At 49.2% G+C, this 288358-nt stretch overlaps 5 protein-coding genes across 7 annotated transcripts in view; 1 reads left to right on the plus strand and 4 right to left on the minus strand.

Moving 5' to 3' along the window:
• LOC144609935 (tolloid-like protein 2) overlaps window positions 1–19540 on the minus strand; it is a 59643-nt gene extending 40103 nt beyond the window's left edge. Inside the window, exons 1-6 of the mRNA XM_078428341.1 lie at window positions 19396–19540; window positions 13578–13688; window positions 10898–11035; window positions 7938–8055; window positions 4752–4930; window positions 926–1031 (exon numbers count right to left, since the gene is read on the minus strand). Coding sequence (XP_078284467.1) covers window positions 926–1031; window positions 4752–4930; window positions 7938–8055; window positions 10898–11035; window positions 13578–13688; window positions 19396–19540 — 797 coding nt within the window. The remainder of the gene's footprint in view (window positions 1–925; window positions 1032–4751; window positions 4931–7937; window positions 8056–10897; window positions 11036–13577; window positions 13689–19395) is intronic.
• A 6749-nt stretch (window positions 19541–26289) lies between these two features.
• tm9sf3 (transmembrane 9 superfamily member 3) lies at window positions 26290–94790 on the minus strand. The gene is made up of 15 exons (XM_078428279.1): window positions 94573–94790; window positions 74306–74501; window positions 67837–67959; window positions 62512–62672; window positions 61015–61092; window positions 60585–60716; window positions 56713–56879; window positions 50489–50583; window positions 45856–45986; window positions 41774–41913; window positions 40990–41058; window positions 36813–36959; window positions 34615–34698; window positions 32394–32470; window positions 26290–27624 (listed from the first exon to the last, which is right to left on the minus strand). The coding sequence occupies exons 1-15, from the start codon at window positions 94654–94656 to the stop codon at window positions 27557–27559; spliced, it is 1752 nt and encodes a 583-aa protein (XP_078284405.1). The 5' UTR covers window positions 94657–94790; the 3' UTR covers window positions 26290–27556.
• A 13624-nt stretch (window positions 94791–108414) lies between these two features.
• LOC144610036 (fatty acid-binding protein, intestinal-like) lies at window positions 108415–133127 on the minus strand. Of its 2 annotated transcripts, none has more exons than XM_078428507.1 (5): window positions 132925–133127; window positions 121211–121317; window positions 117341–117513; window positions 111606–111716; window positions 108415–108645 (listed from the first exon to the last, which is right to left on the minus strand). In XM_078428507.1, the coding sequence occupies exons 2-5, from the start codon at window positions 121275–121277 to the stop codon at window positions 108595–108597; spliced, it is 402 nt and encodes a 133-aa protein (XP_078284633.1). In that variant the 5' UTR covers window positions 121278–121317; window positions 132925–133127; the 3' UTR covers window positions 108415–108594. The 2 variants fall into 2 exon arrangements, with proteins under 2 accessions (XP_078284633.1, XP_078284635.1); XM_078428509.1 differs by having other exon boundaries at window positions 133024–133076.
• LOC144610035 (uncharacterized) lies at window positions 130213–136238 on the plus strand. 2 transcript variants are annotated; one of them, XM_078428505.1, is made up of 3 exons: window positions 130213–130274; window positions 133030–133190; window positions 135881–136238. In XM_078428505.1, exons 1-3 carry the CDS (start codon window positions 130251–130253, stop codon window positions 136116–136118), a joined length of 423 nt encoding a protein of 140 aa, XP_078284631.1. In that variant the 5' UTR covers window positions 130213–130250; the 3' UTR covers window positions 136119–136238. The 2 variants fall into 2 exon arrangements, with proteins under 2 accessions (XP_078284631.1, XP_078284632.1); XM_078428506.1 differs by having other exon boundaries at window positions 130252–130367.
• Window positions 136239–168324: 32086 nt separating this feature from the next.
• pik3ap1 (phosphoinositide-3-kinase adaptor protein 1) overlaps window positions 168325–288358 on the minus strand; it is a 148977-nt gene continuing 28943 nt past the window's right edge. Inside the window, exons 2-17 of the mRNA XM_078428477.1 lie at window positions 279333–279734; window positions 240066–240232; window positions 238192–238336; window positions 234897–235039; window positions 222237–222369; window positions 219519–219715; window positions 208579–208786; window positions 205263–205364; window positions 204899–205063; window positions 193325–193405; window positions 191317–191528; window positions 188332–188404; window positions 184929–185084; window positions 175014–175084; window positions 173755–173855; window positions 168325–169639 (exon numbers count right to left, since the gene is read on the minus strand). Of these exons, the coding sequence (XP_078284603.1) occupies window positions 169576–169639; window positions 173755–173855; window positions 175014–175084; window positions 184929–185084; window positions 188332–188404; window positions 191317–191528; window positions 193325–193405; window positions 204899–205063; window positions 205263–205364; window positions 208579–208786; window positions 219519–219715; window positions 222237–222369; window positions 234897–235039; window positions 238192–238336; window positions 240066–240232; window positions 279333–279654 (2340 nt within the window). The 5' untranslated portion in view covers window positions 279655–279734 and the 3' untranslated portion in view covers window positions 168325–169575. The remainder of the gene's footprint in view (window positions 169640–173754; window positions 173856–175013; window positions 175085–184928; window positions 185085–188331; window positions 188405–191316; window positions 191529–193324; window positions 193406–204898; window positions 205064–205262; window positions 205365–208578; window positions 208787–219518; window positions 219716–222236; window positions 222370–234896; window positions 235040–238191; window positions 238337–240065; window positions 240233–279332; window positions 279735–288358) is intronic.

Below are 288358 nucleotides of genomic sequence, written 5' to 3' on the forward strand. Positions count from 1 at the left end.
AGAGAATGTGTCCTTGCAATACTCTCTACCCGACAAGTTACAAGCAGCCGTGCTATGGAACGGAACCATTGTAGCTTAGTCTAAAGATACAGCGTGGAAACAGGCCCTTCGGCCCACTGAGTCCACGCCGACCAGCGCTCACCCCGTATACTGGCACACTCCCACACACAAAAGGGACAATTGACCATTTTATCAAGCCAATTAACCTACAAACCTGTACGTCTTTGGCATGTGGGAGGAAACCGGAGCACCCGGAGAAAACCCACACAGGTCATGGGGAGAACATAGAAAATAGGTGCAGGAGGAGGCCATTCGGCCCTTCGAGCCAGCACCGCCATTCATTGTGATCATCCACAATCAGTAACCTTTGCCTGTCTTCTCCCCTTGATTCTGCTAGCCCCTAGAGCTCTATCTAACTCTCTTTTAAATCCATCCAGTGATTTGGCCTTCACTGCCCTCTGTGGCAGATAATTCCACAAATTCGCAACTCTCTGGGTGAAAAAGTTTTTTTTTCACCTCAGTTTTAAATGGCCTCCCCTTTATTCTTAGACTGTGGCCCTTGGTTCTGGACTCCCCCAACGTACAAACTCCGTACAGACAGTACCTGTAGTCAGGGTCGAACGGGGGTCTCTGGGGCTGTGAGGGGCAACTCTACCGCTGCGCCACCGTGCCTCTCCTTTCAGGAGGTTTGGAGGGTGCAGGACTTCCAGACAGTCCACTGAACTACTCCCCACAAATTAAGCCAGGGATGGGGGCTACCACAGTGTGGAGGTCCAGCCCCTGTGCGTGGGACCGGTGGGATGTGGCCTGGGGCATTGGGACAGAGTGGGCCGGGAGGGGGAGATGGGACCTCGAGAGACCTCGAGAGCCTTGTTACAGTTGAGAGAAGGTGTGCGAGACGAAATCCAGGCAACATGAAACCGACCTGGAGAAGGTGTTCCTGGCGTAATGCATAATGCTGTCGAAGTCATAGATGTCTCCCAGCGAGTTTACCTCTGCAGGCTCCATCTTCAGGAAGTTGTATTCCTGCCCTATGACACAACAACACATGGCGTTACTGTAGAACTGTAGAGGGGCCGCACGGTGGCGCAGTGGTAGAGTTGCTGCCTCACAGCGCCAGAGGCCCGGGTTCCATCCTGACTACGGATGCTGTCTGTACGGAGTTTGTACGTTCTCCCCGTGACCTGTGTGTGTTTTGTCCGGGTGCTCTAGTTTCCTCCCCCACTCCAAAGACGTGTAGTTTGTAGGATAATTGGCTCGGTAAAATGGTAAATTGTCCCAAGTGTGTAGATTAATGTTATTGTGTGGGGATTGCTGGTTGGTGCAGGCCCAGTGGGCCAAAGGGCCTGTTTCCACACTGTTTCTCTAAACTAATCAAAAGCTGTCACTAGGAACTGCACGCGCGCGCACGCTTTGTAACGATCATGTTCACAAGTGATGGGTGCAGAATGAGGCCATTCAGCCCATCAAGTCTACCCTGCATTTCAATCATGGCTGATCTTTCTTTCCCTCTCAACCCCATTCTCCTGCCTTTTCCACATAACCCCTGACACCCGTACTAAACAAGAATCTATCTATCTCTGCCTTAAATATATCCATTGACTTGGCCTCCACAGCCGTCTGTGGCAATGAATGTCACAGACTCACCACCCCCTGACTAAAGAAATTCCTCCTTTAATTCTGAGGCTATGACCCCCCCCCCCACACCCATGACCTATTCAGTGAGTTTCAATGAGGTCCCCCCTCATTCTTCTAAACTTAATAATGGGGAAATATTATTCAGTGAAGATGTTTACTCTCTTACGGGGGTCTCGCTAAATCACCTGAGACATTGACCCCACTGAGCTGGCTCACAGTTAGGGTGCAGCCTGGAACTCACTGACCTCCTGCACTTCACTCAGAGTTAGTCTGTATTCTTTAGTTTAGATCGAAACATAAAACATAGAAAATTGGTGCAGGAGGAGGCCATTTGGCCCTTCGAGCCAGCACCGCCATTCATTGTGATCGTGGCTGATCATCCACAATCAGTAATCCGTGCCTGCCTTCTCCCCATATCCCTTGATTCCGCTAGCCCCTAGAGCTCTATCCAACTCTCTTTTAAATTCATCCAGTGAATTGGCCTCCACTGCCCTCTGTGGCAGAGAATTCCACAAATTCACAACTCTCTGGGTGAAAAAGTTTTTTCTCATCTCAGTTGTAAATGGCCTCCCCTTTATTCTTAGACTGTGGCCCCTGGTTCTGGACTCCCCCGACATTGGGAACATTTTTCCTGCATCTAACTTGTCCAGTCCTTTTATAATTTTATATGTTTCTATAAGATCAGCTCTTATCCTCCTAAATTCCAGTGAATACAAGCCCAGTCTTTCCAATCTTTCCTCATATGACAGTCCCGCCATCCCGGGGATTAACCTCGTGAACCTACGCTGCACTGCCTCAATAGAAAGGACGTCCTTCCACAAATCAGGAGACCAAAACTGCAGTTTAGTTTAGTTTTGTTTAGAGATACAGCATGGAAACAGGCCCTTCAGGCCACCGAGTCCGTGCCGACCAGCGATCCCCCTGCCCACTACTTCTGTCCTACACACTTAGGGGATCATTGTCGTGTAGGATAGTGATCGGTGGTCAGTGCAGACTCGGTGGGCCGAAGGGCCTGTTTTCATTGATCTCGTATTGTGGGAAGTCAGATGAATTCAGGCATAAACAGGATTAGTTGAGGTGAAATTATGTGTTGCGTAGTGGATAAAACGTTTTGATGAGATGATTGGCAGGGTAATATAGTAGATGCTGTGGGCGTAGACTTCCAGAAGGATGTTGAAACGTTATGGGGCAGCACGGTGACGCAGCGGTAGAGTTGCTACGTTACAGAGAGCCCGGGTTCAATCCTGACTACGGGTGCTGTCTATACCAAGTTAAACTGACCACTGCCTGCATGTGATCCATATCCCTCCATTCCTGCACATCTATGTGCCTATCTCAGAGGCTCTTCAACACCACCATCGTAGCTGCCTCCACCACCACCCCTGGCAGTACGTTCCACACACCCACCACCTGCTGTGTAAAACAAAACTGCCCCACACAGCCCTTTCACCTTAAAGCTATGTCCTCTAGTCTGACATTTCCACTCTGGGAAAATAATTCTGGCTGTCTACACTACCTCTGCCTCTCATAACTTTATAATACTTAGATCATAAGGACATGTCATAAGGAATAGGAGGAGAATTGGGCCATTTGGCCCATCAAGACTACTCCGCCATTCAATCATGGCTGATCTATCTCTCCCTCCTAACCCCATTCTCCTGCATTCTCCCCATAACCCCTGACACCCGTACTGATCAAGAATCTATCTCTGCCTTAAATATATCCACTGACTTGGCCCCCACAGCCGTCTGTAGCAAATAATTCCACAGATTCACCACTGTCTGACTAAAGATGTTAGGGAAGGAGGGAGATACAAATGGAGAGAATTAGAATGATTGACAGAATCACACGGAATCTTCCAGCACTGCCTCTGGGTCTTGGTCAAGCCAGGTGTAATGTGCAGCTGTTGTAATGCCCAGATGTTTCAGACACAGTGATTTCTCTCTGTCAGACCAGTCTCTCGAGTGTAGAGTGGATGTGCCTCACACAATCTCTGCACCAGGTTGTTCCTGGACTGTACAGAATGAGGGGCAGTGTGTGGTGGCTGTGGGGGGCCGTACATGGGGTGGGGGCCACGGGGGGCCGTGCACGGGGTGGGGGCCGTGGGGGGGCGTGCACGGGGTGGGGACCACACACGGGGTGGGGGCCGTGGGGGGGCGTGTACGGGGTGGGGGCCACGCATGGGGTGGGGGCCACGGGGGGCCGTGCACGGGGTGGGGGCTGTGGGGGGGCGTGCACGGGGTGGGGGCCGTGGGGGGGCGTGCACGGGGTGGGGGCTGTGGGGGGGTGTGCACGGGGTGGGGGCCACGGGGGGCCCTGCACGGGGTGGGGGCCACGGGGGGCCCTGCACGGGGTGGGGGCCGCGGGGGGCGTGCACGGGGTGGGGGCTGTGGGGGGGCTGTGCACGGGGTGGGGGCTGTGGGGGGGCGTGCACGGGGTGGGGGCTGCGGGGGGCGTGCACGGGGTGGGGGCTGTGGGGGGGCTGTGCACGGGGTGGGGGCTGTGGGGGGGCGTGCACGGGGTGGGGGCCGCGGGGGGGTGTGCACGGGGTGGAGGCTGTGGGGGGGCTGTGCACGGGGTGGGGGCCACGCATGGGGTGGGGGCCGCGGGGGGGCGTGCACGGGGTGGGGGCTGTGGGGGGGCTGTGCACGGGGTGGGGGCTGTGGGGGGCTGTGCACGGGGTGGGGGCTGTGGGGGGGCGTGCACGGGGTGGGGGCCGCGGGGGGGTGTGCACGGGGTGGGGGCTGTGGGGGGGGTGTGCACGGGGTGGGGGCCAGCAGCCACTGCCGTACCTGGCTGCATGTGGTACTGGATGATGCTGGGGTGGGGTGGGGGGTGGGGCATGGAGCGGGGTACAGGGGTGGGTGGTACCTGGCTGAATGTTCACCCAGATGATGCTGACGTGGGGAGAGGGGAGTGGGACGAGAAGTGGGGGGAGTGGGGGGAGGGGGGTACCAGGGCGGGGGTACCTGGCTGCATGTTGTACTGGATGATGCTGACATCGGGAGTGGGGAGGGGGGGTTTGGGGTACAGGGGTGGGGGTACCTGGCTGGATGTTGTCCCAGATGATGCTGATGTGGGGAGGGGGGTTTGGGGTACAGGGGTGGGGGTACCTGGCTGGATGTTGTCCCGGATGATGCTGACGTGACCGTCCCGGTCGGGCCGGGTGTGTTCGTGCCAGAAGCCGATCACGTGACCCAGCTCGTGCACCACGATGCCAAACTTGTCGCAGTTTTTGCCGATAGAGATGGCCTGCGGGCCCCCCCCACGCCGGCCCACGAAGGAACAGCACCTGGGTACAGAGGGGGGGGTCAGCACCCAAACCCACACCCCCCCATACACACCTCCCCCCACCCATACACACCTCCCCCCACCCACACTGTCCCACCACACCCCACCTTTCCCACACTGTTACCACGCACCTCCTCTATTTGGGAGTCTACCTGAGTCCCACTGCAGGGACCTGTAAGACCCTACAGGGCGGCACGGTGGCGCAGCGGTAGAGTTGCTGCCTTACAGCGCTTGGAGCGCCGGAGACCCGGGTTCGATCCCGACTACAGGTGCTGTCTGTGCGGAGTCTGTACGTTCTCCCCGTGACCTGCATGGGTTTTCTCCGAGATCTTCAGTTTCCTCCCACACTCCAAAGATGTACAGGTATGTAGGATAGTGTTAGTGTGCGGGATCACTGGTTGGTGCGGACTTGGTGGGCCGAAGGGCCTGTTTCTGTGCTGTATCTCTAAACTAAACTAAACTAAACCTGGCGGATGAACTGGCAGGACCTAGAAACGGAGGTTGTCGGCCTGGCTGGTCCACTGGGGCGCTGGTCCGTGGGTGTGGGGGTGTGGGAGGGTGTGGTGGGTGTGGGCGCTGGTCCGTGGGGCGCTGGTCCATGGGGCGCTGGTCCGTGGGGCGCTGGTCCGTGGGGCGCTGGTCCGTGGGGCGCTGGTCCGTGGGGCGCTGGTCCACTGGGGCGCTGGTCCGTAGGTGTGGGGGTGTGGGAGGGTGTGGTGGGTGTGGGCGCTGGTCCGTGGGGCGCTGGTCCGTGGGGCGCTGGTCCGTGGGGCGCTGGTCCGTGGGGCGCTGGTCCGTGGGGCGCTGGTCCGTGGGGCGCTGGTTCGTGGGGCGCTGGTCCGTGGGGCGCTGGTCCGTGGGGCGCTGGTCCGTGGGTGTGGGGGTGTGGGAGGGTGTGGTGGGTGTGGGCGCTGGTCCGTGGGGCGCTGGTCTGTGGGGCGCTGGTCCGTGGGGCGCTGGTCCGTGGGGCGCTGGTCCGTGGGGCGCTGGGGCGTGGGGCGCTGGTCTGTGGGGCGCTGGTCCGTGGGGCGCTGGTCCGTGGGTGTGGGGGTGTGGGAGGGTGTGGTGGGTGTGGGCGCTGGTCCGTGGGGCGCTGGTCCGTGGGGCGCTGGTCTGTGGGGCGCTGGTCTGTGGGGCGCTGGTCCGTGGGGCGCTGGTCCGTGGGGCGCTGGGGCGTGGGGCGCTGGTCTGTGGGGCGCTGGTCCGTGGGGCGCTGGTCCGTGGGGCGCTGGTCCGTGGGGCGCCGGTCTGTGGGGCGCTGGTCCGTGGGGAGCTGGTCCATGGGGCGCTGGTCCGTGGGGCGCTGGTCCTTGGGGCGCTGGGGCGTGGGGCGCTGGTCCGTGGGGCGCTGGTCCGTGGGGAGCTGGTCCGTGGGGCGCTGGTCCGTGGGGAGCTGGTCCGTGGGGCGCTGGGGCGTGGGGCGCTGGTCCATGGGGCGCTGGTCCGTGGGGCGCTGGTCCTTGGGGCGCTGGGGCGTGGGGCGCTGGTCCGTGGGGCGCTGGTCCTTGGGGCGCTGGGGCGTGGGGCGCTGGTCCTTGGGGCGCTGGTCCGTGGGGAGCTGGTCCTTGGGGCGCTGGGGCGTGGGGCGCTGGTCCGTGGGGCGCTGGTCCGTGGGGTGCTGGTCCTTGGGGCGCTGGGGCGTGGGGCGCTGGTCCTTGGGGCGCTGGTCCGTGGGGAGCTGGTCCTTGGGGCGCTGGGGCGTGGGGCGCTGGTCCGTGGGGCGCTGGTTCGTGGGGCGCTGGTCCGTGGGGCGCTGGTCCGTGGGGCGCTGGTCCGTGGGGCGCTGGCCTCAGGTTGCTTTCCTACCAGGGCAGGGTGTTGGTCATCAACCAACTGGTGGCCTCCATGCTCTGGTTGACCTCGGCCACCTTTGCTGGGGTCATCCAGAGAAAGTTGGTGGACTTCTTCTGGGGCAGTGGCAAGCACTGGGTCTGTGCAGAGGTCCCGAGTCTCCCGATCGAGGAGGGCGGGCAGTCGCTGGTGTGCATCCACACCCAGCTGGGAGCTCTCCGTCTCAGGACCCTGTAGAGTTACCTGTACACAGAGCGTCCTCCCATCCTCCCAGGTGGCACGTGCTGGCAACGCACTGTCTCCAAGGGGGGCGCTGCCTTTGAGGAGGTACGCGGGTACCGATGGTGGGTGACAGCCGTGCTGTCCTGCTGTGGATGCCCGGCTTCTACCGGGACTTGCTGAGAGTCTGGAACTTGGTTGCTGTTGACCGGGCCCCCCCTCCGCTGGCGTACGGCGACGGACCGGGTGTGTGAGCGGCCCCCACTTGTCTCTCCCCGCTGGGTGTCTGGGGGGCCCGGGCGTGTGCGGGTCCGGGCTTGGGGGGGGCCCGGGCGTGTGGGGGTCTGGGCTTGGGGGGGGCCCGGGCGTGTGGGGGTCCGGGCTTGGGGGGGGCCGGGCGTGTGGGGGTCCGGGCTTGGGGGGGGGCCCGGGCGTGAGTGTGGCCCCCCCTTGTCCCGCCCCCCTGGGTGTCGGAGGGCCCCTCTCCTCCTCCACACCCTGCACTTCCTCGCCCCGGTCCACCGTCCCGTCCCTACACTCAGTGGCGCTCGCTGTTACCCCCAGTCGCGAGGGGCAGGGGTGGGGGGTTCCTCTACGCAGGGATTCTGCCCCTCTCTATCGGGGACCTGGGGTGGGGGGCACTGCACCGAGGAGTCCCCCTGCAACCTGTTCCTCGCGCGGTTCACAGACTCGCCAGCCGCCTGCCACTGCTGCAGGCTGGAAGAGTCTGGGTACCACGTGTACATGGAGTGTGTGAGTCTGTGTACCACGTGTACATGGAGTGTGTGAGTCTGTGTACCACGTGTACATGGAGTGTGTGAGTCTGTGTACCACGTGTACATGGAGTGTGTGGGTCTGTGTACCACGTGTACATGGAGTGTGTGAGTCTGTGTACCACGTGTACATGGAGTGTGTGAGTCTGTGTACCACGTGTACATGGAGTGTGTGAAGTTGCAGCCCCTGTTCCAGTATCTCGTGGGCTGCTGCCCGCCACTCACCCACACGGTCGGTAGGTGAAGACGATGAAGCTGTCTTCGGTCAAACGCTCCACAAAGGTGACGCAGGTGTGCCTCTCCCAGTGCCTCATGGCTTGTTTAAAGATTGCTCGCTGGGTTCCTACATCGACCCAAACAAAGAGCTGGCTCAGTCGGGTCACTCACAACACACAGAACGTACAACGATAATCACAAACCTCCCCACAAACCTCCCCACGTTAGAGTCAGGAGTTTAGTTTAGTTTAGAGATACAGGCCCTTCAGCCCACCGAGTCCACAATGACCAGCAATCACCAATTCTATCCCACACACTAGGGACAATTCATAGAAGCCAATTAACCTAGACACCTGGGATAGACACAAAGTGCTTGAGTAACTCAGCAGGTGAAGCAGCATCTCGGGAGGAAAAGGATGGGTGATGTTTGAGGTCAGGACCCGACATCAAACTGGAAACATCCTTTTTCTCCAGAGATGCTGCCTGACCTGCTGGGTTACGCCAGCACTCTGTGTGTATCTTGTTATAAACCAGCAGCAGCTGTTCATTGTTTCTGCAACCCACATACCTGTCCGTCTTTGGAGTGTGGGGGGAAACCGGAGCACCCGGAGAAAGCCCACACGGGTCACAGGGAGAAAGTGGAAACTCCGTACACACCTACTACATTCACATCCAAGCTGTTAACTCACTGTTTGAGTTGTGCAGCACTGAAACAGGCCCTACAGTGGGCCCATGAAACAGGCCCCATAGTGGGCCCATGAAACAGGCCCTACAGTGGGCCCATGAAACAGGCCCCATAGTGGGCCCATGAAACAGGCCCCATAGTGGGCCCATGAAACAGGCCCCATAGTGGGCCCATGAAACAGGCCCCATAGTAGGCCCATGAAACAGGCCCTACAGTGGGCCCATGAAACAGGCCCTACAGTGGGCCCATGAAACAGGCCCTACAGTGGGCCCATGAAACAGGCCCTACAGTGGGCCCATGAAACAGGCCCTACAGTGGGCCCATGAAACAGGCCCCATAGTGGGCCCATGAAACAGGCCCTACAGTGGGCCCATGAAACAGGCCCCATAGTGGGCCCATGAAACAGGCCCCATAGTGGGCCCATGAAACAGGCCCTACAGTGGGCCCATGAAACAGGCCCTACAGTGGGCCCATGAAACAGGCCCTACAGTGGGCCCATGAAACAGGCCCCATAGTGGGCCCATGAAACAGGCCCTACAGTGGGCCCATGAAACAGGCCCCATAGTGGGCCCATGAAACAGGCCCCATAGTGGGCCCATGAAACAGGCCCTACAGTGGGCCCATGAAACAGGCCCTACAGTGGGCCCATGAAACAGGCCCTACAGTGGGCCCATGAAACAGGCCCTACAGTGGGCCCATGAAACAGGCCCCATAGTGGGCCCATGAAACAGGCCCCATAGTGGGCCCATGAAACAGGCCCTACATTGGGCCCATGAAACAGGCCCTACAGTGGGCCCATGAAACAGGCCCCATAGTGGGCCCATGAAACAGGCCCCATAGTGGGCCCATGAAACAGGCCCCACAGTGGGCCCATGAAACAGGCCCTACAGTGGGCCCATGAAACAGGCCCTACAGTGGGCCCATGAAACAGGCCCCATAGTGGGCCCATGAAACAGGCCCTACAGTGGGCCCATGAAACAGGCCCTACAGTGGGCCCATGAAACAGGCCCTACAGTGGGCCCATGAAACAGGGCCTACAGTGGGCCCATGAAACAGGCCCTACAGTGGGCCCATGAAACAGGCCCTACAGTGGGCCCATGAAACAGGCCCTACAGTGGGCCCATGAAACAGGCCCTACAGTGGGCCCATGAAACAGGCCCTACAGTGGGCCCATGCCAATATCCCTGCCCGTCCACACCTATACCATTTGCCCACACTGGGTCTGCTATGCCGTGCCTATTTCAAGTGTCATCTTGGTCAGCATGCACGAGATGGGCCGAAGGGCCTTTCCCCCTGCCGTATGACTGTACAATGACTCTTATCACCATGTGTCTCTGAAACGCAGTGATCTCTGCAGACTCCACCACCTCCTCTGGCAGCGTGTTCCATGTCTCAACCCCTCCCCTCAGAACCCTCTATACCCCCCGACCCATGCCCCAGCAGGTTCAGCTACTGCCCACCTGCCCATCGCTGTTCATCATGCCTGTCTCAAAGCCTCAAACACCACTATGGTATCTACCTCCACCACCACCCCCTGGCAGCACGTTCCAGGCCCCCACCACTCTCTGTGTAAAACAACTTGCCGCGCATATCTCCATGAAACGTTCCCCCTCTCCCCTTGTAGTCCTGCCCTCTAGTGGTGAACATCTCCACCCTGGGGTAAAGCTTCTGTGTCCACTCTATCCATGCCTCATATACATCTGTCAATCTCCCCTCAGCCTCCGACGTTGCAGAGAAATCAACCCAAGCCTGTCTCATCTCTCCCTGTAGCTGGAATGTGCCCTGATCCAGGCAACATTTAGGTAAACCTCCCCTGCACCCTCTGCAAAGCTTCCACATCGTTCCTGTAACTGGCCGACCAGAACCGCACGCAATACTCCAAATGCAGACTAACCAAAGTCCTCTACAGCGGTAGAATTGTGGACAGGAGCCTTGGGACCTTGACCCAGAGGCAGAGGTAGAAGGGGAGATGGCTGGTCTACGTGGACTCGGTGGGCCGAAGGGCCTAGTTTCTGCGTTTCTCTCAAGTCTAAAGCAGATCTGTACAGTGAAAATAGACGCAAAATGCTGGATTAACTCAGCAGGTCAGGCAACATCTCTGGAGCAAAGGAATGGGCGACGTTTCAGGTCAAGACCCTTCCTCAGAGGGTCTCCAGAGATGCTGCCTGACCCGCTGAGTTACTCCAGCATTTTGTGTCTATCTTCCATTTAAACCAGCATCTGCAGTTCTTTCCTGCACATTGTGTCCAGTGAAAGTTTGGCCCACTTCCAGACTCACACTGACCAGTGAAGTTCCCTCCTATCACGTAGGGAATGACTCCCTCGGGCCAGATGCGCTCCACCCTCGAGGTGGCTGCTCGCTCCACTCTGCTCCGGGAAGCTCCGACTTGCCCACTCATCGCTCTCCCGATGCCGGGACCACCTGCAAGGACAGGGGAGCAGTGACATTACAGCAGGCACCATCCCCATTCTACAACGTTTCTGCTTACTTGCACCATCTCTGTGGCACGGTGGTGCAGCGGTAGAGTTGCTGCCTTACATCGAATGCAGCGCCGGAGACCCGGGTTCCATCCCAACTACGGGTGCTGTCTGTACAGAGTTTGTACGTTGTTGCTGCCAATCCCACCTGCCCTGTTTTACCCCCTTGTTCCACATTATCAGTGTTCCACACAGTCTCCTTTGGACTTCAAAAGAATTTGTTGTCGGTACAGTGCAGACGGTGGCACAGCGGTAGAGTTGCTGCCTTCAACACCAGAGACCCGGGTTCCATCCTCACTACGGGCGCTGTCTGTACGGAGTTTGTACGTTCCCCCCGAGACCATGTTATAGGAAAGATGTTGTCAAGCTTGAAAGGGTTCAGAAAAGATTTACGAGGATGTTGCCAGGACTAGAGGGTGTGAGCTGTAGGGAGAGGTTGAGTAGGCTGGGTCTCTATTCCATGGAGCGTAGGAGGATGAGGGAAGATCTTATAGAGGTGTACAAAATCATGAGAGGAATAGATCGGGTAGATGCACAAAATCTTTTACCCAGAGTAGGGGAATCGAGGACCAGAGGTCACAGGTTCAAGGTGAAGGGGAAAAGATTTAATAGGAATCCGAGGGGTATCTTTTTCACACAGAAGGTATTGGTGTATGGATCAAGCTGCCAGAGAAGGTAGTTGAGGCGGGGAGGGAGGTAGGGAGGGAGGGAGGGAGGGAGGGAGAGGAGGGGGAGGGGGGGGAGGAGGGAGAGAGGAGAGGAGGGAAGGAGGGGAGAAGGGGAGGAGGGAAGGGGAGGGAGGGAGGGGAGGAGGGGAGGAGGGAGGGAGGGTGGGAGGAGGGAGGGAGGGGGGAGGGGGGGAGGGGAGGGGAGGGGGAGGAAAGGGTGCTGCACCAATGCAGGTGAGGTTTGGGCTCAACGGGTCCACTTGGACTTGTGTGTCTATCTATCTAACATTTGAAAAACATTATATTTTCAAACATTGGGAAATTATAAATCCCAACGTTTAAGAAACAGTTGGACAGGTACATGGATAGGACAGGTTGGAGGGATATGGACCAAGCGCAGGCAGGTGGGACTAGTGTAGCTGGGACATTGTTGGCCGGTGTGGGCGAGTTGGGCCGAAGGGCCTGTTTCCACACTGTGTCACTCTATGACCTGTGCGGGTTTTCTCCAAAATCTTTGGTTTCCTCCCACACTCCAAAGATGTGCAGGTTTGTGGGTTCGTTGAATATGGTAAAATTGTAAATGGTCCCTAGTGTGTAGGATAGTGCTAGTGTAGTGCTAGTGTAGTGCTAGTGTACAGGGTGATCGCTGGTCGGTGCAGACTCGGTGGGCCGAAGGGATTGTTTCCACACTGTATTCCTAAACTAAAAAAAACTAAACTAAACTAAAGTGAACTAATTACCAATAGCTCCTGTGACCATCCTGGAGTTATCTGCACATCCTCACGCCAATTCCCCGGAGCTGAATATAAACCAGTGACATTTACAGGGTGCGGGCATGTTTAGAACAAGGAACAGTACTGCACAGGAACAGTACTGCCCTTCAGCCCATAATGTCCATGCCAAAACAATGCCATGATAAACTAATAATCTGCCTGCAAATGATCCATATCCTTCCATACCCATCTATATACTAGAACTCTCGTTTGTTTGTTTGTTTGTTCCTGAACTACAGCCAAAACGGTCCACGATAGCGCGACAATTCTAGGCCCACCTTACTCACCGTCGTCCCTTTGGTGCTAACGGAAGAAGTGAAATCGGTGTTATATTTTTAAAGTTATTCACATTTTAAAGTTTAAATCTATCTCCTAGGGAGGGAGGGGGAGGGGGAGAGGGTGGGGAGGGAGAGAGGGAGGTGGGGAGGGAGAGAGGGGGGAGGGAGGGAGGGAGGGGGAGGAGGATAAGGGGGATTGGGGGGATGGAGTGGGGAGAGGGGAAGGAGGGGAGGGGAAGGGGGAGGGGAGAGGGAGGGGTTGTGGAGGAAGGTTGGGAGGGAGGGGGAGGAGGGGAAGGAGGAGGGGGGGTGGAGGGGGAAGGGGGAAATGGAGGAGATGAGGGTGCTGTACCAATGCAGGAGAGGTTTGGGCCCAACAGGTCCACTTGGTCTAGTGTGTCTATCTAAATGTCTCTCGAATGCCCATGTCTCCACCAGCATCCCTGTCGGCCTATTTCAGGTGCCCACCACTCTGTGGGAAAATCTTGCCCGGCACATCTCTGTACAAATAAGGCATCATAAAATGTGGATACGTAGAAACATGGAACTGCAGATGCTGGTTAATACACGGAAGGACACAAAGTGCTGGAGTAACTCAGCGGGTCAGGCAGCATCTCTGTAGAACATGGATGGGTTGACGTTTTGGGTCGAGACCATTCTTTGTAAACTGCGCCCCATTTCACTGGGCTGTGCTGTTCCTGTCTCCTTGCGTGAGGCCTTGAGTCCGTGTCAGGCCCCACCACAGTCTGCAGCAGAGCGGTACTTACCCGGTGTGTGGCCGCTCCTGACCATTCCCTGTCCCGTCAAATCTGTGCTTCCGTCTCCATGGAAATATCTCAGATCCTCTTCATCCAGAGCAATATCCCCCCAGAAGGCCACTGGTAAAACAGGAGTGTTAATGAGTGGGCTTCCACACCTGGCAATGTGGTGTACAACGGAGGGTGACGACCGACTATAGAGTCAGAGTCATACAGCATGGAGACAGGCCCTTCGGCCCACCCTGCCCATGCCACCCTAACCCTAACCCATCTACACTAGTCACACATTTGACCCTCTAAACCTTTTCTATGCCAACACATTGTGATTTGTTTTTGTAAACCAGCATCTGCAGTTCCTGTGTCTACTTCATTTGACTCTGGACAGGCCACATTTGGAGTATTGCATGCAGTTCTGCATTTACTTTACACTTTTCACTGTGGAAACAGGCCCTTTGGCCCACTGAGTCCGTGCCGACCAGCGATACACTAGCATTATCCTGCACATACCAGGGACAATTTCCAATTTTACCGAAGCCAATAAGCCAACAAACCTGCACGACTTTGGAGTGTGGGAGAAAACCAGAGATCTCGGTGAAACCTACGCGGTCACGGGGAGAACGTACAAACTCCATACAGACAGCACCTGTAGTCAGGATCGAACCTGGGTCTCTGGTGCTGTGAAGCAGCAACTAAACCACTGTGCCAATGAATGGAAGTGTTATTTTCTCCTTGCTTTGACGAAGTTTCATTTATAAAGGGGTTTATCTTCACAAATACGAGCAGCACACTGTGGCATAGCGGTAGAGTTGCTGCCTCACAGCGTCAGAGACGCGCGTTCCATCCTGACCACGGGTGCTGTCTGTACGGAGTTTGTATGTTCTGCGTGGGTTTTCTCCAGGAAGCTCTGGTTTCCTCCCACATCCCAAAGATCAGAATCAGAATCAGAATCAGAATTACCTTTATTGTCATCCAAAAAAAACAAGTCTTTTGGACGAGATTTCGTCACCCACAGTCCAACAGTAAGAGCAATAAAATAAGCAATTACACACACAATCACAAACCAACACAAAACAAAAAAAGAAACATCCATCACAGTGAGTCTCCTCCAGTCCCCTCCTCACTGTGATGGAAGGCCAGAATATCTTTACTCTTCCCCTGCCGTCTTCTCCCGCGGTCAGGCTGTTGTAGTTGCCACGTTCCAGGCCGCGCCGGACGGTGAAAGGTTTGTAGGTTAATTGGCCCTCTGTAAATTAACCCTAGTGTGTAGAGACTGGATGTAAAAGTGGGATAACATAGAACTAAAATATAAGTGTCTTCACACTTCTGTACCTCTTGCCTGATGGGAGAGGGGAGAAGAGAAAGTGACCGGGTTGAGACTCCAAGTGTAGATGGAGTCAATGGAAGGGAGGTTTGTTTGTGTGATGGTCTGGGCTGTGTCCACAATTCTCTAATATTTTGTGGTCTTGGATGGAGCTGTCCCTAAACCGTGCTGAGATGCATCCTGATAAAATGCTTACAACGGAGCATGTGTGGACGTGGGGAGAGTTATTTCTTGCTGGTGTTCTGGCCCACATCCCAAAAATGTGCAGGTTTGTAGATTAATTGTCCTCTGTAGATTGTGCCTAGAGTGTAGGTACACGGTAGAATCTGGGGGGGGGGGGGGGGGGTTGATGGGAATGAGGGGAGCTTTAAAAGCTTTAGATGTGTAGAAAGGAAAAGATTAGTGAATACAAATGTAGGTCCCTTACAATCAGAGACAGGGGAATTTAGAATGGTAAACAAGGAAATGGCAGAACAGTTAAACGAATACCTTGGTACAGTCTTCACTAAGGAAGACACAATCTCCCAGAAATACTACTGGACCGAGCGAGGATCTAGTGGGAGGGAGGAACTGAAGGGAATCCACATTAGTCAGGAAATGGTGTTGGGTAAACTGTTGGTACTGAAGGCAGGCAAGGCCCCAGGACAACCAGCATCCCCAGTCCCTCCCTACACGACCTTCCTCACTATCCACACCATCTACTTTCCAGTTACCCCAAAAAAATTACTAATCACACCTCATACATTCATATCAACGTTGTTTAAAACACATAGATAATATTTATGTCATCCAATCCCTGTGGAACCCCAAAGGCCCATGTTGGTCAATCTGAAACATCCTCCCACCCCACCCTCTGCCTCCTGGCACCAAGCCGATTACTGATCCAATTCACAAGGTTGCTTGTGCCTTTGCCTTTATCTTCCCATGTGCCTTTATCTTCCCATGTGCCTTTATCTTCAGTCATCAATCAGGACCTTTAAATATACTGTACCTTATTAATGTGTAGGGAAAAAAACTGCACAAAAAGACAGACACAAAATGCTGGAGTAACTCAGCGGGTCAGGCAGCATCTCGGGAGAGAAGGAATGGGTGACGTTTCAGGTCGAGACCCTTTTTTTCTCCAGAGATGCTGCCTGACCCACCGAGTTACTCCAGCACCCTGTGTCCATGTTCTCCAGAGATGCTGCCTGACCCACCGAGTTACTCCAGCACCCTGTGTCCATGTTCTCCAGAGATGCTGCCTGACCCGCCGAGTTACTCCAGCACTTTGCGTCTGTCTCCAATATTCGTTGTCATCCAAGATTGCCTAATCTTGCCATCTTTGCCTTTCACCATCGCGCTGGATCTGAACTCTTACTAACTTTTATATTAGCTGTTATTTTAGCCCCAGCCCACAGTTATGTCCCTACTGTGTGAAGATAGTGTTAATGTGCGGGGATCGCTGGTCAGGTGCGGACCCGATGGGCGGAAGGGCCTGTCTCCGCGCTGTATCTCTAAACTAAACTACTGTGCACCTTTATTTGAGGACCACCTTCATCCCTTACCATAACTAGCTTGAAACTTACTGAATTATTGTCACTGTCCCCCGCTGCACTTCCATTATCTGCCCGGTTTCACTTCACGAAGCTGCAAACAGGTATACTAACCATCTCAGTATTCCGGGGATAGTCCCATTTGCCTGCATTTGGCCCATTGCCCTCTAAACCCCATCCTATCCATATATATTAGGGTGGCACAGTGGTAGAGTTGCTGCTTTACAGCGCCAGAGACCCTGGTTCGATCCTGACTACGTACAGAGTTTGTATGTTTACCCAGTGGACTTGGGTTTTCTCCGGGTGCTCTGGTTTGCTCCCGCACTCCAAAGACGTGCAAAATTTACAGGTTAATTGGCTTGGGTAAATTGTAAATTGTCTCTCGTATGTAGGATAGTGCTACCGTATCGCTGGTCGGCACGGACTCGGTGGGCCGAAGGGTCTGTTTCTGTGCTGTATAATCTAGAGTCCGTGTCTGTCCAAGTGTCTTTGTAATATTCGGAATTCCTCTGGTTTATGTCAGCTGTCCTTCTGAAAAGGGACAACATTAACCGAGCAGGAATGGAACTACAGATACAGGATTAAACCAAAGATGGACCCGGAATGTTGCAGTAACTCAGCGGTTCCGGCAGCATCTGTGGAGAGAAGGAATGGGTGACGTTTCAGGTGGAAACCCCTCTTTACCATTAACATTAACTATTCTCCAGTCTTCTGGTGTCTCACCCGTGGCCAAAGAAGATGCTAAACTCTCCAAGGCAAGAGGGTTTTGTTGTCAGGTGCAGAGGAACGGAATCAGCAGCAGCGGACAACAGGTTTGTAAATAGATAATAATAATAATAATAATGAATGAATGAATAAGTTTATTGGCCTGGTATATGCACGTACAAGGAATGTGCCTTGGTGCCCCGCTCACAAATGACAACACAAACATACAGTTAACAATTAAGAATAAACCATAAACACATCAAAACAATAAGGATACAACATTACGGCGAAACATGTGGGTGAAAATAAACCAGAGCAGAAAAAGAAACTTTGCTTATTGAGTAGACAAACAAAAAACAGTTCAATAAATGTGTAGGGAAAAAACCTGCAGATGTTGGTTAAAATCGAAGGTAGGCACAAAAAACTGGAGTAACTCAGCGGGTCGGGCAGCATCTCTGGAGAGAAGGAATGGGTGAGGTTTCGGGTCGAGTCGACCCATTCCTTCTCTCCAGAGATGCAGCCTGACCCGCTGAGTTACTCCAACTTTTTGTGTCTACTCACAGTTCAATAAATAACAGATGTGGACTACCTTCTGAGTGAAACAGGCGCCCACAAGCTCCATCTTAATTCTCTCACATGAAGCCTGCGTCCTCTAGTTTGGTGCTGGGACTGTGAGCGTGAGCGTTATCCGCACCCCCCATGATCTTGTACACCTCAGTAAAGTCACCCCTCAGCCTCCTGCACTTCAAAGAGACAAGCCCTGGTCTATCAGCGGTAGAGTTGCTGCCTCACAGCGCCAGAGACCCGGGTTCCATCCTGACTGCGGGGGCTGTCTGTACGGAGTTTGTACGTTCTCCCCGTGACCGCGTGGGTTTTCTCCGGGTGCTTTGGTTTCCTCCCACAGTCCAAAGACGTGCCGGTTAGTGGGTTAATTGGATTGGTATAATTGTAAATTGTCCCCAGTGTGTGTAGGGTGGTGTTAGTGTGTAGGATGGTGTTAGTGTGTGTGGTGATGTTAGTGTGTGGTGGTGTTAGTGTGTGGTGGTGTTAGTGTGTAACGATGTTAGTGTGTAATGATGTTAGTGTGTGGTGGTGTTAGTGTGTGTGTGGTGGTGTTAGTGTGTGTAATGGTGTTAGTGTGTGTGGTGGTGTTAGTGTGTGGTGATGTTAGTGTGTAATGGTGTTAGTGTGTGGTGATGTTAGTGTGTGGTGGTGTTAGTGTGTGTGTGGTGGTGTTAGTGTGTGGTGGTGTTAGTGTGTGTGGTGTTAGTGTGTGGGGTGGTGTTAGTGTGTGTGGGGTGGTGTTAGTGTGTGGTGGTGTTAGTGTGTGTGGGGTGGTGTTAGTGTGTGTGGGGTGGTGTTAGTGTGTGTGGTGTTAGTGTGTGTGGGGTGGTGTTAGTGTGTGGTGGTGTTAGTGTGTGTAAAGGTGTTAGTGTGCGGTGATCGCTGGTCGTTTTTGCGCTGTATCTCTAAAGTAAACGAACCACCACAAAACCAGGCGGCGGTCCCGGGCCGGTGGCCGCTTCACTGTCCGGGGCTCAGCTTCTGGCCGCAGAGCGGGAGCGGGAGCCGGGGATCAGCGGCCGGACAGAGGGAGCGGACAGGGCCGTGACTGACCGGCGCCGGGTGCTCGGAGCCCACACAGGGAACGGCCGGCACGGACACACGAGTGACCGGTAGCGGCGGCCCGACCCCGCGGCGACATCCCCGCCCTCCGACACCCCGGACATCCCCGCTCCTCTGGCGCTACACCCGCACCACTCCGGACACCCCACTAATCGGATATACCGGACACCCCGCTAACACCGCCTCTCCGGACATCCCCGCTCCTCTGGCCGCTACACACGCACCGCTCCGGACACCCTACTAACCGAACACCCCGCTAACCCCGGACACCCCGCTAATCGGATATACCGGACACCCCGCTAACCCCGGACACCGCCCCTCCGGATATAATGGACATCCCGCTAACCCCGGACACCGCCCCTCTGGACACCGCCCCTCCGGATATAACGGACATCCCGCTAACCCCGGACACCCCGCTAACCCCGGACACCGCCCCTCCGGACACCGCCCCTCCGGACACCGCCCCTCCGGACACCGCCCCTCCGGACACCGCCCCTCCGGATATAACGGACATCCCGCTAACCCCGGACACCGCCTCTCCGGACAACCCCACTAATTGGATATACCGGACACCCCACTAACCGGACACTCCGGACAAGCTCGTCACCGGACCCCCCCCCCCCCCCCCCGGGCCCGCACTCACCCGCCTTGCAGGGGTCCAGGTAGCGGCCGGTGTCGGCGGCGGCGGCGGGTCCCGGGGCGGCGGGCAGCGAGTGGCCGCACAACACGAGCAGCAGCAGCAGCAGCAGCGGCTGGGGCAGGAGGAGGCGGCGGAGCCGGAGAACCATCGCGGGGCGGGGAGAGACGGGGTGCGGGTGTCCAGGGGGGGGTGCGGGTGTCCAGGGGGGGGTGCGGGTGTCCGGAGGGGGGGGGGTGCGGGTGTCCAGGGGGGGGGGTGCGGGTGTCCGGAGGGGGGGGGTGCGGGTGTCCAGGGGGGGGGTGCGGGTGTCCGGAGGGGGGGGGGTGCGGGTGTCCGGAGGGGGGGGGGTGCGGGTGTCCAGGGGGGGGGTGCGGGTGTCCGGAGGGGGGGGGGTGCGGGTGTCCAGGGGGGGGGTGCGGGTGTCCGGAGGGGGGGGTGCGGGTGTCCAGGGGGGGGTGCGGGTGTCCAGGGGGGGGTGCGGGTGTCCAGTAGTCGGGGGTGCGGGTGTCCAGGGGGGTGCGGGTGTCCGGAGGGGGGGGGGTGCGGGTGTCCGGAGGGGGGGGGGGTGCGGGTGTCCGGAGGGGGGGGGGGGTGCGGGTGTCCGGAGGGGGGGGGGGTGCGGGTGTCCGGAGGGGGGGGGGTGCGGGTGTCCAGGGGGGGGTGTGCGGGTGTCCAGTAGTCGGGGGTGCGGGTGTCCAGGGGGGGGGGTGCGGGTGTCCAGTAGTCGGGGGTGCGGGTGTCCAGGGGGGGGGGTGCGGGTGTCCAGGGGGGGGGTGCGGGTGTCCGGAGGGGGGGGTGCGGGTGTCCAGGGGGGGGTGCGGGTGTCCAGTAGTCGGGGGTGCGGGTGTCCAGGGGGGGGGGTGCGGGTGTCCAGTAGTCGGGGGTGCGGGTGTCCAGGGGGGGGGGTGCGGGTGTCCAGTAGTCGGGGGTGCGGGTGTCCAGGGGGGTGCGGGTGTCCGGAGGGGGGGGGGTGCGGGTGTCCGGAGGGGGGGGGTGCGGGTGTCCAGGGGGGGGGGTGCGGGTGTCCAGGGGGGGGGTGCGGGTGTCCAGTAGTCGGGGGTGCGGGTGTCCAGGGGGGGCCGGGCATGGAGCTCTCCGCTGCCCGTCTGTCCCGGTCAGTTCACGGGCCGTCACTGAGCGGTGTCTCCGCTCCCCCGGCGCCGCCAATCTCCGCCCATCGCCCGCAGCGGGTCCGGGATAGGAGGCAGCGCCGCCCGCAAAGCCCGGCCCGGCCCGGCCCAGATCAGTGGCCAGGGCGGACCCGGGACACGACACGGGTCAACACAGAAAATAGGTGCAGGAGGAGGCCATTCAGCCCTTCGAGCCAGTACCGCCATTCATTGTGATCATGGCTGATCCTCCACAATCAGTAACCCGTGCCTGCCTTCTCCCCATACCTCTTGATTCCACTCGCCCCATGAGCTCTATCTAACTCTCTCCTAAATCCATCCACTGCCCTCTGTGGCAGAGAATTCCAGATTCACAACTCTCTGGGTGAAAAAGTTCCTTCTCACCTCAGTTTTAAACGGCCTCCCCTTTATTCTAATGAGTCGGTGTGGGCAGCGCGGAGACCCGGGCCAAGCCAGGACATTCAGTGTGACCCGGCCCGGCCCGGGCCAGTGTAGCGAGAGCAGGACAGGACAGGCCTGGAATGGGGTGGACCAGTATGGCCAAGGTGAGCCGGCCCGGCACAGCACGGCACGGGTCAGTGTAGGAGGGCAGGAGTCTCGGGACAGGACAGACCGGTCAGGGTGCTGGAGTAACTCAGCGGGTCAGACAGCATCTCTGGTAAACATAGATAGGTGAAGTTTGGGTCGAGACACTTGTTTAGACTGATTGTGTAGCTTCCCCCCACTCACTCAGTAAGTCTGACTCATTCAGGCTCACTCAAGAACCCAGTCTGAAGAAAGGTCTCGACCCGAATCATCACCTATCCATGTTTACCAGAGATGCTGCCTGACCCACTGAGTTACTCCAGCGTTTTCTGTCATCCCACTATATTCTGCACGCTATATTCTGTTTATTTTCTCTTTTGTATGACCTGACGTGGTCACATATGATATGATTTGCCTGGACGGCATGCTAGGTTTTCACTGATCTCAGTCTACATGACAATAATAAACCATTATCCCTCGTGATTCTACATATCTCTAAGGTCACCCCTCAGCCTCCTACACTCGAGGGAAAGAAATCCCACCCTACTGGTGTCTATTTAGACTCAAGAGTTCCTGTCCTGATAACATCCTTGTGAATCTCCTTTTCATCCCTTCCAGCTTAATGACAACTTTCCAAAAGCACAACAATGCACATTATACAAAGTGCGGTCTCACCAATCACTTGTACAGCTGCAACATGACATTCCAACTCCTGTAACTCAATGCCCTGACCGATGAAGGCGTACATGCCAACTGTCTTCATCATATGTTCTTCCTATGCCACCACTTTTGGGGAACTAGGTACCAGTACCCCTAGGTCCCTGTTACTAGGTACCAGTATTCCTAGATCCCTGGGTTTATGTTCTCGTATCCCTAGGTTCCTGTGTTTATGTTCTAGGTACCAGTACCCCTAGATCCCACCATTTACTGTGCAAGTCCTCCATGGCTTGGCTTGCCAACAAGCTACACCTGACATTTGCCTGAGTTAAATTCTTGCTGTACCTGGGACAAAACACCAAGACAAGAATGTGGTACCAGGGGTGATGGTGGAAGCAGATACAGTCGCAGCATTTAAAAGGCTTTCAGATAGGCAGATGGATATGCAGGGGATGGAGGTTCATAGATAGGCAGATGAGATTAGTGTAACTTGGCATTATATTCAGTACAGACATTGTGGGCCGAATGGCCTATTCCCGTGCTGTACTCCTCTATGTAATGGGTACTATAGCGTCGGTGTGGTTCAGAGAGCCCTCCATTAGCAACTCAACACTAAGGGTCCTTACCCAAAACGTCACCTATCCATATTCTCCAGAGATGTTGCCTGACCTGCTGAGTTATCCTAGTATTTTGCGTCATGTCTTTTACAAATAAGCACAATGTGCTTCGAACAGTCACACTAACCCACTTGATCTCACCCCTCGTCCCAACCTTCTCTGCTGTTTTCCCTTCTCCACTTGTGACACAGGGTCTCAGACCTTAAACATGTGTTTCTCTTCCCCTTCCCTGCTGAGTATTTCCTAGCATGACTGCTTTGAGGCTGTGGTGGGCAGTGGACTGGTCCAGAGTTCACTGACTGAGATGTGGAAGAGGGAGAAGTCTCATTACATGAAGGGCCTGACCATGCCATTGAAGGGCTGTGATCAGCAGGGCGATGGAAGATGATGGGACTGGGCCTAGTAGTAGTTCCTTGCTGATCCATCCCATCATATAAATCATTGCATTCCGTGAATCGGATGTTTCCCCCTTTCACAGCAGTCCCACAGATTTGAAGATGCCTGTGTATGAATTCCTTTTAGGAGTCATCGCCATCGTACATCCACTTGCAGGAGTAGGAAAAAACCTCGCAGATGCAGGTTAAAATCGAAGGTAGACACAAAATGCTGGAGTAACTCAGCGGGTCAGGCAGCATCTCTGGAGAGAAGGAATGGGTGACGTTTCGCAAGCGGGATCGCTGAGTTACTCCAGCATTTTGTGTCCCACTTGCAGGAGGACTTAGTGAGATCCAGGACAATCGAGGCCAGACGTTGCTCTCCTCGCTCGACCATCCATGTGTCACGGGGGCGACTCCTGCAGCTGACCTTGAAGACGCCAAAGGCATTGCCCTGGTTCACCCTCCTCACGGCCCAACGTCACCAGCGCCTCCCTCCCGGTTACACCGGTCAACGAGCCTTCTGGTGGGTTCCTGGCCCTGCCAACTGACGAGCCTTCCAGGCAGGGTCCAGACAGGCCTTTGGGTAGGCCTTGCCGACTGACAACCTTCTGGGCATCGCACCACGGCACCTAAGCAAGGCCTCCGCCACATGGCACAGCCCAGACGCTGCTAAAAAGGGTAAAGCCAAATCCTCAGGTCTACCACTTCACTGGCAACTTCACAAGTACCATCCATCAGATGAACCAAACATTCAATTACCCCCATCAGCTGCAGACCAAGCACTTTTATTTTTGCTTTTTGTTGGTACTATATATGAATATATATATTTCTCAACAATTCATGGGCGTACAAATTACCATCTCAGTTCAGGATGTGCACAGGATGTAGTGATGTGCACATCCCAAATGGATAAAGAGTTTCCAAGGGAGACCGAAAACAGTAACGTCCAGATTCAGGAACAGCTTCTTCCCGACAGCCATCAGGCTATTAAACACTACAACCTTCAAATAAGCTCTCAACTCCGTAGACTTGGGGGCAAGGGTTCTTTATTTTTGCACTGTTAGTGTGTGCACACACACACACACGTACATAAATACACTGAACTATTTTTCTTGTTTATTATATTGTGTTGGAATATTTATATTAGAATTCATACACAGAGTATAATGTTTACATATTCTGTTGTGCAAGTAAGAATTTCATTGTTCTGTCTGCGGGCCATGGGGCTGAGGTGAGTGACACCCTCTCCCCTTCCCTGTCCCCCCTCTGAGGAATGGGCCCAACAGCTCCACTTGGTCTAGTTTAACAATAAAACACTTTTGACTTGACTCTTGTAGGATCTCATGAATTAGTTGCAGATGTCCCTCAGGGTTGAAGACACCTGTGTGCAATTTGTTTTTAAGGTGGGATGGGACCTCAGTGGTCACACACAGAGTCATAGAGTGATACAGTGTAGAAACAGGCCCTTCGGCCCAACTTGCCCACACCGGCCAACATGTCCCAGCTACACTAGTTGAAGTCCACTTATAGTCTATCGCTTTGTGAAGCACCTGCATGCATGCACACCAGCTCAGCACTTCCTCACTCTCCTGGAACTGTGACTATCCCTTCCTGGACACGCTCTCTACTCAACATACAACACAGAACATGGAATACCTTCGTTATCACTCTCCCCAGCCAACAATATGCCATTATGGACTCCACCTTTCCTTAGTCGCCTGTTACCAGCCCTGCTTTGTTCTGGCCTTTTCTTACCTCCAGTTCCCTCCCCTCTACGTTCAGTCTGAAGATGGGTCCAGACCCAAAACGCCACCCATCCGTTTTCTCTAGAGAGGCTGGTTGACTCACCGAGTTAGTCCAGCACTTTGTGTATATACATGGAATACAATACACGCAGTAAAGGTTAAGATGCAAGACAGCTTTTAATGGCCTAATAATTCTTACTTGGTGCCCAACATGCCAGAGGCTGAACATTAACATCTGCAAGCATGGATTAGATTCCTTTATTTTGCTCTATGTTGGAAGATTTAAAAAAAGTAAATAAGTAAAACTTTAAAAAATATTTGCCTCTTCAAATCCCGTTCCTATCCAAAGGTGTTTTTATTGTCACATGTGTGAAATACTAACACAGTGAGATTACTTTTCTTACAACAGTCCAGTGGAGTATTGCCATACTGCTGATCCTCAATTAGCAAGTGTACAGAAATAGTCTACTGAGGCCACATGCAAGAGGCATCGTGTGTTGGCGCCATTTTGCAAGTCGACGTTGTAGTTGTTCTGAGCAGGGCCCGATCCAGGCGAGCCCCAGGCTGCTGCAGGGCCTCCAGCCTTCTCCTTCCTTGGTCACCACATCCCTCTCCTCGCCCGTCCACCTTTGTTCCCTGGGGGGGGGGGGGGGGGGGGGGGGGGTGGGAGTCTCCCACAGCCGAGCTCGAGGGAGCAAGAGACTGCTAGAACCTTAAGCGAAACACAAAGTGCTGGAAGAACTCAGTGGGTTAGGCAGCATCTGTGGAAGGAATAGACACAGTTTTGGGTTGGGAACCTTCTTTGACCCGAACCATCTGTCCACTCCCTCCAGAGATGTTCATGTTCTAGGAGCAGAAATAGACTATTCGGTCCATCAAGTCTACTTCACCATTCAATCATGGCTGATCTATCTTTCCCTCTCAACAGATGCTGCCTGACCCGCTGAGTTCCTCTCGCACTTTGTATTTTGCTTTCTGTCCGCACTTAATCTTCCATCCAATTATCGGCCTGTTCCCTGTTCCAGAAAGGTTTTAAAAAAAGGATTGGTTAAGAAATTGCTTGATTGGTTGTCTGTTTCCAAGCCTCCAATATGTAATTATTGCTCGTTACAGCAGTTTTAGCAAGCTAAGGAGAGTAGATTGTGTGCAGCTGTTATTGGTGACATGTGGAAATCATTTAAAAGCTTGTTGGGTGTAATTTAGGACCTACGTGTTCCAGAGAACGTCAAGGGTTGCAAGGTTCAGGAACCTTGGAAGAGCAAAGAATGAAAAGTAAGTTTTAGGAAGCTGAAATCAGACAGGGCCCTTGACAAATATGAAGAAAGCAAGCATGAAATGCCCTCGATGAGTAGAATTATAGAGAACCCAAAGACATTTTTTCATACATTAAAAACAGGAGGGTAAATATGTACAGGGTAAGACCACTCAAAGAGAAAGGAGTGAATTTCTACCAGGGGCCAGAGGAAGTGGGCGGGGTACTAAATGCGAATACTTTGAAGTGGCATTCACCAAGGCGGCTGGCAGAGATGGTGGCACAGTGGTAGAGCTGCTTCCTTACAGCGCCACCCAGGCTGATTACATCGTTTGCAGACGACACATAATTGGCTGAGCTGAGGACAAGGTTGTGAAAAGATTGAGCAGGTTATAAACCAGTTGGTAATGTGGGCGGAGGAATGGGAGGTGGTTTATAATCCAGACAAGTGTGAGGTGTTGCACTTTGGGAAGGGGAACACAAGTGCACAAGTGCAACCTAGTGTGAATAACAGATACGGTGTGATGGTCGGCGTGGGCAGTCGGCTGCAGGGCCTGTTTTCATGCCGTGTCTTCAATCAAATCAATCCAAGACTTATGTCTGAAAAGTTTTATTTTCTTTTCATTATTCCTGAACATTCCTTTAAGCGGTAAAGCTCCTGACGATGCACGTGTCAAGTGCTCAGGTAGGATTAACAAAATTTTAGATTCTAAATTACAATTTTGTTGAGCCTTCAGAGACAGAATTGGAAAAATACTAAAGGAGTCAGAGTAACATCCACACATATAATGGAGGTGCCATCTACATGCAATGGCGGGCAAGATGTAAAAAGCCACCCAAAAATTGTCACACATTTATACACCAAATTAATTTGTAATCAGAAAAAGTACTATGTAATAAATCTGTACATCCAAATAAATTTGGGTTCTACGCCTAAAGTTACATTATAAGGTTATATACATTTATCACCCCCTTTCATATTACCTTAGTAAGCCTTCATTCCCACCGCAACATAAAACAAGCCTAAGCTGCAAGACTAACTCTTGGAGAGGAGGAAAACAAAATGAGATTAGTTTACACGCCCAATTATATCCTTTAGACCTGCCCAAGAAAACATCAACAGATCCCCAGCCTTTCTAACAGTGTAATCATTTCTTGTACACTAACCTACTGTGAATTTCAGTGCAGATGATCACTTCTGTCCTTATTCTTCACTCTTTGGATGGACTGAAGCTGAGAATTAATTACCTCTCAGACTAGAAGATATAGGTGAGTTGGTCCAATTATATTCATGACTGATGTGCACTCTATTACTGTATACATAAACTGACAAATGTACACAAATTAAAATAAATGCAACAAGTTCCCAACATTGATAAAATACAAAAACATAGCAGGGTTTTGAGTAACGCTCACAAAAACTAGAATGCACAGAGTTTCTGGAGTTAGCTTTCTGTGTCTGGTTCAGAAAGCTAACTGTCTCAGAACAGAGGCTCGAATAACTTTTAAGTAGTCAGATGTTCCCCTCCTTTGCAACAGAACAAATAATTTTAAATAAACTTTGTCCTCTTCACTGAAGAGAGCTGGTCTATTCTTCATTAATGAGCTATGTTTGTGTGGGAAGATCAGCACTGTGTTGTAGTAATGCTTACTGCATATAATCCAAGCCTTTACTGAAGAGTTGGTTGAAACAGTCAACATGAGCTCAGGATCAAGGGAAACAGATGTCGCTTAAAACTTCCACCAATGGAACCCACATTTTACCCAGTGTTAACCCAATGTCTCCTTGCAGTTTAAACTGTGCAAGTTCCAGTTTAACAAACGAAAAATGATCCTCAGCTCCCCTGGTCTCTGGCCTTCCTTAGTCAATTTTCACATTCGTGTAGATCTTTCTGACAAAGGCACTTGTTCCCATATAACCAACAGCACCTGGGGAGAAAATAAGCACAGCGTCTTAAAATCCGAACAACAATGATTACCATTAATATTCCATTTATAACAGCATAGTTTCTGCTTTGTCAAATCTGTTTTTCTATGCCTACAGCTACATTATAATGTTATACACATTTATTCCTCCCTTTTATTTTACCTTAAGTCTCAGATACTAGATGATGGGGACAGAAGGAACTCCAGACGCTAGAATCTTTGGGCAGGCAACATTTTGGGTTGGGATGTTTCTTCATACTGATTGTGGTGGTGGTGGGGTGGGGTAGGAGGATAACTTTCTTACACTCTCAACATACAATTAATTATTTAAGTATACGGTCCTGTGTAGAAAAGTGTAAATTGTAGCCATTTTGGAAACTGCATTGAGATGAGATATCAGCATGCATCACGCCTCGGTTTGGGAACAGCTCCATCCAAGACCGCAAGAAATTATAGAATTATGAACGCAGCCCAGACCATCACACAAACCAACCTCCCTTCCATTGACTCCATCTACACATCACGCTGCCTCGGCAAGGCCAGCAGCATCATCAAGGGCCAGTCTCACCCTGGTCTCTCCCTCTTCTCCCCTCTCCCATCAGGTACAGAAGTGTGAAAACGCACATTTCCAGATTCAGGGACATTTTCTTCCCAGCTGCATTCAGGCAACTGAACCATCCTATCACCAACTAGAGATTGGCTCTGAGCTATCATCTACCCCATCTACTCTCGGACTATCTTTAATAAGACTTTACTGGGTTTTATCTTGCACTGTACATTAATGTATTGTATTGAATTGCATTGCATTGTATTGTATCCTGTATTTGTACATTGTGGACAGCTCGATTAGTCTTTCTGCTGCCAGGTTAGCACGCAACAAAGCTTTTCACTGTACCTTGGTACACTACTTGAAACTACTTGGTTTCTTGATGTGTCAGGGGGTATGGGGAGAAGGCAGGAGAATAGGGTTAGGAGATCAGCCACGATTGAATGGCGAAGTAGACTTCATGGGCCAAGTGGCCTAGTTCTGCTCCTTTCACCTATAACATAACTAAACATTAAAGTAAACCAAACTAAAAGAGTGACTGGCTACATTTGGGGGAAAGGAAGGCAATATATGTGATTTCTGTGGCACTGCTGCAGGTATGGGTTTTTCACTGGACAAAGTAGGTTCGAGTTGTTGAGAATGCCCAACTTTTATGTTGGATGAGAAAGGGCGTCTTCTGTTCTGGATGGGGCAAGTGTGTAAAATGGCCAATTACAAGGAAGTGAATTTAAAATCGTATTCAAAAAGGAAGAAATGGGAGGAAATTTCTGTATGTGGATATGTATAATTCTGCTGGTAAGGGTTGCAGTTTGAAACCACTCATGCACGTCAGAAATCCTGAAACCCGTCTGCCTTTCTGATGGAGTTCCAACAAATACTAACACGGCACCTTTCACACAGTAACGTATCTCTGAATGTTGTCAGGAACACTGCCAAATAAATCTAGAATTGTGCCCACACAAATAGAAGTCAGGACCGATGAACAAAGTGTATTTCAAAATGTGGGTCTCGGAGGTGAAAAGAGTAGTTGATAGGAAGAGAGATAAAGGAACGGGATTCTGAAGTTTAAGGGTTCTGGCAATCAAGAATTAATGTCAAGAATTAAGTTCAGGATTGAATTCAAGCCAGAACTCTAGTTTTAGCCAGAAACATCTTTATAGCGCGTTTGTAGACACACAATGCTGGAGTAATTCAGTGGGTCAGGCAGCATCTCAGGAGATAAAGAATGGGTGACGTTTCAGATCAAGCCCCTTCTTCAGACTGATAATTTCCGACACATTAATAGCTCGTTTGGTAAGTTCATAAGTTCTAGGAGCAGAATTAGGCCATTCGGCCTATCAAGTCTACTCCGCCATTCAATGATGGCTGATCTATCTCTCCCTCCTAACCCCATTCTCCTTCCTTCTCCCCATAACCGCAAATCATGGAAAATTACACATTTAAAACAATTCTTTCAGTTAAATGCTCCAATGTAGAAATGTTGTACAGAAGAACAATTTCCTCCATTTAGATGGTCAGCTATCATGGATTATCAATTTAATATAATGAAAGGGAGGCTGAGAGAAGGGCTCGAGGAACTTTCACGAGCTGAGTTGGAATGTGAAAGGCAGTGCCATGGAGTGGAGGAGACAGAGAAAATGATAACTATTTGAAGCAGAGAGAAAGACTGAAAGAGGAACCAAGGGAAACAGGCCCTTTGGCCCAACATGACTACCAAAACTCCCCCATCCATGATAGTCCCATTTGCCCATGTCCTTCAGAACTTGCTTATGTCCTTCAGAACTTTCCTATCCATGTACTTGTCCAAGTGCCTTTCAAACGTTGTTATAGTGGCCGCCTCAACCCCCTCCTCTGGCAGCGTGTTCCATATATCCACCAATGTATGTGCAGCTCTGTGGGGAACCAAATGGTAATTTCCTGGCCCACCTAGTATGGAGGGAAGTGAAATACAGGAGTTCATGTATAACTGCTGGAGGTGAGATCATGTCCATGCACGGAGCCTGAAAACTGTAAAGGTTGTGAACTTGCCTCAACTACCTCCTCTGGTCGTTCATTCCATATACCACCTTCAGTGAAAAAGTTACCCCCCCCGGTTCCTATTAAATCTTGCCCCTCTCACCTCAAACCTCTGCTTCCACATTCCCTCACTCTAGGTAAAAGGGAGGAGGAATCAAAGCAGTCAGACAGACACTTCAAACATAATCAACTCAAGGAGATTTTTCAATTTGGTAAATCTGGTTTCTTCAAAGTGGTTTCAGACATATATACCCCCCCCTACTCCCCTCCCCCCCCAGTCAACGTCTAGTGCTGAAGCAGGTAAAATCTTACATAAAAGTCTTAATGCATGTGTTCCATTCCAATTACCCTGAAATGCTTAATTGCCCAATAAAAGAAAAAAAGCTGAAATTATTCAGCCACACTCACAACCTCAGGGAGTCAGAGTTTTACAGCCAATTAAGGCTTTTTCCTTTGAACGGTAGTCACGGTTGGAAGACGGGAAATGCTGCAACCAATTTGCACCCAGCAAGTTGCCAGCAACGGTAATGTGGTAAAGACCAGATAATGAGATTGACGTATTGGTGGATGGACAAACATCAACAGAACCAAAGAAAATTACACCACATCTCCGCAAAGTAGTTTTGTGGGATCAAGACTATGTAGTCAAAGCTTGTAGCAAGACTTAAATCGACAACGAACCCATTGAAAGTTAAGTCCGATCAACTGCACGACAACTTCACTGTAGAGCTGCTGCCTTACAGCGCCTGTGACCCGGGTTCGATCCTGACTAGATGATTAGTGCTAGTGTCAGGGGTTATGGGGAGAAGGCAGGTGAATGGGGTAGATAGATCAGCCATGATTGAGTAGGCGTGATGGGCCAAATGGCCCAATTCTGCTCTTATCACTTCTGAACCTATGACTACAGGTTCTGTCTGTTGAGTTTGTACGTTCTCCCTGTGACCATATGGGATTTTTCGGGCGATCCAATTTCCTCCCACACTCCAAAGACGTACAGGTTTGGAATGTGGGAGGAAACCGGAGCACCCGGAAAAAACTCACGCAGTCACAGGGAGAACGTACAAACTCCATTGTGTTTTATAAAAATTTCCCTAGTGTGTAAGATAGTGTTAGTGTACGGGGTGAGCGTTGGTCGGCACGGACTCGGTGGGCTGAAGGGCCTGTTTCCATGCGTATCTCTAAAGTCTAATTAACATCAAAATCATCACAATATTAAGTTTCTCCTGCGATAATATGGGATATTGTTCCGTGATGATCCGCGCCCAATAGGTCATTCGATAAGTCTTGATGTCTTGGCTCATCAATTTACTAAACAGTCAACTTCAATGCATAGCTAGGTCACCAGTCCAACATTTTAATACCTTTAGATTTATAAATGGCAAATACAGGTAGGTCCGCAGTAACAATAAATCATTGCTCTCAGTTTAGAGAAATTACTGCTATCTTTTAAGTTTTAGGGGGCATGGAAGCCAAAGTTGATTATTTTATTTGAAATTGTTCAGTGATACATTTTAGAATGGGTGGTGCAGTGGTAGAGTTGCAGCCTTGCAGCGCCAGGGACCCATGATTAATCATGACTATGGGTGCAGGAAAATAACTGCAGATGCTGGTACAAATCGAAGGTATCACAAAATGCTGGAGTAACTCAGCAGGTCAGGCAGCATCTAGGAGAGAAGGAATGGGTGACATCTGAAGAAGGGTCTCGACCCAAAACGTCACCCATGCCTTCTCTCCTGAGATGCTGCCTGACCTGCTGAGTTACTGCAGCAGTTTGTGATACCTATGACTGTGGGTGCTGTCTGTATGGCGTTTGTATGTTCTCCTGTAACCTGCGTGGGTTCTCTCTGGGTTACCCCAGCACTTTGTGTCTATCTTCGGAGAAGTTGAGGTGGTTGATATCACAGGAGCAATTGGAAAAGGGTCAAACGAAGGTAAAAGGTCCAAAGGAGTGGTCCAAGAAGAAGGGGAGAGTTGGAGACTTGAGAAGAGGTTATCAGTGGAGGGGTGATGAGGACGCCTTGCCAAAGGAACAGGCACAGCGGGGACAGAAGGGCCCAGAATTGGTTGAGGTACTGGCAGAGTTGCACAAAGGCAAGACCTCGGATGAGGACTGATTGCTCGGCATAAGCATATAGATGCTGCTTGACCCACTGTGTTCTTCCACCAGATTGTTGCCCCATATCCTGTGCAATTCCAACACAGCACTTACCACACATGATCCCAAGCGCAGAGCTGAATACTGCCATGTACCCAAAGTAGAATGCCGTCTGAAACAGTCCAAACATCCTTTTGAACGAAAGTAGTAAAAAATGATTTTAGTGCACAATAGGCCAACATTTAATCACACAAAATTATTCAGCTTTTAACTGTTCTTAAACTGTTTTGATGAACATTTGCTCTATACACAATATCCTATTATGCAATGAAATGTATTTCCACACAAAAATGGTGGCCATCTTTCAACAGAAGGGAGGCCAGTCTCAATAAAAAAATAAGAGAAAAGTGGCTGTGGGACAGAAGTTAATGCCAAAGCAACACGACCGAGAGTCAAAATAATCCAAGGAGAACTGGCCAAATAAGTCACAAGTCCAAAAGCAAAATGTCACCAGGCTCATATAGACCAGTGGTGCTGACTCGAAGGGCCAAAATGGCCTCCTCTTGCACCTATTTTCTATGTTTCTAGAATACAGTGGAAAGTCAGGACAAAAAGTCACAGTGGTGCAGCGATAGAATTGCTGCCTTACAACGAATGCAGCGCCGGAGACCCAGGTTCGATCCCGACTACGGGCGCTGTCTATACGGAGTTTGTACGTTCTCCCCGTGACCTGCGTGGGTTTTTCCCGAGATCTTCGGTTTCCTCCCGCACCCCAAACACACAGGTTTGTAGGTTAATTGGCTTGGTAAATGTAAAAATTGTCCCTAGTGGGTATAGGATAGTGTTAATGTGCAGAGAAGGATGGTCGGCACGGACCTGGTGGGCCGAAAGGGCCTGTTTCCGTGCTGTATCTCTAAAAAAATTAATGAGCCGCTATCAACTTCACTTATTGTGATTAACTCTTTGGAGTTTGGTATTGTGTCAAAGTAGTGTCGGGCGAGAAATATTAAAGGAAATGAGGGAAATAACCACAAGCTTGGGCTAAGTGGTAAATGTTATTGCTTTTTTAAAATAAAAAAGCCATTACATTTATTCATGAGGGAATTAAGAGCTTGGGCTGGAACAAACGGAAAACACAGCCATGGATTACATTTGGGAATGCACTTACTTGGGGGCTGAGAGGCTGGACACAATTCCTGAGGTTCGGGAAGAAGACCCCGTAGTGGGACGTGAAAGTAAAAGGTGATTGTTTTAAAGTCAAGCCGTTACTAAATTCAAGATCATCATGTGTTATGTGCAAACAGGAGCTGGTTTTAGCTGGGACCCAGGAAACAGGAAGATTTGGTTGACCTCGGGTTTACAGGACAGGAGATGCTGCCCAGCAGTGTATGGGAACAGTCATGTCTTTGAGGCATTTTACGTGGTGATAATGTTACTGAAAAGCAGCGCATAATTCAAAAACGCGTAAATTAAACATAAATCCATAAGTGATGGATGGGTGAATGAACGATACTTTATTATAACATGTGACAAGTCAGTCAGATTCTTTGTTTTGCCGACCCAAGGTATGCATAAAGGGCTCCAACAAAGTTATAAAGGATTCCATTTGTGGTCCCCTTAGTTCTCAGTGGCCCCCCCAAGCCAGGTCCCCCATTGTTCCCCCTCTTGGTGTTGACAGGAGCAGAATTAGGTAATTCGGCCCATCAAGCCTACTCTGCCATTCAATCTATCTTTCCTTCTTAACCCCAGTCTCCTGCCTTCTCCCTACAACCCCTGACACCCACAGTCACATATAGTCGTGGCAACATCTTTGTTAATCTCTGTACTCTTACCAGCAAAATGGTATCATTCCTACAGCAGTGTGACCAATAGGTGGCATCATTAGCATCTTGTACGACTGAAACATAACTTCCTAACTTCCATACTCTATTCCCTATCTACCTGTGATGCCATTTCCAGGGAGGCATGTCTTTGTACTCCTGGATACCTGTTCTGCAACACTGCCCAGGACCCTACCGTTCACTCTCCTGTTTGACTTCCCAAAATGTAACATCCCCTACTTATCTGAATTAAACTCCATTTGCCATTCCTCGGCCCACTTGCTCAACTGATCACGATTCCGCTGTAATTCTTCACAACCATTTTCACTGTCGATGATACCACCTACTTTAGTGTCATCTGCAAACTTACTATCATCATGGCTTGTGCATTCTCATCCACATTCTCTTTAACCAATTTATCACGATCATGCTCTGTGAACTATGAGGGACCATGAACATCTTTATTTGGCATGACAATGCAATTATAAGTTAAACAGATAAACTTGTTTCCTTACTTTGTTTTGAAGAAGTAGTAGTAGAAGGAGTACATGTAAACATAGACTGCAGTAGATGCTGCCGATAGAAAGCTTGTCCATTGCCTGCAACAGCAATGAGTTTCATGTTGAGAAAAGATGCATTAAATCAAAAATCTTTACCATCACTCCACATACTAAAACATTCCACAATAGAAAGCATAGAATATAGAACAGTACAGCACAGGCTCTTCGGCCTACAATGTCTGTGCGCAACATGATGCCAAGACATCTCTTATCTCCTAGGTAGACACAAAATGCTGGAGTAACTCAGCGGGTCAGGCTGCATCTCGGGAGAGAGGGAATGGGTGACGTTTCGGGTCGAGACCCTTCTTCAGGATCTTATCTTCTTGCACATAACCCGAATCCCTCCATTCCTTCCATATCCATGTGCCTATCCTAAAGCCGCTTAAAAGGCACTATCATATCTCGCTCCATGACCACCCCTGGCAGCGTGTTCCCGATACCCAATGCTCATGGTGTAACAAAAACGTGCAATCATAAAGACAACGCAATTTTAAGTAGAAAGAGGAACACTTCCTTTGAGAATTGCTGTAATTTCATTATATAAGGCATTATGTTAACATGTAAAACAGTCCAAATTCAGAGAGCTGCAGTCTTATTAGCTTAGAAACAGATTTTTCACTCTAGTGTTTTTGTTCCAAACCAAAAGCTGCACACAATTCAAAGATCAGAGTCACATGGCAAAAATCTAACCCCACTCTGTGCAACAAGTGGCAGATGGTTCAAGGGCGACACAGTGGTGGAGTTGCTGCTTTACAACGCCAGAGCCCCGGTTCAATCCTGACTACAGGTGCTGTTTGTACGCTCTCCCCGTGACCACATGGGTTTTCTCCGGGTGCTCTGGTTCCTTCCACTCTCCAAAGATGTACAGGTTTGTGGATTAATTAGCTTTGTAACATTGCCCAGTGCATGGAGATCACTGGTCGGCGCAGACTGAGTAGTTAGCAGGGCGTGTTTCCTCGCAGTGTCGGTAAAGTCTAAGGTAAAGTCTCAGGTACAGTCTCAGGTACAGTCTCAGGTACAGTCTCAGGTACAGTCAACAGCCCAGCAATGAAAGTTGAAGGAGCACCATGTTTTTCACAGAATTGTCAGTCTCTGAAACAAGCTGTTACAATCTCAATTTAACTGATCGTAATATTAAATCAATCTCCTAAGTATTTTAAGCTGGATTTTGACACAAAGTAAAATTAATTCCGCATTACCACAGGACGAACCTGGCAGATATTGAACAAATGGGAATCACAGACAAAATCATGGTTCTTGTTCAACACTCAACCGATACTTCAACTAATCGGGGCGGTACAGTGGCACAGCGGTAGAGTAGCTGCCTCGTAGCGCCAGACACCCGGGTTTAATCCCGACTGCGAGCGCTGTCTGTACAGAGTTTGTACGTTCTCCCCGTGACCACGTGGGTGTTCTCTGGGTGCTCCAGTTTCCTCTCGCATCCCAAATAATGTGCAGGTTTGTAGGTTAAATGGCTGCTGCAAACGGTCCGTCTTGTGTCGGATGGAACGAGTGTACGGGTGATTGTTGGCTGGTGCGGACTGCTTCCACACTGCATCCCGAAACTAAACGATATCCTAATGTGCTGTACATGAACACAGGGCTTCAAATACAAAGCCCTTTAGCATTACAAAGCCTGCTGAGTAGTACAGTTGGGTTCCCATATGAAGAGCAGTGAATTGGACTAAGTAGTGGAGGCATTTGTATCAACAAATCTGACCCCAAGTGAAGGTTAAACACAATCAGGTATTTTGATACCTGGTTCACTGGAGTGACAGGAAACACCTCTAAAGCCCTTCTCACACAGGGCTTAGTCTCAGAGATAAAGCGTGGAGACAGGCCCATCCACCCACAGAGTCCACGCCAACAATTGATCATGCGTACACAGCATCGGAGTTACCCATTTTGGCATCCTACACGCAATGGACAATTTTACAGAAGCCAATTAACCTACAAACCTGCACGTCTTAGGCATGTGGGAGGAAACCCCCATGATCACATGGAGGACTTACCGCAGAGGGAGCACCCGAGGTCAGGAACAAATGCGAGTGTCAGGCGCTGTAAGGCAGCAGCTCGACCACTGGCACCACTGTCACACCCTCCAGTAAAGCAACATTTAACCAATATTCACAGATAGGTCGGAGATAACTTACCACCTGTAATCTTCAGCATTTAGCAGAAAGTAAGTGCAGACAATGGTAACGCAGACTGTAACAATGCAGAGAATAACCAGGACAAGCAACATGAAACCGTATACGTAATATATCTTGTACGCCCAAAAAGAGGTGAAGATGAAGTACCTAAAGGAGAGGAGAACAGTAAATCACAATGCACTTTTTTAATTGATCTGTCTAAACTTCAGTGATTATAGTTTTTAGAGTTTTAGTGACAACTGTACAAAATTCACACAGTAATATCGCAATGCCACCACTAAATCAGTGTATTAACACCAAGATCCAGTTCCCTTTAATACCATCATATGCATTTCTCTTTCATCAGCTATCAGTAACATTATCAGTTGGTCGGGATGAACAGAGTCCTGTATTGGTATTGCTGAATGATTGCACCACCTCCTCTACCTCAGTTGCACACAGCATTAAGTTTCTGGGTAAATGTGACTACCGTAAGGCTTCACTGAAGAGTGCTGCATTCCACTATTTAAATGGAAAGGAATGCTTCAGAATCAGTTATTCACAAGCGAATGTGCAAGAATAAACCATTCCAAATTGCAAATGGTCTCAACAATTTGAAAATAAAATGACAGTGTTGTTTCCAAGGTTATTTCCAATACCTCAACAATTTGGGAGAGGTGAGAAATTAAGGATGCGTCAACTTAAAAGCATCCCACATGTCCTGGACCCAGCACACTGATACAATCACAAAGAAACCTCATCAATGCCTCTACTTAGAAGAACGAGAAGGTTCAGAATGTCAAGAAATACTCTTATTGAATTTCTACAGGCTTACAATAGACAGCACACTGAAAACTGTGACCACAGGTTCAAGAACAGCTGCTTCCCATTACAAAGCCAATCTTGGATACAAGTCGCCAAGTTGTTTTGGATTCCATTTGCTAATCTTCTGTAAGAACCTTTCATGTAGGATCTTTGACCTGGAAACCCAAATGAACCATCAATATACAGGTCCACCACCGATTTTCCGGGAACAGCTCCTTGAATCCAGATTTCCCGGGACCTCCTTGAATCCAGATAAAATGATGAGAGAGCATTTGAAATTCCCCCAGGAAGCCGTACCCCTGAGTATGTGGTACCTGGGCCAATATCAACCGTATCGGAACTTCCATGGCCGATCAGCGGTTGGAACATGCTGCCTGTTGAAGGGGCTCTGGAACTCCGGCCCGGCCAGAGCTGGCAATTCTGAGAGATAGAATTTACTTGTATTTGGAAAAGCAAGGACTGATTAAGGATGGGAAATCATGCCTCACAAATTTGACAGTTCTTTAAAAAAAAAGAGATAACGAGGAATATTGACGAGGAGATGGCGGTGGAAGTTGTCTACATAGACTTTGAAAAGGTCCCGTATATTAGGCTGGTCTGCAAGGCTAGATCACACGGGATCCAGTGTGACCCAGCCAAATGGACACAAAATGGAATCAAAATGCGGCAGTGGAAAGTTGACATTGAGAATGGAAGCCTGTGATCAGTGGTGTGCTGCAGGGATTGGTGCTGGCTCCACTGTTGTTTGTCATCGATATTCACAATCTGGATGGCAATGTTGCTAACATGGTCAGTAAATTTGTGGCTGGCACAGACTTGAATTAGTTGCTCGTGATCCATAAACTTAACCAACATTTTATTCTCGGCTTACTTAACTACATGAATTTAAATTCTGCTGTGGTGTGATTCAAACTCCTGCTGTGAATGTGTAGGAAGGAACCGCAGATGCTGGTTTAAACCAAAGATAGACACAAAAAGCTGGAGTAACTCTTCAGAAGGTCTCGACCCGAAACGTCACCCATTCCTTCTCTCCAAAGATGCTGCCTGTCCCGCTAGTTACTTCAGCATTTTGTGTCTATTCTGCTGTGAATGAATGGGCTAGGCCTAGAGTCACACTATATTAAGCTCATTCTATTTTCAAGTAGGTCTTGGTTGCATTATTAACAATAAACTGCAGATACTGGAACTCTAAATGAACACAATAAATGCTACAGACACAAAATGCTGGAGAAACTCAGCAGGCCAGGCAGCATCTTTCGAGAGAAGCAATGGGTTTTCCTTCTCTCCTGAGATGCTGCTTGTCTCACTGAGTTACTCCAGCATTTTGTGTCTATCTTCGGTGTAAACCAGCATTTGCAGTTACATAAACATAGAAAAATAGGTGCATTCGAGCCAGCACCGCCATTCAATATGATCATGGCTGATCATCTAAAATCAGTACCCCCATTCCTGCTTTTTCCCCGTATCCCTTGATTCCTTTAGCCCTAAGAGCCAAATCTAACTGTTTCTTGAAAACATCCAGTGAATCAGCCTCCACTGCCTTCTGTGGCAGAGAATTCCAGATTCACAACTCTCTGGGTAATGAAGTTTTTCCTCATCTCAGTCCTAAATGGCCACCTTCCTTCCTACATATAAAAATGCTATAAATATTCATCAGGTCAAACAGTATCTGTGGAGAAAACAAAAGAATTGATGTTCAGGTTGATAACCTTACATCAACAGAAACATTAACTGTTTCTCTTTCCGCAGATGCTGCCTGATCTTGTTTTCAACGCCCTTTAAAACAAAGCAAGTTATTGTTTCTAGCAATTTCTAATTTCACTCTTTTCTCTGAAACATGTTCAAATATAAATCAATGTGTTTCTGAAAGGGAGTTATCCAAATTCAAGGTGGAATGAAAATTATTGCAGTGAGCTTACTTCAAGCATAGATTTGGCTTTAAACCTTCTCCCAAGGGCGAAACCAGGTTAACTAGCTTAAATAACCAAACAGCATGAATTTTCCAAAATGCTTCCAAATATAATTTTGTTGGTAATTACATTTAGAGAGCACACTTGAAATTCCCCCAGGAAGTTTCCCCCAAAATGTGGGGCCTAGACAGAGTGAAGTGGCCGATCCCGACCGATTGGTGGGTGGATTTTGCCCCCTGCAGCCAGTGCTCTGGAACTCCGGCCTGGCCCGAGTGGCAGATCTGTTCCCATATCAGCTGCACTGATTTCACTATTTTATAAAAGTGGTCATTGTCTGCATCTTTAGATTGCTTTATTTTACACATTAATGTTGATCATTCAACACCCCTTAAAACAAAGCAAGTTATGAATTTAGCCGCAAACCATACAATAAAATTATACCGCTTTTATACTTGTGAAGGCAAATCTCAGTGTATAGCTCGAGTAAATTAATTCTCCTCCTGTAAACAGAACCCCAAGTAAAGTTCAAAACTCCTTGTTCTCAAACAACCATCAGAATTCTCATTCCCTCGTTCAAATTCCTGCATTTTAAATGCAACCCTTCTCAATATTTATAATATAAATATATAATTATATCTCAATCCCATCCAATAGACAATAGGTGCAGGAGTAGGCCATTCGGCCCTTCGAGCCAGCACCACCATTCAATGTGATCATTCTCAATCAGTACCCCTTCTCCCCATACCCCCTGACTCCACTATCCTTAAGAGCTCTATCTAGCTCTCTCACGAAAGCATTCAGAGAATTGGCCTCCACTGCCTTCTGAGGCAGAGAATTCCATATTCACAACTCTCTGACTGAAAAAGTTTTTCCTCATCTCCGTTCTCCACACATTACAACATTTGTTTCACACTCAGAATGTTAAAACTGGTACCATTTGACAACTCCGGGGGGGGGCATCCTGAATGAAGGGGGACACGTCGAGAACAAAGGGGCACTCGGCGGTGGGGGGGGGGGTCGTTGAGAAGGATGGAGACCCGGCAGGGGGCTGCTGCTGGCACATGCAGCGGCAGGCATTAGATAGGACCGTTCGGTGAACTTCTTGTAACTTTGTCGCTGCCAGAAACGTGGCGATTCGTGTACTGCCGAGGTGAGGTCAGCTGTGTGAATGTACCGGGTTGTATCCAAAGCAAAGCATTCCACTGTAGCTTGGTACATGTGGCAGTAAAGTATCATTGAACTATGTGGCTGGCTGTTAAGTGAGCTTGGTGACATCTTGTGATACTGGATAACCTATAGTTCCGTGAACAGATGCATGGTGTAGGTCACTGTCAGGAAAGTGCAATCAATGCACAGAAGCCACACCGTTGCTCTTGGCCCTTATCTAAGAATACCACTGCCAGCAGCAAAACCAAGCTGACAACATTTTTTTTGCTGCCGTATAAAAGTAAAACAAAACTTACATCTCAATAAAAATAGAACCAAATGGCAAGATTCCACCAAGGCATACGATAACAGCCGGCTCCATAAACCTGCAAACACAAGGTCAAAGTAAGCACAATGCTACAATAGAAAGCATCATCCATTACCCTGGCATTCTCTGATATTTCCAGAGTGAAGAAGCCTTTTATTTTGGTTCTAAGAGTGAGTCTCCTCCAAGATACCATTCCACGTACCGAGATATATGCCTTGCGTTCGCAGAGTAGAGAACTGCGATTGTATTAACCAATCTCCGCCATAAAACTGAAAAGATGAAATTACTGCCTCATTGAGAACTCAGTAAACAAAATGAACTAGCAGCATTGATTTACGAGTTTTGTCCAGCAAATAATTTCTGCTGCTTGCAAAAGCTGAAGCTTCAGAGTTTAAAATGTTAATTTCTCGAAATCATACAATGAACTGAATAAATTCAATTTGGGCTGCACAGTGGTGGAGTTGCTGCCTTACAGCGAATGCAGCGCCGGAGATGTGGGTTCGATCCCGACTATGGGCGCTGTCTGTATGGAATTTGTACGTTCTCCCCGTGACCTGTGTGGGTTTTATCCGAGATCTCCGGTTTCCTCCCACACTCCAAAGACGTGCAGGTTTGTAGGTTAATTGGGTTGGTAAATGTAAAAATTGTCCCTAGTGTGTAGGATAGTGTTAATGTGTGGGGATCGCTGGTGGGCGTGGACCCAGTGGGCTGAAGGGCCTGTTTCCGCGCTCTAAACTAAATGTAATTGTTAATAAATCTTTACATCTACTTACCACTTCTTCTCTGGAATGGGACGTGGTACTGCATTTACACGGCAAGGGAAGTTGGGCTGTCCTGACATATTTCTACCAAGAATAGTCCCCACCAAATTCAGTGGGAGGATGACAAAAAAACATATGGAGCAAACGGCAACCTTTGAAAGAGAAAAACAAGCATCTTACAGTCAATTTAACTTTGCTGCGCAAATTCACTGCACCACTAAAATATTCTCACAAACTGTAAACCATAAAATTGCCATAGAGGGAGTACAGAGAAGGTTCACCAGATTGATTCCTGGGATGGCAGGACTTTCATATGAAGAAAGACTGGATAGACTCGGCTTGGAATTTAGAAGATTGTACTCGCTGGAATTTAGAAGATTGAGGGGGGATCTTATAGAAACTTACAAAATTCTTACGGGGTTGGACAGGCTAGATGCAGGAAGATTGTTCCCGATGTTGGGGAAGTCCAGAACAAGGGGTCAGAGTTTAAGGATAAGGGAGAAGTCTTTTAGGACGGAGATGAGAAAGTTTGTTTTCACACAGAGAGTGGTGAATCTGTGGAATTCTCTGCCACAGAAGGTAGTTGAGGCCAGTCCATTGGCTATATTTAACAGGGAGTTAGATGTGGCCCTTGTGGCTAAAGGGATCAGGGGGTATGGAGAGAAGGCAGGTACGGGATACTGAGTTGGATGATCAGCCATGATCATATTGAATGGCGGCGCAGGCTCGAAGGGCCAAATGGCCTACTCCTGCACCTATTTTCTATGTTTCTATGTTTCTAAAAGACACAAAGTGCTGGAGAAACTCAGCGTGGCAGATAGCATCTCTGGAGAACATGGATAAGTGCTTGCTTTGAAGAACTTCTCCCATATTCTCCAGGGATGCTGCCGAACCCGCTGAGTTACTCCAGCACTTGGTCTTTTTTTGTTCCTTGTTTCTACATACTGTAAACCATAATTGGTTTGAACACAATGATAAAAACATGGAGTCTGTAGTGTCACGTACAAAACATTTATAAATGTCAGGTTGATGCAAAAACACACGCCATCTGCTAAATAACTTTTCAAACCAAGAGCTTTTTTTGTATGGTATTAGCACCATTAATAGGTCACATAACGGGGAATATGCCCCGATCTCTATCAACGGGGACAGTGTGGAGAGAGTGTCCAGCTTCAAGTTTCTGGGCACTCACATTTCGGAGGACCTAACATGGTCCAATAACACTGCTGCGCTGGTCAAGAAGGCACAACAAAGACTGTTCTACTTAAGAACACTGAAAAAGTCTGGTCTACCCCAACAGCTGCTGACGACCTTCTACCGCTGCACCATAGAGAGCATCCTAACGCATGGCATCCCTGTGTGGTACCTCAGCTGCACGGAGGCAGAAAGGAAAGCTCTACAGCGGGTAGTCCATAGAGCTCAGAGGGCCATCGGAACACAGCTACCAGACTTGGAGGGCATCTACAACACACGATGCCTCAGAAAAGCCACCAGCATCCACAAAGACTCTTCACACCCCTGCAACAGTCTGTTCGAACTCCTTCCATCGGGCAGACGATACAAGGCCTTCTACGCCCGCACCTCCAGACGCAGGAACAGCTTCATCCCCAGGGCCATAGCTGCTATGAACCGGTCCTGCTGAGCCGGATGGCCACAACGCATAGATCAACTTGCACTTTACCCTGTCTAAAAACTGTTACAATTGTTTCGTTTCGTTGGGTTGCTGTTAATTACTTAAATTATTGCATCGTATGGGAGGCGCAATGAAGATATATTGTATTGTATTGTATTGTATTGTATGACTCTGACTCTATAGTCGGTCGTCACCCTCCGTTGTACACCACATTGCAGTGCTGTGGAAGCCCACTCATTAACACTCCTGTTTTACCAGTGGCCTTCTGGGGGGATATTGCTCTGGATGAAGAGGATCTCAAATATTTCCATGGAGACGGAAGCACAGATTTGACGGGACAGGGAATGGTCAGGAGCGGCCACACACCGGGTAAGTACCGCTCTGCTGCAGACTGTGGTGGGGCCTGACACGGACTGAAGGCCTCACGCAAGGAGACAGGAACAGCACAGCCCAGTGAAGATATATTGTATTGTATTGTATTGTATTGTGGGCAATTAAATTATGACACCAGAGCCCATTAAGATACAGCTAATTCGAGAATCATACACTGTAGGGCAAGGAGACAGGCCGCTCCGCCAAACTCGTCCATGGCGATTAAGTTGCCTAACTGAGCTAGTCTCACTTGCTTGTGCCTGGGCCTCATCTTTCCAAACCCCTCTTCATCCATGTCACCGCCCAAGTCTCTGTCAAAATGTCGCAATGATACATGGCTCCATCACCTCTCCAGCCTGCTCGTTCAATATCAGCACCACCCTGTGTGAAGTAATCGAGTTGAGGGGCAACTGTAAAGTACCCCTTTAAATCTTTCCCCTCTCACTTTGAACTTTTGCCCTCTAGTTTTAGACTGCTCTCCCCTGAAGGGGAAAATAATGGCTATTCATCTTGGTTAGCCATAAAATTAAGACAGCATAATGCTCACAGCTAAAAGAAGAACATTAATGAGTTATATCTTTCCAATCCACGGTTTCATTTTGGTTCTTCCACATTGAGGCAATGAAAATACTCCTCCATGTGAAGATTAACTCTGTTTAACACTATTAAAAAGCAATAACTTTGTCTAGTATGACTTGTCCATAATTATAGCAAACATATAATGCAGCTGTATTATACTGAGCTTAAATGTGGCATAGACCAAATAAGGATGAGTTTAACTTAAAGCATTATTGGAATTTCAACTTTGCAAACTCCAATGATAAGCACAAGATATTTAGTACTTGAGCTTTGAGAATGATTCAACCATTGATGCCTTAGCATTGACAAAAGAGAATTAGATAGACGGTTTTAGTACAGAAACGCTTTTCAGACCATTGAACTGAGCTCTCATTGGCGAGGGATAAAGTCAGGATCTTTCAATCTACCTTATTGCGACCCATGCACTTTATTTTAATTTGCAGCTGTAACACGATATTCCGCAGATAGACATCAAAAGATGGAGAAACATAGGCAGCATCTCTGGAGGGAAGGAATAGGTGACGTTTCGGGTCGAGACCCTTCTTCAGACCGAGGCAGGGGAAAGAGAAGGGCCTCAACCCGAAATGTCACCTATTCCTTTTCACCAGAGATGCTGCCTGACCCGCTGAGTTACTTCAGCTTTTTGTGTCCATCTTTGGTATAAACCAGCTGATCCTTCCTACACACTATATTCTGCACTCTGCTCATTTTCTTTTGCGCTACCTGTTGTTTGGTATGATTTGCCTGGACTGCACACCAAACAAAGTTTGTACCAAAGTGACAATAATAAATCAATACCAATTGCAGCATCTCATTCATGACTGGATTCAACTCCATCTGCCATGTCTCTGGCCACTTTTGTTACTAGTCCACATCTTGCTGAATCCTAAGACAACCTTCCTCACTATCCACAACTCTGCCATTTTTTCTATCATCTATGCACTTACGATTCCAAAGATTTTGCTGACACTCACTGCCAATAAAATTCTTCCAAAGTATTTACACCCTTTGTGCTCAGCTGCTGCTCAGCTATCAAAGACATTTGCTGTCACATTCACCGACTTTAATGTGTAGGAAAAAAAACGCAGATGCTGGTTAAAATCAAAGGTAGACACAAAATGCTGGAGTACCTCAGCGGGTCAGGCAGCATCTCGGGAGAGAAGGAATGGGTGACGTTTCAGGTCGAGACCCGAAACTTTACCCATTCCTTCTCGCCCGAGATGCTTCCTGACCCGCTGAGTTACTCCAGCATTTTGTATCTACCGCTTGCAACTTTAAAACTTATTATCTCAATTTACACTTCTGATGAAGGGCCTAAAGCATTCACTGTTTCTTTCCACAGATGCTAAGTGACCTGTTCACTGCTTGTGTTCACGAAACAGATTTTGATGCAGTGGGAGCTGCTATAATTCTGTATGGAAGGGCAAGGTGAAGAGTATTTCTAATCTACACTTAGCTCCATGAAAGCCCACTACCGTTTATTGCTTGCATTCAGTGCTGCCATGCTTACCATTGTTCCAAAAGGAATGGCCCGTGATGCGTGGTAATAGATCGCAATGAAGTTGATGAAGAATGCGGTTCCACACACCATGGCTGGGATCAGGAAAGCCCCGATGAACATCTGTTTTATCCATCTCCTGCCTGATCAAATGTAAAAAGCACAAATTTACTATCTATTTCAGTTTCGTCAGCATTCGCATTACATGAATACATTTTCACATTATGAATTAATGCACTATATAAAAAGAGAAAGGTAGAATCTAAATTTACGCGGTGCCTCTAACAGAAAAAAGCAGATTGAAAATGTTTTGCAGCTGATGAAGCTCTCACTAGTTAACACGTCACACTGCATGTTGTCTGACCTGAACAAGGTTGAACTAAACACCAGCTTTATTTCTCCTCCTCGACCAATCACACCTACAAGTTTCTTCCTTTGTTGTCTATTTCTCATTTCTAGCTGTGGCTCGTCTGACATAATTACCAGGGCCCATCCATCTCTCTTTCTTCGCCCATGTCTTCCCCATTAAGGAAGTACCAAATAGCCCGTCCTTCTTCCCCGAACAAAGATTTCACTCCAGCTTTATCTAAATTGCTCCAAGGAGCTCATGCTTTTGCCTCCAAAGCAACTTGGACAGCAGAGCTTACAGCAGCTGCAACCACAAACCAGCAATTGTCAGTAATTTTGGTCACGAATAAGGGTGAAAAATGTCACCAACATCTGTGGGAAGTAGGAATATACAGCTGAATCTGTGGGAAATAAGAATATTACAGCTAATTTTATAGTTTTTTAAACATTCAGGGCGGGTTCGATCCTGACTGAGTTTGTACATTCTCCCATGGGTTTCTCCGGGTGATCCGGTTTCCTTCCACACTACAAAGACACACAGGTTTGTAGGCTAATTAGCTTTGGTAAAAATTGTAAATTGCCCTAATGTGTAGGATAGTACTAGTGTACGGGGTGATCACGGTGGGCCAAAGGGTCTGTTTCTACACTGTATCTCTAAAGTCTAAATCAGCGATGATTGGTACCAGCGTATCATTATTTATGTAAAGCAACCTCCGCTTTTAATGTAAAGCATAATCGATTGCAATATTTGAGGGGAAACTATCACATTATCAAAGAAGAGACACAAGTGGCTGGGTGGTGATTGCAGCGGGAAAGTTTAACCGAATACATGGTCATCCCTGGGGAACAAATGGGATCAGCTTTTAGAGATGTCCATGTTAATTTTGTCAGTAAATTGGAAAATACACAAATCACTTGATATGATAACTGTACCTCCACTGGATTGTAATGAATGGCATCAAAAGCACACAAGGCTGCCAAGAACAATGACTAAAAGTGACGAGGGGAATAGCTCTACCATTCATAGGAATTAACCTACGAGAGACTTTTGAATTTAATAAGTGTAAGAAAATAACTGCAAATACTGGTACAAATCAAAGGTATTTATTCACAAAATGCTGGAGTAACTCAGCAGGTCAGGCAGCATCTCAGGAGAGAAGGAATGGGTGACGTTTCGGGTCGACACAAGTTGGGTTGAAGAAGGGTCTCGACCCGAAACGTCACCCATTCCTTCTCTCCTGAGATGCTGCCTGACCTGCTGAGTTACTCCAGCATTTTTTTAATTTAATAATATCATGGAAGCCAGTGTGTATGTGGGGGTCCATGTTGGAAGTTCGTAAACCAAGAACAGGCCGTGAGGTGATTCACTTTCCGACATTATGCACCAAATGGCCTCACATGCTTTAAACCTCCATGCTGCTATAACACGAGTTCCACTCCCTCTGCTGTCAGTCGTGAAATTTAGACATGTAGAAACTGATTTAGACAAGTACAAACAAGGAACTGCCGCTGCTGGTTTACAAAGAAAAGGACGCAAAATGGTGGAGTAACTAAGGTGAGCCAGGCAGGATCTTTGTAGAACATGGATAGATGATGTTTCCGGTCGGGATCCTTCTCCAGACTGGTCTGAAGAACGGTCCTGATTTGAAACGTCACCTATCCATGTTCTCCAGACAACTGATTTAGACGGTTACAATCCAGTTCCTGGTAAGAGTGTAAACATATTTAACTAAAATAGCAACGATCATCTAAAAAGAATGAGGTTGAGAGAGAGGAAGACTCACTATTTTTTAATTATGCATGAACACAGCAAGAAATAAAGAAAGCACACATGTTCCTTGTCTTTGCCAATAGTGATATTAAAACTAGTGCCATTGCACCACCTAGTGGCATAAGCATGAGCTGCATGGGCTTGTCTTGCCTTTGCTCTGGTTACATGAAGTGCAAAACTCCTTGCAGCAGATATGGTATTGAGTGGTTGCAGGGCAGGCGAGGTCATGGCCTGACTCTGGCCGTCTGGAGGGCACGCCGTGCACCACAGACAAGCACTCACTAGGGCAGGGGTCCTCAACCTTCTTCGTCCTGTTTACCCCTGCAGCTTTTCAAAGTTTACCCCCACGCTGTTTGGTTCAGTAATTTCCGTTTACACTTCTACCATATTAAAGCAACCGACAAAGGGGAAATTAAAAAATACTGCTTTTAACATTATTTTCAGTTCACATAACACTCGGGCTTTCAGTGCAGGTCTTCTCCCATCAGCGTCTCCGGCTCCCTCCCAGCGCTCCGAGTGTCCCGACACCTCTCCCCCTTCATGCGCTCCTCGCTCCTCCAGGCCCGGCGCCCCTGCTCTGCGCCTCGCTTCCTGCGGCTCTTCAGCCCCTCGCTGCCCCTGCGTCTCCAGCCCTTCTCCCCGCTCGCCCCCTCCGTCAGCCAGGGTCTGCTTCCACTTGGCCGCTCAACACATCGTGGCTGGGGCCGCCGAGCAGAGTCGTGGCCTGGTCCTCCACCTCGGCTCCCAGCGTCCAGCTCTCGCTGCTGCTCGGCCTCCGCCGCCGATCGGCCTCTCCTCTTCCTCCTCCTCCTCTTGGGGCTCGACACTCCGCTCCTCGCCTTCCACCGCCTCGTCCTCCAAGGCCGTCGAGCATGGCCTGGGACCTTCGCCCTCAGGCCCCGGCGGGTCGCTGACCTCCAGCACTCTCTGCTTCTGCTCCTGCAGACCCTCCAGGCCCCTCGGCTCGGGTTCTTCCCGCTGCTCCTCTCCCAGCTCGCTCAACCCGTCCTTTCCTCCTCCTCTTCTCCCCCCGGTCGGTGGCCCTCTGCTTCTCAGTCTTCCTCTCCTGCCTCTGTTCCCGGCCGCGTTTCCCCTTCTCCCGCCGGCTGGCCAGACGTCTTCCCAGCTGCTTCTAGCCCTTCTCCTGGTTCCTCTTCCTCCGCCGGATCCTCCTTATTCCTCCTCATTTTTTACAGCACAAAAATTGACCTTTTGGCGGTTTTTTAAAGGTAAGAATGTCGGTGTTGGATGTGTTGGTAGTGTGTGCTGGAGGCTGCCATGTCCTCCAGATGGCCTGAGCGACTCCGTGCGTCACGCACTGTGACCGCACGACCATACGTGCAATGACCTAATATAGTAGTGATGCTTCAGCTCAATTGCCCCAAAACAAAATACGAAAATCATCAATCAATCATGATTTTCATATTTTGATTTCCTTGGAACAGAGAATGCTGAGGGGGAAACTCATTTAACGCTACAAAAACTATAAGGAGCAAGGACACCAAAACACTTCCCCATAATAGGTGTAAAAAACTCAAGAGTGTAGGTTTAAGGGTGCGTGGGGACAAAGAGATTTGGACAGGATCTGAGGATAGTGGTTGAAATGTGGAATGCACCGTATGAATGAGAGGTAGAATCAGGTATCACAGTATTTAAATCCCTAGTGGATGAGCAATTTATTGGCCATGGCAGAGACGGCTTTGACCAGGTGCTGATAACTGGGATGATGGGGCCAGGATGTTCAGGACTAAAATATTGAGCCAAAGAGCCTGCTTCAACGCTGATTCACTCTATTAAAGAGGGTGGCACAGTGATAGAGTTGCTGCCTTACAGCAAATGCAGCGCCAGAGATCCCAACTAAGGGTGCTATCTGTACGGAGTTTGTACGTTCTCCCCATGACCTGCGTGGGTTTTCTCCAAGATCTTCGGTTTCCTCCCACACTCCAAAGACGTACAAATTTGGAGGTTAATTGGCTTGGTAAATGTAAAAAATGTCCCTAGTAGATATAGGATAGTGTTAATGTGCGGGGATCGCTGGTCGGCGCGAACCCGGTGGGCCGAAAGGGCCTGTTTTCGCGCTACATCTCTAAACTAAACTAAACATTGTTAAGAGTTGCTATTTTGTATTCTGCAGTTTGACATAGGAAGGCAGCACTAAAAATAACGAATATTTGGGGTGTAGAATAAATGTCAACAAGCAATGAGAGAGGGGAGTTTCGATTTGGAAAACAAAGTAAGGACCAAGAATGATATGCACAGCAGTAAAAAAAAAACTTGAATAGTCAAAGGGAATTTGTTAATTCACTGAGATAGACACAAATGCTGGAGTAACTCAGTAGGTCAGGCAGCATCTCTGGAGAAAAGAAGGAGGTCACATCTTGGGAGGAGACCCTTCATCAGATTAACTTCATCAGTTAATTCACTGCTTTGGTTCACTTATTAACATTGGTCATTGATGAAATACAAATGCATCCTCTAATACAAAAACGAAACTGAGAAATTGGAAAACTAGAGTATAAAACCTACCTCCTTGTCGAGCATACAGACTCCCTCCAAAATAGCCATTCAACGGTGATGTTGCAGCAAACACAAATATGGCTGTACTTAGCATAGATCCTCTCCTGCAAAAGGAAAAGAAAAACAATCAGAAAAAGACAAGAACTAAAAATGTAAGACATTTGAAAGTCAATATGAATTTTTCATAGAATCATGGAGTAGGTTGCCTTCAAAAACATGTTACCATTGACATTTGTTTGGTCTAACAAAATCTTTTTGCAATTTCATGCCACGTCTACTTGTATTAACCCACAGGTTGCAAATGATTTGACTTATGCATAGGACAAGAAATGTATCGTAAAAATAGCATTCTTAGTATAACTACAGGAATATGGGGAACAGAAAATCAATGGTAAAGTAAAAGTACTTCACACTAAGCAGACAGTGTTCACCATTAGCGGCACGCACGGTGACACAGCGGTAGAGTTGCTGCCTTACAGCGCCAGGGACCCTGGTTCCATCCTGACTACGGTTGCTGTCTCTATGGAGTTTGCACGTTCTCCCCGTGACCTGCGTGGGTTTTCTCCGGTTTCCTCCCACATTCCAAAGACGTGCCGGTTTGAGGGTTAATTGGCTTGGTATAATTGTAAATTGTGCGTGATGTGTGCAGGATAGTGTTTGTGTGCGGTGATCGCTGGTCAGCATGGACCCGGTGGGCAGAGGGGCCTGTTTCTTTCAACTAAACACAAATTAGCTCAACAGTGAAAGTTACTTTATTTAACACAGGAAGCCCAGACCTCACTCCAGTACATGACAGGATGACAATCTGATTTAATAGAATCATACAAGATCATAACTGGTTTACGCAGGATAGAAAATGATGTTCCAATCATTTGGTAGTTCAAGGATTAGGGAACACAGTTTTAAGTTTTGGACAAAAGATGAGATAAATGCAGGTGTTGATTTATACAGGCAGAGGTTGGGAAGTTTTAATATTGCCTGAAAGGGTGAAAAGTATAATCAAGCTGGAGAAGACACACAGTGCTGGAGTAGCTCAGCGGATCTGGCAGCAACTCGGGAGAGCATGGCTAGGCAACAGTTCGGGTCAGGACAAAGAAGTTCCCCGACCCAAAATGGCACCTATCTGTGTTCATACGAGATGCTGCCGGATCCAGTGAGGTAGTCCAGCACTCCGTGTCTTCTTTTGTAAACCAGCATCTGCAGGTTCCACAGAATCTGAATCCTTCCACAGGATCAGAATCAGTTTCTATAGAATCAAACAGGAATTGGATAAGTAATTGAAGGAAAATAATTTGGATGTCTGAAAAATACAAGGGGAGTGGGGGGAGGAGAGGGAAATTATATTTAAAGGGTCGCTCTGATCAGAGGCGGATGCATAATGCACTAAATAACCTCCATGTGTGCTATAATGAACTATGATTTCAATCAGACCAGAATTTTGACATCTTTCTTTTCTGTAACAGAACACCAAAGTTGTTTATAGTCGTGCAACAGCAGCTTAGGCCGAGATCCACCAATTTAGTACAAGCTTGGCTTGAACCTGGACCACTGTGATTTATCTCGATAAGCTACTCACTGGAAACAAGTCATTAAGCCATCAGGAACACTTCAGTGTGTAATGTGAAAGTTATTGAACAAGTTTAAAGAGCATCCCAAGGCTTCCATTACACACATTAAAATCAAGAGGGCAACTAGTGAGAGTTTCATTCAAGGATAGAGGATATTATTGGTGCCAGAGGACGTAGGCGACATACTAGATGAGTGTTTTGCATTGGTATTCATCAACAAGGGCATAGAAGATCGTGAGCATGGTATATTAATATGCAGGGTAATTTGAGATTAATAAAGAGATGCTGTTGGGTCTTTTGAACAATATTAAGATGGATCAGTTGCCAGGGTCAGGTGGGATTTGTTTTGAGGAGGTTTTTTGCAGAGGCTAAGATGATTGATGAGGGTGGGCAGTGTTTAGTATAGTTTAGAAAAAGCGCTGAAACAGGCCCATTGGCCCACCGAGTCTGCGCCGACCTGCGATCCCCATACACTAGCACTGTCCTACACACTAGGGATAATTTTTACAAAGGCCAAATTAACCTACAAACCTGTACGTCTTTGGAGCGTGGGAGGAATCCAGATCAGTGGGGAAAATCCACATGATTATGAAAACGTACAAATTCTGTACAGACAGCACCCATAGGGTCAAACCCAGGTCTCTGGCGCTGTAAGGCAGCAACTCTACCGCTACACCATCATGCAGCCCACAGTGAGTGTTGTCCACATGGATTTTACTAAGATATTTGATATATAAGAAGACAGAGGGTACTGGAGGAAGGGTGTAATTCTGGCAGGGGCACTGGGGTTCAGAGGGAAAATTAGATCAGCCATGATTGAATGGTAGAGTAGACTCTATGGGCCGAATCGCCTAATTGGGCTCTCATGACATAAAAAATGCTGCTTCATGCAACATGTGGCTGCAGCGTGGGCTATGGGTGCCCTCTGTTAGACAATACATTAAACAATATCCAATTAATAAAATCCAAATTTTGCTGGCTACTGAAATGATGGAAACCTGGTTGAACCAAGCGAGTAGTGGGGCCTACGAGCTGGCCCCTTGTCCACTTTAAATAAAGGCAAACTATGTTAAAGATGGTGAAGGAACAGTTTTCTACTCAACATCACAAACTGATTGTGTAGGAGGGAACGACAAATGCTGGGCTAGCCCTAATATATAAATATAAAATGCTGGAGTAACTCAGCGGGCCAGGCAGCATCTCTGAAGAAAAGGAAAAGGCGACGTTTCGGATCGAAAGCCTCTTTAGACTTCAATCACAAACTGATTCATGGATGGAAAAGATGCACATCAGATCTTAAGAGCAGGAGGATGAGGGGTGATCTTTTTGAGGTGTATAAAATCATGAGGGGAATAGATGCGGTAGACGCACAGAATCTCCTACCCAGAGTAGGTGAACCGAGGACCAGAAGATATAGGTTTACGGTGAAGGGGAAAAGGAGGAATCTGAGGGGTAACTTTTTCCACACAAAGGGTGGTGGATTATGGAACGAGCTGCCAGAGGAGGTGGTTGAGGCAGGGACTATTCCAACATTTAAGAAACAGTTAGGCAGGTACATGGATAGGACAGGTTTGGAGGGATATGGACTAAACGCAGGCAGGTGGGACTAGTGTAGCTGGGACATGTTGGCTGGTGTGGGCAAGTTGGGCCAAAGGGCCTGTTTCCACACGATATCACTCTATGACAATGCCAGCTGCTTAAAATTACGGTCATGGTATTATCTGATTAAAGTTGAATATTGCAACAAACTTACCTGAGAATATTGTAGCTTTTATTACAAACCCGTGATAATGTTGCTAAATAAGAAAGTACTCCAGATCGGTTTTAATAGTTTTCTCTTTGGATTGTATATTTTCTTTCCCTGAACACCCGATTCTCCCTCCCCAAAATGACGTTCATGCCAACCCCCGTACAATCAGGCCTTCAGACATTAAGTTTACTGAAACGTTGAATCCTTTGCCCCTTTCCACGCTGCATGGAGCATCTGAATGCTTGTGCAGCCGTAAGCTAAACTTGATACAAGGCGTGGCAGTCTGCCCAAGTGTTATATAGTTTCACCACAATAACCAGCGTCAATGACACCCAAAAGAGGAGGTATTAGAATTGTTAAGAAAAGGTTCAGCATAGCAGTGAAGCAATCTTCCGGGAGACATCCCACTTTTCATACAATAGAATATTTGAGACAGTATTGCACCCAGGGACCAAGTATGTCCGTCAGCGATTGCAAACAAGCATAAAGGGTACACTGTATAAACATATTATCCTATTGGCTATTATAAAACTATTGAAAGTAATCTCAGAATTTGCTCTGAAGGTGGGGCAAGAATTCAGATCAAGCTATGCAATAATTACTGTAAAAACACACTTTTGCCTCTCCAGGTTCAGGCAGCACTTTTACATGGATATGATTCCACTGTAACTTCCACCACAGCTGTGTACAAGCCCTTTCCATACACAAGCAGTTTCTGACAAGCTGAGGTTTAGTTTAGAGATACAGCGTGGACACAGGCCCTTTGGCCCACCGAGCCCACGCCAACCCAACGATCATCGTACACTAGCACTATCCCACACACTTGGGACAATTTACAATTTTTACCGAAGCCAATTAATAGACAATAGATGCAGGAGTAGGCCCTTCGAGCCAGCACCGCCATTCACCGTGATCATGCACAATCAGTACCCCGTTCCTGCCTTCTCCCCAAACCCCCTGACTCCGCTATCATTAAGAGCTCTATCTAGCTCTCTCTCTTGAAAGCATCCAGAGAATTGGCCTCCACTGCCTTCTGAGGCAGAGAATTCCACAGCTTCACAACTCTCTGAGTGAAGAAGTTCCTCCTCATCTCCAGTCTAAATGGCCTACCTCTTATTCTTAAACTGTGGCCCTTGGTTCTGGACTCCCCCAACATCGGGAACATGTTTCCTGCCTCTAGCGTGTCCAATCCCTTAATAATCTTATCCGTTTCAATAAGATCCCCTCTCATCCTTCTAAATTCCAGAGTATAGAAGCCCAGTCGCTCCAGTCTTTCAACGTATGACAGTCCCGCCATTCCGGGAATTAAGCTCGTGAGCCTACGCTGCACTCCTTCAATAGCAAGAATGTCCTTCCTCAAGTTTGGAGACCAAAACTGCACACAATACTCCAGGTGTGGTCTCACTCGGGCCCTACACAACTGCAGAAGGACCTCTTTGCTCCTATACTCAATTCTCCTTGTTAAGAAGGCCAACATTCCATTGGCTTTCTTCACTGCCTGCTGTACCTGCATGCTTCCTTTCAGTGACTGATGCACTCGGACACCCAGATCTCGTTGTACGTCCCCTTTTCCTAACTTGACACCATTTAGATAATTGACACCATTTATAACTTGACATCATTTAGCTTCCTTTGTCCCGCCCCCCTGACATCAGTCTGAAGAAGGGTCTCGACCCGAAACGTCGCCCATTCCTTCTCTCCCGAGATGCTGCCTGACCTGCTGAGTTACTCCAGCATTTTGTGAATAAATCGATTTGTACCAGCATCTGCAGTTATTTTCTTATATCATTTAGATAATAATCTGCCTTCCTGTTCTTACCACCAAAGTGGAAAACCTCACACTTATCCACATTAAACTGCATCTGCCATGCATTTGCCCACTCACACAATCTGTCCAAGTCACCCAGCAAACTCATAGCATCTTCCTCACAGTTCACACTGCCTCCACAATTAACCTCCAAACCAGCACATCTTTGGAGTGTGGGTGGAAATCGAGGCAGTCGGGGAAAACCAAGCGGTCACGGGGAGAATATACAAACTCCATACAGTCAGCACCCGTAGTCAGGATCAAAACCGGGTCTCTGACACTGTAAGGCAGCAAGTCTACTGCTGTGCTGCCCTTGTGGTTTGTGGAAGGGGAGTGGAGAGTGGTGGTGGAGTTGGCAAGACAAGGACAAATAATATGTAACCCACCCTTTGTTACCAAAGCTCATACATCAGGGGTGTGGAGAACAGTCTAGTACAGGGGCTCCCCGACTAACGATGCTTCAACTTACGATATTTCAACTTTACAATGGTGCAAACGCTGGGCAACGGAGCGACCTGTAGCTCGCTTCCGGCCACGTGAACAGGTGTATTAAATGCATTTCGACGTACGATATTATGTTCCGATAAACCCATCTTAATGGGCTTATCAGAACGTAACCCCATTGTAAGTTGAGGAGCACCTGTACTACCCAGGCTGAGGCTCTGAGACTGCGCAAAACCTGAGGGGTTACTGCTTGTGAAGTACAATCACCCACTAGGCTGTAAGAAACCTACTAAATGAGATTCTGGCTAGTCAAAGTCAATTTGTTGTGTTCAAAGTACATGTGGCTTTCCCCAATAGAACTGTGCATAATAGGAACAATGAACAAAGCATTTCTGCTGAAGTGCTCACTATTTAAAACATTGAAAAATATGAACTGACCAATAATACAAGACACTCTGTACATACTTTGTATAAGAAAGAACTGTAGATGCTGGTTTAAACCAAAGATAGTTACAAAAAGCTGGAGTAACTCAGAGGGACAGGCAGCATCTCTGGAGAGAAGGAATGGATGACATTTTGGGTCTGAAGAAGGATCTCTCCAGAGATGCTGCCTGTCCTGCTGAGTTACTCCAGCTTTTTGTGTCTATACTCTGTACATACTTACTCTGTGTACAAGTCTTCTATCATTGCCACAATGATGACAATAAGAGAGACAAAGAAAATCTGGCAACCAGACCCGATCAGCGACGAAAATATCAATGGATGACTCGAGGGCCTGAATACATCCCCATGAACTTGTTTCCATCCGTATTCATCTCCCAGATCTCTGTCCTGTTAAAACATAATTTTACTATGGGTTAATTGCTGAGCACCTTTTTTGGGAACAATGCACAAACTCTCAATAAATCGTAGCAATCCTGCCAAATTCTAATTTCTGAGAGCCTGTGTTATTTGGAAGCTGCAACTGTCTAAGCTTGAAGGGGGGGGGGGGGGGGGGGGGGGGCTCAGGCTGATGACTACAATTGTGATACAGAGGGCTAAACACGAAACATACAATCAAGACAGGCATGGTGAGGACCCTAAGCCCCCGAGGGTGAGGGTGTCTTAACTCCCCCACTTTATAAGCAGAACATTCAATGGCATTGTGGCCACAGATTACACTGATCAGGTCTGGTGCCATTGCAAGACTACATTAGAAGTTTCCTTTTAACCTATTAAGAAAAGTGGCATTCCAAATTTACCAACACAAATTGACAGGAAAAATCATGGAAAGATTTATGACAATTTGCTTAAGTCTAGAAATTGTTCCACAAGCCTACTTGATTTGATGAAAGTATGTTTAATCAGGACATTATTCCACAATTTGTATTGCCCACTATGTCTGAAACCCTAGTGTATAATAATCCATCTTGTTTATGTTAACATCTAAAATATTGTCACGGTCACATTAGTCCACTAGAATTTCAAGTGTACAATGGCTAAGTAATTCATCTTAGCTTGGATTTGGATGGGCATTCGAGGCAAAGAAAACATAATAGAGGGTCATGGGGGCTTGGAACGCACAGCAGTAGAGTTGCTGCCTCACAGCGCCAGAGACCTGGGTTCAATTCTGACTACAGCTGCTGTCTGTACAAAGCTTGTATGTTCTTCCTGTGACCACGTGGGTTTTCTCCGGGTGCTCCGGTTTCCTCCAACATTCCAAAGAAGTACAGCTTTGTAGGTTAATTGGCTTAGGTAAAATTGCAAATGATCCCTAGTGTGTAGTGTAGTGTGACGTATAGTGTGAATATACAGGGTGATCACTGGTCAGCGAGGACTCAGTGGGCCGAAAGCCCTGCTTCTGCCCTGTATCTCTAACATTAATATGGGTTATAGTATCAATCTATCCTTACAATCCATGAAGGAAAAGAGTTAGGGAAACTAAAGGCAATATGGTAGTCATGGAGCGCGGACATGGGCCTTTTGTCCCAACTTATCTACGCCGAACAAGATGCCCCATCTAAACTGTTCCCACATGCCAGCGTTTGGCACATATCCTTCTAAACCTTTCCTATCCACCTACCTGTTCAAATGTCCTTTAAATGTTGAGATAGTACCTGGTTCAACTAGCTCCTTCCACATCTAAAAGTCTCTTAAAAGCCACTATCGTATATCTGCCCCCACCACCGCCGCCACCCCTGGCAATGTGTTCCAAGCCCCCACGACCCTCTGTGAAAAAAACTTGCCCCACATATTTCACTAAACTTTCCCCCCCTCACTTTATAGTTACGCCCTCTAGTGTTGGAGATTTTGACCCCGGGGAAAAAGGATCTAACTGTCTATCCTTTCTATGCCTCTCATAATTTTATATGCTTCTATCAAGTCTCCAATCAACCTCAGAAGTTCCAGAGAAATCAATCCAAGTCTGTCCAACCTCTCCCTCTACTCCCAGCAGCATTCTAGTAAACCTCCTCTGCCCCCTCATCTCTCCTGTAACGGGGTGACCAGAACTGCATGCAATACTCCAAATGCTGCCTAACTAAAGTCCTATAGAGCAGCATCAAGATTGATAAAGTCGTTTAAAAAAGCTTACAGAATCCTGGGCTTTATAAATATTAGATAATGTTTATGAAAAATTATTTGATCACAGCTGGATTATTGTCTCAAATTGGTTGCAGAATATAGAAACATAGAAAATAGGTGCAGGAGGAGGCCATTTGGCCCTTCGAGCCAGCACCGCCATTCATTGTGATCATGGCTGATCCTCCACAATCAGTAAACTGTGCCTGCCTTCTCCCCATATCCCTTAATTCCACTAGCCCCTAGAGCTCTATCTAACTCTCTCTTAAATTCATCCAGTGTGATTTGGCCCCCACTGCCCTCTGTAGCAGAGAGTTCCACAAATTCAGAACTCTCTGGGTGAAAAAGTTCCTTCTCACCTCAGTTTTAAATGGCCTCCCCTTTATTCTAAGACTGTGGTCCCTGGTTCTGGACTCCCCCAACATTGGGAACATATTTCCTACATCTAGTTTGTCCAGTCCTTTTATAAATCTCTATAAAATCCCCTCTCATCCTTCTAAACGCCAGTGAATACAAGCCTAGTCTTTTCAATCTTTCCTCGTATGACAGTCCCGCCATCCCAGGGATCAATCTCGTGAACCTACGCTGCACTGCCTCAATTACAAGGATGTCCTTCCTCAAATTAGGAGACCAAAACTGTACACAATACTCCAGATGTGGTCTTACCAGGGCCCTATACAACTGCAGAAGAACCTCTTTACTTCTATACTGAAATCCTCTCGTTATGAAGGCCAACATGCCATTAGCTTTCTTCACTGCCTGCTGTGCCTGCACGCCAACTTTCAGTGACTGGTGTACAAGGACACCCAGGTCTCGCTGCACTTCCCCCTTACCCAACCTGACACCATTGGGATAATAATCTGCCTCCTTGTTTTTGCCGCCAAAGTGGATAACCTCACATTTATCTATATTATACTGCAACTGCCACGCATCTGCACACTCACTCAACCTGTCCAGGTTGAGGGTGGATTCTTAGAAGTACCTGGGTGTTTACCTCAATAATAAATTGGACTGGACCGAAAACACCAATGCGCTATACAGAAAAGGCCAGAGCAGGCTTTATCTGCTAAGGAGACTCAGGTCCTTTGGAGTGCAGGGGGCATCAGCCATTTTCTATGGAGTGGTCTGCTGGAGCAGCAGCATCTCAGCGGCGGAAGGGAAGAGACTCGACAAGCTGGTCAGGAAGGCCAGCTCTGTCCTGGGTTGCCCCCTCGACTCAGTGCAGGCGGTGGGAGAGAGGAGGATGATGGCAAAGTTAACATCGCTGCTGGACAACGACTCCCACCCCATGCAGGACACTGTCACTGCACTGAGTAGCTCCTTCAGTGACAGACTCCTTCACCCCAAGTGCGTGAAGGAGAGATATAGGAGGTCCTTCCTTCCCGCTGCTGTGAGACTGCACAACCAGCACTGCTCCCAGCAAACCAGTCAACAGTAACATTTAAGAATACACAGAAAACTGATGACAATTTATCCATGTCTTTACTTTTATTTATAATGAATGATCTCTTGCTGTCCACTCTGCTGCTGGAACACTGTAAATTTCCCCAGTGTGGGCCAAATAAAGGAAAATATTATTATTATTATTATTATTATTATTATTATATATTCAAAACAAATCTATAAATCAAGACATTTAGGAAATCAAAGGCTGTGGAGACAGTGGTTGAACGAGGGGTTAAATTACCATTATTTTGACATTTTGTTCAATTCTGAATACAGCGCTTTAGAAACGCACGGCAGTTTTGGACAGAGTGGTGAAGAGACTTATCACAATAAATTCAAGGATGAGGGATTTTACATGCACATAGATTGGAGAAGTTGGGATTGATCCCCTTGGAATAGAGGGAATTGCAAGGAGATCTTATAAGGGTTTTTTAAACCATGAAGTGTACAGATAGATTTAAACAGATTCCAACAGCAGAGGGGAGATGGCCTCCATTGTCAAAACAACCGCATCACAGGAGTTATCCTCACCATGTCGTCCATTTCTTCTTCCTTACTGTACCGAGCATAATCCTTTCGTAAAGTGCGCATTAGAATCATGGAAACCAATCCAACCAAGAAAATAACCATCATGAAGGAATTGAAGATCGAGAACCAGTGAATCTGTCAATACACAAGAGCACCTTCTGATATAGGATCTGAATATTTAATCTACAGAACTTGCAAGTTTTACAATCTCAAACAAATTTCCACTAATAAACTAACATTCAATATGATTAGTAACATGGGAACTACATGCAATCAGGACCTGGATGCAGGTTGCAACCTACCATATTGAATAAAAATATAGTGAGGTATACATTACTGGTAGAATTACACTTCAACTTGACTCAAGGATTTAAAAAGGGAAGGGAATAAACTGGGAAAGAAATAAGACTAATAACTTAAAAATTGAACATACTCTGTGTTGAAAGAAGGATGGGTCAAGGTACTTATCAAATCGGTCTTCAAACTTCACATCCGATTTCTTCCATTTCAGCTAAAATAACCACAAAAACAAATGACACAATAAAACAATACACAATGTGAAATTGGCAAAAGTACGTTTAATCAGAACATAACTGCACAATTTGTATTACCCATTATGTCTGAAATCTGAGTGTATAATAAACCATCTCATTTATGTTACCATCTAAAACATTGTCAAGGTCACATTATTCCCCATGACCTTCAATCTTACAATGGCGAAGTAATTCATCCTATTTAGCTTGAATTTAGATGGGGATTTTGGCCAAGGGGTACAAGGGTTAAATATGGGTCATAGTATCGACCTATCCACACAATTATCAAAATACAGCATGTTCCTTAACAAGTCTGAACCTTGGCAAACATTTAAAGTGTTATGATTCTGGATGTTCCATCTGACCTGGCTGCACTGTGCAACATGCTGCCACCAAGCACAGACTGACTGATTCCTAAGTCTCTCAATTAAAGGGCAGCTATTTAAGACTGGACTAGAGCTCTTTTAAGGAAGTCTCATTCAATGGGCCAACAAAATAAGCATCCTCAATGAACAGATAGCCACAGGTATTAATGCATTTGAAGTTTCCCCAATGTCACTAGTGCCATGCTAGATTAATAGGCAGCAAATATGTAGTAGGAAATCTGCCGGCAGAGTTCTGGAACAGGCTTGGTTTCATACACAGTATTAACATTAATAACTTCTCTGTTGTTAAGAACAAAGGTCAGACTGCATTGGATTTAAACACCAACAGGCACATTCCAGAACACAGTAAATGTTGACATATGAATATAAATACAGAAAGAAACTGAATTAGTTAGTGCCAGTCATAGGGATAGACTTTTAAACTGTGGTTTTAGATTAAGGGACAGCATTGGCACTATGATACAATTATAGAACCATGCAGTCGAGGAACCGTCATTTGATTCATCAGTTCATAAGTTCATTAAACAAAGGATATTAAAATATCAAAATAGTATTCACTGTTTAAAAGGGATTTAGACACCACTTTAAAATGAACAATATTCAAAATGAGGCACAAAGTGCTGGAGTAACTCAGCAGTGTGTCTGGAGAAGATGGATAGGTGACATTTCAGGTCAGGACCATTCTTCAGACTGATCCACTGAAGCTGCCTCACCTGCAGTGTTACTCCAGCACTTCCATTGTAAACCAGCATCTGTAGTTCTTTGTTTCAATATTCAAAATGAATTGATAAGTAGGATGGGGCAGTTGCCTCATATATAGGACAGTACCAAGATTCCCAGCAGGCTGGAAAACTTTTGTGCTGGAACACAAATTTACAATTTGCACTAATGTGTGAAAAGATGCTTTCTTTGTAATATGTAATGCAGGCTTAGAGTATAGGCTAGTTACATTCTTGCAACATTTTGTTCCATTTGTAAAAAATTACATTTTCTGTTTCAAACTATGCTTACCGAATAAGACATTGGAATTTTTGTGTTCGCCACCAACTTGACCTTCCCCTCACTGGTCAGGTTAACATCAACAATTCGGTTGCCATTGTAACCGATCTCAAGTTTCTTGTAGGTCCAGAGGAAGTGATCTTCACCGTTTTCATCTGCTTCACCTACAATCCCTGCAAATACAAAGAGAAATGTAGCACACCCTGTTGTTTGGAAAGCATTTGCATTCCATTTGGAAATGGCCAATTTGTGACTATCTCCAAGTAAAGCATACTTTCCAAAAACAAATTCATATGCAAATACAATGCACGTGACTCAGTGAGGAAATGGATCAGCCTCATGACATCACCCCTATCGCAGGAGTGACCAAAACTGAACACAATACTCTAAACGTGTGGCCTCACCAATGTCCTACACAAATGTAGCATTATGTCCTTGCTTCCTGACTGATGAAGGCCAGTGTGCCAAAAGCCTTCACCACCATATCTAAATACGTCACTTTTGGGGCACTATATACCAGGTTCCTCTGCTCTCCAACATTCTTCAGGGCCCTACCATTCAAGGTTCTGCCCTGGTTTATCTGCCCAAAATGTAATTCCTCACACCTATCTGAATTACACTACATTAGCCATTCCTCACCCACTTGCTCAGTGACCAAACTCCTGCTGTAATTGATGCCTCAGTAGAGCAGGCAAAATAATAAAAGATCCATCCCACCCCGGCCACCGTCTGTTTGTTCATCTGCCCTCTGGTCGACGTTTCAGGTCGATCAAATCCCGAACAAACAGACTGAAGAACAGTTTTTACCCCAGGGCCATACGAGAACTGAACACTACCTTTGCACTAGGCAACACCGTTAAAAAATCTTGTACTTAATATAATTGTATTTAATTGTATTTATGTATTTATTTGTTTTTGCATTTATTGCATATATGTTTGTACGCACCGTCAGGATTGGCTATTTTTTAATTTCGTTGTACTCGTTGCAATGACAATAAATGAATATTATTATTATTATTATTATTATTATTATGACAACCTCTTTCAATATCTACGTTACTACCTATTTTAGTAGCATGTGCAAATTTACAAACAATGTCTTGTACATTCTCATCCAAATCATTGATGTGGATGCTTCCCTTCCCTAGTTAACTCTTCCCACCGGACTTGCCTGTTCTACCTCCTACATTTGAGTCAGCCTCTCCACCTGCCAGCCTGCCATTCTGAGTTCCAACCTCCCACCTCACTAGAATAAAACCTCTAAGTAGCACTAGCAAACATGCCTGCAAGGATATCTCTCTCTTTCCAGTCCAGAAGCAACTCAGGTGCCTTGTACAAGTCATTCCTGCACCAAAAGAAATTCCAAAGATCAAAAAAACTTGAAGTCCTCCCTCCTGCACCAGTCATCAGTCCTATCACCTTATTTCTATACTCACTAGCAAATAGCACCGAAAGAAATCTTGAGATTACAACACTAGATAACACTAGATTACAACACTAGAGTGTGATCCACTCCCAACATTTCCTTTGAGTCGGCGCGCTAGGCGGGAGTTGCCTGGCTTTTATCGCGATCTCCTTAAAGCCAGGAATCTGGTCACCTTCAGCCAGGGTGCTGCTCCTCAGGGGGAAGGGGGTGTTGTAACTGCGAGGGGGGCCGGTCCTCACCCTGTCATGGTGGGTGTCAAGGAGGTGTGCATGGAGCAATTCCGACCGAGCTCACCCCCGCTCCGTCGGAATTGCTCATTGGACCCACGGCCCAGGTCCCTTCCCGAGAACAGAGCCTGTTGTAGTGCCACTGATTTGACAGCTGGTCAGTCTGTTCTCCCTTGAATGCAGGAGGTTCAGAAGGCATAATTAAGGTATATAAAATGATGAGGGGTACAGATTAGGTTGGCTGAAGGAAACATTGCTCTATATCTGAAGGTAAAACTAGATAGTGCCCCCCCCCCCCCACAACAGTATCCAAAACAGTACAGCTGTTAAAGAGAGCAATAGCCACAGGGCATGTGCACTGCATGCCTGGTCTTGCTGGCAGTTACTCATCAGCATCTGTCTGAACTACATCGTATCTATGACACTTTCTGCCTCCTCTATGCACCTCGTGAATCCAACTGCAGCTCCAACTCATCTGAAAGCTTCAACTTATTGTAAAACTTTAACATTTTTAAAATAAATGTAACAATGTGCTTATAGGGAATAACATCCAACAGCACTGAGGTCCAGCCCTAAAGGCCCGAGTGTGCTGAATTATCAGTTTTACTCTACTCGATGGCCCCATAGCAGAAGCGTACACTTCGCGGGGCAGGAAACTGGAAGTGTCCTGAGCTCATTCTGCTACCACCACCATCTATTGTACAAGTGATGGCTCCCACTGATGGTCGCCGGAAGCTTGTGCCCTTTTCAAGACGGACAAAGACAGTGATGTAACATTTGAAACATAGATGGACATGAAAAAAGACTCTACTCGATGAGGGAAAATGCCAACATAAACAGTACACAGAAAGCTTGAATTTTATTTATATATATATCCAAATATTTTGTCATGCTCAAAGCAAATAGTTCCGATGATCCTACATCTCAAACCACTCCAATGTATTCCCCAGTTTCATCATGCTGCCAAGAAGCCAATCTTGTATGCGGCACTCATTGCCAGATCTGTTGAACCCATTAAAAATGAAGGCCTCCCAATATCTTTCCTAAGTTTATTGAGAAATCAATAACAACTATAATTAAAGAATTATTCAACACTTGTACTCTATTACTCTATTGATCAAACAAAGTCACAATGGCTTTGTGATGGGTGGTTCTGGCTTGGATCAGAAAGAAAATTATAAGGAGAAATTACACAAACTAGGAATCATTTCTCTAAAACAAGACACAAAGTGCTGGAGTAACTCAGTGAATCAGGAAGCATTCCTGGAGTATATGGACAGGTGACCTTTTGGATCATTGTGGGGGGGGGGGAGAAGGAAAGGAGTAGGAAATGGGAAAAAAAACAAACGTGTGAAAGAAGGATTGTGAAGAGGTGAATTAGGTGCGAGTCCAGGTGAGGCACAGGGGAGGTGGGAAGAAAGGGGGTTGTGGGGGGTTAGGGGTTGAGGGGGCGGGGTTAGAGGTTGCCTAACATTGGAGAATTCAATTTTATGCCATTGAGTTGTAAGCTACCCAAGTGGAATATGTGGTGCTGTTCCTTCAGTTTGTGTACGGCCTCACACTGGCAACGGAGGAGCCCAGGACAGAAAGGTCAGAATGGGAATGGGAGTAAAATAGTTAGCAACCGGGAGATCCAGAAGGCCTTAGCGCACTGAGCACATGTTCGGTGAAATGGTCGCCAAGTCTACTCTTGCTTTTGCCGATGTATAGGAGGCCACATCAAGAACACCAGTTGCAGTAGATGAGATTAGAGGAAGTGCATGTGAACCTTTGTCTCACCTATAAGGACTGTTGCAGTCCCTGGTTGATGGCGAGGGAGGAGGTCTGGGGACGAGTGTTACCTCTCCTGCGGTCACAGGAAAAGTAGCTGGGGAGGGAGTGGTTTGGGTGGGAAGGGATGTGAACCAGGGGATTGCGGAGCGAGCGGTCTCTGTGGAAAGTGGAAAGGGATGGAGATGGGAAGATGTGACAGGTGGTGGAATCACGTTAGAGGAAACGCTGGGGATGATATGTTGGATGATATTTGGAAACAGAGGCTGGTGGGGTGAAAGGCGAGGAGCGGGGGAACTCTATCCATGTTCTGTCTGTGGGGAGGGGAGTCGTTCGTCAATGTAGCAAAGAAAGAGTGGGGGATGGTACCAGTGTACGCCTGGAACAAAGACCGTTCAATGTGACCACCAAAAAGGCAGGCAAGGATGGGCCCATGTGAGTGCCCATGGTGAAACCTTTAACTTGGAGAAAGTGAGAGGAGTCAAAAGAGAGGTTGTTGAAAGTGAGGATAATTTCCGACAGGTGGAGGAGAGTTTCAGTAGAGGGAAATTGATTGGGAAATTAATTGAGTCTCTAGAAAGGCAATTAGCGGAGAGACCGCACAGAACATATATTTCTGTTGATTGGGGAATAAAAAATGAGATGTGGCCAAAAGCTTGAAGCCAGATGTTTTAAGATGTGGCTAGGAAACGCCCCTAAATGCACAGATGACAGAAATTTGGCATTCTCTTCTGCATACTCAAAATGGTGCTGGATTTTTTATTATTAAATCCAAGATTTTTTGTTTACGAAGGGATATGGGGAACGGTTAAGAAAAAAATGAAGTCAACTGTGGTTACTCAGAGCTAAATCAATGAGCGGTTAAGTCAGAAACTATTGATTCTGCACACAATGGGTACTGGAAATGTGGACCTCTTCGCCAAAGAACTCTGGTCAAGGAGCAAAATTGCTCACTCATTATTCCATTTATTGCATACTGTGTGGAAGTATGGGGAAACACCTACCGTTAAATCTTTATATTGCAAAAAAGAGCTATAGGAATTGTCAATAATGCTTGTTATAATGACCCAACCAACCCATTACTTATGAAATTATATGCCCTAAAATTTATGGACCTAATAAACTTTAATACTTTACAAATAATGTTTAGAGCGAAAGAAAGAACACTCCCTGACTGTATCCAAGGGTTGTTTTCAGTGAGGGAGAGCAAGTATCCACTCTGGGGAAATTATATATTTGAAAAAAAGAGGGTAAGAACAAATGTGAAAAATAGATGTGTGACTGTTAAAGGGGTGAATTTATGGCATAGTTGCAACAATGAATTAAAAGAGTGTAGTAATGTGTAAATTCAAGAAAAGTTTCAAAAATATTATATTTGAAAGATACGAAATATGTGATCAGCACTGAGAAATGACTGGCATGACAGAAATTATGGTTCTTGACTATATTTGTGTTTCTTTCTATGTTTTTTGTTTATCTGCTTCTGACTAATGATGTGTTTTTTAAAAATTATATTTTGTTAAGTAATAAGGGTAATAAGCTTTGGCTTCTGCCTACAACTTTTTTTTTCGGTCAGAAAATATTATATTGTTTTATTTTTGATACAATGATTTCGCACTATCTAACTTTCACAACTGTGTGGTCAACCTGTTGTATTGTATTGACCGGAAAATAAAATTTAAAAATGTAAAATAAAATTTTTAATTGCAAAACTCAGATCGCTATAGGGAAATCAATGGTGGTGTTAAGGTGTTATTCCACAATAAACTAATTTTATGTTACAGCAGACTTGAAAGTTGAATCCCCCATTTTTGTACTTTGGAAAACCATGATGGGAGGAGAACTCCCCCAAAATCTGCGAAAATAACAAACGTTTAACAAACCCTGTAAACATCCTTTTTGAAGGGTACTTACCCCAGATTGGCAGATCATCAATGTACATTTGGTACCAGTAGTGGTTCTTGATAGCATAAATAAAGGCATCGCGCTTTTGTTTATCCAAATCAATTTCACAGTAAGTATTTTGCATGACATCATCTAAAAAAAATAATGCATCTAATTTATCAATTGGTATTACAAACATTTTTTTTAAATGGAATAATCCATAAAATCAGTATATCCCATTCCATTGTGCCTTTGTCATTCTTAACACCGGGTCCTCAAGTTAAATTTTTTGTTATAAGTCTTGGGTCTTTCACAATCCCAGAAGTGACATAAATTTACCAAACAACCGGTAAATTAAGTAGTGGGAGGCATGGCGGCGCAGCGGTAGAGTTGCTGCCTTACAGCGCCAGAGACCCGGGTTCAATCCTATCTATGGGTGTTGTCTGTTTGGAGTTTGTACGTTCTCCCCGTGACCTGCGTGGGTTTTCTCCAGGATCTCTGGTATCCTCTCACACTCTAAAGACATACAGGTTTGTAGGTTAATTGGCTTGATAATAATTGAAAATTGTCCTTAGTGTGCATGGGATAGCGTTAGTGTGCAGGGATCACTGAGTGGTAAGCTGAAGGGCCTGTTTCCACGCTGCATCTCTAAACTAAACTGGAATCTTTTGCTTCTGGGAACTGAAAAGACTCATCCTGAAAAGTCTCAATCTATGTAACATCCTGTCTCAATATAAAACTTTTACATTGGAGAAGTACCAAAGAAATGAGCGTCTTGAATGGAGGAAACATGCCAAGGGGCTTCAACAAGTTAGATTATAGGTCTAAAACCTCAGAGAACACTGAAGATCTAGTGGAGGAATGGTCAAAAAGACTTACGCAACTTAAAATTGGGATAAGATGGGGAAATGGTCAGAATATACAGGAAATAAATTGTATGGTGTAGGGACTTAACAGCTCGTGTCTGCAAGTTCTGCTAGGAAGGAGGATGAGGTGTGGATGAAATTTGTCACATTCATGAACTGTGCAAGGAAATTCAAATGTTTAACAATGAAAAGTATAGCAATCTGAATTGATTTAGAATGGATAGGAAATCTGAAACTACAGTTGGCAGGAAAAAAAATCAATGATATAATGGAATAAATTCTTAGCAGTAGCATAGATCAATAGCTCTACCCCATTCCCTAGAAGTTAGAAGAATGAGCAGAAAGCTAATTGAACCTTACATAATCATGGGCCCAATAGATTATGCAGTCAGAAGGCTGTCTAAAGTAGTTGCAGCCCTCAAGACGTTGGGAGAGGAGGAGAGGCCACAACAAATGTCATGAGTATGCACTTTATATTGTGCACAGTGGTTATATTGTGCACAGTGCTATCAGAAACCCTATTTCAACATGAAATGGGAAGGGCTGGGAAAGGAACCTTATGCTGTACGCTTTATGGCTGCATTTGAAGATACTGCAAAAACGTTCTGGTTGTGCAGGGTCAGAGAAAGTGTCGCAGGTAGAATGACCAACCAATATGAAAACAATGGAGACGTTGGGAATGGATAATGGGCAGCTTTTGCAAACACTTCGGAGTGTGACAATGACATGGATCAAATTCAATGGGGGAGGGGGGAACGGAGAGACGTGAGCGGGAGGGGAGAGAGGGTGCTGCACCAATGCAGGAGAGGTTTGGGCCCAATGGGTCCACTTGGTCTAGTATTAACTGAGTTTGACATTTATCAAGTATCAAGAGTGCTTATTGTCATATGCACCGGATATAAACCGCAACAATGAAAATCTTACTAGCTGTAGTTACAGGCACCTTAGAGGCAACAATAAATTATCAATTATTTCAAGTAAATTAGACCATGGCAGCACATAAACCAAAGTCTGCAGTGGTTCGGTAGGTTTGTGCAAGGCGGCTTAAGAGCCTGACAGTTAATGGGAAGAGTGTCAGAAGACACTGCGGATGCTGGTTTAAACCGAAGATAGACAAAAGCTGGAGCACTCAGCAGGACAGGCAGCAACTCTGGAGAGAAGGAATGGGTAACGTTTCGGGTTGAGACCCTTCTTCAGACTGGACCCCAGCCTAGGCCAGGTCAGGTCATTCCTTCGCTCCAGATGATCGCTTAGATGTGGAGGGCCCAAACACCGCCGGCTGTGGGAGTCAAGATCGTCCCGTCAACGGAAGGCTCGAGGCCCCCGACCGCGGGAGAATTAAGGGAAAAGATTGAACTTTTTTTTCGCCTTCCATCACAGTGAGGAACGTGGAGGAGTCACTGTGGTGGATGTTCATGTTAAAATGCATTTTGTGTGTTCTGTTGCTTTTAATTGGTATGACTGTATGGCAAAACAAAATCCTCTTATGTTGCAAAACATACTTGGCTAATAAAGTATGATTATGATTATGATGATTATGATTAACAATGAGTACCAAGAATGCACCCTAATGATGCAACTGTATCTTTTCTTTGGTCAACTTATATGACTGCATTTGATGATCTTTGCAGCAGTGTATGAGATTTGCTAGAGATAATGTCTAGAAATAGGAAATAATGGGATACATTAAATAATTCCTCGATCAGTACTCGAGGAAGAAACGGAGGAACATAATTTTAAAACTAGTGAAAATCTACAGATGCTGGAAAGTTGAAAAACTATAAATGCTGTGAAATAGTGTCAGAGTCATACAGCGTGGAGACAGGCCCATCATGCCAACCTGCCCATCATGCCAACCTGCCCATGCCATCCAACATGCCCCATCTACACTAGTCCGACCTGCCCACGTTTGACCCATATCCCTCTAAACCTATCCCATCCATGTACCCGTCTAAATGTTTCTTAAACATTACAAAAGTACCTGACTCAACTACCTCCTCTGGCACCTCGTTCTATATACCCACAATTCCTTTGTGTAAAAAAGTTACCCCTCAAGTTCCTATTAAATCTTTCCCCCTCACCTTAAACCTATGTCCTCTGGTTCTCGACTCCATTACTCAGGGCAAGAGACTATGTGCGATTACTTCAATCTATTCCGCTCATGATTTTATACACCTCTTTAAGATCACCGCTCATCGTCTTGCGCTACAAGGCATTGAGCCCTGGCCTGCTCAACCTCTCCCTACAGCTCAGGCCCTTGAGTCCTGACAACATCCTCATAAATCTTCTCTGCACCCTTTCCAGCTCAATACACAGCAGGCCAAGCAGCCTCATTGGAAAGAAAATGAGTTACAATTTCAGGTCAAAGACCCTTCATCATAACTGAGAAAACAAGTTAGTCTACATAGTAAAGGAGATGGGAAAGGGCAATGGGTGAACAATGTCTGGGACAGGTGAAATAATGCAACAGTTAAGCAGCAGTTTAATATTTTAGGTCTACCATTGTACAGTGAGGAAGGGTTAACCGATAATCTAGTAGTTAAGTGACCAATGGACAACAACAATAGCTTTACATAAAGATTGAGAGTGACTTAATTCAAAGTGGAGTTTTAAATCTGAATAATCCAAAATATGGAGCCAGTAGAAGCCGGCTACAGCTGGCCGAGAAGATACATTAAAAATTATAACAGTGCACATTCAATTTGCCATCATTTAAATAATTGATGCATTAACAAGCAACATATATTCCTTTTGGGCAAAAATGAAATCAGAAAAGTGGGAGATTACTTGAAGTTAAAGACAACATTAGAGACAACGAACTGCAGATGCTGGGAATCTTGAGCAAAACACAAAGTTTTGGAGTCATTCAGTGTTTTGCTTATGAAAACATTGGATCGATTTGCTAAAAAAACCCCAGTAAGCTCAAGGATTGGAAAGATTTTAGAATTGAACAGAAGAGGACTAATGCATGACAAGGACATGGAATAAAAGGCCAAGTTAGCAAGCAAAAACAGTCAAGGTTTCTCCACATATAGAAAAAAGGAAATAATTAACTAAACTTTTCAGATGTCCCCTATAGACTGACACAGGAGGAACAATGAATAAAGAAACTTTGGAGGAAATAAACACAGCGACCCCCCCCCCCCCCCCGTGACATGGTGTCAAACTACATGTCCAGAGTGAATGAAGATTTCTTAAAAATATGCATTCATAAAAAAGTATTATTAGAAAGTATGATAGATTTCAGCAGCTGATAACCTGCTTTCTGGAGTTTTGAAGCTGACTGCTATGAATTCTATTCCATAGATTCTAGAACAGCTTCCATCGATGGAAAGTAGTAAATGCAACCACATCATTTAAGAAAGAGGGGATGGAAAACAGAACAAAAGAACAGCTTTACAGGAACATCACTGGACTCCACTATTAAGGAAGGTATAAAAGAGCACCGAGGAATAGCAAAATAAGAGTAATGGGCAGATTCAACATGGTTATCAGAGAGTAACAATGGGAATAACAGCTGAAAGGTGCACTGGAGTATCTTCAGAAGGCCTACACAGTAGTACAGCGGTAGAGTTGCTGCCTTACAGCTCCCGGGACCCAGGTTCGATCCTGACTACGGGTTTGTCTGTATGGAGTTTGTGCGTTCTCCCCATGATCTATGTGGGTTTTCTCCAGGTGCTCCAGTTTCCTCCCACATTCCGAAGACATACAGGTTTGTAGGCTGATTGGCTTGGTATAATTGTAAATTGTCCCTAACGTGTGTAGGATAGTGTTAGTGTGCAGGGATCGCTGGTCGGCACGAAAACTAAACAAAAACTAATTTAAAGCATGTGGCATTAAGAGTAATATACCAATGTGGATTAAAGGAGACAAAGCAGAGTCCCAAATTCAAGACAGGAGGCTGTGCCTGGTGGGGTGCTTCCGAGGTCAGTGTGAGTGCCTTGGCTGTTCATAAAGACGTAAATCAATAATTTACCTGAAGAAATAATCATGAGCAATATATCCAAATTGAGTATGAAAAAATAGCTGGCCGCTGTTGCCCGAGCTGTTAAAATGGCTACTCAGGAACTTGAAGCTGAATGCTCTTCAAGTGGAACGGTTGGCTTCTTGTGGCCACACACGTCCCGTTTTCAGGCTCAGATGCTTCTTCATTACTGTCATTCTATTGCACAACGAAGAATGGCACAGTGGCGCAGCTGATAAAGCTGCTGCCTCATAGCACGGGCACTCAGGTTCAATCCTGACCTCAGGTGCTGGCTATGTGAAGTTTGCACATTCTCCCTATAACCGTGTGGGTTTCCTCCCACATCCCAAAGGCATGTGTAGTTGTAGGTTAATTAGCCTGTAAAAGTCCTCCAAATGTGTCTGGGGTGGATGTGAAAGTCGGATAATGTAAAAATAGTTTGAACGGGTAATCAATGGACAATGCTGTATCTACAAAACTAAAATGGAACTAAAACACATGCCCCCGCCTTCCCCCCCCCCCCCCCAAATTCCAATAAATTCCAGCTTTGCCCATCTCTTTGCTGAGAGAAGTTCCCATGGGCCTGAGCCGAGTATTTCATTGGTGTTTCATTTCCCTTTGGTTCACCAACCAGCTGTACATTTTGTGTTGCTGGGTAGCAATCAGAATTGCAGTCTCCACATCCTTTGCAGGTTTCTTGGGCTGTTTTCAGCCTTGCCTGCAACCTCCAGGTCAAAGTTTTTATTCTGAAATAACTTGTGTTTAGTTTACTTGAAAGATACAGCATGGAAACAGGCCCTTCGGCCTACCCACCAGCGACCAGTGTACACTAGTTTTATAAGAAAATAACTGCAGATACTGGTACAAATCGATTTATTCACAAAATGCTGGAGTAACTCAGCAGGTCAGGCAGCATCTCGGGAGAGAAGGAATGGGTGACTTTTCGGGTCGAGACCCTTCTTCAACACTAGTTTCATCCTGCACACTGGGGACAATTTTACAGAAACCAATTAACCTATAAACCTGCATGTCTTTGGAATGTGGGAGGAGACCTGAGCACGCAGAGGAAACCCGCGCGGTCACAGGGAGAACGTGCAAACTCCACAGACAGCACCCATAGTCAGGATTGAACCCGGGTCTCTGGCGCTATAAGGCAGCAACTCACCTGGAGGGGAGTCCACTGACTCGGTGGGGGAGTGGGCCGCTGGAGGCACTGCAACAGCCTGGGGGTCAGCTATACTGGGCACCGCTCCAAGAGGCTGAGCGTAGGACCGCAGGCGGCCTGCAGCCGTGGTGGACACTGTGGCTATGCTTAGCCAGGCCAATCCTGCAACTCTGCCAGGACAACACACCATGGTCAGATCAAGATCCCTGCACTTACAACAACTGGGACTTGAAAATGGTGCCACACTGGCAACTCCTTATACTGTCTCAGTGTACTCCTGCTATACATGTGCCCTGTATCTCAGATGCTTATTTATTATGTATCTAAGTGCTTATGTATGGTGATATTTGTACTGAAGTGTATACTAAAATGAATTTCACTGTACCTCAGGTCGTGTGACAAATGAAGTACCATGCCATGCTGAGCCACTGTGCCACCCGTTAACATTTTCCATCAGGTACATGAATGATAACAAAGAAAGTGATAGAAATAAAATGTTCGTACCTTTATATTTGATATCAAGACCACTAAATTCCAGCTCTACTCCTTGAAGAGCTTCACCTAAAGTTTCATGGTAATGGTTAATAGTCTTTTTCTTCCCTGCACAAAAGGGTAGCGAAAAGTACTTGTATGTCTCTTGCCGGTTATGATAGGGTCCAACAGTATTCATCCACAAGACGACTTCTTCTTTATCTGCATACTGAAAACAAATGAGAACATTAAAATTACAAGCAGTTCAGTTGCAGCTAGGTTTCTGTAATTCAGCCAGCATGAGATAACAAAGTAAAGATTTTAAATAAAGCATCCTAAATCTTCTAAAGAACGGAATTCCCAAATAAACAGCAGGTTTTTTTTGTTAATCAGCAGAGGTGGCGGATATATAATCACTTTGAAGAACATCTACAGCTTGTGGGCAAAGTCATTTATATTCTAAACGTACACAAAGGGAAACTGCAAAATCAATACGGCAGGTGGTTAAAAGAAAGAAATACAGAAGGCCCTCCAAAAGGCCAGCACGGTGGCGCAGCAGTAGAGTTGCTGTCTTACAGCACCAGAGACCCGGGTTCGATCCTGATTATGGGTACTGTCTGTACGGAGTTTATACATTCTCCCCATGACCTGCGTGGGTTTTCTCCGGGTGTTCCGGTTTCTCCCGCATTCAATAGACAATAGGTGCAGGAGGAGGCCATTCGGCCCTTCGAGCCAGCACCGCCACCGCCATTCAATGTGATCATGGCATTCCAAAGACAAACAGGTTTGTAGGCTTCTGTAAAATTGTAAATTGTCCCTAATGTGTAGGATAGTGTTAGTATACGTATTGATCGCTGGTCAGCGCGGACTCGGTGGGCCGAAGAGCCCGTTTCCACGCTGTATCTCAGGTCGAAGAACATGACCTTAAGCGTTATGTTGATTTTCACTCCACCACTATTACTGTAAGCTTACTATAATTATTAGATTATGTAAAAACAAATGTTCTGTGATGCTTAAATCAATGAGTGTGAATTACTGAGCTAGATGTTTAACACTAAGCCTTAAGTTTCTGCTGCCTTTCTATTGCGCCTGGGATGCAGGTTGCTGAGTTGCTGACTCACAGCGCCAGAGACCCGAGTTCAATCCTGACTACGGGTGCTGTCTGTACGGAGTTTGTACATTCTCCCCATAACCTGCGTGGGTTTTCCCCTGGAGCTCCGGGTTTCCTCCCACACTCCAAAGATGTGCAGGTTTGTAGGATAATTGGCTTGGTAAAATTGTAAATTGTCCCTAGTGCGTGCAGCTTGGTGGTAGTTGCGGGAATCACAGGTTGGAACGGATTCGGTAGGCCGAAGGGCCTGTTTCCGTGCTGTATCTCTAAACAAACTAAATTATTATACACCCACCTGTATTCTAACCCATAAGCTTATTCAGGAGCAAGTGCCAACAACGTATTTAACATGGACTGTGCAACCCAATGTCTTGTTTGCCTCTCCTATGTCTAAATAAGCAGAAGTCCAAATGAAACCAGGGCCACTCAGGCTTGACACTCAACCAGAAGCAAAGCTGAAAATGTTAACGTGCAACAACTCCAGGCCTGAACCCCAACTCTTTGATGCACAACTCTTCACTCCCCAAGTTTGAAAAGCATCAGCAAAACCATAAATTACATATTTTGATGTACAAATGCTTTATTTCATTGTTCAGAGGGTCATAAGTTCATAATTTCTAGGAGCAGAATTAGATCATTTGGCCCATCGTCTACTCCGCCATTCATTCATGACTGATCTATCTTTCCCTCTCAACCACATTCTCCTGTCTTCTCCCCATAACCCCTGACACCCATATTAATCAAGAACCCATCAATCCCCACCTTTAAAATCTCCATTGACGGCCTCCACAGCCTTCTGCGGCAATTAATTCCACGGATTCACCACCCCCTGACTAATGAAATTCCTCATCTTTCTAAAGGTGCATCGTTTTATTCCGAGGCTCTGGCCTCTGGTCCTAGACTCTCCCAATAAACATCCTCTCCACATCCACTCTATCCAGCCCTCGCTCAACGATTCAGGCCCATGTGGTTCATTAAGGGAAATATCCTGCAGGATATAAAGAAAAATATAACAGAAAGCACAGCACTTATCGAATTAAAGTTTCAAATTCAATAGCTGCTTGAACAAGAGACCCCAAATCAGTCGTCAGCGAGTGCTTCCATAATAATCTTCAAACTACCTGCAAATCTGTTTTACACAGTTGCTCTGTTCTTCCCTTAACTCTTGGAATCTTTTTCTCACACTACGATTAGAACTGGGGGCGCACAGTGGCGCAGCAGTGGAGCTGCTGCCTTACAGTGCCAGAGACCCAGCTTTGATCCTGACGACAGGTACATTCTTCCCATAACCTGCATGGATTTTCTCCAGGATCTCTGGTTTCCTCCCCCATTCCAAAGACGTACAGGTCAAATGGCTTTGGTAAAAAATTGGAAGTCGTTCCCAGTGTGTTAGTGTGCGATAGTGTTAGTGTGCGGGGATTGCTGGTCGGCACGGACTCAGTGAGCCTGTTTCTGCGCTGTATCTCTAAACTAAACCAGAACCCAGATTTACGATTCCTCATTCAAGACACCCACCTGCGCTTTTAAATACTGCCTTACGAAGCAGGTATCCCATAAAAGTCTTCTTACCCTGCCAATCAACTGCCTATACACATGCTGGTTTAATTCAGCATTGTAGTTAAGAACCATTCTTCTGTCTTTCTCGACCATATCACTGACCTTAAATCAAACTGATGTCTCAAGTAGCTATTCAGAATACATCCGTTTCCACAACAAATGCTTTAAATCAGATGCCGGATCAACCTTTCAAACGCTAATGTATTGGACTAAAACGAGCCCAAATCTTTACAATCAAGGTTTGTGTTCCAATGTGTTCCATTTCCTTTTGGTCTTAAAATGTTTTTCACATCAAAGCAATACAACTCTAGTTACTTGGCTTTCAATCTACCAGGAATCTAAACTCCATTGCTAAAATTTTCAATTGCACTTAATTGCGAAAGTCTAAAGAAAGGTTAATATAAAATAACAGCTGCCCTCAGTGTTATAATGGCTGATCTGCTGCAGGTCTCATCTGCTCTGCGCCAGCTCCCCTAGCCCTCAATTACCTGGTCTTTCAGATATGTATCCATTGCCTCTTCAAACACCACCAATGATCCAGCATCCACAATATCCAGGGGCAGGATATTCCAGCGTTTCACCACCCTCTGTGAGATGTTATTGTGCAACTGAGTTTTAAATGACTATCTGCTAATTTTGTAACCGCATCCCCGCATTCAAGAATCTCCCATTTGTGGATATATCTCCACATTACCGTGTCATACCCTTTAGGAATCTTATACTCTGTACTCCAAAGAAATTAGATCTCATTTCTTTAGCCACTTGAGGCAACCTCTCATCACAGGAACAAGCCCAGTTATTCCTGTGCTATTGTAACAATACTTCTCTAATTTTAAATTCCAACTATCTTGCAATAAAGGGTAAGATGTAATTTGCCTTTCTAACCACCCAATGCACTGTATAACTTCTGAGTTAGTTCGTTTAATTGATTCTCACGTGTACCGAGGTACAGTGAAAAGCTTTTTCTTGCGTGCCATCCAGTCAGTGGATAGGCTAGAAAACGATTACTTTCAAGCCGTTCAGTGTGCAGGGTCTCCAATGAGGTAGATGGTAGCTCAGGACTGCTCTCTAGTTGTTGATAGGATGGTTCAATTGCCCGATGACAGTTGATAACAAACTGCCCTTGAATCTGGGGGTATGGGTTCTGTGATTTGTGCACAAGAAAAGTTAGGTCCTCTGTACTTCGCCCATCTGCAATCCCTTTCCTTCAGATTGTTGGCAAGGATACTCGACAGGGGAGACCGAAGTCAGGAAGAGCCGTAGTGGTCAGTGACTCCATCGTCCGAGGGGCGGACAGAAGATTCTGTGGCAGCAGGAGGGACTTGAGGATGGTCTGTTGCCTCCCTGGTGCCAGGGTTCAACACATCACGGACCGGCTTCAGAAAATCCTAGTGAGGGAAGGCGATCAACCTGAAGTCGTTGTGCATGTGGGCACGAATGACGTCGGGCGGAAGAGGAAGGAGGTGCTACAGCGGGAGTTTAGAGAGTTGGGAAAAACACTGAGAAGTAGGACGTCGAAGGTGGTTATCTCTGGACTGCTACCGGTACCTCGTGCTGGTGAGGCCAGGAACAGAGAGATAGAGGGTATGAATTTATGGCTGAGGGGCTGGTGCAGGGAGCAGGGATTTAGATTTCTGGACCACTGGGATCTCTTCTGGGCTAGGGGTGACTTGTACAAAAGGGACGGGTTACATCTTAACAGCAGGGGGACAAACATTCTGGCAGGCAAGTTTGCTAGTGTGACACCTGTGGCTTTAAACTAAGAAGTGGGGGGGAGGGGTTAACAAATTGTGAATATGAAGATGAGGTAAAAAAAGGGAATACAGGAGATATTGCAAAAGACTCTCGGAAGAATGGGAACAGAAGTTCTAGAGGGGAAAAGATATTAAGGGCAGGGCCAATTGTGACCGATGTGAGAGGGGAGGTAAATACAGAAGTTAAAGTGTTGTACTTAAATGCGCGTAGTATAAAAAATAAAGTGGATGAGCTTGAGGCTCAGTTAGTCATGGGCAAGTATGATGTTGTAGGGATCACTGAGACATGGCTACAAGAGGACCAGGGCTGGGAACTGAATATTCAGGGGTACACAACGTATAGAAAAGACGGACAGGTGGGCAGAGGGGGTGGGGTTGCTCTGATGGTAAGGAATGATATTCATTCCCTTGCAAGGGGTGACATAGAATCAGGAGATGTTGAATCAGTATGGATAGAAATGAGAAATTGTAAGGGTAAAAAGACCCTAATGGGAGTTATCTATAGGCCCCCAAACAGTAGCCTCGACATAGGGTGCAAGTTGAATCAGGAGATAAAATTGGCGTGTCAAAAATGTAATGCTACGGTGGTTATGGGAGATTTCAACATGCAGGTAGACTGGGAAAATCAGGTTGGAAATGGACCCCAGGAAAGAGAGTTTGTAGAGTGCCTTCGAGATGGATTCTTAGAACAGCTGGTACTGGAGCCTACCAGGGAGAAGGCAATTCTGGATTTAGTGTTGTGTAATGATCCTGATCTGATAAGGGGACTAGAGGTAAAAGAGCCATTAGGAGGCAGTGATCACAACATGATAAGTTTTACTCTGCAAATGGAAAGGCAGAAGGGAAAATCGGAAGTGTCAGTATTACAGTATAGCAAAGGGGATTACAGAGGCATGAGGCAGGAGCTGGCCAAAATTGACTGGAAGGAGGCCCTAGCAGGGAAGACGGTAGAACAGCAATGGCAGGTATTCCTGGGAATAATGCAGAGGTTGCAGGATCAATTTATTCCAAAGAGGTGGAAAGACTCTAAGGGGAGTAAGAGACACCTGTGGCTGACAAGGGAAGTCAGGGACAGCATAAAAATTAAGGAGAGGAAGTATAACATAGCAAAGAAGAGTGGGAAGACAGAGGATTGGGACTCTTTTAAAGAGCAACAAAAGTTAACTAAAAAGGCAATACGGGGAGAAAAGATGAGGTACGAGGGTAAACTAGCCAATAATATAAAGGAGGATAGCAAAAGTTTTTTTAGGTACGTGAAGAGGAAAAAAATAGTCAAGGCAAATGTGGGTCCCTTGAAGACAGAAGCAGGGGAATTTATTATGGGGAACAAAGAAATGGCAGACGAGTTAAACCGTTACTTTGGATCTGTCTTCACTGAGGAAGATACACACAATCTCCCAAATGTTCTAGGGGCCGGAGAACCTAGGGTGATGGAGGAACTGAAGGAAATCCACATTAGGCAGGAAATGGTTTTGGGTAGACTGATGGGACTGAAGGCTGATAAATCCCCAGGGCCTGATGGTCTGCATCCCAGGGTACTTAAGGAGGTGGCTCTAGAAATAGTGGAAGCATTGGAGATCATTTTTCAATGTTCCTGTGGATTGGAGGATAGCAAATGTTATCCCACTTTTTAAGAAAGGAGGGAGAGAGAAAACGGGTAATTATAGACCAGTTAGTCTGACATCAGTGGTGGGGAAGATGCTGGAGTCAATTATAAAAGACAAAATTGCTGAGCATTTGGATAGCAGTAACAGGATCATTCCGAGTCAGCATGGATTTACGAAGGGGAAATCATGCTTGACAAATCTACTGGAATTTTTTGAGGATGTAACTAGGAAAATTGACAGGGGAGAGTCAGTGGATGTGGTGTACCTCGACTTTCAGAAAGCCTTCGACAAGGTCCCACATAGGAGATTAGTGGGCAAAATTAGGGCACATGGTATTGGGGGTAGGGTACTGACATGGATAGAAAATTGGTTGACAGACAGAAAGCAAAGAGTGGGGATAAATGGGTCCCTTTTGGAATGGCAGGCAGTGACCAGTGGGGTACCGCAAGGTTCGGTGCTGGGACCCCAGCTATTTACGATATACATTAATGACTTAGACGAAGGGATTAAAAGTACCATTAGCAAATTTGCAGATGATACTAAGCTGGGGGGTAGTGTGAATTGTGAGGAAGATGCAATAAGGCTGCAGGGTGACTTGGACAGGTTGTGTGAGTGGGCGGATACATGGCAGATGCAGTTTAATGTAGATAAGTGTGAGGTTATTCACTTTGGAAGTAAGAATAGAAAGGCAGATTATTATCTGAATGGTGTCAAGTTAGGAGGAGGGGGAGTTCAACGAGATCTGGGTGTCCTAGTGCATCAGTCAATGAAAGGAAGCATGCAGGTACAGCAGGCAATGAAGAAAGCCAATGGAATGTTGGCCTTCATAACAAGAGGAGTTGAGTATAGGAGCAAAGAGGTCCTTCTACAGTTGTACCGGGCCTTGGTGAGACCGCACCTGGAGTACTGTGTGCAGTTTTGGTCTCCAAATTTGAGGAAGGATATTCTTGCTATGGAGGGCGTGCAGCGTAGGTTCACTAGGTTAATTCCCGGAATGGCGGGACTGTCGTATGTTGAAAGGCTGGAGCGATTGGGCTTGTATACACTGGAATTTAGAAGGATGAGGGGGGATCTTATTGAAACATATAAGATAATTAGGGGATTGGACACATTAGAGGCAGGAAACATGTTCCCAATGTTGGGGGAGTCCAGAACAAGGGGCCACAGTTTAAGAATAAGGGGTAGGCCATTTAGAACGGAGATGAGGAAGAACTTTTTCAGTCAGAGAGTGGTGAAGGTGTGGAATTCTCTGCCTCAGAAGGCAGTGGAGGCCAGTTCGTTGGATGCTTTCAAGAGAGAGCTGGATAGAGCTCTTAAGGATAGCGGAGTGAGGGGGTATGGGGAGAAGGCAGGAACTGGGTACTGATTGAGAGTGATCAGCCATGATCGCATTGAATGGCAGTGCTGGCTCGAAGGGCTGAATGGCCTACTCCTGCACCTATTGTCTATTGTCTATTCCTCTCATCAAAATGCATAATCTCCACCTTAAATTCCCTTTACATGTTTTTGTTCACTGACTCAATATCCATTTGCAGGATCTTAATATCCTCATCACAACATGTCCTCCCACCTATTTTCCTCGCATCAGCAAACATAGATACCTGACATTCTGCTACTCCCCTGTCATTAAAGAATAAGGGGTATGCCATTTAAAACAGAGATGATCAGCCATGATCAGTGAATGGCAGTGCTGGCTCGAAGGGCCGAATGGCCTACTCCTGCACCGATTGCCTATTAACATAAATTATAAGTAATTGGAAACCAAAAACTAATTCTAGTTATATCATTTCTGGCTGAGCAAGAGCTGTTTATCCAGCCCTGTCTTGTACGCAATCGCTAATCTTCAATCCATGCTAACACTTCCCATAATACCATGTGTATTACTATGTACCAGGTACATCTTGCGCAACAGCCTTCAGGCATCTTTTCAAATGCCTTCTGAAAATCCAAATAGACAGATTGCCTGTATTGATTTTGCTTGTTACATTCTCAAACATATGCATCAAATTTGTCAAATAGGATTTACCTTTCATAAATCCATGCTAATTTGGTTGATTGCATTAAGCTATTTCTTCCTTGATTATAGACTCCACCACCTCATCAACAACAGATGTTAACCTAACAGGCCTATGTTACACACTTTTTGTCTTCTTTGCTTCTTAGACACACAATCAAGTCACATTTGTGGTTTTCCTGTCAACTCCGAGTTCTGAATAACATCTACCAAAGGCTCTATCATCTCCTCAGCTGCTTTCATAGAGCTTGCAGGGTGGAAACAGACCCTTCGGCCCAACTTGCCCATGTCCCTTCCACATTACTCCCACCTGCCTGCGTTTGGCCCATATCCATCTAAACCTGTCCTATCCATGTACCTGTCTAAATGTTTCTTAAATGTTGCAATAGTACCTGACTCAACTACCTCCTCCAGCAGCTCGTTCCATACGCCCACCACACTAAAAAAGTTTCCTCTTAGATTCCTATTAAACCTTTCCCCCTGACCTTAAACCTATGTCTTTTGGTCCTCGATTCCCCTACTCTGGGCAAGAGACTGTGCGTCTACCCGATCTATTCCTCTCATGATTTTGTACACCTAACTTCCTTTCCTTCTTTGCGAAGTTTGCAGTGTCCTCTGGCACGAAAATATTAATTCCCTAGTTTTTCGATAATTCCCCAGTCTATCTCTCTGGAGAACTTACTGCAAATATAAACAAAAGCATAAACAGTAGAGTGAATCTTGCCACTGAGTGATGAGTGGAATAGTCTATGGACTGGTTTGGATATTTGGTTCTGACAAATGTTTTAAATTATATGTACCTGTTTTCTTTTCCACTTAAAAATCATTTTTGTTTCTCTGCTTTCTCCATGCAATGTTTCCAATGCCTCTTTTCTTTACCGGAAATGGTTTAATGTTTTTATCAGGTTATATCTTATTTCCACCCCCCCTCCTCATCTCTAAAAATGCACAGACTGATTTGCAACTTCACATTATCTGCCATGTCGCAAGATGATTGGGAAATTAGCCTCTCCTCCACGTGGCAGTTGGCATGTATCTGAAAATTGCTTTGTTTTAAAAATAGATTAAAACTAGAGGTGGGAGGGGGAAGCAAATGTTCCATGGAATATACAGTTACTTAAATTTCTCCTAGTCATTAAATTTACAATCAACAGCAACAAAGTAACACAGAACTAGCTATTTAAAATAATGTACTGGTAATCTGTTAAAATGCAAGGAGGAATGGTACTTCAATTAATATCTGTAAAGTAAAGCAGCATAACTGTGAAGAATGAATAGATATTCCAATGTTTTGGACATTTTCAACACCATTTGCACTCTGATGGTGAGATTCCACCTGCTCTAGGCGTGCAAGTGCTACTTCACAAACACTCCCTCTGTAAGAGCACACAAATTAACATTAGCTTTGGATCTCAAGTCCGTCATGTGTAAACATTAAAAAATAAACTAGTGGGTAAACTACTTGAATTATAGTGGCATTCCACAAATAATATAATCAGAAATCTATTTTTCGAGGTCTGGGCAACTATTTGGGCGGCACGGTAGCGCAGCGGTAGAGTTGCTGCTTTACAGCGAATGCAGCGCCGGAGACTCAGGTTCGATCCTGACTACGGGTGCTGCACTGTAAGGAGTTTGTACGTTCTCCCCGTGACCTGCGTGGGTTTTCTCCGAGATCTTCGGTTTCCTCCCACACTCCAAAGACGTACAGGTATGTAGGTTAATTGGCTGGGTAAATGTAAAAATTGTCCCTAATGGGTGTAGGATAGTGTTAATGTGCGGGGATCGCTGGGCGGCACGGACTTGGTGGGCCGAAAAGGCCTGTTTCCGGCTGTATACATATGATATGATATGATATGATATTTTTCCTTTTACCCATTATCCTATGGAATGTGGGATCACCATTAATATTGGCATTTAATGACTGCCTTAATTTCCCTTTAGAAGGCAGTGTACTAAAACTCTACCAATCCAGCGCGATTGGGATTTTGGTGGGACCACTCAGGCAGATTTCTTGGACTAATCAATATTACATAATGGTACTGCCAATGGTACTTCATTTGACACATGTACAAATGTACAATGAAATTCATTTTTGTCCTACTTAATACTTCAGGATACTATTATATATTTTTAAGATGTGTAGGAAGGAACTGCAGATGCTGGTTTACACCAAAGATAGACACAAAATGCTGGCGTAATTCAGCAGGTCAGGCAGCTTCTCTGGAGGGATGAAATGGGTGACATTTCGGGTCTTGTTGCATTTGCATATCTTTCATTCATTTGTCCTACATACCTTCTCTATCTCACATTTCCATCTCCCTAGACTCTCAGTCTGAAAAAGGGTCTCCGCCCGAAACATCATCCAGAGATGCTGCCTGTCCCGCTGAGTTACTCCTGCATTTTGTGTCTATCTTTATTTTTAAGATGCTACACAATAGATTTTCCAGGGAAGCATGTATGTTTCAAGGGAGGACAGGAATTAGGGGCACTGGCAAGCTTAAAGCAAGGGAGGGGCAGTGAACCTGGCAAGTCAGGTGCTGAAACACGAGGATTTTTGAAAAATTGGATGGCAAAACATTACAGAGGTGGACTGCTTGCTAACCTGTGGAAGTGCTTACGGCAAATGCAATGGTGTTGGGTGGAGCATCCAGCAGAGAAATTGTGAGATTTCTAAGTCAGGATATTGTTTGGCTTGGAGAGGGTGGCAATAATAATTCCAGGGTAGACACAAAAAGCTGGAGTAACTCAGTGGGTCAGGCAACATCTCGGAAGAGAAAGAATAGGTGACATTTCGGGTCGAGACCTTTCTTCAGAAGGGTCTGGACCCGAAACATCGCCCATTCTTTCTCTCCCGAGATGCTTCCTGACCCGCTGAGTAACTCCAGCTTTTTGTGTCTACCTTCGATTTAAACCAGCATCTGCAGTTTTTTCCTATAATAATTCCAGGCAATTGGTGACTTTGTCCTCCAATCTAATGGGAGTTTGGCAAATGCTATTAAAACAACCGTGGTAAATATTGCATAGCATCTTGTAGCTTCAGCTACAGGTTAACAGTATGAATGGTCAGTCATAGAAACCTATCAAAGTGGCAGCTTTTCATTGGAATGCATCATGCTTCTTGATTGGAAAGCAAAAACCTGCAGGTCATGGATAACTGCAATGAAAACAGAAATTGCTGGAAATACAGGACAGGTAGCATCTGTGGAGAGAGAAATGGAGTTAACATTTCAGACCATTCAATCAGAGCGGTAGAATGCAAGGTTTTGCAGGGGTAGGGCAATAACCTGATCGACTGAAACATTAACTCTGCTTCTCATTCCGCAGATTCTGCCTGAAGAGCCTTTTCAACATTTTTCTCTTTTATTTCAAGCCACTATTTTGTTGAAGCTTCCATCATTTAGATGGCTTCATACAACCCCAGGCAAAGCAGCCTGCCTGATGCTGACACAACTTCTGGGTGCAGAAGATATTCACCAGAATGCTGCCTGGATTAGCGGGTATTACCTACAGGTGGAGGCTGGACAAACAGAGATTGCATTCTCTGGAACGCCACAGGTTGAGGGGAAACCTCTTAGAAGTTTATAAATGAGAGGAATAGTTAGGGTAGACAGTCAGAACCTTTTTTCCGAGGGCAAAAATGTCAGTCCAGAGGGCATATCTATAAGGTGGGAGGGAAAACTTTGAAAGGACATGTGCAGAGCAAGTTCTTACTCAGAAAATGGTGGGTAAATTCTTACCATTGACACACTGCAGGGTGCTGTAGAGGCAGATACGACAGTGGTATTTAAGAGCCTTTCAGATAAGCAGATGGATATGCAGGGAATGGAGGGATATGGATCACGTGCAGGCAGAGATTAGTTTAACTTGGCATCAAGTTCAGCATGGACATTGTGGGCTAAGGGCTTTGTGCCTGTGTTGTACTGTGCTATGTTTTATTCCCAGACTTCCAGTAAGAGCTGTGCTGTTTACCTCAATCCCACCAATTATAGTTTCAATGCTCTCCTGTCCTCATTCATCACCCTCCATCAAAACTTCCTCCAGAAAGCAGTTGATTAACAAACCTCAATTACCCTCACTGCCAGCTCACCACTATTTGCATGATTCGGTCTCAGATATACAACACTTTTTTTTCCTTTGTTCTCTCAACCCTTTCCTTCCTCTAAACTTAAACATGCTCACTTTCTAATTGGTTCTGAGAAAAGATCAGCAATCTCAAACTTTTTAAACGGCTTTTTTCTCCACATATATTGTCTGACCTGCTGAGTATTTCCAGCGACTTTAGTTTCTCCATTTGATTGAAATTTGACTCAACATTCTGTCTCTCCATCAACATGGACACTGACAACAGTCCCCAAGAGAACAGTTTTGGGATTCACTCTGGTTATTTCTATTGTCCAGATAAATCTGATTTGACCCGAGACTTGTAATAGATTCCTCCTAGTCTTCTTTTACATCTTTTAGTTTCATTTAAAAAAAAAATTTTTTTTAAAGTACAGCGCGGAAACAGGCCCTTTGGTCCATGGAGTCCGCATCGACCAGCGATCCACGCACACTTACACTATCCTACACACACTAGGGACAATTTACAATTATACCAAAGCCAATTAACCTACAAACCTGCACGTCTTTGGAGTGTGAGAGGAAAACGGAGCATCCAGAGAAAACCCACGCAGGTCACGGGCAGAACGTGCATACTCCGTACAGACAGCACCCATAGTCAGGATCGTACCCAGGACTCTGGCGTGATAAAGGCAGCAACTCTACCGCTGCGCCACCTGTACTATTCCAACTCACATTCTTGGTCATAGTTAGTTCTACCCTTTAAAGCTTCTACTTCAGCTTCTGAATTCCATTTGCCTCCCCCACAAGCTCAGGGAATAATACAGGCTGTCCTGCTCAGCAATGCCATCAAAGTAACATTCTCAGCGGGTCAGGCAGCATCCGGGGGGGGGGGGATTCTTCTTTTGACTGACAGTACAATTACAATTCTTATTTTCATGTACTTCCATTAAAACATAATCAACCCACCCAACCCACTTCTGATCCCCAGTCCTCCAGCTATCTGAGACGACGGGACTCCAGTTCTCGCTGTCTGATCATACCAAATTTAAAACAATCCCTACCTGGTGGCTGTGTGTTTAACTGCCTGCAACTCAAGGCCTGGAATTTATTTTTTTAAATTAAACATCTGTCTTTGAGGTAGTCCTTAAATTTAACTCAATAAGGACCAATGATCCAAGATGGCGCCCATGCGAGACAACTCTGTGCTGGTCACAGAGGTGGATCTATAATCACGCATTACAATTGCCCCACTCTTAAATCCCTACTCCAACAGCAGCATTTCTTGCCCTTGGACTATCTTGAATCAGACTTTGCTGGACTTTACCTTGCACTAAACTTTATTCATTATCATGTATCTGTGGATGGCTCGACTGTAATCATAGAGTCATGGAGAGCAATAGAGTGATACTCCACCTATTCATATATAAAGCCCTAAATGGACATTCCCCCCCCCCACATCAAAAATCTTCTAACCCACCTCTCTAACTCCAGGTCCCTCAGGTCGGCCGACTTGGGGCTACTCACTATCCCGCGGTCTAGGCTTAAGCTCAGGGGTGACCGCGCTTTTGCGGTTGCAGCTCCTAGACTGTGGAACAGCATCCCTCTCCCCATCAGAACTGCCCCCTCCATCGACTCCTTTAAGTCCAGGCTCAAAACCTATTTTTACTCCCAAGCGTTTGAGGCTCATTGAGGAGGCGCTGTGAACTGTTTTGTATGTGCTGTTATGTTTGTGTGCTACTGTATGTTTCATTTTTTCCTTAGTACCTAATCAGATGTACAGCACTTTGGTCAACGTGGGTTGTTTTTAAATGTGCTATACAAATAAAATTGACTTGACTTGATACAGTGTGAAAACAGGCCCTTTGGCCCAACTCGTCCACACCGGCCAACAATGTCCCAGCTACACTAGTCCCACTTGCCAGCGCTTGGACAATATGCCTCCAAACCTGTCCTATCCATGTACCTGTCTATTTGTTTCTTAAACAATGGGATAGTCCCAGCCTCAACTATCTCCTCTGGCAGCTTGTTCCATACACCCACCAGCCTTTGTGTGAAAAGGTGACCCCCTCGGATTCCTATTACCTTCACCTTGAACCTATGTCCTCTGGTTCTCGATTCCCCTACTCTGGACAAAAGACATCTACCCGATCTATTCCTCCCATGATTTTGTATACCTCTATAAGGTCTCCTCCCCTCATCCTCCAGCGCTCCACGAGACTCCTGAGACCCAGCCTACTCAACCTCTCCTGAAAGCTCACACCCTCTAATCCTGCATCCTCGTAAATCTTTTCCGAACCCGTTCAAGCTTGACAATATCTTTCCGACTACATGGTGCCCAGAACTGAAGACAATATTCTAAATGCGGTCTCACCAACGTCTTATACAACTGCAACATGACTTCCCAACGTCTATACTCAATACTCTGAATGATGAAGGCCAAAGTGCCAAAAGCCTTTCTGACCACCTTATCTACCTGCGACTCGACCTTCAAGGAACCATGCACTCCTAGATCCCTCTGCTCTGTGTGGAGGTGGTGGACAACAGGGGCCGGCGGGTTGAGGCTATGGCTCGGAGCGATCCTCCCTCCCGCGGGTTAGTTCGGGCAGGAGGCGGAGAGCTCGGCTTTGGAGGCGAGGGAGAGGGTTTTGCCCTTGATTATATAAGAGGGCTGGGAGCTTAGACCGTTGCCTTCTCCCCCGGCACCTCCAGCCCCCATGCCCCCTGCCTGCCATGCCGCGCCCGACTACTACGTCTCGGCCGACTACTTGGACGACTACTATGACCTCGCACCACCCGACCAGGCGGCTGAAGGTCGACGACAGCAACTCAGACTGCGACAGCGGCGACCAAGGGCGCAACTTCTGCGGCTCGGACGCTGGGGGGAGGGGTGGCGTCGGCGAGGGGGAGGGGAGTCGGCGAGGGGAAGGGGTTGAGGTCAGTGAGGGGTCGGGTGGAGAGGGGGCGGTGAGGTGGGGTCGGTGGGGGCGAGGGTTGAGGGGTGTCGGTTGGTGAAGGGGTTCGATTAAGGAGGCAGGAGGGGTTGCTGGGGAGGAGATCATTTGTAGTTAAAAGTGAGGTAGGTATGTCGATGGGGGGGTTTAGGGGAAGGAGGTCGTTGGAGGGGATCATTTAGGGAAAAGGGGGTCGGTTCGTGGAGGGGGCGGGGGGGTGAGGGGTTGGATAATGGGGCAGTCAGTTAGAGGGGAAGGGGGTTTGGTTCGTGATGCTTTTAGAGGGGACGTGGGGAATAGATGGTGGGATAATCGGTTTAGGAGGAGGTGGAGATAGGAAGGGTTGTTTAGGGGGAAAGGAGAGTCAGTAGAGGGGGTTGAGGGTGAGGGGTTGGATGGTGGGCTGTCGATTAGAGGAGTCGTTGTGGGAGTAATCGGTTTAGGAGGGGCTTGGGGAAAGGGGAATATGTTAGTGGACGGGGTGAGAGCTGGTAAATTGGGGAGGGAGACGGTCAGTTGGGAGGGAGTTGGGATGTGGGGGGGGGGGATTGTGCATTGGGAACTCCGTGTGGTGAGGGGGGCTGGATTTGCGTTCCATACCCCCTCCCACTGCGGCATCCAACACACAAGGACCCAAGTGCAGTCTGCACCCTCTTTCCAACCCCCTTCCACCATCACCCTCTGCTTCCTTCCATGGAGCCAATAGGCCTATAGTCCCCAGCATTTTCCCTGCAGCCCTTCTTGAAAAGAGGCACAACATTTGCCACCCTCCAGTCTTCCAGCACCTCTCCTGTATTTAAGGACGACTCGTAAATTTCAACCAGGGCTCCCGCAATTTCCTCTCTAGTTTCCTGCAATGTCCTCGGATATATCTGATCAGGCCCAGGAGATTTGTCCACCTTCAAACACGACAGTACCTTCAGTACTACTTCAATGGTAACCCTGACTGCTCTCAAGACACCTCCAGTGACTGCTCCAATTTCCTCCGTCAGTATATACAGAGGAGAAATACTCATCTATTGCCATGCATCGTCTTTCCGCTGACTGGCTTGTCACTGCACCTCGGTGCACGTGACAATAAACTACCTTCATTACCTCTATAAGGAATCACAGCTACTGGATCCTGACAGAGGTCCTCTAGGTATTGGCAGCTTCCATCCAATGGTCTATTTACTATGCCCAGCCTGGTGCAGATCGTGTAGGAAGGAACTGCAGATACTAGTTTAAACCGAAGATAGACATAAAAAGCTTGAGTAACTCAGCAGGTGGGACAGCATCTCTGGAGAAAAGTGATGTTTCGGGTCGAGAGCGGGATCTGAAGAAGGGTCTCGATCTGAAACGTCACCTATTCCTTTTCTCCAGACCTGCCTGACCTGCTGAGTTACTCCAGCTTTTTGTGTGTATCTAAACTAAAATGGAATCTGAAGAAGAGTCTAAACCTGAAACGTCAACTGTTCCTTTTCTCTAGAGATGCTGCCTGACCGGCTGAGTTACTTTTGTGTCTAAACTAAAACTAAACTACCCTAACGTGGGCTTACAGCTCAAATTCTGCTTCATAATAACTCGGCTGAGTACTGCATGATATTTCACTCCGTTATACGTAAAACATATGCAAACTGCCACTTTGTTTGGACTTTGTCCCTCTATTCAATCAGAGGGTAATGTTTCATTTCACTACACATTTATGTGTATGTGACAAATAAACGACTATTGACTATTGATATTGTAACAAATCCAGCTTCGTCCCTCCCCCACAATCAGCATTCACTCCTTATTCACCAAGATAGTCAGCTGCAGCTTTCATGTCCTTTTCAAAGCCCCAGTTATTTGCAAGGTATGCAATTGCACCAGCAAAGGTCAACATTAACAACAAAAAAGTCCAGCATTTGAAAAGTAACAAGTTTTTTAAAAAAAATTAAACCCTTAAACTACTGGATTTACACAAAATGTCATCTGTTCCTCCGATGTTGTTCAAGGAAGGAAGTTTACCTTCGTTGCCTGGCCTCACCTACAGGTGATGTCAGACACTCTGTAGTTAGTTCTTAATTATTGCCTCACTTCACGGACAATTGGGGATTAAAAACTAAATGCCAGAATCGCCAAACATGAAGCAATAATAAATCATCATAATTAGCCTGGTGAAATCTTCAACCAACATCCAAACTCCCAAATTTCACATGTCTAGAGGCCACGAGTGCTTTGTTACATGGATAATTTTCTCTTTACTAAATAAGGATGACATATTGTGCAAACCCACTGCCAGTAGTGCAATTGCCAGTGCTGAAAGCAGTCAAACAAAAACTGAATCCACAAAACACTTCCAATGTTTACTCAAGATACCATGCAAGTTGAAATGTTCACACATAATGCCACACTAGTCAGTGTATTGATGGCCCTGTCAAAAAGGACCAGTTAGACACAAAAAGCTAGAGTAACTCAGCAGGACAGGCCGCATCTCTGGAGAAGGAATAGGCGACATTTCGGGTCGAGACCCTTCTTCAGCACCTGCAGTTCCTTCTTACACAAAAAGGACCAGTTAGTTCGATGACGGTCAAAATGGACACAGCAGAGAGTGAGGTTATTTGCCCTGTTCAAAAACAATCCTGTTGGTCCCACTCCTCAGTATCCTTCCTTAAAACCTGCAAATTATTTTTCAATTCTGGATACACACACACAGCTACTGTTTAAAGCAAATTTACTTCAAACCAATTCAATCCCCACTACTTGTAGGAAGGAACTACAGAAGCTGGATTAAACCAAAGATACGACACACAAAGCAGGAATAACTCAGGTGGGTCAGGCAGCATCTCTGGAGAAAAGGAATTGTTGAAGAAGGCTCTCAACCCGAAATGTCACCTTTTCCTTTTCTCCAGGGATGCTGCCTGATCCGCTGAGTTACTCCAACATTTTGTGTCTATCATCCATCTCCACTACCATCACACACTGATTTCGACCACATAGTGGCAAAAGCGAGTGTAATACGTAGGTGAGGGGAAGAATCTGGGGGGAAGTTGATAGGAATAGGGGGAGCAGCTCACAGGCTGATTATCCAACAGTGACTCACCACCAAATAGCCAAAATATTTCTAACATCTACAATGTGTGGTTGGAATGTGATGAAGTATTGAGCAGATGGATGTGCAGGACCCAATGCTTAAAAGACACAATTAAAACTGACCAACAAGCATTGACAAGATGTGCAAGAGCACATGTGCCTGTGACCAAGGGTCACTATCAACTTCTCAAAAGTATGGTTGAGTAATGTTTAGAATCCAGTACATTCCAGCCCAAGATACTGACTAAATGAAAAACCGTGTTTCCTTTTATTTTGTCATTCCTTTTGTTTATTTTCTCCTTCTGCCCTTTGATTATGATCCCTCGATCAATTGGAACAGTTTCTATCCATATTGTACATAACCTTAGTTAGCTAAAATATTTCTACCAGATTCTTTCACAACATTTTAGGTATGCAGATTCTTCACCCCAAAACCATTTAAAGAAATCGGTGTCCTTGCTGAACCCCCTGTCCCAAGACAATACTTGGAGTTGTAACCAAGGGTGATTATGACCAACGCGCTCTAGCATTCTAATCTATTTATAACATTTATTATATTTTTGCTTAAAATAACCACCACAGCTGCGTAGCTGGTAAAGACAGCACCAGAAACAGTTTCTGCATGGAGTTTGTATGTCCTGCCTGTGACCAAGGGTTTCTCCTGGGTGCTCCAGTTTCCTCCCACATCCCAGGCGAGTGGGTTGGTAGTTTAAGTGGCAGTTGTAAACTGTTTCTAAATGTGTCGGCGAGGAGTAGAATCTGGGGGGAGTTGATAGGAATAGGGGGGGGAATAGTGTGAGCAGGTAGTTGAAGGTCAGTGTGGACACATTGGGCCAAATAACCTGTTTCCATGTGAACGGTCTCCATGACTAAAATGGAGCCACTATCTCAGAACACTATTTCTGTTCCCCTTCTGAAATTGTGCCCTCCACTTTATGTTGCCTATATCCCCTTCCAACCAAACTGTCACGTTTCTCAGTCAACTTGACCTGCCACCACCGATCCACCCATTTCACCAACTATCCACAACTTCTTGAAGTCCCAAACACCCTCAGAGTTCACAACAAAGACTTCTCAACAAGTATATGATCACTCAAGGGGAAAGGTAGAGAAATTGAGGTCACTGAAATAATTCTCACCCATAATAACGACAACGCCAGATTTGTCACCAGGACTGAGTTTGATGCCATGCAGTTCACCAAATGGCTTTTGCATCCATGAGATCCCAAATATAGGTCAACATATGATGAGCATTTGATGGCACTGGACCTGTACTCACTGGAGTTTAGAAGGATGAGGGGAGGACCTCATTGAAACTTATCAAAGAGTGAAAGGCCTAGATAGAGTGATTGTGAACAGGCTATTTCCACGAGTGGGAGAGTCTGGGACCAGAGAGAGGTCATAACATCAAAATAAAATGGCATTAATAAAAGGAAGGATGAGGAATAATTTCTTTAGTCAGAGGGTGGTGAATCTGTGGAATTCACTGCCACAGAAGACTGCGGAGCCCAAGTCAGTGGATATTTTTAAGGCAGGGATAGATTCTTGATTAGTTATGGGTGTTGGGGATTATGGGGAGAAGGCCGGAGAATGGGTTTAAGAGGGTGAGATAGATCAGCCATGATTGAATGGCGTGATAGGCTTGATGGGCTGAATGGCTTAATTCTCCTCCAAGAACTTAGGAACATGAATCCAGTTTAATTGCCCCGGTCACAGCACTAAATGATCCGACTAAACACACATGAGCCCAGGCTGTCAGTTCCGGGGGCGGTGGGGCAAAGGAAACGAGATAACTCCAGCTCCAACCAGCAAAGGCACCGAGGCTTGACGCAGATAAACCATGATACGTGGAAGGAGGAAGGAAGCCTGTCTGTTATTGGCGGCCACCCCGGGCTCGGCCAGCGGGGGAGAGCGGGGCACCGGCACACAGGCAGGCCTGCAGCCCGGGCGGCCCTTCAGCCGCCACATCCATACCTGCACCTGGCAGCCGCCCTCAGGCCGCAGCCTGGGCCTCGGGTTTGAGGCTGTGTCCACGGGCCGCGGCCACAGCGGGCGGGAGTGGCCTGGCCGCTCGGGATCGGCCTGGGCCTGGGCCTGACCCTGGGCCTAGGGCTAGGCCACGGAGCCGGGCCCGGGATGAGAGGAAGGGGGGAGGGACGCTGATCAAACCCGGGCCGGGGCCCACCTTACCGTGTGCTCGTGCTCGTCGGCTCGGGCGCGCTGGACGCTGAGGCCGAGGCAGGCGAGCAGCAGAGGCAGGGTGGAGGGCGGCATGTCGGCGTCGGCGGCGCTGGCTCCGGCTCGGGCTGCGCTCGGCTCCGCTCCGCTCCGGCTGCGGCCCCGCCCGCGGCCTCGCTCCCTCACCAGGCACGCGCCACGTCAGCGCCGCACAGCAACACGCCGCCAGCCAGGGGTGGGCGGGGACTGGGGGATGGGCGGGGACTGGGAGAAATGGGCGGGGACTGGGAGAAGTGGGCGGGGACTGGGGACAGTGGGAGGGTCTGGGGTGGGTGGGCGGGGACTGGGAGCAGTGGGCGGGGTCTGGGAGCGGTGGGAGGGTCTGGGATGGGTGGGCGGGGACTGGGAGAAGTGGGCGGGGACTCGGAGAAGTGGGCGGGTACTGGGAACAGTGGGAGGGTCTGGGGTGGGTGGGCGGGGACTGGGAGCAGTGGTCGGGGTCTGGGAGCAGTTGGCGGGGTCTGGGAGCGGTGGGAGGGTCTGGGATGGGTGGGCGGGGACTGGGAGCAGTGGGCGGGGACTGGGATTAGTGGGCGGGTCTGGGGATGGGCGGGGACTGAGATTAGTGGGCGGGTCTGGAAACAGTGCGCGGGTCCGGGAAATGGGCGGGGACTGGGAACAGTGGGCGGGTCTGGGGGATGGGCGGGGTCTGGGAGCAGTGGTTTGGGTCTGGGAGCAGTGGGCGGGTCTGGGAGCAGTGGGCGGGTCTGGGAGCAGTGGGCGGGTCTGGGAGCAGTGGGCGGGTCCGGGAGCAGTGGGCGGGTCTGGGAGCAGTGGGCGGGTCTGGGGGATGGGCGGGGACTGGGAGCAGTGGTTTGGGTCTGGGAGCAGTGGGCGGGTCTGGGAGCAGTGGGCGGGTCTGGGAGCAGTGGGCGGGTCTGGGAGCAGTGGGCGGGTCTGGGAGCAGTGGGCGGGTCTGGGGGATGGGCGGGGACTGGGAGCAGTGGGCGAAGTCACTCTAGTGGGCGGGGTCCGAGTAGTGGGAGGCCGATGGAGGCGTTAGAGAGGGCCACGGGCGAGTAGGCGGGGCCTCGTTACAATAGGCAGGGTCTGGGAGGTGTGGGCGGAGCTAGGAAGCTTTGGGCGGGGTCTGAGGGTAATGACGGGGCCAGGGAGATGTGGGCGTGACCTAGGGACAGTGGGCGGGGTCACTATAGTGGGCGGGGTCTCGTTACAATGGGCGGGGCCAATAAGTAAGGGCGGGGCTAGTGTATAGGGGCGGGTCTTTAACTTCCCCCTCTCACCTCACAACTATGCCCTCTAGTCCTTCACATTCCCACACACACTGCGAAAAATAGTTTTGACTGTCTACTGGGTCTATGCTGACAATAATTTTATATTGTTTTATCAGGTCTTCCCTCATCCTCCAAACCGGCACTCTTACAGTGAACAATTCAAGTTTGTCCAAAGACAGACACAAAATGCTGGAGTAACTCAGCGGGCCAGGGAACATCTCTGGAGAGAAGGAATGGATGATGTTTTGGGTGGAGACCCTTCTTCAGTGGGGGCGGGACAAAGAAAGGATATAGGTGGAGACAGGAAGACAGTGGGAGAACTGGGAAGGGGGAGAGGAAGAGAGGGACAGAGGAACTATCTAAAGTTAGAGAAGTCAATCTTCATACCACTGCGCTGTAAGCTGCCCAAGCGAAATATGAGGTGCGGTTCCTTCAATTTCCGGTGGGCCTCACTATGACACTGGAGGAGGCCCATGACAGAAAGGTCAGACTGGGAGTGGGAGGGGGAGTTGAAGTGCTCAGCCACCGGGAGATCATGTTGGTTAAGGCGGACTGAGCGAAGGTGTTGAGCGAAACGATTGCCAAGCCTGCATTTGGTCTCGCCGATGTAGAGAAGTTGACATCTAGAGCAGCGGATACAATAGATGAGGTTGGAGGAGGTGCAGGTGAACCTCTGCCTCACCTGGAATGACTGTTTGGGTCCTTGGATGGAGCCGATGGGGGAGGTAAAGGGACAGGTCTTGTATCTCCTGCGGTTGCAGGGGAAAGTGCGTGGGGAAGTGGTGGTAGGAAGGGACGAGTGGACCAGGGAGTTACGGAGGGAACAGTCTCTGCAGTAAGCAGAAAGGGGAGGATATGGGAAGATGTGGCCAGTAGTGGGATCCCGTTGGAGGTGACAGTAATGTTGGAGGATGATTTGTTGGATACGCTGACTGGTGGGGTGGAAGGTGAGGATAAGGGGGACTCTATCCTTATTACGAATGGGGGAGGGGGAGTGGGAGCAAGGGTGGAGCTGCGGGTTATAGAAGAGGCCCTAGTGAGAGCCTCATCTATCATGGAAGAGGGGAAGCCCAGTTTCCTAAAGAATGAGGACATCTCTGATGCCCTAGTGCGAAACATCTCATCCTGGTGGCAGATGCAGCGTAGACGGAGGAATTGGGAGTAGGGGATAGACTTTTTGCAGGGGACCCGGTGGGAAGAAGTATAGTCAAGATAGCTGTGGGAGTCAGTAGGTTTGTAGTAGATGTCGGTCGCTAGACAGACTAGAATGTTGCAGCAACTCAGTGGATCAGACAGCATCTGTGGAGAGAAGGAATAGTGATGTTTTGGGTCAAGGCCCTCAGACTGAGAGTCATGGGAGAGGGAGACTAGAGATATGGAAGGCTAAGGTGTGAAAACGACTGATCAAAGCAGACAATGCTCCAAGGAAATGTAGAATTATTCATTGTTAGCTGGGGGGAAGGTAACATCGAGGCATGCAATCAGTAAAATTAATCAGGAGGACAGTGAAACTAGTAGGAGTATTAGGGTGGGGGAGGGATGGAAAGAGAGGGAAAGCAAGGGCTACCTGAAGTTAGAGAAATCAATGTTCATACCGCTGGGGTGTAAGCTACCCAAGCGAAATATGAGGTGCTGTTCTTCCAATTTGCGCTGGGCCACACTCTGACAGTGGAGGAGGCCCAGGACAGAAAGGTCAATGTGGGAATGGGAGGGGGAGTTGAAGTGTTTAGCAACCAGGAGATTGCATAGGCCAAGGCGGACTGAGGATCTATTGTACGGTTCTTCCTGCAGGACTTTGGCGACCTGGTGGCGCAGCGGTAGAGTTGCTTCCTTACAGCGCTTGCAGCGCCCGAGACCCGGGTTCCATCCTGACTACGGGTGCTGTCTGTACGGAGTTTGTATGTTCTCCCCGTGACCTGTGTGTGTTTTCACCGAGATCTTCGGTTTCCTCAAATACTCCAAAGACGTACAGGTATGTACAGTCCGTTAAATGGCTTGGTGTACAGGTGAACCGAAAATATCGTAAGTCGAAATGCATTGAATACACATGAACACGTGGCCGGAAGCGAGCGGTGGCTCGCTACGGGTCGCTGCAGTTTGCACCATCGCAAAGTCGAAATATCGTAAGTCGAAGCATTGTAAGGTGGGGAGCACCTGTATGGGCAAATTTTCCCTAGTGTGTGTAGGATAGTGTTAATGTGCAAGGATGCTCGTTGGTGTGGGCTCGGTGGGCCAAAGGGCCTGTCTCTGCGCTGTATCACTAAACTAAACTAAAACTTTGGGTAAATTTTGTGCAGCCCTCTGGTTGTTTAATTTGTACGCTGGTCGGCGGACATTTTCACATGGAACAAATGGTATGGAGAGATCCAAGAGATGTTCCAAGGCAAAATGGCCGGATCATTCCTTTGTGACACCGGGGACAAAGGAAGCCCATTGCAGAATTACTTATACAGCGTGGAAACAGGCCCTTCAGCCCAACCTGCCAACATGTCCCACCTACACTAGTCACACCTGCCCGTATTTGAGCCATATCCCTCTAAACCTGTCTACATGTTTCATAAACATTGAGCTAGTATCCGCCTCGACTACCTCCTCTGGCAGCTCATTCCATACTCCAACCACCCTTTGTGTGAAAAAGTTAAAAAGTTACTTCTGGTGTTTGTACACCCATGATCCAACTACTGATGCAGCCAGACATAATGGCAGCATTCAGAACGAGGCGCCCATTGAGAACATTTGTTCCATTTTGCTGGAGGTTTAGTTTAGTTTATTTTTGTTTCGTTTAGAGGCACAGCGGATACAGGTCCTTTAGCCCACCAAGTCCATGCCGACCAGCGATCATCCCATCCAGCACTATCCTACAAACCAGGGACAATTTGCAATCTTTACCAAAGCTAATTAACCTACACACCTGTACTTCTCTGGAGTGTGGGAGGAAACCGGAGCTCCTGGGGAAAACCCATGCAAGTCACGGGGAGAACGTACAAACTCCGTACAGACAGCATCCGTAGTCAGGATCAAACCCGGGTCTCTGGCGCTGTGAGGCAGCAACTCTACCGCCGCACCATGGTGCCACCCCATATATTTATACATTAAACCTCTGCCAACTTACTCTGGTTTTGAGCTCCAGATGAAATGATAAAGGTGTTGGGTGATTGCCACAGAGGGAACAGGTAGGGGGCACATCCACCATGCCACGTATAGCCACAAGGACCCCTCCCACCTTATGACCAGGTTATTTCCCGTAATCATGATTGATACTGTGGACAATAGACCAGTCTTTGCTTTACCTTGTTTACCTGGTTCCACCCAGTGGTCTCATTTCCCCTGGACCATATTCCCCGTGCCTCAGGTGTTTGGATTTGACGGTGATGAGAAGGTAGGAATGAACCAGCGCTCAGAGAATCAGAGCGGAGCACCCGGAGAAAACCCACGCGGTCATGGGGAGAACGTACACACTCCATACAGACAGCGCCCGTGGTCAGGATCAAACCCGGGTCTCTGGTGCTGTAAGGCAGCAACTCTACCGCTGCGCCACCATGCCATTCCTCAAGAAGGCCTGGTATCACTGAGCGCAGGCCTAAGACCAAGCCTGCAAGCGGATGTTTCAAGCAGTATTTAACCACTTAATCATACATACAATGCCTGTTCCATCTACAGTACTGCACCTTGATATTTCTGGCTTCACTACAATAGTCGTCTGCAACTTGACTCATATCAAGTCACAGCTGGTAGAGCCGCTGCCTCACAGCACTGGAGACCCAGGTTCAATCCTGTCCACGGGAAACTGTCTGCGTGGAGTTTGCACGTTCTCCCTGTGACCGCATGGGTTTCCTCTGGGTTCTCCGGTTTCCTCCCACATCCCAAATTTGTAAGTTAATTGGCCTCTGTAAATTGTCCCTTGTGTGTAGGGAATGAGTGAGAAAGGGGGATAACAGATCCAGTGTGAGTGGGTGATCGATGGCTGGCATGGGCTCAGTGGGCCGAAGGGCCTGTTTCCATGCTGTATCTCTAAACTAAATTAAAGTCTAACCCATGCTTCCTGTCACAGCATTGGCTTTAGTTACTGTAAACATGGGCTGTATTGATCAAGTTCCCGGCTAGATGATTTTTCTCCTGCAAACTTTCTGTTCTTATCCGAGACCAGGACACTTAATATGCCCTATATCTAAGAGGAGGGAAAAAAGACACAAAGTGCTGGAGTAACTCAGCAGGTCAGGCAAATATCTATGAAGAGCAGGGATTGGTGGTGATATGGGTCAGGACCCTTCTTCAGCTGTGTTCATTTCTGGGCACCATGTTAGAGGAAAAATATGGTCAAACTGGAAAGGGTGCAGAGAAGATTTATGAGGATGTTGCTAAGACTTGAGGGCCTGAGTTAGAGGGCGAGATTGAGCAGGCTAGGACAACATTCCTTGGAGCGCAGGAGGATGAGGCATGATCTTATAGAGGTGTAAAAAATCATGAGAGGAATAGATCAGATAGACGCAGACTATCTTGCCCAGAGTAGACAATAGACAATAGACAATAGGTGCAGGAGGAGGCCATTCAGCCCTTCGAGCCAGCACCGCCATTCAATGCGATCATGGCTGATCACTCTCAATCAGTACCCCGTTCCTGCCTTCTCCCCATACCCCCTCACTCCGCTATCCTTAAGAGCTCTATCCAGTTCTCTCTTGAAAGCATCCAACGAACTGGCCTCCACTGCCTTCTGAGGCAGAGAATTCCACACCTTCACCACTCTCTGACTGAAAAAGTTCTTCCTCATCTCCGTTCTAAATGGCCTACCACTTATTCTTAAACTGTGGCCCCTTGTTCTGGACTCCCCCAACATTGGGAACATGTTTCCTGCCTCTAATGTGTCCAATCCCCTAATTATCTTATATGTTTCAATAAGATCCCCCCTCATCCTTCTAAATTCCAGTGTATACAAGCCTAATTGCTCCAGCCTTTCAACATACGACAGTCCCGCCATTCCGGGAATTAACCTAGTGAACCTACGCTGCACGCCCTCAATAGCAAGAATATCCTTCCTCAAATTTGGAGACCAAAACTGCACACAGTACTCCAGGTGCGGTCTCACCAGGGCCCGGTACAACTGTAGAAGGACCTCTTTGCTCCTATACTCAACTCCTCTTGTTATGAAGGCCAACATCCCATTGGCTTTCTTCACTGCCTGCTGTACCTGCATGCTTCCTTTCAGTGACTGATGCACTAGGACACCCAGATCTCGTTGAACATCCCCTCTTCCTAACTTGACACCATTCAGATAATAATCTGCCTTTCTATTCTTACTTCCAAAGTGAATAACCTCACACTTATCTACATTAAACTGCATCTGCCATGTATCCGCCCACTCACACAACCTGTCCAAGTCACCCTGCAGCCTTATTGCATCTTCCTCACAATTCACACTACCCCCCAGCTTAGTATCATCTGCAAATTTGCTAATGGTACTTGTAATCCCTTCATCTAAGTCATTAATGTATATCGTAAATAGCTGCGGTCCCAGCACCGAGCCTTGCGGTACCCCACTAGTTACTGCCTGCCATTCTGAAAGGGACCCATTTATCCCCACTCTTTGCTTTCTGTCTGTCAACCAGATAGGGGAATCGAGAACCAGTGAACAGAGGTTTAAGTTGAGGGGGGAAAGATTTAATAAGAACCTGAGGGGTAACCTTTTCACACAAAGGGTGGTGGGTGTATGGAATTAGCTGCCAGAGGAGGTAGTTGAAGCAGGTACTATCGTAACGTTTAAGAAACAGTTAGACAGGTACATGGATAGGACAGGTTTGGAGGGATATGGACCAAACACAGGCAGGTGGGACTAGTGTAGATGGACATGTTGGTTGGTATGGACAATTAGGGCCAAAGGGCCTGTTTCCATGCTGTATCACTCTATGACTATAACTTTATGACACTTTGTGTCGTTTGTGTAAACCAGCATCTGCAGTTCCTTGTTTTGACGTCTAAGAAGAAGAAGTATGCATGTCAAGCGAAACTGCCTCTCAGCCTCCCCCATCAATCTTCAGTATATTTCTCTCTCCACTCCCACATCCATGTGCCTTGCTTTATCAAGATCATCAGCAATGAAAGTGAGCTCGACCTCCATTTCCATACTGCTGGTGTGTGGCCCCATCTCTCTCTCATTCCTCTTGATCCCTGGCACTACCTCCTCATGCTGGCTGACATGGGGTGTCAGGGGTTACGGGGCGAAGGCAGGAGAATGGGGTTAGAAGGGAGAGATGGATCAGCCATGATTGAATGGCGGAGTAGATGTGATGGGCCGAATGGCCAGATACTGCTCTTATCCATAATGTCCAACAGACAGGGACAGAACCGGAGTGATCTCCCTAGAACCATCCCATTGCAGCCACTCCATCACCCACAGGCTGCCAAGACATCATTAAATACACCACTCCTTCCCAACCCCAATTTAGTTTAGAGATACAGCGTGGAAACAGGCCCTTCGGCCCACCGAGTCCACGACCACCATCGATCACCCGCTCACATTACATCTCTGTTATCCCACTCTCTGCACACAAGAAGCATTTTGAGGCCTATTAGCCTACAAACCCGCATGTCTTTGGGATATGGGAGGAAACCAGAGCACCTGGAGGAAACCCACACGGTCGCAGGGAGAACGTGCAAACTCCACACAGGCAGACAGCCCCAGAGGTCATGATCAAACCTGGCTTTCTATTATTTAGAGGCTGCTGCTCTACCAGCTGCGCCCCTGCGCCGTCCTTAAGATGATTAACTGGGTAAAGGTGGTAGATTTCCTTCCCTAGAGCACATTCACAAATTCACAAATTATAGAAGCAGAATTAGGCCATTCGGCCCATCGAGACTACTCCGCCACTCAATCGTGGATGAACTCTGCCTCCTAATCCCATTTTTCTGCCTTCTCCCCATAACCCTTGACACCCATTCTAATCTAAAATTTGTCTATCTCTGCCTTACAAATAGATCCACTGACTTGGTCTCCACGGCCCTCTGTGGCAATAAGTCCCACAGATTAACTACCCTCTGACTAAAGAAGTCCCTCCTCACCTCCTTTCTAAAAGAGCACCCTTGAATTCTGAGGCTACGACCTCTGGTCCTAGACTCTCCCACCAGTGGAAACATCCTTTCCACATCCACTCTATCTATGTCTTTCATTATTCTGTAAGTTTCAATGAGGTCCCCCCTCAACCTTCTAAACTCCAGCGAGTACAGGCCCAGTGCTGTCCAACGCTCATCATGTGCTAAAGTGGTTTCACTCTCATAATTACCAATGATTTTTATTACAGTAAGACATGGAGTCAGGCAGCATCTCTGGAAAACATGGATGGGTGACATTTCCGGGTTGAGACCCTTCTTCAGACTGAGAGTTAGGGGAAAAGTAGGGCCTCGATCTGAAACCACTCCCATTCCTGTTCTCCAGACGTGCTGCCTGTCCCGCTGAGTTACTCCAACTTTTTGTGTCCGTCTTCGGTTTAAACCAGCATCAGCAGCTCCATCCCATTCATTAGTTAAAGAGTACTTTTTGTAACTGTTTCGGCACCTTCGTGGTGACTCTATTGTGTACTTTATTTGCAACAACAATGAATTTCACTGAACCTTGGTACATGTGACAATAAAGTATCATAAAGAACATTGGCTGGGAGAAAGACCTGGATGGAGTGGATGTGGAGAGGATGTTTCCACTAGTGGGAGAATCTAGCACCAGACGTCATAGCCTCAGAATCAAAGGAAGTTCCTTCAGGCAGGAGATGAGGAGGGATTTATTTAATCAGAGGGTGTGGAATTCTTTGCCACAGACGGCTTTGGTGGCCAAGTCAATGGATATTTTTAAGGCAGAGATAGACAAATTCTTGATTAGTGCGGGTGTCAGGGGTTATGGGGAGAAGGCAGGAGAATGGGGTTAGGGGGGAGAGATAGATCAGCCATGATTGAACGGCGGAGTAAACTTGATGGGCCGAATGGCCTAATTCTGCTCCTATCGCTTATGAACCTATGAGAAGGTGCAGGTTTGCAATCAGAGTGCAGAGTGGATATTGACCTCGATGTGTAAACAGCAGAGCAGGTGGCGCACCGAGCCAGCACTGAGCGGTTATCCAGTAACTCGGAGCCAGCCTCACGTGCAGCCTGAGCAAACACAACAGGAACGCAACAGGATGCAACAGCAGGATACCAGAGGCAGTGCAGACTGACTACAGACCTTTGCTCAGCAGGGGGAGCTTGGAGAAAGAGAGAGATTTTGTTCAGTTTCCCGAAGACAGACACACACTGCTGGAGTAACTCACAGGGTCAGGCGGCATCTCTGGAGAAAGAGGATGGGTGATGTTTCGTGACCCTGACTCTACTTTCAGACTGAAGAAGGATCCCGACCCAAAACCTCACCTATCCTTTTTCTCCAGAGATGCTGCCAGACCCGCTGAATTACTCCAGCACTTTCTATCTTTGATATATACCAGCATCTGCTGTTCCTTTCTGCACATTTAGTTTAGCTTAGTTCAGACATAGAGCATAGAAACAGGCCATTCGCCCCCACAAGTCCATGCTGACCATCGATCACCCGTTCACACACTAATTGAGACACACACCCAACCAAGCCATTATTTATGAAATTATATGCCCTAAAATCTATGCACCTAGTAGACATTAAAACTCTACAAATAATGTTTAGAGTAAAAGAAAGAACACTTCCTGACTGTATCCAAGGTTTGTTTTCAGTGAGGGAGAGCAAGTATCCAGATGGCAGATGGAGTTTAATGCTGATAAGTGTGAGGTGCTGCATTTTGGTAGGACAAATCAAAATAGGACGTACAGGGTAAATGGTAGGGAATTGAGGAATGCAGTGGAACAGAGGGATCTGGGAATAACTGTGCATTGTTCCCTGAAGGTGGAATCTCATGTGGATAGGGTGGTGAAGAAGGCGTTTGGTATGCTTGCCTTTATAAATCAGAGCATCGAGTATAGAAGTTGGGATGTAATGTTGAAATTGTACAGGGCATTGGTGAGGCCAAATCTGGAGTATGGTGTGCAGTTCTGGTCGCCAAATTATAGGAAGGATGTCGACAAAATGGAGAGGGTACAGAGGAGATTTACTAGAATGTTGCCTGGGTTTCAGCACTTAGGCTACAGAGAGAGGTTGAATAGGTTGGGTCTTTATTCTTTGGAGCGTAGAAGGTTGAGGGGGGACTTGATAGAGGTTTTTTAAATTTTGAGAGGGACGGACAGAGTTGACGTGGGTAGGCTTTTCCCTTTGAGAGTGGGGAAGATTCCAACAAGGGGACATAGCTTCAGAATTGAGGGACAAAGGTTTAGGGGTAACATGAGGGTGAACTTCTTTACTCAGAGGGTTGTGGCTGTATGGAATGGGCTTCCGGTGGAAGTGGTGGAGGCTGGCTCGATTTTATTATTTAAGAGTAAATTGGATAGGTATATGGATAGGAGGGGATTGGAGGGTTATGGTCTGAGTGCAGGTAGATGAGACTAGGTCAGGGAGAATGGTCGGCGTGGACTGGTAGGGCCGGACAGGCCTGTTTCCATGCTGTAGTTGTTATATGTTATATGTTATATCCACTCTGGGGAAATTATATATTTGAAAAAAAGAGGTATTTATTCACAAAATACTGGAGTAACTCAGCGGGTCAGGCAGTATCTCAGGAGAGAAGGAATGGGTGACGTTTCAGGTCGAGACCCTTCTTCAGACGGGTCTCGTCTGAGGGTAAGAACAAATGTGAAAAATAGATGTGTGACTGTTAAAGGGGTCAATTTATGGCATAGTTGCAACAATGAATTAAAAGAGTGTAGTAATGTGTAAATTCAAGAAAATGTTCAAAAATATTATATATGAAAGATACGAAATATGTGATCAGCACTGAAATGACTGACATGACAGAAATTATGGTTCTTGACTATATTTGTGTTTCTTTCTATATTTTATTTATCTGCTTCTGACTTATGATGTGTTTTTAAAAAATTATATTTTGTTAAGTATTAAGGGTATTGTAGGCACAATAAACTTTGGCTTCTGCCTACACCTTTTTTTTTCGGTCAGAAAATATCATGTGTGATTATATTGTTTTATTTTTGATACAATTATTTCGCACTATTTGACTTTCACAACTGTGTGGTCAATCTGTTGTATTGTACTGACCGGAAAATAAATTTAAAAAAAAATAAAATAAAAAAATAAAAAATAAGAAAGAATAATAAATCTACACACTCCCGACACACTAGGGGGAAATTACAGAGCGCCAATTAACCTACGAACCCGCACATCTTTGGGATGTGGGAAGTGTGGCACGGTGGCGCAGCGGTAGAGTTGCTGCCTTACAGCGAACCCGGAGACTCAGGTTCGATCCTGACTACGGGCGCCGTCTGTACGGAGTTTGTACGTTCTCCCCGTGACCTGCGTGGGTTTTCTCCGAGATCTTCGGTTTCCTCCCACACTCCAAAGACGTACAGGTATGTAGGTTAATTGGCTGGGCAAATGTAAAAATTGTCCCTAGTGGGTGTAGGATAGTGTTAATGTGCGGGGATCGCTGGGCGGCGCGGACCCGGTGGGCCGAAGGGCCTGTTTCTGCGCTGTATCTCTAAATCTAAACTGGAGCACCCGGATGAAACCCACGCGGTCACAGGGAGAACATGCAGCCACCACACAGGCAGTACCTGAGGTCTCAGATACAGGCTTAGTGAATGAGATCGCATTGAGCCGTCTAGAAGCAAACAAGATCAGGAATAAAACTACAGTAAGACCGGTACAGTGGTGCAGCAGGTGGAGCTGCTGCCTCACAGCGCCAGATACCCGGGTTTGATCCTGACCTCAGGTGCTGTGTGTGTGGAGTTTGCACGTTCTCCCTGTGACTTTGTGCGTTTTCTCCGGGTGCTCCACTTTCCTCCCACATTCCAAAGAGGTGCTGATCGGTGGGTTAATTGCCCCTCGTGTGCAGTGTGTGCATGAGAAAGTTTGATAACGTAAAAATATTGTGAATGGGCGATCGCTGGTTGGCATGGTCTTGGTGGGCCGAAGGGCCTGTTTACATGCTGTATCTCCAAACTAAACTAAATACGGGAGGGCTGGGGAAAGGCACCAGGTTTCACTCCTTCAACCCCACGTTTCCACAGGTGGCAGAGTCTGGGACCAAAGGGCAGGCCCTAATTATTAAAAGCCACTCTTTTACAAAGGAGGTGAGGAGGAACTTCTTTAGTCAGAGGGTAGTTAATCTGTGGTAGTTAATCATTGCCACAGAGGGCTGTGGAGGCCAAGTCAGCGGATATTATTAAGGCAGAGATAGACAAATTCCTGATTAAAACGGGTGTCAAGGGTTATGGGGAGAAGGTAAGAAATAGGATTAGGAGGCAGAGATCAGCCATGATTGAATGGCGGAGTAGACGCGATAGGCCGAATGGCCTAGTTCTACTCCTATAACTTGTGAACTCACTGGGCTCACCTCCAGGTAGAGCTGGGTGGTAGAGCCGTGGGAATATTCCTAAACGTAAATGGATTAGTTAGTCAGTCTGCAGATGACACACAAGTTATGAGCTTGCAGACAGTGAGGAAGACTGTCAAAGTAGACAGCAAGATACAGATCAGCTGCAGAAATGGGCAGAGCAATGGCAGACGGAGTTTAATCCGACCAAGTTTGAGGTGGTGCACTTTGCGAGGTCGAATGTAAGGGGAATGCCTACTGTTAATGGCGAGGCCTTTAACAGGATTGATGTACAGAGGGATATCTGGGTCCAAGCCCAGAGTTTCCTGAAAGTGGTAACGCAAATAGATAGAATGGTAAAAAGGCGTATGGTGTGCTTGCCTTCATCGGTTGGGGCATTGAGCGTATGAGTCTGGAAGCCCTGTTGTAACTATGTAAATCTTTGGTTCGTCCACGTTTGGTGTATTGCATGATCTGGCCGCTCCAATTACAGGAAGGATAAGGAGGCTTTGGAGAGAGTGCTGAGGAGGAATGCTGCCTGGATCAGGGGGTGGTAGCTACAGGGAGAGGTTGGACAGACTTGGATTGTTTTCAATGGAGCAATGTAAGTTATGGGTAGACCTGATAGAGTGTATTAAAAATGATGAGAGCCATAGATAGGCTGGACAATCAGAACTTTTTTCTCAGGGGGAAATGACAAAGAGTACTAGGTATCACAAGATGCTGGAGTAACTCAGCGGGTCAGGCAGCATCTCAGGAGAGAAGGAATGGGTGACATTGTGGGTCGAGACCCTTCTTCAGACTGATGTCAGGGGGGGGCGGGACAAAGAAAGGATGTAGTTGGAGACAGGAAGACAGTGGGAGAACTGGGAAGGGGGAGGGGAAAGAGAGGGACAGAGGAACTATCTGAAGTTAGAGAAGTCAATGTTCATACCGCTGGGCTGCCCAAGCGAAATATAAAATGCTGTTCCTCCAATTTCCAGTGGGCCTCACTATGACAATGGAGGAGGCCCATGACAGAAAGGTCAGACTGGGAGTGGGAGGGGGAGTTGACAGTGTCCGGCCCCGAACAGAATAACAAAGCAAGATTGGCTTCACTTCCTCAACCTTTTTATTAGATTAGCAAATCACCTGTTTGCATAATGCCATCAATGAATGCTCATTTACAGCTCATGGAATTATGCAGTAAAACTTGCACATCAGATCAGTAAATAGAATCTGATTAAACAGGTGCTGGATATAGTTGGCACGCACGATGCACTGCATTGGCACTGTTTTATGTTTGAATGCCGACGGCACCTCTCATGGCTGCTGCTTTATTGCTTCTTGAAGATTCTTTTGGCTTCCTGTCCGTCGATCGTAATCACCTACATTTGGAGGAAAATGTATTTGGTTAGGAGCAAGATGCATCCATCTACACCTCACGCTGGAGAAGGGTCTCAACCCGAAACGTCACCCATTCCTTCTCTCCCGAGATGCTGCCTGACCTGCTGAGTTACTCCAGCATTTTGTGAATAAATACCTTCGATTTGTACCAGCATCTGCAGTTATTTTCTTATACACCTCACGCTAGCTCGGCAAGGCCAGCAGCATAATCAAGGACCAGTCACCCCGGCCACTCCCTCTTCTCCCCTCTCCCATCAGGCAAGAGGTACAGAAGTGTGAAAACGCACACCTCCAGATTCAGGGACAATTTCTTCCCAGCTGTTATTAGGCAACTGAACCACCCTCTCACCAACTAGAGAGTGGTCCTGAACTACTATCTAGCTCATTGAAGATGCTTTTTTAAAATCAGACTTTATTGGCTTTATCTTGCACTAAATGTTATTCACGTTATTTCCTTCATCATGTATCTGTGCACTGTGGACAACTCGATTGTAATCATGCATTGTCTTTCCGCTGACTGGTTAGCACGCAACAAAAGCTTTTCACTGTACCTCGGTACACGTGACAATAAACTTATGACTAATGATCTTCACACAGTGTGGGGAGTTGTTGGCATTACCCAACATGTTAATGAGCGAGTCTGATGCATTGTAACCCATCAAAGTGTTTACCCTAAAGTTGCCTGGATTATGGGGTATCAGCTACAGGTGGAGGTTGGTCAGACTTGGACTGTTTTACCTGGAATATCGAGGCTCTGAGATCTAAAAGGTACATAAACCTATGAGAGGCACAGATAGGGTAGACAGTCAGAACCTTTTTTTTCCCAGAATGGAAAAATCAAATACTAGAGGGTATTGTTTTAAGGTGTGAGGGGCAACGTTTAAGGGAGATGTTCGGGGCAAGTTTTTAAACACAGAGGATGGTGGGAGCCTGGAACACACTGCCACGGGTGGTGGTGGAGGCAGATACCATAGTGGCGTTTAAGAGGCTTTGAATAGGCTTTTCTCTCTTTCACTTCCTCCATATCATTTCACACGATGTCCACAATTACTGAGGCATTGAACACAGAACAGTACAGCACAGGAAGACGTGCTGAAGGGTCTCGACCCGAAACGTCACCCATTCCTACTCTCCAGAGATGCAGCCTGACCCGCTGAGGTACTCCAGCATTTTGTGTCTATCTTCAGTTATTGGAGACACGAGGAACCACAGATGCTGGAATCTTTAGCAAAGTACTAAGTGCTCAGGAACTCAGTAGGAACTCAGTAGGAACTCAGCGGGTCAGGCAGCATCTATGGAGGGGATGGACAAACACGATGTCCACAATTACCGAAGCATAGAACATAGAACAGCACAGCACAGGAACAGGCTCTTCTGCCCACAATGTCTGTACTGCACATGATGCCAAGACCAACTCAAATTTGTCTGCACATTATCTATATCCCTCCATTCCATGCAACTTGGCCCATTGAGTGTCCTGGTATCCTCATTTTATTAGTTTAGTTTAGTTTGGTTTGGTTTGGTTTGGATTGGTTTGGTTTGGTTTGGTTTGGTTTGGTTTAGTTTAGTTCACACAGACAACACCCGAGGTCAGGATTGAACCTAGGTTGGTGGTACTGTGAGGCGGAAACTCTACTGCGCCCCCACTGTGCCCCCACTGTACCCCCACTGTACCCCACTGTGCCCCCACTGTACCCCCACTGTGTCCCCACTCTACCCCCACTGTGCCCCCACTGTGTCCCCACTGTACCCCCACTGTGCCACCACTGTACCCCCACTGTGCCACCACTGTACCCCCACTGTACCGCCACTGTACCCCCACTGTGCCACCACTGTACCCCCACTGTGCCCCCACTGTGTCCCCACTGTACCCCCACTGTGCCACCACTGTACCCCCACTGTGCCCCCACTGTGCCACCACTGTACCCCCACTGTGTCACCACTGTACCCCCCACTGTGCCACCACTGTACCCCCACTGTGCCACCACTGTACCCCCACTGTACCCCCACTGTGCCACCACTGTGCCCCCACTGTACCCCCACTGTGCCCCACTGTGCCCCCCACTGTGCCACCACTGTGCCCCCACTGTACCCCCACTGTGCCCCACTGTACCCCCACTGTACCCCCCACTGTGCCACCACTGTGCCCCCACTGTGCCCCCACTGTGCCCCCACTGTACCCCACTGCCCCCACTGTGCCCCCACTGTGCCCCCACTGTGCCCCCGCTGTACTCCCACTGTACCCCCCACTGTACCCCCACTGTACCCCACTGTACCCCACTGTGCCACCACTGTGTCCCCACTGTGCCCCCACTGTGTCCCCACTGTGCCCCCACTGTGCCCCCCACTGTGCCCCCCACTGTGCCCCCACTGTACCCCCACTGTGTCCCCACTATGCCCCCCACTGTACCCCCACTGTGCCCCCCACTGTGCCCCCACTGTACCCCCACTGTACCCCCCACTGTGCCCCCACTGTACCCCCACTGTGCCCCCACTGTACCCCCACTGTGTCCCCACTGTACCCCCACTGTACCCCCACTGTGCCCCCCACTGTGCCCCCACTGTACCCCCCACTGTGCCCCCCACTGTGCCCCCACTGTACCCCCACTGTGCCCCCACTGTACCCCCACTGTACCCCCACTGTGCCCCCACTGTACCCCCACTGTACCACCACTGTACCCCCACTGTGCACCCACTGTACCCCCGCTGTACCCCCCACTGTACCACCACTGTGCCCCCACTGTGCCCCCCACTGTACCACCACTACCCCCACTGTGCCCCCACTGTGCCACCACTGTGCCCCCACTGTACCCCCACTGTGTCCCCACTGTGCCGGCCCAAGGTCGGCTTCATCCACAAGCCTCGCCTGTAGCAAGTCCAAACCACCATAACTTCCAATCTGCACTGAGCTCCAGTAAACCTTCACCCATCCATGACCTACCTGCACCAGTGTATCTCCACTAACTTCTCTCATGATGCTGAACTCTTTTCCATCCGGGAGCCTCTTAAAATGGCCATTTATGCAAGTTGGTTTGGACGAGCCAAATGTTCCCTGAAACAGAAAGAGGGGATTATTGGAGACGGCTGAGGAAGGGTCTCGACCCGGAACATCACCCATTCCTTCTCTCCAGAGATGCTGCCTGACCCGCTGAGTTACTCCTGCATCTTGGGTCTACCTTCAGTTATTGGAGACACAAGGAACCACCGATGCTGGAATCTTTAGCAAAGTACTAAGTGCTGAGAACTCAGTAGTAACTCTGAGCGGGTCAGGCAGCATCTATGGAGGGAATGGACAGGCAATGTTTTGGGTTGGGATCCCTCTGTCTGGAGAAGTGTCCAAACCTGAAATATCACTTGCCATCTGTACCTTGAATTAAATTATCTTTTCAACGCCTCCAATTATGACTGCTGTTATACTGGTTTGTTCAGTTTTCCATTAACATCCTCAATCTCTTGTATCCATATCAAGGTGTGGACTCTTATACATCAGCGAGCCCAAAATGTAGACTGGGTGATCGTTTCACCGAATACCTTCGCTCAGTCCACCTGGACCTACCTGACCTACCTAGTGTACCTGAACTTTCAGAAAGCCTTTGATAAGGTCCCACATAGGAGATTAATGGACAAGATTAGACCACATGGTATTGGCGGTAGGGTGCTGACATGGATAGAAAATTGGTTGTTAGACAGGAAACAAAGAGTACGGATCAATGGGTCCCTTTCAGAATGGCAGGCAGTGACTCGTGGGGTACCGCAAGGCTCGGTGCTGGGACCGCAGCTATTTACAATATACGTGAATGACTTAAATGAAGATATTAAAAGTAACATTAGCAAATTTGCGGATGACACAAAGCTGGGTGGCAGTGTGAACTGTGAGGAGGATGCTATGAGGATGCAAGGTGACTTGGACAGGTTGTGTGAGTGGGCGGATGCATGGCAGATGCAGTTTAATGTGGATAAATGTGAGGTTATCCACTTTGGCCGTAAGAACAGGAAGGCAGATTATTATCTGAATGGTGTCAAGTTAGGAAATGGGGAAGTACAAAGAGATCTGGATGTCCTTGTTCATCAGTCACTTAATGTTAGCATGCAGGTACAGCAGGCAGTGAAGAAAGCTAATGGCATGTTGGCCTTTATGACAAGAGGAGTTGAGCATAGGAGCAAAGAGGTCCTTCTGCAGTTGTACAGGGTCCTGCTGAGACTGTGCCTGGAGTATTGTGTGCAGTTTTGGTCTCCAAATTTGAGGAAAGACTGGAGTGACTAGGCTTGTATACGCTGGAATTTAGAAGGATGAGAGGGGATCTTATTGAAACATATAAGATTATTAAGGGATTGGACATGTTAGAGGCAAGAAACATGTTCCCAATGTTGGGGGAGTCCAGAACCAGGGGCCACAGTTTAAGAATAAGGGGTAGGCCATTTAGAACGGAGATGAGGAAAAACTTTTTCAGCCAGAGAGTTGTACATCTGTGGAATTCTCTGCCTCAGAAGGCAGTGGAAGCCAATTCTCTGGATGATTTCAAGAGAGAGCTAGATAGAGCTCTTAAAATGTAAAAAAAATCGACAAAATAAGGAAAATATACTTTGAAAAACTCAGTCTGGCAACCCCAGATTTTAAAGAACTAGATGATATATCAAAACTAAGGATAATCCTTGGCGAAGGAAATACGGCACATCTTGGCGCACAATATGTAACAGCATGCCACAACCTGAGAGACAGTGAATGACCAACGTGTACACCTACACTCATACATAAACTGACACTAATTGACACTAAGAAAATTAATATTGACCTGCTAAACTTGCTACCTTGCTGTGCTGCTTACAACTGCAAGAACGGGTAGCAATGGATAAAAGGCTATAAATGTATTACGTGGATATATATATATATATATGAACAGGGGCATATTTACCCATGCATTGTATACTTGTATTTATATTCATGCATTTTAAATATGTATGTTATTTTCTATACTTTGGCAATATAACGATGTATCTTATCATGCCAATAAAGTTTTAAAATTGAAATTGAAATTGAATTGATAGCTGAGTCAGGGGGTATGGGGGAGAAGGCAGGAACGGGGCACTGATTGAGAATGATCAGCCACGATCACATTGAATGGCGGTGCTGGCTCGAAGGGCCGAATGGCCTAGTCCTGCACCTATTGTCTATTGTCTATTGTCTATTTCCCAGTTGCTAAACACTTCAATTCTCCTTCCCATCCCACACTGACCTTCCTGACCTGGGCCTCCTCCACTGTCAGAGTGAGGCTAGTCGCAAATTGGAGGAACAGCACCTCATATTTCGCTTGAGCAGCTTACAACCAGTGGTATGAATATTAATTTATCTAACTTCAAGTAACCCCTGCATTCCCTCTCTCTCCATTCCTCCCCTACCCAACTCCCAAAGTCGTCTTGTTGAGTGTCATTGCCAGTACTCGTTCTCACCGAAAAAACAGCTAACAATGGCCAGTTTCCTTTATCATCGTTACTATTTGCATATCTTTCATTCTTTTGTTCTATATCTCTCCACATCACTGTCTATACCTCTCGTTTCCTTTTCCCAGGACTCTCAGTCTGAAGAAGTGTCTTGACCTGAAACGTCACATATTTCTTTTCTCCAGAGATGCTGCCTGACTCGCTGAGTTACCCGTTGAGGATTTTGTGTCTATCTTCTCTTTACAGCGAAGTTTGAGGAAGAGTCCCGACATGAAATGGCGTCTGTCCATCCCCTCCACAGATGCTGAGACCTCGGCCTCAAACCCTCAAACCTATGCCTCCTCCATCGCAACTATTCACCATATATATTAATGATTTGGATGAAGGAATTAGAAGCAACACTAGCAAGTTTGCAGACGACATAAAGCTGGGTGGCAGTGTGAACTGCAAAGAGTGTGTTAGGAGGTTGCAGGGTGACCTGGACAGGTTGAGTGAGTGGGCAGATGCGTGACAGATGCAGTATAATGTAGATAAATGTCAGGTTATCCACTTTGGCGGCAAAAACAAGGAGGCAGATTATTATCTCAATGGTGTCAGGTTGGGTAAGAGGAAAGTGCAGCGAGACCTGGGTGTCCTTGTACACCAGTCACTGAACGTTGGCGTGCAGGTACAGCAGGCACTGAAGAAAGCTAATGTCATGTTGGCCTTCATAACAAGAGGATTTCAGTAAAGGAGTAAAGAGGTTCTGCTGCAGTTGTATAGGGCCCTGGTAAGACCACATCTGGAGTATTGTGTACAGTTCTGGTCTCCTAATTTGAGGAAGGACATCCTTGTAATTGAGGCACTGCAGCGTAGGTTCACGAGACTGATCCCTGGGATGGTGGGACTGACATATGAGGAAAGATTGAAAAGACTAGGCTTGTATTCACTGGAGTTTAGAAGGATGAGAGGGGATCTTATAGAGACATATAAAATTATAAAAGGACTGGACCAGCTAGGTGCAGGAAAAATGTTCCCAATGTTGGGTGAGGGCAGAACCAGGAGCCACAGTCGTAGAATAAAGGGGAGGCCATTTAAAACTGAGGTGAGAAGGAACTTTTTCACCCAGAGGGTTGTGAATTTGTGGAATTCTCTGCCACAGAGGGCAGTGGAGGCCAAATCACTGGATAAATTTAAGAGAGAGTTAGATAGAGCTCTGGGGGCTAGTGGAATCAAGGGATATGGGGAGAAGTTGGGCACAGGTTACTGATTGTGAATGATCAGCCATGATCACAATGAATGGCGGTGCTGGCTCAAAGGGCCGAATGGCCTCCTCCTGCACCTATTTTCTATGTTTCTACGTTTCTATCGTCAGAATGAGGCTAATCACAAATTGGAGCAACAGCGTCTCACATTCCCTCTCTCTCCATCCCTCCCCCAACCAAGTCACACCAGCTCCTCGTTTTCACCAAACAAACAGCTAACAACGCCTGTTTCCTTTATCATCGTTACTTTTTTGCATATCTTTTGCTCATTATCTCTCAACATCATCGTATATATCGCTTGTTTCCCTTTCCCCCGATCAGTCTGAAGAAGGGTCTCGACCTGAAACGTCGCCCATTCCTTCCCTCCAGAGATGCTGCCTGTCCCGCTGAGTTATTAATGTCTATGGTCACCTGACATTTACTAGCTGCTACTTTAAAGAGCTCTGAATGATATCAAGGCTCGTTAGGGATGTCTGTGAATTACTGGGATACTGCCTGGCCATGTGTTGCTGCTGTCCTCCCTGTCACACAACCACACCACAGTTAACCTGCTCACTGCCACTGTATGTTTCTTTTTTTTTCCTGGTCAGATGTGCAGCACTTTGGTCAACGTGGGTTGTTTTTAAATGTGCTATACAAATAAATTGACTTGACTTGACTTGACTGTGTTTCTCTGTGGAAGCCGTGACCCATGATTATGGAGTAACTCCAAGCAGCGGGTCGACCCGCTGCCTCACAGCGCCACAGACCCAGGTTCGATCCTGGCCTCGGGTGCCATCTGTGTGGAGTCTTCCTGTGACCCTGTGCGTTTTCTCTGGCTGCTCCAATCTCCTCCCACATCCCAAAGACGTGAGGGTTTGTAGGTTAATTGCTCTCAATAAATTACCCCTAGTGTTGTCGGGAGTGGATGAGAACATGGAACAACATAGAACTAGTGTGAACGGGTGATCAATTTGTCGGTGTGAATTTGTTGGGCCGAAGGGCCTGTTTCCATACTTAACTAACCTAAATAACTAAACAACTAAACTAAACTAAACTAAACTAAACTAACCTAAATGTGCATGTTTGTAAGTTCTTTGGTCTGTGTAAAATTGCCCCTAGTGTGCAGGGAGTGGATGGGAAAGTGGGATAACATAGAACTAGTGTGAACGGGTGTTCGCTGGTCAGTGTTGACTCGATGGGCCGAAGGGCCTGTTTCCAAGCTATGTTTTTCGATCTTTCAATTCATAGATGAGGCTGATTCAGTCATGACAACAATGTCCTCATGTGCATTGGTCTCAGCTCCAGTTTAACCCAAGCCACTGACCAGGTAACATCACAGTGGTCATTTATTCCCCTGAAGCCCTTTAACCAGCCTCACACTACAAGCAGCAAACCTCCCCCCCCCAAAAAAAAACCAGGCAGTTCCCTTCTACAAAAAGACACAAAGTGCTGGAGTAACTCAGTGGGTCAGGCAGCATCTCTGGAGAACATGGATAGGTGACGTTTCACAAAGTGCTGGAGTAACTCAGCGGGTCAGGCAGCATCTCTGGAGAACATGGAGAAAGCTGGAAGGGAGGTGGCGCAAGATAAAGCCTGGCATGTGATAGGTGGATACAGGTGAAAGGCATTTGATTGGCAAATGGGTGGACAAAGGCCAGAGATGGAAAGACAAAAGGCTATGAGATAAGGAGGTAAGGAGAGAAGTTGTGTGAAAATGTGAAGCCAGAGGAAGGAATATAGGTGGAAGGGGATAGGTGGAAGGGGATAGGTGGAAGGGATGGAGGGGGAAGGGGGGACCCTTGGAAAGGGGGAACCTGGGTAAGGGGGAACCTGGGTGAGGCGGACCCTGGGGAAAGGGGAACTTGGGTAAGGGGACCCAGGGGAAGGGGGACACTGGGGAAGGGGGCACCCTGGGGAAGGGGGGACCCTGGGGAAGGGGGGACCCTGGGGAAGGGGGGTCATTGAGGAAGTGGGGAGGGGGGAGTGGGGGTGACAACTCCTCCTGCAATACCTTCACTTGACTCCCATCGGCGAGATGACTTTCAAATTCTTCGTCCAAGTTCCACTGCGAGGTCTTTGTGCAGAGGCAGCTTCTCTCCTCGATGGTGAACCTGCCGCCCTCCTGCTTGATGCTCATCTCCATCTTGTCCTCCAGCACCTTCGCCCTGTGCTGCTCAGGCACCCCTGGAACAGAGGGCAGGCAGCGTGCCTCATCAGGCCACTCCGCTGGGGCCGGGGAGTGCACAGCGCTCAGCCCAGAGCATTCCCAGAGCAATCCCACAGCATTCCCAGAGCAATCCCAGAGCATTCCCAGAGCAATCCCAGAGCATTCCCAGAGCAATCCCAGAGCATTCCCAGGAGTACTCCTGGAATATTCCCAGAGCATTCCCAGAGTATTCACGGAGTAATCCTGGAGTATTCCTGGAATCTTCCCAGAGCAATCCCAGAGCATTCCCAGAGCATTCCCAGGAGTACTCCTGGAATATTCCCAAAGTAATCCCAGAGCATTCCCAGAGTATTCACGGAGTAATCCTGGAATCTTACCAGAGCAATTCCAGAGCATTCCCAGAGCAATCCCAGAGCATTCCGAGAGCAATCCCAGAGCATACCTGGAGTATTCCAGGAATATTCACAGAGCAATCCCATAGCATTCCCAGAGCATTCCTGGAGTATTCCTGGGGTATTCCTGGTATTCCCAGAACAATTCCAGAACAATCCCAATTTTTGGAGTATTCCCAGAGCAATCCCAGTGGTCCCAGAGCAATCCCAGTGATCCCAGAGTGATCCCACAGCATACCCAGAGTATTTCTGGAATATTCCTGGAGAATTCCCAGTGCAAACACAGAGCAAACACAGAATATTCCCAGATTCCCAGAATGTTCCCAGAATACAGCTGGGACTGGGAACTGCCCCCAACATGGCTCCCCTTGCATATGGACTCAGTGGGCTGTCCTGTACATTCTGTACTAACAGGGGGTTGTGCTTATGTATGGACAGTCTCGCTGAGCTGTCTGCAAAATAAGTATTTCACTGTAACTTGGTACACGTGATAATAAAGAAACCATTGAAACCATTGACAATCATTGGCAGTAGAGTTGCTGCCTTACAGCGCCAGAGACCCGGGTTCGATCCTGACTACGGGTGCTGTCTGTACAGAGTTTGCACGTTGTCCCTGTGACTGCGTGGGCTTCTCTGGGTGCTCTAGTTTCCTCCCGCACTCCAAAGACCTGCAGGTTTGTAGGTTAATAGGGTTTGGTAAAATTCTAAATTGTCCCTAGTGTGTGTGGGATAATATCAGTGTGTGGGGGGATCGCTGGTTAGGGTGGTCTTGGTGGGTCTGTATCTCTAAAGCCTCATCCTTCTAAACAAAGATCTGTAACATTCTGGCAGATTCATTCTCCGAAATACATTTGTCAATTTATCTTGTCAACTATACATGAAATTAAAGTCACCCTCATTTATCTCTGCATCCCAATTGATAGATTTGATGATTTGTACCCTGCCCAACACTATAATTACTGTTAAAACATATAAAGGTGCTCCACATGTTATTGGTTAACTCCAGTAAGACTATTTCTATACCCTGACCCTCTGGGTTAAGACCCTTTGGTCTCCTCTATGCGAAAAGTGGTGAACACTGCCCAGTCCATCACGGGTACTGACCTCCCCACCATTGAAGGGATCTATAGGAGTCGTTGCCTCAAAAAGGCAGCCAGCATCATCAGAGACCCACACCACCCTGGCCACACTCTCATTTCACCCCTGCCATCGGGAAGAAGGTACAGGAGCCTGAAAACTATAACGTCCAGGTTAAATCGAAAGTATCACAAAATACTGGAGTAACTCAGTGGGTCAGGCAGCATCTCAGGAAAGAAGGAATGGGTGACGTTTCGGGTCGAGACCCTTCTTCAGACTGATCCACAGTGTATATGTGTAAATGTCGATAGACACACACTGAACTAATTTCTCGCTTATTATATTGTTTATAGTACTATATTTACATATTCTGTTGGTCTGAACCCGAAACTTCCCCCATTCCTTTTCTCCAGAGATGCTGTCTGTCCCGCTGAGTTACACCAGCTTTTTGTGTCTATCTTTGGTTTAAACCAGCATCTGCAGTTCCTTCCACAGTAAGAATTTCATTGTTCTATCTGGGACATCTATACACTAAAACTCTCGTTTGTTTGTTTGTTTGTTCCTGAACTACAGCCATAATGGTACACGGTAGCGTGACAATTCTAGGCCCACCTTACTCACCATCGTCCCTTTGGTGCTAATGGAAGAAGTTTCATTGAAATTGGTGTTATATTTTTAAAGTTATCCACATTTTAAAGTTTAAATCTATCTCCTAGGGAGAGAGGGGGGAGGGTAGGGGGGAGGGGGAAGGAGGGAGGGAGGGAGGGAGGGAGGGAGGATAAGGGGGGGTTGAAGGGGATGGAGTGGGGGGGAGGGGGGATGTGGAGGGGGGAGGGGGAGGGGGAGAGGGGAGGGAGGGGGAGAGGGAGAGGGAGAGGGGATGGGGGAGGGAGGGGAGGTGAAGCGGGGAAAGTGGGGAGAGGGGAGGGGGGTGTGGGGAGGGAGCAGGAAGGGGAGGAGGGAGGGGGGAGGGGGAGTGAGGGGGGAGAGAGGAGGGGGGAGGAGGGTGGGAGGGGGGAATGGGGAGGAGGCGGGGAGGGGAGGGGGGAGTGGGGGGAGAGGGTAGGGGAGGGGGAGAGGGGGGTGGGGGAGCGGGGGGAGGAGTGGGGGAGGAGAGAGTACTGCACCAATGCAGGAGAGGTTTGGGCTAGTATAACAATAAAAGACTCTTGACTCTTAACACGAGAACAGCACGGTGGCGCAGCGGTAGAGTTGCTGCCTCACAGCGCCAGAGACCCGGGTTCAATCCTGACTACGGGTGCTGTCTGTATGGAGTTTGCACGTTCCCCACGTGACTGCGTGGGTTTTCTCCGGGTGCCCCGGTTTCCTCTCAAACTCGCAAGACAGGTTTATAGGTTAATTGGATTCAGTAAAATTGTAAATTGTCCCTGGTGTGCAGGATAGTGTTAATGTACGGGGATCGCTAGTCGGTGTGGACATGGTGGGCCAAAGGGCCTGATCCACCCTGTATCTCTAAACTAAAACTAACTTGTATTATCAGTGAATACCCCACCCTTTAATCAGTCCATCTTTCCTAAGGAAACAAAAGGAAAATACCACAGACCTTAAGTACAACCCCACAACACCATAATTAACACAAGTCCAAACACGCATACCTGTATATCAGACACAAGAAGCTACAGACACTTAAATCTTGAGCAAAAGTGCTGGAGGAACTCTATATCAGGTAGCATCGGCTCAAGACGTGTGACGATCTTTGTTGGGATGGGCATGTTTAGTTCAGAGATACAGCCTGGAAACAGGCCCTTCGGCCCACCGAGTCCTCACTGACCAGTGAGCATCCAAACACTAGTTCTATCCTACACACTGGGGACAATCTTTACTGAAGCTAATTAACGTACAAACCCACACGTCTTTGGAATGTGAGGGAACCAGAGCACCCGGAGAAAACCCACACAGTCACAAGGAGAAAGTACAAACTCCGCACAGACAGCACCCATAGTCAGGATCGAACCCGGGTATCTGGTGCTGTGAGGCAGCAACTCTACCTCTACGACACTGTGCCGCCTGTAAATGAGCACTTCAGCGTACCGATGACCTTTCCTGTCTCGGAGAACATTGACATATTGCATTAAATGTTATTCGCTTTATCATGTATCTGTGCACTGTGGACGGCTCGATTGTAATCATGTAGTGTCTTTCCGCTGACTGGTTAGCGCGCAACAAAAGCTTTTCACTGTACCTCGGTACACGTGACAATAAACTAAACTGAACTAAAACTTACCCAAGGCAATGAGAAATGCCTCAAAGTTATCATTTTCACAGACTTTCCAATCTCCATTGAAAGCCATGGCTCTGGGCTTCTAGAAACTGTCACCTTCTGATAATGACCTGGTGAAAGAAGTAGAAGTTAGTATCTAGAAAGGAACTGCAGATGCTGGTTTACACCGAAGATAGACACAAAATGCTGGAGTAACGCAGTGGGACAGGCAGCATCTCTGGAGAAAAGGAATGGTGGACGTTTCGGGTCGAGACCCTTCTTCAGACTGATAATCATAAGGTCATAAGTGATAGGAGTAGAATTAGACCATTCGGCCCATCTAGTCTACTCCGCCATTCAATCATTGCTGATCTATCTCTCCCTCCTCACCCCATTCCCCTGCCTTCTCCCCATAACCCCTGACACCTGTACTAATTAAGAAACACCTGTACTAATCAAGAAGGAGAGAGGGGAGAGGGGAAGGATAAGGTGTGAAAACGAGAGATCAAAGGAGACAAAGTTCAAGGAAAATGTAGAATAGATCATTGTTCGCTGGGGGAAGGTGACAATGAGTCACACAAAGTAAAATGTAATCGGGGACGAGCAAACTAGTCGGAGAGGGAGAGGGATGGAGAGAGAGGGAAAGCAAGGGCTACTTGAAGTTAGAGAAGTCAATGTTCATACCGCTGGGGTGTAAGCTGCCCAAGCGAAATATCAGGTGCTGTTCAACCAATTTATATCGGGCCTCGCTCTGACAGTGGAGGAGGCCCAGGGCAGAAAGGTTAGTGTGGGAATGGGGGGGGTTGTTAAAGTGTTTGGCAACCGGGCGATCAGGTAGGTCTAGGCAGACTGAGTGGAGGTGTTCAGCGAGTTAGGATTGTTTAAGATGGAATTACAAGACCTCCAAACCCACGGCATGCCATTCTGCCCATCCTTCCAGTGCTGGCTCTTTCAAAGGCTTTGTCCCAATGCAGCCACCTCACACTGGAGGTTCCCTATCATCAGGTGCCACCAACCACATGTGAAAGTTATTAATGGATCACATGAAGAGCACACCAGTGCCCAACAACATCGCTAGGTACACAAATATCTTCAGTCCCCTCCCTGATCATTTCCCAGTGATATCTGCGTTCATGATGTTAACTTATTGATCCATTCAGGATACCATCATCTGCAGTCATAGAAAATAGAAAATAGGTGCAGGAGGAGGCCATTCGGCCCTTCGAGCCAGCACTCGATGGGCCATATCCCCCCTTCAAATGTGATGGAAGAAATGCTGAACTAGAGGGACGGGACTGGGCCAACTCCAGACATCAAACACCAGAGTAAAATGCACTTTTCCATCGAATTACCTTGAAAACATAGACCATGACCATAAGACACACTGTAAGAGCAGAATTAGGCCATTCAGCCCATCATTCAGTTTAGAGATACAGCACGGAAACAGGACCTTCGGCCGCCGAGTCCGCGCCGACCAGCGATCCCCGCACACTGACACTACCCCACACACTGACACTACCCCACACACTGACACTACCCCACACACTGACACTACCCCACACACTGACACTACCCCACACACTGACACTACCCCACACACTGACACTACCCCACACACTGACACTACCCCACACACTGACACTACCCCACACACTGACACTACCCCACACACTGACACTACCCCACACACTGACACTACCCCACACACTGACACTACCCCACACACTGACACTACCCCACACACTGACACTACCCCACACACTGACACTACCCCACACACTGACACTACCCCACACACTGACACTACCCCACACACTGACACTACCCCACACACTGACACTACCCCACACACTGACACTACCCCACACACTGACACTACCCCACACACTGACACTACCCCACACACTGACACTACCCCACACACTGACACTACCCCACACACTGACACTACCCCACACACTGACACTACCCCACACACTGACACTACCCCACACACTGACACTACCCCACACACTGACACTATCCCACACACACACACACACACACACACACACACACGGGACAATTTTACATTTATACCAAGCCAATTAGCTTACAAACCTGTACGGGAGGAAACCGAAGATCTCAGAGAAAACCCACGCAGGTCACGGGGAGAACGTACAAACTCCGTACAGTGGATCAGGCAGGGGAGCTTGTTGAGTCATTAAACGTAAAATGTAGAACTTAGAAAAGTACAGTACGGACTTCAGCCGCAATGTCCATACCAAACATAATGCCAAGATTAACCCTTTGTCCGCACGTGATCCACATCTCTCCATTCTCTGCATATACATGTGCCTATCTAAAGGTCTCTTAAACACCACTACTGTATCTTCCTCCACCACTACTGTATCTGCCTCCACCACTACTGTATCTGCCTCCACCACTACTGTATCTGCCCCCACCACTAACATATCTCCCTCCACCACTACTGTATCTCCCTCCACCACTACCATATCTCCCTCCACCACTACCGTATCTCCCTCCACCACTACTGTATCTCCCTCCACCACTACCGTATCTCCCTCCACCACTACTGTATCTGCCCCCACCACTACCATATCTCCCTCCACCACTACCGTATCTCCCTCCACCACTACCGTATCTGCCTCCACCACTACTGTATCTGCCTCTACCACTACCATATCTGCCTCCACCACTACCGTATCTCCCTCCACCACTACCGTATCTGCAGCATGTTCCAGGCACCCACCACACTCTGTGTAAAAAAACTTGTCCCACACATCTCCTTGAACTTTGCTACTCTCACCTTAAAGCTATGCCCTCTCGTCTAGTTTAGTTTAGAGATACAGTGCGGAAACAGGCCCTTCGGCCCACCGAGTCCGCGCCGACCAGCGATCCCCGCACACTAACACTATCCTACATACACAAGGGACAATTCTTATATTTATAGAAAGCCAATTAACCTACAAACCTGTACATCTTTGGAGTGTGGGAGGAAACCGAAGATCTCGGAGAAAACCCACGCAGGTCACGGGGAGAACGTACAAACTCCATACAGACAGCACCCGTGGTCAGGATCGAACCGGGGTCTTTGGCGCTGCGAGGCAACAACTCTACCGCTGCGCCACCGTGCTGCCCAGCTGGGGACACTCGGAAACAGATCGGGAATAAGTCAAGGTTAAACGGACAAAATGTAGCTGCTGGTGGATTGGCGGTTTTGTACTTTTGCTTATCGAGCCTCTCACACTCAGTGAGTGGCAGAATTGCAAAATCAGGAAATCCTCTGCTCATTACAGAGGAACCAATCCTAACTGTGGCTGCAGACTTGATAATCATTACATAGTTTAGTGGCACGGTGGCACAGCGGTAGAGTTGCTGCCTTACAGCGAATGCAGCGCCGGAGACCCGGGTTCCATCCCGACTATGGGTACTGTCTGTACGGAGTTTGTACGTTCTCCCCGTGACCTGCGTGGGTTCTTTCCATGATCTTCGGTTTCCTCCCACACTCCAAAGACGGACAGGTTTGTAGGTTAATTGGGTTGGTAAATGTAAAAATTGTCCCTAGTGTGTAGGACTGTGTTAATGCGCGAGGATCGCTGGTGGGCATGGACCCAGTGGGCCGAAGGGCCTGTTTCCGTGCTGTATCTCTAAACTAAACTAAAGTTCACTTTAGTTAAGTTTAGTTCAATTTCATTTATTATTGTCACATGTACTGAAGTGTAGAGAAAAGTTTTTTCTTGCGGACTATCCAGTCAGCGAAAAGACGACGCGTAAGAAAATAACTGCAGATGCTGGTACAAATCGAAGGTATTTATTTCACAAAATGCTGGAGTAACTCAGCAGGTCAGGCAGCATCTCAGGAGAGAAGGAATGGGTGACGTTTCGGGTCGAGACCCGAAACTCTGTCTGAAGAAGGGTCTCGACCTGAAACGTCACCCATTCCTTCTCTCCTGAGATGCTGCCTGACCTGCTGAGTTACTCCAGCATTTAGCGAAAAGATGACAGTCATGATTACAATCGAGCCGTCCACCGTATACAGATACAGGATAAAGGGAATAACGTTTAGTGCATGGTAAAGTCCAGTAAAGTCCGATCAAAGATAGTCCGAGGGTCTCCAATGAGGTAGATGGGAGACAGATGCAAAAAGCTGGAGTAACTCAGTGGGACAGGCAGTATCTCTGGAGAGAAGGAATGGGCAACGTTTCGGGTCCGGATCCTTCTTCAGACTAGTCAGGGGAAAGGGAAACGAGAGATATAGACGATGGTGATGTAGAGAGATAAAGAACAATGAATGAAAGATATAGACGACGGTGATGTAGAGAGATATAGAACAATGAATGAAAGATACGCAAAACAGTAAGGATGATAAAGGAAACAGGCCATTGTTAGCTGTTTGTTGGGTGAAAACGAGAAGCTGGTGTGACTTGGGTGGGGGAGGGATAGAGAGAGAGGGAATGTTGGGGCTACCTGAAGTGAGAGAAATCAATATTCACACCACTGGGCTGTAAGCTGCCCAAGCAAAATATGAGATGCTGTTCCTCCAATTTGCGTTTAGCCTCACTCTGACAATGGAGGAGACCAAGGACAGAAAGGTCAATGTGGGAATGGGAAGGAGAATTAATGTGTTTGGCAACCGGGAGATCAGGTAGGTTCAGGCGGGCTGAGCGAAGGTGTTCTGCGAAACGATCGCCCAGTCTGCATTTGGTCTCCCGATTTACGAGTCCACATCTTGAACAACGGATACAGTAGATGAGGTTGGAGGAGGTGCAAGTGAACCTCTGCCTCACCTGAAAGGACTGTCGGGGTCCCTGGACAGAGTTGAGGGGGGAGGGATAGGGACAGGTGTTGCATCTTCTACAGTTGCAGGGGAGGGTACCTGGGGAGGAGGTGGTTTGGGGATGAGTTAACCAGGGAGTTGCGGAGGGAACGGTCTCTGCGGAAAGTGGAAAGGGGTGGAGATGGGAAAATGTGGCTAGTGGTGTGATCACTAGGTGGCAAAAATGTTGGAGGATTATGTGTTCGCAACTCCCTGGTAAACTCATCAGGGATTTTAGTAAGGCATTTTATAAAGTCAAATGGGTGGCACGGTGGCGCAGCGGTAGAGTTGCTGCCTCACAGCGCCAGAGACCCGTGTTCGATCCCGACTACAGGTGCTGTCTGTACGGAGTTTGTACGTTCTCCCCGTGACCTGCGTGGGTTTTCTCTGAGATCTTCAGTTTCCTCCCACACTCCAAAGACGTACAGGCTTGTAGGTTTATTGGTTTGGTGTAAATGTAAATTGTCCCCAGTTTGTAGGATAGTGTTATAGAGTGTGGGGATCGCTGGTTGGCGTGGGCTCGGTGGGCTGAAGGGCCGGTTTGCGCGCTATATCTCTAAACTAAACTAAAGTAAAAGTCCATCATGGGTAGGCTGATCCAGGAGATGACGAGGCCTAGGATCCACAGTCACCTCATTGTTTGGACCCAGAATGAGCTTACTCACAGAAGACAGAGGGTTGTGGTGGAAGCAAAGATACTAGAGGAACAAGATAGACCACTCGACCCTAAAAACCGTAGTACGTCACGGCGCCATTTTAGTAGGCAGAAACTTGCAGAAACATTTAAAAAGAAAAATAACAAAAATCTGTGAATTAATAGATGATATATTCTGCATTTTAATGGTATCATCACACATACTGTTCCCCCAAAACACTGATTACACTACGAGAGGCAGAGCGAACGGTGGGTTTTGCTTACTAAAATGGCTCCTTTGCGTACTACACTTCAGTATAGGCGATTTCAACGGAGTGGTCCATCTTGTTCCTGTAGTATCTTTGGGTGGAAGGGTGTTACTCTGGCTGGAGGTCTGTGACCAGTGGAGTTCCACAGGGATCTGTGCTGGGACCTCTGTTGTTTGTGATATATAGAAATGAAAGGGAGACACAAAATGCTGGAGTAACTCAGCGGGTCATGCAGCATCTCAGGAGAGAAGGAATGGGTGACGGCCATTTTGGGTTGAGACCGAAACGTCACCCATTCATTCTCTCCCGAGATGCTGCCTGATCTGCTTAGTTACTCCAGCATTTTGTGTCTCCCTTCGATTTTAACCAGCATCTGCAGTTTTTTTTCTACACAAATATAGAAATGACTTGGATAGGATGTTAAATGTGGATTTTTGATAACACTCCCACTTTCCCCCTTTTCTTTCCTGTGTTCCTCCCATCCTGGTGCACACCATTTCTCCTACTTTAGTTTAGTTTAGTTTAGTTTAGTTTAGTTTAGTTTAGTTTAGTTTAGTTTAGTTTAGTTTAGAGATACAGTGTGGAAAAGCCGACCATTAACCCTATCCTACACACACAAGGGGCAATTTACAATTATACCAAGCCAATTAACCTACAAACCTGCACGTCTTTGGAGTGTGGGAGGAAACCGGAGATCACAGAGAAAAACCCACGCAGGTCACGGGGAGAACGTACAAACTCCATACAGACAGCACCTGTATTGAGGATCGAAACTGGGTCTCTGGTGCTGTAAGGCAGCAGCTCTACCGCTGCACCACCGTGCCACAATTCCTCTCCTCTCCCCCCTCCCACCCCCCCCCCCCTGCACCCCGTTTTCTATATCCCTCCCTTTGACTTAACATTTCACTCCTCTTTATCCACCTATCAGCCAATCAACCCCCCCCGCCCCCCTTCCAAACTACCGGGGGGGGGGGGGGGGGGGGGGCAAGGGCAGTCCCATAAGGGACAAACCAATTTAGCCCAAAATACGGGATGTCCCGGCTAATACGGGACAGTTGGCAACCCTAGAGGAGAGGGCCGTGGCGGCCAATGAAGGCGACGGCTGGGGGCCCTGCAGCAGACTGGTGCCCGCCTGGATCGGGCCCCGCTCACAACAACTACAGCACCGACTTGGAAAATGGCGCCAACATTGCTGGCAAGTTATTTCCTGTTGTTGCCCATTATCTGAAGAAGGGTCCCGACCCGAAATGTCACTCATCCTTGTTCTCCAGAGATGCTGCCTGACCCGCTGAGTTACTCCAGCACTTTGTGTCTTTTTGTAGAAGGGAGCTGCCTGTTTTGGGGGGTGGGGGTTGCTGTTTGCAGTGTGAGGCTGGTTAAAGGGCTTCAGGGGAATAAATGACCACTGTGGTGTTACCTGATCAGTGGCTTGGGGTTAAACTGGAGCTGAGACCAATGCACATGAGGACATTGTTGTCATGACTGAATCAGCCTCATCTATGAATTGAAAGATCGAAAAACAGAGCACGCAAACAGGCCCTTCGGCCCATCGAGTCCACGCTGACCAGCGATCACCCGTTCACAATAGCCTTCGACAAGGTCCCACATAGGAGATTAGTGGGCAAAATTAGAGCGCATGGTATTGGAGGTAGGGTACTGACATGGATAGAAAATTGGTTGGCAGACAGGAAATCAAAGAGTAAGGATTAAACGGGTCCCTTTCAGAATGGCAGGCAGTAACTAGTGGGGTACCGCAAGGCTCGGTGCTGGGACCGCAGCTATTTACAATATACATTAATGACTTGGATGAAGGGATCAAAAGTAACATTAGCAAATTTGCAGATGACACAAAGCTGGGTGGCAGTGTGAACTATGAGGAAGATGCTATGAGGTTGCAGGGTGACTTGGACAGGTTGTGTGAGTGGGCGGATGCATGGCAGATGCAGTTTAATGTGGATAAGTGTGAGGTTACAACATGATCTGGGTGTCCTAGAGCATCAGTCACTGAAAGGAAGCATGCAGGTACAGCAGGCAGTGAAGAAAGCCAATGGAATGCTGGCCTTCATAACAAGAGGAGTTGAGTATAGGAGCAAAGAGGTCCTTCTGCAGTTGTACAGGGCCCTAGGGAGACCGCACCTGGAGTACTGTGTGCAGTTTTGGTCTCCAAATTTGTGGAAGGATATTCTTGCTATTGAGGGCGTGCAGCGTAGGTTCACTAGGTTAATTCCCGGAATGGCGGGACTGGAGCGACTAGGCTTGTATACACTGGAATTTAGAAGGATGAGAGGGGATCTTATTGAAACATATAAGATTATTAAGGGATTGGACACGTTAGAGGCAGGAAACAGTTTCCCAATGTTGGGGGAGTCCAGAACCAGGGGCCACAGTTTGGGAATAAGGGGTAAGCCATTTAGAACGGAGATGAGGAAAAACTTTTTCAGTCAGAGAGTTGTAAATCTGTGGAATTCTCTGCCTCAGAAGGCAGTGGAGGCCAATTCTCTGGTTGCTTTCAAGAGAGAGCTGGATAGAGTTCTTAAGGATAGTGGAGTCAGGGTGTATGGGGAGAAGGCAGGAACGGGGTATTGATTGAGAATGATCAGCCATGATCACATTGAATGGCGGTGCTGGCTCAAAGGGCCGAATGGCCTCCTCCTGCACCTATTGTCTATTGTCTATTGTCCCACTTTCTCATCCACTCCCTTCACACTAGGGGCAATTTACAGATTAACTTACAAAGCCACACTGTTAGTTTATTTTAGAGATACAGCGTAGAAAAAGGTACTTCAGCTCACCGAGTCTTTGCCGACCATCGATCACTGATCCACACAATTGTCCCGGCCTGAAACATTGCCTGTCCATTCCTTCCACAGAGGCTGCCTGACCCACTGAGTTCCTCCAGCTATAAGGACAATGTCTAGGCGTATTCCCAGGACTCGCTGACATGATCATCCCGTATTTTCTGCTGCCTTGTACTTTGTGTTGCTGCGCTGCTGTCTATTTTCTTTGTCTTTTGCATGCTTGTGTGTAGTGGTAAGATGTAAGTAGTTGTAACGTTTAAGCCTAAAATGGGAAGATGTAGATCAATCCCCTAGGCGGATTAATCCATGTCTGACTTTCATATTGCTGATCTGATCTATGATCCATGCCTGGTTTTGGTAATGTTACCTGTATTATGCTACTGATTAAATCCGTTTCACTTTGTAACCGTGAGGTGTGCCATGCAGAGGCTTTGTAACCGTGAGGTGTGCCATGCAGAGGCTTTGTAACCGTGAGGTGTGCCATGCAGAGGCTTTGTAACCGTGAGGTGTGCCATGCAGAGGCTTTGTAACCGTGAGGTGTGCCATGCAGAGGCTTTGTAACCGTGAGGTGTGCCATGCAGAGGTTTTATAACCGTGAGGTGTGCCATGCAGAGGTTTTGTAACCGTGAGGTGTGCCATGCAGAGGTTTTATAACCGTGAGGTGTGCCATGCAGAGGTTTTCTCACTTGCTCTCTGCATTGTATTTGTAATAAAACGCTTATATAGAAGTTAAACGATTTGTGGAAATCTACACTTCTTACACTCTGAGTTTAGCTCAGGATTCCAGCATCCGCAGCCCCTTGTGTCTCTGCGCTCAGCTCAGTGTATCTGGAGTGCTGGTCTCCCAGTGACCGACCGCTGGCCTTCCCTCAGTCCCTCTGGCTCCGCGCGGCACCACACCACACCACACCGCACCACACCGCACCGCACAACACTGCACCACACCGCACCACACCGCACCGCACCACACCACACCACACCGCACCGCACCACACCGCACCACACCGCACCACACCGCACCACACCGCACCACACCGCACCACACCGCACCACACCACACCGCACCGCACCGCACCGCACCGCACCGCACCACACCGCACCACACCGCACCACACCACACCGCACCGCACCACACCGCACCGCACCGCACCACACCGCACCACACCGCACCACACTGCACAACACCGCACCACCACACCGCACCGCACCGCACCGCACCACACCGCACCACATCGCACCACATCGCACCACACCGCACCGCACCACACCGCACCACACCACACCGCACCACACCGCACCACACCACATCGCACCACACCGTACCACACCACATTGCACCACACTACACCGTACTGCACCACACCACACTGCACCACACCACACCACACCGCACCACACCGCACCACACCGCACCACACTGCACCACACCACACTGCACCACACCGCAATGCACTGCACCACACCACACCGCACCACACCACACCACACCACACTGCACCGCACCACACCACACCACACCGCACCACACCGCACCACACCGCACCACACCGCACCACACCGCACCGCACCACACCGCACCGCACCACACCACACCTCACCACACCGTACCACACCACATTGCACCACACTGCACCACACCACACTGCACCACACCACACCGCACCACACCACACTGCACCACACCGCACCACACCACACTGCACCACACAGCAATGCACTGCACCACACCACACTGCACCCACCACACCACACCACACCACATCGCACCACACCACACTGCACCACACCACACTGCACCACACCACACCGCACCACACTGCACCACACCACACTGTACCACACCACACTGCACCACACCACACTGCACCACACCACACTGCACCACACCACACTGCACCACACCACACTGCACCCACCACACCACACTGCACCACTCTGCACCACACCACATCGCACCACACCGTACCACACCACATCGCACCACACCACACCGTACCACACCACACCACATCGCACCACACTACACCGTACCACACCACACCGCTCCACACCACATCGCACCACACCACACCGTACCACACCACACCACATCGCACCACACTACACCGTACCACACCACACCGCACCACACCACATCGCACCACACCGTACCACACCACACCACACTGCACCACACCACACTGCACCACACTGCATCACACCACACTGCATCACACCACACCACACCACACCGCACCACACCACACCGCACCGCACCACACTGCACCACACCACACTGCACCGCACCGCACCACACTGCACCACACCGCACCACACCACACTGCACCACACCACACCACACCACACCGCACTACACCACACTGCACCACACCACACCACACCACACTGCACCACACCACACCACACCGCACTACACCACACCACACTGCACCGCACCACACCACACTGCACCGCACCACACCACACTGCACCGCACCACACCACACTGCACCACACCACACTGCACCACACCACACTGCACCACACCACACCACACCGCACCACACCACACCACACTGCACCGCACTGCACTGCACCACACTGCACCGCACTGCACTGCACCACACTGCACCACACCACACCACACCACACCACACCGCACTACACCACACTGCACCGCACCACACCACACCACACTGCACCACACCACACCACACCGCACCACACCACACCACACTGCACCGCACTGCACTGCACTGCACCACACTGCACCACACCACACCACACCACACCGCACTACACCACACTGCACCGCACCACACCACACCACACCACACCACACCACACTGCACCACACCACACTGCACCACACCACACCACACCACACCACACCACACTGGACCGCACTGCACCGCACCACACCACACCACACTGCACCACACCACACTGCACCACACCACACCACACCACACCACACCACACCACACCACACCACACCACACCACACTGCACCACACCACACCACACCACACCACACCACACTGGACCGCACTGCACCGCACCACACCACACAGTACTGCACCACACCACACCACACAGTACTGCACCACACCACACCACACCACACCACACCACACTGCACCGCACCACACCACACAGTACTGCACCACACCACACCACACAGTACTGCACCACACCAGACGACACCAGTGTAGAAACACACGGCAAAGAGCACTCACCTTGCCCGCAGCCCCTCGCACGCCGGCACAACACCGTTCAGGGAGACGTCACGACTGTAACATGCCAGATGATACGCTGACGTGTGATTCAACATTTACCTGCAGCTCCTTATCTGGCTCGGCGGTCTCACGTACGTGACGGCATGTTGTGGCTTGCCTGGTGCTGCAAGCAACGAGAGACAAGCTGAACACGCAAAGCTGCAGAAAAATGCACCAACGGATCAACATTCAATCACCACTCAGCAGAGAGGGATGGGGAGAGGAAGGTGAGTGGCTTTGTTAACCCACGCCGCGCCGGTAAAGAGCGCGCTGCACGTCTTGTTGAGTCTCGTTGTCTGTAACTCGTTTTCACCTAGTCCACAGCTAACAATGGCCTGTTTCCTTTATCATCGTTATTTTTTACATATCTTGAGCCTTTTTGGGCCCCATATCAGAGGAACGATGTGCTGGCACTGGAGAGATTCCAGAGGAGGTTTAAGGACCTGTCCCACTTAGGTGATTTTTTTGGCGACTGCCGGCGAGTCGTAGCAGATCGTCAAAATTTTATTTTACCCGACGACAATGACCACGACAATGACCACGACAATGACCACGACAATGACCATGACAATGACCACGACAATGACCACGACAATGACCACGACAATGACCACGACAATGACCACGACAATGACCACGACAATGACCACGACAATGACCACGACAATGACCACGACAATGACCACGACAATGACCACGACAATGACCACGACAATGACCACGACAATGCTGAGTCAGGTCGAGATTACACCGTCTTCGGAAACATCGCGAAATTCCCACGCTGTCAATGCTTCTCCGGCGTCCTAGTTTTCGCTGAAATCACTGACAAGTCGGTAAGTACTTGAGAGTTTTGAATTATAACACCTTATATGGGTTACTTAAAAACCAAGCTTCACTGTAACAAGGAATAAACTGGATTTACTTCCAGTTTGCTAATAGATGTATTATTAAAAAAAAATTTTTTAAGTGGTTCAGTGGATTTTTGTGAAAAGTGTGTGGGCATTCTTTGAAAATGTACGGGAGATGCATATCTGGTTTCTGGGTTGCATATCTGGGTTGAGAGCCCACTTTAAATGTAATGGCTGAGGCTAAAAACATCGCGGAAATTCCCACGCTTACCTGACCATCAAACTGTCGCCTCCAATCTACCTGTCAATGTCCTGACGGTAAATAAATTGGTTAAACACAAGCATTTTACGGTATCTTCAAATGACTTTACTTAATTTAATATTATGTGCTTCTAAATGCATCTAAGAGAACCTAGCAAACCTGGGGACAGCATGCGACAGCGACCACAATAAGCAACGATACCGCCTGTCGCCAAAAAATTTCACTCCGGTTGATTTCTCGGCGACGCGCTGAGATCCACTTGGAAGAGATTCTTGGAAGACTCCTCACGATCATGCCCACGACACCCGGCGAACTGTCGGCGACAGCCTAGTCACCAGCAGTCGCCTTAACATCATCTAAGTGGGACAGGCCTTTAAACTAAACTAAACTAAAAAAACTTCACTCAGATTGTTGAAACAGTCGACTGATTATCTTTTGACAGTTTCTGAATGTTTCTCAATATCTTACTGGGACGGCACGGTGGCGCAGCGGTAGAGTTGCTGCCTCACAGCGCCAGAGACCCGGGTTCCATCCTGACTATTGGTGCTGTCTGTACGGAGTCTGTACGTTCTCCCCGTGACCATGTGGGTTTTTTCTGAGATCTTCGGTTTCCTCCCACACTCCAAAGACGTACAAGCTTGTAGGTTTATTGGTTTGGTGTAAATGTAAATTGTCCCCAGTGTGTAGAATAGTGTGGGGATCGCTGGTCGGCGCGGACTCAGTGGGCTGAAGGGCCGGTTTCCGCGCTGTATCTCTAAACTAAACTAAAGTAAAAGTCCATCATGGGTAGGCTGATCCAGGAGATGACGAGGCCTGGGATCCACAGTCACCTCATTGTTTGGACTCAGAATGAGCTTACTCACAGAAGACAGAGGGTTGTGGTGGAAGCAAAGATACTAGAGGAACAAGATAGACCACTCGACCCTAAAAACCGTGGTACGTCATGGCGCCATTTTAGTAGGCAGAAAGTTGCAGAAACATTTAAAAAGACAATGGGTGCTGTCTGTACGGAGTTTGTACATTTTCCCCGTGACCACGTGGGTTTTCTCCGGGTGCTCCAGTTTCCTCCCATACTCCAAAAACTTGCAGGTTTGTAGGTTAATTGGCTTGGTAAATGTAACAAATTGTCCGTAGTGTGTGTAGGATAGTGTTAGTGTGCAGGGATCGCTGGTCGGTGCAGACTCAGTGGGCCAAAGGGCCTGTTTCTGCGCTGTATCTCTAAACTAAACTAAACTAAACTAAACTAAATCTCTGATGTTTGCCAAGTGATGGGTTTGTGCAGGTGGGTGAAGTGATCCACAAATCACCAACTGAAATTCAGTCCCTTCCTTCTGCTTCTTAATGGCGAAAGGGAAGGAGTGTGGGAAAGGGAAGGGCCTCGACCCGAAACGTCACCCATTCCTTCTCTCCAGAGATGCTGCCTGTCCCGCTGAGTTACTCCAGCGTTTTCTGTCTAAGTGGTGTGATCAGTATTAAGAAGGGTCCCGACCCAAAAGGTCGCCTGTCCATTTCGCACCACAGGTTCTACCCGACCTGCTGAGTTCCTCCAACCCTCGTGTTTTGCTCAAGATTCCAGCATGCACAGTTACTTGTGAAGAAGGAATCTCCAAGATATGTTGGTAATGTGGTGATTAATGGTAAATGTCCACCGGGTGGCGCTGCAAAGGCCGCCTCCTCCACAGTCTGTCTCCTTCGTTGTTGTTTGATAGTACGTGTTAAATGCATGTTTAGTGTTCTTTAGCTTGCCTTCTGTGGGAGGTGGGGGGGGGTTGGGAGAAATGTTTTAAAATCTCTTACCTCGACGCAGGAGGTGCAATCGTTTCCGTGTCGTATCTCCGTCCACACTGCAGCCTGACATCGTGGAGCTGGCGGTCCCTGTCTGGGATCGACCTCCGAAGCTCCAACTGAGAGAGACTGCGGACTTACCATTGTGGAGCTGGCGGTCCCTGGTTAGGGGCCAACTTCGGGAGCTCCAAGCTGCAGGAACTTCGACCGCCCCGATCGCAGGAGCTTCGACCGTCCCGACTGCCCTGACCGTGGAATAATAACGAGGAAGAAGTTTTGACTTTATTGCCTTCCATCACAGTGAGGAACGTGGGGAATCCGCTGTGGTGGATGTTTATGTTAACCTTTATGTCGTTGTGTGTCTTGTTGCTTTTTTTAGTATGGCTGTATGGTAAATTGAGTTTCACCGTACCTTAGTTGGTGCACGTGACAATAAAAGACTCTTTGAACCCTTTGAACCAAAGTGCCTTTCTGAAAACAGATGGTGGGAAATTAGGCTGATTTAGCAGAGGGAACATAAGGGTTATGTTGGAAAAGTACATGGCAGTGATTAGAGTGGGGAAGTGCTGAAACTTCAGGGCAGTGTTAATTAGAACAGGGTTAGAGCAGGAAAGTAGACCCACAGAAGAGGAATCCTTGTCTATGAGGATGATGGAGGACCTGATGTCAGCCAATGAAGAACATAGAGCAGTTCAGCACAGGAACGGGCCCAAAATCTCCGTGCCAAATATGATGTCAAGATACACTCATCTCCTCTGCCTGCAGATGACCCACATCCCTCCAGTCCCTGCATATCCACGTGCCTCTCTAAAAGGCTTTTAAACGCCACTGTTTTATTGGTCTCCATCACCACCCATGACAATGCGATCCTGGCACCCACCACCCTCAGTGTACAAAACCTGTCCCACACAGAAAACAATATGATAAATGAGAGGAAGAAAGTTCAGTGTATGTATATACACACGCGCACACACACACACACATACACACACACACACACACACACACACACACACATACACACACACACACACACACACACACACACATACACACACACACACATATACACACACACGCACACGCATACACACACACACGCACACACACACACATATACACACACACACACACACACACGCATACACACACACACGCATACACACACACATACACACACACACACACGCATACACACACACACGCACACGCATACACACACACACACACACACACACGCAGACATACACATAACAAACAAACACAATCACACAATCACACAATCATACTTTATTAGCCAAGTATGTTTTGCAACATACGGGGAATGTAATTTGCCACACAGTCATAACAATAAAAAGCAACAGGACACACAAACTACGTTTTAACATGAACATCCACCGCAGTGACTCCTCCACATTCCTCACTGTGATGGAAGGTAGCGCAGCGGTAGAGTTGCTGCCTTACAGCGAATGCAGCGCCGGAGACTCAGGTTCAATCCTGACTACGGGTGCTGTCTGTGCGGAGTTTGTACGTTCTCCCCGTGACCTGCGTGGGTTTTCTCCGAGATCTTCGGTTTCCTCCCACATTCCAAAGACGTACAGGTTTGTAGGTTAGTTGGCTGGGTTAATTAAATGTAAAAATTGTCCCTAGTGTGCGTAGGATAGTGTTAATGTGCGGGGATCGCTGGGCGGTGCGGACCCGGTGGGCCGAAGGGCCTGTTTCCGCGCTGTATCTCTAAATCTAAATATACTTGTTACAAGAATTTAGGCTTGTAATCCATGCTGACTCTCTAAACGAAAATAAAACTAAACTTAGCGGGTCAGGCAGTGTCCTTGGACAGGGGATATCTTGGGTGTAGACCCTTCTTCAGACTGATTGTGGGGAAAGTGGGGGGGGGGGGGGGTGGGGGGGGGGGTGGGGGGAGAAAGCTGGAAGAGAGGTAAAATGATGGAGATACAGGAGCACCCTCTACCTGAGCAGCCATGGAGTCACACAGCACCAACCTGCCCACACCATCCAAGATTCAGTGATGACTCCATTCAACAATTCAATGATAGTTATTGTCACGTGCACCTAGTTACAGTGGAGTGCTTTGTTTTGGGTACAACCCGGTAAATTCACACGGCCGCCCTCACCTGGGCAGTACACGAGTCGCCATGTTTCTGGTGCCGACAAAGTTACAAAAAGTTCATTGAACCGTCCTATCTACAGTCTGCCGCTGCACATGGCAGCAAGCGGCCCCCCACCCGCCCTCCCCTCGTTCTTGGTACCTCCCCCCCCCCCCCCCCCCCCACCAAGGTACTTCTTGGCGGCCCTTCACTCTCTCGGGACCATGGAGAGGGAGGGGGACCAAGAGTGAGGGGGACCGAGAGTGAGGGGGACCGTGGAGAGTGAGACCGTGGAGAGTGAGGGGGACCGTGGAGAGTGAGGGGGACCGTGGAGAGTGAGGGGACCGTGGAGAGTGAGGGGGACCGTGGAGAGTGAGGGGGACCGTGGAGAGTGAGGGGGACCGTGGAGAGTGAGGGGGACCGTGGGGAGTGAGGGGGACCGTGGAGAGTGAGGGGGACCGTGGAGAGTGAGGAGGACCGTGAGTGAGGGGGACCGTGGAGAGTGAGGGGGACCGTGGAGAGTGAGGAGGACCGTGGAGAGTGAGGGGGACCGTGGAGAGTGAGGGGGACCGTGGAGAGTGAGGGGGACCGTGAGTGAGGGGGACCGAGAGTGAGGGGGACCGTGGAGAGTGAGGGGGACCGAGAGTGAGGGGGACAGAGAGTGAGAGGGACCGAGAGTGAGGGGGACCGTGAGTGAGGGGGACCGAGAGTGAGGGGGACCGAGAGTGAGGGGGACCGAGAGTGAGGGGGACCGAGAGTGAGGGGGACCGAGAGTGAGGGGGACCGTGGAGAGTGAGGGGGACCGTGGAGAGTGAGGGGGACCGTGGAGAGTGAGGGGGACCGTGGAGAGTGAGGGGGACCGTGGAGAGTGAGGGGGACCGTGGACAGTGAGGGGGACCGTGGAGAGTGAGGGGGACCGAGAGTGAGGGGGACCGAGAGTGAGGGGGACCGAGAGTGAGGGGGACCGAGAGTGAGGGGGACCGTGAGTGAGGGGGACCGAGAGTGAGGGGGACCGAGAGTGAGGGGGACCGAGAGTGAGGGGGACCGAGAGTGAGGGGGACCGAGAGTGAGGGGGACCGAGAGTGAGGGGGACCGAGAGTGAGGGGGACCGAGAGTGAGGGGGACCGTGGAGAGTGAGGGGGACCGTGGAGAGTGAGGGGGACCGAGAGTGAGGGGGACCGAGAGTGAGGGGGACCGTGGAGAGTGAGGGGGACCGAGAGTGAGGGGGACCGTGGAGAGTGAGGGGGACCGAGAGTGAGGGGGACCGTGGAGAGTGAGGGGGACCGAGAGTGAGGGGGACCGAGAGTGAGGGGGACCGAGAGTGAGGGGGACCGTGGAGAACTCACTGGGGAGTAGGTCAATTGGCTTCGGTAAAATTGTAAATTGTCCGTAGTGTGTTTAGGATAATGTTGGCGTGCAGAGATCGCTGAACAGCACGGACTCGGTGGGCCGAACATCCTGTTTCTGTGCTGTATCTCTAAAATAATCTAAATTTAACTAAACTACATGGAGCTAGTGTGATTAGGTGGTGAATGGTCAGCATGGACTCAGTGGGCCGAATGGCCTGTTTCCATGCTGTGTCTCCAAACTAAAAATAAACTGAACCAAACGCAAGGGATCGGGCAGCATCCCTGGAGCCCATGGACAGGCGGCGTTATGGGCTGGGACCCTATTTCAGGTTGATTATAAGTGAGGGGGTGAAAGATTGAAGAAAGAATTACCACCGGGTGGCGCCGTCAGCGATGGCAGCATCGCCAACAAGTCTGTCTCTTTCGTCTTTTTTTTGTTATTTTTGGTGTTTTAAAAGTCTGTGTTAATGTTCTCTGGTTTGTTTTATGTGGGGGGTGGGGGGAGGGGGTCGGGGGGGGGGGGGTCGGGGGAAACTTTTTTACAATCTCTTACCTTGCCGGAGATGCGATTATTTTCCGGATCGTATCTCCGGTCGCTCTGCGGCCTAACATCGTGGAGCTGGCGGCCTTGCTCGAGACTGACTCCTAGCCCCACCGCGGGGCGTGGATTTACCATCGGAGCCTGCGATTCCTTGCCTACGATCGACGCTCCAACCGTGGCCTGCAGACTTTAACATCGAGGAGCTCGCAGTCTCGGGTAGAGACTGATGTCGGGAAGCTCCAAAGTCGCAGGAGGTTCGACCAGCCCTGACCCGGGGTAGATCGCCCGGCACGGGGGAGCTGAGACAGGAGTTTGATCGCCCCGACACGGAGGGCCCGATTGCCGGCCACGGTAGTCAAGATTGCCCCCGTCAACAGAAGGCTCGAGGCCCCCGACCGCAGGGGAACAAAGAAGGGGAGAGATTGAACTTTTTTTCGCCTTCCATCATAGTGAGGAATGTGGAGGAGTCACAGTGGTGGATGTTCATGTTAAAATGTATTTTGTGTGTCCTGTTGCTTTTTATTGGTGTGATTGTATGGCAAATGACATTCCTCGTATGTTGCAAAACATACTTGGCTAATAGAGTATGATTATGATTATGATTATTAAGATAAAATGGAGGAGATGGAGCAGGCTGCCATCAGAGAGAGTGTTAGCCTCATGGTGATCAAGGAGGAAGGGGTGGCAATGTCAGGAATGGACCGTTCAGTAAAGGGGAGTCTAAACAACGAGGTCAGGACAAATGGAGCGCAGCATCCTGGCCATCCAGGACCACATCCTGTCAGAGGGACGAGGAAAGGAAGTCACCTGTCCCATTTTTAACTTTAGAGATACAGCGCAGAAACAGGCTCCTCGGCCCACCGAGTCCACGTCACAAAGCCATCTCTATCCACTAACACTATCCCACACACTAGGGACAGGTTTTACCCGAGCTAATTAACCTACAAACCTGCACATCTTTGGAGTGTGGGGGGAAACTGGAGCACCCGGAGAAAACCCACACAGGTCATGGGGAGAACGTACAAACCCCATACAGACACGATACCAGAGACCCAGGTTCGATCCTGAATACGGGTGTTTGTACAGAGTCTGTACGGGACCTGCGTGGGTTTTCTCCGGGTGCTCCGGTTTCCCCCACACTCCAAAGACATGCCGGTTTGTAGGTTAATTGGCTTGGTATAAATGTAAATTGTTCCCTGTGTGTAGGATAGTGTTAGTGTGCGGGGATCGCTGGTCGGTGCGGTGCCGAAGGGCCTGTTTAGCAGGTTAACACTCAGTTAAAGGAAGGCTAAAGCATTCTCCCAGTCGCCAGCCATTTTAACTCCCCTTTCCCACACTGACCTTTCTGTCGTGGGCTTCCTGCATTGCCAGAGTGAGGCCACACACAACCTGGAGGAGCTGCAGGTGACACTACAGAGGGTGGTATCCGAGATCGCAAACACGGTTATCAAAAACGACACCAGGATCTTGATCAGTTGGGCTGATAAGCTGAGGAGTGGTTGATGCAGTTTAATGCAGATAAGTGTGAATAGGATATTGTCTGAACAAGTGAATAAGCTTTGGGCGGTTACGGTGGCGCAGCGGAGAGGTTGCTGCCTTACAGCGAAATGCAGTGTCGGAGACCCGGGTTCGATCCCAACTACGGGTGCTGTCTGTGCGGAGTTTGTACGTTCTCCCCGTGACCTGTGTGGGTTTTCTCCGAGATCTTCGGTTTCCTCCCACACTCCAAAGATGTACAGGTTTGTAGGTTAATTGGCTTGGTAAATGTTTAAAAAAATTGTCCCTCGTGAGTGTAGGATAGTGTGAGTGTGCGGGGATTGCTGGTCGACGCGGACCCGGTGGCCGAAGGGCCTGTTTCCAGGCTGTATCTCCAAATACTGTAATCAGTCTGAAGAAGGGCCCCAACCTAAAATGTCACCGAAGATAGACACAAAATGCTGGAACAGGCAGCATCTCTGGAGAGAAGGAATGGGCGAGGTTTCAGGACTTGTCTCGCCCCCTCCCCTGGGGAAGGAATGGGTGACGTTTCAGGACTTGTTTCGCCCCCTCCCCTGACATCAGTCCGAAGGAGGGTCTCGACCCGAAATGTCACCCATTCCATCTCTGCAGAGATGCTGCCTGACCCACTGAGTTACTCCAGCACTTTGTCTACCTTCGATCGGAGAGGGGGTACGTGACCGGTGGAGTGAGTGGGGGCCATCACTGGGCCCACTGTCGTTTGTCGTCTAGATCAGGGATCTCGAAACTATGGCCCGCGGGCCACATCCAGCCCGCCACGAGATTTTATCCGGCCCGCAGCAAGCTCTCAGGGGGCGGGGACTGGAGGCCGAAGCTGCCGGCGCAGATTCACCGGAGAGCGGATCGCCAGCGACCCAGAGCCGGGACAAAGCGAGAGATGGTAGCGCCCCATCGCAAACAACAAGCCCCAGGAAACATCCCCCCTCGCCTCCGCCACCGCTCACCCCGGGGAGAGAGAGAGAGGGGGGAGTGAGTCGGGGTAGAGGGAGCAGCGGGTGAGAGCAGGAGCGCGGGGACGTGGAGGGTATCAGCGGGGGCTGCTCCCTCTCTCCCAGCGCCAGCGAGATCTGCGCCGCTCCTCCACTCTTGTCCCCGGCCCCGTCTCCCTCTAACGCAGTGAAACACGAACAAACACGAGTGGAACGTCTGTCCTCGCCACCGCCGCCACCGCCGCCACCGCCGCCCCCGCTCACCCTGGGGATGTGAGGCTTCTAAACAACAACTACACTCGTGTTTGGTCTTATTTTGCTGCGTTAGAGGGAGACGACACGGGGGAACAGAGTGGAGCAATGGCACAGATCTCGCTGGCTCTGGGAGAGAGGGAGAGGGGAAAGAGAGAGAGAGAGGGAGGGAGCAGCCCCCACAATGGCAGCACTTCTTCACCGGACCCTCTGACACCACCCCTTCCCCCCACGCTCCCGCTCTCACCCGCTGCTCCCTCTACCCCAACTCTCTCTCCCCCCCCCCCACTCTCTCCCCTCCCCCCACCCCCACTCTCTCCCCCCCACATTCTCCCCCCCACACTCTCTCCACCCCACTCTCTCCCCTCCCCCCACTCTCTCCTCTCCCCCCACCCCCACTCTCTCTCCTCCCCCCACCCCCACTCTCCCCCGCAATCTCTCCCCTCCCCCACTCTCTCCCCTCCCCCACCCCCACCCCCACCCCCACCCCCACTCTCTCTCCCCCACTCTCTCCCCTCCCCACTCTCTCCCCCCCCCACTCTTTCCCCTCTCTCTCCCAACCCCACTCTCTCCCCTCCCCCCCACTCTCTCCCACCCCCACTCTCTCCCACCCACACTCTCTCCCCTCCCCCAACCCCCACTCTCTCTCCTCCCCCACTCTCTCCCCTCCCCCACTCTCTCCCACCCCCACTCTCCTCCCCCCCCCCCACCTCTCTCTCTCTCTCTCTCTCTCTCTCTCTCTCTCTCTCTCCCCCAGTGGTATTTTTTCTGTTTTATAAATAATTGTATACCTACAGTATATATATATTCCAATATTTCAAGCTCTTTTTAAAAATTGAATATTATTTATTTGTTGTCATATAAACCTAATGTAAACTAACCTAATCTAACCTAACCTTTCCTAATCTAATCGAACGTGACCTAGTCTAAACTTTTTTGAGTTCATTAAGTTTATAAAAATCACACTTCTTTATTTTGTCCTTTGGCCCGCAAGAATGTGCCAAATATATAATGTGGCCCTCATGCTGAAAAGTTTGGAGGCCCCTGGTCTGGAGCAGTGATTGGGATGTGAAGGTGGATGGCATGGTGTGTCACTGTGCAGATGGAACCCAAACCGATAGTGCAGGCAACAGTAAAGATGGTCAGCTCAGATTATAGCTACATCTTATCAAATTGGAGAAGTGGGCATGGAAATGGTTTATGCAGTATTACAATTATATTATATTACACCATATAATTATGCTGACGATTCCCGTTCTTTATGTCAATCTAATTCAATAATAATTGATCCAAACACTTGTTCTTCAATTCAAAGCGCTGCGATGATTCCTCCAAGTGTGCTCCTACAGATTTTTTTTATTTTTTTTTATATCAAAAAATACTTTATTCAAGTAATAAATATCATTTACAAAACATCTTTTTTAAACAAACCCATCCGACATTTCCGGAGGTTACATATTCAATACAGGCATTTACTTAGACATTTACATACATTTACATACATATCCCTTATTTGGAGGGGCGTCTCTCTCCACCACACCCTGCCCCCCCCCCCCCATGTCCAGCAGCGGAAGGACCCTAGACTGTGGTCCTCCCCCACAGGGCCTTGGCGTTGGCTGCACCGAGCTTCAGTGCATCCCTCAGCACGTACTCCTGCAGTCTGCAGCGGGCCAGTCGGCAACATTCCTTGACGGACAGCTCGCTCCGCTGGGAGGTCAACAAGGATCGGGCAGACCAAAGAGCGTCTTTCACCGAGTTGATGACCTTCCAGCAGCACTCGATGTCAGTCTCGGAATGCGTCCCTGGGAACAGTCCGTAGAGCACAGAGACCTCTGTGATGGAGCTGCTCGGAATGAATCGTGACAGGGACCCCTGCAGACCTCTCCAGACTCTCCTGGCAAATCCACACTCTTTGAACAGGTGGGCCACCGTTTCCTCTCCGTAGCAGCCGTCCCCGAGGGCAGCGTGCGCTGGTAGTGAGGTTCCGGCGGTGCAGGAAGGATCTGACTGGGAGGGCTCCCCTCACCGCCAGCCAAGCCAGGTCTTGGTGCTTGTTGGTGAGTACTGGCGATGAGGCATTTTGCCAGACAAGCTGGGCTGTCTGCTCTGGGAACCACGCCACAGGATCCATGGAGTCATTCCCCTGCAGTGCCTGCAGGATGTTCCGTGCTGACCACTGCCCGATGGACTTGTGGTCAAAGGTGTTGGTCCGGAAGAACCTGTCCACAAACGACAGATGGTTCGGCAATGTCCAGCTGACTGGCACATTGCGTGGCATCTGCGCCAGGCCCATCCTTCGCAACACCGGGGACAGGTAGAACCTCAGCAGGTAGTGGCATTTGGTGCCCACATGCCTTGGCTCTACGCTCCGCCTGATGCAGCCACACACGAAAGTGGCCATCAGAATGAGGGGGACGTTGGGCACGTCTTTACCCCCGTTGTCTGCCGACTTGTGCATTGTGGGTTGTCGCACCCGGTCCATCGCCGACCCCCAGATGAAACGGAAGACGGCCCGGGTGATCCCCGTGGCGTAGGAGGGAGGGACGGGCCACACTTGCGCCAAGTACAGCAGCCCCGAGAGCACCTCACACCTGATGACCAGGTTTTTCCCCGTGATGGAGAGGGAGCGCTGCTTCCACAGCTCCAGCTTCTTCCCCACCTTGGCTATCCGCTCCAGCCAATTCTTGTTACATGCCCCAGCCTTCCCGAACCAGATCCCCAGCACCTTCAGGAAGTCAGGCTTGATGGTGAAGGGGATGGAAGATCGGTCGGGCCAGTTGCCAAAGAGCATGGCCTCGCTCTTCCTGCGGTTTACCCTGGCCCCCGTGGCCAACTCAAACTGGTCGCAGACGCTGATCAGTCTGCGGACCGACCCTGGATCCGAGCAGAAGACGGCGACATCGTCCATGTACAGGGAGGCCTTGACCTGAGTGCCCCCACTGCCTGGCAATGTCACTCCTCTTATGCTCGCATCCTTCCTGATGGATTCGGCAAAGGGTTCAATGCAACAGACGAACAAGACAGGGGAAAGAGGGCAACCCTGCCTGACTCCAGACCTGACGGGGAAGCTGTCTGATTCCCACCCATTAATTTGGACTGCACTACAGATATCGGAGTAGAGCAGTTGTATCCACTTCCTGATTCCCTCCCCAAAGCCCATTTTGGAGAGCACGTCCCTCATGTACGTGTGCGATATCCTGTCGAAGGCCTTCTCCTGGTCCAAGCTGACCAGGCAGGCATCCACCCGTCTGTCCTGCACGTAGGCAATGGTATCTCTCAGCAGCACCAGGCTGTCTGAGATTTTCCTGCCAGGTACAGCACAGGTTTGGTCCGGGTGGATCACCAGTCCCAGAGCAGACTTGACCCGGTTGGCGATGGCCTTAGACAGGATCTTGTAGTCTACATTCAACAATGTGATGGGTCTCCAATTCCTTAAGTCATTCATCTCCCCCTTCTGCTTGTAGATCAGGGTGATGTTGCCCTTCCTCATAGAGTCTGACATGCTGCCGGCTAGAAGTATATCGTTGTACACTTCCAGCAGGTCCGGGCCCACCCAGTCCCACAGAGCCGAGTACAACTCTGCCGGTAAGCCATCGCCTCCGGGAGTTTTACTCGAGTCAAAGGAACGGATGGAGCCAGTCAGCTCCTCCAGGGTCAGTGGTTGGTCCAGACTCTCCCGCTTGCTGTCGTCCAAGACTTCCGTGATGGAGGACAGGAAGTTCTGGGAGGCGGTGCTGTCTGTGGTCTTTACATCGTACAGATCCTTATAAAAGGATCTGCAGATCTTGAGCATGTCTGTCTGCGAGGATGTTACCGAGCGGTCCTCCTCCCTAAGGCTGTTGATCACAGAGCTCCCCCTGTGAACCTTATGGAAGAAGTAACGTGAGCACGTCTCATCCTGCTCAACATGGCGGACCCTGGACCGGAAGATGATCTTGGAGGATTCAGAGGTAAAGAGCCGAGCTTGCCGGCCCTTCAACTCTCTCAGTTCCTCCCTCACATCCACCCCTCTCCTCTGCAGAAGGAGTAGCTGCTGCAAATCTGTCTGGAGTTGACACAGTTCCCTCTTACTCTGTCTTGCTCTCTGAACACCTTTGGAGACGAAGAACTTCTTGATGTTCTCCTTTGTTGCCTCCCACCAGAGTGTCGGGGAGTCAAAGAGGGGCCTCACAGTTCTCCAACATGCGTAGTCCCTCTTTAGCTCCTTAACGTTCTCCGGGGTCAACAGCTCCACGTTTAGCTTCCACGTTTAGCTACAGAGCCCACGGTCTCCAGAACAGGCTGGGACGAACATACTCATACTACCAAGACAATGTTTATATAGTTTCCAAATAACAGAATGGAGGGGGCACAATTGAGGGGCATGGCAACATGTTCATCCAATCACAACTAGCCCCGTCGGCACTTCCCAGTCCCCAGTTATGACTAATCCCGTACATACTATTGTTGTATCTGCTGGAACATTCAGTGATTAGGATGTTAATCACTCAACTGTCCAGGGTTTCACAACCTCTAGCTAACGAGCAGAGATATATCACACAATAGCAAAGCAGGCAGTGATAATTGTTTCTAATTAACCTTTACCCAGACGGCTATCTTTTAGTCCTTGACTTAATCAGACTTACTTCGTATTTTACCTTAATTCCTCAATGCTACCCTATAGATTTTTAAATTTAGAATCATAGTCATATAGCGTGGAAACAGGCCCTTCGGCCCAACTTTCCCACGCTGACCAACATGCTTCATCTACACTAGCCTGTGTTTGGCCCAAATCCCTCTAGACCTGTCCTATCCATGTACCTGCCTAAATGTTTCTTAAAGGTTGGGATAGTCCCAGCCACAACTACCTCCTCCGGCAGCTCGTTCCATACACCCACCACCCCTTTGTGCGATAATGTTAATCGTCAGATTCCTATAAAATCTTTCCCCCCTCACCTTGAATCTTTATTGAACTTCATTGTTTTGGGTCTCGACCCGAAACGTCACCCATTCCTTCTCTCCTGAGATGCTGCCTGACCTGCTGAGTTACTCCAGCATTTTGTGAATAAATACCTTCATTGTTTTTGTTTGTTTATCGTGTGTACAAACCTGTTTTGCTGTTGCAATTAAGAATTGGATTGTTCCGTTTATGAAAATTAAACACTCTTGTTTCTTGGAATTCAGCTGAGTGATGTGGGAGGTGTTGAATTTCAGCAGGTTAAACCCAGGCCACACGTACACAGGAGATTGTTAACCTGGGGAGGGGTGGGATGGAACATTTTATTGTCACGTGTGGCGAGGCACAGTGAGATTCTTTGCTGCCTACCTAGGGAATGCAAATAGGAGTGTGGGTACATTGTCCTTTGAAAGTGATGGCACTGGTAGGCAAGGTGGCAAAGAGGGCGTTTGGCATGCTCGTCTTCATCGGCCAGGCATTGACTAAAGGAATTAGACGTCCCGTTGCAAATGTCCACGTCATCGGTGACACCACGGTTGGTGTATTGGCAGCAACACTTCCTCCTCATGAGGTCATAAGTGATAGGAGCAGAATCAGGCCATTTGGCCCATCAAGTCTACTCCATTCAATCATGGCTGATCTATCTTCCCCTCTCAATCCCATTCTCCTGAATCCTCCCCATAACCCCCGACACCTGTACTAACCTAGAATCTATCAATCTCTGCCTTAAACATATTCACTGACGGCCTCCACAACCTTCTGTGACAATGAATTCCACAGATTCACCACCCTCTGACTAAAGAAATTCCTCCTCATCTCCTCCAGTGGAATTCTCTGCCTCAGAAGGCAGTGGAGGCCAATTCTCTGAATGCATTCAAGAGAGAGCTAGAGAGAGTTATTAAGGATAGCGGAGTCAGGGGGTATGGGGAGAAGGCAGGAACAGGGTACTGATTGAGAATGATCAGCCATGATCACATTGAATGGCGGTGCTGGCTCGGGGCCGAATGGCCTACTCCTGCACCTATTGTCTATTGTCTATTGTCTAAAGGAACGCCCTTTAATTCTGAGGCTGTGACCTCTGGTCCTGGACTCTCCCACTAGTGGAAACATCCTCCCCACATCCACTCTATCCATTATTCGGTTTGTTTCAATGAGGTCCCTCCCTAACCTCAAACACCATCAGTACGGGAGCAGCTCAAGGCTGTGCCAACTCCATCTTCACGTTCTCCAACAACACCACTTCATTGTTCTATCTGGGGCCACATGACAACAAAACGATCTTGGCTCTTGAATAGTGGGAGTATTTCTGGTCAGCCAGCAGCGGGGAGAATGGTAGTAATCTGGAAAAGGCACTCGATATATTCACGAGGGTTTTATAGACAATAGACAATAGACAATAGGTACAGGAGGAGGCAATTCGGCCCTTCGAGCCAGCACCGCCATTCAATGTGATCATGGCTGATCATTCTCAATCAGTAACCTGTTCCTGCCTTCTTCCCATACCCCCTGACTCCGCTATCCTTAAGTGCCCTATCAGTAAGAGTTTTACCGTGACATAGCCTGGAGAGGGTTGAATGATAAGGGGAGACTAGGTGTTCAAGGGCGATCTTACAGAGATATAATAAACCAGGACGGCCACACTGCAAGGAAGGTGCATGGTCACAGTCTTTTGCCCAGGATAGGGCAATCTGAAATGGAAGTTTAAGATGAGAGGAGAAAGTTTTAATAGGAACCTGAGAGACAACTTCATCACACAAAGAGGGTGGGTATATGGAATGAACCGACAGAGGAAGTGATAAAGGCAGGTGCAAGTGTAATGTTTAGATAACACTGGGACGGGTACATGGATAGGAAATATTTAGAGGAATGTGGGCCAAACGTGAGCAAATGGGACCGGCTCAACTCAGGTAGGCATCCTAGTCTGCATGGATGAGATGGGCCGAATGGCCTGTTTCTGTACCATATATCTCTGCAACCCAAGATAAAGTCTAAAATGATATATTTTTGTTACATTATACCCATGCAGTTCTGAAATACTCCCGAGGGATTGACAATCCATGCACATAATTCGTTTTTAGTTTTTTTTGTTTAGTTTGAGATACAGCGTGGAAACAGGCCCTTCGGCCCACTAAGCCCACGCTGACCAGCGATCCCCATGCACTAACAATAGCCTACACACTAGGGACCATTTACATTTATACCAAGCCAATGAATATACAAACATGTGCGTCTTTGGAGTGTGGGAGGAAACCAGAGCACCCGGAGAAAACCCACGCTGGTCACGGGGAGAACGTACAAACTCCATACAGACAGCACCCGTAGTCAGGATCGAACCCGGGTCTCTGGCGCTGTGAGGCAGCAACTCTACCGCTGCGCCACCGTGTCAAGGTCCATGATTCTGTACACGTGTCAGTCCTGTGATCTCATTACCTTCACTTTAATGCGCAGCGGTAGAGTTGCTGCCTTACAGCGAATGCAGCGCCGGAGACTCAGGTTCGATCATGACTACGGGCGCCGTCTGTACGGAGTTTGTACGTTCTCCCCGTGACCTGCGTGGGTTTTCTCCGAGATCTTCGGTTTCCTCCCACACTCCAAAGACGTACAGGTATGTAGGTTAATTGGCTGGGCAAATGTAAAAATTGTCCCTAGTGGGTGTAGGATAGTGTTAATGTGTGGGGATCGCTGGGCGGTGCGGACCCGGTGGGCCGAAGGGCCTGTTTCTGCACTGTATCTCTAAATCTAAAAATCTGAATCAATGCTGATCCCTTCACAACCAGGGAGTGGGGACATTTGTCGGATTTAAACTAAAATGGCAGCCAGTGGGAACATGAGCGAGGATTCTAAGTCAGAAGAAGGGTCCCGACCCGAAACATTCTCCGGCTATGCCGAGGTACTCCAGCACTCTGTGTCCTTTTTGGTAAACCAGCATCTGCAGTTCCTTGTGCCTCTACGTGAATCAGACTGAAGAAGGGTGCGACCGGGTGCAAATTGAGGACCAAAGGATAAGAGTGGACGGAGACGTCAAGTAGTAGTGTGGCAACAGATTCAAGGATGACTATGAATGCTCAAAGGACAAGCCTGAACACATTCTGTACCAACACGCAAAGTATTGACAATAGAGGAATTAATCACACAAACAGATGTAAACGGATATGTGTGGGAGGGAACTACAGATGCTGGTTTACACTGAAGATAGACACAAAATGCTGGAGTAACTCAGCTGCCGTTCTGTTTAGTTTAGAGGTACAGCACGGAAACAGGCCCTTCGGTCCACCGAGTCCGCACCCACCAGCGATCCCCGCACACTGACACTATCCTACACTCACTAGGGACAATTTATAATTTTTACCAAAGCCAATTAGCCACAAGCTTGTATGTCTGTGGTTTGTAGGAGGAAACCAGAGCTCCCAGAGAAAACCCACACAGGCCATGGGGAGAACGTACACACTGCATACAGACAGCACCCGTAGTCAGGATCGAACCTGGGTCTCCGGCGCCGTGAGGCAGCAACTCTACCGATGCGCCATCATGCTGCCCCTGGAGAAAAGGAATAGGTGACGTTTTGGGCTGAGACCCTTCTTCAGACTGAGAGTCAGGGGAGAGGGAAACTAGAGGTATGAAAAGGTCAGAACAAATCAGAGCCGGCTCTAATGTCCCACGAGCCCACAATGGTCCATTGTTGGCTGAGGAGGAGGTGATAATGAAGAGATATGAACAGTGAAACTAGCAGGAACAGTGATTTGAATGTGATTACAGAGACGTGGTTGCATGGAGACCAGGGGTGGGAGCTGAACGTCCAAGGATTCTTGTGTTCAGGAACGACAGAGAACACGGGAAGGACTAAAGATAGACACAAAAAGCTGGAGTAACTCAGCGGGACAGGCAGCATCTCTGGAGAGAAGGAATGGGTGACGATTCGGGCCGAGACCCTTCTTCGGAAAGCCTATCTGAGTTAAAAGACGAGGAAAGATATTATCTTTGAGAAAAACAACACAAAGTGCTGGAGTAACTCAGCGGGACAGGCAGCATCTCTGGAGAACGAGGATAGGTGACGTTTCGGGAAGAGGCCCTTTTTCAGACCAAAGATAAGAGAGCACTATATCTTTCTTCAGACTGATTGTGATGGGGGAGGGGGGAGGAAGAAAGCTGGAAGAGAGGAGGGCCAGGACAAAGCCTGGCAAGTGATAGGTGGATGCAGGTGAGGGAGGGGGGAGAGGGGGGTGATAGATAAAAAGACAGGTGTGAGACAAAAGGATTGAAGAGTTGTGAGTTGTGAAGCTAGAGGAAGGAATGTGGGTGGAGGGGGGGGGGGGGGTGGGCGAGGGGAGAAATAGACGCAGGTTTACATCAGTATGAAGCATGGTCTCGACCCGAAACGTCACCCATTCCTTCGCTCCAGAGATGCTGCCTGACCCGCTGAGTTGCTGCAGCTTTTTGTGTCTGTCTGTGAGTTTACATCTGTTGTGCGGTTCCTCTCTCCCTCCCCTTGTCATCCAGGGTTTGCTGCTCCTGCCAGCTTTACCCTTCACTCTATCGCCAAGTCCAACTGTATTTCAAATTCTTTGCTCTGGAAAAATATCTCAACAAAAGATTTTTGTGAAAGAGCTTCAGAGCCTCAACATCAGGATAACTTCCGATCTGGATCATGCACAATCCCACCTTTGGCCAAATGTTCTTTCATGTCTGAACAATGTCCTGGAATTAACTACTCTTCACCAGAGTGGGAGCGCCTTCACCAGCAGCTTATGGAGAAACTCCAGCATGATGGACCCTGGCCAATGGGCCTGTGCTAGGGTTGCCAACTGTCCCGTATTAGCCGGGACATCCCGTATTTTGGGCTAAATTGGTTTGTCCTGTACGGTACCGCCCTTGTCCCATATTAGGCCCGGGGGGGCACTGTAGGCCCGGCCACTGTAGGCCCGGGGGGGGCGCTGTAGGCCTGGGGGGGGCGCTGTAAGCCTGGGGGGGCGCTGTAGGCCCTGGGGGGGGGGGGGGGCACTGTAGGCCCGGGGAGGCACTGTAGGCCCGGGGAGGCGCTGTAGGCCCGGGGGGGCGCTGTAGGCCCGGGGGGCGCTGTAGGCCCGGGGGGCGCTGTAGGCCCGGGGGGGGGGGGGGGGGGGGGCGCTGTAGGCCCGGGGAGTGCTGTAGGCCTGGGGAGGCACTGTAGGCCTGGGGGGCGCTGTAGGCCTGGGGGGGGTGCTGTAGGCCTGGGGGGCGCTGTAGGCCCGGGGGAGGGGGGCGCTGTAGGCCTGGGGAGTGCTGTAGGCCCGGGGGGGCACTGTAGGCCCGGGGAGCGCTGTAGGCCCGGACACTGAAATCCCTGACGTTGTAGGTCCCGAACCAACAATTTAGGTCCCGACACTCTATGTTTTCAACATTTTAGTTCCAGACAGTATAGGCCGCATAACGGAGGTAACATAGCAACCCACCTCCCGGCCCGGGTGGCCGCCATTAGTGGAGCGGGAGCATGTGGCCGCTGGCTGGGTGAGGTCACGTGGGGCGCGGGGCGGCGATGTCACCTTGTCCCGTATTTGGGAGTGAGATAGTTGGCACCCCTAACCTGTGCGGTGAAGGCAGGCTGGACAAGGTCGAAGGTGACGGAGGAGGCCCTGCAGCAGCCTGGGGCTCGCCTGGATCGGGAGACGCTCAAGAACATCCAGCGCCTGGAGCGGACTTTGGACTTTATGTAAATGGCGGCAAAACATGGCGACTAAAACATGGTTCACTAGGTTAATTCCCGGAATGGCGGGACTGTCATATGTTGAAAGACTGGAGCGACTAGGCTTGTATACACTGGAATTTATTCACAAAATGCTGGAGTAACTCAGCAGGTCAGGCAGCATCTAAGGAGAGAAGGAATGGGTGACGTTTCGGGTCGAGACCCTTCTTCAGACTGATGTCAGGGGGGCGGGACAAAGGAAGGATATAGGTGGAGACAGGAAAATAGAGGGAGATCTGGGAAGGAGGAGGGGAAGGGAGGGACAGAGGAACTATCTAAAGTTGGAGAAGTCAATGTTCATACCGCTGGGCTGCAAGCCGCCCAGGCGAAATATGAGGTGCTGTTCCTCCAATTTCCGGTGGGCCTCACTATGGCACTGGAGGAGGCCCATGACAGAAAGGTCAGACTGGGAATGGGAGGGGGAGTTGAAGTGCTCGGCCACCGGGAGATCAGATTTATTAATGTGTCTAGAACCAGGGGCCACAGTTTAAGAATAAGGGGTAGGCCATTTAGAATGGAGATGAGGAAAAACTTTTTCAGTCAGAGAGTTGTGAATCTGTGGAATTCTCTGCCTCAGAAGGCAGTGGAGGCCAATTCTCTGAATGCATTCAAGAGAGAGCTAGATAGAGCTCTTAAGGATAGCGGAGTCAGAGGGTATGGGGAGAAGGTAAGAACGGGGTACTGATTGAGAATGATCAGCCATGATCACATTGAATGGCGGTGCTGGCTCGAAGGGCCGAATGGCCTCCTCCTGCACCTATTGTCTATTGACTCGTGCATGTGTGATCTGTGCAGAAAGAATTTCACTGTGCATTGCACACGTGACCGTACAGCACCATTAAACCTGTGAAGAAAATTGCCACAGCTGGTAGAGCTACTGCCTCACTGGGCCAGAGACACAGGTTTGATACTAACCTCGGGTGCTGTCTATGTGGAGTTTGCATGTCCTCCCTGTGTCTGGTTTCCTCCCCCATCCCAAAGACGTGTCGCTTTGTAGGTTAATTGACCATCTGTAAATTGTCCCTAGTGAGTGTCGGGAGTGGATGAGAAAGTGGGATAACAGAGAACTAGAGTGAACGGGTGATCGATGGTCAGCACGGACTCGGTGGGCAGAAGGGGCTGTTTTCATGCTGTATCTCTAAAACTAAAACTTAACATGATGGTGAGAGAGGCAGCCATTCGGCCCATTGATCCATACTGACTTCTGGAGAAGGGAACCTTTCACTGTACCTTGGTGCACGTGACAATAAACTAGATTAAACTGAGTTTCACACAAAGAGGTAGTGTGAACGGATGATTGATGGTTGGCATGGACTAGAAAAGTTGCTCAATCCATCCATCCATCCATCAGGAGATATCCAAAAGTTCGATCAAATGATTGGATGTTTAGCAGGAGATGCAAGGAACTGCAGATGCTAGAATCATGAGCAAAGCACAAAGTGCTGGAGGAGCTCAGTGGATCAGGCAGCATCTTAGTATAGTTTAGTTTAGAGATACAGCGCAGAAACAGTCCCTTCGGCCCACCGAGTCCGTGCTGACCAATAATCCCCACACACTAACACTATCCTACACACTAGGGACAATTTACAATTATTCCAAAGCCGATTAACCTACAAACCCGTACGTCTTTGGAGTGTGTGAGGAAACCGGAGCACCCGGAGAAAACCCACGCAGGTCACGGGGAGAACGTACAAACTCCGCACGGACAGCACCCGTAGTCAGGATTGAACCCGGGTCTCTGGCGCCGTGATGCAGCAACTCTACCACTGCGCCCGTGGAGGGGATGGATGGGTGATGCCTTGGGTCAGGGTCCTTCTTCACACTGTCCCAGCAGAATCTGAAGGGCCAGAGGGCTGGAGGGACCGGTGCAGAGGCAGGAAGCAGAGGAGCAGTGGGTGAGTGTGAGGCTGGATGTATTGGCACACAGGCTTTAACGGCCTTGCTCTCAGACAGTCACACTGAACCACTAATCCACAGCCAGAGACTTGATGTCAAGACAGGCTTTGGGAGTAATGTTACGTGCAAGAGAGAGACAGAGAGAAATGCTGAGACCAGGAGAACAAAGAAGCAGAGTGAAAATGGTCGTGTTGTAGCGACCATAGAGAATGGTCCAGGTCGTCGAACCCTCGGATTGGCCAGCGAGGTCACGTGGGAACGCGACCATGAGGATTGGTCCAGCAAACGACATCGCTGATTGGCCAGCGATGTCAGGTGCGCGTTTGGCGCCCGTTTTAGCCAGTTCGGCGAAGTCTTCAAGGAAGACAGTAAGTTTATATTGGTTGTCCTGTAACTTGTTGTTTTGATTCTGTATTCGTGTATTGCGGCTGCAATAAACTTCGTCTACAACTAGCAAGTTTCGGACTCGCCATATTGGTGACCCCGAACGTGATCTGGACGATCACCAACTGAGCAGGAACCCGACGCCTCGTTGACGATGACCGAGCAGGGCACACCGGAGTCAAGCGCGGCAGGCGTTCATCTTCCGTTATTTTGGACGTACGCACCGCAAGCTTGGTTTATCCACGCCGAGGCTCAATTTCACATAAAGAAGGTGTCGGACGATTCCACGAAGTACTTCTACCTCGTCAGCGCTCTATCGCCGGACACAACCAAGCGCATGATGCAGTTTATCATAACTTCACCTGCGGAAGACAAATACGAAACCATGAAGAAGGCATTACTGCGAACCTTCGGGTTAAATAAGCATGGTGGTGCGGCAAAACTTCTGCACCTACTTGGAGCTTGGAGACCAACTGCCTTCCGTCCGCATGGCTGAAATGATGGTGCTAGCCGGTGAGCATACGGATTGCCCGATGTTTGAACAGGCATTCCGCGAGAAACTTCCCGAGGATGTCCGACTGCTGCTTACGGATTGTTCTTTTAAGGACCCCGAAGCATATGCAGCGAAAGCGGACGCGCTCATAGCGGGAAAAAACAAGGCCAGTGATTCCATCAACAAAGTCTCGACATCGGTGACCACGCCACAGCGACGGAAAGATGGCGCCACGTCTCCCGCCAATTCCCCGAAAGCCCGCCAAAAAGATCCGCACAAGCGCGGCTGGTGCTATTATCACCTACGATGGGGTAACGAATCCCGCAACTGTCGTTTGCCTTGTACCTTCGCGGGAAATGCCTCGGCCGATCGTACATAGGGGCAGTTACGATTGGCCAGAACCGGCGCCTCTATGTCCATGATCGATTCACGGACACAGAATTTTTGGTAGACACCGGAGCCATCGTCAGCACAGTGCCGCCGACCGACCTCGAAACCAGATCGGGTAAGACAGGTCCCACCCTCATCGCGGTTAACGGCAGCCCAATTCGCACTTTCGGCACACGGAAGATGTCCCTTGCTTTAGGCCTCCGCACGTACGAATGGCCATTCATCATAGCCGACGTCAAACAAGCGATCCTGGGCGCAGATTTTCTCTGGGCTTTTTCACTGGTTCCTGATGTCCGCGGTAACGACCTCCGACCCGCTGCTGAAGACGAGCACGTCGCTCCGGCAATCGCCTCCTCGCCCAGCCCTACTGTCCAGGCCGTCGTCGCGGCCCCCGACTCGTATGCTGCGATTCTGGCAGAGTTCCCAGAGCTGCTCGTCCAACGTTTTGACGCACCTTCAGCTAAGCACGGTATAGTCCATCACATCCGCACTGAAGGCCCTCCCGTTTTCGCTCGGGCCAGGAGACTACCGCCAGACAAACTGGTGGTGGCACGGGCGGAGTTCAGGAAGATGGAGGAAATGGGAATTGTTCGTCAGTCCGACAGCCCGTGGGCCTCGCCGTTACACATGGTCTCCAAGGCATCTGGGGGGTGGAGGCCATGTGGCGATTATCGGCGTCTCAATGCTGTCACCACGGCTGATCGCTACCCCGTACCGCACCTACAGGACTTTTCATCTGGACTGGAAGGAGCGGTGGTGTTTTCCAAAATCGATTTGGTGCGAGGATACCATCAGATTCCGGTGCGACCGGAGGACATACAAAAAACTGCAACTATTACTCCGTTCGGGTTGTTTGAATGGTTGCGTATGCCTTTCGGTTTAAAGAACGCGGCACAGGCTTTCCAGCGACTGATGGACCGCGTGGGCAGGGGTTTACCCTTTGTGTTTATTTATTTAGACGACATCCTGGTAGCCAGCCCCTCAGTGCAAGAACACCAGGCCCATTTGCGGACTGTGTTCCAGCGGCTCCAAGACCACGGGCTCATTATTCAACCCTCCAAATGTCAATTCGGCCTTCCTGCTCTCGATTTTCTAGGTCACAGAATTACCTCTGCCGGCGCTGTCCCTTTGCCAGAGAAGGTGGAGGCTATCCGGGCTTTCCCCAGGCCTACCACAGTAAAAGGGCTGCAGGAGTTCGTAGGCATGGTTAATTTCTACCATAGATTCGTTCCGGCAGCGGCGCGAGTCCTGCGCCCGCTTTTCCAATGCCTTGCAGGGAATCCGGTAGAGTTGTTGTGGTCCCCGGCCGCAGAGTCGGCTTTTACGGCAGCTAAGGCAGCCTTGGCAGACGCCACCATGCTGGTCCATCCAAGCCCCTCCGCCCCCACGGCCCTGACGGTTGACGCCTCTGACGTGGCGGTGGGCGGGGTTCTGGAGCAGCAGGTTGGTGGCCGTTGGCAGCCTTTAGCGTTTTTCAGCCGGCAACTAAATTCGGCCGAGCTGAAATATAGCGCATTTGACCGAGAGCTTCTAGCTCTCCATTTAGCTGTCCGTCATTTCAGGTATTTCCTCGAGGGCCGCCCATTTGTGGCATTTACGGACCACAAGCCATTAACATTTGCTTTTTTGAAATTGTCTGACCCATGGTCGGCCCGCCAGCAGCGGCACCTGACTGCTATCTCCGAATTTACCACAGATGTCCGTCATATCGCGGGTAAGCTGAATGCCGTTGCTGACGCCCTGTCTAGACCTGCTTTTCCCCCTATTTCGGCGGTGGACTGCGAAGTGGATCCCCAGGAGCTCGCGGAGGCACAGCTCCTGGCGGATACCGTTTCGACGTACCAGTCCACCACTTCGGGATTGAAGTTGGCCCAGGTAGCTTGTGGGTCGGAGGGCACGAAAGTCTGGTGCGATGTTTCTCTTCCTCGCCCCAGGCCGGTAGTACCGCCCTCCCTTCAGCGCCGGGTTTTCGATGCTATTCATGGGCTGGCACACCCGTCCATCCGCTCCACCTCTGCCTTGGTGGCAGCGAGGTTTGTCTGGCATGGCCTGCGGAAACAGGTAGCGGGATGGGCACGTTCCTGCGTGCCCTGTCAGACCGCTAAGGTCCAGCGCCACGTCCAGCCCCCCGTACAGGATTTCGAAGTCCCGGCTTTTCGTTTTTTCCACATCCACGTGGATTTGGTCGGGCCTTTGCCTTCCTCCCGGGGCTACACCCACCTCCTCACGGTGGTGGATCGGTTCACCCGGTGGCCAGAGGCTTTCCCATTGTGTGATATCTCGTCAGCGTCTTGTGCTAGGACTTTGGCCCTTCACTGGGTAGCTCGTTTCGGGGTCCCGGCAGTTATTACAACTGACAGAGGACCACAGTTCACTTCGTCCCTCTGGGCCGCGCTGGCGGAACTGTACGGGTCCAAATTGCAACCCACAACTGCATATCACCCCCAGGCAAATGGACTCGTAGAAAGGTTCCACCGCCAACTTAAGGCGTCCCTCTGTGCAAGGCTTGAAGGCCCAGACTGGGTAGACCAACTCCCTTGGGTTCTGTTGGGCATCCGGACGGCTCCTAAGCCAGATCTCGGTGCGTCGTCCGCAGAGCTGGTATATGGCTCGACCCTTCGAGTACCTGGAGATCTGTTTCCGGACACTTCAGCCCTGCTCCCTACAGTCCCATCAGCGTTAGCAGCTCTCCGGGAACGGGTGGGCTCCCTGGCTCCAGTGCCGACTTCACGTCATGGGTGTCCCATGGTACATGAACCGTCTTCCCTGAAGGACTGTGAGTTTGTTTTTTTGCGTAAAGATGCCCATCGCGCCCCGTTGCAGAGGGTCTATCAAGGGCCGTTTCGGGTTTTACGTAAGGGAACGGCTACTTTCACCTTAGACATGGGCGGCAAGAGTGAACTCGTCTCGGTGTCCCGGCTTAAACCTGCCCATTTGGACCCAGATCAACCAGTCCTGGTCGGTCAAACCCCTAGAAGAGGCCGACCTCCGTTAGTTCCGCCCAGTCCACAAACCCCCATTCAGATAGTTCCTCCGGGACCTCCAGTTTCGGCAGTTCCCCTAGGACCCCCCGTTTCGGCAGTTCCTCCAGGACCCCCCGTTCCGGTAGTTCCTCCAGAACCTCCCGTTCCGGCTGTTCCGCCAAGTCCGGAACCTCCGGCTCCTGTGGTTCAGGCTGTCCCTCTCCGTACTCGTTATGGTCGCGAAATCCGGCTCCCTGCTAGGTTCCGCACCTCGGGTTCTGGGGGGGGTCATGTAGCGACCATAGAGAATGGTCCAGGTCGTCGAACCCTCGGATTGGCCAGCGAGGTCACGTGGGAACGCGACCATGAGGATTGGTCCAGCAAACGACATCGCTGATTGGCCAGCGATGTCAGGTGCGCGTTTGGCGCCCGTTTTAGCCAGTTCGGCGAAGTCTTCAAGGAAGACAGTAAGTTTATATTGGTTGTCCTGTAACTTGTTGTTTTCATTCTGTATTCGTGTATTGCGGCTGCAATAAACTTCGTCTACAACTAGCAAGTTTCGGACTCGCCATAGTGTGATGGACCTGGTTAAAGCAGAGCTGAAGAGAACTTCATGGCTACGTAGTGTGGCCTTGAGAAGATATGGTGTCTGGGAACGGCCATTTTGCAAGGGGATGTTGCTAGGACTAGAGGGCCTGAGCAAAAGGGAGAGGTTGAGCAGGCTGGGACTCTATTCCTTGGAGCGCAGGAGGATGAGGGGTGATCTTATACAGGTGTCTAAAATCATGAGAGGAATAGATCAGGTAGATGCACAGTCTCTGTTGGCGTGCAGATACAGCAGGCAGTGAAGAAAGCTAATGGCATATTGGCCTTCATAATGAGAGGATTTCAGTATAGGAGTAAAGAGGTTCTTCTGCAGTTCTATAGGGCCCTGGTAAGACCACATCTGGAGTATTGTGTACAGTTTTGGTGTCCTAACTTGAGGAAGGACCTCCTTGTAATTGAGGCAGTGCAGCGTAGGTTCACGAGATTGATCCCTGGGATGGCGGGACTATCATATGAGGAAAGATTGAAAAGACTAGGCTTGTATTCACTGGAGTTTAGAAGGATGAGAGGGAATCTTATAGAGACATATAAAATTATAAAAGGACTGGACAAGCTAGATGCAGGAAAAATGTTCCCAATGTTGGGGGAGTTCAGAACCAGGGGCCACAGTCTTAGAATAAAGAGGAGGCCATTTTAAACTGAGGTGAGATGGAACTTTTTCACCCAGAGAGTTGTGAATTTGTGGAATTCTCTGCCACAGAGGGCAGTGGAAGCCAAATCACTGGATGAATTTAAGAGAGAGTTAGATAGAGCTCTGGGGGCTAGTGGAATCAAGGGATCAGGGGAGAAGGCAGGCACAAGTTATTGATTATGGACGATCAGCCATGATCACAATGAATGGCGGTGTTGGCTCAAAGGGCCGAATGGCCTACTCCTGCACCTATTTTCTATGTTTCTATGTTTCTCTTGCCCAGAGTAAGTGAATCGAGGACCAGAGAACATAGGTTTGAGGTGATGGGGAAAAGATTTAATGGAAATCTGAGGGGTAGCTTTGTCCACACAAGGATGGTGGTTGTATGGAACGAGCTGCCGGAGGAGGTAGTTGAGGCAGGGACTATCCCATCGTTCAAGAAAGGGTTAGACAGGTACCTGGATAGGACAGGTTTAGAAACATGGAAAATAAGTGGAGGAATATGGACCAAACGCAGGCAGGTGGGATTAGATTTTTAAAAGATTTTTTTAGATTTAGAGATACAGCGTGGAAACAGGCCCTTCGGCCCACCAGGTCCGTGCCGCCCAGCGATCCCCTCACATTAACACTATCCTACACACACTAGGGACAATTTTTACATTTACCCAGTCAATTAACCTACATACCTGTACGTCTTTGGAGTGTGGGAGGAAACCGAAGATCTCGGAGAAAACCCACGCAGGTCACGGGGAGAACGTACAAACTCCGTACAGACGGCGCCCGTAGTCAGGATCGAACCTGAGTCTCTGGCGCTGCATTCGCTGTAAGGCAGCAACTCTACCGCTGCGCCCATTAGTATAGCTTGGACATGTTGGCCGGGCAAGGTGAGCCGAAGGGCCTGTTTCCATGCTGTATCACTCTATGTACCACCTATGTACCACCTCAAAGAGGTGGCTCCAGAAATCGTGGACACATTGGTGATCATTTTCCAATGTTCTATCGATTCTGGATCAGTTCCTGTGAATGTTATCCCACTTTTCAAGAAAGGAGGGAGAGAGAAAGCAGGCAATTATCGACCAGTTAGCCTGACATCGGTGGTGGGGAAGATGCTGGAGTCGATTATCAAAGAAGTCATTGCGGCACATTTGGATAGCAGTAACAGGATCGGTCCAAGTCAGCATGGATTTACGAAGGGGAAATCATGCTTGACTAATCTTCTGGAATTTCTTTGAGGATGTAACAAATAAAATGGACATGGGAGAGCCAGTGGATGTAGTGTACCTGGACTTTCAGAAAGCCTTTGACAAGGTCCCACACAGGAGATTAGTGGGCAAAATTAGAGCACATGGTATTGGGGGTAGGGTACTGACATGGATAGAAAACTTGTTGGCAGACAGGAAACACAGAGTAGGGATTAACGGGTCCCTTTCAGAATGGCAGGCAGTGAATAGTGGGGTACCGCAAGGCTCGGTGCTGGGACCGCAGCTATTTACAATATAGATTAATGATTTAAATGAAGGAATTAAAAGTAACATTAGCAAATTTGCAGATGACACAACCCTGGGTGGCAGTGTGAACTGTGAGGAAGATGCTATGAGGTTGCAGGGTGACTTGGACAGGTTGTGTGAATGGGCGGATGCATGGCAGATGCAGTTTAATGTGGATAAGTGTGAGGTTATCCACTTTGGTGGTAAGAACAGGAAGGCAGAGTATTATCTGGATGGTGTAAGGTTAGGAAAAGGGGACGTACAACGTGATCTGGGTGTCCTAGTGCATCAGTCACTGAAAGGAAGCATGCAGGTACAGCAGGCAGTGAAGAAAGCTAATGTCATGTTGGCTTTCATAACAAGAGGAATTAAGTATAGGAGCAAAGAGGTCCTTCTGCAGTTGTACAGGGCCCCGGTGAGACCACACCTGGAGTACTGTGTGCAGTTTTGGCCCCCTAATTTGAGGAAGGATATTTGTGCTATTGAGGGAGTGCAGCGTAGGTTCACCAGGTTAATTCCCGGGATGGCGGGACTGTCGTATGATGAAAGAATGGAGCGACTGGGCTTATATTCTCTGGAATTTAGAAGGATGAGAGGGGATCTTGTAGAAACATAAAATTATCAAGGGATTGGACACGCTGGACGCAGGAAACATGTTCCCGATGTTGGGGAAGTCCAGAACCAGGGGCCACATTTTAAGAATAAGTGGTAGGCCATTTAAAACTGAGATGAGGAAAAACTTTTTCACACAGAGAGTTGTGAATCTGTGGAATTCTCTGCCACAGAAGGCAGTGAATGCTGATTCACTGGATGCATTCAAGAGAGAGCTAGAGCTCTTAGGGCTAGCGGAATTAAGGGGTATGGGGAGAAGGCAGGAACGGGGTACTGATTATGGATGATCAGCCGTGATCACATTGAATGGCGGTGCTGGCTCGAAGGACCGAATGGCCTCCACCTATTGTCTACGTAACCCGGGAACAACCATCACAAGAGGGAGGGACCTGACTTTGAAATTCAAAGGAGAGTGGTGTGGAATTCTCTGCCACAGAAGGCAGTGGAGGTCAATTCACTGGATGTTTTCAAGAGAGAGTTAGATTTAGTTCTTAGGGCTCACGGAATCAAGGGATATGGGGAGAAAGCAGGAACGGGGTACTAATTTTGGATGATCAGCCATGATCATGTTGAATGGCGGTGCTGGCTCGAAGGGCCGAATGGCCTACTCCTGCACCTATTTTCTGTTTCTATGTTTCTATGAGACAATCCACTACCAACAGAGTGAATTTGCCCAATTCATTCGTACGGGTAATTAAATTGGAGATACAGCAGGGAAACAGTCCCTTCGGCCCACTGAGTACGCATTGGCTCGTGTTCACCCCGTGCTTGAATGCTATCCCACACACTAGGGACAATTTACAGAAGCCAATTAACCTGCAAACCTGCACGTCTTTGGGATGTGGGGGAGAACACCCGGAGACAACCCACACAGGTCACAGGGAGAACGTACAAACACCGTAAAGACAACACCTGAGGTCAGGATGGAACCCGGGTCTCCGGCGCTGAGAGGCAGCAACTCTACCGCTGCGCCACCGTATATCTGAGTCCGAGCCATGTTTTTTGAGGGCGAGAAGTGATAGACTGGAATAGTGAAGCAAATGAGAAGTTATTAGAAGTCAGTGGTTTGCTCGCATCCTTCAGTTATTTTAGTGTCAATAAAGATTAAGTTGCACTCAAGTTAGAAACATAGAAAATAGGTGCAGGAGTAGGCCATTCGGCCTTTCAAGCCTGCACCGCCATTCAATATGATCATGGCTGATCATCCAGCTCAGTAACCTGTACCTGCCTTCTCTCCATACCCCCTGATCCCTTTAGCCACAAGGGCCACATCTAACTCCCTCTTAAATATAGCCAATGAACTGGCCTCAACTACCTTCTGTGGCAGAGAATTCCACAGACTCACCACTCTCTGTGTGAAGAAATATTTTCTCATCTCGGTCCTAAAAGACTTCCCCCTTATCCTTAAGCTGTGACCCCTGGTTCTGGACTCCCCCAACATCGGGAACAATCTTCCCGCATCTAACCTTCCCGCATCTAACCTCTTCTGCTGTAAGAAGGGATGACATATTAGCGAGTTCCTCAAATGAGGCTATTTGGGTGGAATTGAGAAATAGAAAAGGGGCATGCACCTTACTGGATGTATACTACAGACCCCCAAACAGTCAGAGGGAAATAGAAGAACATATTTGTAGGCAAATCTCGGGGGTGTGTGAAAACAACAGGGTAGTAATAGTAGGGGATTTCAACTTCCCGAATATTGATTGGGATAGCCAAAGTGTCAAGGGCCCTGAGGGTGCAGAGTTCCTAAGGGTCATCCAGGAGGGCTTTTTGAGCCAATATGTTGAAAGTCTAACAAGGGAGGGGGCGGTATTGGACTTAATCTTGGGAAATGAGGCCGGACAGGTGGCTGAAGTGTCAGTAGCAGAGCATTTTGGTGACAGTGATCACAATTCAGTGATATTTAAGGTGATAATGGAAAAGGATAAAGAGGGACCAGAGGAAAGAGGAAATTTCTAAATTGGGGCAAGGCCGATTTTAATCTGATAAGGCAGAAGTTGGCCCTGGTGGACTGGGATCAGCTTCTCGTGGGGAGGACCGCATCAGAACAGTGGGAGTCATTCAAAGGAATAATTGAAAAAGTACAGAGGAAGCATGTTCCCCTAAAGTTTAAGGGTGGGACAAACAAGTCCAAAGAACCTTGGATGTCGAACGATATAGTAGGATTGATTCGGAAAAAAAGGGGGGCTTTTGGAAGGCATAAAGAACTTAAGGCACAGACATCATTAGAGGAATACAGAAGGTGTAGGGCGGTTCTTAAAAAAGAAATGGGGAGAGCAAAAAGGGGCCATGAGATTGCACTAGCGGGCAAAATAAAAGAAAATCCCAAAGTGTTCTATAAGTATATCAAGGGTAAGAGGATAACGAGGGAAAGAGTGGGGCCCATCAGGGACCATAGTGGAAAGCTGTGTGTGGAGCCAGAGGATGTAGGAGATGTTTTAAATGATTTTTTTGCATCTGTTTTTACGAGGGAGGAGGGCGATGGGGACTTAGAAATGGAGCAGGAGTGTTGTGATGTTCTTGAGCATATTGCTATTGACAGGGAGGCCGTGCTGGAGGCTCTGGCAGGCTTAAAAGTGGATAAGTCTCCGGGCCCTGACGAGATGTATCCCAGGATGCTGAGAGAGGCAAGGGAGGAGATTGCGGGGGCTCTGGCACAAATTTTCAGAGCCTCTCTTGCAACAGGGGATGTACCGGAGGACTGGAGGATAGCTAATGTGGTGCCATTATTTAAAAAGGGCAGTAGAGATAAACCTGGGAACTACAGGCCGGTGAGTCTGACATCGGTGGTGGGGAAGCTGCTAGAAAAGATTCTGAGGGACAGAATCAGTCTTCACTTGGAGGATCGAGGGTTAATTAAGGATAGTCAACATGGCTTTGTTAAGGGAAGGTCGTGTCTGACTAACTTGATTGAATTTTTTGAAGGGGTGACCAAGGAGGTAGATGGGGGTAGTGCAGTGGATGTGGTATACATGGATTTCAGTAAGGCTTTTGACAAGGTCCCACACAGGAGACTAGTCAAGAAGGTAAGAGCCCATGGGATCCAGGGCACCTTGGCAAAATGGATAAAAAACTGGCTTAGTGACAGAAGGCAGAGAGTGATGGTAGAAGGGTGCTTCTGTGACTGGAGGCCGGTGTCCAGTGGGGTGCCGCAGGGATCGGTGTTGGGTCCCTTACTGTTTGTAATCTACATAAATGATCTGGATGTCAACGTACAGGGCATGATCAGCAAGTTTGCAGATGACACAAAGGTAGGGGGGGGTGGTGAATAGCGAGGAAGGGATCTGCAAGCTGCAGGAAGATATAGATGAGATGGTCAGATGGGCGGAGCAGTGGCAGATGGAATTTAATCCTGAAAAGTGCGAGGTGATGCACTTTGGCAGAAATAACTTGGAGAGTGAGTACACCATGAATGGAAGGACCCTAGGGAAGACAGGGGTACAGAGGGACCTTGGAGTACAGGTACACAAGTCCTTGAAGGCTGCAGGACAGGTGGACAGGGTGGTCAAAAAGGCATATGGGGTTACTGGCCTTCATTAGCCGGGGCATCAAATATAAAAGTAGGGGGGTAATGATGGAATTGTACAGAACACTGGTGAGGCCACAGCTGGAGTATTGTGTACAGTTCTGGTCACCACATTATAGAAAGGATGTGATAGCTTTGGAGAGGGTGCAGAGGAGATTCACCAGGATGCTGCCAGGGATGAAGGGCCTCGGCTATGAGGAGAGACTGGGCAGACTGAAGTTGTTTTCCCTGGAGCAGAGAAGGCTGAGAGGGAACATGATCGAGGTGTACAAGATCATGAGGGGCATAGATAAGATAGATGGCGGGGAACTTCTTCCACTGGTGGAAGGTTCAACAACGAGGGGACATAGATACAGGGTAAGGGGAGGGAGGTTTCGGGGGGATGTGAGAAAGAACTTTTTCACCCAGAGGGTGGTTGGAGTCTGGAACTCACTGCCTGGGGTGGTGGTGGAGGCGGGAACACTCACAACGTTTAAGAGGCATTTGGATGGGCACTTGAAATGCTACAACATTCAGGGCTACGGTCCAAATGCGGGAAAATGGGATTAAAATTAGACTGTATTTGGTAACGGGCGGCGCGGACACGATGGGCCGAAGGGCCTCTTTCTGTGCTGTAGGACTCTATGACTCTATGACTCTAACCCCTTAAGAATTTTATATGTTTCTATAAGTTTGGTTTAGAGTCTTTAGTTTGACACGTCGGTTGATACTAGGGTTGCCAACTGTCCCGTATTAGGCGGAACATCCCGTATTTTGGGCGAAATTGGTTTGTCCCGTACGGGACCGCCCTTGTCCCGTATTCGGCCCGCGGGCCACTGTCGCAACCTCCGTTAGGCGAACACACTCGGCCCCGGTCCCCGAACACACTCCGTTAGCCTACACTGTCCCGGCTGACAGTGTAGGCTAACAGAGTGTGTTCGGGGAGCGGGGTCGAGTGTGTTCGCTTAACGGAGGTTGCGTAGCAATCCACCTCCCGGCCCGGGCGGCCGCCATTGGTGGAGCCGGAGCACGTGGCCGCTGGCTGGGTGAGGTCACGTGGGGCGCGGGATGGTGACGTCACCTTATCCCGTATTTGGGAGTGAGGAAGTTGGCACCCCTAGTTGATACCCTACAGAGGTACGAGGATCAACAGCTCCTGAACCAGTTGAATCAATGAAAGAGACAGTCTGAAGAAGGGTCCCGACCCAAAACGTCACCTGGCCATGTTCTCCAGAGATGCTGCCTGACCCGCTGAGTTACTCCAGCACTTTGTGTCTATCAATGAGAGAGTCTATTGGGCACATCCTCTTTAGATTTTGAAGTTGCTCCTATCTGAAATATATATCGTCATCATCTTCAACAGACCTGGGCCGACCGATCGTGAGCCGCTTGTTTCCTTGCAGCATCACTCCTGACCAAAGCTCCACATCCCTGCACGTGGCGTGACTGTTTGTGAAGTTTACTTTAGATACAGCGCGGAAACAGGCCCACCAAGTCCGCACCGACCAGCGATCCCCGCACGCTAACACTATCCCACACACACACGAGGCACAGTTTACAATTTTAACAAGCCAATTAACCTACAAACCTGCACATCTTTGGGATGTGGGAGGAAACCGGAGCACCCGGAGAAAGCCCACGCAGGTCATGGGGAGAACGTACAAACTCCGTACAGACAGCACCCGTAGTCGGGATTGAACCTGGGTCTCTGGCGTTGCAAGCGCTGTGAGGCAGCAACTCTACCGCTGCGCCACCGTGCTGTACAGACAGAAGAGGTCTCTGGGAAGGGCCGTTTTGCAAATGGGCAGTATGATGGGAAGGGAAATATGAACAGGCAACATAGTTAACAACTCTCGCTTGATCAGCAACGAAGATGCATTTTGGTTATTCAACTCTGGATGAGTGACAACTAGAAACTATTTACTTCAGAGTCATGAGAGCCTTGGGTTAGAACAAAGGCATCCTTTAGAAGGTTGAAAAAATAAAAGTATAAAAGACCAGGCGTGTTCAACGCGGGTCTCTGGCGCTGTGAGGCAACAGTTCTACCCGCTGTGCCATCGGCCGCTCTGCTTGCAGACAAAAGCTTGTTCTTGAGAGTGGCTGAAGTTACGAATACAATCCACATCGTTGTACACATAGGTCATTTTAATTTCTAAGATTGCAACATCATGTGATTAAAATCTATATTTTCCGAAAGACTAAACAATATTCTGTGTATTTTTAAGTCATTTAACACTGATTAAAACACGACCCCTTCAACTTAAAGGTTGAAGGGTCAAAGTTGGTCAGACCACACACAGGAAAGTCATTCACAAGGTTAAAGTGCACAATGTCTAACCACGTTCTATGCCAGGGTCGGGGTGGGGGTGTGGGCTGGGGGTCGGGGTGGGGGTGGGGGTCGGGGGTGTGGGTGGGGGTTTGGGCCGGGGTGGGGGTCGGGGTGGGGGTGTGGGTCGGGGTGGGGGTGTGGGCCGGGGTGTGGGTCGAGGTGGGGGTGTGGGCCGGGGTGGGGGTCGGGGTGTGGGTCGTGGTGGGGGTGGGGGTGTGGGTCGGGGTGGGGGTGTGGGCCGGGGTGGGGGAGTGGGTCGGGGTGGGGGAGTGGGTCGGGGTGGGGGTGGAGGTGTGGGTCGGGTGGGGGTGTGGGTCGGGGTGGGGGAGTGGGTCGGGGTGGGGGTGGGGGTGTGGGTCGGGGTGGGGGTGTGGGTGCGGGTCGGGGTGTGGGTGTGGGCCGGGGGTGTGGGCTGGGGCAGTGGGCTTGTGTGGGGCGGGGTGGCGGTCAGGCGCAGCAGCGCAGCCCAGTGGTGAAGGTCGGTAGATCGTGCTAAATTATTCCGTTAAATATCACACAAACGTAAAAATAGCAGGGGGGAGCGGAGCAGGCTGTTTGGGCTCTCCTGCTTGCTCTGCCACTTAACAACGCGCCTGGTCTTAGATCTGCTGTCCTCTTGCCCTCAACATCCCAGTGTTTCATCACTTGTTCTTTACATTTTGAAATGGTTGACAGGGTCTTCTTGAATGGAGTCTGTGTGTTTTAAATTCCTACACCAGGGCGCCGTGGCACCTCACAGGGTCAAGAGGAGAATTGGAAGAACATTTGAGTACCGGGCAAGTTTGGTCTTGTCTGCGTTTGGCTGAAACGTAGATGCTCTCAGCTTCACCATCGCCGTTTTAACGAAGTCACTCGTCGTATTCTCCACACTTCCGTACAAATAAACAACACGGACGCTCTCGGAGAGTGCCTTGCGTGGCCGTGTCAACATAAGAGCGGCAGGCATTCAGCACATGAAGCGACAGAGGTGTGAAACCCGGAGAAGGCCTTCGTCTTCTTGCTCCATCTGGGTGGTGAGGTTGTGTTGCCTGGTGCTTCCTCTGGGAGGTCCAGTTGTGGGAGATACCGACTACCGGCCTCTAGGTGGCACGGGTGGGCCAGGAGATGACTTCCCCCATGGCTGGTTTGGACTCCTGCAAGGCCAAGAGTTGTGTTAATAGGGTTGCCAACTGTCCCGTATTGGCCGGGACATCCCGTACTGTGGGGTGAATTAGTTTGTCCCGTACGGGACCGCCCTTGTCCCGTATTAGTAGGGTCGCCAACCTCCTCACTCCCAAATAAGGGACAAAGGGTGACGTCACTGCCCCGCGCCCCACGCGAAGTCACCCAGGCAGCGGCCACGTGCTCCCGCTCCACCAATGGCGGCCGCCCCGGCCGGGAGCACGTGGCCACTGGCTGGGTGAGGTCGCGTGGGGCGCGGGGTGGCGTGACGTCACCTTGTCCCATATTTGGGAGTGAGGAAGTTGGCAACCCTATGTGTTTAGTGACTGAACCCACTCTGTGGAGGGTAGACACAAAATGGTGGAGTAACTCAGCGGGCCAGGCGGCATCTCTGGAGAGAAGGTCCAGTTGGAATGAGAAGTTTGCGGAAGTATCTCGAGTTCTGTGGTGAAACTGCAGCAGACGGGAAAACATCATGTGCTAAATTATTCCGCTAAATATCAGACAAACTTGAAAATAGGAGAAGGCTGTTTGGTCTCTCCTGCTTGCTCTGCCACTTAGCTTCTCTCCAGAGATGCTGCCTGACCCGCTGAGCTACTCCAGCACTTTGAGTCTGTCTTTGGTGTAATCCAGCATCTGCAGTTCCTTCCTACACAATTACAAATCCAATCCAGATCGCCCTCTGCAGTGGTTTCACCAGCAAGTGCCAACAAACCACCCATAACCTAGAATCTGGTGGTCTTTAGACTTTGGAGATACAGCACAGAAACAGGTCCTTCGGCCCACCGAGTCCGTGCTGACCAGTACACTAGCACTATCCTACACACACTAAGGGCAATTTACAATTTCACCAAAGCCAATTAACCTACAAACCTGTGCATCTTTGGAGTGTGGCTGTCCAGCCAGCAGTCTGTCTGTCCTTCTACTGTTTTTGTTATTTTAAGTAAGTGTTAAAGTATGTTTTATTGGTTCTAGGTTTGTTTTATGTGGGGGGAGGGGCGGGTGAATTGGGGGAAACTTTTTTCAATCTCTTACTTCGACGGAGATGTGATTTTTCTCTGTCCCCACTGCGGCCTAACATCGAGGAGTTGGCGCGGCCTTTCCAGCGCTTCAAGCAGCGAGCGCGGTGCGGACTTTAACATCGTGGAGCTGCGATCCTTTGTCGAGGATTGACTGTGGAGAGCTCCAACCGCGGGGCCTGTGGACTCTAACACCGCGAAGCCCGCGGTCTCTGGTGAGAAGAGGCCGACTCGGGAGCTCCATGCCGCGGAGAGCGTTTCAACCGTCCCGACGCCGGAGTCTCGATCGCCCCGACGCGAGGGCCTCGGACATCAGACCGTCGGCAGCGGCGACTGGGGACAGTTCAACAGCCCCGACCGCAGGTGAACAAAGAGGAAGATGGTTGAACTTTATTACCTTCCATCACAGTGAGGAATGTGGAATCCGCTGTGGTGGATGTTTATGTTACATTTTATTTTATGTGGCTGTGTGTCTTGTTGCTTTTCACTTAGTATGGCTGTAAGGTAACTCAAATTTCACTGTACCTTAATTGGTACACGTGACAATAAATTGAATCTTGAATCCTGGATCTTGAATATTGAAACTGGAGCACCCGGAGAAAACCCACGCAGGTCACAGGGAGAACGTACAAACTCCGTACAGACAGCACCCGTAGTCAGGATTGAACCCGGGTCTCCGGTGCTGTGAGGCAGCAACTCTACCGCTATGCCACCGTGCTGCCTCTGGGGGGCAGTGTGTACAGATGCCAGGGATTGCCATGTGTTGGGTATCTGGTTCACTGTTGTTTAGTTTGTGAGTGGGGGATCTGAGGCTCACAGGCTCCCACAGCTTATCATTACCACCTCCCCACTCTGCCTCGTCTCAGCTGGCTACGACATTCTCCACAGAGGTGTGAAAACACACAGCTCCAGATTCAGAAGTAGGGAGCAGTCCACTCCTCCCATCCACCTCATTGGACATCCTCGGAGGTTTCAAGCTCAGTCTGGTCTACCCCAACAGCTGCTGACGACCTTCTACCGCTGCACCACAGAGAGCATCCTAACGCATGGCATCCCTGTGTGGTACCTCAGCTGCATGGAGGCAGAGAGGAGAGCTCTTCAGCGGGTAGTCCATAGAGCTCAGAGGACCTTCGGAACACAGCTACCAGCCTTGGAGGGCATCTACAACCCACGATGCCTCAGAAAAGCCACCAGCATCCACAAAGACTCCTCACACCCCTGCAACAGTCTGTTCGAACTTCTACCATCGGGCAGACGCTACAAGGCCTTCTACGCCCGCACCTCCAGACTCAGGAACAGCACCGCTGGGCACCGCGGGGGATTGGATGTATCCTGGATGGGGATTGTAATATAATTGTATAATAGTTTCAATAGGTATATTTGTTTGTATAATATTCTGGTGGTGGGTTCTGTTTTGGTTTTATTGTATTGTATATATTATTTTAATATTTGAATAAATATTTTTGAAAAAAAAAAAAAAAAAAAAAAAAAGACTCAGGAACAGCTTCATCCCCAGGGCCGTAGCTGCTATGAACCGGTCCTGCTGAGCCGGATGGTCACATCGCACAGCGAACCGGCACAGATCTACTTGCACTTTATTCTGTTTTAAAACTGTCTCTAATTTTGTTTCACTGGGTTGTCTAAATTAATACTGACTAGCTAATTAATTTATTGAATCGTATGGGAGGCGCATTCCCAATCTCGTTGTACCCCTGTACAATGACAATAAAGATATATTGTATTGTATTGTATTGTCACATGTACCAATTAAGGTACAGTGCAATTTGAGCTACCATATGCCATACTAAGTGAAAAGTGACAAGACACAGCCACATAAAATAAAAGTGAACATAAACATCCACACAGCGGCTCCCCTCATTCCTCACTGTGATGGAAGGTAATAAAGTCCAATCTCCTTCCTCTTTATTCTCCTGTGGTCGGGGGCGATCGAAACTCCCGCAGCCGGCCATCCGAAGCCCTCGAGTCGGGGCGATCGAAACTCCCGCTTCGGGAGGGTCGAAACTCCCCGCGGCTTGGAGCTCCCGAATCGGTCTCTAACCAGGGACGGCGGGCTCCACGATGTTAAAGTCCGCAGGCCCACGGTTGGAGCTCTCCACAGTCCATCCCCGGCAAAGGGATCGCAAGCTCCACGATGGCAAGTCCGTGCCGTGCCCACGGTTGAAGCGCCGGGCCGGTCTCCAGGAGGCCACCAACTCCACAATGTTAGGCCGCAGTGGGGACGGAGATACGACACGGGAAAAAATCGCATCTCCATCCAAGTAAGAGACCGAAAAAAGTTTCCCCCAGCCCCCACCTCCCCCCCACCACATATTACAAACCAAGGAACACTAAAACATACTCTTTAACACGTACTCAAAATAACAAAAACAGAGGAAAGGACACAGACTGTTGGCGAGGCGGCCATTGTTGGTCTTTAAGTGGATTTACTGGACTTTATGTATAAGAAGGAACTGCAGATGCTGGTTTACACCGGAAATAGACGTAAAACGCTGAGTAACTCAGCGGGACAGGGTTAGTGGGTGAGGGTGAGTGGGTGAGGGGGGTTAGTGGGTGTGGGGGTGAGTGGGTGAGTGGGTGTGGGGGTGAGTGGGTGTGGGGGTGAGTGGGTGTGTGGGTGGAGGGGTTAGTGGGTGTGGGGGTGTGGGTGTGAGTGGGTGGGTGTGAGGGTGTGGGGGTGAGTGGGTGTGTGGGTGGAGGGGTTAGTGGGTGTGGGTGTGAGTGGGTGGGTGTGAGTGGGTGTGGGGGTGAGCACGTGTGGGGGTGAGTGGGTGAGGGGGTGAGTGCATGTGGGGGTGAGTGGGGTTAGTGGGTGTGGGGGTGAGTGGGTGTGGGGGTGAGGGGGGTTTGTGGGTGTGGGGGTGAGTGCATGTGGGGGTGAGGGGGGTTAGTGGGTGTGGGGGTGAGTGGGTGTGGGGGTGAGGGGGGTTAGTGCGTGTGGGGGGGGTGAGTGGGTGTGGGGGTGCGTGCGTGTGGAGGTGAGGGGGTGAGTGCATGTGGGGGTGAGGGGGGTTAGTGGGTGGCGCCGTGGGTGGGTAAGGGGGGGGTACCTGACTGGTCCACGGGGTGGCACGCGGGGCGGAGGTAAGCTGGGCGGCCGGTGTCGACTCAGGCGGGTACTGGAGGTCCCAAAGCTCGCTGGCTCATTGTCCTGGTGTTAATGAGAGCAGAGAGTCATAGAGTGATACAGCCCAACCTGCCCACACCGGCCAACATGTCCCAGCTACACTAGTCCCACCTGCCTGCACTTGGCCCATATCCCTCCAAACCTGTCCTATCCATGTACCTGTCCAACTATTTCTTAAACGTTGCGATAGTCCCTGCCTCAACTACCTCCTCTGGCAGTTCGTTCCATACACCCACCACCCTTTGCGTGAAAAAGTTACCTCTCAGATTCCTATTAAATCTTTCCCCCCTCACCTTGAACCTATGTCCTCTGGTTCTCTATTCCCTTACTCTGGGCAAGAGGCTCTGTGCATCCACCCGATCTATTCCTCTCTTGATTGTATACATCTCTGTAAGATCGCCCCTCATCCTCCTGCGCTCCATGTACAAGAGAACACACCATGAGTGTCTGTGGGGAAGGCATGGAGCGTGTGATGTGGTATCTCCGTAATGACACATTAACTAGATCCAAACCGTGTTCCCCCGGTCACCCAGTCTAATCCTTGACATGGCGTAGGAACCCGACATGGCACGGTGGCGCAGCGGTAAAGTTGCTGCCTCACAGCGCCAGAGACCCAGGTTCGATCCTGACTACGGGTGCTGTCTGTACGGAGTTTGTACGTTCTCCCCGTGACCTGCGTGGGTTTTCTCCGAGATCTTCGGTTTCCTCCCACACTCCAAAGACGTGCAAATTTGTAGGTTAATTGGCTTGGTAAATGTAAAAATTGTCCCGAGTGGGTGTAGGATAGTGTTAGTGTGCGGGGATCGCTGGGTGGGCCGAAGGGCCTGTTTCCGCGCTGTATCTCTGAACTAAACTAAACTGAATATCCTTCATTGTTCATAAGTTATAGGAACAGAATGAGGCCATTCAGCCTGTTGAGTCGATTCATAAAGTTATAGAAGTATGGAGTCATGGAGTCATGCAGACACATAAAGGCCGACAAAGTTGCAATGTATCCCACGCCGGGTCCTCCTTCGTTCTCGCGCTCCCCCCCCCCCCCCCCCCACCACAGTGGTCCCCCCCACACCAGGTCCTCCTTTGTTCCCCCCCCCCCCCTCAGGGCGGTCCTCCCACCCACCTTTGGGTCTCTCTTGTGAAAGGCCATCTCTGGGCCGAGCTGGGGCGTGGATGAACATGTCTTACCTCATTGTCCCCCTCTGCTCCACTGCTTAAGCTCAGCATACTCCTAGTACTGGACCGACTGCTGAGGCTACCTGCGCACGGGGGAAAGGAGGAGAAGTCCTTTAGCAAGGGCCCGTTCCACAGCAGCCACGCCAGAGGAAGCAAGCATACAGGTCTGCCCATCACAAGGGCCAGAGGCCAGTTGTAGATGAGGCTCCAAGACCAAGGTACACAGACCCCACCCCAACAGTAGCAGAGGTGGAGTTGCTGCAATGGAGCACCAGAGACCCAGATTCCATCCCGACTACGGGTGCTGTCTGTGCGGAGTTTGCACGTTCTCCCCGTGACGGCGTGGGTGCTTCCTGGGAGCCTCCATCTGCTCCTGGACCTCCTGACGGGCGGGCCTCAGTCGGCTGGAATTGGTGGTAACATTTTCCCCCCACCTCCACCTCCAAGACCGCAAGACATTGCAGCAAACTGTGGACACAGCCCAGACCATCACACAAACCAACCTCCCTTCCATCGACTCCATCTACACCTCACGCTGCCTCGGCAAGGCCAGCAGCATAATCAAGGACCAGTCTCACCCCGGCCACTCCCTCTTCTCCCCTCTCCCATCAGGCAAGAGGTACAGAAGTGTTAAAACGCACACCTCCAGATTCAGGGACAGTTTCTTCCCAGCTGTATCAGGCAACTGAACCATCCTCTCACCAACTAGAGAGCAGTGCTGAACTACTATCAGACTATATTTGATTGGACTTTACTGGCACTAAATGTTATTCCCTTAACATGTATCAGTACACAGTGAAGGGCTCGATTGTAATCATGCGTTGTCTTTCCGCTGACTGGTTAGCACGCAACAGAAGCTTTTCACTGTACCTCGGTACACGTGACAATAAACTGAACTAACCCCATACCCGCAAGATGGGTGCACCTCAGGGTTGTGTGTTCAGATCCACGCTCTGCTCCTGTACGTCCGTGGCTGTGTGACAGTTTAAGGACAAGGCCAAGGACAACTCTTGTTTAAGTTTGCTGATGACACCACTGTCATAGTGCAGATGAACAACAATGATGGGATGGAGTGGAGGAAAGAGATCGGCTTCATTATGTTGTGTAGTGAGAACAACAACCTTGCTCTTAATCTTTAATCGGGCTTTACCTTGCATTAAACATTATTCCCATTGTCAGTTATCTGTACCCTGTGGATGGTTCGATGTAATCATGTATTGTCTTTCCACTGACTTTTCCACGCAAAACAAACTGCAGATGCTGGTTTAAATTGAAGGTAGACACAAAATGCTGGAGTAACTCAGCGGGTCAGGCAGCATCTCTGGAGAGAAGGAATGGGTGACGTTTCGGGTCGAGACCCTTCTCTCCAGTGATGCTGCCTGACCCGCTGAGTTACTCCAGCATTTTGTGTCTACATTTTCACTGTACCTCAGTGTATGTGATCATTAACTAAACTGAATTAATGGCAGCAAGACGACAAATGTTTGACGGAAGGAAGCGAGGGGGTGAATGAACGTCATCCTGTCGTCTTCAACGGAGCTGCTGTAGAGATGGTTGACAACTCCAAATTCCACGGTATCCATTAGCCAGCAACCTGACCTGGTCCCTTCAGACCGGTGCAATGATCAATAATGTTTTTCAGCGTATTTACTTCCTTAAGTGTCTGAGAAGATTCAATGGTTCAATAGTGTGATAGAGTCATACAAAGTCATGTCACAGTAGGGTTGCCAACTGTCTCACTCCCAAATACGGGACAAGGTGACGTCACCGCCCAGCGCCCCACGTGACCTCACCCAGCCAGCGGCCACGTGCTCCCACTCCACCAATGGCGGCCGCCTGGGCCGGGAGTCGGGTTGCTATGCAACCACCGTTAGGTTTAGCCCAAAATATGGGATGTCCTGGCTAATACGGGACAGTTGGCAACCCTAGGTCACAGTGTTATAGAAACATGCCCTTCGGCCCAACTTGCCCACACCAACCAACATGTCTCATCTACACTAGTCCCACCTGCCAGCGTTTGGCCCATATCCCTCTGAACCGGTCCAATCCATGTACCTGTCCAAAGGTTTCTTAAACATTGTGATACTACCTGCCTCAACTCCCTCCTCCGGCCACTCGTTCCATACATCCACAGATACATACAGAACTTTATTGTCATTCGGTACCGAGGTACCGAACGAAATTACAGCAGTCATAGAACACAACAAAAAAGAAAAGAACACAGGACACCCGACCCCAACACAAACATCCATCACAGTGGCTCCACACACACCCTCACTGTGATGGAGGCAACACCCTCTGTGTGAAAAAGTTACCTCTAAGGTTCCTATTAAATCTTTCCCCCCTCACCTTAAACCTCTGGTCCTCGATTCCCCTACTCTGAGCAAGAGACACTGTGCGTCTTCCCGATCTATTCATCCCATGACTTTGTACACCTCTATAAGATCAGATCAATTGTCCTTTATTGGTCACATGTGCAACTGCACAATGAAATTATTTTTGCATATTCACACATGCGGGTGCTGCCATGTTTTGGCGCCATTTCCAAAGTTCAGTCTGCCCACTCACTCGATGTACTGGAGCGGTTCCCGATCCAGGCGAGCCCCAGGCTCCTGCAGGGCCTCCTCTGTCGCCTTCGATTGGATCGGCCCGCGATCCGATGTCCCTCTCCTCTCCTCCCCTCTCCTCCCCTCCCCTCTCCTCTCCTCTCCTCTCCTCTCCTCTCCTCTCCTCTCCTCTCCTCTCCTCTCCTCTCCTCTCCTCTCCTCTCCTCTCCTCTCCTCTCCTCTCCTCTCCTCTCCTCTCCTCTCCTCTCCTCTCCTCTCCTCTCCTCTCCTCTCCTCTCCTCTCCTCCCCTCCCCTCCCCTCTCCTCTCCTCTCCTCTCCTCTCCTCTCCTCTCCTCTCTCCGCCCGGCCATCTCTGTGTGCCGGGGGAGCTCCTGCAGCCCACCTTGAAGGCGCTGGAGCCATTACCCCGGTTCACCCTCCTCCAGGAGCCCCCTTCCTCCTCATCGGTTCGCCGGTCTTCAGGGAACGAGTAGGGTCTGGGTTTGGTGGTTTCTCTCGACAGGTCGCGGTCCGACCAGCCATGAGGTCCTCCTGCAGCCCCGGCATCTCAGCCAGCATGTCCACCAGGATTCCCACCAGCCTCTACAGATGCGCTATGGAAACTATTCTGACGGGATGCATTTCGGCCCGGTCCGGCAACAACTCTGCTCTTGTCCACCTGAACCTGCACAGAGTGGTGACCACAGACCAGGCAGCATCTCTGGAGAACATGGATAGGTGACGTTTCACAGAGTGCTGGAGTAACTCAGCGGGTCAGGCAGCATCACTGGAGAACATGGACAGGTGACGTTTCTGATCAGGACCTATCTTCAGGGATGCCGCTAGTCTCGCTGAGTTACTCCAGCACTTTGTGTATCGTACAGAATTTCAGCACCTGCAGTTCTACCAGATGCCTGCCATGGTCAGATTAAGAACTCGACACCTATAACAACTGGGATTTGAAAATGGTGTCAAACCTGGCGACTCTATACACTGACTCAGTGTGCTACTATTACACACGGACTGTGTCTGACAGAGAGTAGGAGAAAAACTGCAGATGCTGGTTAAAGTCGAAGGTAGACACAAAATGCTGGAGTACCTCAACGGGTGAAACGTCACCCATTCCTTCTCTCCCGAGATGCTACCTGACCGGCTGAGTCACTCCAGCATTTTATGTCTACCTGAATCTGTGAGATGCTTATCTAGGATGTATCTAAGTGCTTACATAACGTGATACTTGTACTGAACTGTACACAACAATCAATTTCACTGTACCTCGCTCGGTACATGTGACAATAAAGTATCATTGAACCATTAAATCATCTAATGTCTACAGTAAGTTAAAATAGCAATAGGGAAATTACAATGAACGTTCATCAGATCATAACATCATAGCTGATCGGAGCAGAATTAGGCCATTCGGCCCATCAAGTCTACTCCGCCATTCCACCATGGCTGATCTATCTCTCCCTACTAACCCCATTCTCCTGCCTTCTCCCCATAACCCCCGACACCAGTACTAATCAAGAATCTATCAATCTCCACCTTAAAAACATTTATTGTCTTGGCCCCCACAGCCATCTGTGGCATTACTAGGGAAAACATAAACAATCTGCCGGAAATAGCAGGGGACCGGGGGTCTAATGAGATGAAGGAACTGAGGGTAATCCAGGTTAGTCGGGAAGTGGTGTTAGGTAAATTAAATGGATTAAAGGCCGATAAATCCCCAGGGCCAGATAGGCTGCATCCCAGAGTGCTTAAGGAAGTAGCCTCAGAAATAGTGGATGCATTAGTGATGATTTTTCAAAACTCTTTAGATTCTGGAGTAGTTCCTGAGGACTGGAGGGTAGCTAATGTAACCCCACTTTTAAAAAAGGGAGGGAGAGAGAAAACGGGGAATTATAGACCAGTTAGCCTAACATCGGTAGTGGGGAAAATGCTTGAGTCAATTATTAAAGATGTGATAGCATCACATTTGGAAAGTGGTGAAATCATCGGACAAAGTCAGCATGGATTTATGAAAGGCAAATCATGCCTGACGAATCTTATAGAATTTTTCGAGGATGTAACTAGTAGAGTGGATAAGGGTGAACCAGTCGATGTGTTATATCTGGACTTTCAGAAGGCCTTCGACAAGGTCCCACATAGGAGATTGGGTATACGGTATTGAGGGTTCAGTGTTGATGTGGATAGAGAATTGGTTGGCGGACAGGAAGCAAAGAGTAGGAATAAATGGGTCCTTTTCGGAATGGCAGGCAGTGACTAGTGGGGTACCGCAAGGCTCAGTGCTGGGACCCCAGTTATTTACAATATATATTAATGATTTGGACGAGGGAATTGAATACAACATCTCTAAGTTTGCGGATGACACGAAGCTGGGTGGCAGTGTTAGCTGCGAGGAGGATGCTAGGAGGCTGCAGAGTGACTTGGATAGATTACGCGAGTGGGCAAATGCATGGCAGATGCAATATAATGTGGATAAATGTGAGGTTATCCACTTTGGCGGCAAGAACAGGAAAGCAGAGTATTACCTGAATGGTGGCCAATTAGGAAAAGGGGAAATGCAACGTGACCTGGGTGTCATGGTGCACCAGTCATTGAAAGCAAGCGTGCAGGTGCAGCAGGCAGTGAAGAAAGCGAATGGTATGTTAGCATTCATAGCAAGAGGATTTGAATTTAGGAGCAGGGAGGTTCTACTGCAGTTGTACAGGGCCTTGGTGAGACCGCACCTGGAGTATTGTGTACAGTTTTGGTCTCCTAATCTGAGGAAAGACATTCTAGCCTTAGAGGGAGTACAGAGAAGGTTCACCAGATTGATCCCTGGGATGGCAGGATTTTCATATGAAGAAAGACTGGATAGACTGGGCTTATACACGCTGGAATTTAGAAGACTGAGGGGGGATCTTATTGAAACATATAAAATTCTTAAAGGGTTGGAGAGGCTAGATGCGGGAAGATTGTTCCCGATGTTGGGGAAGTCCAGAACCAGGGGTCACAGCTTAAGGATAAGGGGGAAGTCTTTTAGGACCGAGATGAGAAAACATTTCTTCACACAGAGAGTGGTGAGTCTGTGGAATTCTCTGCCGCAGAAGGTAGTTGAGGCCAGTTCATTGGCTATATTTAAGAGGGAGTTAGATGTGGCCCTTATTGCTAAAGGGATCAGGGGGTATGGAGAGAAGGCAGGTACAGGTTACTGAGCTGGATGATCAGCCATGATCATATTGAATGGCGGTGCAGGCTCGAAGGGCCGAATGGCCTACTCCTGCACCTATTTTCTATGTTTCTATGTTTCTATTGTGGACCGGCAAGTTTGTCCCGCTACCAAAGACTAAACTGACTGGAAACTATTATTAAGAAGAATACAATCTATTTTCAAAGAAACATACAGTTTAGGTTGATGGGTGGGATTAGATTTATTATTGTCATGTGTACTGAGGTACAGTGAAAAGCTTTGTTTTGCATGCTATCCAATCAGATCAGATAATATTACACATAAATACAATCGTCGAACTCAAGTACAACAGGTAGAGCAAAGGAGATGATACAGAGTGCAGAGTATAGTTCTCAGCATTGTAGCACATCGGTTCCACAGACAAAGTCCAATGTCCAGTGGGGTAGAGGTGAATCAGCCAGTGTCTTAGTTTATGGAAGGACTGTTCAGAAGCCTGATAAGTGAGGGGAAGAAGATGTTCCTGAGTCTGGTGGTGCGTGCTTTCAAGCTTCTGTATCTTCCGCTGTACGGGAACAGAGAGAAGAAGGCATGACCAAGATGGAGTCAATGGTGGGAGGTCTGGTTTGTGTGATGGACTAGGCTACACCCACAACTCTCTGCAATTTCTTGGGCAGAGCTGTTCCCAAACCAAGCTGTGATGCTACCCGACAGTATGCTTTCTGTGTAGGAAGGAACTGCAGATGCTCCTTAACAAGAAAGACGGACACAAAATTCTGGAGTAACTCAACGGGTCAGGCAGCATCTCTGGTGAAAAGGAATAGGTGATGTTTCGGGTCAAGACCCTCCTTCAGATTGGGAGTCAGGGAGAGGGAAACTAGAGGTATAAAAAGATTCAGAACAAATCAGAGCCGGCATCAATGACCAAAGAAAGGTGGGGTCCACAATGGTCCATTGTTGGCTGGGGAAGAGGTGATAATGAAGGGAACAGTGCTTGCTGTGGTGTATCTGCTCAGTCTCCTGAGGAGGTAGAGGCGTGGGTGTGTTGTCTGGGCTGTGGCATCAATGTGGTTGCCCCATGACAGATCATTGGTAATATTGAAGCCAAGGAACATGAAGCTGTCAACCATTTCCACGCCAGCTCCATTGATGGTGATTGGGGCCTGTACACCGCGCTTCCTGACGTCGAGAACCAGCTGGTTCATCTTGCAGACATTGAGGGGGAGGTTGTTGTCCTGACACCATGTTACTAAGCCCTCTATCTCCTTCCTGTAGGGTTGCCAACTGTCCCGTATTAGCCGGGACATCCCCTATATATTGGGCTAAATTGGTTTGTCCCGTACGGGACCACTCTTGTCAGGCAAGAGGTACAGAAGTGTGAAAACGCACACCTCCAGATTCAGGGACAGTTTCTTCCCAGCCGTTATCAGGCAACTGAACCATCCCACCACAACCAGAGAGCAGTGCTGAACTACTATCTACCTCTTTGGTGACCCTCAGACTACTCTTGATTGGGCATTGCTGGCTTTACATTATCCCTTATCATATATCTATACACTGTAAATGGATCGATTGTAATCATGTATTAACATAGAAACATAGAAAATAGTTGCAGGAGTAGGCCATTCGGCCCTTCGAGCCAGCACCACCATTCAATACGATCATGGCTGATCATCCAAAATCAGTTCCCTGTTCCTGCTTTTCCCCAGCCCTAAGAGCTAAATCTAACTCTATCTTGAAAACATCAGTGAATTGGCCGCCACTGCCTTTTGTAGCAGAGATTCACAACACTCTGGGTGAAAAAGTTTTTCCTCATCTCAGTCCTAAACGGTCTATCCCTTATGCTTAAACTGTGACCCCTGGTTCTGGACTCCCCCAACATCGGGAACATTTTTCCTGCATCGAGCCTGTCCAATCCCTTAAGAATTTTATATGTTTCTATAAAATCCCCTCTCATCCTTCTCAATTCCAGTGAATACAAGCCCAGTCGACCCATTCTTTCATCATATGCCAGTCCCACCATCCCGGGAATTAACCTGGTGAACCCACGCTGCACTCCCTCAATAGCAATAGTGTCCTTCCTCAAATTAGGAGACCAAAACTGCACACAATACTCCAGGTGTGGTCTCACCAGGGCCTTGTACAACTGCAGTTGGACCTCCTTGCTCCTAAACTCAAATCCTCTCGCAATGAAGGCCAACATGCCATTTGCTTTCTTCACTGCCTGCTGTACCTGCATGCTTACTTTCAGTGACTGATGTACAAGCACACCCAGGTCTCGTTGCACCTCCCCTTTTCCTAATCTGACACCATTCAGATAATAATCTGCCTTCCTGTTCTTGCCACCAATGTGGATAACCTCACATTGATCCACATTATACTGCATCTGCCATGCATCTGCCCACTCACCCAACCTATCCAAGTCACTCTGCAGCCTCATAGCATCCTCCTCACAGCTCACACTGCCACCCAGCTTTGTGTCATCCACAAACGTGGAGATGTCACATTTAATTCCCTCGTCCAAATCGTTAATATATATAGTAAATAACTGGGGTCCCAGCACCGAGCCTTGCAGCACCCCACTAGTCACTGCCTGCCATTCTGAAAAGGACCCGTTAATTCCTACTCTTTGTGTCCTGTCTGCCAACCAGTTCTCTATCCATGTCAAAACCCTACCCTCAATACCATGTGCTCTAATTTTGAACTCTAATCTCTTGTGTGGGACCATGTCAAAGGCTTTTTGAAAGTCCAGATATCCCACATCCACTGGCTCTCCATTATCCATTCTACTTGTTACATCCTCAAAACATTCCAGTGTCTTTTTGATGACTGGTTCGCATGCCACAAAAAGCTTTTCACTGTACCTCGGTACACATGACAATAAACTGAACTGAAACTGAACCAAGGACCCCGGTTTGAAAATAAGTATGATCCCTTCAGGACAGGCAAGGAGAAATGTTCTCACCAGAAGGTGGTGAAACGATCAAAAGACTGAAAGATAAGGCACGGAAACAGGCCCTTCGGCCCACCAAGTCCACGCCAACCATCGATCACCCGTTCACACCAGTTCTATGTTTTCCCACTTTCTCATCCACTCCCCACACTCTGGGAGCAATTTACAGAGGGTCCATTAAGCTAGAAACCCGCACGTATTTGGGATGTGGGAGGAAACCAGTGCACCCGGAGAAAACCCACTGGGTCACATGAGGACATGCAAACTCCACACAGGCAGCACCCGAGGTCAGGATCAGACCCTGGTCTCTGGCGCTGTAAGGCAGTGACCAGCAGCTGAGCCACCATGCCCGCGCTTTGAAATTCAAAGGAGGTTCAATACTGAGTGCACGCAAGACCAAACTCAATCGATCTAGGCAAGCTCAGCGAAACAATGGATGTGGGATCAGTGCAGTAGAGATGCTGCCTTGACCCGCTGAGTTACTCCAGCATTTTGTGCACATCTTAGAGGTAGATAATAGCTCAGGACTGCTCTCTAGTTGGTGGTAGGACGGTTCAGTTGCCTGATAAGAGCTGGGAAGAAACTGTCCCTGAATCTGGAGGTGTGTGTTTCCACACTTCTGCCACTCTTGCCCAATGGGAGAGGGGAGAAGAGGGAGTGGCCGGGGTGAGACTGGTCCTTGATGATGCTGCTGGCCTTGCCGAGGCAGCATGAGGTGTAGATGGGGTCGATGGGAAGGAGGTTGGTTTGTGTGATGCGCCCACAACTCTCTACAATTTCTTCCCGTCATGAACGTAGCCGTTCCCAAACCGCGTTGTGATCGGGGTGATCGCGGGTCGGCATGGACTCGGTGGGCCGAAGGGCCTGTTTCCACGCTGTATCTCTAACTAAACAAGGAGCCAACCCAGGCGGCAGAGGGCTAGAGTGGCGTCTTGTGTACAGTGTGTGTAAGGACAAACTGACAAACTGCTCCCATCTACGGTAGACACACAATGCTGGAGTAACTCAGGGGGTCAGGCAGCATCTCGGGAGAGAAGGAATGGGTGACGTTTCGGGTCAATTCCTTCTCTCCAGAGATGCTGCCTGACCCCCTGAGTTACTCCAGCATTGTGTGTCTACCATCGATTTTGACCAGCATCTGCAGTTTTATTCCTCCACAAACTGCTCCCACGTTCTCCACCCACCCCACCCTTTAGTGCTTCCTGCAGTGGATGCCAGCGGAGTTCGGCGAGGGAAGGTTCCGGAGCCGCGCGCTTACTTGCTGTGCTGGACGTGCTGCCTGTATTCCACTGTCCTCGCTGGATGCCGTCTTGAGCCGGGCAGGGCGGGTGGAACCTGGGGTTGGTCTCGTACACGCCACACTCCCCGCCCTCTGGAGGCTCTTGTGGACGAGTAGGAAGGGTGATCTCCATCTCTGGGTGGGCAACAGAACAGCTCAGTTTAGTACACTCGATCCTGCCTGACAAATCTGCCTGGAGAGAAAGACCACTGAGCACCCAACCCTCTGACCGAAGGTATTTATTCACAAAATGCTGGAGTAACTCAGCAGGTCAGGCAGCATCTCAGGAGAGAAGGAATGGGTAACATTTCGGGTCGAAACGTTACCGATTCCTTCTCTCCTGAGATGCTGCCTGACCTGCTGAGTTACTCCAGCATTTTGTGAATAAATACCTTCGATTTGTACCAGCATCTGCAGTTATTTTCTTATATTACCCAACCCTCTGACAGTGGCCCCATCAAAATATAATTCACCCATAAACATGCATATCGTACACAATTACCAACATTAACAGTGCATCATAGAATATATTTGAGAAGGGTCCCGACCCGAAGCATCACCTATCCATGTTCTCCAGGGATGCTGCCTGACCTGCTGGGTTACTCCAGCACATTGTGTCTTTGTTGAAAACCAGCATCTGCAGTTCTTTGTTCCTCCAGTCTGAAGAAGGGTTGCGACCTGAAACGTCACTTATCCATGTTCTCTAGAGATGCTGCCTGACCCGCTGAGTTACTCCAGCACTTTGCGTCTTTTCTTGTAAGCCAGCATCTGCAGTTCCTTGTTTCTCCACGATTGTGCTGGTCACAACAGCAGGTCGTGTTTAAATGCGGTGACAATCTCGACTGACCACAGTCTATGTTATCTTTTCCTAAGGCTACAACTTTCTAGACCTGAGTTTGTACGTTTTCCCCGTGACCTGCGTGGATTGCCTCCGGGTGCTCCGGTTTCCTCCCACTCTCCAAAGACGTGCAGGTTTGTAGGTTAATTGGCTTGGTATCAATATAAAATTGTCCTTAGTGTGTGCAGGATAGTGTTAGTGTGCTGGGATCGCTGGTCGGCACGGACTCTGCGCAGTGTGGGAGGTAACCGAAGATCCCGGAGAAAACCCACGCAGGTCACGGGGAGAACGTACAAACTCCGTACAGACAGCACCCGTAGCCAGGATCGAACCCGGGTCTCTGGCGCTGCGAGGCAGCAACTCTACCGCTGCGTTACTGTGCTGTCCTGTTGGATTTCCAGCTTCACCAGTTTCTATGTTACTTTTGCTCCGTGATCAAGGCTCAAGCACAGCCTACATTTCTGGTTCTTATAAGAAAATAACTGCAGATGCTGGTACAAATCGAAGGTGTTTATTTCACAAAATGCTGGAGTAACTCAGCAGGTCAGGCAGCATCTCAGGAGAGAAGGAATGGGTGACGTTTCGGGTCGAGACCCTTCTTCAGACTGATGTCAGGGGGGGCGGGACAAAGGAAGGATATAGGTGGAGACAGGAAGATAGAGGGAGATCTGGGAAGGGGGAGGGGAAGAGAGGGACAGAGGAACTATCTAAAGTTGGAGAAGTCATACCACTGGGCTGCAAGCTGCTCAAGCGAAATATGAGGTGCTGTTCCTCCAATTTCCGGTGGGCCTCACTATGGCACTGGAGGAGGCCCATGACAGAAAGGTCAGACTGGGAATGGGAGGGGGAGTTGAAGTGCTCGGCCACCGGGAGATCAGTTTGTTTAACACGGACCGAGCGCAGGTGTTGAGCGAAGCGATCGCCGAGCCTGCGTTTGGTTTCGCCGATGTAAATAAGTTGAGCAGCAATGCAATAGATGAGGTTGGAGGAGGTGCAGGTGAACCTCTGCCTCACCTGGAAAGACTGGTTCTTACATTACCAGAATAATACAAGGTACAGCCGAGATGAACCAGGATATTGTCAGGTCTAGAAAGTTGTAGCCTTGGGAAAAGATAACATAGACTGTGGTCAGTAGAGATTGTCACTGCATTTAAACACGACCTGCTGTTGTGACCAGCACAATCGTGGAGAAACAAGGAATTGCAGATGCTGGCTTACAAGAAAAGACGCAAAGTGCTGGAGTAACTCAGCGGGTCAGGCAGCATCTCTAGAGAACATGGATAGGTGACGATTCACAGAGTGCTGGAGTAACTCAGCGGGTCAGGCAGCATCTCTAGAGAACATGGATAGGTGACGTTTCACAGAGTGCTGGAGTAACTCAGCGGGTCAGGCAGCATCTCTGGAGAACATGGATAGGTGACGTTTCACAGAGTGCTGGAGTAACTCAGCGGGTCAGGCAGCATCTCTGGAGAACATGGATAGGTGACGTTTCAGGTCGGGACCTTTCTTCAGACTGGAGAATCAAGGAACTGCAGATGCTGGTTTACAATAAAGACACAACCTCTCATGTATCAAATCCTCCAAACTTTTGTTCTTGACGTATTAGATATAGAGACCAATCATTTTGCAACTCCACTCGAAAAGAACAGAATTAAAAATTACTTTCAACCAGGGAGTTGTAAAATTTACTAGTTTCCAAACTGTTGCAACTGTCTGTCCACCTGATTGTTTAGAGATACAGCGTGGAAACAGACCCATTTGGACCACCGGGAGAGACACAAAGTACTGGAGTAACTCAGCGGGTCAGGCGGCATCTCCTTCTGCAGTTGTACTGGGCCCTAGTGAGACCGCACCTGGAGTACTGTGTGCAGTTTTGTTCTCCAAATTTGAGGAAGGACATTCTTGCTATTGAGGGAGTGCAGCGTAGGTTTACTACGTGAATTCCCGGAATGACGGGACTATCCTATGTTGAAAGACTGGATCGACTGGAAACACTGGAATTTAGAAGGATGAGAGGGAATCTTATTGAAACATATAAGATTATTAAGAGATTGGACATGCTAACGGCAGGAAACATGTTCCCAATGTTGGGGGAGTCCAGAACCAGGGGCCACAGTTTAAGAATAAGGGGTAGGCCATTTAGAACTGAGATGAGAAAAGACTTTTTCACTCAGAGAGTTGTACATCTGTGGAATTCTCTGCCTCAGAAGGCAGTGGAGGCCGATTCTCTGGATGCTTTCAAGAGATAGTTAGATAGAGCTCTTAATGATAGCGGAGTCAGGGGGTATGGGGAGAAGGCAGGAACGGGGTACTGATTGTGGATGATCAGCCATGATCACATTGAATGGCGGTGCTGGCTCAAAGGGCCGAATGGCCTCCTCCTGCACCTATTGTCTATCTCTGGAGATCACGGATGGGTGACATTTTGGGTTGAGACCCTTCATCAGACCGAGTGGGGAGGGGTTCCTTGTCATGGGTCTATGACACACAGTGACCCAGACTGAAGACAGAAGGCCCCATGATGGAGGGTGTGAGCGAGCTCACCTCGATGCTTCCCCACTCGGCCCTTCACCATCTGCCGGCGGGTGATGCTGTCACGAAGCTTCTTCAGGTTTTCCTGGCGGGCGTAAAGACACGGTTACATCTCCCATCATTACACCAGCTTGCTTAGTTTACATTAGATTAATTTAGAGATGCAGCGCGGAAACAGGCCCTTCGTCCCACCGAGCCCGCGCCGACCAGCGATCCCCGCACACTAGCACTGTCCTACACCCACTAGGGACAATTTACAATTTTTACCGAAGCCAATTAACCTACAAACCTGTACTTCCTAGGAGGAAACCAGAGCACCCGGAGAAAACCCACGCGGTCACGGGGAGAACGTACAAACTCCGTACAGACAGCACCCGTAGTGGGGATCAAACCCGGGTCACTGGCGCTGTGAGGCAGCAACTCTACCGCTGCGCCACCGTGCCGCCCCAGCTGTTGCCAGGCAACTGAACCATCCTCTCACCAACTGGAGAGCGGTCCTAACCTAATTCAGTTATTAGTTCAGTTTATTGTCAGTGGAAAGGCTATACATGATTACAATCAAGCCGTCCACAGTGTACAGATAAAAGATAAAGGGAATAATGTTTAGTGCAAGAAATGAAGGTCAGAGAGTTGTGAATCTGTGGAATTCTCTGCCTCAGAAGGCAGTGGAGGCCAATTCTCTGAATGCATTCAAGAGAGAGCTGGATAGAGCTCTTAAGGATAGCGGAGTCAGGGGGTATGAGGAGAAGGCAGGAACGGGGTACTGATTGAGAATTATCAGCCATGACCACATTGAATGGCGGTGCTGGCTCGAAGGGCCGAATGGCCTCCTCCTGCACCTATTGTCTATTGTTTAGTGCAAGAATATCTCATCTACCAATCTCACCCATCCACCTCATTGGAGACCCTCAGTCTATCTTTAATTGGACTTTACTGGACTTTATCTTGCACTGAACGTTATTCCCTTTATCCTGTATCGGTACACTGTGGACGGCTCGATTGTTTTTGATGACTGGATAGCACACGACACAAAAGCTTTTCACTGTACCTCGGTACACGTGACAATAAACTAAACTGAACTAAGAATGGAGAGGGAAGGTGGGTGGTAGAAAGAGGAGAGGGACGGAGCGGTGGGGGGTAGACTTGGGTTAGTAGAGGGGTCATGGATGCTGGGCAGAGGGAGCCAGGTGGGAGGGAGACGGGGGGGAGAGTCAGAGGCTGGTGAAAACAGCCAAGGAGGAAAATAAAGGCAGGTGGAACAAGGTAGGAGGGGGGAAAGGAGGGGACTGATGCTGGGGAGGGGGGGGGGTGGTGATCAGTGGGGACATCTTATGCCAATCCAGTCTCCCTTGTGCATTCGATGGAGGGCACAAGCAACATGTTGTGCAAATGCTGTAGGTAACACAACCAGTGAGGCATCTCACACACACAAAGAGTGCTGCAATGTAACGGGAGTACTGGTGCAGGATTCCAAAGAGGTTAACTTCCAGATTGATTCAGCTGTAAGCAAGGCACATGCAATGTTGGCATTCATTTCAAGAGGACTTGAATAAGTTCAAAACACATGGGAGCAGAATTAGGCCATTCGGCCCATCAATTCAGCTCTGCCATTCAATCTTGGCTGATCTTATCTCTCCCTCCTAGCCCCGTTCTCCTGCCTTCTCCCCATAACCCCCGACACCCGCACTAATCAAGAATCTGTCGATCTCCACTTTATCTGTAATGCTGAGGCACTGTTCAGGCCACATTTGGAGTATTGTGAGCAGTCTTGGACCCCGTATCTGAGGAAGGATGTGCTGGCTCTGGAGAGGGTCCAGTTTCGGAGAATGATCCCAGCGATGATTGGGTTAACGTGTCAGGAGCTTTCGATGGCTCCGGGCCTGCACTCGCTGGAGTTTAAAATAACGAAAGGGATCTGACTGAAACCTACTAAATAATAAAAGGCCTGGATAGAATGGATGTGTGGAGGCTATTTCCAATAATCGGGGAGTCCAGGACCAGGGGGAACAGCCTCAGAATAAAAGGACGTACTTTTAGAAAGGAGATGGGGAGGAATTTCTTTAGTTAAAGGGTGGTGAATCTGTACAATTCATTGCCACAGACGGCTGTGGAGGCCGTTATTGGTTATTTTTAAAGTGGAGATCGATAGATCCTTGATTAGTAAAGGCGTCAAAGGTTATGGGGAGAAGGCCGAAGAATGGGGTTGAGAGATATAGGTAGATAAGACTTGATTAAATGGTGGAGTCGACTTGATGGGCCGAATGACTAATTCTGCTCCTATGTCTTATTGTTCCGGTTTGGGTATTCAGTCTATGGCAATGGCTTCGGTAAAGTTGTAAATTGCCCCATTGCATGTGCCTTGCTCACAGCTGAGTCTGCCTGGGAGTTGACCCAGAACTGCACACAATACTCCAAAGTCTCACTTTCTTGTCATCTAATCTCTCTTTTATTCCTACTTTATTGCGGTCACATAACATGGAAAGTGGATGGCTCGACTGTAATCATGTATAGACTGTCCGCTGACTGGGTAGCACGCAACACAAAAGCTTTTCACTGTTAACCCACTCATTCCTGGGATCCAATGCTGTACATTAAAATAAATCATTTAGCCCATCAGTCACGATGCCAACACCAATGATGCCAAAGGGAGACACAAAATGCTGGAGTAACTCAGCAGGTCAGGCAGCATCTCGGGAGAGAAGGAATGGGTGACGTTTCGGGTCGAGACCCTTCTACAGACTGATGTCAGGGGAGGGGGCGGGACTTGTCCCGAAACGTCCCCATTCCTTCTCTCCCGAGATGCTGCCTGTCCCGCTGAGTTACTCCAGCATTTTGGAGTATAAATCTACCTTCGATTTTAACCAGAATCTGCAGTTTTTTTCCTACCAATGCTGCCAACATTGGCTGAATGTTCTTCCCCGTTCCCCGAGGTACAGTGGGAAGCTGCTCGCTACGTGCTGGCGGACAGCGCGCGTGAAGGGGGATGAGGGGAGGTACCTGCTGGAAGCGGAACGAGTCTGATCGCCGTTTCTGGTTGAGCTGCCACTCTTTGAACTGCAGGAGGGCCTCCTCCACGTTGACCATGCCCAGCTTGACCTGCTCCTGCAGGGTGATCAGCTGCCGCTGCCCGGGGGTCTTCATGCCCGCAAACGGGTCGTATTCGCTGGATAGGGCTCTGGCCAGAGACTGCTTCTCCCGGGGTGGCAGCGCTGTAAGGCAAGGCCCAGCCACCCGCTCAGTTACTCACAGCCCACAGCTCATACGTCCCTGAGCGATAGGAGCAGAATTAGGCCGTTCGGCCCATCTACTCCGCCATTCAATCATGGCTGATCTATCTCCCTCTCCCTATCATATCACCCGTCAACATAAGGTCATAAGGAATAGGAGTAGAATTAGGCCATTCAGCCCATCAAGTCTATTCCGCTTGGCTGAACTATCTCTCCCTCCTAACCCCATTCTCCTGCCTTCTCCCCATAACCCCTGACACCCGTACTGATCAAGTATCTATCAATCTCTGCCTTAAAAATATCCATTAACGGCCTCCACAATCTTCAGTGACAAAGAATTCCACAGATTCACCATCTAAGACTAAAGAAATCCTCCTCATCTCCTTCCTAAAGGAACGTCCTTTAATTCTGAAGCTGTGCCCTCTGGTCCCAGACTCTCCCACTATTGGAAACATCCTCTCCACATCCACTCTATCCAGGGCTTCACTATTCGGTAAGTGTCAATAAGGTTCCCACCTCATCCTTGTAAACAGAACATGCAAGTTACAGGAACAGGCCCCCCGACCCACTATGGCCGTGCCGAACATGATGCTGTTAAGCTGATCCCATTTCAAGTAACCCTTGCATTCCCAAACTCTGCGTCCCTTCCCCCACCCTAGTAGTCCTGCTAGTTTCATTGTTCATATCCCTTTGCCATCACCTCTTCCACTGCCAACAATGGACCATTTCACCTTTCCTTGGCCATCGGTCCCAGCTCTGATTTGTTCTGAACCTTTCCATACCTCTAGTTTCCCTCTCCCCTGACTCTCAGTCTGAAGAAGGGTCTCGACCCGATATAGCACCTATTCCTTTTCTACAGAGATGCTGCCTGACCTGTTGAGTTACTCCAGCATTTTGTGTTCGTGTTTCGTTTAGTTTAGTTTAGTGATACAGTGTGGAAACAGGCCCTTCGGCCCACCGAGTCCGCACCGACCAGCGATCACACTAGTTCTATCCTACACATTAGGGCCAATTTACAGAAGCCAATTAACCTACAAACCTGCACGTCTCCGGAGTGTGGGAGGAAACCGGAGCACCCGGAGGAAACTCACGCGGTCACGGGGAGAACGTGCAAATTTGTACAGACAGCCCTCATAGTCAGGATAGAATACCGACCAGCAATCACCTCGTTCACTAGCACTACCCGACATGCAATGGGGACAATTTACGGTAGAGTTATTGCCGTACAACGCCAGAGATCCAGGTTCAATCTTGACTATAGGTGCTGTCTGTACAGAGTTTTCCCCCCACCCCTCACCCCAATCCCTCTCACCCCCCCACCCCAATCCCTCTCACCCACTCCAATCCCTCTCACCCCCCACCTCAATCCCTCTCACCCCCCTCCCTCTCACCCCCCACCCCAATCCCTCTCACCCACCCCAATCCCTCTCACCCCCCACCCCAATCCCTCTCACCCCCCCACCCCAATCCCTCTCACCCACCCCAATCCCTCTCACCCCCCACCCCAATCCCTCTCACCCACCCCAATCCCTCTCACCCCCCACCCCAATCCCTCTCTCCCTCCTCTTCAGACAGTCTCATGGACACTGGGTCGCAGAGCAAGACTGTGAACACCTTCCTACAGACGTCCACCCCTCCTGCATTCTACCCGTCCACCATTCCATGATATTATTCCCGTGAACCTCCCTTCAGCCTGTTCCCACTTCCCACTGGGGTGAGGATTTAATGTGAGGGTGGGGAGGGGGTGCACGAGTCGGCAGGGATCGCAGGCTCAGTACCTGGTCCGGAGAGCCCGTCCGCTGTGGACTGCAAGGGCGTAATGTAAAGGTTCTCCACTCTCTTCTCTTCACTGCAGAACACTGGAGGAAAACACATTCGACAGTCAACTGGGTTGTATGGTGGTTAAATGCCTCTCAATAGCATCATCGCCAACACTTCCAGTACTAGGCACAGAGTCATACAGTTCAAAAACAGGCCCTTCATCCCAACCTGCCCACACCGACCAACTTGTCCCTCCTGCCCAGCAAAAGTCCTGCTATCTGCAACAGAATTGCCCTGGTGAGACCACGTCTGGTGTATTGAGTGCAGTTTTGGTCTCCTAATTTGAGGAAGGACATCCTTGCTATTGAGGCAGTCCAGCGTAGGTTCACGAGGTTAATCCCCGGGATGGAGGGACTGTCATATGAGGAAAGATTGGAAAGACTGGGCTTGTATTCACTGGATGAGAGGGGATCTTATAGAGACGTATAAAATTATAAAAGGACTGGACAAGCTAGATGCAGGAAAAATGTTCCCAATGTTGGGGGAGTCCAGAACCAGGGGCCACACAGTCTAAGAATAAAGGGGAGGCCATTTAAAACTGAGGTGAGAAGAAACTTTTTCACCCAGAGAGTTGTGAATTTGTGGAATTCTCTGCCACAGAGGGCAGTGGAGGCCAATTCACTGGATGAATATAAAAGAGAGTTAGATAGAGCTCTAGGGGCTAGTGGAATCGAGGGATATGGGGAGAAGGTAGGCACGGGGTACTGATGGTGGATGATCAGCCATGGTCACAATGAATGGCGTGCTGGCTCGAAGGGCCAAATGGCCTCCTCCTGCATCTATGTTCGATGTTTCTATGTTGCAGCTGGTTATCCGACAGGCCAGGGGCCTAGAGGACACGGGGAGAGATTCTGTACGAAGGCTGCTGTTTCTTACTGAACCTGTGATACAGAATCTGTATCACAGAATCATACAGCATGGAAACAGGCCATTCAGCCCAACTCATCTATACCGACCATGGTGTCCCATCGAAGCTAATCCCATTTGCCCGCGTTAGGCCCATATCCCTCTAAACCGTTCCTATCCATGAACCTGTCCAAGTGTCTTTTATTACGTTATAGTACTTGCCTCAACTACCTCCTCCAGCAGCTCATTCCATAAACCCACCACTGTCTGGGTGAAAACGTTGCTATTAAATCATTCTCCTCTCTCCATAAACCTATGTCCTTGATTCCCCATCTCTGGTAAAAGACTATGTGCATTCACCCCTATCTACTTCCCTCCATGGTCATCTACACCTCCATAAGATCACGCCTATCCTCCTTGATTCCTTCTATCAAGGAATAGAGCCCCAGCCTGCTCAACCTCTCCGTACACCTTACACCCTCGAGTCCTGGCAACACCCTCGTAAATCCTCTCTGCACACTTCCAGCATAAATTCAAACACTTTCCTTTCCCAAAAGCTCTTTGTTGTGTGAAATATCGGCACCAACGATTCCCGATGTGGGCAGCTCATGGTTTTTTGGTGACTGTAGTAGATTAATTTCGTTTCGTTTAGTTTAGAGATACAGCGCGGAAACAGGCCCTTCGGCCCACCGGGTCCGCACCGACCAGCGATCCCCGCACATTAACACTACCCTACACACAACTAGGGACAATTTACACTTGTACCAAGCCAATCAGCTGACAAACCTGCACGTCTTTGGAGTGTGGGAGGAAACCGAAGATCATGGAAAGAACCCACGCAAGTCACGGGGTGAACGGACAAACTCCGTACAGACAGCACCCGTAATCAGGATGGAACCCGGGTCTCTGGCGCTGCAAACGCTGTAAGACCGCAACTCTACCGCTGCACCACCGTGCCGCCCAGATGTGGTTTGTGGAACATGAAGGAAGGAGGGTTGTGGGCAATCTCTGGCAGCCTCGAGACAGAACTGCTCCACGTTCTAAATGATTGCCAGGGTGCTGCCCAAATCATCTAATGTTAGAGTGTTTAACATGTAAAGTGCGAGTAGCTTGCAAAGGAACTATGAGAGGTGTAGACAGGGTAGACAGTCAGAACCTTTATCCCAGCTTGTCCAACACTAGAGGGCGCAGGTATGAGGTGAGAGGGGGAATGTTTAATGGAGATGTGGAGGGCAGGTGTGTTTTACACACAGAGTGGTGGGGGCCGCATTGCCAGGGGTGGTGGTGGAGGCAGATACGATAGTGGCGTTCAAGAGGCTTTTCGCTCGGCACATGGAAGTGCAGGGAACAGAGGGACATGGATCACATGCAGGCAGATCAGTCTGAAGAAGGGTCTCGACCCGAAACGTCACCCATTCCTTCTCTCCTGAGATGCTGCCTGACCTGCTAAGTTACTCCAGCATTTTGTGAATAACTGCAGGCAGATGAGATCAGTTTAACTGTTTGGCACCAACATTGTGGGCTGAAGGGCCTGTTCCTGTGCTATACTGCTCTACGATGCCCTCCCGAGATGTAGCTTGGCTTGTTGAGTTACTCCAGTGTCTGTATTCCACTTTGCTGTCAAGTCTTCTCACGTGAACTGGCAACGCACTTGTCCTCCTTCCACTGAAGGGCTTGAAAGCGCGCACCACCAGACTCAGGAACAGCTTCATCCCCTCTGTTGTCAGGCATCTGAACGGCCCTTCCATAAGCTAGGGCACTGCCCGATTCACCTCTACCCCATTGCGGACATTGGACTTTGTCTGTGGAACTGATGCGCTACAATGCTGAGAACTATATTCTGCACTCTGTATCTTCCCATTTGCTCTACCGATTGTACTTGAGTTTGGCTTGCTTATATCTATGAATAGTATTGCAGGGCCCTTGGCCTACCAAGTCCACACCGACCAGCGATCGCCCGTTCACACTAGTTCTATGTTATCCCACTTTCTCATCCACTCCCTGCACACTGGACGAAACTTACAGAGGGCCGATTAACCTACAAACCCGCACGTCTTTGGGATGCGGGAGGAAGCCAGAGTACCCAGAGGAAACCCACGCGGTCACATTTTGATTGAATAGCACGGTAGCGCAGCGGTAGAATTGCTGCCTCACAGCTGCAGAGACCCGGGTTCGATCCTGACTACGGGTGCTGTCTGTACGGAGTTTGCACGCTCTCCCTATGACCACATGTGTGTTCTCCGGGTGCTCCGGTTTCCTCCCACATTCCAAAGACGTGTAGGTTTGTACATTAATTGGCTTTGGTAAAGATTGTAAACTGTCCCTAGTGTGTAGGATGGTGCTAGTATACGGGGGATCGTTGGTCGGCATGGATTGGTTGGGCCGAAGGGCCTGCTTCTGCGCTGTATCTCTAAAACTACAACTGAAAATTCCGTTTTTCTCTCTTCACAGATGATGCACTCTGCTGGGTATTTTCAAAATGCTCTTTTACGTGAGATTTCTGGAAACTACAACTTTCTGAATCTCAGTTAAAGAGAGTTGCTCCCTCTTCTGTCTGCCTTCATCTCCATCCCCCACCCCCCCAAACAGACCTTTGGCGACCAGACCACCCGCGTCACCCTCCCGGAGATGTCACGCCCAGCACTGCGTGCCCGGGAACAACCCTGGCCCCTCGGACAACTTTCACTCTCTCTCGGCTGAGCCTCCAGGGCAGTTTCTGTTTTTATTTCAGAATTCCGCCATCTGCAGGGTTTCTGTGGGTTTCGGGTGAGTCATGTGGAAAACCCAGAGGGGAAGTGAAAAGGACAGTGAGAGGAGGAAAGAAGAGAATGAATGCGAAACACAGCAACACGAACACTGCGCACGGGTTGCGTGGGGCCGAGGTTGATGTGGAGTAGAGCAGGTGACCCATGCAGATGTGCAAGGTCAAGCTAGAGTTTAGTTTCGTTTATTGTCACGTGTACCGAGGTACAGTCGAAAGCTTGTGCTGCGTGCTAACCAGACAGCAGACAGCGGCACGGTGGCGCAGCGGTAGAGTTGCTGCCTTACAGCGAATGCAGCGCCGGAGACTTAGGTTCGATCCCGACTACGGGTGCTGTCTGTACGGAGTTTGTACGTTCTCCCCGTGACCTGCGTGGGTTTTCTCCGAGATCTTCGGTTTCCTCCCACACTCCAAAGACGTGCAGGTATGTAGGTTAATTGACAGGGTAAAATGTAAAAATTGTCCCTAGTGTGTGTAGGATAGTGTTAATGTGCAGGGATTGCTGGGCGGCACGGACTCGGTGGGCCGAAGGGCCTGTTTCCGCGCTGTATCTCTAAATCTAAATCTAAAAATCTAAAAGCCAAACCATGATAACCATCGATCCTACCAGTGTACAGATACATGATTACAATTAACATTGATTAGTGTGGGTGTCAGGGGTTATGGGGAGAAGGCAGGAGAATGGGGAAAGATAGATCAGCCATGATTGAATGGCGGAGTAGACTTGATGGGCCGAATGGCCTAATTGTGCTCCTAGAACTTATGAACATGATAAAGGGAATAATGTTTAGTGCAGGATAAAGTCCAGTAAAGTCTGATAGAGGATAGTCCGAGGGTCTCGAGCAAGGTAGATGGTATTTAACAAGTAATCTGTCGCGCTCCCTACTGAGGGCAACGCGATGCCTCAAAGTCTAACGGAAGCAGAGCTACTAGACTTAAACGTTAAAAGTCGAGAGAAATTAGTAAGGATGGTTATTTAGTTTAGTTTTAGTTTAGAGGTACAGCACGGAAACAGGCCCTTCGGCCCACCGGGTCCGCGCCGACTAGCGATCCCTGCACATTAACACCATCCTACACCCACTAGGGACAATTTTAACATTTACCAAGCCAATTAACCTACATACCTGCACGTCTTTGGAGTGTGGGAGGAAACCGAAGATCTCAGAGAAAACCCATGCAGGTCACGGGGAGAACGGACAAACTCCGTACAGACAGCACCCGTAGTCGAGATGGAACCCGGGTCTCCGGCGATGCATTCGCTGTAAGGTAGCAACTCTACCGGTGCGCCACCAAGCTGTTCCATGTTATAGAACATAGAACAGCACAAGAACAAGGCCATCAGCCCACAATGTTTGTGCCGAACAAGATGGCAAGATAAACTAATCTCCTCTGCCTGCACGTGATCCATCTCTGTCCATTCCTTGTATATCTATGTTGCTATCTATAGGACTTTTAAACACCGCTATGATATCTGCCTCCACCACCCACCCTGGGCAGTGCGTTCCAGGTCCCCCCCACCACGCTCGGTATAAAACAAAACTTCCCCCGCACATCTCCTTTAAACTTTGCCCCTCTCACCTTGAATCTGTGCCCTCTTATACTTATCATTTCCACTCTGGGAGCAAGGTTCTGACTGTCTGCCCTGTCTATGCCTCTCATAATTTTATATCTTTGCATGTTCCCTCAACTCTGGAATTCCAGGGGAACAATCCAAGTCTGTCCAGACTCTCCGTGTTGCTAATACCCTCTAATCCGGGGCAGTTTTCTGGTAAATTTCTTCTGCATTCTCTCCAAACCCACCACTTCCTTCCTGTGATGGGGTGACTGGAACTGCTCGCAATACTCCAAATGCTTGAACAACTTATGTGGATGGGTTGTTGAAGGAGATAGTGGAAGGCATTAATAAATTCATGAGTGATAGGAGCATAATTAGGCCATTCTGCCCAATAGGTCTACTCCGCCATTCAATCATGGCTGATCTATCTCTCTCCCTCTCAACCCCATTCTCCTGCCTTCTCCCCATAATCCCGGACACCTGTACTAATCAAGAATCTATCAATCTCCACCCTACAAATATCCATTGACTTGGCCTCCACAGCAGTCTGTGGTAATGAATTCCATTGATTTACCACACTCTGTCTAAAGAAATTTTTCCTCATCTCCTTTCTAAAGGTACGTCCTTTAATTCTGAGGCTGTGTCCTCTGGTCCTAGACTCTCCCACTAGTGGAAACATCCCCTCCGCTCGCCATTCCCATCAACTTCCAACATTCCAAGCGACTGAAGGGGGGACTGGGAAATGGCAAACACAGGAACGTTTTCAGGGAAGGATATAAGAACAGGTCTAAGAGGAGGGGAAGCTTACAGAAGTAATCAACAAAATAAATGAATGGGCATTTAGACAAATAGAGGATTCAGCACACATGTAGCAAAGAAAACAATGTTCGGCTATCCTCGATGAATTTAAGAGGGGAGGGAGGTGGTGGTGTAAGAAATGCACCAGAGGCCCACATGCAAGTCTGGCTCAATAGTTCAGGCCCATGGTCTAAAGAGGGTTACTGACAACAAGGAGAGGAAGGTAGACACAAAATGCTGGAGTAACTCAGTGGGTCAGGCAGCATCTCAGGAGAGAAGGAATGGGTGACGTTTCGGGACATGTAATCAGCCCCTGACATCAGTCTGAAGAAGGGTCTCGACCCGAACATATTTCAGATATTTCAGTTTTTTCTTTGTCTTTCTTTTCACCACGGGTGCTGTCTGTACGGAGTTTGTACGTTCTCCCCGTGACAGCGTGGGTTTCCTACAGGTGCTCTGGTTTCCTCCCACACTCCAAAGACGTGCAGGTTTGTAGGTTAATTGGCTTTGGTGAAATTGTAAATTGTCCCTAGTGTGCGGGCTAGTGCTAGTGTACGGGGTGATCGCTAGTCGGCAGGACTTGGTGGGCTGAAGGGCCTGTTTCCACGCTGTATCTCTAAAATCTGAAGACATTTTTCTAATAAATATGCTAACTGAAAAAGATGTACCAAGTAATGCAAACATCTGTGGAATTCTCTGCCTCAGAAGGCAGTGGAGGCCAATTCTCTGAATGCATTCAAGAGAGAGCTAGATAGAGCTCTTAAGGATAGATGGGCAGAAGGCAGGAACGGGGTACTGATTGAGAATGATCAGCCATGATCACATTGAATGGCGGTGCTGGCTCGAAGGGCCGAATGACCTCCTCCTGCACCCATTGTCTATTGTCTATTATCTATTAAGTTAAAACCAGCCACTGCTAAAATGAACGGGTCCACAAAGTCCTTTGGACAAGGACCACTGAGCGTCTGAGCTCTTGCAACGTTGCAAACGGTTTAAAGGAAACAAAAAAATGCATTGGAAACAGGAAACTGAGAGAATGTGAGATATTTCAGTGAAATAAAAGCATCATTCATAAATAACAACTTTTGAAATGAGAAGGGGAAGTGTTTGCAGGTCCGTCCGGTGACTCTGCAAGCAGAAGTAACACAGATCTTTCCATTTAGTTTTGATAATGAAACACTGGACACAAAAGGATCAATCGCCCGGGTGCCATTGGTGAAGCACGTGGCCGCTGGCTGGGTGAGGTCACGTGGGGCACAGGGCAGTGACGTCACCCTTTGTCCCTTATTTGGGAGTGAGGAAGTTAGCAACCTTACAACAGGCTCTTCGGCCCACCGAGTCCACGCCAACCAGCGATCACCCGCTCCCACTAGTTCTACGTCACCCCACATTCTCAGCTATTTTTAGGAGAGGGGGGAAAGATTTAATAGGAATCTGTTGGAACGTTTAAGAAATATTGAGACAGGTACCTGGAAAGGAAAGGATATGGGCCGAAGGCTGGCAGGTGGGACTAGTGTAGAGGGGACATGTTGGACAAGTGGGTAAGTTGGGCTGCTGGGCCTGTTTCCACACTGTGGCTCTCTGAGGGGCAACATTTTTCCACACAGGGTGGATATCAGGAAGGAACTGCCAGACGAAGTAGTTGAGGCAGGTACAATGACAATATTTGAAAGACATTTGGACAAGTACATGGATAGGAAATATTTGGAGGGATACTAGACCAGGTGGACCTGTTGGGCCCAAACCTCTCCTGCATTGGTGCAGCACCCTCTCCTCCCCCCCCCCTCCCCCCACTCCACCTCCTCGCCCCCCTTCCCCTCCCCCTCCATCCCTCTGAGATAGATTTAAACTTTAAAATGTGAATAACTTTAAAAATATAACGCCGGTTTCAATGAAACTTCTTCCATTAGCACCAAAGGGACGACGGTGAGTAAGGTGGGCCTAAAATTGTTGTGCTATTTTGTACCATTTTGGCTGTAGTTCAGGAACAAACAAACAAACGAGAGTTTTAGTGTACAGATGAGTCAGGTATCTTGGGCAGCAAGGATGTGTTGGGCCTGAGGGCTTACTTCTGTGCTGTATGGCTCAGTGACTATATACATTTGTCCTTCCTATTTACTCTGCCCTTCAACTTTTACAAGCCTCTTCAAAGTTCCCTATTTTAAGTAAAGAACACTGCACATTGGTGCAGCGGTAGAGTTGCTGCCTTACAATACAGCACTTAGAGCGCCAGAAACCCGGGTTCCATCCCGACTACAGGTGCCGTCTGTACGGAGTCTGTACGTTCTCCCCGTGACCTGCGTGGGTTTTCTCCGAGATCTTCGGTTTTCTCCCACACTCCAAAGACGTACAGGTTTGTAGGTTAATTGGCCTGGTATAAGTGTAAACTGTCCCTAGTGGGTGTAGGGTAGTGTTAGTGTGTGGGGATCGCTGGGTGGTGAGGACTTGGTGGGCTGAAGGGCCTGTTTCCACGATGTATCTCTAAACTATAGGAAGCCCAGACTACTCATGCCGACGTCAAAGCTAGTTTTCCAGTCCTGCCTACATCCACATCAATCCCCTCTGCAGCTGCCCCTGACTTGCAGGTTGATCTTTGCTTCAGGTAGTGTGCAGAGTTACTTTGCGTGCTCCAGTCGTGGTCTATCTGAGAGGCCAGACCTCACAGTTCTCTATGAGAAAGGAAAAATGCCTCCTTTACAACCACCTGGCCTGTTACCTTCAAGGATGCACAGAGATGTTCTAAGGGCCATCTGTTCCTCACCCTCCTCGGTACCTTCCCATTTACTGCATATTCCCCAATCTCGTTGTTCGATAGTTTATTAGACACAGCATGGAAACAGGCCCTTCAGCCTACAGAGTCCACGCCGACCATCGATCACCATCCGCTCTAGTTCTATGTTATCCCACTTTCTTATCCACTTCCTGCACACCAGGGGCAATTTACAGAGGGCCAATTAACCACGTCTTTGGGATGTGGGCGGAAACTGGAGCACCCAGAGAAAGCCCATGCGGTCTCAGGGAGAGCGTGCAAACTCCACACACACAGCACCGGTAGTCAGGATCAAACCTGGGTCTCTGGCGCTGTGAGGCAGCGACACTACCCGCTGCACCACCTAAAACATTAATGCCCTAAAGACATTACCTCACTCTTCCCCGAATAAATTTCCTCATCCTTCCTCAGATTTAAGTCCAGGTAGAAATAAAGATTTATTTAAAAAAAATTATTTTTTTAATTAAAAAAGACACAAAGACCTGCAGTAACAGCAGGTCAGGCTGCATCTTTGCAGAACATGGATAGGTGTCGTTTAGGAACTGAAAAAGGGCCTTGACCTGAAACGTCACCAATCCATGTTCTCCGGAGATGTTGTCTGACCCACTGAGTCACTCCAGCATTTCTTGTCCTTTTCTCCCTTTCCCATCCACCTCCCTCCCTGCAGCCGAAACCCATTCTCCTCACGATCAGCCAACAGGCCAGTTTTGGTGCTGGATGTTTAGTTCAGAGTTGCTGCGTGGAAACAGGCCCTTCAGCCCACCCTGTCCATACTTGCATCCATCAACTATGCACTAATCCCAATTTCCAGAGGGCCAATTAACCTACAAACCCAGACATTTTCGGGATGTGAGAGGAAACTGGAGCACCTGGAGGAAACCCACAAGGTCACAGGGAGAACGTGCAAACTCCACACAGGTAGCACCTGAGGTCAGGGTATATGGAATGAATGGCCAGAGGAGGTAGTTGGCAGTAACAGCATTTGAAGGTTATTTGGACGGGTACATGGATAGGAAAGCTTTAGAAAGATTTGGGCCAAATTTGGACAAACGGGGCTAGATTAGATAGGGCTTCTTGGTTGGCATAGACGAGTTGGGCCGAAGGGCCTGTATCTTTAGGCTGACCTATAGGGTAGACCTATTCCTTTTCTCCAGGGATGCTGCCTGACCCGCTGAGTTATGACTCTGTAGTCAAGAAGGTAGCTGCTCACCACTCCCTCAAAGGCAAGTAGATGAGTTCTGACCTTATTAGTAATGTCCAGATCTAAAACAAAACAATTCAACAATTTGTTGTGCATGGGGAATTTGAGTCGGGAGTAAATAAACCTGCTCATCTGAATGTGTCTTGTCAACTCTCTCTGCACAGTCATAGCTGTACGGCCCAGTCACAGCTGTACAGCGCAGTCACAGCTGTACAGCGCAGTCACAGCTGTACAGCGCAGTCACAGCTGTACAGCGCAGTCACAGCTGTACAGCGCAGTCACAGCTGTACAGCACAGTCACAGCTGTACAGTAGTCACAGCTGTACAGCACAGTCACAGCTGTACAGTACAGTCACAGCTGTACAGCAGTCATAGCTGTACAGTACAGTCACAGCTGTACAGTACAGTCACAGCTGTACAGTAGTCACAGCTGTACAGCACAGTCATAGCTGTACAGTACAGTCACAGCTGTACGGCGCAGTCACAGCTGTACAGTACAGTCATAGCTGTACAGTACAGTCACAGCTGTACAGCACAGTCATAGCTGTACAGTACAGTCACAGCTGTACGGCGCAGTCACAGCTGTACGGCGCAGTCACAGCTGTACGGCGCAGTCATAGCTGTCCACACCTGTACGGTAGTCACAGCTGTACAGCACAGTCACAGCTGTACGGCACAGTCACAGCTGTACGGCACAGTCACAGCTGTACGGCACAGTCACATCTGTACGGCACAGTCACAGCTGTACGGCACAGTCACAGCTGTACGGCACAGTCACAGCTGTACGGCAGTCACAGCTGTACAGCACAGTCACAGCTGTACAGCACAGTCACAGCTGTACAGCGCAGTCATAGCTGTACAGCGCAGTCACAGCTGTACGGCGCAGTCACAGCTGTACGGCGCAGTCACAGCTGTACGGCGCAGTCATAGCTGTCCACACCTGTACGGTAGTCACAGCTGTACAGTACAGTCACAGCTGTACGGCACAGTCACAGCTGTACAGTACAGTCACAGCTGTACGGTACAGTCACAGCTGTACGGCACAGTCACAGCTGTACGGCACAGTCACAGCTGTACGGCACAGTCATAGCTGTACGGCACAGTCATACAACAAACCCTTCAGCCCAAAGATAGACACAAAAAGCCGGAGTAACTCAGCGGGTCAGGCAGCATCTCTGGAGAGAAGGAATAGGTATACCTCATTGGTCAGCCTACCTACGTCATTGGTGACCCTCGGACTATCCTTGTTTGGACTTTGCTGGCTTTACCTTGCACTAAACGTTATTCTCTTATCATGTATCTGTAAACTGCAATGGCTCGATTGTAATCATGTGGATAGCGTGCAACTAAATGATTGTGGATGATCAGCCATGATCACAGTAAATGGCGGTGCTGGCATGAAGGGCCGAATGGCCTACTCCTGCACCTACTGTCTATTGAAAAAGATTTTCACCGTACCTCGGTACACGTGACAATAAACTAAACTAAGGCATGGAGATGTTTTGGGTCGAGACCCTTCTTCAGACCTTTCAGCCCAATGGGTCAGCACCAACCATTAACAACCTAATTTATTATTAATTTGAAAACGCTGCCTCGGCACCTTTGGAGATGTAGGGCACCATGTCATCAACGTTGGCGATGGCCGGGATTCTAGGGTTCGGAGCTGGAGGTCTGTTCGCGATCTCTGGAGGATGACTGCATTCTATCATCGTATCGTACGTGTCCTCCTCTGCCTCGGCAAAAGAAGCATCGCACTGCACCTTCCCTGCAATAGAAACCGACCAACACATTAAACAATGAAGATGCACGGGACTATGGGAAGAAGGCAGGAGAATGGGGTTAGGAGGGAGAGATAGATCAGTCATGATTGAATGGCGGAGTAGACTTGATAGGCCAAATAGCCTAATTCAACTCCTATTCCTTATGACCTTATGATGGAATCAATGGGCAAGTATGAAACTCACCTTGAAGGAAGCTTCTCAGCATGCAATCTGTTTTAGGGCCAAAGGAATCAGGGAGGCGTGGAGATGAATGGGCCGCAGCAGATACTTGGGACATGGACTCATCTGCAAGAGGTTTTATTCAAACGTTATCACACAGAAACCACACAATCAAGTCAAACATTAACTTTTGCGCAAAAATCTGCTCATACATTAAGCTCAAGGTTCTGCGACTCCAGAACGAACTGTTGAGCCTTCCCGAGGCTTGGCTGGCCTAACTCAGTGGGCCTAACTTGGCGGGCCTAACTCAGTGGGCCTAACTTGGCGGGCCTAACTCAGTGGGCCTAACTTGGCGGGCCTAACTTGGCGGGCCTAACTTGGCGGGCCTAACTCAGTGGGCCTAACTTGGCGGGCCTAACTCAGTGGGCCTAACTGGGCGGGCCTAACTCAGTGGGCCTAACTCGGCGGGCCTAACTCAGTGGGCCTAACTTGGCGGGCCTAACTCAGTGGGCCTAACTTGGCGGGCCTAACTCAGTGGGCCTAACTTGGCGGGCCTAACTCAGTGGGCCTAACTTGGCGGGCCTAACTCAGTGGGCCTAACTCAGTGGGCCTAACTTGGCAGGCCTATCGTAACCAAACACCAGTGAAGGGAAGTGCCGATTTGATAACCCCAATGATTTATGTGTAAGAGGGAGCTGCAGATGCTGGTTTACATCGTAGACACAAAAAGCTGGAGTAACTCAGCAGGACAGTCAACGACCCGAAATGTCACCCATTCCTTCTCTCCAGAGATGCTGCCTGTCCCGCTGAGTTACTCCAGCTTTTGGTGTCTAACCTCAATGATATACTTGCATCTTACACAATCGTTTTTTTAAATGTGCTTGTTAATATGTCGGTGGCTAATTATTACATATGGAGTTAGTTATTTCCCTCAGCATAAGTTTGTGTAATCAGTTTGGATACTACTTTAGCTTTGCGCTTGGTTTTCTTGGTTGAGTGCTTATCCTGGTGTATGGCACAAATGTATACTTTGTGTTTTAATTGTAATTTAGCAGGAGATTTCCGATGGAAATTAAAGTTACAATTGACTTGTTCAAGTTGGACCAACTTGTCGTTCTGCATCTCCAGTAGGGTTGCCAACTTCCTCACTCCCAAATAAGGGACAAAAGGTGACGTCACCGCCCTCGCCCCACGTGACCTCACCCAGCCAGCGGCCACGTGCTCCGGCTCCACCAATGGTGGCCGCCCAGGCTGGGAGGCGGGATGCTAGGCAACCTCCGTAGGCGAACGCACTTGGCCGCACTCCCTGAACACACTCCATTAGCCTACAGTGTCCAGGGCTACAGCGGCCCCCGGGCCTACAGTGTTTGGGCCTAGAGCACCCCCCAGGCCTAATACGGGACAAGGGCGGTCCAGTGTGGGTCAAACCAATTTGCGGGATGTCCCGGCTAATACGGGACAGTTGGCGACCCTAGTGACCAGTGTGGAAGTAGTTTACCTATTGACCCCTTCCCAAGTCCAAATTCCATCTGTCACACTGTTCCAGTCTTCTATTTCAGTCTTTTATAACATTAGGAACCCCAAATCGCTGCCTGGATTAGGGGGCGCCAACTACAAGGAGAGGTTGGACAGACTTGGATTATTTTCTCTGGAACGTCAGAGGTTGAAAAGAGTTTACTTTCGTTTAGTTTAGAGATACAGCGTGGAAACAGGCCCTATGTTATCTCAGTCTCACATCGGACACACAAGAGACAATTTACTGAGGCCAATTAACCCACAAACCTGCATGTCTTTGGAGTGTGGGAGGAAACCGGAGCACCTGAAGAAAACCCGCGTGGTCACACGGGACATGCTGCCTGACCCGGTGAGTTACTCCTGCACTTTCTGGAGAACATTCTAGAGCTACCTCTCTGGCAGCTCGTTCCATAAACCCACCACCTTCTGTGTGAATAGCTTGCCCCTCAGGTTCCTATTAAATCTTTTCCCTCTCACCTTAAACCTGAGTCCTCTGGTTCGTGATTCACTTCCCTTAGATAAAGGAATCTGTGCATTTACGTATTCTACTCCAATAGTCCTGGCTATTCATCCCCACTCCCTGACACCGCACTGACCAGTGGCCGAGACTAGGAGCTCTGAGGAGTCAGGCCTGGTCTCATCATGGGTCAATTGGTGGCGCAGCGGTAGAGTTATTGCCTCACAATGCCACAGACCCGGGTTCCATCCTAACAATGGATGCTGTCTGTGTGGAGTTTGCACGTTCTCCCTTCGACTACATTAGTTTCCCCCGGGTGCTCCGGTTTCCTCCCACACTCCAAAGATGTGCAGGTTTGTGGGATAATTGGCCCACTGTAAATTGTCCCTAATATGTTGGATGGGACTAGTGTACGGGGTGATGGCTGGTTGGCGTGGACTCGGTGGTCCGGAGGGCTTGTTTCCACACTGTATCTCTCAACGAAACTGAACAAAACGAAACAGAACTGAAAACATAACTAAATTAAACTAAACCAAACTGGACAAAACTGAACTGAGCTGAACAAAATTCAAGTAAAGAGAAGCAAAGGAGCCCTCCGTGTGCCAGTGTGGGGGCCCCAGGGCTGAGTGAGCTCCGTGTGCCAGTGTGGGGCCGCAGGGCTGTTCTCCGTGTGCCAGTGTGGGGACCGCAGCATTGCGCTCTGTGTGCCAGTGTGGGGCCGCAGGGCTGTTCTCCGTGTGCCAGTGTGAGGGCCACAACGCTGAGTTCCCTGTGCCAGTGTGGGGGCCCCAGGGCTGATTGAGCTCCCTGTGCCAGTGTGGGGGCCACAGCATTGCGCTCTGTGTGCCAGTGTGGGGGCTGCAGGGCTGCCCTCCCTGTGCCAGTGTGGGGGCCCCAGGGCTGAGCGAGCTGCCTGTGCCAGTGTGGGGGCCACAGCATTGCGCTCTGTGTGCCAGTGTGGGGGCTGCAGGGCTGCCCTCCCTGTGCCAGTGTGGGGGCCCCAGGGCTGAGCGAGCTCCCTGTGCCAGTGTGGGGCCGCAGGGCTGCGCTGTGTGCCAGTGTGGGGACCACACCGCTGCCCTCCGTGTGCCAGTGTGGGGGCCGCAGGGCTGCCCTCCGTGTGCCAGTGTGGGGACCACAGCGCTGCCCGCCGTGTGCCAGTGTGGGGGCCACAGGGCTGCACTGTGTGCCAGTGTGGGGACCACAGGGCTGCCCTCTGTGTGCCAGTGTGGGGGCCGCAGGGCTGCCCTCCGTGTGCCAGTGTGGGGGCCACAGGGCTGCACTGTGTACCAGTGTGGGGACCACTGGGCTGCCCTCTGTGTGCCAGTCTCTGTGCCAGTGTGGGGGCCACAGGGCTGTCAGACTCACAGGTGCTCTCCATTGTGCCAGAGGGAGGCATCATCTCAATCATCGACTCGTAGATGTCCTCATCGCAGCCGGGGTTTAAGCTGCACTTCATCAGGATGTCTTTGGTCACCGTGACCATCGACTCGTACAGGTCGTAGTTGTCCTCCTTCCCCTGCATGGTGTCACACATCTCTTCCTTCAGGTGAGTCTTCAACATATCTGCTGTTTCCTGTAATGGGCAAGTGCAACTGTCAGGGTCAACTCTCCCCACCGCTCCACACCCCCCACCCACCACACCCCCCACCCACCACTGCTCCACCCCCCCCCACCCACCACCGCTCCACCCCCCCCACCCACCACACCCCCCACCGCTCCACCCCCCCACCCACCACCCCCCCCCACCCACCACACCCCCCACCCACCACCCCACCCACCCACCACACCCCCCACCCACCACTGCTCCACACCCCCCGCCCACCACACCCCCCACCCACCACACCCCCCACACCCACCACTGCTCCACACCCCCCACCCACCACCCCCCCCCACCCACCACACCCCCCACACCCACCACCCCCCCCACCCACCACATCCCCCACCCCCCCCACCCCCCACCCACCACACCCCCCACCGCTCCACACTCCCCACCTACCACCCCCACCGCCCACCACACCCCCCCGCTCCACCCCCCCCACCCACCACACCCCCCGCCCACCACACCCCCCACCCACCACTGCTCCACACCCCCCACCCACCACCGCTCCACCCCCCCCACCCACCACACCCCCCACCCACCCCACCCCCACCCACCCCACCCCCCGCCCACCACACCCCCCACCCACCATTGCTCCACCCCCCGCCCACCACACCCCCCACCCACCACACCCCCCACCCCCCACCGCTCCACACCCCCCACCCACCACACCCCCCACCCACCACACTCCCCACCCACCACACCCCCACCGCTCCACACTCCCCACCCACCACACCCCCCACCCACCACACCCCCCACACCCCCCACCCACCACACCCCCCACCGCTCCACACCCCCCACCCACCACAGACAGTCCACCCACGGTATCACACAATGCTGGAGTAACTCAGCGGGTCAGGCAGCATCTCAGCAGAGAAGGAATGGGTGACGTCTCGGGTCGAGACCTTTCTTCAGACTGATGTCAGGGGGGGCGGGACCAAGATAGGATGTAGTTGGAAACAGGAAGACAGTGGGAGATCTGGGAAGGAGGAGGGGAAGGGAGGGACAGAGGAACTATCTAAAGTTGGAGAAGTCGATGTTCATACCACTGGGCTGCAAGCTGCCCAAGTGAAATATGAGGTGCTGTTCCTCAAATTTGCGGTGGGCCTCACTATGACACTGGAGGAGGCCCATGACAGAAAGGTCAGACTGGGAGTGGGAGGGGGAGTTGAGCTGCTCAGCCACCGGGAGATCAGATTGGTTACGGCGGACTGAGCGAAGGGTTTATTTTCTGGCAGTACACCTAACCTGCTTAACCAATGCTTCATACAGCTGCAACATGACTTCCTGACATTTGTACTTAACACCCCAATCAATTAAAACGAGTATGCTGCTTGCCTTCTTTATCACTCTATCTAATTGTGTTGCTACGTCCAAGGAGCTATGGACTGCACCCAAGAACCCTTTGTATCCCTTCCCCATAGAAACAAGGAACTGCAGATGCTGGTTTACAAAAAAAGTCTCAGAGTGCTGGAGTAACTCAGCGGGTCAGGCAGCATCTGTGGAGAACATGGATAGGTGACGTTTCACAGAGTGCTGGAGTAACTCAGCGGGTCAGGCAGCATCTGTGGAGAACATGGAGAGGTGACGTTTCACAGAGTGCTGGAGTAACTCAGCGGGTCAGGCAGCATCTCTGGTCTCAGCTTTGCTCCCAACTTCAGCAAGACCAAGGAGCTGCTTGTTGACTTCAGGAGGGAAAGCTGGAGATCCAGAAAGCTGTCTTCATGGCCGGGAAAGTGGCAGAGAGTCCACAACAAGCTACTGTGCATACGTATCCCTGAAGATCTGTCCTAGGCCCACCACATTGATGCAATCATAAAGAAAGCTCATCAATGCCTCTACTTACTGAGATGATTGAGGTTCAATATGTCAATGTTTACTCGATTGATCGAGTAGTAGTAGTATGTCAATGTTTACTCGATTGATCGAGTAGTAGTAGTATGTCAATGTTTACTCGATTGATCGAGTGATCGAGTCTGTAGACCTTTTTTGCTCTGGTTTATTTCACTCACATGCTTAAAATGTAATGTTGTATTCTTAATGTTTTAATGTTTTATGCTTTATTCTTAATTGTTTACTGTATGTTCGTGTTGTTACTTGCGAGCGGAGCACCAAGGCACATTCCTTGCACACATACAGGTGTACTGTTGAGAACAGATTGATTGTTGGACCACGGTTTGTGTTGGCAACTTCAACAGCCAGGAAACAAACGAAGGTTGGCACTGCCCGTCCCATCACGGGGACTGACCTCCCCACCATCGAAGGGATCTACCGGAGCCACCACCTCATAAAGGCAGCCAGCTTCAAAGACCCACACTACCCTGACCTCTCTCTCATTTTGTCACCACCATCGGGAAGAAGGCACAGGAGCTGAGGAACCGTGACCTCCAGGTTCAACAACAGCTTCTTCCAAGCAACCTCCTAGGTTCACCAGGTTAATCCCCGGGATGGCGGGACTGTGATATGACAAAAGATTGGAAAGACTGGGCTTGTATTCACTGGAGTTTAGAAGGATGAGAGGGGATCTTATAGAAATGTATAAAATTATAAAAGGACTGGACAAGCTAGATGCAGGAAAAATGTTCCCAATGTTGGGGGAGTCCAGAACCATGGGCCACAGTCTAAGAATAAAGGGGAGGCCATTTAAAACTGAGATGAGAAAAAACTTTTTCACCCAGAGAATTGTGAATATGAGGAATTCTCTGCCAGAGAAGGCAGTGGAGGTCAATTCACTGGATGAATTTAAAAGAGAGTAAGATAGAGCTCTAGGGGCTAGTGGAATCAAGGGATATGGGGAGAAGGCAGGCACGGGTTACTGATTGTGGATGATCAGCCATGATCACAATGAATGGCGGTGCTGCCTCGAAGGGCCAAATAGCCTCCTCCTGCACCTATTTTCTATGTTTCTAACCATCAGGATTTTTTTAGATTTAGATTTAGAGATACAGCGCGGAAACAGGCCCTTCGGCCCACTGGGTCCGCGCCGCCCAGCGGTCTCCGCACACTAACACTATCCTACACCCACTAGGGACAATTTTTTCATTTGCCCAGCCAATTAACCTACATACCTGTACGTCTTTGGAGTGTGGGAGGAAACCGAAGATCTCGGAGAAAACCCACGCAGGTCACGGGGAGAACGTACAAACTCCTTACAGACGGCGCCCGTAGTCAGGATCGAACCTGAGTCTCCGGTGCTGCATTCGCTGTAAGGCAGCAACTCTACCGCTGCGCCACCGTGCCATGATCTAGAACACTGAACAACACTAACCTCAACTGTAGACTACTATGGACTGTGCTTGGCTGGACTACCGAGTTCGGTTTTGCACTATTAAGGTCACTTAGAATTAAGGTTATTAATTTTTTTATTTTTTTATTTTTTTATTGGTATATATTTATCCGTGTGGTATTACACTTTAATAAGTGTTAAGTTGCAGCAAGAAAGAATGGCATTGTTCTGTTGTCTGTATAAGTGACAATTAAACACTTTTCACTCTTGACATAATCTAAATACATGAATGGAATCTGAGTTGCACTAGTTTAGTGAAAAGCAGCTTGGATAGAGTTACAGGCAGTGGTTAATGTTACAAAATGGCCACCCATCTTGGGAAGTGTGTCAGTAGGGGAGGGAAAAGTGCAGGGGTCGGTGAGGAGGGAAGGGCCCAACATTATAACTTCATAATCATAGGAACATTAGGCTATTCGGCCCTTTCATATCATATCATATCATATATCATATCATATATCTACAGCCGGAAACAGGCCTTTTCGGCCCTCCAAGTCCGTGCCGCCCAGTGATCCCCGTACATTAACACTATCCTACACCCACTAGGGACAATTTTTACATTTACCCAGCCAATTAACCTACATAGCTGTACGTCTTTGGAGTGTGGGAGGAAACCGAAGATCTCGGAGAAAACCCACGCAGGTCACGGGGAGAACGTACAAACTCCTTACAGTGCAGCACCCGTAGTCAGGATCGAACCTGCGTCTCCGGCGCTGCATTCGCTGTAAAGCAGCAACTCTACCGCTGCGCTACCGTGCCGCCTACTCCGCCATTCAATCATGGCTGGTCTGTCTCTCCCTCTCAACCCCATTCTCCTGCCTTCGCCCCATAACCCTTGACACCTGTACTAATCAAAAACCTGCCTCCACAGTGAATTCCACACATTCACCACCCTCTGACTAAAGAAATTCCTCCTTATCTCCTTCCTAAAGGAACATCCTTTTATTCTGAGCTGTGCCCTCTGGTCCTAGACTCTCCCACTAGTGGAAACATCCTCTCCACATCCACTCTATCCAGGCCTTTCACTATTCGGTAAGTTTCAATGTGGTCCCCCCTCATCCTTCTAAACTCCAGCGAGTACAGGCCCAGTGCCGTCAAACTCTCAACTTATGGTAACCCAATCATCCACAGGATTGTCCTGAACCTCCTCTGGACCCTCTCCAATGCCAGCACATCCCTCCACAGTTACAGGGCCCACATCTGCTCACAACAGTTAGAGACTAAGTGCGCAGCGGCTAGAGCCAGTGGAAGGGGACTGGGGTGGAATGAGAAGGCAGGGGGAGAGGGGGAGTGTGCGGATGGCTCCATGTAGGGGAAGGCAACATTGGGAGAGGTGGCTGGAGGAGGGAAGAAAGAGAGCGGAGGACCACAGGTGAACGGCAGTGAAGGCAGGGAGGAGGTGGTTGCCTTTTGAAATCTAAAACAATAACTGGAGGTGCAGGACAAGTTCAGTTTAGTTTGGGTTAGAGATACAGCATGGAAACAGGTCCTTCAGTCCGAAGAAGGGTCTCGACCCGAAACGTCCCCCATTCCTTCTCTCCTGAGATGCTGCCTGACCTGCTGAGTTACTCCAGCATTTTGTGAATAAATGCCTTCGATTTGTACCAGCATCTGCAGTTATTTTCTTACACTTCAGCCCACCGAGTCCGCGCCGACCAGCGATCCCCGCACACTAACACTATCCTACGCACCAGGGATAATTTACAATTTGCAGAAGCCAATTACGAACTTGTACATCTTTGGAGTGTGTTTCTACCGCTGCGCCACATGAACAACTAGTCAAAATAAGCATTTAGCTCCCCCACTTTATGAATGGATGTTCAAGTACATGAACAAGGAAGTGTGCTGCACCTTTACAAGTCACTGGCTGTCACACACACCCCCTCCCGACTCCTTCACCTGCACCCACCTATCTCTCGCTAGGCTTTGTCCCACCCACCCACTACTCTTTCCCATCTTTCTCCACCCCCCCCCCCATACCCCCACCACTTTCACTGAAGAAGAGTCCCGACCCGAAGCGTCACCTGTCCATTTCCCTCCACAGATGCTGCCTGACCCGTTGAGTTCCTCCAGCACTTTGTGCTTCGCTCAGGATTCCAACGTCTGTAATTCTAGTGTCCCCGTTGACAAAACTACACGCTACATTTGTTGAAGGTGCCAAGACATTGGAGACAGTGGAAATGAGCTTTCCACACAGCGTCATCAGGGATAAGAGATTCCAGTCATTGGAGGCTGGAGTGGGTGGGAAATATCTCCTGGGATCAGAGAGATCGGATCAGATTTGTCTGGTGTATAACACTTCAAAAGCTTTTGGTGTGGCTTAGTTTTGTGCAGAGATACAAAGTGGAAACCGGCCCTTCGGCCCACCGTGTTCGTGCCAATCAGCGATCACCCTTACACTAGTTCTATCCTGCACCCATAAGGACAATTTTACACAGGGCCAATTAACCTACAAACCCGCACGTCTTTGGAGTGTGGGAGGAAACCGGAGCGCCCGGAGAAAACCCACGCAGGTCACGGGGAGAATGTACAAACTCCGTGCAGGCAGCACCCGTAGTCAGGATCGAACCCGGATCTCTGGCACTGTGAGGCAGCAGTTCTACCGTTGCGCCACCCTGCCACCACTTTTGATTAGCGGAACTAGTTTACAGCAGCAGTAGGAGCAGTGAGCGAACCTGTTACGATCGGGAATGCAGGGAGTATTCAGCCGGTTAGGCAACATCAGCAGGAGTGAAACACAATCAGCGTAATGGCATGTTGGCCTTCATGACAACAGGAGTTAAGTATAGAAGCAAAGAGGTCCTTCTGCAGTTGTACAGGGCCCTATTGAGTCCACACTTGGAGTATTGTGTGCAGTTTTGGTCTCCAAATTTGAGGAAGGACATTCTTGCTATTGAGGGAGTGCAGCGTAGTTTCACTAGGTTAATTCCCGGAATGGCGTGATTGTCGTATGTTGAAAGACTGGAATGACTGTGGAGTGACTGGGCTTGTATACACTGGAATTTAGAAGGATGAGAGGGGATCGTATTGAAACATATAAGATTATTAAGGGATTGGACACGCTAGAGGCAGGAAACATGTTCCCAATGTTGGGGGAGTCCAGAACCAGGGGCCGCAGTTTAAGAATAAGGGGTAGGCCATTTAGAATAGAGATGAGGAAAAACCTTTTCACTCAGAGAGTTGTACATCTGTGGAATTCTCTGCCTCAGAAGGCAGTGGAGGCCAATTCTCTGAATGCATTCAAGAGACAGTTATATAGAGCTCTTAAAGATAGCGGAGTCAGGGGGTATGGGGAGAGGGCAGGAATGGGGTACTGATTGAGAATGATCAGCCATGATCACATTGAATGGCAGTGCTGGCTCGAAGGGCCGAATGGCCTCCTCCTGCACCTATTGTCTATTGTCTATTGTTACTGGGAAAAGAGCCAATATCAGCAGTGGAAAAGTGCGAGGGGAGGTGTGTTTTAAATTGGAGGGAGGTGGGTTGCATTCAGTCCAACTGCCAGCCGGTTAAACTGGGCGGAGATGTATTTTGGCCAATTGTCCAATGTGTGAGGTCTATGTCCACTTGTCCATCATCCTGCACCACCCACACTCCCCCTCCCCATCCCATAAAATTGGAAACGAGCCCTTACTAAAGGATCAATACCTCATATTCTGCAATGTAGTTTACAACCCAACTGTGTGAACATTGAATTCTCCAATTTAAGGTAACAACAGAACCCTCCCCTTCTCCTCTCTATACCCAATAACCCCCCCCTCCCCTCCCCTCCCTCTGCCGCACCTGGACTGGCATCCATTTCTTCCATCCCTCACCCCTTCCACCTACATTCCTTCCTCTAGCTTCACAATTCACAGCAATCCGGGCGCTCCGCTTTTCCCCGCATTCAATGGCATGCAGGGAAGTAGGTGTGTAGGTCGTGTAGGAAGGAACTCCAGATGCTGGTTCACACCAAAGATGGATAGAGAAAGGCAGGAGTATCTCAGCGGGACAGACAGCATCTCTGGAGAGACGGATTGGGCAACCAGAGATGTGGTTGAGATCCAGCTTCAGACTCGCAGTCCGAAGAAGGGTCTCGACCCGAAACGTCACCCATTCCTTCTCCCCAGAGATACTGCCTGTCCCGCTGAGTTCCTCCAGCATTTTGTGTGTATCTCAGGATTGTAGGTTAGTTTGTTTCTGTTAATTATTCCTGTGTGTTGGAGAATGCTCGTGTCGCTGGTCACCATTAAATCCTTACTTGCAGCAGCAAACTAAACACAATGGTGTATTAAATGCGGTAACATTGCAAATGCCACGGAGTTTGTGGGAGGGGTGGTGGTAGGAGGGAGAGACATTCACCAGCAGCCCAGCAAACTGTGGTGAATAGGAATGCTTTCATTTTGAACTATAAAGATTGTTCCAATGAATGAAGCATGCCAATAGCATAAATCACGTGATTTCCCGGCAATATCTGACCTGTCACCATGCTGAGCAAGTGTGAAAGTGGTGGTGTGGCTCTGTACATGAAAATGGTGAAGTATGTGTGTACATGAAAGTGGTGAGGTGTGTGTAGGGTTGCCAACTTTCTCACTCCCAAATAAGGGACAAAAGGTGACGTCATCGCCCAGCCAGCGGCCACATGATCCCGTTCCACCAATGGTGGGCGCCTGGGCTGGGAGGTGGGTTGCCACGCAACCTCCGTCAGGCGGCGCCCGGGCCTACAGTGGCCTTCGGGCCTACAGTGTCCGGGCCTACAGCACCACCCCCCCCGGACCTAATACGGGACAAGGGCGATCCCGTACGGGACAAACCAATTTAGCCCAATGTACAGAATGTCTCGGCTAATACGGGACAGTTGGCAACCCTAGGTGTGTGTCTGTACATGAAACTGGCGAGGCATTTCTTAATGCATCAGTCTGTAACACCAGAGTACGGAGTAGAGAAGATTGGCGGCCATTCACACATCCTGAACAAGTTTTCACACATACATCAGACCTCAGATGCCTGGGACCTTTTGCAATAAACATCCTGCTCGCTATCTGCACCCAGATCTGACACTCCTGTCCCCTGTGCCGTTAACTCCCCCTCGCCCTTCAAACGCATCAGAACCCTCTCAGAATGGAGCCTCAAAACTCCTTTTCCACCGGGTTCAAGAATAACTCCATAAGTTCATATGTTCTAGCAGCAGAACTAGGCCATTCAGCCCATCAAGTCTACTCTGCCATTCAATCATGGCTGATCTATCTTTCCCTCTCAACCCCATTCTCCTGCTTTCACCCCATAGTTGGATACCCGTACTAATCAAGAATCTATCAATGGCAAATGATTGAATGGTGGGGTAGCCCTGATGGGCCGAATGGCCTGATGCTGCTCCTATCACTTATGACCTTAAGGAAATGCAGATGCTGATTTTTTTTTAAAGTCACAAAGTCACAAAGTGAGTCTGAAGAAGGGTTCCGACCCGAAATGTCACCTGTCCATGTTCTCCAGAGATGCTGGCTGACCCGCTGAGTTACTCCAGCACTTTGTGTCCTTTCCTAAAGCATGTTTCAGGCTCAAAATACAAAAACTACTCTACACAGGTCCACCACTGATAGTAGACAATATACAATAGACAATAGGTGCAGGAGGAGGCCATTCGGCCCTTCGAGCCAGCACCGCCATTCTATGTGATCATGGCTGATCATTCTCAATCAGTACCCCGTTCCTGCCTTCTCCCCATACCCCCTGACTCCGCTATCATTAAGAGCTCTATCTAGCTCTCTCTTGAATGTATTCAGAGAATTGGCCACCGCTGCCCTCTGAGGCAGAGAATTCCACAGATTCACAACTCTCTGACTGAAAAAGTTTTTCCTCATCTCAGTTCTAAATGGCCTACCCCTTATTCTTAAACTGTGGCCCCTGGTTCTTATGGAAACTGGTGATCCGGCCCCTCCTTTAATCCCGAAAAAAGTACAAGAGAACTCATGAATTCCCCCCTGGGAATATGGCGCCTTGGCCGCGAGAGGCCGACCTCGACCTCATCGGGACTTCCACGGTCGATCGGCGGGTTGCAGCTCCCCCCTGTGGCTGGAGCCGGCAGACCCGTTCCCAGAGCCGACTTCCGAGGCCGACTTTGCGAGCCTGTCTCCCGGCCCCCGCAAGGCCGTGACCTCTGTTGGTCCGGCAAAACGGATAATACGGCAAGGCTCTGGAACCAAGGGTGCGGGGAAAGTCATTGTTGGATCAGTACAAGAGAGGATCCAGAGTGCATCGCGTTGAGTTCTACTGTCTGCATAACTCAATATCACCTATTGAACAACCAACAATGGACCATTGTGGGCTCCACCTTTCTTTGATTATCGTTGCTTTTTGCACATCTCCCTTTCATTTATCCTAAGTAATGTCGATATCTCTCGTTCCTCTTTCCACTGTCTCTCAGTCTGAAGAACGGTCTCGACCCGAAATGTCACCCATTCCTTTTCTCCTTTTTACCTCTCCAGGCGCACGGTGGCGCAGCGGTAGAGTTCCTGCCTCACAGCGTCAGAGACCCCGACTATGTGCCGTCTGTACGGAGTTTGTACGTTCTCCCTGTGACCTGCGTGGGTTTTCTCCGAGATCTTCGGTTTCCTCCCACACTCCAAAGACGTGCAGGTATGTGGATTAATTGGCTTTGTGTCAATGTAAATTGTCCCAAGTGTGTGTAGGATGGTGCAAATGTGTGGGGATCGCTGGTCGGGCGGACTGTTTAGGTCGAAGGGCCTGTTTCCGAGCTGTATCTCTAAACTAAAACTCAAGATGCTGCGTGACCTGCTGAGTTACTCCAGCGTTTTGTGTCTGTCTATGAGATGCAGAGCACTAGGGCAGTAAGGAAGCCAAACACAATGCTAGCACTAGAATACAAAGCACTAGAGTACAAAAACAGGGATGCCATGCTGAGGGTCAATAAGGCACATGTGCAGGCTCTGGAGGTTTACAAGAATGATCCCAGGAATGAGTTGGTTAACATGTGAAGAGCGTTTGTCGGCACTGGGCCTGCACTCGCTGGAGTTTAGAAGGACGAGGGGGGACCTCATTGAAACATACAGAAAAGTGAAAGGCTTGGATAGAGTGGATGTGGAGAGGATGTTTCCACCAGTGGCAGAGTCTAGGACCAGAGGTCATAGCAACAAAATCAAAGGACGTACCTTTAGGAAGATGAGGAGGAATTTCTTTAGTCAGAGGGTGGTGAATCTGTGGAATTCATTGCCACAGAAGGCTGTGGAGGCCAAGTCAATGGATATTGTGAAGGCAGAGATAGATTCTTGATTAGTACGGGTGTCAGGGGTTATGGGGAGAAGGCAGGAGAATGGGGTTAGGAGGGAGAGATAGGTCAGCCATGATTGAATGGCGGAGTACACTTGATGGGCCGAATGGCCTAATTCTGCTCCAATGACTTAAGGCCTGGATGTGGAGTACGCTCACCACATATTCGTCGATGAACTGGCGGAGATCTCCGTAGCCGTTCTTCTCGGCCAGGTTGTTGGGGTAGTCTCCATCCTTGTTGGCCACGCTGTAGGCTTGCAGAGCACCGGGACACTGCAGCAGCACAGTCGTCAGGTTCTTCAGCCCATACTTAGCTGCAAAGTGAAGCAGGGTGGGCAGCTCATTGTCCCGCTGAGCTGTGGGGGGAAGCAAACATGCGTCAAGACACCGCGGGGAAAAAACTATACCTCTCTCTTCAAACAATGCAGGGTCCGGCGTGGGGGGGCCGCCGTGAGTAGGGTTGCCAACTGTCCCGTATTAGTCGGGACATCCCGTATATTGGGCTAAATTGGTTTGGCCCATACGGGACTGCCCTTGTCCCGTATTAGGGTTGGGGGGCGCTGTAGGCCCGGACACTGTAGGCCCAGACACTGTAGGCCCGGACACTGTAGGCCCGGACACTGTAGGCCCGGACACTGTAGGCCCGGACACTGTAGGCCTGGACACTGTAGGCCCGGACACTGTAGGCCCGGACACTGTAGGCCCGGACACTGTAGGCCCGGACACTGTAGGCCCGGACACTGTAGGCCCGGACACTGTAGGCCCGGACACTGTAGGCCTGGACACTGTAGGCCCTGACACTGTAGGCCTGGACACTGTAGGCCTGGGCAGTGTAGGCCCGGAGGCCCGGATGCCGTCTAACGGAGGCTGCGTAGCAACCCGCCTCCCGGCCCGGGCGGCCGCCATTGGTGGAGGGAGAGCACGTGGCCGCTGGCTGGGTGAGGTCAAGTGGGGCGCGGGGCAGTGACGTCACCTTTTGTCCCTTATTTGGGAGTGGGAAAGTTGGCAACCCTAGGCACGAGGGGGGTGGAGCGAGGGAGAACAAAGGAGGGCTTGGCGTGGGACACTTTGTAACGTTGTCGCCGCCCTTTATGTGGCCGCTCTTTGCATACCTTGGGTACGCAAAACAAAGAAAGTCACTGTGACCTGTCACATGCGACAATAAAGTATCATTCATTCATTCAATTGAGGAACCGCTGGAAATCCCTCCTGCTCTTACGTGCCATCAAACACTTCCACAGCCCCCACCCCCATCAGCACCCACCTCACCCACCAGATGGTAGAGTATTACCCAGCTCACTCCCACCACACCCCTCCCTGATAACCATCCACGTCCCTGCTGATGTGATGGTGTGGATGTTGACAGCAATCGGTCAATCCTGGACTGGTCTCAGTCTGAAGAAGGGTCTCGACCCGAAACGTCACCCATTCCTTCTCTCCAGAGATGCTGCCTGTCCCACTGAGTTACTCCTCAACGTTGTGTCTCTTTTGGACTATTCAGCTTTTTAACCCATTCAACATCATAATGGTGAAATGACCCTCACCGCAGCATTTGCTCCATAAAACTTACTCTGTCTAAAATGTGTTGATATTTTCAATTGACCCTCAGTCCCAATGGCTGTTCGGGAGAGCATATCCCAATTGTTACTGTGGGAAGTGCTTTGGCGGTAGAGTTGCTGCCTCACAGCGCTAGGGACCCAGGTTCGATGCTAACTATGGATGCCGTCTGTACGGAGTTTATACGTTTTCCCCGTGACCACGTGGGTTTTTTCCAGGTGCTCCAGTTTCCTCCCACCACTCCAAAGACGTACAGGTTTGTAGGTTAATTGGTTTGGTAAAATTATAAATAATTGTCCCTGGTGGGTGTAGGGTAGTGTTAATGTGCAGGGATCGCTGGTCGCCGTGGACTCGGTGGGCTGAATGGTGGTCTCTTTTCCATGTTCTATCTCTGCTGAAAATGATCCCCAATTACTCTTCCCGTAACGTACTGTTCCTCTGGGCTCCATCCAGAACAAAGAGTTTCACTCTACCTCTTTTAGGAACTTCAACCCTTGTAATTTATATTTATATATATATTATATATTTTACAGGGCGGAAACAGGCCCTTCGGCCCACCGGGTCCGCGCTGACCAGCGATCCCCGCACACTAACACGATCCAACACACACTAGGGACAATTTTTACATTTACCAAGCCAATTAACCTACAAACCTGCACGTCTTTGGAGTGTAGAAGGAAACCGAAGATCTCGGAGAAAACCCACGCAGGTCACGGGGAGAACGTACAAACTCCGTACAGACAGCACCCGTTGTCGGGATCGAACCCGAGTCTCCGGCGCTGCATTCGCTGTAAGGCAGCAACTCTACCGGTGCACCACCGTGTGGCCCTGGGTAATGGGCAATCCTTCCTTGGCCACTGGCCCGTCTGAATTCTTGTTGCTTCCCTTCAACCACTTCAACCCAGGGATGGCACCAATGAACCTGAATTGATGGACCTGGATGCACTTCAGATCTGGCCCCTCTGGATCTTCTGCTCTGGGTCCTGCTTGGAGCTGACGATCAGGAGCCAGTCTTTAGGCCTTGCGAGGATGTTGCTTGCACTAGTAACATAATTTCAGGGCCACAAGTAACAGGTGTCAGAGGTTATGGGGAGAAGGCAGGAGAATGGGGTTAGGAGGGAGAGATAGATCAGCCATGATAGACTTGATGGCCTAATTCTACTCCTCTTCCTTACGAATAAAGTGAAGTTAGAGGAATAGGGGCAATTAGGGCCAATTTCACTTTAATTATATAGATTCCTGTTATATAGATCAGTTAGATACTGTTTGAAATCAATCTCTACATCTCTGTCAAGGCCCAGGAACAACATCAACACCTACTTGTAGATAGATCATCCTCTTCCAGCTGATTAATTCCAAATATATGAAGACCATTGGTCGGCATGTTCCCCCTCAATGACTCTGTCAGTCGTTTGTCCAGTGTTTCTCTGTTGTATGGTCTAATGTGGAATGCCTGCAGATACAAGAGCAGTGGTATAAACGGGACATGCACACATGTTACAATAGCTTTCAAACAGCTTAATTATCACAGCCCTAATGCAGAAACAAGTCCATGAAATTTTAAACAAAATACACATGCCAATATGATTACAATCAAGCCATCCTGAATCTGTACACTATGGATAGCCTGATTCCAATCATGTATAGTCTTTCCACTGACTGGATAACACACAACAACAAAGCTTATCATTGTACCTCGGTACACATGACAATGTACGGGTTTGATTTGATTCCAAGCTACAGCATGGACACAAGGCTCAATGTTATCCCACTTTCCCATCCACTCCCCACACACAGTCGGCAATTTACAGAGGGCCGATTAACCTACAAACCCGCACGCCTTCGGAATGTGGGAAGAAACTGGAGCACCCTGAGGAAACCCACGCGGTCACAGGGAGAACGTGCAAACTCCACACAGACAGCACCCGAGTTCAGGAATGAACCCAAGGTCTCTCTGGTGATGTCAGGCAGCGGCTCAAGCTGCTGTATCACTGTGTCCCCCACCCCCTCCCCCTCCGCACACCACCGTTTCTCTTTTTTCTCTCCTCCGACTGAAGGACTTTCGATTAAAACCATTTTCTGTTTCTCTTTCCACTGATGCTGCCCTCTGTGCTTCCACATTTTCATCTCGCTTCCAGTACCTTGTGGTTGGGATTGAGACAAGTCCTTTACCAGACCACAGCAAGGCTGAAGAGGGATGAAATATAAATCTAGTGCAGATACGACATCAGTGTACAAACCAAAGACAGACACAAAATGCTGGAGTAACTCAGCGGGACAGGCAGCATCTCTGGAGAGAAGGAATGGGTGACGTTTCGGGTCAAGACCCTTCTTCAGATTGAGAGTACGTTTCGGGTCGAGACCCGAAATATGTGCACAGGCCACCCGTTCCTTCTCTCCAGAGATGCTGTCTGTCCCGCTGAGTTACTCCAGCATTTTGTGTCTATCTTTGGTTTAAACCAGCATCTGCAGTTCCTCCTACACACATCAGGATACAAGACGTGTCACGCTGGGATGAATTTCCAGATCGACACAACCATTTTTGTTATCCATCTCGTTCCAGAAAATAACTTCCTGTTGTGTAATGTCTTAGAGTTTGGACATTAGAGATACAGCTTGGAAACAGGCTCTTTCACCCACCGAGTCCACGCCGATCTGTGTTCACCCCATACATTAGCACTATCCCACACACTAGGGACAAAGATTTTTTTAATCAAAGCCAATTAACCTAAAAACCTGTACGTCTTTGCAGTGTGCGAGGAAACTGGAGCACCCGGAGAAAACCCACGTGGTCACGGGGAGAACGTACAAACTCTGTACAGACAGCACCTGAAGTCAGGATGGAACCCGGGTTTCTGGCGCTGTGAGGCAGCAACTCTACCGCTGCACCCATTCTATGTTATCCCACTTTCTCATCCACTCCCCATAACAGTGGGGAAGAGTAGCTTGCAGTTCGTTTTACTGGCAACTATGTTATTTCTCTTAAATGCCCAAAGTCTGTGATTTCACACGCTGAATCGATGGAGATGTAGCCATCCACTGCTTTATCAGTTTGTGATTAATACAGAACAGCCACCATTAAACCCAGAGAAATGTATGGGCATGTTAAACAGTGGCGAAGTGCTAGCTGCTACTGCACTTGGCTTTTGCCGGGGGTTTGGGCAGGAATAATCGGCATGGTCAGGATGCTCCAAGTTTCCACGGTGGTGCAGCGGTAGAGTTGCTGCCTCACAGCGCCAGAGACCCTGTTTCAATCCTGACTACAGGTGCTGTCTGTACGAAGTTTGTACGTTCTCCCCGTGACCTGTGTGGGTTTTCTCTGAGGTCTTTAGTTTCCTCCCACACTCCAAAGACATGCAGGTTTGTAGGTTCATTGGCTTGGTATAAATGTAAATTGTCCCTAGTGTGTGTAGGATAGTGTTTATGTGCGGGGATCGCTGGTCGGCGTGGACTCAGTGGGCCGAAGGGCCTGTTTCCGCGCTGTATCTCTAAACTAAGCTAAACTAGTGTACCGGGTGATCGCTGGTCGGTGCGGACTCGGTGGGCTGAAGGGCCTGTTTCCATGCTGTATCTCTAAACTAAACTAATCTTCACCTCTGAATTCTTACCCCATCTCTGGAGTTACCGGTGAGACCAGAGGAAGTCATAATCAACATGAACTGACAGACAGGATGCACTTCAGACCTGGCCCCTCAGTAATAAGTGCCAGCATCTAATACCCTTCAAGTGAGTGACTTTACACCCAGCATGGCTAGACATGTGACACAGTCTCATTCACTTCAATAGGTCACAGACCCCAATGAACATAACAGGTAAGAGTTGTATGTGCTTTTCATCATGATATTAATTAATAGTATTAGTTTAGTTTAGAGATACAACAGGGAAACTGGCCCTTCGGCCCACTGAGTCCGCATCAACTAGCAATCACCCTGTACACCAGCACTATTCTACACACATTGGGGACAATTTACAGTTTTTACCGAAGCCAATTACCCCACAAACCTGTATGTCTTTGGAGTGTGGGAGGGAATCGGAGCACCCAGAGATAACACACACGGACAGGGGGAATGTGCAAACTCCGTACAAACAGCGCCCATTGTCAGGATTGAACCCGGGTCTCTGGCGCTGTGAGTCAGCAACTCTACCGCTGCGCCACCGTGCTGCCCTGGAATTGCTTTAGTAAGTTTTTAAGTACATTTATTTCCTCATTTTTTTAATGATCAATTGGGATTTTTTGTATTATTTAAATATATTTGAGTAAAATCAGTTTAGTTTATTATCACGTGTACCGAGGTACAGTGAAAAGCTGTTGTTGCGTGCTAACCAGTCAGCTGGAAGACTATACACAATTACAATCGACCCATTTACAGTGTACAGATACATACAATACAATACAATATATCTTTATTGTCATTGTACCCAGGGGTACAACGAGATTGGGAATGCGCCTCCCATACGATGCAATAATTTAAGTAATTAACAGCAACCCAACGAAACAAAACAATTGTAACAGTTTTTTTTTAGACAGGGTAAAGTGCAAGTTGATCTATGCATTGTGGCCATCCGGCTCAGCAGGACCGGTTCATAGCAGCTATGGCCCTGAGGATAAGTGGATAACGTTTCGTGCAAGGTAAAGCAAGCAAAGTCCGATCAAAGAGGTAGATTACTAGTAGTTCAGCACTGCTCAACTGTACTCAACTGTATTAAATAAATCTGATCATTAGAAATAATCAGAAACAGCTTGAAACAGCTTTCGATGTAGGGATTGTCCAAAGCTAGGCACAGAGTGCAGGAGTAATTTACTGTAAAATTGTAAATTGACCCTAGCGTGTGTAGGATAGCGTTAGTATGCAGGGATCGCTGGTTGGTACGGTCTCGGTGGGCCGAAGGGCCTGTTTGTGTGCTGTACCTCTAAACTAAACTAAACTAGACGAGGTGTGGAAGGCGTGGCTGCACTGAAGATGGGGGGAACGGGGGGGGAAAGCTAGTCTCGCCCTTTCACTCTAATGTTCCTGCAGAACTTCTCGCCCATTAGGACTCTGCAAAATATTTATCCTGACACTGGGGAACTCACTGCAATCCCAGTTCAGGAGAACAAATGTGTAGGAAGGAACCGCAGATACAGGTTTGTACCGAAGATAGACACAATGTGCTGGAGTAACTCAGCGGGTCAGGCTGCATCTCTGGAGAAAAAGGATGGGTGACCTTTCAGGCCGAGACCCTACTTCAGACTGAGAGCAGAGGGCAGGGGGAAGGGAAACTGGAGGCAGGAAAAAGCCAGAATAAAGCAGGGTCGGCAACAGATGACCAAGGAAGGGTGGAGCCCACAATGGTCCATTGTTGGCTGGGGACGAGGTTATAACAAAAGGATACAAACAGTGAGATTAGCAAGAGGACTAGGGTGGGGGAGGGACAGAGTGAGAGGGGATACAAGGACTGTGCATATGCACCCTGAAACTGGGGAAATCAAAGCAAAAACAGTGTAGGAGAACAGGTAATGGGGTGGCTGGTGAGCTGGGAAGGCAGATCATAAAACCATTCACCAAAGGATGATAGAATTTCTGGGCGGCACGGTGGTGCAGCAGTAGAGTTGCTGCCTCAGCGCCAGAGACCCAGGTTCAATCCTGTCTGTGGGTGCTGTCTGTGCGGAGTTACTACGTTCTCCCCGTGACCTGCGTGGGTTTCCTCTGGTATCTCCGAGGTCCGTAGGTTAATTGGCTTCGGTAAAAATTGTAAACTGTCCCTAGTGTGTGTAGGATAGCATTAGTGCGCGGGGATCGCTGGGCAGCGCGGACTCGGTGGGCCGAAGGGCCTGTTTCCGCACTGTATCTCTAAACAAAACTAAAATAAAACAAAGAATCAAATTGGAGATTTGATGATAAATCCTCATTGGAGACCCTCGGACTATATTCAATTGGACTTTATCTTGCACTGAACGTTATTCCCTTTATCCTGTATATATACGTGGTGACGGCTCGATTGTAATCATGTGTTGTCTTTCCGCTGAATGGTTAGCACGCAACAAAAAAGTTTTTCACTGTACCTCGGTGACAACAAACCAAACCAGGTTAAATGACTTGAGCTGGTAAGGCCATGTGATTGTATTTTGTGTGACTGCACTCCCGACAAGAGTTGAACTGCCATGAAGATGAGGCACTGGCTTTCGACACTGGTGTCATATCATATCATCATATCATATATACAGCCGGAAACAGGCCTTTTCGGCCCTCCAAGTCCGTGCCGCCCAGTGATCCCCGTACATTAACACTATCCTACACCCACTAGGGACAATTTTTTTAATTTTTTTTTTTACATTTACCCAGCCAATTAACCTACATACCTGTACGTCTTTGGAGTGTGGGAGGAAACCGAAGATCTCGGAGGAAACCCACGCAGGTCACGGGGAGAACGTACAAACTCCTTACAGTGCAGCACCCGTAGTCAGGATCGAACCTGAGTCTCCGGCGCTGCATTCGCTGTAAAGCAGCAACTCTACCGCTGTGCTACCGTCTTTGTTAGGTTGGTGTAGGTACGTTGTGGTTACACCGCAGAGGTGAACCATCAAACAGACCACAACACGCCCTAACAATCTAATCAAACCAGCTGATCAGAGGAGTACAAGCCTCATTCAAGTTCCTTTGTCACAGCGACCTACAACCTGAATCTAAAGCAAACAAAGACTTTTTTTGGCACCAGGCCTAGTAATTAGCTTTTTACAAACTAATCTAAAGCTAGGGTTGCCAACTTTCTCACTCCCAAATAAGGGACAAAAGGTGACATCACCGCTCCGCACCCCACGTGACCACACCCAGCCAGCGACCACGTGCTCCCGCTCCACCAATGGTGGCCGCCCGGGCCGGGAGGCGGGTTGCAACGCAACCTCTGTCAGGCGGCGCCCGCGCCTCCAGTGTCCGGGCCTACAGCGGCCCCCGGGCCTACAGTGTCCAGGCCTACAGCGCTGTCCAGGCCTACAGCGCCGTCCGAGCCTACAGCGGCCCCCGGGCCTACACTGTCCAGGCCTACAGTGTCCGGGCTACAGTGTCCGTACCTACAGTGTCCGGCCCGACACTGTCCGGGCCTACAGTGTCTGGGCCTACAGTGTCCGGGCCTACAGTGTCCGGGCTACAGTGTCCGGCCCGACACTGTCCAGGCCTACAGTGTCCGGGCCTACAGTGTCCGTACCTACAGTGTCCGGCCCGACACTGTCCGGGCCTACAGTGTCCGGGCCTACAGTGTCCGGGCCTACAGCTCCCCCAGGCCTAATATGGGACAAGGACAGTCCAGTACGGGACAAACCAATTTAGCCCAAAGTACGGGATGTCCCGGCTAATATGGGACAGTTGGCAACCCTATCTAAACCCCAGGATATACCGGGTCCAAGGCCACAGGAGGTGGACACAGACTGTTCGTTAATCGGAACCAATTGGATGGGGAAATGTCTGAGGCATGTAGCTGTTTGTCCCGTGAGGGAAGTGGGTCTGCCGTTGTCTCTCTATGTGTGTCTGTGAGTCTGTGTGTGCCCGTGCATGCATGGAGGCCAAGTCAGTGGATATTATTAAGGCGGAGATAGACAAATTCTTGATTAGAACGGGTGTCAAGGGTTATGGGGAGAAGGCAGGAAAATGGGATTAGGGGGCAGAGATCAGCCATGAATGAACGGTGGAGTAGACTCGATGGGCCGAATGGCCTAATCCTACTCCTATAACGTGAACTTGTGAATACTCCCACACTCTAGAGCACGTTCTGTTCCACGCCTTGAGGCCAGACAACACACGGAGCAGTGGCATTGATCAGTCTTGATTAGTAGTGACGGAGAAGGCAGGAGAATGGGGTTGCCAAGTACAAATAGATCAGTCATGATCAAAATGGCGGAGCAGACTCGATGGGTCGAATGGCCTGATTCTGCTCCTATGTCTTATAAAGGTTCAAAGGTTCAAGGATTCTTTTATTGTCGCATGTGCAAACGCCCAGTGAAATTATTTTCTTGCATACAGCCCAGTGGTAAATTAACTCAATGTCAGAGATGAATCAACGTTACCGAGACTGGAGGACTTTGGTTAGAGTCATAGAGTTATATAGCGTGGAAACAAACAGGCCCTTCAGCCCAACCTGTCCATACCGGCCAACATGTCCCAGCTACACTAGTCCCACCTGGCCCATATCCCTCCAAACCTGTCCTATCCATGTACCTGTCTAACTGTTTCTTAAATGTGGGGATAGTCCCTGCCTCAACTACCTCCTCTGGCAGCTTGTTCCATACACCCACCACCCTCTGTGTGAAATAGTTACCCCTCAGATTCCTATTAAATCTTTTCCCCCTTCACCTTAAACCTCTGTCCTCTGGTCTTCGATTCCCCTACTCTAAGCAAGAGACTCTGTGCATCTGCCCGATCTATTCCTCTCATGATTTTATGCTCCTGTATAAGATCACCCCTTATCATCCTGCGCTCCAAGGAATAGAGTCCCACCCTACTCAACCTCTCCCTATAGCTCACACCCTCTAGTCCTGGCAACATCCTCATAAATCATCTCTGTATTATTTCCAGCTTGACAAAATCTTTACTATGACATGCTGCCCAGAACTGAACACAACACTTTAAATGCGGCCTCAGCAACGCTTTGTACAACTGCAACATGACCTTCCAACTTCTATAGGTTACAATTTAATTTTCTGCTTTAAGTAACACAAAGATTTGTTGCTATTGCTTGATTTAAATTGAACAGTTGGACACCACAGGAAGTCAATTTTGGTCTCCTCTGTCATGACTACCCATGAGACAACACCAAAGGTATATCAGGTAGCTCAAGAAATGATCAGTGCATATAAGGGGAATCATGAATACTTTATAAAAATAAACAGAACATGTCTTTGCCAAACCTAAGCATGTCCCCGATTGCAAATTTACCTTTCTAACAAGCCAATTAACCTACAAACCTGTACGTCTTTGGAGTGTGGGATGAAACTGAAGATCTCGGAGAAAACCCACGCAGGTCACGGGGAGAACGTACAAACTCTGTACAGACGGCGCCCGTAGTCGGGATGGAACGCTGGTCTCTGGCGCTGTGAGGCAGCAACTCTACCGCTGCGCCACCGTGCCGCAATCTGTTGCATTTCCAGCATCAGCAGTTTCTCTTTTACTTTTGCTCCCTCGATCCAGTAGCAACAGCAGCAATCAGCAGTAGCAGCAGCAGCAGCAGCAGCAGCAAGCAGCAGTAGCAAGCAGCACCTAGCAGTGTTGCTTGGGAAGTAGTGTGTGGGGATTGTGTGGGGATAGTGTGGGGATAGTAAGGAGTAAGACCTGTGTGATCTCCCGGACTAGTTTCGATCGCCTAGCTTGGGGTCGGAGAGGAATTTCCCGGATTTTTTCCCAAATTGGCCTGGGTTTTTTATCCGGTTTTTCGCCTCTCCCAGGAGATCACTCAGTTCTTTTGGGTGGGCGGTTGGAGCGGTTGGAGTAGCGGCCGGGCGGTAGGTTTAGTAACCGAGCGCGGGGCTTTGTTTGGAGAGTATGACTGCCAGGGCAGTTTTTTGTTCTGGGTGTCAGATGTGGGGAATCTGGGAGTCTGATAGTCTTCCAGACATCCACATCTGCGCCAGGTGTGACGAGATGGGGCTCCTAAGGGACCGTATTAGGAACCTGGAGCGGCAGATTGATGACCTCCGTCTGATCAGGGAGAGTGAGGAGGTTATAGATAGGAGTTACAGGGAGGTGGTCACTCCTAGACCACGGGAGGTAGACAAGTGGGTCACTGTTAGGGGGGGCAAGGAACAGAGGCAGGGACTAGGGAGTACCCCGGTGGCTGTACCCCTTGGAAATAAGTACTCCTGTTTAAGTACTGTTGGGGGGGACAGCCTACCTGGGGGCAACGACGGTGCCCGGGCCTCTGGCAAGGAGTCCGGCCCTGTTGCTCAGAAGGGTAGGGAAAGGAAGAGGAGAGCAGTAGTAATAGGGGACTCTATAGTGAGGGGGTCAGATAGGCGTTTCTGTGGACGCAGTCGGGAGACCCGGATGGTGGTTTGCCTCCCTGGTGCCGGTGTCCGGGATGTGTCTGAGCGTGTCCAGGATATCCTGAAAGGGGAGGGAGAGGAGCCAGAGGTCGTGGTACATATAGGTACCAACAATATAGGTAGGATAAGGGAAGAGGTCCTGAAAGGAGAATTCAGGGGGCTAGGAAGAGAGTTAAAAAAAAAGGACTTCCAAAGTAATAATCTCAGGCTTACTGCCTGTGCCACGCGATAGTGAGAATAGGAATGGAGTGAGGTGGAGGATAAATACGTGGCTGAGGAACTGGTGCAGGGAGCAGGGTTTCAAGTTTCTGGATCATTGGGACCTCTTCTGGGGGAAGTATGACCTGTACAAAAAGGACGGGTTGCATCTGAACCCGAGGGGAACCAATATCCTGGCGGGGAGATTTGCTAAAATAACTGCGGAGACTTTAAACTAGTACGGTTGGGGGGAGGGACTCAAACACAGATAGCTAATAGGCAGTGTGTGAGGCAGGAGGCAGAAAAGGGAAACACTCAGACCCAATATGTAGGAGAGAAAGAAGGGAAAATAAATAAACTGAGAATAAGAAATGATGGGTCCCTTAAATGTGTATATTTTAATGCTAGGAGCATTGTAAGAAAGGTGGATGAGCTTAGAGCCTGGATTGACATCTGGAAGTATGATGTTGTGGCGATCAGTGAAACATGGTTGCAGGAGGGTTGCGATTGGCAATTAAATATTCCAGGATTTCATTGTTTCAGATGTGATAGAATCGGAGGGGCAAGAGGTGGGGGTGTTGCATTGCTTGTCAGGGAGGATATCACAGCAGTGCTTTGGCAGGACAGACTAGAAGGCTCGATTAAGGAGGCTGTTTGGGTGGAACTCAGAAATGAGAAAGGTTTAGCAACACTTATAGGGGTGTATTATAGACCGCCAAATAGGGAACGAGAATTGGAAGAGCAAATATGTAAGGAGATAGCAGATATTAGTAGTAAGCACAGAGTGGTGATTGTGGGTGATTTCAATTTTCCGTATATAGACTGGGAATCACATTCTGTTAAAGGGCTGGATGGTTTGGAGTTTGTAAAATGTGTGCAGGATAGTTTTTTGCAGCAATACGTAGAGGTGCCTACCAGAGAAGGGGCAGTGTTGGACCTCCTGTTAGGAAATGAGATGGGTCAGGTGACGGAGGTATGTGTTGAGGAGCACTTTGGGTCTAGTGATCATAATGCCATTAGTTTCAATATCATTATGGAGAAGGTCAAATCTGGACCAAGGGTTGAGATTTTGGATTGGAGAAAGGCTAATTTTGAGGAGATGAGAAAGGATTTAAAAGGAGTGAAATGGAAATTGTTGTTTTATGAAAAGGATATAATAGAGAAATGGAGGATATTTAAAGGTGAAATTTTGAGAGTACAGAGTCTTTATGTCCCTGTTCGGTGGAAAGGAAAGAATAATAATTTGAAAGAGCCATGGTTTTCCAGGGAAATTGGACACTTGGTTCGGAAAAAGAGGGAGATATACAATAAATATAAGCGGCAGGGAGTAAATGAGGTTCTTGAGGAATATAAAGAATGTAAAAGGAATCTTAAAAAGGAAATTAGAAAAGCGAAAAAAAGATATGAGGCTGCTTTGGCAGTAAACCCCAAGGGGTTCTACAGATATGTCAATAGCAAAAGGATAGTGAGGGATAAAATTGGTCCATTAGAGAGTCAGAGTGGACAGCTATGTGCTGAGCCGGAAGAAATGGGGGAGATATTAAACAATTTCTTTTCTTCGGTATTTACCGAGGAGAAGGATATTGAATTATGTGAGGTAAGCGAAACAAGTAGAGTAGTGATGGAAATTAGGAGGATTAAAGAAGAGGAGGTACGGACACTTTTGAAGAATATAAAAGTGGATAAGTCTCCAGGTCCTGATAGGATATTCCCTAGGACATTGAGGGAAGTTAGTGCAGAAATAGCAGGGGCTATGACGGAAATATTTCAAACGTCATTAGAAACAGGGATGGTGCCGGAAGATTGGCGCATTGCGCATGTTGTGCCTTTGTTTAAAAAAGGTTCTAAAAGTAAACCTAGCAATTATAGACCTATTAGTTTGACGTCTGTGGTGGGAAAATTAATGGAAAAGATACTTAGGGACAATATATATAATTATTTGGATAATCAAGGCCTGATTAGAAACAGTCAACATGGATTTGTGCCTGGAAGGTCATGTTTGACTAATCTTCTTGAATTTTTTGAAGAGGTTACCAGGGAAATTGATAAGGGCAAGGCTGTGGATGTTGTCTATATGGACTTCAGTAAGGCATTTGACAAGGTTCCACATGGAAGGTTGATTAAGAAGGTTAAATCGTTGGGTATTAATAGTGAGGTTGCAAGATGGATTCAACAATGGCTGAATGGGAGATACCAGAGGGTAACGGTTGACAATTGTATGTCAGGTTGGAGGCCAGTGTCTAGTGGAGTGCCCCAAGGATCTGTGTTGGGTCCACTGTTGTTTGTCATTTACATTAATGATCTGGATGATGGTGTGGCAAATTGGATTAGTAAATATGCAGATGATACTAAGATAGGTGGAGTAGTTGATAGTGAGGTAGATTTTCAAAGTCTACAGAGAGACTTGGGCCTTTTGGAAGGGTGGGCTGAAAGATGGCAGATGGAGTTTAATGCTGATAAGTGTGAGGTGCTGCATTTTGGTAGGACAAATCAAAATAGGACGTACAGGGTAAATGGTAGGGAATTGAGGAATGCAGTGGAACAGAGGGATCTGGGAATAACTGTGCATTGTTCCCTGAAGGTGGAATCTCATGTGGATAGGGTGGTGAAGAAGGCGTTTGGTATGCTTGCCTTTATAAATCAGAGCATCGAGTATAGAAGTTGGGATGTAATGTTGAAATTGTACAGGGCATTGGTGAGGCCAAATCTGGAGTATGGTGTGCAGTTCTGGTCGCCAAATTATAGGAAGGATGTCGACAAAATGGAGAGGGTACAGAGGAGATTTACTAGAATGTTGCCTGGGTTTCAGCACTTAGGCTACAGAGAGAGGTTGAACAGGTTGGGTCTTTATTCTTTGGAGCGTAGAAGGTTGAGCGGGGACTTGATAGAGGTTTTTAAAATTTTGAGAGGGACGGACAGAGTTGACGTGGGTAGGCTTTTCCCTTTGAGAGTGGGGAAGATTCCAACAAGGGGACATAGCTTCAGAATTGAGGGACAAAGGTTTAGGGGTAACATGAGGGGGAACTTCTTTACTCAGAGGGTTGTGGCTGTATGGAATGGGCTTCCGGTGGAAGTGGTGGAGGCTGGCTCGATTTTATTATTTAAGAGTAAATTGGATAGGTATATGGATAGGAGGGGATTGGAGGGTTATGGTCTGAGTGCAGGTAGATGAGACTAGGTCAGGGAGAATGGTCGGCGTGGACTGGTAGGGACGGACAGGCCTGTTTCCATGCTGTAGTTGTTATATGTTATATATATGTTATATGTTATATGATCATGGCTAAAGCACAGCCGACAGTTCTGCTTCTTACAAATCACAGGAAAATGCAGCTACACAGCTGCCGTTTCGGGTCGGGACCTTTCTTCAGAACCAGGAAGCAGGACAACCCGTTGAACGCAGACTGGGTGACCCCAGTCTTGGACCCGTGATCACCATGACCGAGAGAATCAACAGAGGCCCACACCGAGCTGGGCAAGAAGAGGGAGGGATGGAGCAGAAGTAGGGGTGAGCGGGCAATGACCCTATAACATTCCAGGGACATGCCCAGGCACAGTATGCAGGAAGTAACTGCAGATGCTGGTTCACACTGAAGATAGACACAAAGTGCTGGAGAAAACCTATTCTGTTTCTCCAGAGATGCTGCCTGACCTGCTGAGTTACTCCAGCCTTTTGTGTCTACCTTCGGTTTAAACCAGCATCTGCAGTTCCTTCCGACACAGACACTAAATGTGAAGCCAGTACAGACGTGCTGCAGGAATGACGATGCCCTTACCTGGCACATGAATTCCACAGGGTTGATGGCGTTGTTCAACAGGTTCTCAATCTCCTCCATGTCAGTGTGGTAGGTTAACGTCGACGAACATATTTTCAAGTCTCCGGAGTAGACGGTGAGTGTGACCAATCCTGGAGGCATATCTGTGTCCAAAATCACGAGGAGTTACAAATTCCACAACAAAAGATCCCATCACCAATACTAATGCACGAGAATGGTGCCCGGGTGGTGTTAGAGAGGGAGTACGCGCTGCCCACGGGCACCCTGGGGGATTTCTGGGACCGCTAGGCACCGCGGTGGGGGGGGGGGGGGGGTGGAATGTATCCTTGACAAGGATTGTGATACAGTTGTAGGATTGTTTATTTAGTATTTTAGAATATTTGTTTCACTTTGTTTTATGGTGGTGAGTTTGTTTATTGTTTTGTATTACACAGAAACATAGAAAATAGGTGCAGGAGGAGGCCATTTGGCCCTTCGAGCCAGCACCGCCATTCATTGTGATCATGGCTGATCATCCACAATCAGTAACCCGTGCCTGCCTTGATTTTTTAATTTTTATTTTAGAGATACAGCGCAGAAACAGGCCCTTCGGCCCACCAGGTCTGCCCCACCCAGCGATCCCTGCACATTAACACTATCCTCCACCCACTAGGGACAATTTTTTTTTAAACATTTGCCCAGCCAATTAACCTACAAACCTGTACGTCTTTGGAGTGTGGGAGGAAACCGAAGATCAGCATCTGCAGTTATTTTCCCACAAATCTCAATGCCTCAATTCATTAACAATGCCTTAACTCATTGACTTGGCCTCCACAGCCGCCTGTGGCAATGAATTCCACAGATTCACCGCCCTCTGGATAAATGGAATTCCGCCTCATTTCCACCTCCTCCCCTCCCTCCAACTTTACATTTCACTCCTCTTCTCTCCTATCTCACACCCTTTCATCTCCGGCCATGGTCCACCCATCTGCCAAATAACCCATCTGTATCCACCTATCTCGCCAGTCCTTATCCTGCCCCCCCACCCCTCTCCACTACAATCAGTCTGATGGGTTCCGACCCGAATCGTCACCTATCCATTATCACCGGAGATGCTGCCTGAGTTACTCCAGCGCTTGCGTTTTACTTAAGATTCCAGCATTTGAAGTTCCTTTAGTGTCAATTACTTTAATGGTATCGGTTTAAGTACCAAAAGACAGTGAAGTTTTGTTTATGTGCTGAAAGTTAAATTTAGTTTGGTTTGGTTTAGTTTAGTTTTATTCACAGCGCAGAAACAGGCCCTTCAGCTCACCGAGTCCGCACCGACCAGCAATCCCCGCACACTAACATCAAAATCAATGACTTGATAAACATTGCAGGTACTTTGCAGCGTCTCTGGAGAAAGGCGGAGGCTGGCAGTATGTGCTCTCAAGCTTTTGTATCGTCTGTCCGATGGGAGAGGTGAGAAGAGGGAATGACTAGGGTCTGAGTGGCCCCAGATTACGTTGGCTGCTTTCCCGAAAGGCGGGATGAAGTGTAGATAGGAGTCAATGGTGGCTAGGGTTGCCAAGTATTAGCCAGGACATCCTGTATTTTGGGCTAAATTAGTTTGTCCCCTTCGGGACCGCCCTTGTCCCGTATTAGTAGGGTTGCCAACTTCCTCACCCCCAAATAAGGGACAAAGGGTGACGTCACCGCCCCACGCCCCGCGTGACCTCACCCAGCCAGCGGCCACGTGCTCCCGCTCCACCAATGTTGGCCGCCCGCCCCAGGCGGCCGCCATTGGTGGAGCGCGACCATGTGACCACTGGCTGGGTGAGGTCACATGGGGCGCGGGGCGGTGACATCACCTTGTCCCGTATTTGGGAGAGGAAGTTGGCACCCGTAATGGTGGGGGAGGTCGGGGTGTGTGATGGACTGGGCTACATCCACAACTCTCTGCAATTTCATGTGATCTAGTTTAAAGATGAAATGTTGCACGACAGAATAGAGAATTGTGGCTTTGTGGGTGGAAGCAGAGGGTGGTGGTTGAAGGGTGTTTTACAGACTGGAAGGCCTGTGATCAGGAGAAGGAGGTGATGAAAACAGATGCTAACGACAGCCAGCATAGGTACAAATAAGTGAACAAATGTTTAACACACGCTGATACTGCTAAACATCACACAGTGGAGATATACTTATAAATTAAGAAAGGTTTAAACTATATTCCTCTCAGTAATAATGCAACTGGAGGGGAAGGAGGAATTGTGTAAATAATTGGCTTCAAAATAAGAAATAAAACTGAATGTGAACCTGAACTCAAACCCCACTGGCCACTTGGAGATTGACATAGAGTGCTGGAGTAACTCAGCGGGTCAGGCAGCATCTGTGGAGAACATGGACAGGCAGGGTTGCCAACTTCCTCACTCCCAAATACGGGACAAGGTGACGTCACCACCCTGTGCCCCATCTGACCTCACCCAGCCAGTGGCCACGTGCTCCCGCTCCACCAATGGCGGCCGCCTGGGCCAGGAGGCGGGTTGCTACGCAACCTCCGTTAGGCGGCGCCCTGGCCTCCGGGCCTACCCTGTCAGGGATTGCAGTGGCCCCCAGGCTACAGCGTCGGGGCCTACAATGTCCGGGCCTACAATGTCCGGGCCTACAGTGTCCAGGCCTACAGTGCCGTCTGGGCCTCATACGGGGCAAGGGACAAAACAATTTAGTCCAAAATACGGGATGTCCTGGCTAATACGGGACAGTGGCAACCCTATGGACAGGTCATGTTTTGGGTCAGGACCCTTCTTCCGATTTAAAGTGGGGGTGGAGAACTGGAGGTGAGAAAAAACAGGCTGGCAAAAGATGACGTCAAGCAGGGAGGTTCCCTGATAGGGTAATTGTTGGCCAGGAAAAGTGTGATCCCAAGAGGGGTACATTGTTATGAACTGTGGAACTGGTTTAAACAACTAGGGTAGAGGAACAGGGCAAGGGGAGAGTTAGTACATGCTACTTAAAATTGGAGGACTCCACATTCATACCGCTGGGTTGTCAGCAGATTACGAGGGGCTGTTCCTCCAGTTTGTGTGTATCCTCACTCTAGAAATGGAGGAGGCCCAGGACAGAAAGGTCAGTGTGTGAATGGGAAGGGGAGCTAAAAGAGTTGGCAACCGGGAAGAGGAAGGGTCCCGACTTGAAACGTCACCCATCCTTTTCCTCCAGAGATGCTGCCTGACCCGCTGAGTTAATCCAGCACTCTGTGTCTATCTTTGGCATAAACCAGCAGTTCCTTCCGAATTCATTTTGACCAGTTGGGAGGTTCAGTTGCTGGAGGTTCACCCACCTGGAGCATCAGCAGACAGGGTGTACTCGTTAACAAACAGTGCGGGGATCCGTGACGATGCCGTGGTGTCCAAGGCAAAGTCCATTTCGTTTCTTACTTTGCTGTCCAGTTTGACCTTTAGAATAACAAAGACCTGCTGTGGTACCTGGAATTAAAGCAGGATATTTAGGACATTCAGCATAATTTAGATTTTTTTTTAGATTTAGAGATACAGTGCGGAAACAGGCCCTTCGGCCCACCTAGTCTGCGCCACCCAGCGATCCCCGCACATTAACACTATCCTACACACACTAGGGACAATTTTTACATTGACCCGGGCAATTAACCTCAACACCTGCACATCTTTGGAGTGTGAGAGGAAACCGAAGATCTCGGAGAAAACCCACACAGGCTACAGGGAGAACGTACAAACTCTGTGCAGACAGCACCCAAAGTCAGCATCCAACCCAGGTCTCTGGCGCTGTGAGGCAGCAACTCTACCGCTGTGCCAACCCCTGCACTCTGCCAGCTTTCATTCGGAAGAAGGGTGCCGACCCAAAATGTCAGCTATCCATGTTCTCCACAGATGCTCTGTGGCCCGCTGAGTTTCTCAAGCACCTTGTGTCTTTTGTAGCTGTAATTAGTTGTTCACTTCTCGTTGATAAAGAGCAACTTCCCACTCTTTTCTTCTTTACTCTACCCGTCTTTCCCTCTCTCCCTGCAAGTCTTACCGTCACCAATCACTCATTGGTGGATAGCAGGCTGTGTGTGTGAGGCCAGCTATTCACCCATCCTTTCTGTAAACACTTTGTCGGACATTCCTTCTTGCATTAAACTCCATCTGTCATCTCCCCACCCATGTCATTCGACACGCAAAACTTGCATCACAAAGCTGACAGCTTCTCTCCTTACCCCTCACTCGGTACTCCCCTTATGCACTTTTAGAGATACAGCGCGGAAACAGGCCCTTCTGCCCACCGGGTCCGCGCCGACCAGCGATCCCCGCACACTAACAATATCCGACACACACTAGGGACAATTTTTACATTTACCCAGCCAATTAACCGACAAACCTGCACGTCTTTGGAGTGTGGGAGGAAACCGAAGATCTCGGAGAAAACCCACGCAGGTCACGGGGAGAACGTACAAACTCCGTACAGACGGCGCCCGTAGTCGGGATGGAACCCGGGTCTCTGGCGCTGCATTCGCTGTACGGCAGCAACTCTACCGCAGCGCCACCGTGACCGCACACTTCCTGAGTGCACCCCTCTGCATCCCTCACTACTCCTCCTCCCTCTCAAAATACAATCTCTCCTCCTCGCCCATCCCTCACCCCTTCATTCCCCCATCTCTCAGCTCATACTCCTCCACGGCATTCACCTCACCTCCATGCTTCCTAATCATCCCACCCTCTTCATCCTTCGCTCCCCTTCCCCATCCACCTCCATATCGCACCCCTACCCTCCCCTCCCCTCCCTACTCCCATCCCCTCCCTCCCCTCTCATCCCATCCCCCTCTCCCCTCCCCTCCCTCCCCCTCTCCCATTGCCTCCCTCCCCTCCCACGCTCCCATCCCCTCCCCCTCTCCCACCCCCTCCGTCCCCTCTCCCATCCACTCCCTCCCCCTCTCCCATCGCCTCCCTCCCCTCCCCCTCTCCCATCCCCTCCCTCCACTCCCCACCCCTCCCCACTATTCCCCTCCCCATCCCTCCCCTCCCCTCCCCTCCCCGCTCCTTCCCTCCCCTTACGCGCCCTGACCTCCCCTCCCCTCCCCCTCCCCCTCTCCCCTCCCCTCCCCTCCCCTCCTCTCTGCCCCCCCCCCCTGTGTGTGCCCCCTCCCCCAGCAACATGGCGTGTAGGGTGGAGCGGATTGGAGGGGTGCTGGCTGTCACCTACCCCACACTGGATCCTCTGGGGTAAAACCTTCAGCATGTTCTCGCGATGGTCCGTGGGGGATGTGACGTGTGCAGCCTCCTTTGGTCTGGCCATGTTGCCCCGTGTTACCCTGCTGGGTGGCTCCCCTTCTGCCTCTGTTGTATCGCAGCCAGAGTCTTTGCTGTTGCCTGAGAAGATGAGACATCAATGTGTGAATGTTCTCAGCACTTTAGTGTAGGTTTAAACCATTTCAGATCACCAGCCTCAGAGTTGTAGTCATAACAGGCCCCTCACCCTTGCCTATGTTGACCACGTTGGCATCCTGGGCTAGTCCTATTTGCCTGTATTGGCCCATAGCCCTCTGAACCTGTCACAGAAACATAGAAAATAGGTGCAGGAGGAGGCCATTTGGCCCTTCGAGCCAGCACCACCATTCATTGTGATCATGGCTGATCATCCATAATCAGTAACCTGTGCCTGCCTTCTCCCCATATCCCTTGATTCCACTAGCCCCTAGAGCTCTATCTAACTCTCTTTTAAATTCATCCGATGAATTGGCCTCCACTGCCCTCTGTGGCAGAGAATTCCACAAATTCACAACTCTCTGGGTCAAAAAGTTTCTTCTCACCTCAGTTCTAATTTGTTTCATTGGGTTGTTGTTTAAATTAATACTGACTAGCTAATTCATTTATTGCATCGTATGGGAGGCGCATTCCCAATCTCGTTGTATCCCTGTACAATGACAATAAAGATATATTGTATTGTATTCTGAGACTGTGGCCCCTGGTTCTGGACTCCCCCAACATTGGGAACATTTTTCCTGCATCTAGCTTGTCCAGTCCTTTTATAATTCTATACGTCTCTATAAGATCCCCTCTCATCCCTCTAAACTCCAGTGAATACAAGCCCAGTCTTTCCAATCTGTCCTGTCCAGATATCTGTCCATCTAGCTCCTGTCCACTGCCCTGCCCTCATCAATCCTCATGGTGACTTCCTCAAACACCAGATTTAAGGCATGATTACCCATGCACACAGCCAGGCCGACTTCACCCAAAATGTCTTCACCTTTCCATTTCTTCCAGAGATGCTGCCCGAGCCTCTGAGTTACTCCAGCACTTTGTGTCTTTATTTGTAAACCAGCATCTGCAGTTCTTTGCCTCTCCATTGTTTACTTTTTCTTTTTAACTTTTAGATTTTTAGAAATACAGCGCAGAAATAGGCCCTTCGGCCCACCGAGTCCACGCCGACCACCGATCGCCTCGTACACCAGCACTATCCTACACACGAGGGACAATTTACAATTTTACCAAAGCCAATTAACTTACAAACCTGTGTGTCTTTGGAGTGTGAGGGGAAATTGGAGCACCCGGAGAAAACCCACGTGGTCACGGGGAGAATGTGCCAATTCTGTATAGACAGCACCCATAGTAAGGATGGAACCCGGGTCTCTGGCGCTGTGAGGCAGCAACTCTACCGCTGTGCCACCGTGCTGCCCCGAATCTCTAATCAGTCCGTGCCTATCCAAACACAAACAATCCCCTCCAACAACTTACCCACCACTGAAGCCAGCCTGTAGTTCCCTTGCTTGTCTTTGCTGCCCTTCTTAAATAATGGTGGGCTGAAGAGCTGTATCTCTAAACTAAACCAAACTAAACTAAAACAAACTAAATTAAACTAAATTAAAATAAGCTAAGTTTCTCTCTCCACAGATGCTGCTTGACCTGCTTGGTTTGTGCTGCGTCCTCTTTTCTTTTCTAGATTCCAGTACCTGCCTTTAAATACTGCCCTCTTCCTCTCTCTATCTCCCTCATCACTTCTTCTCCAGACAGACCAGCAATGATCCACGAGCCCTCATCACACTCTCTCACAAGCCACCAACAACGTTTGTGAGACCTACACCCACATCGCCACAAACCCTGTCAGGGAAGTCCCTATCTTTTCTCTTAACCCCTTCCAGCCCCTACAACTTAGAGTCCTACAGCGTGAAATGAGAGACTCCAGCCCAAAGTCCATGCAATAGACTTTTCTTCAAGGCAGAGGGGTGATCTTCAAGGCAGAGGGGTGTGAGTTCCACCAGCCCACGGTGTCCTTCAATAGACAATAGACAATAGACAATAGGTGCAGGAGGAGGCCATTCGGCCCTTCGAGCCAGCACCGCCATTCAATGTGATCATGGCTGATCATTCTCAATCAGTACCCCGTTCCTGCCTTCTCCCCATACCCCCTGACTCCGCTATCCTTAAGAGCTCTATCTAGCTCTCTCTTGAATGCATTCAGAGAATTGGCCTCCACTGCCTTCTGAGGCAGAGAATTCCACAGATTTACAACTCTCTGACTGATATTCCACATCTCCGTTCTAAATGGCCTACCCCTTATTCTTAAACTGTGGCCCCTTGTTCTGGACTCCCCCAACATTGGGAACATGTTTCCTGCCTCTAACGTGTCCAATCCTTTAATAATCTTATACGTTTTGATAAGATCTCTCATCCTTCTAAATTCCAGTGTCCAACTGCTGACCAACATGCCCCATCTACGCTAGTTTAGAGATACAGAGCGGAAACAGGCCCTTCGGCCCACCGAGTCTGCACCGACCAGCGATCCCCGCACACATTAACACTATCCTACGCGCACTTGGGACAATTTACATATACACCAAGCCAATTAACCTACAAACCTGCACGTCTTTGGAGTGTGGGAGCAAACCGAAGATCTCGGAGAAAACCCACGCAGGTCACGGCGAGACCGTACAAACTCTGTACAGATAGCACCCGTAGTCGGGACAACCGGGTTCTTCGGCGCTGCAAGTGCTGTAAGGCAGCAACTCTACCGCTTAACCACCATGGCTGCCCTCCTGCGTGTTTGGCACAAATCCCTTCAAGTCTTTCCAATCCACATATTCGTAGACTTAAAATTCTTTCATTTTTCTCACTTTTCTCACTAAACGATCATCGAGGGCGGCACGGTGGCACAGCTGGCAGTTGCTGCCTCACATCGCCAGAGACCCAAGGTTCCATCCTGACCTCGGGTGCTGTCTGTGTTAAGTTTGCACGTTCTCACTGTGACATAATAACAGAGCTAAAAATAAAGCTGAAGATCGACACAAAAAGGAGTAACTCAGCAGGTGAGAGAGCGTCTCTGGAGAAAAGGAATGGTTGACGTTTCGGGTCGAAAACCTTCAGATTGAGAGTCAGGGTCAAAGTAGAGCGGATCCAGCACAACCTGAACCAGGCTGAGCGTGGTAAAGGACATTGGTTGGAAGCTACACAAACCTACAGGACCTCTTTCAGAATGCAGTTGCTGTGATACTTCCCCATTTATGTAATGAAGATATCCACAACCTTTTACTTTTGATTCACCCAACATTACAAGCAGTTCCACAAGTACAAATTTTCCCTTTTTTAAATACGGTGACAAGAGAACATTGTTGGGGCTGTACAGCGGTAGAGTTGCTGCCTCACAACGAAGTCTGAAGAAGGGTCTCGACCCGAAACGTCACCCATTCCTTCTCTCCAGAGATGCTGCCTGACCCGCTGAGTTACTCCAGCATTTTGTGTCTACCTTCAGTTAGATGTGGCCCTTGTGGCTAAAGGGATCAGGGGGTATGGAGAGAAGGCAGGTACAGGTTACTGAGCTGGATGATCAGCCATGATCATATTGAATGGCGGTGCAGGCTCGAAGGGCCGAATGGCCTACTCCTGCACCTATTTTCTATGTTTCTATGTTTCTATGTTTCAATTTGAACCAGGATCTGCAGTTATTTTCCTACTGTCTACAGTTGCTGTCTGTATGGAGTTTGTACGTTCTCCCCGTGACCTGCGTGGCTTTTCTCCGGGTGCACCGGTTTCCTCCCACACTCCAAAGACGTGCAGGCTTGTAGTTAATTGGCTCCAGTTAATAAAATTGTAAATTGTTCCTAGTGTGTGGGATAGTGCTAGTATACGGGGTGAACGCTGGTCGGCACCGACTCGAAGGGCCAAAGGGCCTGTTTCCGCGCGGTACTTCTAAAGTCTAAAAAAGTCTAAAGTAATGTCTAAAGAAACTGTTTCCCTTCAAATAAAAACACAGAGAGAGGCACAACTATCTGATTTGGAGATCAATATACAGTAGGATCAATAAAGTCATCAATTTGCCAGATCAACAATGGTGAATAATATCGCAGGTGACAGGACAACCCAGGAGCCTAGATACATGCCAAGACCAACTCTTACCTACCTGCACATAATCCATATCCCTCTGTTCCCTGCCTATCCATATATACATTAAACTAAGCTCCACTGCGTACATAATCCATATCCCTCTGTTCCCTGCATATCCATATTAGTTTAGTTTAGAGATACAGCGCGGAAACAGGCCCTTTCGGCCCACCGGGTCCGCACCTACCAGCGATCCCCGCACACTAACACTATACTACACCCACTAGGGACAATTTTTACATTTACTAAGCCAATTACCCTACAAATCTGCACGTCTTTGGAGTGTGGGAGGAAAGTGAAGATCTCGGAGAAAACCCACGCAGGTCACGGGGAGAACGTACAAACTCCGTACAGACAGCACCTGTAGTCGGAATCGAACCCGGGTCTCCAGCACTGCATTCGCTGTAAGGCAGCAACTCTACCCCGCTGTGCCCATATACGCGTTAAACTAACTTCCACTGCGTGTACATAATCCATGTCCCTCTATTCCCTGCATATCCATGTGCACGTCCTTCATAAGGAGATTAGAAGGCATTAGCTGCCTGGATTAGAGGCTATTAGCTGTAAGGAGAGGTTGGACAAACACGTCGACAGTCAAAGGGCCTGGATACATAAGTCTAAAGAAGGGTCCCGCCCCAAAAAGTCACCTGTCTACGTTCTCCACGGATGCTGCCTGACCTGCTGTTACTCCAGGACTTTCAGCACTGTTCTGTGTTCTTTGCTCAACTATATATGGCAGTATAACAAAGCACGAGCTGCCGCTGCTGGATCGGATAATGACATGTGCAGATAAACTCATTTTAGGGATACAAATGTGATAAAATGAACTGCAGATGCTGGTTTATAAGTCTGAAGAAAGAGCCCAACCAACCTTATAAGGCTGAGGATGTTTGCAATGGTGGCACAGCAGTAGAGCTACTGCCTTCCAGTCCCAGAGACCAGGTTCGATCCTGACCACGGGTACAGAGTCCGTACAGACAAGCATCTGCAGTCAGGATGGAACCCGGGTCTCTGGCGCTGTGAGACAGCATCTCTACTGCTGCGCCACCGTGCCACAGTGGTAGAGCTGCTGCCTTAAGGCGCCACAGACCCGATTCACACAGCTAATCGCCAAGGAGCACGTGTTTGCACAGGTAGCCGAGTATTACGATCTTGTGAACTTGTACGCTGCATTGTTGAGTGTTAATCACAGTTTCATTTCATCTGGTTATTGGGTAGCTGTCCTGATGTGAGCTGACGGAAACGTAATAAGGTCACAATGCCATTCAGTCGCATGGCAACCCAACTCAGTAGTTCACCTACTGTGGTAAAGGGAAAGGCAGATCATGGCGATCCTTGGTGTGCAGTGAGGCAGAGTTACACCATCAGGCAGCGCACTGAGTGTAGAGGGTAGACACAACGTGCTGGAGTAACTCAGCGGGTCAGGCAGCATCTCTGGAGAGAAGGAATGGTGACGTTTCGGGCCGAGACCCTTCTTCAGAGTTGGGAGGTCATGTTACAGCTGTACATGACATTGTGTTTAGTCTTAGTCGCCTTGTTATGGAAAGTATGTCGTTAAACTGGAAATTGGGCAGAGAAGATTTACAAGAATGTTGCCAGGACTCAGAACTTGAGCTAAAGGGAGAGGCTGGGCAGCCAAGGACTTTGATCCTTAGAAAGCAAGAGGCCGAGGGGTGATAATATTTATTCACAAAATGCTGGAGTAACTCAGCGGGTCAGGCAGCATCTCAGGAGAGAAGGAATGGGTGACGTTTCGGGTCGAGACCCTTCTTCAGAGGTCAGTGGGGAAGAGATAGGGTGAATGCACAGTCTCTTACCCAGAGCGAGGAAGGGAATCAAGAACAAGGGGACCTAGGTTAAAGGTGAGAGGGAAAAGATTTCATAGGAGCGGTCACGGTGGTGCAGCGGTAGAGTTGCTGCCTTACAGCGCTTGCAGCGCCGGAGACCCGGGTTCAATCCCAGGTGCTGTCTGTACGGAGTTTGTACGTTCTCCCCGTGACCTGCGCGTGTTTTCTCTGAGATCTTCGGTTTCCTCCCACACTCCAAAGACGTGCAGGTTTCTAGGTTAATTGGCTTGGTGTATGTGTAAATTGTTCCTCGTGGGTATAGGGTAGTGTTAGTGTGCGGGGATCGCTGGTCGGCGCGGACCCGGTGGGCCGAAGGGCCTGTTTCCGCGCTGTATCTCTAAACTAAGCTAAACTAAACTAAAACGGAACCTGGGGGACAATATTTTCACTCAGAAAGGTGGTTAAATGGAGTGAGCTGCAGAGGAGGTAGTTAAAGTGGCAGCATTTAAAAGGCATTTGGCAATGTGCATGGATCGTATTGGTTTAGAGGGATATGGGGCAAACAGGGACAGGGGAGACTAGTGTAGATGGGGCATGTTGGTCTGCATGGGCAAGTTGGGCTGAAGGGCCTGTTTCCACGCTGTATGACTCCAAGTTTACGATACGATATGATAGAACTTAATTTATCCCAGGAGGGAAATTGACCTGCCAGCAGTCATAAAACACAAGATACATGAAACATGAAATTAAAGTGACGAGTGGAAACTACGCTATGGGCTGAACGTCTCAAACAAGACCACAACCCAGGTACTGCATGTCCTGAACTGGGTTTTACACTCTCGCCTACTGAGTGCACACCACAGTGGTGACATCTGCAAACCTAGACTGTAACTGCACGGAAACAGGCTCCTCAGCCCAACGTGTCCATGCTGACCAAGACTTGCAAAGGTCTGTCCCTTCTCGTACAGCGTTCCTGGACCAGTCCAGTTTACTGTCCAGGTACAAAACTGCACATCCGCACCATGGCTGGAGACAGGGGCCAGGGGCTTGCAGATGACACCACTGCAATGTGCCAGGTCATCGCCGATGATGAGCACAGGGAGAAGTTCAACAACTCAGCAACATGGTGTCAAGGCAACAACCTCTCGAACGTGCGTGGGTATATTGAACGAGGCAGGTACGAGAATAGCACAAAACATACTTGGGCTGGTTAACCAACCCTGATCTCCCGGTGGCTCAGCACTTCAACTCCCAATCCCATTCCCAATCTGACATTTCTGTCCTGGTCCTCCTCCATTGTCAGATTGAGGCCCAGCGCAAATTGGACGAATAGCACCTCATATTACACTTGGGTAGTTTACACCCCAGCGGTATGAACATTGACTTCTCTAACTTCAGATAGTCCATGCTTTCCCTCTCTATCCCCTCCCCCTTCTCAGTTCTCCCACTAGTCTTACTATCTCCAACTACATCCTATCTTTGTCCCGCCCCCTCCCCTGACATCAGTCTGAAGAAGGGTCTCGACCAGAAACGTCACCCATTCCTTCTCTGCAGAGATGCTGCCTGACCCGCTGAGACAGTTACTCCAGCACCTTGTGTCATACTTGGGTTGGTACATGGGTAGGAACGGTTTAGGGAGCTATGGGGCAAATGCGGGCAGGTGGGTGTAGTTAGATGGGGCATCTTGGTCAGCATGGACACATTGGGCCGAGGAGCCTGTTTGCGTGGTGTGCACTGAGTGAGTGAGAGTGTAAAACCAAGTTCAGAGGATGCAGTGCCTGGTTGCAGTCTTGTTTGAGACCAACAACCCATTAGTTTACTTTAGTTTATTGTCAGGTGTACCGAGGTACAGTGAAAAGCTTTTTTATTGCGTGCTAACCAACCAGCAGAAAGACTATATATGATTTCAATCGAGCCGTGCACAGTGTACAGATACAAGATAAAGGGACTAATGTTTATTCCACGAAAAAGTCCAGTAAAGTCCGATTAACAATAAGTTGAAGGTCTCCAATGAGGTAGATGGGAGGTCAGGACCACTCTCTAGTTGGTGAGAGGATGGTTCAGTTGCCTGATAACAGCTGGGAAGAAACTGTCCCTGAATCTGGAGGTGTGCGTTTTCACAATTCTGTACCTCTTGCCTGATGGGAGAGGGGAGAAGAGGGAGTGACCGGGATGAGACTGGTCCTTGATGATGCTGCTGGCCTTGCCGAGGCAGCGTGAGGTGTAGATGGAGTCAATGGATGGGAGGTTGATTTGCACCCAGACCATCACACAAACCAACCTCCCTTCCAGCGACTCCAACTACACCTCACGCTGCCTCGGCAAGGCCAGCAGCATAGTTATAGTTGACCACCTTGATACTTGCCTCCAGGAGTGGCACGGATGGTGTTAAGTAAAGCGCGCGGCTGAGTTTTTCCAGAGGAGGAGATGTGTGAGTAAAGTGAGAGTATGTCCTGGTTGATCAGCATCGATTGCTGACGAGAAAGGGACTAGGTTAGAACAGTCAACACCAACACAGAGCACTGGTCTGGTCACTTGGGGGTCACGTGTGGGGGAAGGGAGCAACAAGCTACAGAGGTTATGGGGAGAAGGCAGGAGAATGGGGTTAGGAGGGAGAGATAGATCAGCCATGATTGAATGGCGGAGTAGACTCGATGGGCTGAATGGCCGAATTCTGTTCCTATTTCAAATGGTCTATAACTCCTTCATCCATCAGGTTCACTGTTCTTTTCCCCTTGTATGGGTTTACCTCATCCCTGTAAACGATGGATAAAGGATTCACAGAGTCAGAGTATCAGGCAGTCATTCCATTAGTGGTGCAGCTGTAGAATGGCTGCCTCACAGCACCAGAGACTTGGTTCAATCCTGACTGCGGGTGCTGTCTGTTTGCAGTTTGCAAGTTGTCCTTGTGACAGCGTGGGTTTTCTCCGGGTGCTCCGGTTTCCTCCCACATCCCAAAGACGTACAGGTTTGTAGGTTAATTGGCTTCAGTAAATTGCCCCGAGCTCATAGTCTGAAGAAGGGTTCTGACCCAAAATGTCACCCTTTCTTTTTCTCCAGAGATGCTGCCTGACCCGCAGAGTTACTCCAGCATCTTGTGTCTGTCCTCAGTATAAACCAGCACCTCGTGTGTGGAGGGTTGATGATAAAGTGGGATGGCGTGGAACTAGTGTGAACGGGTGATCGATAGTTGGCATGGACTCGGGCTGAAGGGCCAGTTTCCACACTGTATCTCTGTGCGGCACGGTGGCGCAGCGGTAGAGTTGCCGCCTTACAGCGCCAGAGACCCGGGTTCGATCCTGACCTCGTGACCCCGTGACCATGTGGGTTTCTCCAGGTGCTCCAGTTTCCTCCCACATCCCAAAGATGTACAAGTTTGTAGTTTGCTTGGCTTTGGTAAAATTGTAAATTGTCCCTAGTGCGTGTAGGACAGTGCTAGTGTGCGGGGATAGCGGACACGGTGGGCCGAAGGGCCTGTTTCCACACTGTATCTCTAAAACTAAACAAAACTAAAAGCCCATCAGTGGCTTCTGAGACTGCACTTATCACACGGTGTGACCAGATCACCAGCAATTGCTCACACTGCAAGCGAAAGCAGTTATAGTTGGAAACGTTGATGTTAAATCAACTGTGATCCACCACAGTGTATAATTAGCTTTATCAATGAAACATCAACGCATGCTAAAAATAAAGTCAGCTTAGCTACGAAGAGAGTTGAAGAGAAACTGTCAGCAGGAACCGGCCTAAAGGTTTGTATTTCAATTAACCGAGTTAATGAATCTGAAAATTATAACCCCTTTCACAATCCCGAGGTCTTTTGCAACCAGTTGGTATTCGGCAGTTCAGTGCAATTGGACTCTGCAAGATCCCACAAACTGCACATATGGCTGTTCTTAACCATTTTAACTCCCCTTCCTGTTCCCATACTGACCTCAATTTCAAGTAACCCCTGCATTTCTTCCCCTTTCCTCTCTCTCCCCCCAACTCATCCTTCTAGTTCCACTGTTTACATCCTTATATCCTTGCCATTACACCTTCCCCCGCCAACAATGGGCCATTGTGGACTCCACCCCTCCTGAGGTCACGTTGGTTTTGTACACCGCCTGTCACTGCCAGCGGCCTCACGAGAAGGTCCAGCCACAGCAGCTCAATAACATCTCCAGGGTCAGATGCACTAATTGGCCTTATCTGCACATGGGTTATGATAGGGGAGAATGTGGGTAAAAGGGGCTTCTGGAAGCCGAGCTGCTAGAAGCCGAATGTCCATCGGCTCGTGACATTGAGGGAGTGCAATCGAGCTGCTGGTATTGAAACCACCCTCTGGCACTGGCTGTAAAGGAGTTGGGGCGTCAAGTTTTACCTCGTCGACCGACACTGTGTTACTCCTATCGTCATACGTTTCGTAAGTAGGTGGCATGTTGCGTGTAGCGTGTTGCGTGTAGCAACGGAGCCACCAGCTGTAGCATCTACCGAAGCCCACGACAGTGAGCAAAGAACAAACGACACTTAGCCGAGCCATGTGTTCCGTGACTTTCAGAAAGCCTTTGATAAGGTCCCGCACGGGAGATTGGTGACTAAAATTAGAGCACATGGTATTGGGGGTAGGGTGTTGACATGGATAGAGAATTGGTTGGCAGACAGGAAGCAAAGAGTAGGAGTAAACGGGTCCTTTTCAGAATGGCAGGCAGTGGCGAGTGGAGTGCCGCAAGGCTCGGTGCTGAGGCCGCAACTGTTTACCACATATTTTAATGATTTGGAAGAGGGAATTAGAAGCAACACTAGCAAGTTTGCGGATGACACAAAGCTGGGTGGCAGTGTAAACTGTGAAGAGGATGTTAGGAGGTTGTAGGGTGACCTGGACAGGTTGAGTGAGTGGGCAGATGCTTGGCAGATGCAGTATAATGTAGATAAATTTGAGGTTATCCACTTTGGCGGCAGAAACAAGGAGGCAGATTATTATCTCAATGGTGTCAGGTTAGGTAAGGGGGAAGTGCAGCGAGACCTGGGTGTCCTTGTGCACCAGTCACTGAAAGTTGGCGTGCAGGTACAGCAGGCAGTGAAGAAAGCTAATGGCATGTTGGCCTTCATAACGAGAGGATTTCAGTTTAGGAGTAAAGAGGTTCTTCTGCAGATGTATAGGGCCCTGGTAAGACCACATCTGGAGTATTGTGTACAGTTTTGGTCTCCTAATTTGAGGAAGGACATCCTTGTAATTGAGGCAGTGCAGCGTAGGTTCACGAGATTGATCCCTGGGATGGTGGGACTGTCATATGAGGAAAGATTGAAAAGACTAGGCTTGTATTCACTGGAGTTTAGAAGGATGAGAGGGGATCTTATAGAGACATATAAAATTATAAAAGGACTGGACAAGCTAGATGCAGGAAAAATGTTCCCAATGTTGGGGGAGTCCAGAACCAGGGGCCACAGTCTTAGAATAAAGGGGAGGCCATTTAAAACTGAGGTGAGAAAAAACTTTTTCACCCAAAGTTGTGAATTTGTGGAATTCTCTGCCACAGAGGGCAGTGGAAGCCAAATCACTGGATGGATTTAAGAGAGAGTTAGATAGAGCTCTGGGGGCTAGTGGAATCAAGGGATATGGGGAGAAGGATATTCTTGCTATGGAGGGCGTGCAGCGTAGGTTCACTAGGTTAATTCCCGGAATGGCGGGACTGTCGTATGTTGAAAGGCTGGAGCGATTGGGCTTGTATACACTGGAATTTAGAAGGATGAGGGGGGATCTTATTGAAACGTATAAGATAATTAGGGGATTGGACACATTAGAGGCAGGAAACATGTTCCCAATGTTGGGGGAGCCCAGAACAAGGGGCCACAGTTTAAGAATAAGGGGTAGGCCATTTAGAACGGAGATGAGGAAGAACTTTTTCAGTCAGAGAGTGGTGAAGGTGTGGAATTCTCTGCCTCAGAAGGCAGTGGAGGCCAGTTCGTTGGATGCTTTCAAGAGAGAGCTGGATAGAGCTCTTAAGGATAGCGGAGTGAGGGGGTATGGGGAGAAGGCAGGAACGGGGTACTGATTGAGAGTGATCAGCCATGATCACATTGAATGGCGGTGCTGGCTCAAAGGGCTGAATGGCCTACTCCTGCACCTATTGTCTATTGTCTAAGACAGGCACGGGTTATTGATTGGGGACGATCAGCCATGACCACAATGAATGGCGGTGCAGGCTCGAAGGGCCGAATGGCCTCCTCCTGCACCTATTTTCTATGTTTATGTTTCTATGTTTATTCCAGAAGCCCCTTTTACCCACATTCTCCCCAATCATAACCCATGGGCAGATAAGGCCAATTAGTGCGTCTGACCGTGGAGATGTTATTGAGCTCGTGTGGCTGGGCCTTCTCGTGAGGCGGCTGGCGAGACGCCGGCAGTGACAGACTGTATGCAAAACCAACGTGGGCGTGAAGGCGCCACAATCTGTTGTCGGCCTTGTTTTGTTCCTGCCTTTTCTTGCCTCCAGTTCTTTCCCCCCCACCTCTATCTTTCACTCTGAAGAAGGGTTTTGATCCGAAACGTCACCTAGTCCATGTTCTCCAGAGATGCTGCCTGACCCGCTGAGTTACTCCAGCACTCTGTGTCTATCTTTCCCACACTGACCTTTCTGTCCTGGGACTCCACCATTGCCAGAGTGGAGGTCACACGCAAACTGGAGAAACAGCACCTCATATTCCACTTGGTTAGCTTACAACCAAAGGTATGTTTCCACTAGTGGGAGAGTCTAGGACCAGAGGGCACAGCCTCAGAACAAAAGGACGTACCTGATGAATGGAGATGAGGAGGAATTTCTTTGGACGGAGGGTGGTGAATCTGTGGAATTATTGGGTGCTTTTAAAGTGGAGATTGATCGGTTCTTGATTAGTTTAAATTAGTTGATTGTCACGTGTACTGAGGTGCAGTGAAAAATGTTTGTTGCATGCTAACCAGATAGCGGAAAAGCTATAAATGATTACAATCAAGTCATCCTCAGTATGCAGATACACGTAAGTCAAAGGTTATGGGGTGAAGGCGGGAGAATTGGGTTGAGAGAGGAAAATAGTGCGGCTCGGTGGTGCAGGGGTAGAGTTGCTACCTCACAGCGCCAGAGACCCGGGTTCCATCCTGGCTACGGGTGCTGTCTGTACAAAGTTTGTACATCCTCCCTGTGACTGCGTGGGTTTTCTCCGAGTGCTCCGGTTTCCAGCCACACTCCAAAGACGTACAGGGTAGTGTGCTGGGTACCCTAATGTGTAGGGTAGTGCACATTTCCGGGGATCGCTGGTCGGCGCAGACTCGGTGGGCCAAAGGGCCTGTTTCCACGCTGCATCTCTAAACTAAACTAAAGAGGCAGACAGACAATTGGAACTCTCAAACTGACACTAAATCAGATGTTATTTTTTAAAGTTGAAATAAGTTGTGTTTTTTCGGTGATAAAATGCTTGTGGCAAATAAGGAAAAACAAATGTGGGTCTTCATCAAAGTGGAATAGGTGAGGTTATAAATTCATAAGTGATAGGAGCAGAATTAGGCCATTCGACCCAAGTCTACTCCACCATTCAATCATGGCTGATCTATTTCTCCCTCCTAACCCCATTCTCCTGCCTTCTCCCCATAACCCCTGACACCCGTACTAATCAAGAATCTATCTCTGCCTTAAAAATAACCACTGACTTGGCCCCCGCAGCCTTCTGTGCCAAAGAATTCCACAGATTCACCACCCTGTTACTATCGAAATTTCATAGAAACATAGAAAATAGATGCAGGAGGAGGCCATTTGGCCCTTCGAGCCAGCACCGCCATTCATTGTGATCACGGCTGATCATCCACAATCAGTAACCCGTGCCTGCCTTCTCCCCATATCCCTTGATTCCGCTAGCCCCTGGAGCTCTATCTTACTCTCTTTTCAATTCATCAGTGAATTGGCCTCCACTGCCCTCTGTGGCAGAAAATTCCACAAATTCACAACTCTGGGTGAAAAAGTTTTTTCTCATCTCAGTTTTAAATAACCTCCCCTTTGTTCTAAGACTGTGGCCCCTGGTTCTGGACTCCCCCAACATTGGGAACATTTTTCCTGCATCTGGCTTGTCCAGTCCTTTTATACCGCTGCACGGTGGCCCTGCGGTAGAGTTGCTGCCTTACAGCAAATTCAGCGCCGGAGACTCAGGTTCGATCCTGACTCCGGGTGCTGTCTGTACGGAGTTTGTACGTTCTCCCCGTGACCTGCGTGGGTTTTCTCCGAGATCTTCGGTTTCCTCCCACACTCCAAAGACGTACAGGTATGTAGGTTGTCCCTAGTGTGTGTAGGATAATGTTAATGTGCGGGGATTACTGGGCGGCGCGGACCCGGTGGGCCGAAGGGCCTGTTTCCGCGCTGTATGTCTAAAAAAATATTTTTTAAAATAATTTTATACGTTTCCATAAGATCCCCTCTCATCCTTCTAAACTCCAGTGAATATAGGCCCAGTGTTTCCAATCTTTCCTCATATGACAGTCCCGCCATCCTCGTGAACTGCCTCATAGCAAGGATATCTCCTCATCCCCTTCCTCAAAAAGAATGTCCTTTACTTCTGAGGCTGTGACCTCCAGTCCTAGACTCTCCCACTAGTGGAAGCATCGACAGTGTCCCGTGTCCAGACCTACAAGCTAACCAGACCTTTAGCGTATTCACATCATGTTCTGCTCTCCCCTCTCTTTCAGAGTGACTAACCAGACAGCAAACCAGACAGGTATTGGATAATAATGAAACAAACCTCATAACATTTCCCCAAATAGGAGAAACAAAATGTTCATCTGCACACACACCCCACACACACACACACACACACACATGGGGAAAGATGGGGTTGGTGAGTCCGTGCCGACCAGCGATCACCCCGTACACGAGCACTATCCCACACACTAGGGACAATTTACAATTTTTACTGAAGCCAATTAACCTCCAAACGCTTTTGGGATGTGGGAGGAAACAGGAGCACCCGGAGAAAACCCACGCGGTCACAGGGAGAATGTACAAACTCCGTACAAACAGCGCCCGTGGTCAGGATGGTACCCGTGTCTCTGGCGTGCGAGGCAGCAAGCCTACCGCTGGGCTCGGTGGGACCAAGGGCCAGTTTGCACAATGCATCTCTAAACACTAAATTACACTAACATTAACATCATGGAACGTCTGTGAGGCAGAGGAGATGGAGGTCTCCTCACCATGTCAGGGACCCGGGTTCCATCCTGTGACCCGCGTGGGTTTTCTCCGAGATCTTCAGTTCCCTCCCACACTCCAAAGATGTACGATTTTGTAGGGTGATTGGCTTGGTATAAATTAAAGAAAAGGTCCCTCGTGTGTGAAGGGTGGTGTTAATGTGTGGGGATCGCTGGTCGGCACGGACTCGGTGGGCCGAAGGGCCTGTTTCCGCGCTGTATCTCTAAACTAAAGGAAGACTCTCGATATGGGGGTCAGTGTTGGGGACAGACACACAGGCTCTGCAGAGAAGACTGCAAAGGTTCAGCAGATTGATACCCAAAGACACATCCCCACCAACAGCAGCTTTGTCTCACTTATTTTTACAAATGCTAATATATTCACAAAAAAGTTTACACATCAAAAAAATAACAAAACACCCACCACCATAATACAAAATTGCCAAGTATTTAGATTTTTAGTTTTAGTTTTTAGATTTAGAGATCCCAGCATGGAAACTGACCCTTCGGCCCATCGGATCTGCACCAACTAGCGATCCTCGCACATTAACATTATCACACACACTAGGAACAATGTACCATTTTACCAAAGCCAATTAACCTGCACACCTGCATGCTTTTGGAATGTGGGGGGAAACCGTAGCAGCCGGAGAAAACCCACTCAGGTCACGGGGAGAACGTGCAAACTCCATACAGACAGCCCCTGTAAGTATTCTTACTACTAAACAACAAATTACCCCGTGACCTGCGTGGGTTTTCTCCGAGATCTTCGGTTTCCTCCCACACTCCAAAGACGTACAGGTATGTAGGTTAATTGACTGGGTAAAATGTTAATAAAAAACTGTCCCTAGTGTGTGTAGGATAGTGTTGATGTGCGGGGATCGCTGGGCGGTGCGGACTCGGTGGGCCGAAGGGCCTGTTTCCGCGCTGTATCTCTAAATCTAAATCTAAAAATCTATATGGGTCGCGATCCAAAACGTCGCCTATTCCTTTTCTCCGGAGTTGCTGCCTGAGCCGCTGAGTTACACCAGCTTTCTGTGTCTATCTACTGCATGACAATCGTGATCCAGATACAGTCACCCCCCCCCCCCCCCCCCGCGGTGCCCAGCAGTCCCACAACCCCTCCATGGTGCCCGTGGGCACCACGTGCCTTTTCTCAAGGGACACCCGGGCACGGATGTAACCCCAGAAAAGGGGCAGTCAGTCGGCTCGGGCAGAGCCCACGAATGGCCAGCCCAGGACCAACCCACCTCCAGTTTAAATTCCATTTGGAATATTTTGGAGGACCAAGACCCAAGAACCAAGAACCCAACCAGGGCATCCTCGGCTCTACCCACCCCCCACATGCACTGGCAGCCCAGACACGAGGAGGGTGGGACGGAACTGGAGCCAGAAAGCGAGGGGCAGCAAGGCCCTTCAAATACTGAAGCAGGGGCTGCAACCTCTCGCACTCCATGTATACGTGGAACATCGACTCTGGAACAACACCACAGAGGTGGTGGGTGACAGGCGAGTCTGTGAACCGGCTCAGGAATTCATTGTGTAGGAAGGAACTGCAGATGCTGGCTCACACCGAAGACAGACACAAAATACTGGAGCAACTCAGCAGGTCAGGCAGCATCTCTGGAGAGAAGGAATGGGTGACGTTTCAGGTCCAGACCCTTCTTCAGACCCGAACCGTCACCTATTCCTCTCCAGAGAAGCTGCCTGACCCGCGTTACTCCGGCGTTTGTGTCTATCAGGGATTTGTTGCACGGGACTGCTCGGTGCAACACCATCTACGGTCCCTGACGTAAAGGGGCAGAATCCCAGCATGGGGGAGGACTCACCCTGGCAGCTGAGCTCCCTGCACCACCTCACCAGCGGTCCATCGCCCACATCTCCGCTCCACGCCAAGCCCCACTCCTCACGCCCGCCGCTCCACTTTGTCACCCGCGCCGACCGACACACGGAAATCCACCTCCCTCCAACCTGCAGACCCCCGTTTGCACTAACGGTGCCAACGTAAGACAATACAGCTGAGCCCCTCCATGACACACTGGCCAACCTGAGGAGCACCTTCAGCAACAGACTGGTCCCACCAAGATGCAGCACAGAACGCCACAGGAGATCCTTCTTCCCTGTGGCCATCAAACTGTACAACTCCTCCCCCTTCTGTCCTGGGGCAGACTGAGACTGAGACTGACCCCCTCCCCACTGCAACCCCCACCTCCCCAATCTATGCACATCCCCCAAGCCTTTCCACTCATCACTTTAATTTCATGTTTCATGTATCTTGTGTTTTATGACTGTTGGCAGATCAATTTCCCTCCTGGGATAAATAAAGTTCTATCGTATCGTAGAGATGGTCGACAATTTCAAATTCCTCAGTCAATTTCGCCAACAACTTCTCCTGGACCGCCCATACTGAAGCCACGACCACGAAAGCACACCAATGCTTCCACTTCCTTAGAAGGCGTAGGAGGTTCGGCATGTCCCCTACAACTCTCACCAACCTCGACAGATGCACCAGAGAAAGCATGTTATCAGATGCATCACGGCTGGTTTAAACTGAAGATGAACACAAAACGCTGGAGTAACTCGGCGGGTCAGGCAGCATCTCGGGAGAGAAGGAATGGGTGACGTTTCGGTTCGAGACCCTTCTTCAGACTGGAATGTGGAAATCTGAAGGAGGGTCTCGACCCGAAACGTCACCCATTCCTTCCCTCCAGAGATGCTGCCTGGCATGCTGAGTTACTCCAGCATTTTGTGTCTACCTTCACAGCTGCTGATTCCCTTTCTCTGTCAGCCTCCACACCAGCCTGAACATCACCCTGCCGGCCCTCGAAGCGACTGTCCGAACTCACGCCTTTGTGTGTGTAGCCGGCGTCTGACACTGGTACCACCCATCCTCTGAGCCACAAGATGGTGTGGTCACAGTCCATTGTGGACAGCAAGGTCTCGGGGCAATGCTGAAGTTTAGTTTCTGTGCAATTCATTGCCACTAAAGGCAGTGGAGGCCAAGTCAACTGGTATTTTTTAAGCAGAGATTGATAGGTTCTTGATTAGTGCGGGTGTCAAAGATTACGGGTAGAAGGCTGGAGAATGGGGTTGAGATGGAAAGATACATCGGTAGCGCTGACTTCACACATCATGGAGTCCCTGCAGAGTGCCCACTCACCTGTAGAGGTGCCCACCTACCTGTAGAGGTGCCCACTCTCACCTGCAGAGGTGCCCACTCACCTGCAGAGGTGCCCACTCTCACCTGCAGAGGTGCTCACTCACCTGCAGAGGTGCCCACTCACCTGCAGAGGTGCCCACTCACCTGCAGAGGTGCTCACTCACCTGCAGAGGTGCCAGAGGTGCCCACTCACCTGCAGAGGTGCCCACTCACCTGCAGAGGTGCTCACTCACCTGTAGAGGTGCCCACTCACCTGCAGAGGTGCCAGAGGTGCTCACTCACCTGCAGAGGTGCCCACTCACCTGCAGAGGTGCCAGAGGTGCCCACTCACCTGCCGAGGTGCCCACTCTCACCTGCAGAGGTGCCAGAGGTGCCCACTCTCACCTGCAGAGGTGCCCACTCGCCTGCAGAGGTGCCCACTCACCTGCAGAGGTGCTCACTCACCTGCAGAGGTGCCCACTCACCTGCAGAGGTGCCAGAGGTGCCCACTCACCTGCAGAGGTGCCCACTCTCACCTGCAGAGGTGCCAGAGGTGCCCACTCTCACCTGCAGAGGTGCCCACTCACCTGCAGACGTGCCCACTCGCCTGCAGAGGTGCCCACTCGCCTACAGAGGTGCCCACTCATCTGCGACCCCTGGTTAAACCCTACCTGCACCCCCTGCCGTTCACTTAACAAACAAAGATGGGGGTTGAGGACGCCATTATCTACCTGCTCCGCCGTTCCTGTGCTCACCTGATAAGCGGGGAAGCATTGTGAGATCATGTTTTTCTACTTCTCCAGTGCTTTTACCACCACCCTGCCTACACTGCTCGGGAGCAAACTGATGGAAATGCGGGTGGATGCTCCATTGGGTGTCCTGGATCACCAACTACCTGACTGGATAACCACAGTATGTCAAGCTACAGAACTGTGTCTTGGACATGGTGGTGAGCAACACAGGGGCCCCACAGGGGATGGTCCTCTCTCCCTTCCTGTTCACCATCTACACCTTGTACCTCAGATATAACTCCGTCTCCTGCCACCTGCAGGTTTCCAGATGACTCTGCAATTGTGGGCTGCATCAGTGAGGGGAGTGAAGCTGAATACAGAGGTGTAGTCAGCGACTTTGTTGGGTGGTGTGGGCTGAATCACCTGCAGCTCAACACCAACAAGACTAAGGAGTTGGTGGTGGAGTTTAGGAGGAGAGGAACACCCCTGTCCCCTGTCTCCATCAATGGTGTGGATGTGCAGTTTACCAGGGAATACAAATACCTGGGAGTGTACCTGGACAGTAAACTGGACTGGTCCAGGAACGCTGAGGCCCTGTACAGGAAGGGACAGAGCTGGTTGTACTATTTGAGAAGGCTCTACTCCTTCAACGTCTGCAGTAAGATGCTGCAGATGTTCTACCAATCGGTGGTAGCCAGCGCCATCTTCTTGGCTGTCGTGTGCCGGGGCAGCAGGGCGAAGGCCGCAGACGCCAATAGGATCAACAAACTCATCAGGAAGGCTGGCTCCGTCCTGGGGGTGGAGTTGGATTCTTGACCCAATGCCCTGATCTATGAAGGCAAGCACATCGTATCTTTCCCACTCAGAGAGCTTTGGTCTTGGACTCTAGGTTCAGCAAAGCTGTTAAAGGACTTGCCATTAACTACATACATCACATGATATGACACAATACGATACCATAGAACTTTATTTATCCCAGGTGGGAAATTGATCTGCCAACAGTCATAAAACACAAGATACATGAAACATGAAAATAAAGTGATGAGTGGAAAGGATTGGGGATGGGCAAAGATTAGGGAGGGGGGGGAGGGAGAGAGTGGAGGGGAGTCAGTCTCAGTCTCAGTCTACCCCACGACAGAAGGGGGAGGAGTTGTACAGGTTGATAGCCACAGGGAAGAAGGATCTCCTGTGGCATTCTGTGCTGTATCTTGGTGGGACCAGTCAGTTGCTGAAGGTGCTCCTCAGGTTGGCCAGTGTGTGTCATGGAGGGGCTGAGCTGTATTGTCCAGGATGCTCCGCAGTTTGAGGAGCATCCTCCCCTCCAAGACCACCTCCCATGAATCCAATCTGTCCCTTCTTGTATAGGGCCTCAGCGTTCCTGGACCAGTCCAGTTTACTGTCCAGGTACACTCCCAGGCATTTGTACTCCCTGGTAAACTGCACATCCACACCATTGATAGAGACAGGGGACAGGGGTGAAGGAATGGGTGGTGTTTTAGGTCAAGACCCTTCTTCAGTCTGAAGAAGGGTCTCGACCCGAAATGTTACCCATTCCTTCTCTCCAGAGATGCTGCCTGTCCTGATGAGTTACTCCAGCATTTTGGGTCTATCTTTAGTTGGAAATTTAGTTAAGTTAAGTTTAGTTTAGTTAAAGGTAAGTTAAAGTTAACTTTAGTTTATTGTCACGTGAACCGAGGGATAGTGAAATGCGTTTGTTGCATGCTAACCAGGAAGACAATACATCATTACAATTGAGCCGTCCACATGCCAGATACATGGTAAAGGGAATAACGTTTAGTCCAAGATAAAGTCCAGTAAAGTCCGATTAATGATCAAGGGTCTCCAACAAGGTAGATCCGTAGCTGAGGACCACTCTCTAGTTGGTGAGAGGACGGTTCAGTTGCCTGATAACAGCTGGGAAGAAACTGTCCCTGAATCTGGAGGTGTGCGTTTTCACACTTCTGTACGTCTTGCTGGATGGGAGGGGGGATAAGAGGGAGGGACCGGGGTGAGACTGGTCCTTGTTCGGCTGTTGGATGAGTGGTCAGTGTAAATTGTCCATTGATAGGATCTGAGGGGAGTTGATGGGAATGAGAGGAGAGTAAAATGCGATTAGTGTAAATGGGTGTTTGCTGGTCAGAAGGAACTCAGTGCACCAAATAGTCTGGGCTGCATACACAATTGTCTGCAATTTCTTGCAGTCTCGGATGGAGCTGTTCCCAAACTATGCTACGAATGTGTTGGACATGATATCTGTGTAAATATGCAGCTGTACAGGACTTTGGTCGGGCCGTATTTGGAGTATCGCGTGCAGTACTGGTGGCCCCAGTATGGGAAGGGTGTGGAGGCTTTGGAGAGGGAGCAGAGGAGGTTTACCAGAACGCTGCCAGGATTAGAGGGTTTCAACTACAGGGAGAGGTTGGATGGTCTGAGATTGTTTTCTCTGTAGCGTCAGAGGTTGAGGGGAGACTTTGGAGACGTATATAAAATTATGAGAGGCACAGATATTCAGATTCTTTACCCCAGGGTGGAAATGGGCAATATTAGAAGGCACAGCTGTAACGCGAGTGGAGAAAAGTTTTAACAGAGATGAGTGAGACAAGTCTTTTTACACAGAGGGTGGTGGGGGCCTGGAACACATTGCCAGGGGTGGTGGTGAAGGCAGATGTGATCGTGGTGGGTGCTTAAGGTTTTTAGATCGGCACGTGGAAGTGGGGAATAGAGAGATATGGATCATGGATCAGGGCGGCACGGTAGCGCAGCGGTAGAGTTGCTGCTTTACAGCGAATGCAGCGCCGGAGACTCAGGTTCGATCCTGACTACGGGTGCTGCACTGGAAGGAGTTTGTACGTTCTCCCCGTGACCTGCGTGGGTTTTCTCCGAGATCTTCGGTTTCCTCCCACACTCCAAAGACGTACAGGTATGTAGGTTAATTGGCTGGGTAAATGTAAAAAAAAAAAAAATTGTCCCTAGTGGGTGTAGGATAGTGTTAATGTGCGGGGATCGCTGGGCGGCACGGACTTGGAGGGCCGAAAAGGCCTGTTTCCGGCTGTATATATATGATATGATATGATATGTACAAGCAGAAGAGATCAGTTCAGGTCAAGTTAGTTCATTGTCACGTGTACGGAGGTACAGTGAATAGTTTTTGTTGCTTGCTAACCAGTCAGCAGAAAGATAATAAATGATCATTGTAATACATGATTGGCACAATCTTTGTGACCTGAAGTTCCTGTTCTATGCTGTACTGTAGATAGACACAAAATGCTGGAGTAACTCAGCGGGACAGGCAGCATCTCTGGAGAGATGGAATGAGTGACATTTCAGGTCGAGACCCTTCTTCAGACTGAAGGGTAATGGGTACCCCTTCCACCACCTTAAACATTCATTCCCTCCACCACTAGAGCAGTGATTTACTGTGAACAATGAGTCCCTCCAAGGTAGACACAAAATGCTGGAGTAACTCAGCGGGTCAGGCAGCATCTCTGGAGAGAAGGAATGGGTAATGTTTTGGGTCGAGACCCTTCTTCAGACCAAAGACTTCAGTCTGAAGGGTCTCGACCCGAAACGTCACCCATTCCTTCTCTCCCGAGATGCTGCCTGTCCCGCTGAGTTACTCCAGCAGTTTGTGTCTATCTCTGGTTTAAACCAGCCTGAACTGTGCTGGACTGTTCTATGTTGTAATGGACAGCTTAGTGGACTGAAAGTACAACGGTCGTGAAATCTGGGCAATGTCCAAGTGAGGGGACATGAGCTGGGAATCCCCACCATCGGCCCCAATGACTAATTGAGGAAATGCAGGATTGCACGTGTCAGCTTACACCATTCACCAGCATTTTCCATTTAGCAATCGTAAAAGGGTTGAATTTAATCCTGCTTTTAAACTTTGGCAATAGATAATTAAAATTGTGATCAAATCCTGTTCCTAAGAGACGGCTAATAAACAAAAGATTATCATGTTCTTTTCCATTTTCCAGAATAATTTGGTTCAGATTAGTTTAGTTTATTGTTCCGTCTACCGAGGTACAGTGAAAAGCTTTTGTTGCGTGCTGACCGGTCAGCGGAATAGCTATGATTACAATCGAGCCGTGTACAGATACAGGCTAAAGAGAATAATGTTTAGTGTAAGATAAAGTCTAGTACAGTCCGATTAAAGATAGTTTGAAGGCCTCAAATGAGGTAGATGGGAGGTCAGGACTGCTCTCTAGTTGCTGATAAGACGGTTCAGTTGCCTGATAACAGCCGGGTAGAAACTGTCCCTAAATCTGGAGGTGTGCGTTTTAACACTTCTGTACCTCTTGCCTGATGGGAGAGGGGAGAAGAGGGAGTGACCGGGGTGAGACTGTTCCTTGGTTATGCTGCTGGCCTTGCCGAGGCAGCGTGAGGTGTAGATGGAGTCAATGGAAGGGAGGTTGGTTTGTGCGATGGTCTGGACTGCGTCCACAAACTGTCCAAAGCCTGTCTTCCATGAGGAGTGTGGAAGCCACTGAGCCGGCCGCTGCTCATCGCCAGAGAGACCAGAGAGCGGGAGGATGGAGTGGGTGACGGCGGACGAGGAGCGAGGCGGTGGGAGAGGAGAGGGAACCACGGTCTGGGCCACCGTGCCCTCAAGGTCGGCTGTGGGAGGCTCCCACCCCCTGGGGAACTACGGTGGACGGGCGCGGAGAGGGACGTGGCGTCCAAGGAAGACGACGGCTGGAGGCCCTGCAGCAGCCTGGGGTTCGCCTGGACCGGGCACCGCTAGGGTTGCCAACTGTCCCGTATTAACCGGGACATCCCGTATTTTGGGATAAATTAGTTTGTTCTGTACGGGACCACCCTTGTCCCGTATTAGGCCCGGGGGTCGCTGTAGGCCCCAACGCTGTATGTCCAGACACAGTAGGCCCCAACGCTGTAGGCCCCGACAGTTTAGGTCCCGATACTCTAGGTTTCCGACGTTTTAGCTCCGGACAATCTAGGCCCGGAGGCCCGTGCGCCACCTGACGGAGGTTGCGTAGCAACCCGCCTCCCAGCCACCATTGGTGAAGCGGGAGCACGTGGCCGCTGGTTGGGTGAGGACACCTGTCCCGTATTTGGGGTGAGATAGTTGGCAACCCATAGGCACTGCTCACAACAACTAGAGTGCGGACTTGGAAAATGGCGCCAATAACATGATGCATGCGGGCTCAGAAGACTACTTCTGTATACTTGATAATCGGGGGGATGGCAATACTCTACTGAACTGTTCGTATGAAGAAGAATTTCACTGTGTTAGCATTTCGAACAATAAAAACACCATTGAACCACTGAACGAATACGTAAGCCAGTTCTGAATACACATCACCATGTCACCATGGATCCCATGCCTCTTAATCTTTTAGATCAGGCACTTTATCAAATGCCTTATAGATCCATGTAGATAACATCTACCGCCCTGCCCTCATCGATCCCTTTCAGCTCAATTAGTTTAGTTTAGTTTAGTTTAGAGATACAGCGCGGAAACAGGCCCTTTCGGCCCACCGGGTCCACGCCGACCAGCGATCCCCGCACATTAACACTATCCTATACCAACTAGGGACAATTTTTACATTTACCAAGCCAATCAACCTTCAAACCTGTGTGTCTTTGGAGTGCGGGAGGAACCGAAGATCTCGGAGAAAACCCACGCAGGTCACGGGGAGAACATACAAACTCCGTACAGACGGCGCCCGTAGTCGGGATGGAACCAGAGTCTCCGGCGCTGCATTCGCTGTAAGGCAGCAACTCTACCGCTGCGCCACCGTGCTGCACAATTCTGTTATATCAATAATCTTAGTCTTAAATAGAGTAACTGAATGTCCACATCTCCCTTTGTTGGTGAATCCCAAAGATTCACCACCACTACAAGACACAAAGTGCTGGATAACTCAGTGGGTCGGGCACCATCTCTGGAGAAAAAGAATGGGTGACGTTTCAGGTCAGGACCCTTCATAAGACTGGATGACTCCATCCAGGGACCTCCTTTCAGGTGAGACGTGCACCTCCTCCAACCTCATCTACTGTATCTGATGTTCTTGATGTGGCCTCCAGTACATCGGCGAGACCAAGCGTAGACCGTTTCGCTGAACACTCGCGCTCGGTCCGCCAAGCCCTACTGGATCTCCCGGTTGCAAACCATTTCAACTCCTCTTCCCATTCCTCTACGAACCTTTCTGTCCTGGCCCTTCTCCAAAGCAGTCTGAAGAACATTCTCCAGAGATGGTGCCTGACCCACTGAGTTACTCCAGCACTGTGTGTCTATCTTAGATATAAACCAGCACCTGCAGTTCCTTGATTCTACATTCACCAGCTCTGGGTGGGACATGTCATACACAGGTGGATGAATGCTCTCATTTCATTCATGAACAGCTTGCTCCTTATTCAGAATATAACCATTGATTAGTAACTCCCCAGCCAAGAAAACAACATCTCTGGAACAATCCTTTCAGACCTTGCAAGGAGGACACGGTGGCGCAGCGGTAGAGTTGCTGCCTCACAGCACCAGAGACCCGGGTTCGATCCTGACTACGGGTGCTGTCTGTACGGAGTTTGCACGTTCTCTCTGTGACCTGCGTGGGTTTTCTCCGGGTGCTCCGGTTTCCTCCCACACTCCAAAGACGTATAGGTTTGTCGGTTAATTGGCTGCTGTGAAATTGTAAAATTGTCCCCAGTGTGTGTGGGATAGTGTTGGTGTGCGGGGATCGCTGGACGGCACGGACTCGGGTTAGATTCCAGGCTATCTCTAAACTAAACTAAAAACTCTGGGTGGGAACATGTCATTCACAGGTGTTCTCATTTCACTCGTGAATGGTCAACCCCTTCTTCCGGTTCAGTCTGAAGAAGGGTCTCGACCCGAAACGTCACCCATTCCTTCTCTCCCGAGATGCTGCCTGACCTGCTGAGTTACTCCAGCATTTTGGTAATAAATACCTCCGATTTGTACCAGCATCTGCAGTTATTGTCTTATACTTCTTCCGAATATGTCACCACCGATTCTCAACTCCCCAGTCTGGGAAAATCAACTCTGTAACAATCCTGTCAGATTGTTAGATAGAGCTCTAAGGCCTGGTGGAATCAAGGGATATGGGGAGAAGGCAGGCACGGGTTACTGATTGTGGATGATCAGCCATGATCACAATGAATGGCGGTGCTGGCTCGAAGGGCCAAATGGCCTCCTCCTGCACCTATTTTCTATGTTTCTATCTATGTTTCTATGTCAGACCTTGCAAGAACTTTTCATGTTTCACTGAAATGACCTCTCATTCTGCTGGACTTGCGGGAGTATTGGGCTTGTATGCTTCATCACTGCCTGCTGGCAATCCTCCCATCCAGTAACAACTTACTGTGCCTGATCTTTCACACACATACCCTTCTGTAGGAGGGGAGACCACACCTTGTACACAATGCCCCAGGGCCCTTCATTATCACATGTAGGCATCTTCACGGTTGGATGTATCTTACCATAAAAATTAACGTACCACTTACTTCGACGGAAACAGGTGGAGCCTGCACTGACACAGCTGGTGGAGCCACTGCCTCACTGCGCCAGAGACCCAGGTTCCACCCTGACCTCGGCTACCGTCTGTGTAGCTTGTGTGACCTCCCTGTGACCGCGTGGGTCTCCTCCGGGTGCTCTGGTTTCCTCCCACATCCCAAAGCCGTGCGGGTTTGTAGGTTGAGCAGGAAGGAACTGCAGATGCCGATTTAAATCGAAGGTAGACACAAAGTGCTGGAGTAACTAAGCGGGGAAAGGCAGCATCTCTGGAGAGAAGGAATGGGTGACGTTTCAGGTCAAGACCCTTCTCATCTGAAGAAGTGTCTCGACCTGAAACGCACCCATTTCTTCTCTCCAGAGGTGCTGCCTGCCTGCACCTTTGAGTTACTCCAGCACTTTGTGTCTATCTTTGATGTACACTAGCATCTGCAGTTCGTCCCTACACACAGAACTAGTGCGTATGGGTGATCGTTGGTTGGCATGGTCTCGGTGGGCCAGAGGGCACGTTTCCATACTGTATCTCTAAAACCGAGCAAACATTTCAGGCAAACTTTCAGAATGCACAAAGAGCATTCAGCTAAGAAAGAAAATCTCCAATGATGGTTCACTTTCCAATGGTAACGAGAAACATTTGATAGCATCAAATGTAAAAGCATGCAATTGCGTAAAGATGTGCGGCAGTCAGAAATTGGACAGAATTCAAAAGACTACAACGAATAGCTAAAAATAAACAAGGAAGTAAAATGTACAGTACTTGTCAAATGCAATCGTAACGGGAACATCTGCAGGGACTTTTATTAAAAAATTATGGAAGTAAGGATTGATCATGTCAGGGTGACTCAGAAGGCAGTGGAGGCCAATTCTCTGAATGCTTTCAAGACAGAGTTAGATAGAGCTCTTAAAGATAGCGGAGTCATGGGGTATGGGGAGAAGGCAGGAACAGGGTACTGATTGAGAATGATCAGCCATGATCACAGTGAATGGCAGTGCTGGCTCGAAGGGCCGAATGGCCTCCTCCTGCACCTATTGTCTATTGTCTATCACTAATCAGAAGCAAGGTGATGGCAGATTAATTTTAAAAGTATCTTAAATTATGAATGTAATTATACAAGATACAGTGTAGAACAGCCCATCAAGTCCACACCGACCATCGATCACCAGTTCTAGTGTGAACGGGTGATTGAATCTAATCTGGTCTTAATTTAATGGAAAGGACCTTATATTGGTTTAGTTTAGAGATGCAGCGCAGAAACAGGCCTATTGGCCCAACGTCTGTGCCAACTAGCGATCCCTGCACACTTACACTATCTTACACACACCAGGGACAACTTATAATGTTACCAAGCCAATTACCTGTGTGTCTTTGGAGTGTGGGAGGAAACTGGAGATCCCGGAGAAAACTCATAGCAGGTCATGGGGAGAACATACAAACTCCGTACAGACAGCGCCCGTAGTCAGGATTTAACCCGGGTCTCCGGCGCTGTAAGGCTACAACTCTACCGCTACGCCACCGCGCGAGAAGGGAAACAAGAGATATGAAAATGTACAGAACTGATCAGAGCCGATCAGATGGCCAAGGAGCCCACAATGGTCCAGTGCTGGCTGTGGGGGAGGTGATAACACCAGAGAACAGTGTCGCACAGGAACAGGCCCTTCAGCCCACAATGTCTGTGCTGAACATAATGCCAAGATAAACTAAACCGATCTGCCCACACAAGATCTTCACACCTCCATTCCCTTCATATATATGTGCCCATCCAAAAGCCTCTTAAACGCCACTATCGTAGCTGCCTCCACCATCACCCCTGACAGTGCGTTCCAGGCCCCCACCACCCTCTGTGTAAAACACCTTGCCCCACGCACACCTCCTTTACACTTTCCCCCTCTCCCCTTAAAGCTATACCCTCTGGTCTTTGACATTTTCACCCTGGGATAAAGTTTATGACTGTCTACCCTATCTATGCCTCTCATCATTTTATGGACTTCTATTAGATGTCCCCTCATAGTTCAGTGTTCTTGAGAAAACGAGCCATGTTTGTACGATCTCCCCTTCCAGCTAATACCCTCTAGTCCAGGCAGCATTCTGGCAATGTTGAATCAGGGAACTGTAGATGCTGGTGTACAAAAGACACAGAGTGCTGGAGTAACTCAGCGGATCAGGCAGCAGAATGGGTACGTCAGAGAGGATTCTCTTGAACTTCTACAGGTGTACAGTAGAGAGCATGTTGACTGGTTGCATCACGGCCTGGTTCGGCAACTCGAACAAAGCCCAGTAGTGATCAAGATTACAAAAAGTGGTGAACACTGCCCGGTCCATCACGGGTACTGACCTCCCCACCATCGAAGGGATCTACAGGAGTCACTGCCTCACAAAGGCAGCCAGCATCATCAGATACCCACACCACCCTGGCCACACTCTCATTTCACCCCTGCCATCTGGAAGAAGGTACAGGAGCCTGAAAACTGGAAGGTCCAGGTTCAGGAACAGCTTCTGCCCAACAGCCATCAGGCTATTAAACACCACAACCTCCAAATAAGCTACATACATCGACTTGGGAGCATTGGTTCTGTCTTTTATTCCACTGTTATAGTTTATTTGTTTTTTTTACAGCCTCTAATACTGCCTGTGGCAATGAATTGCACAGGTCCCCCACCCTCTCACTGAAGAACTTCCTCCTCGTCTCCTTTCTACAAGCACTGTTCTTGGCTGCAGTTACTATTGCGGGAATAAAAACAAGCAGTTTTCGTTTTGGAGCAGGAACCTCGAGTGAAGCACAAACTGATTCAGCCTGCTCGTGATTTTGTTGGTCATCAAGTTTCATCAAGTCACACAATGAGCGAACATCTGTGTACCACTAACTGAGGCAATTGGCCACCCTTGCCCCCTGCACCCTCCCTTATCGAGGATGGAACTGCAGATGCTGGTTTATACTGAAGACAGACACAAAGTGCTGGAGTAACTCAGCGGGTCAGGCAGCATCTCTGGAGTGAAGGAATTAGGTGACGTTTCGGTTGGAAATATCCTGGAGTTTCCAACATCAGTCATTCCACCCCTCCTCTCACCAGTTGCCTCCCAACATCAACATGTACACACCCTTCACATCAGGCGGAAAGCAAAGAAACTCGACGTTAAACAATCAAATAATTATTTATTAGCGAATCTATCAGAAGGGTCCCAAGCTATTCAAGATTTCCCAAGCTGCTGCCGAACCTGCTGAGTTATTCCAGCTCTTTGTGTCTTTTTTTACTAAACTCACTGTCATCCTGCTAGTTTCACTGTTCGTATCCCTTCGTTATCACCTCTTCCACAGCCAACAATGGACCATTGTGGGCTCACTCTTCCCTGGGTCATCGGTGCGGGCTCTGATTTGTTCCGTACCTATAGTTTCCCTCCCCCCTGAGTCTCAGTCTGATGAAGGGTCTCGACCCGAAATGTTACCTATTCCTTTTCTCCAGGGATGCTGCCTGGCCCTCTGAGTTACTCCAGCATTTTGTGTCTATCTTTGGTGTAAACCAGCATCAGGTGTAAACCTCCCTACACATAGCATTTGCTGTTCTTGTGTCTCCATTGTTAGAAACTTCCAGAGAGCCTTTATTCAACTTTAAATCTATCATGGTGATTTTTTGCCTGCCTCGCAGAGTTGCTTCAGCACTTTGTGTCCTCGTTTGTAAACCAGCACCTGCAGTTCCATGTTTCTGAAGGATTATTTACCACCATCTCCAAAATTGACCTTATATCGGGAGAGTGAGATTAGACAGAAGGTTTAATTTGTCCCGTTGAAAATGTCAAAGACTAGAGGACTTAGCTTTAAGGAGAGAGGGGCAACGTTTAAAGGAGATGTGTGGGGCAAGTTGTTTTTTACACAGATAGAAACATAGAAAATAGGTGCAGGAGGAGGCCATTTTGGCCCTTCGAGCCAGCACCGCCATTTATTGTGATCATGGCTGATCATCCACAATCAGTAACCCGTGCCTGCCTTCTCCCCGTATCCCTTGATTCCACTAGCCCCTAGAGCTCTATCTAACTCTCTTTTAAACCCATCCAGTGAATTGGCCTCCACTGCCCTCTGTGGCAGAGAATTCCACAAATTAACAACTCTCTGGGTGAAAAAGTTGCTTCTCACCTCAGTTTAAATGGCCTCCCCTTTATTCTTAGACTGTGGCCCCTGGTTCTGGACTCCCCCAACATTGGGAACATTTTACCTGCATCTGGCTTGTCCAGTCCTTTTATAATTTTATACGTCTTCATCAGATCCCCTCTCATCCTTCTAAACTCCAGTGAATACAAGCCCAATCTATGGCAGTCGCGCCATCCCAGGGATTAACCTGGTGAACCTACGCTGCACTGCCTCAATAGCAAGGACGTCCTTCCTCAAATTAGGAGACCAAAACTGCACCCAATACTCCAGATGTGGTCTCACCAGGGTCCTGTACGATGGTGATGGGTGCCTGAAACGCTGCCTGGGCTGGTGGTGGAGGTAGATATGGTATAGCGTTTAAGAGGTTGTTAGAGGGGCGCGTGGATGAGCAGGGAATGGAGGAATATGGATTGTGTGCAGGCAGATAGGTTTAGTTTAGCCTGGCATCATGTTTTGCACAGACATTGCCCTGTACTGGTCCTTTACTGCACTGTTCTATGCTCTATTACCATCTATATACTAAAACTCTCGTTTGTTATCTTGTTTGTGACTGAACGTCAGCCAAATCGGTACACGATAGCGCGAGAATTTTAGGCCCACCTTACTCGCCGTTGTCACTTTAGTGATAATGCAAGTAGTTTCATTGAAATCGGTCTTATATTTTGAAAGTTATTCACATTTTAAAGTTTAAAAGGAGGGGAGGGAGGGAAGGAAGAGGGAGTGGGGAGAAGGGAGGTTGAGGAGAGTGGTGAGTGGGGGAGGAGAGGGTGCTGCACCAATGCAGGAGAGGTTTGGGCCCAACGGGTCCACTTGGTCTAGTTAAGAAATAAAATGGCGCAGCGGTAGAGTTGCTGCCTTGGACCCGGGTTCGATCCTGACCACGGGTGCTGTCTGTACAGAGTTTGTACGTTCCCCCTGTGACTGCGTGGGTTTTCTCCGGGGGCTCCGGTTTCCTCCCACATCCCACAGACGTGCAGGTTTGTCGGTTAATTGGTTTCTGTAAATCATCCCCCAGTGTGTCGGATATAAAACTGGGATGACATAGAATAAGAGTGAACAGGTGATCAGTGAGTGGTGGGCAGAAGGGCCTATTTCCACGTATCTCTAAATAAAATTAAAAAGATCAATAAAAAGCATTGATCGATTGAAAGATACAGCCCCTTTGGCCCATTAAGTCCATGCTGGACATTGATCACCCGCTCACACTAGTTTTACATGTAAGAAAATAACTGCAGATGCTGGTACAAATCGAAGGTATTTATTCACAAAATGCTGGAGTAACTCAGCAGGTCAGGCAGCATCTCAGGAGAGAGGGAATGGGTGACATTTCGGGTCGAGACCCTTCTTCAGACGTTACTAGTTTTACGTTATCCCACCCCCTACATACAATTTACAGAGGGGTAAATTCAGTACCTGCAGAGGGAACGGACAGGCGGCATTTCAGATTGCCACCCTTCTTTGAACTGAGAGTCAGGAAACACTCCTTGATACTGTCTCCACTCTGCATCTCTAAATTAAAAGTGAACTAAAAGCAGTCAATAAAAATACCAAAGATAAACTCTGTGTCGGGAGGAATTGCAGATGCTGCTTTGCACCGAAGATAGACACAAGATGCTGGAGTAACTCAGCTGGACAGGCAGCATCTCTGGAGAGAAGGAATGGGTGACGTTTCGGGTCGACAAGAAGGGTCTCGACCCGAAACATCACTCAGTCCTTCTCTCCAGAGATGCTGCCTGTCCCACTGAGTTACTCCAGCATCTTGTTTCTGTCCTCACCTCAAAGTGAAGACTTGATACTGCTTTACTACATCTTTTGCGACTGGGGTGGGACCTGTATATAAAGAGTTACAGCAATGCCTTAAAACAATGCATTGTTTTCAAATGCCTTCACACAAACCTCAGGGATTCAGATGGGGCAGAGTCACGGACTGCATCTCATTTCCAGAATGGCTTTTGCTACTTTGGACCACAGAGTACATTTGCATTTGTGTGCCGAAACTCTCACTGGGTGATTTACTCTGTGCTGCAATTTGTGTGCCCCTCAAGATGTTATTTTGGTGCATGCCTGTAACATCAGTTAAGGATCAGCAGTTCTACATATCCTGTGTTTCACGAGCTTCCTCTTTCAGTAGCTACCCCATTTATATCTCAGCAACTGAAACTATGGTAGTGTTGGAGAGAGGAGTGTTGTGCACAGACAGCTGGCTCAGCCACAGTCACGGCCTTCAAACAACCTAACTTCATCCCTACCCCCTTTATCATTCTCCTGGCTATACCTGGAAAATAAAAGTGCAGCGGATAGAGCCGCTAGCTCACAGCGCCAGAGACCAGAGTTCGATCGTGACCTGCAGTGCTCTTTGTAGTAGAGATCATTCTCAGTCAGTACCCCGTTCCTGCCTTCTCCCCATACCCCCTGACTCCGCTATCCTTAAGAGCTCTATCTAGCTCTGTCTTGAATGCATTCAGAGAATTGGCCTCTACTGCCTTCTGAGGCAGAGAATTCCACAGATTCTCTGACTGAAAAAGGTTTTCCTCATCTCCGTTCTAAATGGCCTACCCCTTATTCTTAAACTGTGGCCTTTTGTTCTGGACTCCCCCAACATTGGGAACATGTTTCCTGCTTCTAACGTGTCCAACCCCTTAATAATCTTATACGTTTCGATAAGCCATGATCATATTGAATGGCGGTGCAGGCTCGAAGGGTCGAATGACCTACTCCTGCACCTATTTTTTATGTTTCTATGTTTCTATGTAAGATCCCCTCTCATCCTTCTAAATTCCAGTGTATACAAGCCTTGTCGCTCCAGTCTTTCAACATATGACAGTGACGCCATTCCGGGAATTAACCTTGTGAATCTACGCTGCACGCCCTCAATGTCTCTGCTCCACACCCCTAGTTGCAGATTTAGACACTTTGAGATTATTTTGATCTTTTTGGGGTTTTTCACACGTCCAATGTCGATTATCTCATACTTCCCAAAACTGTGCTTCTGCACGATTCTGTCCATTCACATTGAATGCGTCAGTCTGTCTGCAACTTGCATCAACTCAACTTGCTGGCAGTCCCTGTAACTCCACAGGCAATATTTGCTTCTTTACTTCAGTTCAGTGAAACAGCACGGAAACAAGCCCTTCGAGTCCACACCAACCATCCATCACCCACTCACACCAGTCCTGTTATCCCACGTTCCCATCTACTCCCCACAAACCTGGGGCAATTTTACAGAGGGCTGATTAACCTACAAACCGAAGGTATTTATTCACAAAATGCTGGAGTAACTCAGCGGGTCAGGCAGCATCTCAGGAGAGAAGGAATGGGTGACGTTTCGGGTCGAGACCCTTCTTCAGACCTACATTTAACCTACAAACCACATGTCTGTCCGTGGGCGTGGGGAAGAGAGTGGAAGTTTTGTTGCCTCCATCACAGTGAGGGGGTGTTTGGAGTCACTGTGATGGACGTTTGTGTTGGGGTCATGTGTCTTGTGTTCTTTTTTTCTATGACTGCTATGTAGTTTCGTTCGGTACTTCGGTGCCGAACGACAAATAAAGCTCTGTTATACCTGTTATACCTGTTGTGTGGGAGAAAACCGGAGCACCAGGGGGTAACAATAGACAATAGGTGCAGGAGTAGGCCATTCAGCCCTTCGAGCCAGCACCCATTGGGAGAATGTGCAAACACAGTATAGACAGCATAGAGTCATAGAGTGATACAGCATGGAAACAGGCCCTTCGGCCCAACTTGTCCACACTGACCAACATGCCCCTTCTACACTAGTCCCACCTAATCCCAACAAACCTACCCTATCCATGTACCTGTCTAAATGTTTCATAAATGTTGCGATAGTACCTGCCTCAACTACCTCCTTGTTCCATACACCCACCACCCTCTGTGTACAAAAAGCTACCTCCCAGGTTCCTATTAAATCTTTCCCTCCACACCTTAAACCTATGTCCTCTGGTTCTCGATTTCCTATTCCAGGCAAAAGACTGTGCGTCTACCCGATCTATTCCTCTCAGGATTTTACACACCTCTGTATGATTACCCATCCTCCTGTGCTCCAAGGAATAAAGCCCTAGCCTGCTCAACCTCTCCCTATACCACAGTCCCTCAAGTCCTGGCAACATCCTGGTAAATCTTCTCCAAACCCTATCAAGCTTGACAACATCTTTCCTATAACATGGTTACCAAAACTGAACACAATACTCCAAATGTGGCCTCAGTCTTATACAACTGCAACATGATCTCCCAACTTCTACACACAATACTGTGACTGATGAAGGCCAATGTGCCGAACGTCTTCTTGACCACCCGATCTACCCGTGATGGTACCCGACGTCAGGATCCAACCCGGGTCTCTGGCGCTGTGAGACAGCAGCTCTACCCGCTGCGCCACCGTGTCACACCTCATGGTGATAGGAGTAGAATTAGGCCATTCGGCCCATCAAGTCTACTCCGCCATTCAATTATGGCTGTTCTATCTCTCCCTCCTAACCCCATTATCCTGCCTTCTCCCCATAACCTCTGACACCCATAATAATCAATAATCCATCTATCTCTGCCCATATCCCTCTAAACCTTCCCTATGCATGTAACTGCCCAAATGTCTTTTAAATGTTACTAGACCATGTGGACCCGTTGGGCCCAAACCTCTCCTGCATTGGTGCAGCACCCTCTCCTCCCCTCCTCCCCTCCCCCCTCTCCATCCCCCTCAACCCCCCTTATTCACCCTCCTACCCCCTCCCTCCCTCCCCCCCACCTCCCTCCCCCTCCCTCCCTCCCTCCCTCCCTCCCTCCCTAGGAGATAGATTTAAAATGTGAATAACTTTAAAAATATAAGACCGATTTCAATAAAACTACTTGCATTATCACTAAAGTGACAATGGTGAATAAGGTGGGCCTAAAGTTGTCGTGCTATCGTGTAACGTTTTGGCTGAAGTTCAGTCACAAACAAGATAACAAACGAGAGTTTTAGTATATAGATTATACCTGACTCAAACAACTTCATCTGGCATAGTCCACAAAGTGTTGCAGCAACTCTGGATGACAATAGGCGACCTTTTGGGTCGGGACCCCTCTTCAGTCCCCTTCTTCAGTCCCCTTCACAGATGCTGCCTGACCCACTGAGTTAATCAGCACTTTGTGTTATAGAGTCACACAGTGTGGGAACAGGCCCTTCGGCCCAACTTGCCCAACATGTTTCATCCACACTAGTCCCACCTGCCTGCATCTGGCCAGATCCCTCTAAACCTGTCCTATCCATGTACCTGTCCAAACGTTTCTTAAACGCTGCGATTAGTACCAGCCTCAACTACCTCCTCTGGCAGCTTGTTCCGTACACCCACCACCCTCGGTGTGCAAAGTTGCCACTCAAGTTCCAATTAAATATTTCCCCTTTCCCCTTTCTCATGCCCTCTAGGTCTTGATTCCCCTTTCTTGGGAAGTAGACTGTGCATTCACCCTATCTATTCCTCTTATGATTTTGTACACCTCCAGATGATCACCTCGGATTCCTGCGCTCCAGGGAATAAAGTCCCGGTCTGCTCACACTCTCCCTATAGCTCAGGCCCTCGAGTCCTGTCAACATCCTCGCAAATCTTCTCTGCAGTATTTCCAGCTTGATGGAATCTTTCCCATGGCAGGATGACCAAAACTGAACACAATACTCCAGGTGCAACCTCATCAACATGTACAACGATAAAGTTCCAACGTGTACAGTCAGTACCCTGACTGATGAAGGCTGATGCATCAAAAGCCTTATTCACCACCTGTACGCCACTTTCAAGGAATTATGCACCTGCACTCCCAGATTCTTCTGCTCAGGGTAGCACGGTGGCGCAGCGGTAGAGTTGCTGCCTTACAGCGAATGCAGCGCCGGAGACCCAGGTTCGATCCTGACTATGAGTGCTGTCTGTACAGGGTTTGTACGTTCTCCCCGTGACCTGCGTGGGTTTTCTCCGAGATCTTTGGTTTCCTCCCACACTCCAAAGACGTACAGTACAGGTTTGTAGGTTAATTGGCTTGGTATAATTGTAAATTGTCCCTAGTGGGTGTAGGATAGTGTTAATGTGCGGAGATCGCTGGTCGGCGCGGACCCGGTGGGCTGAAGGGCCTGTTTCCCTGCTGTATCTCTAAATTAAACTAAACTTACAGGAGATGAGGGAAGAGACCAGGCATCAGCCAGCCCTGGGATCACCTGTTCCCCAGGATACAGCATTACCCATTACACAACCTGCAATGACTGCATTCTTCCTTAAAGTTCTCGTGCCAAACCCAAAGCTTTAAGCCGTACCTGTGACCAGATAACCAGCACCTCCCACATCCCACCTCAAAGCTCCGTGATCCACATCAGGGTGACAAAGTGTTTATTGACTAACATTAACGCTCCTGGTTGGGGAAGGGAAAGAATACTTCCCCTGGAACGTGTGGCGCGGTGGCGCAGCGGTAGAGTTGCTGCCCTACATCGCCAGAGACACGGGTTCCATACTGACTGTGGGTGCTGTCTGTACGTTCTCCTTGACCTCGTGGGTTTCATCCGGGTGCTCCGGTTTCCTCCCACACTCCAAAGATGTACGGATTTGTAGGTTAATTTGGCTTCTGTAAAATTGTAAATTGTCCCTCGTGTGTGTTGTTTGCTGGCCGGCGCGGACCCAGTGGGCCGAAAGGCCTGTTTGCGCACTGTATCTTTAAACTAAACTAAACCTGAGAAGGAAATACAGTACAGTAACTGGCCCTTCGGCCCACCAGGTTTATGCCAGCCATCCATTAATCCAGCTGTACTCTCCCCACATTCCCACCAATCTTCCTTGCAACCTACCCCTCATCTACACATTAGGGGCAGTTTTTCACAGACCATTGATCACCTGTTCACACTAGTTCTGTTTGATCCCACTTTCTCATCCACTCCCTACACACCAAGGGTAATTTACAGACGGCCAATTAACACGCAAACCCGCACGTCTTTGGGATGTGGGAGGAAACCGGAGCACCCGGAGGAAACCCCCGTGGTTACAGGGAGAGCGTGGCAAAGCAGTGCAGCGGTAGAGGCACTGCCTTACATTACTGGGTTCGATCCCTACTACGGGTGCTGTCTGTGTGGAGTTTGCACGTTCTCCCCGTGACTGCGTGGGTTTCCACCGGGTGCTCCGGTTTCCTCCCACATCCCAAGTTTGTAGGTTGATTTACTCTCTGTAAATTGCCCCGAGTGTTTGGGAGAAAATAAGATAATGTAGAACTAGCGCACAGGGTGATGGCTGGCCAGCGTGGGCTCAGTGGGCCGAAGGGCCTGCTTCCATGCTGTATTTCCAAAGTAAAATGAATGGAGGCGCAACATTGCCACCTTCCAGTTTTCCGGCACCTCACCCATGTCTGCCATCATATACCTCATTTAGGGTTCGTGTCATTTATTATAGACAATAGACAATAGGTGCAGGAGGAGGCCATTCGGCCCATCGAGCCAGCACCGCCATTCAATGTGATCATGGCTGATCATTCTCAATCAGTACCCCGTTCCTGCCTTCTCCCCATACCCCATACCCCCTGACTCCGCTATCCTTAAGAGCTCTATCTAGTTCTCTCTACCTTTACAGAAGTGTCTTCCTCACGGAGGTCAGGATCGAACCCGGGTCTCTGGCAATTTGTAGCTCTACCAGCTGCACACTGTCAGTCTTAAGTTCATAAGTTCATGTGTGAGAGGAGCAGAATTAGGCCCTGCGGCCCATCAAGTCTACTCCGCCATCCAATCATGGCTAGGGTTGCCAACTTCCTCCCTCCCAAATACGGGACAAGGTGACGTCACCGCCCCGCGCCCCACGTGATCTCGCCCAGCCAGCGGCCACGTGCTCCCTCTCCACCAATGGCGGCCGCCATTGGTGGAGCGGGAGCACGTGGCCGCTGGCTGGGTGAGGTCACGTGGGGCGCGGGGCAGTGACGTCACCCTTTGTCCCGTATTTGGGAGTGAGGGAGTTGGCAACAATACTAATACGGGACACGGGCGGTCCCTTACGGGACAAATCGATTTAGCCCAAAATACGGGATGTCCCGGCTAATACGGGACGGTTGGCAACCCTAATCATGGCTGATCTATCTCTCCCTCCTAACCCCATTCTCCTGCATTCTCCCCATAACCCCTGACACCCGTACTAATCAAGAACCTATCTCAGCCTTAAAATAATCCATTGACTTGGTCTCCACAGCCTTCTGTGGAATTGCTGGTTTGGGGCAGGATAGTCCCCACACATCCTTGCTCTTTGCTGGGGTGGAGTGTTCTCCACGAGATCGATCTTGTTCAAGTTCACATTTAGTTTATTTTAGAGATACAGCGTGGAAACAGGCCCTTCAGCCCAACGAGTCCGCACCGCCCAGCGATCCCCGCACATTAACACCACCCTACGCCAGGATATTATTCATACCAAGCTAATCATCCTACACGCATGCACGTCTTCGGAGTGCGGGAGGAAACCGGAGCACCCGGAGAAATCCCACGCAGGTCACGGGGAGAACGTACAAACTCCGTACAGTCAGCACCTGTGGTCGGGATGGAACCAGGGTCTCTGGCGCTGTGAGGCAGCAGCTCTACCCGCTGCGCCACCACGTCCCCCTTATGTTTAAGTTGAAGCTTCAGACTTACTCTCAGCGATGGCCTCGTTCACAGCGGCAGCAAACACCTCCGGGTCCTGGTCGCACGACGCTCGTTTCCACATCGGCCAGTCCCCGAACAAGGCCCGCAGCTCGGGGCTCTCGTCCGTGCCGCAGAACAGCACCACCACCTTGTGCGCGGGCCTCAGCGCCGTGTGTAGTCCGCAACTCAGCCCGGACTGGACAAGCCAGCCCAGGAACTGTGGCGACAGCACCACCAGGAGGCACTTACAACTCCGAAAGCGCTTCCAGTCCCGGCTGCTGAATGAGGTGGCCTCGCAAATGCAGTAGGGCAGAACGTCAAGGCCGTGCATCGAGGTCAGCAAGTTGCCCAGGTAATCGACCCACTCCTTCGCATCGTCCGTGTTAAAGATCACCACATCAGGCACCTGACCTGAAAGAGAAATTAATTGCTATTAATTAAAGGGCGACACAATGGCGCAGCGGTAGAGTTGCTGCCTCACAGCGCCAGACACCCGGGTTCGACCCTGAACACAGGTGCTGTCTGTACGGAGTTCGTACATTCTCCCTGTGACCACGTGGGTGTTCTCCAGGTGCTCCGGTTTCCTCCCACTCTAAAGATGTACAGGTTTGTAGGTTAATTGCCTTGGTATGAATGTAAAATTGGCCCTAGTGTGTTGGATAGTGTTAGTGCATGGGGTTTACTGGTCGGTGGGCCAAAGGGCCTGTTTCCGTGCTGTATCTTTAAACTAAACTAAAATAATAGATATTTAATTCCAGCCTGATTTGATATATCTCCACACCATCTCCATGCTAATGTTGTCCCACTTTTTATGCAAGGAGGGAAAGAGAAAACGGGAAATTATAGACCAGTTAGTCTGACATCAGTGGTGGGGAAGATGCTGGAGTCAATTATAAAAGACGAAATTGCGGAGCATTTGGATAGCAGTAACGGGATCGTTCCGAGTCAGCATGGATTTACGAAGGGGAAATCATGCTTGACTAATCTATTGGAATTTTTTGAGGATGTAACTAGGAAAATTGACAGGGGAGAGCCAGTGGATGTGGTGTACCTTGACTTTCAGAACGCCTTCGACATGGTCCCACATAGGAGATTAGTGGGCAAAATTAGAGCACATGGTATTGGGGGTAGGGTACTGACATGGATAGAAAATTGGTTGACAGACAAAAAGCAAAGAGTGGGGATAAATGGGTCCCTTTCAGAATGGCAGGCAGTGACTAGTGGGGTACCGCAAGGTTCGGTGCTGGGACCGCAGCTATTTACAATATACATTAATGACTTGGATGAAGGGACAAAAGTACCATTAGCAAATTTACAGATGATACAAAGCTGGGTGGTAGTGTGAACTGTGAGGAAGATGCTATGAGGTTGCAGGGTGACTTGGACAGGTTGTGTGAGTGGGAGGATGCATGGCAGATTCAGTTTAATGTGGATAAGTGTGAAATTATCCACTTTGGTGGTAAGAATAGGAGGGCAGATTATTATCTGAATGGTGTCAAGTTAGGAAATGGGGACGTATAACCCCATTCTCCTGCCCGTAACCCCTGACACCCGTACCAATCAAGAACCTGTCAATCTCCGTCTGTAAAATACCCAATAACCTGACCTCCTCAGCCGTTTGTGGCAATGACATCCACAGATTCACCACCCTCTGGTAAAGAAATTCCTCCTCATCCTCTTTCTAAAGGTACGTCCTTTTATTCAGAGATAACTCATTTCTTAATTATTCTCTTCCTCACAACATACTTAGAGAATACCTTGGGTATTATGTACTATTGATATTTCACGGACCTCTTTGCAGGTCTAATTTCTTTTTAACACCCTCTCCTGCACACGCTGCAGCATTCACCTCTCAGCACCCCTTATCATCCAAGATTCCCCAATCATTGCCAGGACTAGAGGGTGTGAGCTACAGGGAGAGGTTGAGCAGGCTGGGTCTCTATTCCATGGAGTGCAGGAGGATGAGGGGAGATCTTCTAGAGGTGTACAAAATCATGAGAGGAATAAATCGGGTAGATGCACAGAGTCTCTTGCCCAGAGTAAGGGAATCGAGGACCAGAGGACATAGGTTCAAGGTGAAGGGGAAAAGATTTAATAGGAATCCGAGGGGTAACTTTTTCACACAGAGGGTGGTGGGTGTATGGAACAAGCTGCCAGAGGAGGTAGTTGAGGCAGGGACTATCCCATTGTTTAAGAAACAGCTGGACAGGTACATGGATAGGACAGGTTTGGAGGGATATGGACCAAGTGCAGGTAAGTGGGACTTGTGTAGCTGGGACATTGTTGGCCGGTGTGGGCGAGTTGGGCCGAAGGGCCTGTTTCCACGCTGTATCACTCTATGACTCCATGACATATCATCTGCTTGGGAACAGTTGACCCTGAGCTCCCACTGTGTCCCGACTAAACATAGAAACATAGAAAATAGGTGCAGGAGTAGGCCATTCGGCCCTTCGAGCCTGCACCGCCATTCAATATGATCATGGCTGATCATCCAACTCAGTAACCTGTACCTGCCTTCTCTCCATACCCCCTGATCCCTTTAGCCACAAGGGCCACATCTAACTCCCTCTTAAATATAGCCAATGAACTGGCCTCAACTACCTTCTGTGGCAGAGAATTCCACAGATTCACCACTCTGTGTGAAAAAGAACTTTCTCATCTCTACTCATCTAAACCACTTCTACTTAGCTGATCATCGGACTCGCGCTGGAGGAGCCCAATGGCCAAGGCTCCAAACACATCCTCCGCAGCCTGGCAATCTATCCCACTCATAACCACCTCACCACAAAGATTCCAACCACACGTGAGAGAAACCAAATTACATTCAGCCCACGATAGACACAAAATGCTGGAGTAACTCAGCGGGACAGGCAGCATCTCTGGAGAGAAGGAATGGGTGACGTTTCAGGTCGAGACCCTTCTTCTCGAAGCATCACCTATTCCTCCTCGCCAGAGATGTTGTCTGACCCGCTGAATTATTCCAACAGTTTGAGTCTATCTTTGGTGTAAACTGCCATCTGCAGTTCCTTCCAAAACAATCAGCCCGAACACAAACTAACAAACACTCTGATCATTCTAAGCAGCACAAACCCAGTTTACTTGTGGCTGTATATTCAGAAATTCAAACCCCAAATAGACCTTGCTAGAGCAGGGATGGCGCAGCGGTAGAGTTGCTGCCTCACAGCGCAAGAGACCGGGGTTTGATCCTGACCACGGGTGCTGTCTGTACGGATTTTGTACGTTCTCCCCGTGACCTGCGTGGGTTTCCTCCGGGTGCTCCGGTTTCCTCCTACACTCCAAAGACGTGCAGGTTTGTAGGTTAATTGGCTTCTGTAAATTGTCCCTAGTACATAGGATAGAACTCGTGTATTGGTAATTGTTGGTCCACACGGACTCAGCCTATTTCCAAGCTGTATCTAAAAAACTAAAAAAACATTGATTGATTGATTGAAAGATACAGCAGGGAAAAAGGCCCTTTGGCTCATCGGGTCCATGCCGATCATCTATGTTATTCCTCTCCCTACATACAATTTACAGCGGAAAATTCAAGGAACTCAGCGGGTTCGGCAGCATCTGCAGAGGCAATGGACAGGCGACAAGTTGCAACACTGCCTCGAACTGAAAGTCAGGAAACACGTCTTCTTACCATGGGTCGTGGAACTTGGAATTAGGTTGGCATAGAGTTATAGAGTATGGAGACAGGCCCTGCCACTAGGGTTGCCAACTGTCCCGTATTAGCCGGGACATCCCGTATTATGGGCTAAATTGGTTTGTCACGTACGGGACCGCCCTTGTCCCGCATTAGGCCTGGGGGCCGCTGTAGGCCCGGACATTGTATGCCCGGGGGCCGCTGTAGGCACGGATACTCTAAGCCCGGGCAGTGTAGGCTGGACAGTGTAGGCCCGGAGCCCCCGGGCGCTGCTTATTGGAGATTGCATAGCAACCCGCCTCCCTGCCCGGGCGGCCGCCATTGGTGGAGCGGGAGCACGTGGCTGCTGGCTGGGTGAGGCCACGTGGGGCGCAGGGCGGTGACATCACTTTTTGACCCTTATTTGGGAGTGAGTAAGTTGGCAACACATGCCACACATGGACCATCGATCACCCATTCAAACCAGTTCTATGTTATCTCACTTTCTCATCCACTCCCTGCACACTAGGGGCAATTTACAGAGGCCCAACTAACCTACAACCCTGCACGGCTTTGGGATGTGGGAGGAAACCGGAGCACCCAGAGAAAACCCACGCGGTCCCAGGGAGAACGTACAAACCCCGTGCAGATGGCAGCCGAGGTCAGGAATGAACCTGGGTCTCTGGCGCTGTGAGGCAGCAGCACCACTATGGCAGCCTTGTTGAAAATTTTCAATAGAATTGCTGACAGCCTCAAACTGTGCAAAAGACTTCCTGATTTTCAGTGGAGCTATTTTGATAGAATCATCAAAACTTCAGATGTAAATAGAGGTCACTTGAAACATCAGCGCGGCATCTATTTAAGAGGAGCTACCCAGTCCAATTCTTTCAACACCAGATCAATTATGTACAGGCCACCAGTTTTCGTACACATCCCAAAGATGTGCAGGTTTGTAGGTTAATCGACCCTCTGCAAATTGCTCTTAGTGTGTAGGGAGTGGATGGCAAAATGGGATAACATAGAACTAATGTGAATGGGTGATCGATGGTCGGCGTGGACTCGATGTGCCGAAGGGCTGGAAACTGTGACCAACGAATCCAAGAATAACTTCTTTCCAACAACCATCAGGCTCAGTGGTGCAACGGTAGAGTTGCCGCCTCACAGCGCCAGAGACCCAGGTTTGATCCTAACTACGGGTGCTGTCTGTACGGAGTTTGCATGTTCTCCCTGTGACTGCGTGGGTTTTCTCCAGGTGCTCCGGTTTTCTCCCACACTCCAAAGAACTGTAGGTTAATTGGCCTCTGTAATTTGTCCGCAGTGTGTAGGATAGTGCTACTACGGTGCGGACTCGGTGGGCCGAAGGGCCTATTTCAATGCAGTATATCTAAACTAAACTAAAGACACTAAGTACTGGAGTAACAGTGAGCCAGGCAGCATCTCTGGAGAAAAAGGATGGGTGACAATTTAGATCGGGGCCCTTCTTCAGACTGAAAGTAGAGGGAGGCAGGAAAAGGCCAGAAGAAAGCAGGGCCGACAAGAGATGACCAAGGAAGGGTGGAGCCAATCATGGGCCATTGTTGGCTGGGGAAGAGATGATAACAAATGGATACAAGGATGCGATCGGTGAAACTAGTGGGGCGCCTCGGGTAGGGGAGGGATGGAGAGAGGGGGGAGGGATGGGAGAGAGGGGGAGGGATGGAGAGAGGGGGGAGGGATGGGAGAGAGGGGGAGGGATGGGAGAGAGGGGGAGGGATGGAGAGAGGGGGAGGGATGGGAGAGAGGGGGAGAGGTGGGAGAGAGAGGGAGGGATGGAGAGAGGGGGAGAGGTGGGAGAGAGGGGGAGGGATGGAGAGAGGGGGAGGGATGGAGAGAGGGGGAGGGATGGGAGAGAGGGGGAGGGATGGAGAGAGGGGGGAGAGAGGGGGAGGGATGGAGAGAGGGGGAGAGGTGGGAGAGAGGGGGAGGGATGGAGAGAGGGGGAGAGGTGGGAGAGAGGGGGAGGGATGGAGAGAGGGGGAGGGATGGAGAGAGGGGGAGGGATGGAGAGAGGGATGAAAGAGGTGGGAGAGAGGGGGAGGGATGGAGAGAGGGGGAGAGGTGGGAGAGAGGGGGAGAGATGGGAGAGAAGGGGAGAGGTGGGAGGGGGAGGGATGGAGAGAGAGGGAGAGGTGGGAGAGAGGGAATGCAAGGGTTACTTCAAGTTAGAGAAATCAACTTTCATACCGCTGGGGTGTAAGCTGCCCAAACAAAATATGTGGTGCAGTTCCTCCAATTTGTGCTGGGCCTCTGACAATGGAGGAGGTCCAGGACAGAAAGGTCAGTGTGGGAATGGGAGGGGTAGTTAAAGTGTTTGGCAATTGGGAGATCGCGTTGGCCAAGGCGGACTGAGCGTCGGTGTTCAGCAAAATGATCGCCCAGTCTGCGCTCGGTCTCACTGATATATAGAAGCCCATGAGGTCATTTAGATTTAGTATAGTTTAGAGATACAACTCGCAAATAGGCTCTTCGGCCCACCGGGTCCGCGCCGACCAGCGACCACCTATACATTAGCTCTACCCTACACACTAGGGACAATTTATCATTTTAATGAAGCCAATTAATCTACAAACCTGCACGTCTTTGGAGTGTGGGAGGAAACCGGAGGATCCAGACAAAACCCACGCAGGTCACGGGGAGAACGTACAAACTCCGTACAGACAGCACCCGTGGTTGGGATCGAACCCGGGTCTCTGCCACTGTGAGGCAGCAACTCTACCGCTGCGCCACCGTGCCGACTCCATAGATTCGGTTGGTGGAGGTGCAAGTGAGTGGGACCATGTGAGGGGAGTTTTACTCAGCAGTTGTCTGTGTTGTGGCCGACATGAACATTTCTTCAGCTGTCCATTTTGTTCATCTTGATCAGCACAAAAATAACTTTCACATTTTGGTTTTTAAAACACCGCATTTACCATAAACTCTACTGCCGGGACCAGTGATCGGAATCGGACATCAGGTCTTGAGGTGGGATTAACATGCAAACAGGCGACTTTGGAAGCTAGCAAAGTGACCCAATGCTCTAACTTCACGGTATGCAGAAACACAGACTGCATGCTGAATAAACCACAGCTTATTTTAAGATAGAAGAATTGAGAAGCAGTCTGGGTCCTCCGAGGCCTAGACTCACATCAGCAGTAAGGCCCGTAACCCAACTTCTTCACCGCGTCAAACGAAGACGAGTGAACTACTAGAGATACAAAAAGGGTGCTGAGAAGGGTTTCTTCAGCCTGAAGAAGGGTCTCAATCTGAAACGTCACCCGTTCCTTCAAAATGTGTAGGAAAGAACTGCAGATGCTGGTTTAAATCAAAGGTAGACACAATATGTTGGAGTAACTCAGCGGGACAGGCAGCATCTCTGGAGAGAAGGAATGGATGACGTTTCGGGTCGAGACCCTGAAGGGTCGGTCTCAACCCGAAACATCACCCATTCCTTCTCTCTAGAGATGCTGCCTGTCCCGCTGAGTTACTCCAGCATTCTGTGTCCATCTTCAGCCTACCATGTCCATGCTGACTGAATACCTGTCTGAGCTGTTCCTGTTTGCCTGCATTACACCCACAACTTTCTATGCCTCGTGTTCAAGTACAGTGATCCCACAACGGTTACAGTTGTACAAGATATTGGTGAGGCCACATTTAGAGGCCACTGTGTTCAGTTTTGGTCACCCTGTTACAGGAAGGAAGTTATTAAGCTGGAAAGGGCGCAGAGAAGATTTACATGGATGCTGCCACGGCCTTTCAATGCCCTTGCTCATGGCAGGGCACGAGCGACGGCATTGACAAACTATAGTCCTGCTTTGACTGCACTGATTGGAATGTGTTCAGGGAAGCAATCACAAGCCTCGATGAATACACACACACACTGTGACATCCTATGTCAGCTTTTGCGAGGACAGTTGCATTCCCATGAAGACCCGGATCTGGTTCAACAACAACAAGCCCTGGTTCACAGCAGAACTCAGACAGCTCCGCCAGTCTAAAGATGAGGCCTACAGGAGCGGGGATACAGACCTCTACAGGCAGGCCAAGTACAAGCTGAGAACAGGAATCAGAGCTGCCAAGGAAAGATACTCTGAGAAGCTGAGGAGCAAGTTCTCAGCTAATGACGCTTCTTCAGTTTGGAAGGGCTTGCAAGAAATCACCAGCTACAAGTGGAAAACCCCACGCTCCTTGGACAATCGTCAGCTGACCAACGACCTGAACGAGTTTTACTGCAGGTTCGAGAAACAGAAACATAACCCTGGGACCCCCTCCCCCAATCATCACCTCACACCTACTCACAGACTGACTCCAGTTTGCAAAGACTGGACCCTTCCCCACCCACTCCTCCCCAAACAGCAATTCACACCTACTCACAGACTGACTCCAGTTTGCAAAGACTGGCCCCTTCCCCCCCACCCGCCTACAATCATCAATTTGCACATCCTCACAGCCTCACATCAGTCTGGCCACTTCTCCATCTACAACAATAGAAATTGCGGAGGTGGAGATGCTGTTCAGGAAACAGAAAAGCTGGAAATCTCCAGGGCTGGACAATGTTTCCCCCTCTACCCTCAAGCTCTGTGCCGAACAACTGACACCGATCTACACAGACATTTTCAACCAGTCCCTGCAAACCCGCACTGTCCCTGCCTGCTTCAAGGTCTCCACTAACGTCCCTGTACCCAAAAAGCACTTCCCTCTCGAAGGCAACTCCGGACTGTTAAAGCAGCCACAGCCAGACATAAAAACTGCTTTTTTTCCATGAGTGATAATTCTACTCATAATCAAAGTCTGTAGTCTCTTTTTTGCTCTGGTTTATTTACACCCACATGTTTAGACCGTAATGTTGTATCCTTATTGTTTTGATGTGTTTATGGTTTATTCTAAATTGTTAACTGTATGTTTGTGTTGTCATTTGTGAGCGGAGCACCAAGGCACATTCCTTGTATATGCATATACTTGGCCAATAAACTTATTCAATAGAAAATAGATAATAGGTGCAGGAGTAGGCCATTCGACCCTTCCAGCCAGCACCACCATTCAAATTGATCATGGCTGATCATTCTCAATCAGTACCCCGTTCCTGCCTTCTCCCCATACCCCCTGACTCCGCTATCCTTAAGAGCTCTATCTAGCTCATTCATTCATGACTTGAGGGCCTGAGGTGTCAGGAGAGGGATGAGCAGTCTGGGACATTATTCACAGGATAGGAGGTGATCTTATAGAGGTGTACAAAATCACGATGGGGATAGGATAGATGCAGTCTTTTACCCAGAATAGGTGAATCAAGAACCAGGTTTAAGTTGAGAAGGGAAAGATGGGCTTTTTTTTTTACACAGAGTGCGACGGGTTTATGGAACGAGCTGCTGGAGGAAATAGTTAGGGCAGGTAC

The sequence above is a fragment of the Rhinoraja longicauda genome, chromosome 35 (genome assembly GCF_053455715.1).
Source record: "Rhinoraja longicauda isolate Sanriku21f chromosome 35, sRhiLon1.1, whole genome shotgun sequence".
Taxonomy (NCBI): Eukaryota; Metazoa; Chordata; class Chondrichthyes; order Rajiformes; family Arhynchobatidae; genus Rhinoraja; species Rhinoraja longicauda.

Coding starts and splice junctions, on each gene's coding strand:
- tm9sf3 (XM_078428279.1), bottom strand. CDS start 94,656: ATGCCGCCCTCCACCCTGCCTCTGCTGCTCGCCTGCCTCGGCCTCAGC. Junction 34,699..36,812: donor AATGCTGAAGATTACAGGTG/GTAAGTTATCTC, acceptor TTGCTGTTGCAG/GCAATGGACAAGCTTTCTAT. Junction 32,471..34,614: donor TACTACTTCTTCAAAACAAA/GTAAGGAAACAA, acceptor TTCGTTCAAAAG/GATGTTTGGACTGTTTCAGA.
- LOC144610036 (XM_078428507.1), bottom strand. CDS start 121,277: ATGGCTTTCAATGGAGATTGGAAAGTCTGTGAAAATGATAACTTTGAG. Junction 117,514..121,210: donor GGCATTTCTCATTGCCTTGG/GTAAGTTTTAGT, acceptor CCTCTGTTCCAG/GGGTGCCTGAGCAGCACAGG. Junction 111,717..117,340: donor CCGATGGGAGTCAAGTGAAG/GTATTGCAGGAG, acceptor TTTCTGTTTCAG/GGAACATTTGGCTCGTCCAA.
- LOC144610035 (XM_078428505.1), top strand. CDS start 130,251: ATGCAGAGGCTTTGTAACCGTGAG. Junction 130,275..133,029: donor AGAGGCTTTGTAACCGTGAG/GTGTGCCATGCA, acceptor ATTTACCTGCAG/CTCCTTATCTGGCTCGGCGG. Junction 133,191..135,880: donor AGAGGGATGGGGAGAGGAAG/GTGAGTGGCTTT, acceptor ACCTCGACGCAG/GAGGTGCAATCGTTTCCGTG.